The sequence below is a fragment of the Pithys albifrons genome, chromosome 5 (genome assembly GCF_047495875.1).
Source record: "Pithys albifrons albifrons isolate INPA30051 chromosome 5, PitAlb_v1, whole genome shotgun sequence".
Classification (NCBI taxonomy): Eukaryota; Metazoa; Chordata; class Aves; order Passeriformes; family Thamnophilidae; genus Pithys; species Pithys albifrons.
This window is the reverse complement of record NC_092462.1, coordinates 23,390,095-23,670,020: the sequence shown is the minus strand read 5'-3', so window position 1 is coordinate 23,670,020 and position 279,926 is coordinate 23,390,095. Positions and strand designations below refer to the sequence as shown.

General features: G+C 40.0%; 4 protein-coding genes and 2 long non-coding RNA genes across 11 annotated transcripts; 3 read left to right on the top strand and 3 right to left on the bottom strand.

Moving 5' to 3' along the window:
- Nucleotides 1-2,402: 2,402 nt before the first annotated feature.
- On the bottom strand, nucleotides 2,403-29,259 carry METAP1 (methionyl aminopeptidase 1). Its single transcript, XM_071555897.1, has 11 exons — nucleotides 29,092-29,259; nucleotides 19,293-19,344; nucleotides 17,119-17,231; nucleotides 15,778-15,838; nucleotides 14,558-14,649; nucleotides 13,739-13,822; nucleotides 12,099-12,237; nucleotides 9,039-9,170; nucleotides 6,530-6,673; nucleotides 4,657-4,722; nucleotides 2,403-4,484 (listed from the first exon to the last, which is right to left on the bottom strand). The coding sequence occupies exons 1-11, from the start codon at nucleotides 29,209-29,211 to the stop codon at nucleotides 4,324-4,326; spliced, it is 1,164 nt and encodes a 387-aa protein (XP_071411998.1). The 5' UTR covers nucleotides 29,212-29,259; the 3' UTR covers nucleotides 2,403-4,323.
- An 8,291-nt stretch (nucleotides 29,260-37,550) lies between these two features.
- On the top strand, nucleotides 37,551-60,992 carry EIF4E (eukaryotic translation initiation factor 4E). Its single transcript, XM_071555895.1, has 7 exons — nucleotides 37,551-37,626; nucleotides 46,454-46,560; nucleotides 48,216-48,311; nucleotides 50,215-50,278; nucleotides 52,139-52,252; nucleotides 54,737-54,876; nucleotides 55,898-60,992. Exons 1-7 carry the CDS (start codon nucleotides 37,609-37,611, stop codon nucleotides 56,010-56,012), a joined length of 654 nt encoding a protein of 217 aa, XP_071411996.1. The 5' UTR covers nucleotides 37,551-37,608; the 3' UTR covers nucleotides 56,013-60,992.
- A 13,625-nt stretch (nucleotides 60,993-74,617) lies between these two features.
- On the bottom strand, nucleotides 74,618-87,327 carry LOC139672208 (uncharacterized). Its single transcript, XR_011697883.1, has 2 exons — nucleotides 86,867-87,327; nucleotides 74,618-75,987 (listed from the first exon to the last, which is right to left on the bottom strand). It is a non-coding gene; the product is annotated as an uncharacterized lncRNA (long non-coding RNA).
- TSPAN5 (tetraspanin 5) lies at nucleotides 86,400-173,025 on the top strand. 2 transcript variants are annotated; one of them, XM_071555893.1, is made up of 8 exons: nucleotides 86,400-86,984; nucleotides 147,376-147,426; nucleotides 159,160-159,306; nucleotides 161,127-161,297; nucleotides 163,166-163,291; nucleotides 166,895-166,942; nucleotides 167,067-167,183; nucleotides 167,728-173,025. In XM_071555893.1, the coding sequence occupies exons 1-8, from the start codon at nucleotides 86,904-86,906 to the stop codon at nucleotides 167,791-167,793; spliced, it is 807 nt and encodes a 268-aa protein (XP_071411994.1). In that variant the 5' UTR covers nucleotides 86,400-86,903; the 3' UTR covers nucleotides 167,794-173,025. The 2 variants fall into 2 exon arrangements, with proteins under 2 accessions (XP_071411994.1, XP_071411995.1); XM_071555894.1 differs by lacking the exon at nucleotides 147,376-147,426.
- A 3,019-nt stretch (nucleotides 173,026-176,044) lies between these two features.
- Nucleotides 176,045-270,678, bottom strand: RAP1GDS1 (Rap1 GTPase-GDP dissociation stimulator 1). 4 transcript variants are annotated; one of them, XM_071555888.1, is made up of 15 exons: nucleotides 270,444-270,678; nucleotides 234,766-234,876; nucleotides 220,288-220,410; nucleotides 215,529-215,654; nucleotides 201,223-201,369; nucleotides 193,333-193,461; nucleotides 190,866-190,991; nucleotides 188,033-188,176; nucleotides 187,634-187,765; nucleotides 187,099-187,233; nucleotides 185,406-185,531; nucleotides 184,287-184,426; nucleotides 181,273-181,399; nucleotides 179,711-179,839; nucleotides 176,045-176,730 (listed from the first exon to the last, which is right to left on the bottom strand). In XM_071555888.1, exons 1-15 carry the CDS (start codon nucleotides 270,445-270,447, stop codon nucleotides 176,603-176,605), a joined length of 1,827 nt encoding a protein of 608 aa, XP_071411989.1. In that variant the 5' UTR covers nucleotides 270,448-270,678; the 3' UTR covers nucleotides 176,045-176,602. The 4 variants fall into 4 exon arrangements, with proteins under 4 accessions (XP_071411989.1, XP_071411990.1, XP_071411992.1 ...); XM_071555889.1 differs by having other exon boundaries at nucleotides 234,766-234,873; XM_071555891.1 differs by lacking the exon at nucleotides 201,223-201,369 and having other exon boundaries at nucleotides 270,444-270,677.
- On the top strand, nucleotides 240,741-269,295 carry LOC139672207 (uncharacterized). Of its 2 annotated transcripts, XR_011697882.1 has the most exons (5): nucleotides 240,741-240,785; nucleotides 247,384-247,554; nucleotides 250,731-250,829; nucleotides 266,094-266,818; nucleotides 269,009-269,295. It is a non-coding gene; the product is annotated as an uncharacterized lncRNA (long non-coding RNA). The 2 variants fall into 2 exon arrangements; XR_011697881.1 differs by having other exon boundaries at nucleotides 266,094-269,295.
- Nucleotides 270,679-279,926: the final 9,248 nt, after the last annotated feature.

Here is a 279,926-nt window from a genome sequence, read left to right as displayed (position 1 = left end):
GGATGTAGCATCCAGCTAAACCTTGAAGCCAACTGTAGAGCAGAGAGTGGTTGGATATATGACTTCAGTGTCTAGGTACCAGTGTTCACTTGGGAGGTTTATATGTTGCCTTATTTCCCATTTGTCTCATTGGCAGGTCTCTTGTAAAATCATAACATACACTACTCTAGTCACTTGCTCTAGTTTGTCCTCTAAAACTTCAGTAGCACAGTTCTGCCATTTCTGTCAAGTTACTGACAAATAAAGCAAACATTGTAGCCAACACTGCAAAAACAAACACTGTGGAATTGCTACTTCCAGTCAGAAACAGGACCCATGCCATTGAAGGAGGAAATGTGGCTATTGAAGCAAGAGTCTACTCTTGAGGGGTGCAGGGGAACAACAGTATAGAGCATTGTGTGATGAAGGCTTCAGGGTTTTGTGGGATTTGGGATTTTTTCCTGTCAGAGGGGAGGGGTTAAGTCTCAGTTTTGGAGTTGCAGATCACTATTTGAAGTGATCTGACTGGATAAATTTCTTTGTATTGAAACCTGGAAGCAGTGCTTCACAGCCAGAAAAACAATAAGGAACAGATTGAAAAACAGAGGAACAAAGACTAGCCAGTTAAAGAGAAGTTAGATACATGAAAACTCAGTGTTTCTCAGTGAACCAAGGACACTGATTAAGAGAGAAGTTTCATGTTTTAAAGAAGCCTGGTCAAAACAACTGTTAGAGAGAATGCTGAATGCAAACTGTGATCTTAGAAGAAAGTCCCTCTGACCACTAACAAATACCTTGCCCCAAGACACTGCTATGCAATGGGGACCGTTACATCCTTTCATCTGTCATTAAAAAGACATCCCTAGAGCATTCTGAAAATAGTTGAGGTAGCTGCCTTTTTACCTTTTTTTCAGATACTAAAGAACGAATATGAATGTCATTCAATTTTGACCATCAGGAAGAAATAAAAAGTGAATTTGTATCAGGAAAGTGAGCCCTCCAAAACAGCAGTGAACTGATTCTCAGTACCTTGTAGCTCTAGAAAAGCTGGTTGAACATCAGAAAATTCAGTAGAAAACTTGCTGTTAGGCTGTTCCTGCCAGGAGTATTCTATTTATAAAATACAAGATAGTATCAATACAATATTAGCCCAACATCTTGGCAAAATAGCCCCCAGATGGATCTAACAGATTTTAAAATACTGGAACAGTTGTTCTCCTCTATGCTGCATGGGCTGGATCAAGACCATGCAACCACATCTGCATTACATTACTACTTCAGAGAATCTGGAGTGCTTGTGGGAAGCTGGTCTTGTAATACCAAGGTAGTGAATGGCAGACATTTAGTGATACCAGAGCACGTGGCTCAAAGACATGCAGCTCCTCCCCAGTCTGAAGAGTTGATGTCCTGGGCACCATGGAGCAGAGCTGCCAAACTACTTTGTCCTGCAAAGCACTTGATTGAAGGGAGTGTGTTTGAAATAGTTTTTCTGAAGTTGTTGAGCAAACAACAGCACTCAAACACAAGAGCTTGTACCCTGGTTTTGGTAGTTGAGGTACTGTATTGAACTGCACCATCTAGACAATGGTAAGAACTTCAGTGGACAAAAATTCTTCACCAAATGACTGTACATCAAATGTGCATGTACTCTGCTGGCTGTCATGTAAAATATGCAGTTCGTCTCCTCATATTGTTACTTTTATTCAACACTATCAAATCTTCTCTCCTTAAATATTCATGTCAAGTTGCAGAAACAGCATGAATTTCCACACTCTTACATGACAGTAAAGGGCAAATACTTCAAGAGATTGTTTCTGAACTAATTGCAGAATTGTGTTTTTGGCAAAAGTGTATATAATTTTTAAAAATGGCATTAGAAAGTAGATTTAAGTTGTTTTTTTTATTCGTGTAAGTGGACAGCAACTTCTGTAACAATCAAAAATAGTTAATTTCCCCAATCCAGTCAGCGTAAGTCTAATATGTCATGTTCAAGCAAAGACACAGATAAGTGAAAATAACTTTTCACAATTTTTTTATTTAATAAATTTTGTTCTTGAGGCTGATGTACCATCTCATGTTAAAAACTGGTGTAGATGCTAACTAAGCTTTCCACAAATTTAAAAATACTGTAGTAGTATGGACTCAGTATAAGCAGTTATCATGCTGTGATTTCAGTTTATTGGCACAAATGCATAGCATCATAGATTGCCTGTATTAAAATGCACAGCACTAAATTTGGTTGTGTTGGTGCAACAACAAGGAGGTATTCAAGTGGCACATGTGTGGGTTTAAGGGTGAGTTCTAACTGGTTGCATGCACCTACCACTGAGGCTTGCACTTCTGCAAGCAAACCTGGCTATAACTGAAAATTCTATATCCAGTTTTGGATTACAAAAAAAAAAGAAGGGGAAAAAAAAAAGCTCTTTCTGTTAAAAGCAGCTGCAACTTTTATTTTATAGACCAAAAATGAAGCCCCCCCACCATCATACACACACATATAGAAAAGGCAAGACCATTGTAGCCATTCAAGTGAATGATATGGTGGGCAAACCTCCAGGACAGTCATCTCCCCAGTACATCTCATTCAACACAGGTAATTCCACTCAAGTACTACAGTCTGTTCTGTTAAAAATCTATACACACACACACACACACACACACACTCTGTATGCATCATTTCAGGTCACTTTACTGCATAATTAAAAACAAAGGTAATGAAAACATTGCAATTGGACTCTTACAGCAACAGAGGTCTGAGGCACTGAGGGCAGAGAAGACATTTTCCAGCAAATTTGGGAGTACACAAGTCCAATTCTATGAAGCACTAACCCCCTTCCCCCACCTAAATTCTCAGTGCCAAGGGGAGCCAAGGGTATGCAGTACTTCGTGTTCTTGGGTCTGTGCCAACAAATCCACCATACACCTTGTAAAAGGTGAGTTTTATGCCCATGATTGTATTATTTTTAATGTCTGCCTTGGCTTAACTATTTCTTGCATTACAGTGGTGTAAGACTAAGTCTGCAGTGGGGTGTGAAAAATTTTTCATTGCAATTCAAAGAAAAAATAAATCCCCTCAGCAGAAACACCAAAGATGATGGAAGGGAAGTGAGCATGGGGAAAAAAAAAGGATAGAGAGAAGAGAGGCCTAATCAATTCACTCTCCTTAACGTAATGGTTTCCAGCTCATCATTACCCATAAAAGGTATATATTTATACTAATATTGCCCACTCCTTACACAGTTTGAGGAAAAAATGTTCAGTTTTCTTAGCTGCCCCCCTAAGACTTTACAAAAGCATGAAACTCACTCAACTGAGGGGGGGAAAACGACCCGTTTAAAAACTGCCAAAATTAAAAAAAATACAGCATTGAACATGTCTCATTTTCACACACTCAGACTTGTTTTGAGATATATACTCATTTCACTGTAAGTCTTGCAAATCCAATCCCCCACAGCTACTGTGGATGTACCTTTAAAAAACACTCCACAGTTAACACACGTAGGGATCCCATGAATCATGGGACCTTTTTGGTTCTTGTTTCATTCCTTTACCTAGGCAAGTCTGATACATCAGCTTCACCAGATTTTGGAGCAGGAGGCTGCCTGGAAGTACTGCTTCCCCAAGAAGCAGCTTATTCCAGGGAGCTGCATAAAAAATGGAATTTATTGATTTTCTCTGTAGGAAGACCATACTGTCAATTTCCAGCAAGAGAAACAAGTCCTGCCGTCAACACAGTGTCACCTACAGTTGCAATCACCCCAGCAACCATCAGCAGAGAGATGGGGACAGAAGTAAAGGTAGCCTGCTCTCGGATGTGTGTGTCTTTCTCCCTTCTGCCCCTTCCCAACTGATGAACAAGGCCCAGCCCAGGAGGACAGTATCTGCAGAAGCAGGAGCAAGTCTTTGGAACTAGAAATGCTTAAAATCTCAGGTGCCACTCATATACCAAGAGCAACAGGGCACACTGAAGTGGTGAAAAAACCTGGATCCCAAAATATCAAGTCCCGATGGGAAAGGTTACCCACGCTTTTCTATCTAGTATCATGGCAGCAACAGAAGCAATTGTGGATCTAATTGGAAGAAAGGTGCTAAAGAGATAATTGAAGAAAAAAGAAAAATATAGCGTGAGTGTTGTAGGTAGGAGGAAAGCAGGAAACTCCTTAAATTTTTCTCTGCTTTACCAGACATAGGGTCAGGTTCTTCAAGGTATTCCTCTTACCTACAATCACTGAAAACAAAGTAAATGATGAAACCTTTCTATTCTGTACTCTTAAAAAAATGCATAGTACAGAGACAAAAAATATAGGTCTGCACCATTGCGATCTCCCTGCTCAGCCTGGACTCTCACTGGGACATGAAATGGGGCCGAATGCTGTCCAGCCGCCGGGTCAGGATCTCACAGCCTGTGTCGGTGACCAGCAGCGTGTGCTCAAACTGCGCCGATCGCTTCCCGTCCCTCGTCACTGCAGTCCAACCGTCAGGCCACGTCTCGTCTTGCCAACCACCTAAAGACAGAAATGGTCACTTTTGGCCAGTTTTTAAGTAAAAGGTATCAGTTTCACGAAGAGAAATTTAAAAAAATCTATCAACTATACAGAGCATGACCAGCACCCGATGCCATTACTATTTAAGAGTAAACAAGAGTAACCATTTTACTCTTATTGCTAAATTGCTCACCTTCACAGATCATTGGTTCAATTGTAAATACATGACCTGGCTTCATGACTCCAACTGCCTTATTTTCTGCAATAAAATAAACACTCAAGTTAGAAAAAGGGATACCATCTTAGTAAATTAATGAAACCTTATATTAGAAGAATACAGCAGGAATACTGTGATTCAGAAAGCCTTTCCAAGATGACCTGTTCACTTGTCTGTTTTTACTTCTACATTGAGATTTCCTTTAATTCTTTCCTTCTCCCCATCCTCCAACACTGCAATATTTACTCAAGGAGCTTAAAATTAATTGGTGTCTTTCTCTCCAACAACTAGAATTTCAATTCTAGCTCTATAAAAACACTGAACAAATGTAATACACGAACTTCTGCACACTTCTATAATGAAAAACATCAATAAAAAACTCCAAATAAAAATAAGAAGCACTTAAAATACTCACAGAAGGCTTGAAACATCCTTATTTGTTTCCATTAAGCCATTAGCTCCCATAAATGGTAGAGATATGATAGCAGTTAAGTAATCCCATGACTCCATTTATGAAAGACACATTGCCCCTCTTGTAACTCTGGGTAATGGGGTCAGAACAGTGTCAGAGTGATAATGCTCTGTTCTTTAGCTAAGATAAAACAGCAAAGAATTTCAAGGCATCCAGGACAATAACACAGGAGCTTTTTGATGTTATATGCACCAAAAATTTTTATGTGGAGGCACATGAACTGGAGCCCTTTTCCACTGCCCTGTTTCACCTAGGATGGCAGTGCATCTTAGATGTGACAGCCTGAGAGCTGGGACAGACTCCAGCATTGCACAGGTATCTTTAACTCCAAGCTACTTTGCTGCTGTAGATGATTTGTATCAATTCTTACACAGAGATTCCCCATCCCCCTGTCTAACTCTTAATTTTGTAAATCTATTAAACTGCTTAAATCACCTAGAGGCTTTAAAAATCTAGGAGATCAAGCTGCCAAAAAGTAAACACCAGGAATTTTGATGTGCCTTTACCCCATAAATAACACTTTCTCTGTTCTCTGAAAAAATAAGGTGGTGAAACAAAAACATGGAAAGTCAGGAATCAATAAGCTACAACCATAAACGTGGCTCATTAGGAGATGGGAAGATGGAAGCACCTGTCATGTCTGAGGAAATAAGTGTCCTATCAGGGAAGCTTTACAGCTGAAGTGGGTGTAAACTGTTCATCACAGCTTCATTGGTATTTACTCTATTCCTAGTTGTCCACTGGCACTTAAGCTTCCCTCCTTTGCCTCTGTGGATACTGTTTCTTAGTCCTGCTGGATGAATTGTTACTGGGCCATGAGCATTTCCAAAAGCCAATACTGTTGGGGGAATAGTCATTCCTCCTGTGCCACACACTGTAAAGTTTCCAGCAGCACCAGATCACAACACTCAAATGAAGAAAAGTAAAAAACCAGGATCCAGATTCAGACACAACAGCCATCTATACTATTCAAAAAGCTTTTTATTTACATCTGGAAATGGCAGTAAGTTTTTGCTTAGACCTTCTAAGGAGACAAACATTTGCCTGTTCATGTCAGACAAGAATGTCCAAGGGAATTCAGTTAAGAATTCAGGCAAAAACTTCGAGTACTTAACCAGTATGGATGAGAGCCAACACTAACCTTTGGTGTAGGCACAGACTCTATTGTTATATAATATATTCACCTTATTTAGGTTCATAAAGGATGCTACAGTCCAGAGTTTAAAATAGAAATTATTTCCCAAGTGCCCAAATGCTAAATTGATGGCTGTCAGGCAACAGGCTACTTTAATAGAATATAACCAAGAAGTAAATTCAGTGCATTCATTGCAAACCACTTCTTGTCTGGGGAACAGCACAAAGGGAATGAATACTCACTGGCATAATGTGGCACATTAGGGGCTGTATGGAAAAGTTTATGGATCCCATGCCCACAGTAGCTCCGAACCACTGAAAATCCATTTGCCTGAGCGTGTTTCTGAATGATGTTTCCCAGTTCTCTGTACCGAACACCAGGTTTTACTGCAAAATTAAAGAGGTACAGATGGACATTTAGAGAGCTTTCTTTCAACATAACTAACCATCAAACACCACCTCTGCAGCACTCATGGCTTGTGTGTCCATCTGTTTTATGATTGCTTAATCCACTAAGTATACAAGTGCAATAACATGAGAGAGGAAGGAAACGGTCTCATATAAAAGAAAAAACAAGAGACAATGAAGAAAACTCCTTTTTCACAAGAACACTACTTTCTTCCTTTCATGGAGGCAAACACATTAAAAGGATGTCAAAGTTTGAAATTAAAAACAACAAAGGACATTCAAAGTACTGGGTAAGCTCTCACACCCTGAGCTGCAATGCTTCTTGCAATGAATGTACGAACTATATTTTAATATACACTTATACCTCTACTACTATGTGGAAAATGTACACAAAGGACCAAGAATGGGGAAAAAAAAAAAGGAAAATAGGTATATTCACTCTTTGACAAGATTCTCGGTGGCAACACTACAGCAAATAAGTATGTTCATATTCAGGGCTAACTTTTTTGACAAGGCCTTAGGAAGCCTTAAAGAGCTTGAAACACATGAAAACGGTGTGAGAAATTCACTTGGAGCACTTGAACAAGGGAGTAATAATATCATAAAAGCAACAATGTTTCATCCATCAGCTAATGAAGATTCATACCAAGCACAACCTTGAGCCACTTAAAATAAAAACATAATGTAAATGCTTTACCAAGACATTCACAACTCCCTGAGTATATGCTGTTCCTTCAGGAGCCAGAGGTCCAGTAGTTGTGTGGAGCCATCCTAAGCAGAATTCACATAAAGCTACAACTTTACATTAAGAAACCATTAGTTCAATTCTCTGCTAATGAAAGCCACTACAACTGAAATCCCTAAGTTGAATTTACAGAAAATAAAAAGCAATTTAGATTACTAGAATGTACATGCTTTTCCCATTTTTTTTTTTAAAGAAGTCATGCTGGGCAAGAGATTAATCTGTCAGTTTTGTACCATCCCCCTGGGGCCTGACAGTACAAGCAACACATTTCAATGCAGCCAGGAGCCCTCTGCTTCTCTCACACAGCTCTCCTAGTCAGAGCTCTGCTGGTCTAACACCAAGAAATTAAGGTGATTGAAAGAGGGGACAAGTGACCCTTTTTAACAGGTGAAACACTTGCTGCCAGAATCCCTACTCGCAGGCAAAAAAGATGGGAAAGAAAAGCTATATTGCAAATTTAAATCTCACTATAATGAACACAAAGGGGAATTTGTGTCATAGTTTATATATCAAAGCCAGGATACAAAAAATAAAAGAGAACACGTGTAACATTTGCTATAAAAATAAAAGTACAGGAGCAAAGATAAACACTCTTCTGGTTTAGCTCTGAAAAACAAAGCAGTCATTTCAGAACAGTAATCCCACATAAACAGATAATCTATTTTCCTCACAGCTCAACTCTGCAGTATGTTTTTTGGATCATAAAAAGGATACACAAGGCATTGTTCCTATGGATTTCTGTCTTTTCATCTTGGTTAGCTACCTTCAAATTATTAACCAAAGTTCTGTTTATTATAATTTTTTTCATTTATTTTTGATTAAATGCAAATTTAAAGCCTTCCTATACCACACCTTATACTCCAGTCCTTAGATGCCTTGACGTGAGTAAATTTTACTGGGGATTTTAAGAAGCTGCAGGGTATAAAAGATACAGATGACACAAGTATTTGGGACTTGGGAGATTTTTATTTGGTTTTCTGAAGCTGAACATGACATTCTCTAGTTATCTTTCTATCTTATTGTATGTCATGATGCAGCTGTCCTGAGTTACAACTAAGCCCCATAGTTAAAGTTCTGGGGGTACTGAAAGACGGGGATCTGTCTTCTCTGGCACACTGCCACAGCTGAAAATCAAGAGTTCCTAACTACTTTATGAAATAACCATTGAGTTTGGCAGGGGTAAAGAGATGTGTTTTACCTTACTGAGTCACTGTGCAACACCAAATTATAAAAGTAAAGTTTTACAAAACACACTTTGCTTGTCACATTCTCTAAACTACTCAGATCATGATGTCTTACTCAGATATCTAACAGTCAAAAAAAATCTGTTTCCATGTAAATATCATCATCTGTGGATCAGCTCAGCATCAAGTACATTTTTCTCATCAACCCACATTGCAAACACAAGTTGCAACCACTGCCCACAGAACCCTGCCATTTGAAGGATCACTGTGTTACACATCATCCGTCATCTGCTGGTGACAACACACCAAGGCTTCTGTGTGCTGCAACAGAAGTCACTCTGGGCAGTGGCAAATGTGAACACTCATATTTGAAAATCAAAACCTTAATGCTTCAGGCTGTGGTCAAAGTGTTTACCTGCATCGATGGCTTGCATTAGGCACTCGTAAGTCGTTTGGACGAGCCTCCTCGCACCCTCATCAACTTCTCCAACATAAAACGTCTCGTTCAGATCTCCGTGATAGCCATTGCGGTAGACAGTAATATCCACTGCAAAGAACACCAGACATGTGGTGAGACCAGCACTGTATTCATCACTTCTTGCCTCTTGATTTGTGAAAGAACAAACACATAAGAATGGGGTGTTCTCTCTTCCAGAAGAATCAACTCTCTCATGCTTACCCTGTAGTTTCTATGGAATTAATTAATAAGGTAGTGTTTCCCTGGTCAACCGGTTGATTTAATTTAAAAAAAGGGGGGGGGGGGGGCGGGGGGGGGCGGGGAATTCCACACCAATGCAACACTGACACAGCAAGGTTACAACTGGTATTCCAGGAAAGAGAAGCTCTTTGCTCCATGGTGATTTACCTAGTTAAAATACTTTCTTAGAATTAATTCCAGCACTAATCAGGGATATTACATTTTAAAAGGTATGTAATCATGTTTTTCCATAACAAGTTGACTTCCTGTGGTAGAATGGGTACTTTGGTGTTTTTAAGTCTTAGGTCTAATATCTGCTAGAGCAGCAAACCCAACAGAATAGTTATTGCAGTGCTATTCATGAAGAATTCAACAGACAGACCCTGTCACAAGTAAACCATCTTGAAGAAAACTGTAATTAGCAATAATACTTTAAGAATATCATGTGAGCCACTGAGAGAGACCAGTGCCACTCCAATAGGCAAATGTGGGAAAACACACACTGGTGTCAACAGTAAATCTGTACTGCTGGCAAACATTTAAGAATTAAATTAATACCCCATGAAAACAAAAATGCCTGTTGCAGATTGACGCACGTGCAGGATTACACTATCCTCCCTGCATGACTGTGTGGAACTCCAGGAATATTTACCCAGTACAGATATGGTAATGCAACAACAGAATTCCACAGAAACCAACATTCTGGTAACACATGCAGATAACAGCGTTTATCAGGGCTCCTAGGCATAGAGTACAGACTACTTGTTGCAAAGAGTCTATTTCTATAAGCCACGTGATTACAAGACTTTCTTTGACACTGCCAGATTTGGCCAGAACATCTCCCTTTGCAGACAGATTGATTTTGTTTAAAGATTTGCTCCCAGGGAACAGCAGGATAATAAAATGTTAGGATGCCCAGATCAGAGCAGGGGGCTGGACTAGACATCACCTGCCAGTACCTTCTGGATGACAATTTCCTGTTACTCCGGAAACATGTTTTGAACTTTGGCATGGCTTTCAGCAAGCTAAAAAGTTCTAAATAAAGAGAAAGATGGGCACTTTCCTGTTCTGTTTGTTGTGTACATTCTCCCCAAGGTACTTTTTCTATCTCCTCCTTGTAACCTGTTTAGTTCAGTCATCTAAAGAGGCTTCTGAGCCACTACCTTACCAAAAGGAAGCCTAGTTCTTTCTCATGAAAACAAAGGCTCCAAGCTTGAGCAAGTGCAGTCAGGGCAGGGATGTGGACAAAGGTATGACTAAACCCTCCTACAGAAGGTGTTCTCTAGGGCTGAGGTGCAGCCTTGGCACACAACGGAGAGGCAAGGCACAATGTAGATGAAGCCAACCAAGCTGATTAGAAGGATGGAGCGTGTCTCCTATGAGGGAAGGCTGAAAGAAATCAGATTGTTCAGCCTAGAAAAGAGAAGACTTCAGGGTGACCTAATTGCAGCCTTCCAGTACCTGAGGGGGGCCAATAAGAAAGATGGAGAAAGAGAGAGAGGCCACTTACAAAAGCATGTAGTGACAGTACAAGGGGGAACAGCTTCACATTGAAAGAGAGTAGTATTAGGAAGAAATTCTTTACTGTGAGAGTAGTGAGGCACTGAACAGGTTACCTAGAGAAGTTGTGGCTGCCCCATCCCCTGGAGTGTTTAAGGCCAGGTTGGATGGAGCTCTGAGCCCCCTGGTGTAGTGGAAGGTGTCCCTGCCCACAACATGAGGGTTGGAACTGGAAGATCTTTAAGGCTCCTTTCAACACAAACGATTTTATGGTTCTGTGATTCTATGAACTCAGCTTCTTTGGACTCCAGCAATGCCAGAAAAGATGACAAGAATGGAGAGCTGTGCAAAGGCATCATTTTTGTAATTAAAAAAAGATAAAAGAGCTTTGGCAGGCATTCTTACATGTACAATACAAGCTCAGAGATATCAGCCAGACTAAACCACCCCTAGAAAGCCGCAGCAATTATGAGACTTGCTCTGAAAAGGTACCCACAGCACTGAGATGTAGACTTAGCAGATTTTATTACATGCTAAAATATATAAAATCTGATGATCTAAAATTATTCCAACCTGCTTCTAGAGGCAGGTCAAAGCTTAGGATATGCTGGGTGTTTATTTAGGGATAAGAGAAAAGCAAAACAATGCAAGTGTTTGTACAAAACAAGTATTAATTTTTACTGTCAAACCAAGAAGAAATGAAAGAGAAAACAAAAAACAGTCAAGTAATTTATGAAAGTATCCCTAAACATCCAAGAAGGTGTAAGTACCTTAAGTACCATGAACAAAAAACACCTGGTACTTTTAGGAAGCTCACAAAAAGGATGTTTTTCAATATGCACCTATACAATGCCTCAACATGACCTTTACAGTCATCTTAATAGTCATGTCCATAGCAAAATTGTAAGGATCTAGAACCATCTAAGAATTCACACAGAACTAATTCAGCTGAGTAATTCAATACACATTTTATTCACTATATATACAGTCTGGAATAACTAGAATCTAGCCGACAAGTGGAATAGTCAGGCACTGTACTAATGCACAGATTAGGGCAGATGCATTATAAAGCTCTTAAAGTGGACCTTTGAAACTATTTTAATAAATAAACTCATGATTTAAGTATGCAAAGAGCAGAGGTTAATTGGTACATGGGAACAAAATCCTCTCTTAAGAACCTATTCCAATTACATTGCCTGCTTGTAAAACCTCACCTTTCTGCAGAGTTTAACTGGACAGAAGGTAGAAATGTTGAAGGTCAATTTTCACAGCACTTACCATTAACAATATCTCCCTCCTGCAATGGCCTCCTGTCAGGAATTCCATGACAGATCACTTCATTCACTGACGTACAACATGACTTAGGGAAATTATAATAGTTCAGAGGGGAAGGATAGCAATTCCTTGCAATACAAGCCTAAACAGAGAAAATACAATTTACACTTTAATAAGTTCTGTACAAAGAAAAAATACAGAGAAGACATACACAAGCTTTACAGCAAGAATGATAGGCTGAAAAGCAGTGAGTTGAAAATAAGACTCTTCAAGCATTTCTTGGCATTACAGTATTCTGTTATGTTTTGCATTTCTTACCTGGAAGAAAGTAAAACTGCTTTAATTTTGTTCCTGCTCATTTTCATGTTCAACTATGAATGCTGAAACATCCAAGTTTAAAACAATGCATGGCAATATTTATTCAGTTAAAAAACCAGTAATTTTCAATTACTGTCTTTAAGCACCTGGTCTAAGACTCTTTAGTATTTTTGCAAGACACACAAGCTGGACAAAGCAACATTTAGCACCACTCTTTCACCCCAGCTTTGAAACCTTAAGCTGCTTCCCTTGCACTCTAATAACATTTTTGGTATGTTTGCAAAACTGACTCATTTTATATATACTTACATACACACACTTTGTGACATACTGAGCAAAATACTGAAAAAAATAGTATGAACTTTTTGTTTGTTTAAAAAAATAATACTGTTTTAAAACTGTGAAGTGCCAACTAAGGATATCAGTCAGTATCAACAATCTGCCAAGCAAAAGTTTCCAAAAACTGCTCAGGAGGGGTAACACTTTTATCTACTAGTTGTTCGTATCAGACATTATGCCTAAGCAAGTTATTTGGTGTTTAATGCAGTTCAACAGAAATCTCTGGCCTAATGAAACCAGAGTAAGTGCCTTACAATCTTAGCTCAACAGCTGCAAATGTGGATAAAAAGAACCACAAAGCTCTCTAACAAATTTAGCTATAACAAAGTGGCTGCCTTCTCTGGACAGAAGTATCCTCAATTATCAGATTACATGATTCATAGAGAAGACAGCAAAGAAACAAAATTACGCAAATCAAATATCTATGAACCGCTAAGCCAGAAAAAGTCTTGACCATGTGTTTCAAATACTTCACTGGACTGTGGCTATACTTTGTCTGACCGCACCAAAAATCTTATTTCAGTTCTCTCTGAGGCATCTCAGTTCTGATTCCCAACCATAAATAACTGAAAGTTCTCCTCTGTACGTCTTAACCAACAACAGAGAGCACAAGAAGTCCATGGCCTACATATGATGTTCTTTATATAACAGTATCTGTGGAGCAAAAAGGGTTTAGAAGAAAGAAAATTAAAATCATATGATGTTAACTGAGAAAGCAGGTGAAGAAACTTAGAAGAAATCTGAAGCCAGAAATCATGGACGCAGCTGGTAGAGATAGGCCCAGCAGTTCCCAACTGATTCTGAACCCACCATTGCACTGGAGCACATTTCTACCACCTGCACTACCCACTAATTTCAAACCAGAAAATAGTTCAAAGTAAAGAAAAGGAATTCATGCAACAAAGAAAACCACACAACAGCCATTAAAAAAAAAAGACAGAAGAAACACACGTAGAAACACCAGAAGATTAATAAAATAATCTTACTAAATGGACTGCATGATCAATTTCTTCAGTAGTTACTCCTGCTTTCACCATCATGGCAGCAACATCCAATACTTCTCTAGCAAGCTGCAAATGAAACAATTTAAAATTTAAAATAGATTTAAAATTGATATATCAACCTATTTTAAATTGATTTAAAATAGGCCAGGAGTACTCTCCAGAAGATTAACAACCCATTTGAACAGCTACACTGAGACAACCAGGAATCCTGCGTGGAGTTGGGCTCTAGAAAGACTTTGAGATGTCTCCAGGTTATATGAGTAACCCACCTCTGTGAGATTTGAGAACACTCCATTTAAGATTCTGGCCACAATTTCCCTGCATACCAAACCCTTAAATCAGACTATCTAAATGCATTTCAAAGTTTGACTTCATGCTCAAGGAAATTATTACAGTTGAACAGTTCTTTTTCAAAAATTGTTAGGGATAGAGCTTTGGTTGGGTTTTCTTTTCTAGTTTTTACTTAGTACTAGCTCTAGGAGAGCAAAAAGGTCTGTTCTCATTTATGCACCATAAAACATACTCTTAACAGTAATGATGTCTCAGCCACAGATTGTCCCACTAGTAACAACAAAGCCAGGAAAAGATAAAAGATCTTTCTGCTGGCAAAATAGTGTACTGAGAATTGGGAGTCATGAGAAGAGAAAAAGCAAGAAAATATCAAGTTTCCCAAACTATTTTTCAGTGCTCTAAAGTGGTTTGAAGCTTTGTACTCTCAAATGTGCTGTCACAAACTGGTAAAATCACTACAGATTTTTAAAGAACAAAGGCACTTCATAACCAAAATCAGAGCCTCCTTACCCTACATACTACTCGCATCCCTTCTATATCCTCGGATGACAGTATTTTTATTTGAGAAGTTCCTTTTAAAGCCTGTTCTGATTCAGACATTCCTGAGAAGAAAAGGGGGGAAGGGGAAAAAAAGAAGGAAAAGGAAAAACCCATGTTATATAGAGGAGTGAGTAATTACTACACATGTCCAATCAAGCAGTTTACTTAGCTTACCAATGGTAATGAAGAACAGACTTTTTCACCACAGACTGAAGTTACAAATGCACCAAACCATTGCATTATCATCATTATCCAGACTAATCTGAATTCATAAGCCTTCCACAATACTGTAATGCCCACATGTGCTCAGGAGGCCCACTCACTTACTGTATAAACACAGCCTTAAGAATCAGATTGACAAGAAAATTATTTTATTCATAGAAAAGTATTTTTTAGTTGCTTTTAGAAAAAATTTAGTAAAAAATAATATTCTAAAAGAGCCATAAAGGATTATATGAGCTTGCAAATGTATCTGGTTACACTATTGCAATCATCATCTGATAAAAACATGTAAATTCTTCCTACCAAATTCTGTGTAAGTTCAGCTTTATAGATTAATGACCTAAAATACAGTACTTTGTGTTGTTAACAATACTTACATTCTGTAAAGAACAACTAAAGAACAGCTTAAGATCAAAAAATAATGCTAACAGACTTTATAGCTGTTTTTTGGGGAAATGCAAAGCACCAAAACGGATATAAAAAGGGCAAAATACCAAAACAAAACTCTAAGTAAGTAATTTTGAATGCATTCAGTGCCCAAAAATACCTGGAACTCATAGATCAGTTTTTGTTTGGGGGTTGCTTACTGCAGGGAGTTTTCGTTTTATTTTATGATACATTGTCTACAGATACATTGATGCTACTGAAAATGGCTTAGAATTCACCTGTGACAGTCAACTAATTGCTGTTTGTTCTGAACTTAGCAACAGGACTAGTACGTTTGGGGGGTTTTTAATTCCCTGAACACCTCTCAAAGATAACACGCTACAAATTTCAGACTTCCAAAAAAATACTTGTAAAGCTTTATTTTTGAAAAATCGGTACGTTAACAAGGGGTAGAAGTGAAAAGAACAGATAAAAGAGGTTCCCTTCTCCAGTATCTCCATCATGATTTAAAGTTTTTTTCAATTAAAAGTAAAATAGAAAGCAAACATAACACTCTATAATTGTGATTTGTTTCAAGTTACCTAATGGATGATCAGCATAATCCGGTCTCTGAATATAACTTGGCACAGGTCTTGTTGGCGTCTAAATAAACAAGTCAAAACTGGTTAGGCTGCAAGAATACTTAGAGTCACAAAACCAGCAAAATGAAATACAGTGGAATATGGCTAGGTCCACTTAGAAAAGGTTGTAAAGTTTGCAAACACTCCAGAACAGCTCAAATTTTCATTTCTCAAACATTCTCCTGTTTATTGCTTTCATATTATACAACTTTGAATACCCAACTCCAGAACTTTGTAAAAATCAAACTTTAATATGGCAAGAAAATCCAACTGGTTTTACAACATATTATCCCTGTTACATTGTAGTGTTCTTTCTGCTACTGTCCAGGCTGCAAGTGCACTGATTCCAAATACATCCTTCCTCTCTCTAGCAAGATTGTTATTTCTAACCATCACCATATTCATTGGCACTAGTTTTGTTTGCATCAATCCTCCAGTAGTCAGAAGACAAAAAAGCCAATGTTCAGCAACAACACCACTAAATTACTTGGATGGTGAAATATCCAAAACATCCTTTTCTCCAAAAACACTAAAAAACACGCACGGGCTCAGGCTCTGTTAATCTGTTCTCTGATGAGCATCTAACAGATGGAGAAGATGAAAGAGAAGATGCCACTGAGGCACCATTTCTAGCACAGGCCAATTAGAAAAGACAAATGTAAACAAAACAATATTACTCCTGTAAAAAAGCTTTAGCTTATTCCATGTACAAACTCGTACCGATTTAAAAACACTGAAGTCATCATGTTCTAAACTCACCTTTCACAGCCAAAGATCTCACTGACCTCTGTTATTCACCATTCCAGTGCTGGAGATTACTATAACCTCTGTGCCTTCAGCAGAGCTGTTCACCAGTTCACTTGCCAGGTAGTTTCAAACCATTTATATATAATAATATAAAGCCATTTATTTAAATTCTAAATTCATCTGCATTTTTCTGAACCAGACTGCTCCATAGCTGGCAAGGTCAATAAACTGGCAGGAGACATCATCTGAACTAACAGTAGCTTTCTTGCAGAGTAAATGTCAAAATATACAGCTAGAAGGTATGAGCTTAAGCCTGTTACTGATGCACGTTAACTCACAGGCACTTCTTTAGTTTTAAATATACCAAGAGATAGAACAAGTCAAATCAAAATGAACCACAGTAAGGACAGTCATACATGCCCTTGCCATCAAGTTCAGATTGTTTAAGAGGTTTTCCTCTCTCAGCTAAAATGTGGGAGGTAATCAGGTCAGGAGCGGTTCATTAGTTGCCACAGAAGGTAGCAGTGCTGGAATCGAGTGGTACCTATTGCTTACCAGTGGATAGTGTGGCCTGAGTTTACCAGTATATCGATAACCAGCCCAGGGATTTGTGTTAACGTCGCCTTCCAGAGTCCAGGAGGAAACTTCACGCTTAGCTTTTTCATCTTCTGAAAACACAACAAAAAGGAGGAAAAAAATTTGCAGCAGTAAAATCAGTCCTACTAAGAATAAGAAGTGTGGGGTCTAGAAAGTGACTCAGAAGTACCTAAGTCTAGATCTGACTCTTTCTGACATTTTAGATACTGATACAACAAAGTGTGAGTAGCAATTACCATTTTGTATTGCCTTTAAATTCTTCACATTCACAAGTCGTATTATTCTATCTCTATTCAATAGTAAACTGAGGAATGTCAGGAATGAAGCACAAATTAAGTGTAGTAATTAAGTTTTCTTAATTTGTAGTTTTATAACGTAGTGCTTGTTTTCATTCCTGGGAAAAAGCATATTCTACAGACACTCACTATCCCTTCAATTAACACTCTTGCACTGTAGATGAACGTTCCTTTCCTGTGACCTCTCTGAGCACCCAGTGACAGAAATGACCTGAAGTGGGAAGGAGGCCATCCAGCTGCCCGGTTTTAATACATGGAGCCTGCTATCCCTCCAGATCTGATAGAGTGCAGGTGCTGCCACTTCTGCATTTCAGGACAGGCAGTCTGCACCCCTTACAACATGGTCCCAAACTGCTGGGCCTTTCCAGCTCTCTCAGCCTTGTGAAATTCATGTCTGATGTGGTCCAGTCACTGACTTCATTCACAAATAACATGGTCCTAAGAGGGCAGATTGAAGGTGTTTACATAAAGGCAAGCTGATTGCCAGCATTAGCAAAAGGAGAAATATTTACTCAGAAAGAGGAGGTAAGGGTTAAGAAAGAGCATGGTAACATCAATATTTAACTTTTAACATGATAACTTGTCTGTTTTCTCTTTTTATATCTCACCAGGATGAAGAGATGGCAAAAGGTCTCCCATAGCAAGCCCTAATATGAACTACTCGAAGTCTCTGTGGCTGACACCTGAGCCATCTGCTCACATGACATTCAGCACAGATGAACCACTGACAAATAATAATTTAAAAATCCAAACTTTTTCATATCCATGCAAAGTAATAGGATGCAGAATGCCAGTGTGAACTGTGACATCCCTACACTGGGAAGGCAGAAAGAAGGAATACATTTGTAATTGTCTGTACATCTCCAATCTACTTATCATTCAACATTTATCATGGAAAAAGGAGCTTTATTGGGTTTTAGGGAAGAAGGTAAATTATTTGAAGATTTGAATTTCTGCCATGCCACTTTTTAATCCTACCTCCCTTTAAATGAAGATAAGCTTAATGAAGATAGGCAGGGTGATGAGGGGGTAGGAGGCAAGAGGGGCAGAATTGAGGTCTGCTCTTTGGTTTTAAACTCAGGGATTATTTTCAGTACTCAGGTAGGGCAGAATCTCCTGGTCTACTTGTATTTGTGTGCCAGACCTACCAGCTGTAACTAAGGCATACAGATACTCTGATTACCTTTAACTAAACTCAGCAAAATCCTAGCTATAATACATCCTTCTATCAATGGCTGCAACACACACACACACACACACACACACACACAAGATTTTCCCTCTTTTTCCAAAGAGGTACACCCCAAACGTACACAACAGCTGTACTCTGACTTGCTTCCATTCCAGCAAGTGTCTAATCACAAAGACATTGCATAGACCTTTCCCACTTTATTGTCTTTTACTGCATTAGACACCAAAATGTGATGCAGGAACAAGCCTGGCAATGCCTGACAATAATGATTTATTATTCTCCTTGCCCTTTATTTCAGCATGCCTCTTTCTCTGTTCATATACCTGGCAACACAGCTCAAGGAATAATTCATACAAACAGAAAAGTGAACAGAAGCAGAGACTCCTGTGTACTTCAGTCTCTGAAATTTTACATGGCACTTTAGATTACTGCAAACTGGACAAAATTTCAGATATGCAGAATCCAGTGCCAGATATCTTGAAAAAAATGCAATACGATTCTTAGATAGAGAAGCACAGAACAGTTGAGGTTGGAGAGGACCCCTGAAGGTCATCTGGTTGAATCCCCTGCACCTAGAGCTCACTGCACAGGACAAAACCAACTCAAAACAATATTAAAATGGATTAAAAAAAGCATGAACTTACTTGCTTTCTTGTGTAACAACTTGTGAGTGGCCCAGCTTCCCTTAAAGCATTCCTAGAATTGCAAACAAAATATACTAATAAGTGTTTTAAGTAGCACTAACACGGACAGTCATGTCATCCTGACAAAACAGAAAAGCAACTGTATTTAAAAGAAAACTGCAACATTGATTTTATTAACTCTTCTAGCAATATGTATGTAACTGCTGGTCTTAACAATACTACATTCAAAGTTTATGAACCAGAATAGGCAGAAAGTACAGCCAAAAAGACACACCTGTGGTAGTGGAATACACTAATCTAATCTTATACACTAAATATTATCCCCTTATCATTTTAATGAGTAACTAAACACCATGGTTGCTCCGAGTTGGCTGAAACTCAGAGTCTATCTCTGGACCTGATCTTACAGCACTGCAGTGGGCAGGATGGTACTCCCTCGGCTCCTACAAGAAGACATCTCCTCCTGCTAATTGCATCCCTTCTGCCTCCTTGTCCAGCTCAGGAAAGCAACAGAGGCCAATCAGCACAATCATGAGGGAATTAATGAAGGAGATTAAAGGGTGGGAAATGAGGGTTATTGAACGAAAAGAGGAAATGGAAAAGACAAAACCAGAAAGTTGAAATGGAAATCAAGAAAAGAGCGACTATGGAGGGGTCTGTCTTTCTTTTCTTCCCAAGCACAAATAGTGCAGTTCATGCAATGGACAATGAATCAGCAAAGGGGCAGATGGAAAGGGCTGGCAGCTGGAGAAGAATAAAGAAAGACTAAGCTGAAGCAAATACATGAAAAACAAGAGAAATTTAAGTAGGAAAGCTGCAGAAGGCAGCATTAGAGGCGATCCTTTAAGGTGCTAATTATTAAATTACTTGGTTTTGAAGCAGAAATTCTAATTCAATGACTGTGTGCACTCAAAACGACCAGTAGGAAACAGCTAATTCCAATCATTTACAATAAAGAGGCAGGAATCAAACTGTTTTCCTTTATAAGGAAAGACAATACTAATGCTGAATCAACATTGTAAAACTACCATCCAGAGCATACAACTGATTCAACCTAATACATACAACACTCAAGCAGTCCAAGACAACAGATCTGTAAACTAAGCCTAGAATGTAACATTCTACCCCTGCTTCAAGGTTGCTATTGAGCAGTCTTAGCTGTTTGTTCCTGTAGAGCCACCTTCTCCCCAGTTCCTCCTTAGTCTTGCAACCAGTAGTTACCAAACCACATCCAAAAAACACAGTAAAGTGATGCACCAGCACCCCTGTGTTCAAAGAGACCCTGCTGGGTGCTGTTTCCCTCATTCCCAAAACGAGCTGCTTGCTGTCTTCTGCTTCCTACAACAGATGCCAGGCGTGACTGCATTCTCTGGAGCAGCACAAGGTGCACTGTGGTGCCACAGAATGGTCTATCTGTGCAACAAGAGGCTCCAAACCCAACATTTTAGATGACTGAAGAGACAGTCACTTTGAACGAGCAGCAGAAGGTTTTACTGTACAAGCCACTGCATACAGACCTTTGCTGTTTACTGTTTCATGTTGGAGAGCTGGAAAAAAAGGAACAGGTTTTAACTGACACCTATTTTAAGAAAAAAATTAAAATGCTAAAACTGCTGTTTTCAAGGACACTGGAAGCACCAGTAGGGTTTCAATCCCCTTTCAAATACGAGGTGTCTCTGTTCTGAAGCAGAAGGATTAAACAGCTAAGGACTTAGAGCAGCTACCACGCCTGCAAACCTAGAATCCACTTATTTTATTATAAAGGAGCATTTGGTGAATGAAGACATGCATCAGCTGTTGCAATTACTGGTTGTAGTTCATTCTCTCCTTCCCCACGAGTATATTCTCCAATGTCATTCCTTTGTCCTGTACCAACAGTCTTTCCTCTTTGGTGGCCCATAACCAGAGAATACCAGGCAAACACAGCACCACTGACACTACCATAACCTGACAGACTCCATTTTGGCTTTTTATTTCCTGCAGCTGTTAACAGCCTAAGAGGATCCTTCATAAGGCTGCCATATGCCTGAGTTTTCCCAAACATGTTTTCCAGATTTTACCTGCCCCCTATTTCCAGAGGAGCAGCAGCTCTGTCGGAAGTCCTGGAGCACAGCTCCACGTGGGCTGCTGTACACTGGGACATCCCAGACAGGCACACGATGTGCACATCCATCAACAGCAACACACACAGTCAGCCTGAAGCCTTTTTGTGAGCATGGGCTACTACACATGCAGGGTACAATTAACCAGTGTCTCTGCCTCGGTCTGGCACCTTTGCAAGGCACTCAAAGGATACACTGCGCATCCATCTACAGCTCATCTATTTTGTGTAGGATCAGTCATGTGCTTCCTGTAACCACCACACTCACTGGGTCCACACAAATGACTTATATTCAACAACTTACTGCACAAGAACCACATTGCACACGACTACAGAGCTCTGCCTCGGCAATTCCAGAGTAAAATATGGCAGCTCTCATCTCACAGGTTGGAGAATCACAGCTCTGGCAACAAAGCACTACCAATGTACCAGTGCACACTGCAGGCACCCTCACCTTCTATACCTCACAGACTTCCTGACAAGCTATGGAAGAAAGCTGCTCTTTCTCTCCATCTGGGCCACTTTCTGGAGAATTTTCTGGAGAAAATGATACTTATTACTGAGCCTTCTCCTGAGACATTCGCTTCAATTTTTTTATTACCATTCTTGTCTCCTAACAATTCTTCCATGTTCCTGTGCTCCTATACAGGTGAGGATAGAAAATGACTAAATAAACAGAATCCAGGAAAAAATATCCAGGGTGATTTTTAATACTAACATTAAGAAAATAAAGGTTTTTTTTCCCCAATATGATGAAAAAAGAAACATGAAACACTGCATGGCTGTATTTTAAAATACTAAATAGCTTCAGGTGGAAGTACACAGGAATAACATGAATTTGGATTCAAGTTTCTTGTATGACTTCCTGGCTTTCATTTCAAACACTACATTCAAGCCATTCTTAAGACAATCCCACCAGTTTCAAGCTCAACTCAGTGTTCACCAGGAACCTACACATATATCAAAAGGCAACCAAAGGCACAACCAGCATTAACATCAAGAAAGATTCCTGTTGGACCACCTTGTAGAAGCTCTGTTATTTCTGTAAATGATTTTTACCTTAAGGATGCAGCCCAAAATCTGTTTAATGTTTGAAATATTGACAGAATCATTCATCACAGCAGAATTTGTTTTACAATACACTACATTTTCACTATGAATGGAATGATCACTACCAAATACCTTAAGCTTTTCTCTTTTTTTTATTAGCCATTGAAAGAATAAAACAAAATCCTTTAAAACAGTTACTGAACTAATTAGAAAAAAATTCCATGCTGTTATTTATCCTTACAGTAATAATAGGGAGCTTCTTATTCTTTCATTTTATGTATCCATGCAACCTGATTAAGAAGTGGCAAAGTACAGGCAACTGCAAATTCTAGGAGAAAAGGATGCTAAATCAACCAAGATTAGGATGTTATTACACCACAAACCTCTGCATAGCACAGACATAACCAAACTTGATTTACATAAGCTATCCAGAGACCTTGTGGATGCCCCATCCCTGGAAGAGTTCAAGGCCAGGTTGGATGGAGCTCTGAGAAACCTGAGGGGACTTGGAACTTTAAGGCTCCTTCCAACCCAGGCCATTCTGTGATTCTATGATACCCAAGCACAGAAAGCTATAAGGCACCACAGCACAGATTCAAGGCATACTCATAGATTGTGTTTCTGAACTGCCTTTGCATGGGAGTAGCTCATTTAGAGTTAGCTCTAGTAACTCTTCATCAGCACTTTCCAGCCTTAAGGATGACATCCTTCTTCAGGTCTCCTTTCATCTGTGGGTCCTGCTGCTTTACACAACCCAGCATTTGGCACTGACAATACACCTACTAGCAGGTATGCAAAAACCACCCTGCTGTACAGTTACAGAGAACTCATGCCCAACTTCCACAAAATTATTCCCTCCATCCTCTCTGCTCTTCATTTAGAGCCACTGTGATAAATTTCAAAAAAGACCTATTTTATAGCCAAAAAAAAAAAGACAGTTGGAATCAAGACTGTAGGGACAAACTGTCTGTCTCTTTGTATGTCATTATACCCTAGATTGAATAGACAAACACCTAGGAAATAGTGCCAAGCAGTACACTGCATTTAAAAATATTCCAAGCAATCATTTTAATTGAATTTACACATGTCCTTTAGAATGTAAAATTGTCTTGGGCTTAATACGAGATCATGTAGTTTTGCTTCATGAGAACTCATTTTTAACCAAATACCTTGAAGGTATGCAAAACAGAAGACAAAAAATCCCCTTAAGTACAGCATTTAGCTAAAGAAAAGTATCAGGCTATCAGTGATTATCTATCTATCTATCTATCTATCTATCTATCTATCTATCTATCTATTTCATACAATACAGATTAACTGTACATTTTATCCATAAATACAAGTGCGTTGAGGAGTGCAACTGTTAATACATTTGATGTTAAAATAAAGCAGTTGTTTCTTTTTGGCATGCTGACATCCTTCTAGGGTGATCCAAGCCCCCAGAGACAGCCTCTGGCCTGAAAAACTCTGTACAAAATTCCCAAACTAGCCTAAGCAGCATACATGAATAGTCAGTTTTTCAGAAGAGTCAAATATGTGTGTTCAGATTCAAATCCAATGGAAGCAGCTACATGCAGCATGTTGGTATCAATTTTCTCCTTCCTCTAAAGCCTGATCTTAGCCTGAGACTCCTGGATCCCACATGACTGAGCCCTTCCTTTGAGGAAGGGACTCCATTTTGCAGCTTTTCAGATTTACAGAGGTATACAACTGATTTTTCAGAGTAGTGAAGGAACAACAGACCAGAGAAATTCAAACTGAACTATCCTTTCAGTATACTGAACAGCAGCTCAGAAAGCCAACCTACAGGAGTCTGAAGTTTTACTCTCAGAAAGTTATGAGGGCTTGGCTTTTGTGCCTCAACAATAATCAGGCATTTCACTCACACACAGGTATTCATGGTGATTTATAGGCAATTAAGAATGCCAACTTCCTGATGAAGGAAATCTGTAGTATCTGCTGAGTGCCTTTTATACCTGAAGTAATCCCTGTGAGTTGCAGTTGGATCCAAGCAGCAGGTTTTAGCCTATTTTCTGTACAGCAAAGAACAATGAAGCAAGTATGAAATATGGCACTTTGTCCTACAGTCCGATGTGAGAGAGGGCAAAAATAGTTTCATTGAGGTCCACTTTTCCTCATGCCCAACACGCTGATAGTGAAAGGAAACAGCAAAGTGGGAGACAGAACACCATCCAGTCTTCTCTCCAGGACCAGAGTTTTTCACAAATTACTGTGACCTTGAGCATCCAAAACTACCAAGGGCCCAGGTCTCATTGTCAGTGAAAATGTGCCTTCCAGAAAGGAGTGAATTGTACACAAACCCACTGAGAAATCAAAACAGCATTTCTTTCCTGTCACTGAAATTCAACAAGTCACACCCCACCTCAGATGGAAAGAGCTCCATCAAGGAGTACCCACTGCTGTGAGAGAGATGCTGTTGCCTCCTACAGAGATCAGAGAAACTGTTTCCATACAAACACCTAAAACACATGGTCAACCACGGCATTCCTGTGGCAGCTTCATCATCACCCCAGTCCTCACTTCTGACTCTATAACCAGAACACCTCATATACATGGGCATCTTTGGGATTGACAATACATGGGCACACAAAGTTCTCCTTAAAATATGACTGCTATTCTGATAAAAATTCATGGCCTTCAGCTCTCGAAGAAACAAAAATGGCACTGGCCACTGACTAGAGTAAGGGAATTTTTCCAGTGAGTGTCTAGAAATAGTTATTTTTTAATTTGGCTGGAGAAATACCCCTGCACCAGCATCCAGTCCATACTACTGAAAACCTACTGTTTTGTTCAAAACACTTACACAGATATGAGAGAGGAAGTTTTCATTAAAGCAACACAAAACTATTAATAAAAGATCCATTTACCATTGGAAGGTTCATATAAAAATGGTAACTGGAGATCTCAAGAACAGTCACTACTTTCCCTTTCTTCATCATTCAGCCTCTTTTGGAGGAGACATAGAAGAAATGTAAATTGTCTATTTAAATACAAACTGTTTATGTCAACTACACACCATTTACATACAAGTGACTGTATCTATAAGGCAGATTTCACAACAGCAAATTCATCTTAGCAAGAGAAACCATACACTTGAGACATGATGCTGGCCATCTGTATTATTTCCACATCCAGAAGACAGGCTGAATTACTGTATATAACTATAAGATGCTAAACACACACAAAACTGCAGCAACTCTAAAAAACAGAAGGCAAAACAGTGAAAGAAGGTAGTCAGTAGAGATAGTACTTGATTTATTAGCCTAAAATATCATTAAGGGTTAACAGCAGACAGAATCCCTCAGAATAGTCCATGTTACACCTTGAAGTAAAAAAAAAAAAATTATGCCAGGGTTCAACACACCACCTCAGAGCTCCTCCACCGCTAAAAGCCATCTTTACTGTGTCTCCACTACCAGCTCAGAACCCTCTGCTAGGCCAGAACGCAGCTTCCTTAGTCCCCTTTCCAGCCATGACCACAGGAACAACTATTACTCAACAGCTGTACCCAGTTTCCAAAGTGCCCAACAGTCAGAGAGGAAAAAGTGTTGGCTCAAAGAAGACTCAGAGAATGTCAAAGTACTTCAGCATAAGCATTTTCAGGGCATGTTGTCGAGGTATACATTTTGCTGCAGAGAGGGGGGTAAAATAAATTACCAGAATAATGGCCTTTCTCAAGAAAAGGAGAAACACAAATTATAAATGCACTGGGGAAATCATTGTCTTGATGCAATCTACTTGAAAAGTTCAAGTCTCTATGAGCAGTAATGAAAAAAATGCTTCATCAATCCCCATACTACACTGAGATTCTCAGTCCTATACCTCCTGCATTATTTTTTCTTAGGAAACTATATGTTACTAATTCATAATCCACATTGCTTCATGCTGGTTACCTTTCTACAGCAGTTCACACTTTTCTATCGTTTATTCTTAGTGCTGGAGAAAGTAAACTCCTACAAATTTGGTTTTAGCTCTGACTGGAGTTTTGGGTGTATGAAAAAGTCCTTGTAGGCTTCCAGGAAGAAAATTAACGCAATGCCCCTGTCCATACAGATGCTCTTACGCCTTCAAGAGACACCAGCAGGTTGTCACTCAACCCCACCCTCAGTCCAGAGTAAGTGCCTGCACACCCAGCTAACACCACTGCATTCCATAAGGACAGGCTGACTTTGCGGCTGGGCTGAACTGGGCCACAACACTCTTCAGCACAATGTTCCTCAATTGCTTTATGACCCTGCAGTGCACAGCTCTGGGGAGCTAAACCAGCAAAAAGAATTAATGTAGCTGCTTTTCCTCCATTAAAAGAAAACCCTGAAAAACCCAGTAAGTGGTTCACCAAGGAATCAGGGCTAGCTTAAGGGACAGGGTAGAAGTGTGCATCCTTGGAGAACAGGACCAAGCCAGCTACAACACAGGCTGCACTGTGAGATGGAATAACATCCCAGGTCTGTCCACTCACTAGCTTATCTTACAGTTACTTATGCGTGTAAGACCACAATGGAAATGAAACCACCAAAGAGAGAACTTTGGAAAAGTTCCACAGATGCTAGCTAACCAGCCCACTGCTGTCAGCTGAAACTTGCAGGAAGTTCAGAGATTTCCTGGCTTTTAATATTCCTTCACCTGTCATGTGCTTATTTGAGCAGGCAGCCAGGCTGCCAACAGCACCTCACCTACCCCTGCTGTCTGTGCTCGCCAGACACCAGTGGAGCACTGACTGAGTCTCCTCCATGGCACACACCAGACGATGGAAGAGGAGAGCTGGAAACTTGGCACAGCCCCATGCTGGGACCCACAGAAGATACTAAGGCAGGGCTGAGGGTCCTTGCTACAGGCTGGACGTGGGGACTTTTCTCTCAATGCATGACATTTCTTGCATGTCTTTAAAACAGGCTGCTGTTACTATTCTCTGTTCTGTAACATGTCGCCCCAAAACCTTCAAAGCACCTTCCCTGTGCTTACCTACTTTACTGATCAGGACAGTGAGGCAGAGTGAGGAGGAATAACATGCCCAAGGTCACTCAGAAGTGCGATTCCCAGTTTGATATTTAATTTTCTAGGCAGGACAGCTTTACAAGTTGGTTATCCAGCAGCCTATTTTAACAAGCTAATAAATATTTCAGGTAATTCCCCTTTTACACTGTAACAGTAGCAGATATTTCAAAATAATTAAACCTAATACATAGATAACAAAAATATCTGCATCCTATATGAAATTATCTGTTTTGGAGATGGGAGAGAGGAAAGTAAAGATGTAACTACAAGTCGTCACATTGGCCTGTTCAGTCTGTTTTGTCCTCACCAACTAATACCTGTATATACTGAAGATGCATTACAACAAGTTTTACATCAGATATGTCAAAACGGGTAGTAAAGTACAGAGAAAATCCTCTAAGCCAACTATAAGGACCATATGGGAACTAGAGATACGGAATCGTCAGAAAATTTTGAGTTGCAGTCGATCTAATCTGGCATTGACTCTCAGCATATGGCACAGAGACTTCAGGGGAAAGTACCAGAAACCAAGCAGTGGGTGTGTCACATGCACGTGGGAAGCTTTCCTCTAGTCTATGCAAACCATAACTATCAGCTTACACCCTGACTCATAAAACCCCTGCCAAATTAATACACTAATCTAGCTCATGGGACTCAATGATTTTCTTATGTTTATCTACATGACTTCAATGATTTTCACCCTGGATTATAATTGTGACAAGGAAGGTCAGTGTTAAACTCTGAATTAAACACATTTTCTCACTGATTTTGACAGAAATTACACATACATAAAGTTCAAAGGATTAGGCCATGTATATTACTGCACATTTTAAAGTTAATTAAAAAAAAAACCAACAAACCACCCACAAACAAAAAAGCCCCACTCTGAACAGTCATAAGACAGTTCTTTCTATTTAAGAATCACACTCCATCACCACTGCGGTAATAGGTGAGGATGGCCGAAGACCACGGAATACATTTAATTCTCTAATTTATATGTAGGAGCTGACGGCTGTATGGTGGCCTAACCTGCACCTCTCTGCTTAGTACCCTTAGAGTAAAACACCAAAAACACACAAAGAAAAAAAAATAGGAAAGAAAAAGGAATTTAAAACAAGGAAGAGTATAAAAGCATATCCCCCAAACCTACTAATTTAAAGAAAATCTGTTTTCTGAGCAACAAGTCTCCCAGTGCCCATCAAAGCCGAGCAGCTCCAGAGCTGATGCAGACACAGACACGCACCCGCTGGAATTTGATGAGCACGTCTCATTTTGTCTCACTAAGCCCTTATTTTTAAGAGGAGCACAGGGACCCCCAGTCCTTGGGGCAGACACACACACGTGCTCCGTGCCCGCCGCTCCTCCAGCGCTCGGGTCCCGCATCGCCCGCGGCCACGAGGAGCGCCGGGGCTACTCCGCCCGCCCGGCACCCCCGGCTCCAAGCACCGGGGGTAAACTTCGTGGGGGTCCCTGCCCGGACCGTCCTCGGCGTGGCTGGCCAGGCCCGAGCGGGCAGGGAGGGAGCGCCGGGCCGGGCCCGAGAGCCGGCGCGGGCAGGCGGATCCTGCTCCTGCCGCACGCCCGGAGCCCCGCGGGGCCGGGGCCGGGCCGGGCCGGGCCGGGCCACCTCACCTGCGAGCAGAAGTAGGAGCCCTGGATGCCCAGCTTGAGGCAGGTGGGACACTGCAGCTTGGCCTCGCTACTGCAGCCCGCGGTCTCGCAGACTCTGCGGGTCTCCACCGCCGCCGCCATGCTGCCGGGCGGCCACGGGGGAGGAGCCGCCGCCCGGAGCTGCCGCCGGCTGGGGCGGGAGGGACCGGGGGAGGGACGGACGGACGGACGGACGCCAGGGAGGAGGTGCCCAGGGCTCAAAGCCGCGGCCAGCCTGGCCTTGGACAGCCCCAACGATCCACGGCTTCGCTGAGCAAGCAGCGCTGGCACCTCACCCCTGACAGCGAAGAGGGTGTTCAGAGGAGTCTGGAGAAGACAGAGGGAATCTCATTAATGCATGTAAGTATCTCAAAGGCAGGTGCCAAGAGGATGGTGCCACACTCTTTTTGGTGTTGCCCAGAGGAGCAATAGCCATAAACTAAAAGACAAGAAGTTCCACCTCGGCATGAGGAATAACTTCTTTACGCTGAGAGTGGCAGAGGACTTGAAACAGCTGCCCGAGGAGGTCGTGGAGTCTCCCTGTCTGGAGACATTCCAATCCCACCTGGATGTGTTCCTGAGATTAGCTTAGTTGGTTAAAACTTGGTTGTAATAATGCCAAGGTCATGGGTTCAATCCCCTATGTGGGCCATTGAATTAAGAGTTGGACTGTATGATCCTTGTGGATCCCTTCCAACTCAGAATAGTGTCTGTGATTCTGTGTCACCTGCCCAGGTGACCCTGCCCTGTCAGGGTGTTGGTCTAGAGGATCTCCAGAGGTCCCTTCCAACCCAATTCTGTGACTCTGTGAAAAACTTGTCGTGTTTTTGATCAGTCAGGCTATACCAGCCATTTTTCAAGCACACCTGCTTTATTATGGAGCATTGGTATGTAGGGCTGTCTGTGTGGTTTATAGCAATTCTTCCGCTCTATTTTTAGCCCAGGTAAAACCACCACGAATTCTATATTCTGTAAAGCAGTAACTAAAATTAGAAAAATAGGCTGCAGAGTGACAGTGGCATTGTCACAGGAAGGATGCTGATTTTCTTCCTGGAAAGAGAAAGATTAGATACCAATGATCTGTCAGAAAAATAAGTCTGATTAATAATAAATTACATTTCTGCTACTTACATGGGTTGACTGTGAAAATAAATACTACCTGTGCCTATAAAGCTGAGTGTGCTTATGTTCTCTGAGTATTGTAGTCAAATCCAGTGTCAGTATAGAATCATAGAAGTGATAAGGTTGGAAAAGGCCTTTAAAATCATCAAGTCCAACCATCAATATAGCACCACCTCCATGTTCACCACTAAAGCATGTCCGTAAGTGCCATATCCATGTGGTTTTCAACCACTTCCAGGGATGGTGACTCTACCACTTCTCTGAGCATCCTGTTTCAATGCTTTACAACCCTTTCAACAGAGAATTTTTTCCTGCTTCAATGTCACTGACTTCAATGAAACTACACCAATCCTTATTCTGCTCTCAATACACAAAATATTATCCTGATTTCCTGGCATGCAGATAACTCCCCAGAAAGTGTGATTCAAAATCCAAGCTATAATCTCAGTATTTTCTGCAATTGCTTTATTCCCTGTGGTCTTCTGGCCCCATCTTTAATAAATGATAATAAAAAAGTTCCTTATCTCCTAGTCTTAGATGTTAAGTGAAAACTTTCCACTATTCCAAAACAGAAAAGCACACATCTTAGTCTTTTGTCCGAATAAGTGTATTCATATAAATATACTTGATACCTTATGACAGTGTTAATGGGCAAAAAGTGGCTAAGTAGCCCTGCTGACTAAGGACCAATGCAGCAGATAAAGTATCTGATCCTGGTTTGCTGTGTGATAAGCACTTTCACTTACATAGTCAAGTAACTGAAGGAATTTGTTGCCTTGCTATTACTGCAGTGTAGTTGCAGGTGGACACCTGTCTTTCTGACAGTTCTCACCTTCATTTCTCTAGTATTGATAATATTCGTATCAGTCTACCATTTGTAGAAAGAGTGAATTCACTGTAAGAGTGAATTAGGAAATGTTTCTAGGATGCTTGCAAAATGCAGATTGCAACTATTGTTTTCTTCAGTTAATGAAAACAGCTATGTACTGATTCATGCAGCTCATACCATGTCAGCATTTATGTCCAAATTCTGAAGACAGCCACTCTGCTGTCAACCAACACTATCAAATATCTTTAAACGGCACACTCTTAAGTTCTTAGTTTAATCTTCTTAAAGCAAAACGTTATTGAACTGGCAGAGTTACTTTTAAACTACCAATGTTGCTGGCAGGTATTGTACTGTGAAAAATCAGTGCTCCTTTCCCAAGTAACCAACTAACAAAGCTATCAAGCAATAGAGGACAGGTACCTTTGTACACTTTGATGCCGTTCTTTGTACCATTTAAAGAACCCTAAGAAGTTGTAGCCATTGTTTACCTGGTTGAGCAGGGTTTGCAAGTACTTGGTGACACTGACATGGTATAAAAACCTGAAGCATACTGGTTGATCTAGTTCAGTGTCTTCTGCTCAAATGTCATCATCTGCATCTTGATGACATTTCAGTATAATAGTTATTAACAATTAAGGAGACTTTACGAAATTTTATGAGTATCTAATTCACCTTTAAACTCATATCTGAGTATAACTTCACCATTTATTACTGTTTTTGTCTTTCAATATCCTAACTGGTACAATGTGCTCAGTTTGTAGTTGTTGACAGTCATGAGGGTTAGAAAAAAAGAGGACTTCTACTCTAACTAGTAGACAGGGTTCCTTCTGTTACTAAGTTTCATTTATTTGCTCTATTTCTGAAGTGCAAATCAAAAGTGTGCTCTTTCCCTGCTTCCTTAGAAAAGCCAAGAATGCATATATGAATTAAACAATTTAAAAATATATGTAATTTAAAGAACTGTGAGCACCCTCAGTGAGGAATTAGCAAACTCGCATACTTGTCCTCCTCAGACTTTGGGAATAACAGAGACTGCAATTGATGCAATTTATTAGTCAGCTTACACTAATAAACTCTGGAAGATTTGACCTAAGATTTGTTGTTGAGATGGTTTTTAAACAGTCCTATATCATCATCCCCATAGTAAAAATTATGTGGTTTCTGTGGTATTTCAGTGCTTTTGTTTTCCAATTTGGCCTTGATTTTCTGATTTACCAAGTGAACCGACTTATCCTCGCTGGAGGTACATCCCCTGCCACTTCCCATGATCTGGTGGCACACTCATTCTCACTGGTGAAGTTCACTGATCTTTGCTGTGACCTTCCCTGAGCAGAGCTCTTTTTTCTGTCAGGCTTTTCATGTCACTTTCTAGCTGCCTGTCCTCCTCTGTCACAGACAAACAAAAACAGAGACACATGAGTCAGGAATTTTATGGCCCATTCATGATCCTTGATTTATGTCCGTGCTGTATTCCTGCCGTCCTCCCAACTTCTCCAAAGTGATGCAAGGCTGGGAGCGTGTAAGGCTGGCAAACAAGGGCAGGAGGAGAGGTCAGGGATGTCTCATGGGTCAGAGAGCTGCTGCCAAAAAAGCCAGAACAGCTGGCAGAGGAGACAGCTGCTGGTTAGGAAGAAAATGGCCACTGAATTTGACTTTACTTAATTAAGAGAGTGCCTTAGCTCGGGTTGCCCCTCCTCACTTCGCTTCTCTACATTGCAGTAGTGGGGGCTGGGCAATCCTACTTTCCCACTGAAGCTCCTGGGTGTAGGAGCTGTCTTCTGTTCAGGCTCATTGAAGACACAATTAAATGCCTCTTTGTTTAGCGATAGCTGAAACAATGAAAAAATACCACCCAGTAGCCAGACCACATGCAAATGTGCACTGTTGTGGCTTGGCCAGATGGTACTCACTGAGATTCTCACACCAAATGCAGCAGTTTTGTATGTTGTGTGTGTCTGTACAGGCATGTAAAAAAGGAGAAACTGCAAAACCACCACAAACAGAAAGACAAATGTCTCAAGGACAGCCACAAAAATACTTGCAGCATGATCTTAACAAATAAGAGCAAAAGACAGCCCTGTAGGAAACATTACCCAGAGGAAAAAACAAACCTGTGCTCAAAGCAAAACAGTCTTATTATGTCCAGAGGGAAAAAAAAAGTCTTTGTAAACATCCTTTGTAAATGAACAGAGTTGCGTTAAAGAAATACCTGTCTCCCTTTTTCCTCTTTAAGGATTTCAAGTTAAGTCCAATTCTGTAAATCAAAAGATTTTGCAATGTATTTTTTTTCCTTCCATTGGTGCTGATGCAAACTAAACTTCTGAAAGGCCCAGTCCAGCCACGGTCCAGGCTGGAGCAGGCTTCCTTAAAGCTAATTCCAAGCACGCTTTAGCTGTGGTGAGAACAAAGATCCTGCACATTCTTTTGTTTTGATTGTTCAAGTTGCTCTGCCTCTTGCAGCATCTGTAACAATATAGTGCACCAAAATTACCACTATGATTTAAGCATGGTTCTCTCTGCAGTCAAGAACACTCCTCTGATACCCAAGAATCTTAGCATTTTCCAATATACACACATGAAACTGGTTGTTTATCATGGGACAAGATCCAAGGAAAACAAGCTGCATCTTTGTAAACAAAATGGTGGTTTATGGAAGGCGCTCCTATTTAACTGGTAAGTTACAAGCTTTAAAGAGAGAAACTCCACTGCTTGTGATATTTGAAAAAATCCATGGATGTGTCTTGAGATGGTGAAGAATTTTATTACTTTCTGTGGAAACATAATAAAAGTCATGGAGTGAAGTTCTGGCCCAATGAATTCAATAGGAATGTTACTGATATCAACAGGGATTTCACTCGGGCTGTGTCATCAGAATCAAGACCATAAAAATAGACTTAAAAATAGTAAAATATGATCTGTATTTTATTTCTACTTTAGATATCATGGAGAATACTGTGAGACATTAAAAATTCTTTTTATTTTCAGGTTTCAAAATCAAACTAAGATGGTCAGATTTTTAATCATATAAAACACAGTGATTTTAACTCCCTAATGTAAGTGGTCTGCTTCATTTCCACTCAAATCAGCGAGATACAGGCGTGCAGATCAATTAGAGCTTATACTTGCACACCTCTGACTTGGATGCCATACGTTGCAGAATGAAGCATATGTTCCTAACAACTATTTCAATTCACAGTAGAAACTGAAGTGTGTGAGGATTATTGAGGATGAGATACCCAGCATTTCTTCAATTGAGTCCCTTCTTTTTTCCCACTATAACTTCAAGGGCTGGGATTTTCTGGCTGTATCAATGATACCTCTTCTCTTTCTATCTTAAGTTTCCATTTAGTTTGAAGATGATATCACTTGCAAGGCAGCCACATCACTTCTGAGCATTTTGTTTATTATGTGTTAGTTACTTGAAGAAAAGATGACAGTAGCTCATAATCCTCTCATTGCTACTGTAATAGCAATGTTGTTGGATAACTTCTGATGTCATCCTTAGAGGCTTTCTGCTTCCATAACTCAAGAAATCAAAGAAAAACATGTACCAAACCACAACACATGCTTACTTCCTATTTGTGTGGCAGTAAGGTAGGCCATGTTCTGAATTCAGCTGTAATATATTCCTCTACCTAATTAAACATTGTTAATAAGCATAGCTGTCTTATAGGGAACTTCATGCTGTTATCCCTCTGTTGCATAAGAAAAATGAAATAGCCAAATGCTGTATGACATTCATTCATTTGGTGGTTAACATTCATTTATAGTTCTTCTCAGTAAAATGACATTCAAAGCTATAAAATGTATGTCTGTGCACTTGGTTCATTGAGAAAGTAAAGAGAAAATTAAACACAGAAGAAGCTGAAGAAAAAATGATCAAGGAGGAAGACAATTCTGAATGAATTTTTTATGTTAAGAGACTTAAAAGCAGGATTAAAACAGGCAGTCAAAGAATGTGCATGGCTGCCAAACAAGTAAAATGGAATATCAGATGGCAGCATATTAGGCAAATAAATAGGAAGACTTATTAAAAATTACTGTATTCACAGTAAATAGCCTATAAAGAATACTCAGGAGCTAACTTTTAGAAAATGGGTGAAGTGGACAGTATGTCACTGGATAAAAAAAAGCTTCTGCATGTTTTGATGTATTTTTAAATGTACAAATGTAATAGATTATGTTCTTATTTTGCCATCTTAACCTGATTTAACATTATGCATTTTAGGGAGAAATATTTTCTTCAATTTCTGTTTTATTGCTGGGATAAAGATATGTCCCCATTCTTTTACTTTGAAAACTGTTACAGTATTTATTTTATTAAAACAGTATTATAAAAGGTTAAGAACTTAAATATATTTTTGTTGTGTTTTTCTTTAGAGCTATGAGGTGGAAGAATAAAAAAATATTACTTTATTGAACCCTCTGCCTTTGTTAAATAAAAATCAAATAACACTAAAATTAATTTCATGGCTGGGATTGCCTGGTTTAATAGGCTGCCCAGGGGACTGGTGGAATCACAATTCCTGGAAGTGTTCAGAAAACAGGATGTGGTGCTTATGGATAGGGTTTAGCAGTGGCCTTGGTGGTGCTGGGTTAATGGTTGGACTCTGCATTAGAGGTCCTTTCCAACATAAAACCTTTATGTGATTTTACTGCTGCTCACATACAACTTCCCACAGAACTGGGGAAGAGGTGGGAAGGCTGCATCAGTGGGCTGAGACCAAGGGCATGAGGTTCAATTCGGTGAAGTGCTGAGTTCAACGCTTTGGCCACAACCACCCCATGCAGAGCAACAGGCTGGAGGCAGAGTGGCTGGAAAGCAGCCAAGGGGAAAAAAAGGAGCTGGGAGTGGTGGTGGTCAGTGCAGAACATGAGCCAGCAGTGTGCCCAGGTGGCTAAGAAGGCCAATGGCATCCTGACTTGTGTCTGGAATAGTGTGGCCAGCAGGACCAGGGCATGGATCATCTCCTTGTCCTCAGCACTGGTGAGGCCACACCTGGAGTGCTGTGTCAAGTTCTGGACCTCTCACTTCAAGAAAGACAGTGAGGTGCTGAAGCGAGTCCATGGAAGGGTGGAGCTGGTGAAGGGTCTGGAGGGTAAGTCCTATGAGGAATGTCTGAGGGATCTGGGGTTGTTTAGGCTGGAGAAAAGAAGGCTCAGGGGAGCTCTTATTGCTCTCTACTTGAAAGTAGGTTGTGACAAGGTGGAGATCAACCTTTTCTCTCAGGCAAGGAGGACAGGACAAGAGAATAGAGCCTCAAGCTGTGCCAGAGGAGGTTTAAGTGGGACATCAAGAGGAATTTCTTTGCAGCAATATTGATTGGATATTGGAATGGGCTGCCCAGGGAGGTGGTGGAGTCACCTTCCCTAGAGGTGTTTAAAGACAGGCTGGACATGGCATTTTGTGCCATGATCTAGTTCTCAGGGTGGTGTTCAGTCATAGGTTGAACTTGGTGATCTCAGAGGTCTTTTCCAACCTAGTTGATTCCGTGATTCTGGAAGTGCCTTTCACTTTTCCTTAATCCTACAAACTCCCGTTTTCCCACAAATGGGAGGCATCCCACTTTCGGGCTTGGCTCGCTGCTGACCTGTGACCTCCCTGCTGGGAGTGTGGCCATACCCCAAGAGCAGCAGCCTCGCTCCTGGGATTTGCAGGTGTTGGACACCTCCCAGGATGTGCCAGTGTTGTACACCTCCTGGATGTGCAGGTGTTGGACACCTCCTGAATGTGCCAGTGTTGGACACCTCCTGGATGTGCAGGTTTTGGACACCTCCCGGGATTGTGCAGGTGTTGGACACCTCCTGGATGTGCTGTTGTTGGACACCTCCTGGATGTGCCAGTGTCAGACACCTCCTGTATGAGCGGTGTTCCTGCACCGAGCCGTGGGTACCTCCTGGCCACCAGGTTTGGGAGGAAGCAATTTCCCTGTTTGCCACCTTTTCCTGCCTGGCGAGCATAGCTCGCTGGCCGTGTCTGCGGTAAGTCAATTAAATGCAGAATGGGCAAACGATCGAATTAAATGGATCCAACAAAGTGTGGGACCTGCAGCACCGGCTCACGTCAGTCCTGCCGCGCTGTTAGCTCTTCCCTGGGGAACAGCGGGCAGCGAGAACCACTTCTGCCCGGCCAAAGTGAGGTGCAGGTGCTGCTGGCGGTGCCAGTGGCAATGCCAGTGCCTAATGGCAGTGCCGGTGCCAGTGCCAGTGCCAGTGCCGGTGTCTAATGGCAGTGCCGGTGCCGGTGCCAATGCCGGTGCCGGTGCCGGTGCCGGTGCCGATGCCTGTTCCAAGGTCTGCCATTCCCGCCCCGCGCCGCTCCCGCCGCCAGGGGGCGCCCTGCAGTCCCGCCCGCCTCTTCCTGCCGGGCGGGAGCGGGAGGCATTCCCAGCGTTCCCCGCGCGCCACGACTACATCTCCCGGCAGGCACCGCGCACCCAACGGCCGCCGGGGTCACGTGGCCGCCGGGCGGCCAATCGTGTGCGGCTCGTGGCCTTTACCCGCCCCCGCCCCGCCTCGCGGCGCGTCCGCGGTCCGAGCGCTCTAAGATGGCGGCGGTGGAGCCGGTGAGTGCCGCGGTCCCTTCTCCCGCCCGCCTTCCCATCGTATTCCTCCCGCCGCATCCGCGCCCTCCTCCTCCTCTTTCTTCTTCTACTCCTCATCCTTCTCGAGGCACTGCGCCGCCGACCGCGGCGGGCCCTGGCCGGGCGGGCGGGAGGCGGGTGGCCGGCAGGCCGGCGGGGAGCGCACGCTCGCAGGGGCCGGGGCGGGGAGGGCGGTCGGGCCGGGGCCGGGACAGGGCAGGCACCGCCGGCAGGGCGCGGGGCCGCGGGCGCGCCCGAGGAGGGCCAGGCGGGAGCGGGGCGGGCGGCCCGGCGAGGCCCATTGTGTGGCGCCCCGGCGGCCGCTCGGCCCGCCCGGCGCATGTGGCGCGGTGGGGGTGGCCATGTTGGTTCCCGCCGCGGCGAACCCGAGCCGGGGCGGCTCCGAAGGGCCGGGAAGCGCCGGGGCCGGCCAAGGGGCCCCGCGGGGAAGGGGCTCCCGGCCGGTGAGTCCCACATGCGCTGCTGGGGCGGCTGCTGAGCCTCGACAAATGAAATTGCCTTTTTTAGGCTATGTCATCTTTGTATTTTTATTCAAGGGGTTTTTCAATATATATCTTTCATGATAATTAAGTATTTCCTTCTTTTTCCAGGTATTAGGTTATGTTCATGATACTATGCTCAGTTTTGTAAACGTTGTCCCAGCCTGCGCTTCCATAAGCTGGAGCATCTGGAAGTGATCCAAGTAGAGTTGTTATTCTAATCCCACATGATTGTGTATCATGAGGAGTGGACAGCAGAAAACTGGGTGTTAGGGTTTTAAGGAAACACAGTTAAGGAAGGCCAGTCTCTTGCTGCTGCTGCGCTTACCAGCTGTGAATAAATAGCCAGTGTGCTCTTTGGAGAGGCTTTGTAACATTTTTGTTACATTGGTAACATTTACACGAATAATGCTTCAATTGGAAAATCAGTGGGTTTAAATAAAGGTTAATTTTTACCTTTCTCTGTAAGGGACATTGTTCCTTCTCTTAATGTTTTTTTTTTCTGTGAATAAAAAAAAAATTATCCCCAAGGAGGAGGTTGAAGTTGGCCAGCATTTATAAATCACTTGGCAGCATTTCTGAGCAGAAGGAATGCCAGTTATTAATACAGCAAGACAGATCACCAGCACACACAGTGTGTTCTTCAGCCACAGTGATGGTCACTTGTTTTCCATCCAAAAGCCAGTCTTTTTGAGCCGTAGGCCACATATCTGATGATGAGAGCTTCCTGTCAGTGCAGTGCTTTGCTATGGCTGTGGAGCTGAACAGGAATTGTGATAAATAATTTTTAATACTCATAGCCACTAGAAATTGAAATTACTCTAAAGCCTGGGGGTGTGTGGCTTTCTGCTCTGTGCTGCTGGCAGAAACTTGTCTTCTCTGTTGTTCATGCATCGGTGTTAAGCTGCACATTGAGGCAGATCTGGGCCCCACTTTAGCCAAAGGTAAACAGTTGCTCTTGCCACACCATTTCCCAGCAGGGTTGGTTCCCAGTTCACCATAAGCAGTTGTGCTGAGGGGTAAGAGTGGAAGATGGGGCAACACTCAGCTGTTCAAATAATGCAGTTATTCGGTGTTCTGCTGTAGCTGAAGTGTGTTTGACTTCAGGAGTCAGATACCAGCTGTGCTTGCTGATTTTCAAATTGAACTAAATGATGAAGTTTTTGTTTGTTGTTGGTTTAGGTGACTCACTTCTGCCTAAGCTTAAAGTTAGACTTGCTTGGTGACTGAGGTCAGAGATGTGCAATGTCACAGAAATACTGTGTGCTTTCCCGTCAAACAATTTAATTGCATGTGTGGGTAGGATTACCTCTTGATCATAGGGAAGCCTTTCTGTTGTTGACCTTCAAAATCTGGACATGGGTTTGTAGAGATGTCAGCACTGATGCTTCCCTGGTGTGAAAATGTGTCTGAGGAAGTGCAAAGTATGACTGAGGATGGGTTTGCTGGTTGTTTTTTGGGGTTTTTTGGGTTTTTGTTTGTTTGTTTTTTGAATGTAGGCTCCTGCTAAAATCAGTGATGCTTTTAGTACTTCCATGCTTTCAAATTATCAAGAGGCTTGAAAAATGCTTCAAATTCTTCACAAATATGGAAACCCGAGTTTAAATTTCTGTAGAGTCCTATGGAAGCTGCTAAGAAAAGGATGATTGCTCTGAGTAAATACAGACCTGTTGCACAGGGCAGGGCCTTAATTCTCCACTGTAGGGAAGACTTCACCCTTTGCAACACTGACAGGTTAAAATTCAGTTTTTCTTTTGCTATTCATATTTTTCTCTAAAGAATATTCTAGATTGACTTGTGAGAATTTGCCACAGTGTCCTGTTCGAGTGAGGATTATGTGATCAGATAACACTGCAAAAGTCGACAAAGTCAACAACAAAATCAGTAGTAATACTTTAGTAAATAGTGGCTTGCCAGAGGTGACTGTAAAATGTAGCCACACAAAGCCTGTGACTTTTAGGTGCATATAACTCCAATGCATCATCCCAATTGGAAATGGGCATCATGGTTCTTTTTTTTTTTTGCTTAATGGCATTTATTTCTATAAATGGCAATTCTTGTGAATTTAACTCTTTGCTTTCTGATGCAGCAGTGAAGTTTCACTGGCCAATAATCTGAAAAAGGCTTGTTTAAGCAACTAATCCCTAGTAGATGACACTCAAAACTTATTTTATCTCAGGGAGTTACGTAGTGGTGCAGGGCCTTGAAATTCTGGAAAGCTCAAAGTACCTCCTAAAATTCTATGTAGGCTGAAAGGTATTTCTTTTGTGTTACTGCAGACAGATAACATGTAAGGTGAGTGTTCAGATAGACTTGCTCTCGTTGCTGGGTGTTTCTGCTGTAAGTCAGTGACCTGCTGAGGTTGAAGTCAGTGCAGCGTCAAACTGCTTTGTCGTGAACGTCAAACTGCATTGTTGTGAACGCAGCTGCTCGGTCATTGCATCTGAAGTGATGCAGGATAGATGTACCTTTCATGCTGTTTGATAATTGAGAGTATCTGTCAGAAGCTTAGTAAGTTACGTTTCTGTTTGGATACAAAGCTTCCTCTAAGATGTGTAGTGTGTTGGGCAACTTCTAAATCTTTTGAGATAAACATTTTTCTGATTTGGAAAAAGGGCATTTCACATAACATATAAAATACCAAGGTAATGCATAAAATAGCACATGAGACTGAGCTGTGTTTTGTTTTCCATGTACCTCACCACCTGCCAGTAGCATTGGCAAACTTCAGTGAGAAAATGTGTCCGTTTTGGCAGCTTTGTAAAGTGAAGACAGTTTGAATTCGAGGGTATAGAGAGGAGAATCGAATAAGGGATCTTGGTAGAGAGCCTGCATTGAGGAAGAAAAATGCAGACTTGAAAAGTGAATTATTGCGTCTTTTTCCTTTAATAAATTTGTCTTTCTCTTTTGAAATATTCTAAAGTCAAGCTTAAACTTGAGTTTAGATACTGTTTTTAGCTTACAACAATCCTCATTTCTTGAAGTTGTAGGACCTCTTGCTCTATAAAGTATTCATGCTGTGAAGCCACCAAGTGTGTGATCTGCAGATCTATGTGTGCTCTGTTACACAAATGTCTTGTTTGCTGCCTGCAAGTGGCATTGTCCTTGATTCTGTATAGTGGATGTAAAATGGAAAACTTAAAACTGTTTTAAAGTCTTTTTTTACCTCAGTGTGCACAGCACTTGTTTAAACGAATGATGTTTTAAGTAGTGCTGTCTCATGCTCAGTGCTGTTTATCCAAGTGGATTGTGTGTATTGCATCCTTTGCAATCATGAGATCTCAGCAGTAGCATGTCCAGCACTATTTGAAGACTGACCTTTTGACCCTTCATATATTATACATTGTTTTAAATTCTTTTCTGAAGCTTGAATGTGTTCTATTTTTTCTAACCGATAGAAAATTCTATGCTTGGCTGTACCAGTGACTCAGAATACCCACAGAAATGTGGAGTGCTTTTGTGTAGAGGTGTGCAGGGAGATTAGAGGCTTTGTGTCCCTTCAGTCATCTGAACTGTGCTCCTTGTTTTGGGAAGCTTTTGTTTCCTTGTCAGAGTGCCTTAGAACTAACAGTGTGTTAGATGTGGAAAGTCATCCCATGGGTAGATTTTGTGTTCCAGTAGTAAAGGCAACAGCAGTTCTGACTCGGGTGAGAGGTGTCAGCACAAGGGCAGCTTGCTTGGGCAGCTGCAAAATCAAGAGATACTGAAGCATTTTGATACTCCTCGTGACTTGTTTGATAACAATAGTCAGAAGGTTGTGAGTTAAATGGATTCTTACAAATGTATGGAACCCATTTTTCCACAGTTCAAAAGGGCTATAGATATTCTTTATCTTTTAAAGCTGAGGTGATGTTTCCTATAAAACCTCTGTGACTCTTTCACTTAAGGCTTTTGTTCCTGTCCTCCTGTACATGTGTTGCACTCCTGTTACAATTTGAGGGGATGTCACTCAGCTAAAATCGTTTGTGCTCCTCCTAAAAATCTGTGGTGTTCTGAATAACAGTGTAGGCAGTTAGGATAGTTGCTCTGTATTAGGCCTTGTTATGTTGCATCTCGAGATCTTTCCTCTGTCCTGGTGTCTGGAAGTCACTTCACACTGTTCAGTTGGTAACAGGTGCCAATTGCTGCCTCTTACACACACCGTGTAGGGTTTTTACTGCTGTGTATTCATTGCTCAGAGTTGCATATTGGCTCATCACTTGGTTTTTCTTACAGGACATAATACTCACTTGTTGGGTGGGCTTTAATATTTTTTTTGTCCAGAATATTTCTAAGTAAATAGCTCTTGATTTTTCTTCTTGTCTTACGAATTGTTACCCTGACTGTCGTGGGGCAGTCACGTGCAAGAAGCAGAAGGACCAGCAGGCCGTGGACATGGTTTTTCCCTAGATATCAGATACTGGGATGTGCAGTTTTCTCATTCTGTTGGAAACCGTAAACTAAAACTCTGGAGTGTATCTTCCACTAATTAATTCTCTTGCCCTTCATCAAGAGTGCATAATAGCACTGGGTTATGTCCTTTTAGGCAATAAATGTTGTGCTCCCTCAACTGGCCTTGCTGAACAACTTCCCTGAACAATTAATGGCATGAGCGTGGTCTGGGCAGCATCTGAAAGCACTTGGTAAAACCCAGTCAAGCTTGTTGTTCTCTTCCATAGACAAACCTGATGAAGCAGTTTTCACTGTAAATGCTGTTTGTTTCCTGTCCTGGTGACTGTGCACACCTTCCTTTGATATGTTGGTCATTATGTGCTGTGAAGAAAGAGTAAATAACACCAATTAACTCTGCAAGTGTCAGGATCCAGTAATGTGCAGATACAGCGTCATTAAATGCTGAGTAGGCAGATGTTTCATGGATTTCTGCAAGCTGATTCCTACATCAGAAACCATGTGGGTAGTGAATAAATGTCACTTTTAATTATGTGCTGTCCTGTGTATGAGAAGTGGGATTGGCCATATGAAGCTTTCCAGTTCATCTGGTAATACCACCCTATTTTATTACATATATTTTAAAAGCATCAAACCCAATGGTTACTTGGTTTAATACCAGATGCAAAGGCAATTTTAGGTTAAAGAATGCATTGGTTGTGAGCAATAGTAAAGTATTATGAAGGTTTTTAAATTTAGTATTCCAGAAAGCACTGGCTGAGTCAGTCTGACTTGAGGTTAATAGTGTTGCAATTGTAAGGTTTGAAGGTGTGAATTCGTAAAATGTGGACAGTGTAACATTAATTCATGTAATATTTATAGAATAGAATTCTACTTAATCTCTTGTAGAATTTCTTGGATACCTGGAACAGATTTTGAATGCCAACTAATGAACTTACTTCCTATCTGACTAATCATGAAAAGTGCTCCCATATACAAACACTTGAGTTAGGGATTCAGAAGAGGGAGATAAAGGTAAGATGAAAGGAAATAGGTATTGATTAACCAGTCAAAACAGAAAATGTTTCTTTTTGTTTTCCTTGATGGCTGTGGACAGTACAAGAAAAGCCACCTGCTTTAGGCTTCTGTCTGAGCCCGGCCAGAAAACTGTTTTGTGATAAGCTCTGGGACCAGCTTTGTGTCTGGTGTGTAGAACTGTACCTTGGTGGGGCAGCCCGGTGCTTCAGGAGAAGTCTGTCCTGGCTGGTGTAGTTTTTGAGGGGAGTGGCCCAGTCCTGAGTTCAAGGTCATGGTTGGCTGTCATGCTCTGTTTTGGACAGGAGCTTGAAATAAGGGTTAGTCTGAGTTTCATTAATGCTGCATAGATTTCAAAATGTCTAAAGGGGCTTGTTATTGTCACGGCTTGGCTAAAAGGTTTGTACTGCATCAGATGTCTTCTGTTCATCCAAAAATGCAGTTTCATGTATTGTGTGAAGGGTAACCATTGGTGTGCTAGACAGATATTGAGACTCAGTGCTTTTTTTATTTTTTTGATCTGGGGATGCTACTTTAATCCTTTCTGATGTGTTGTATTAGAAGTTATGAAGCTGCATAGCCTTGCATGTGCTCAGTGGCTTTCTGTTGATTCTTCCAGTTTATACAGTTACGATACTTCTGGAAGAGTTACCAGGGAAACCTTAGAATTAGTGTTTTGTATAGTGAAAGCTGAGCAAATGTGAGATTCTCAGCTTCTGAAACATGATAGTCTGCATTCAGTAAGAGTAAATCTATTTGTAAAACTTTATAGTGTCATGGCACTTGTAAATGAGTTGTAAATATTAGATATCACAATTGTGTAGTGTTGTGCATGAAGACAAGCTTTAGCACAAAAACTAGAGCTATGCCTAAAGATTAACCAAGTTTTTCTTGTATGGTCACTGTATTTGCATGTGAAACGTGTCTAAATGTTCTAGTTAGAAGTCCCTGAAAAGGCAGCACTTAAATTTTAGTTGTCTGTACTTGGCTCTTTGTAATACAAACAAATGAGAACTTGGAGGAGGAAAAGTCGTCCTTGGGGTGTCCAACAGCTTTTATGCATTGACTGTCTTGATTTGTTGAGTGGGGTGGTTGTGTGTGATTAAAGATGTGTTTGATACCATCAACTTAAAAATAAATGGGGGTAACACTAGAAATTTTATTCTAGATTGAATTTGAAGAACTTGCAAGTTTTTTGAAGATCTGTTTAGCTTTTTGTAGTATTACATTGGAGGAGATGCAAGAGATTGTTCAACACTGTTCTTCCTTGGGTTTGTTAGTGATGATGCCTTTGGAGAATCTTCAGAAAGCATTTCATTTTATAAAGAGGCAGGAAATTGTACTGTTTGCCCTTTGGACTGTGTAAATCAAAGCACTGGCCGAGTGCTTGTATTGGGCCTTCACGTTCCAGTCTCTTTGCTGTGAACAGGAATGCAAATGAGTGTTTGAAATGTGATGTAAACCAGCTTTTGAACTGAGGGGTTTTTCAGGTGAGCTGTAAAACTAAAGCGTATTTGATTATTTTTAACCATAAAGGAGTCAATTCTCTGATGTAAAACACATCATGCTAAATATATTGGTAATGAAAAGGAAATCCCTGTTAAGACAGTTCTTTAGATGTTATCAGAGGAGTTTGCCAGCACGGTCTGTGAACACTGAACTGTGTTATCACTTCAGATCCATTCTGCTTTTCGGTAGGTTTGGTGTGAGGATAAACTTAGTTGTGTGGAAATAAACTGTTCCTTTAATTAAATGACTTACCATTACTTAATCTCTCCCTATGTTAATTTGTTCTCTTAAGACTAGAACGTTTAAATTACTTTTTAAATACTACTTTTGCACTGCTGCATTTAGAAATGACTGGAGTCTTTGGGTCTGCTGTAGTTGCTTTTGGTTTTACTACTGACATGCTTTTTCTGTCATGGAGTCAGCTGTGCAGGCATTTTTGTGTTGGCTGCAGGGAATGAGCCCCAGTCCTCATTCCATGTTTCTGTAATTTTCTAGCATGGCTTGCCAGACTGGGGAGAGACAGTGGTGACTGGCAGGGATGCTTGGCCTCACAATAAAGCTTTGTACTCTCTGGTTTGAAGGGATGACATTAGAATTTCAAACCTGACACAGTGTCTTCTGGAACCGCTGACAAAGCTGAGGGGGTTTGCATGCAAAGAGAATATATTTTGCTACTTTGTGTTTAAGTATGTTTAACATTTCTCGCCCTGTTTGTAGGGAGTTGAAAAAATAACAGCTGGAATCAGTCTAGTCTGTGCTAAACCAGTAATTACATTTATTTCAGTTTGAAATTTGAGAATTGATGCATGTTTTAATTCTGCTGTTTGGTTCATGATGTAGCAGATACAAAAATAACTACGTACTGACTGGCTTCTGTCTGCTTGCAAGAATGGATTTCAGACATCAGGAAAGTGGGTATATATATCCTACTTGTGTTAGATTTTTCAAAATAGCAGGGCCTGTACACCTGTTTCCAATGATGCTTTGTCAGAAACTAATTAAAAATAATTTTCTTTCGGAAATCATTACTCCCTAAATTTATTTTAGATGTGCATCTTCTAGATAACATAGTGCAATATATATTTCTGAAATAACTCTGGAAACTGTTTCAAAATTAGACAAGTATTTAAAGTAAACCATTCTGGAAACCAATGACATGAGAAGCAAATCACTGAACAGCAGAATGTGAATGCAGTTCCTGCTCATTGTAGAATGTTCAGGCGTTGAAGAATAGAAGGATACAAGTTGTGCTTCCATGATGTGATTCAAGCTCCTTAATCAAAATGAACTGTAGGAACTCTGAGCCTCAGTCTTCTTAAAGTTATTTTAAAGAACTAAATCTCCTCAGTAAAAATTGAGAGGAAATGTGTTAATGAATAACTCCTTTCTTCAAACAGGAAACTACTCCTAACCCCCAGCCTGCAGAAGAGGAGAAAACAGAGCCAGCACCTAGTCAGGAGGTTGCCAGCCCTGAACAGTATATTAAACATCCACTACAAAACAGGTAAACAGTACAGAACTGTGGTTTTAGTTTTGCCAAAGACAGAAAAATGCCTCTGACTTTGTAGCTCTTGTTTACCTTACATTTTCTAGCAGTATTTTGAGAGTTCTTGGTTTTTGTGAAGATTTTTTTGCTATGAGGTTGCAGAGGAAATAAAATCTGATCCAGTTGTTAATAATCAGAGTCTTTTCAGATAGTGCAGTTACAGAAGCTGGAAGGTCTTTGTAAATTTTCAAAATACAGCCAGGTAATTGGAAAGAAAATGGCTTTGCTTTTAGCTGGAGATGAGCAGAGCTTTTTTGCTTTTATCTGGTGTGTTTTAATAGGCCAACACTGAGATGAAGTTGCTGCCCAGCAAAACTGGAAAACTTTGCATTCTGCCTCGTACTTGGGTAAATTAAGGTGCTAGTGCTAAAAACTTTAGTTAAAATTATAGTCAGTATTAGTGAAAAATCCAGGGCCCTTTACAGCTTCAAAAAGATGCTCTAGGAAGTGATTTTCTCCAAGTTGTGTGAAGAGTTAATGGGAAATGCTTAGTACTTAATGCTGGTAGGTAGGTAAGTGCTGCCCCAAAGTGAACCTTTTGCCAAGTGACACCTTGCTCTCTTTCTAAGTTTTGAGCAAGTGTGGAAAACCATGTGACCCTGTGGTTCTGTGCTGCATGAATCCCTTTTTGCTTTCAAAGTTCATCCTTCCTCTGTTTCCTCAATACACCTTGACTGAATTTGTGCTGACACTCCTTCACAAATAGTAATGAGGTTATTACTGGAAAGGAGTAAGCTTTAAAACAAGGTTTGGAATGGCAGGAAGGGTCTCAGAACTCTAGATTGATATCTGGTGACTCAAAGTTCTCTGCTGTGAGAAGATAAATCTACTCTAGTGCTAACCTGAGTGATTTCAGTACTGCTGGAACAATCAGAATGAAAAATAAACCTGTTTGGTTAAATGCCTCATCAGGTATTCTGTTCCAGCTTTTTACATGATGCTTTTTGGATCCAGAAAGGGCACTTTTGTGTGTGGGAGGTTCAGTTTATAATGTGTTGCGATTTGTACTCAGCAGAGATGAAATTTTTAATTTAGTTTTATATATGCTGATTTTAAAACTTAAAGCAGTCAACTTGGGGAGTTTTGAAATTGTTGCCATTAGTAAGGTTCCCTTTTAAAATTTATGCTTTCCTTGTATGTACTTGGAAAGCTTTCATGTCATTTATGCAGGGAAGTGATATAATTAGCTTGTGTAACCTATATGAGGAAATTACTGGATGGGGAGCTGTGCTCCTCATTTGAATAGTTGGTGGTGTTTTATTCCATGATCAGTTATTTGATGTAGTGCATTAGAGTTTAGCAGTGGCTGCAAGGAGAAACATACAACATTTAGAGTCTTAATTCCAAAAATATTTAAAATATTTGCCTAAACAGATTAATCAAGTTTGCCACGATTTTTGTAATGGGAACACAAATATTATCCGTAAAGATTTGTATTAGAGAAAAGAATTTATCATGTAACTTATTGATGAAAACTGCCCTCTGTGCTGATTAATATCTTAAGGTTTGCCATTAGTTTGGGCATAACAATACTAATAATTATATCTGTGTATATATATGTGTATTTTTAATACACTTTAATTTCTAGATGGTCTTATTTTGTTTTCCTCTAGATGGGCACTCTGGTTTTTTAAAAATGACAAGAGCAAAACTTGGCAAGCGAATCTTCGTCTTATCTCAAAGTTTGATACTGTTGAAGACTTTTGGGCGTAAGTAAAGATTTTTCTGTCTGCTTGCTTGTTCTGGGATTTGTTGGCAAAGCTTATGCCAAAGTCAAAACCCCCATAAAGTGTTTAATTAACCACAAATTATTGGGTGTCATTTGAAATATCTGCAGAGTGGAAGGTGGAGTCCATCTCATGTGAATAGAGTTCACACTTTCAGTGCACGTTGTCTTGCTGTGATACTGCAACACTGCTGACATTATATGGACACGGCACACGTGTAGAAAGTCTCATTTGTGCAGTTTCCATCTCACCGGAGCAGGAACTTGTACATTCTGGTGGCCAACTGATTCACCTCCTTGGCTCTACATTTTGCCCCATCATTAATTTCTCAGACTGCTGGCTCACCTCCCATGTTCCAGGATGCCTGAATCTGGAGCGTAGTGCTTGAGATTCATGTAGATTAGTGGCATCCTTGGAAGAACTTCGTTGGAGGTTGCAGAAGAAATGCCTTTTATTTGAATTTGAAAGTACTTGGGCTCCAACTGCAATGACAAAGCCTTTGAAGGTGGGCTGTGCTTTCCAAACATCTGCTTCAGTAAGATTTGGGTGACTGTGTTGAATGATTTTGCCTGTCATGATGAAAGGCAGAGAAAATGCAAGTGGCATTAAATTGAGGGTGAAAAACAGCATTGTCCCTTTCTTAGTGTTTTATGCTACAGCGAGGTTTTTAAGGTTTTTGTTCCATACTTTTTTTTATGTGATCAGCAAGAGAGAGAGATGGTGCTTAAGTGTGATAAGGTGTGATTAGCACCAATACAGAAGAAAAATGTTTTAACATTTTCAGTAACTTTACCAGTGCAATTGTCACAGGGAAGGGTGTGGGATTCTGGGCTTGAAACCAGCTTTCCCATTCCTACTCTGGGCGTCACCAGTGGCTGAGTGAACCACAGTTTGCAGACTTGGCGTATGTGATGTGGGCTTTAAACAAATTTAGCTGCCCTGTTAAAGTTGGTTAAGGGTAAGTTTTGAGCTTCTGTAACTAAGATTGTTTGGGGAATGAAATGAAGTACTTAATCTGGGTGTCTGCAGTAAGGGTATAGAATCAGTCACAAGGAACTGAGAGGTTACACCTCTTCTTTGGCTGGAGTGTGAAATAGGTGTGTTGTTCTGGAAATAAAATGTTATGGTTAAAGTAAACGTGCAAGAGGCAAGCTGGTAAATCTGTAACTGTGCCTGATTTCTCATTGTTAAAACATCACAGGAGTGAGTTTGCTTTTTGGTACTGAACTGTGCCTGGATGTTGGTTGGTCTTGGGCTCCAGGTTGCTGTAATGTGTGCAGGGCTCTTTCTGAAGTCTCACCCTGACAGGGTGGGGGTCTGGTGGAAAAAGTCCTCTGTCTTCTTGGTAGAGCGGGAAGACAATGTGTGCTACTTTGAATGTTTTTCTCTGAATTTCATAATTGTAAGTTTAATTCTGAATATGTTTTGTTGTCTGTCATCTGTTCTTACCTTTTGAGCCCTTAATTCAGATTGTCAGGCCCACAGCATTCATACCTAGAATACTATATTAAATAGCCAAGTTGAACTTTCTCTTAAAAAGACTGTCTGCAGTGAGAGTAACCTTAGATAAACAAATATTCTGTGTGTGTATATATATATGTACAGAATACACATGTATGCAAAACTTGTGTCTGTGAAAACTCAGTGAGTTGTGTTCGTAATAACCTTCTTAGGACTAGATTTAAAAGAAGCGTTACTGTAGGAACCCCACAAGTGTTCATGAACTGGTTTCCATTCTGCTGCTTTAAGCCCAGAACATCTTAAAGTTGATGATTTAATTGTTCCTTAATTTAGGGATTTTCTTTGGTTGTGTCTTAAATTCTGTAAGAATTTTGTATATGCAAATGATGCTTAATTTTTAATCCTGCTTTTTTCCCTCCAACAGTTTATACAACCATATCCAGCTCTCTAGTAATTTAATGCCTGGTTGTGACTACTCACTCTTTAAGGTATGCTTGCTAACCTTTTTTCTTTTATCTATCTATCTATCTATCTATCTTCCTGACTAAGAAAGAGACAGTCCAAAAATTTCACTTAAGACATTCAGGAACATGGGTGGGAATATCCTAAAGGTGTTAATTTTTTTTTTTGAAAGTCCCTAATATGTGCTGTCTGAAAAATCAGGCTGTCACTACTACTGAAAATGCAAGGACTTGCTTTAACACACCTCACAGACAGTACGTTTTGATCTGTTACTGTTTGTCTCCATTCGATGTTTGAGATATTTGTGCAAATAATTAAGTGTAAATTTTTTTCATATGAAAAGTTTTCCAGCTCTGTCACTTCATGTGACATGAGTTAAAATGTCTACAGGAGGCAGCAATGTTCTCCGGTGCTCTTTGTGGATATTCTGAGCCAGATGCACAGTGCTCTAATTAATTTTTACACCACCAGTTAAATGCTGAATTACTTGTGTGTGAAAGAGAAGATTGTGTCCAACATGGAACATAAAGCGTGCTAAGGAAGTGTCCAAAGGAGTGAACAGGAAATGCTCATGGGAAAGAGTACATGAAATCATGCCTCAGCTGGGGTGAAGATCTGAACTGGAGCTCTAAATGAAATCCTTACCTCTTGGAAGTGCTTCTAACATACGGCTTCCTTTCTGGATTCAAATACCTGAACAGTCCCTGAATTGCTGCTGCCTGGTTCCTGCTTTGCTGTAAAGCACAGCTGTGGGCTGGGGCTCCTCAGCAGGCTGTGCCTCCTTTGTAAACCCCAGCAGCTTCATGTGGTAAAGAGGTGCTGATGCTTGGCTTTGGGAAGGTAGTGATATTCTTGATGACTGAGAAACCTTACTGGAATTCTGAGAAGGCCCGTCAGAAGTTAGGGTATCTGTGGATCATGCTTGTGTCTTTTGCATGAATCCTAAATTTGTGTCCTAAGTACATGTATCTATTTTGTTTGCTTATCATTAAGCAGTAATAATTATATAATTGCATGTAACAGGTGTAAATTGGCACTTGGAGGCTCATGAGCAATCTCTTACTGTTGTCCTTCAGTTGTGACCTCGTAACAGTGACTCTTCAAGGTGATGGGGCAGTTTAAGCTCTGCAGCTGCCAGTGAGGGTGTTATATTTAAAGTGAGCTGATACCACTCCATCTTGCATGTTGAACACAGTTTTCAGCTAAAGTTCTGTAGTCCAGTTCTCTTAATGGACAGCTCTTTACTGAATTCCCTTGTCCAGAAAGTCATTCAAAAAGCAAGTGCCTAAAGTGCAACCTCGCTGGTGGATCAGCACATCCAGAGTAATTTAATTCAGTGCAGGGCCATTGGGAAAATGTGAATCTGTACTTGCTTTGAGAAGATATGTTGATTTTCTTTTTTTTTAATTTTAATTTTGGCCCTGACAATGAAAACCCTCTTATTCTTACCTTGAGTGTGAAGGAAGTCAGTGAGATAGGCTGCCAAAGGTGTCTGTTTCAGTGAGATAATCTGTGCACATAAGTGAAGCCCTTTGCCAATGTTGCACTCAGTCCAAGACATAAAATGACTCCAGATAAAATTAGCAGCTACATCCTGGTTTCATGCAGTGCAAAGTGGGTCATTGACTTTGCCTGTAGCCTCAGGTTTTTTTAATATAATGTGTAGCTAAGACTTTGCCTGGGCTGTGATTTTTCTGTAGAAATACAAATTCATTAAAGGAGATGCACTTGTTAAGCTGTTTTACAGCTTTGGTATTGGTGTGAGCGTGCACTTAATATTGGACTATACATTTTTTTCTTAACTTGCTATTTATCATTCGCCTTTTGGTTATTCTATAGGCAAAATACAGATTGAGTCTGATTTAACTTCTGGCCATTCTCTGCAGGATGGCATTGAACCCATGTGGGAAGATGAAAAGAACAAGCGAGGAGGACGATGGCTAATTACACTAAACAAACAGCAGAGACGAAGTGACCTTGATCGCTTCTGGCTAGAGACAGTAAGCACTATGGCCTGACTGACTGGTTGCAGCTGAAGAGTCTTGTGTTTTAAAATATTTTTAACTGGTTTAGTTTTTGTGTGCCGCACTAGTCAGCAGAGTGTCCTGTAAGTTTTTATTGACAGGCTGTATTTGAAACATGATTTTTCAATAGTGATCCTTGATGTAGTTGTATTTTGTTCAATACTTTGTTGTAACAGGCAGAAAGAATTCTGCAGGACAGATGAAGCTTTTCCTGTGGAATGCAAAGAACAGCTGTTGAACTACTGTGAAAGTAATACATTGTCTTGAGTGTAACAGATTCAACTGCTTAAATATAAAAATTCTTAACAAATGCCTTTAGAAAAATGAATAGTTTTCAGGTTTTGGCCTTGCTGAAACAAGGAACTTTCAGATCTATTTTTGTTCTTTCTGTAACACTAGGATAGGCAAGTAATAGCACATTCATCCTGTATGTACACTATAAATATACTTTTTTCTAGTGCTATTATCTCTGAGTAATAGATTTTACTGAATGGTAAATATGTTTTGAGAGATTGTGTGGGTTGCAGTACATGTGTTGTAGAAAAGGATCTGACTGTATTGTCTCGGAACTGCCTTGGAACAGCCTAGAACATCCAGGTTTATGAACATGGATTGCAGACAGGACAATGCACAGCAGTCTTAGCAAATCTCTGATCCTCTTTCCTTGTTTCTGTGAGAGGCAAGAAGTACTGCATCCCTTTGAAAGGGAGAAATGGCCTTCAGAATCAAAGCCAAGACGTCAAAAATAGCTGAACTTTTTCAGGATCTTTCTAGTCACTGTAGTTGTGATTTGAAGGAAGGATTTGGAGAATTACACTGCTAGGCAGTATGACTGCATGTGAGTAAATTAATGTCTTGCTGTGTGTGTTTAGCCTACATATGGATATGAATCCTTATTCCTAAGAGCCACTACATGTGGCTTGAAAACATGTGGATAACCTGTGTAGACTGAAGGCTAGAGGGCTCTGCCTCTGGGAACCTGAATACCCAGGTGATTGATATGTGCTCTAAAGCAACCCTGTCACTTCCAATTCCAGTAATTATATGTAACCAGTTTTCTCAAAAAAAAATCAAACCCTTTATTAAAACTCCCTTTTGGAACACATTTTTATTGTAATACAATGATCTTAACTGTAACCTAAACTTGATTTGAATAGACCTTTTTTTTCCCTGTTTTGCAATATTCTTGAAGAACGTACCTGACTAGTGTTTGAGCATGGTAGCCATCTTTGCTTGTATGGGTACTAAGGCTGTTGATTAATATTTTGCATGTTTGTGTGTGGTTTAGTCTTGGCCATTCATGGCTTGCGTTGTCCAGTGAGTGTGTGGAGCCTTCGGTTGGGTGTAACATTTAAAGCATGTGTCATTATACCTGATTCATTCATTAGCACACTTTGCCCTTTTTGTATTTCCTCGATGAAGCCAACCCTCATAGGTCTCATGGGTACTGTAAAAACTGATTTGTTTGAAAAGTTGCAAATGTGTTGACTTTCCAAATGTTCTAAGTGATGATTCTGAAAAACTGATATAATAGCAGTGTATTTAATGTACTGTGCAAGTGAATTAAACAAGCATCTTTGGAGATTAATACTTCAGTGTGCAGAAGGATCTTTAATTCACATGGACTAGATGAATCTGTCTCAACCACAAGAAACTGTAAGTTTTGAATATGTGTATTGCTTGTTTTACAAGCTGCAAGTTGAAGATTTCAAATACTACTTTCCCAGTTAGCATCCTGTATGGGGATGTGACCCCACTCAGTCTGATGCTCCTGAAGTGTAATACCTCTGCCAATTCCAAGCTTCACCAGTAGAAACGTATCTGGAAGAATCTTGTGTTACCTGCACACTTGTATTGGTGCACTTGCATTACACACTGTTCAGGATCCCTGATGCCCACTGAGAGTTTATGGAAATGCTGAAGCTTCCTAACTGCTGATGGAAAGTAACACTCGCCTGAATAGCACTAATCTGGCTGCAATCTGATTTACTTGTGATTTAATAGACTTCAGCATTGAAGTTAATGTTTGTTACATAAACAGTTCTTCGTAGGTTCTTCCTAGATAATGTATGGAAACTCTTAAAATTTTAGATTAGTCTACCTGTGTTAAATGTACTTTAGAAAAAATACATTCCTTTTCATTGTTTCCTTGTTTTGGACTGGGAGGATGTGGTGAGAGGCAGGACTGTTTAAATGGTCAACTGTGTCAGAACTTTTAGCTGGTGGGAGAGGAGGAGGAATGGAAAATTCAGAATAGGAGGAACATGCCCTACTACAACTGAGTTTATCTTCACTTGTAACATTTGGAACTCCAAGAAGACATTGCAATAATCAGAAAATGATGCTGTATGGCAAGTGGCTGTAGGCAGCAAAATGTAGTATTCTGCAGTCCTTGTGTACACTGAGTGCTTTCCTGTGGAGAAGGATTCTGACTCTGAACTGCTGCTTTCTGTTTTCCAGCTGCTGTGCCTTATTGGGGAGTCATTTGATGACTACAGTGATGATGTGTGTGGTGCTGTTGTTAATGTTAGAACTAAGGGTGATAAAATAGCAATATGGACAACTGAATGTGAAAACAGGGATGCAGTTACGCATATAGGGTAAGTAACGTAATTGACATCTTGAATATATGAAGTGTGACCATGCATTTAAAGCCAGCTACCCTGAGAGGGATTACACTTCAGGAAAATACAGTCTGTGCAGAGCTATATCCCAAGTTTAAGCAATTCTGTCCTGAAATCTCTATGGTGTAGTTTTTTGTGTGGGTGTGTGCTAGTGACTACTTTCTTCTACTGCTGCACTCCCTTCACTGTAGAATAGAAATAATGAAGAATTGGACACAAATCTTGACAGAAGTTTTCATTTGATTTACTTGATACCTGTAGATAATGTGGGTTCAGTGTGCCAGTTTGTAAAGGTGGTAAGTCAGTAACAGTAGAGCAAGGTAGTGTGTTGACCATCAGCTGTCATATTGCCATAACTCCAGACAGGAGTGGCCATAAGTGGCTTGCATCTCACTTGCACTATGCTAAGGAGCACAATGTTCATGTCTCAGGCAGGTACTGCCAGTTCTTTCTCTTAAGACAAGGTCCAAGCTGATTTTATTTAAAGCTTCTGTTGGATAGCTGACCGTGTCCAGTACCAAGGGGGTCTGCTTTCTATCAGTTAAAGAAAAAACGGCAACCCTCTGCAACCGAGATGTGCATGGTGATAAAACTGACTGTTCCAGGGAATTGCTGTTTTATTTATTTTGGGTGAATTGTGGACCGTGGCTTCCTAGCTGTTTTGTTTGTATATTGGGAATACAGCTTGCTGGTATGAATGGTACACATACGAACGCAATAGAATCCCTGCCTTCTGCATTAGTGTAGTCATGGTAATTTTTTGCAAGAGCTTGTTGTATTATATATGGTAAGTAATTTTACAAAACTGTAAGTGGATTTTAGATGCAATAGGTTAGAAAAATCACATCTTGAGTCCTTTATTGGTATCTGAGAAACTGTTTATAAATAGGCAACTCTTTTGATGGTGTCAGCAGATATTAAAAGCAGGTGTCCTGATACTAATTCCTTCCTAAGAACTTTGCTTAAACTGTTGTTCTATTTTTTTTTTCCTATCCAGGAGGGTATACAAGGAAAGATTAGGACTTCCTCCAAAGATAGTGATTGGTTATCAGTCCCATGCAGACACAGCTACTAAGAGCGGCTCCACCACTAAAAATAGGTTTGTTGTTTAGGACAACACCTTCTGAGTATTCTTTCATAGGAGACTGCGTCAAGCAATCGAGATTGGGAGCTGAACCAAAGCCTCTTCAAAAGCAGAGTGGACTACATTTAAATTTGATTTCCATCTAAATGTTGCTAAGATTTGTGAGAAGTCTCATTCGCCTTTGTCTTGTACTTCTGTGTTCAATTTTCTATTTTGGTCAAAGTAACCATTACATCGGAATTTTAGTACACTTCACCCCCCCAAATCCATGAATGTGTTTCTGGCCCACTCTGTAATAGCTTGGTAGAAACATTACTATTAAAAAAAACCTGTTTATCCACAGTATTCAGAAAAGAAGTTGCATTTCTGTACCTGCAGGAAATTACTCTGTTCTACCTTTGCATTGTATGCAGTAACATTTTGCTGGTTTGGAAAAAAGTAAGGTGCATACAGTTTTCTAGCAATTTTTTTATACAGCATCATCTTTGCTGTAACCTATGCTGATGGCTGCTAGATTAATTTATTTGTTTTCCCTATTTGATAACATTAGTGATATTTTGATTTCTTCAGTTGTTTTTGCTCATGTAACATTTGGTGAAGAATCTGGGAATATGACAAAGGTGGAATAAACATTAATTTTGTGCATTCTTTGGTAATTTTTTTTTGTTTTTTGTAACATCAAAGCTTTGCTACAAACTTATGCATTTCAGTCAAATCAGTGATCTGTTTGTGTGATTTCCTAAACATGAATGTGGGGTTTTTTTAATGTAACACCATAATTTACATTCCTTACTAGAAATAGTATGTCTGTTTTTGTATCTTATGCTGTATTTTAACACTTTGTATTACTTAGGTTATTTTGCTTTGGTTAAAATGGCTCAAGTAGAAAAGCGGTCCCATTCATATTAAGACAGTGTACAAAACTGTAAATAAAATGTGTACAGTGAATTGTCTTTTAGACAACTAGATTTGTCCTTTTATTTCTCCATCTATACAGCAAGTATTTGTACCTCTTGTGACAAGGCAGTCTCTGCTGTGGCTTCTATTGTAGTAGTGTCTTCCAAGAAAGATGAAGTCTGGAGCTGTAGTCTGTTGAAACTTTTAATAAATCTATTAGATAGCACCCTAAATCAAAGTGGAATTATATCAATGTGACTACTGTTTTCTTGGTGGTTGGTCTAATTGATAATGGTTTGTGTTGTTTCTCTCTTGACTTTATGCCAACCAAGAATTTCAAGGGTACACAGAAAGCTGTTTAGTTCCAGGTAGGAGTTATGCTAAAAGTGCTTTAGTGAGTGATTCTGCTCTAAAGATATAATTCATATGTAAAGTACAAGTAAAGCACACTAGAGATATGGCTATAAAACAAAAGTATATGAGGATCTAGATAGTCTCTTAGGTATCCTACTAACTGAAGTTTCACTTTGTTGTTTGAAAGTTGCTGTGGGAGAGCTGTAAGTTTGCTTGACTTGCAGGATGGGGGGGAATTTTGAGGGTCATTGAGTTAACTTTTTTTGAGGAAAAGATGAGAGCTTTTTCTTTCCGCTCATTTAAAGCAGAGTATGCTGCATCAGTGCTTTATTGCTAGTTTCTAATTTTCTTAGTGTGATGTACTTAAAGATCTTGTCAGGGCTATGTAGCCTTTCTTCAGTTAAATGTTAAGGCAGGTGCTTACTGGGGTTTTGATCTTTAGTAACTCCTTAAAGCATGTTTAGTCACTGTGGCAATGAAGCTTCTCTTGAATCTGCCTGATTAAGGCACTGAAGTGTCTCATGTGTGCTAAAATAGACTTGAACACTTTTTTGCACATTTTATGAGAAATGTGTGTCATAAAGAGCATATCAGACTATACCAAAAAGGTCTGGATCATTAATTACAGTAATGTCTGGATCATTATTATGGCTGTTTAATATAAACACTGAGAGTAGGCATCTGCATCTAATAATACTATGTCTTCAGTATTGGTCATTAACCAGGATAGCTGTTGGATGTGGAAAGAGTTATTAAGACGGTTTTTTGTGGATTCTGGTGAAACTGGTTGCCTGTCCTGATTCTGGAAGTGTGCAAAGCAAGTCAGATTTGTTTAATAGGACCATTGGTGGTAGAATATAGCAGTCCTTGCCTGTTTTACAGCTTCAGCTAATCATCAGTAATGCTTGCATGCATGGGAATGTAAAGATGAATCAACTTCCTGAGTGATGACATTAGGTTGTCTTTGTGTGTGTGTTTTGGGAACGCTGGCCAGGCTCACTCAAAGGAGTGTCATCCAGAAACGTTGGTAGTGCTGCCCTCTTGTAAAGAGTGCTGAGATTAACCCGAGTGCTATTGTGAGAAGCACATAGTATTGGTTTTGTTTCATTTCAATGCAAGGATGAGTGAAATATTATTTAGGGTAGCAGCATTTTGTTCATCTAGAAAAGTGAATTTTGTGTGTGTGTGGTCTCAGGTTCAGGCTCACAAACCTGTGTAAGCAGCCAGGTGACCTGCACTGAAGTATCAAAACCGCAGGCAGGTTGGTTCGGGCTCTTGGCTGCTCACATAGCAATTGTGATGTTTCTAGAAGACTTGAGGGAAAATTAGCTGGCATAGTTGCTTTATCAAATATATAACCTATGCCTCTAATTTACTGCTAAAAGAAGCAAATGACCATGAACCTAGTCTTCTCCAGCTTGCAAATCACTTTGTGCTGCATACTAATGTTCTTCTGATTATAATGGTGTGGTTTATACGTGTGCTACAGGAGAAAGCTGAGAGCTCTCCATTCTGTGTATCAAGAAAACAGCCACAGGCTCATGAGAGGAGAAAAGCAGTAAATTTTTAAGTATCTACTATTGGTGCAAACATTCAGTGTTGGTAGACTCTTAAAGGGGTAGCCATTGTCAATGTGTGGTTTTAGTAAGCTTGGGAGTCCAGAGCATCTCTTCAGAAGTGGTTTTTTTGTGATACAAAACCAGCAGAGCAAGGAAAGAAAGGAGAAACTTGCTGTGTTTGAGGAGGTGTAAGAATGTGCCAGTGTGAAGATGGGGTAACAGATGAGGAGTGTGTGTGCATTGTCAGCTTCGGGGTGTACTGTAAGTCTTGGGCTGTGTGATGTTTTTCATTGTCACTGTGTGTCTTGCTTTGCTGTCACTGTCTTGTTTCAGACTGTCTCTAGGTCAGGAAACTTAATCTTACACAAGTTCTGGAAACAGTGGCTTTTAGACAAGCTTGGACTGAGCTCAAAATTTCCATCCTACCTAATAGAAAATCTTCCTACTGAAATGCTTTGAAAAAATATTCTCAACTCCATGGCACCCTTACTAAAAAATAAAAGAATGTTGTGCTTCAGTCCATAACAGTGATCTGGATCTTCCCTTTGGTATGACCTTCCATGATTGAAAGCTTTATTTTTGAGTCCAGGCCTGATGGATTTAAAACTAAGTTTTAAGTGTGCCCTGTCCTATGTTGAAGTACTCAATCACATAATTGAGTTTATTAGTTAAACCCATAAAGCTTTCAGACTGCCTGGCACTTAACCTTTAGATGACTTTGTCCTGCTAAAAACAGTCAGTGGTTTCTGCAGAAATTTTTTGTGAGTAAGTTTTGGTTATGTCTTAGAGGTTTTTTAATGAAGAATTTGTGCCTTTTCACACTTGGGCAAGAAACACTCAAATGAAAATTACATGACCAGTAAGGAAATAGTTCTATCTGTTTCACTTTGAGACATTTCATACCTGTCTACCCAAAGTTTAGACTCAGAACAGAAGTGCGGAATGTAATAACAAGCACTGTGAAACCAGTCCTATGGAATGCACTTGCTGGACTTCTCCATCAGTTCTAAGCTCCAGAAGGTGTTGAGTCTTGAAGGCTTGCCAGTTTGATCTCTGTGGGACACCCATTCACTTCAGCTGCTTGAACAGATGTTCTGCCTTTTAGCTCTTAGTTTTGCGTTTCATCAGAGTTTGTGTTCAGGCATCTGGCTCTGGCACTGCAGCAAAGCCTTTAATAAGCACTTAAATTCCTTTCCCTGTGATAAAAACCATGGTCACTCCTGCTCTTGCCTGGTGGCTGCCTGGCACTTTCCCAAAAGACTATGGGATTCCCTCCTAGCCTTTCTATTTCGAAGTAAAGCAGGTTCTGTTGTCCGTAGATAAATGTGAATTGTGGCTGTGCACATGATTGTTATGCTTCCCAGCATTAACTTGTTTTGTGTGATGCCTTAAATGTAAAAACATCCTAGCTGAAGTCTGTCTGTTGGTATCAGTTTGCCTGCTAATCAAACATAACTCAGACTTCTTATTATTTTTTCCTGCTAAGTACTGAGTGTGTGACAAGTTAGGTGTGAACTTGTGGGGTTTCTGGCTGTGTGGGGTTTGTGACTGCCTCTGCTTTTCTCATCTCCATTTTTCTAAATCCTGATACTTTTCAAGCCTTAGTAAAACATGTTTAATAAAGGGAAAAATTACACTGAGTCTAGTCACTGCTTTTTTTAGTCACTGTGATACCATGGAGAATTCCAGGTGTTGCTAAACCCAGATAAAGACTGTGTGTGACTTCTTTGGCATAATAATCTGCTTATGGGATTTCATTTTTTTTAGCTCTAGCCATGTAAGTATGATAATAGTGAAAATGATACTTGAAAGTGTGTGTGAATATATCGTATATAAAGCAAAAATGACTCATCTATTTTTTCAAAGTAGAAAACTGTTTTGTTATTTCTAAAAGGTTTCTTTGACTTTCTGTAATGAATTATTGGATTTTGCTTACAATAGCTAGTTTAGATAATCCTTTTTCCTATGTTGTGCCTATTAATGTTATCAAAGAGTTGGAGCCAACCTCATAGGTGAGGTTTGGCATTCTTCGAAGTAAAGCTAGTTTTTGAGCCTTATCTTCCTCCGTATGTACAGGGTAGTTTATCCTAGTGCATCTCACCCTGAGCCGTACAAATACACAGAAAATATGATGGGAAATTGGAAGGTACTACTTTATTTCTGTAGCTTGAATGAAAATAAAGTTTCTGAGGAACTAATGTCTCAGCTTCTTGACTCTGTCTGGGATGTAGAGAAATACAGATCAAAGATAAATGAGTATGGGATTACGTGGAAATGTGTGTTCACTGTTCAGTTTGGAGTTTGTTTGTAGCTGGGGCTCCCGCAGCTCACCCACCACTAAGTCATTTTAATGACAGCAGATGACAGTATTCTCTTTCTGTGGCAATGCACGGTGCTTATAACCTAACCAGCAGGTGTGATTCTCCAGAGAATCTGATGCATAAACATTTAATTAAACAATTAAACACTATCATAACACAAAGGCACAGTAGGGACAGAGAGGAAGAGCACAGACTCTGGGTTACTCTTGAGTGTCCAATCTCATGTCCTGCAAGACAGGACAGAACTTGAACAGAAGTGGTGTGATAGAATTGCAAAAAATCTGCGCTCCCCTTGTTTGCCAGAGTTCCTCCAGTAGGAAGGAGTAGTCTGAATGTGCTGATGTAGTGGCACCAGCTAGCAGGGAACTGCAAGTAAACTCCTAACAGGAGCTCCAGTTGTACCACCGCAGTGATGCTGAACAGCTGGACATGGTGTCTTGAACTTGCAGGAGGGGTTTTGGTCTGTGCTGTCTATTTTGGAAAAAAAAAAGCTGTCTCTGTAGGTGTATCATTGCACAGCTGTGCCCTTAATGCTTGAGACTTTTTTGGTTTTTTGGTACAAAAGTAGATGATTGACTGCAGTAAACTGACTTCACTACCTGGCCTCAGTTCATCTCGTGTGTTTGAAGTGGGAGTGCTCCTGTGTAACTGAAAGAATGGTGACTATCCATGTCCAAAGGTGGAGATGCTGCTTCAGTGTTTCCCTGGAAAATCCATCCTTGAGTTCGTTTCCTAAAAGCAAGGAAGAAATATCTGCACACTGCTGTCTGGGGACAGATGTGTTCCAGAGTGGTTGGCTAAAAAATTAAAAAGCTTTAAAAGGCCTCCTAAGCATTTATTGCTTCATCAGTAGAGGTGTGTCTTCCCTATACACACCTGGAGGTTATGGGTGATTTGGGAATCAAGGGCAGAAGGGGGAGGTTTGATTTTTTTATTTTAACCCCCCCCCCCCCAAGCTGTGAGGGTTTTTCAAAGCTAATTTGGGGAGAAATAAAAATTGGCATCTGTATTCAAGCACCAGCAATTTCATGAAATTTTAAGGTACATTCCCTTTGCAAGGTTCTGATAATCCTTTAATTATTGCTAAAGTAGCCCTAAATCCTCAATATTCTCTTAAAGTTTGGGTGTGACTTAGCTTTAAGAATGTCTGAAATTTGTCTCATTTTGCCTCCATTAAACTAGTGCTTTACAATGTTTTAGGAGGGTTGTAAAAGTGATGCAGACAAATCCTAAACTGTAACAGCAGTAACTGTTAGGGCAATGTACTGCAAAAAAAATTTGTTTGGATATGGATAACTTCTTAAGCAATAGATGGTTATTTCACATTTGTGTGAAATGTGAAAATGATGCAAAGAGAAGAACTGGATTTTTTATAACAGATTGGAGGCTTTTCCTTGGGCATTATTTGTTGGTAAATGCAGTGCTGTCCAGCCATCCCTTCTCACTGGGCAGCAGGAGCTCTGGGCACTGCTGAGGGGACACCCAGACTCAGCTCTCAGCAGTGGGAGCTGCTTCTCTCTGCAAGCTTTTTTTGAGGGTGCTGCTGGTTACCTTCAGTGAGCCCCAGGGCCAAGACAGGAAGATTTCATTTCTACCCCCTGACATTGTCTCCTCCAACTGCACTTGTATTACAGTGTAAGAACATACTCCTGGTTCTGTGCATTTGATGTTGTTGCACTAACCCTGTTGCTTGTATGGTTTTCAAGATTCTGATACAATCCAGCATTGTGGAATTCCAGGTGCTTTGCCAGAACAGGATTAATTCTGGTTTGAATGCAGCCCAACGATCTCTCCTTTTATGCTCTTGAGTCTACATCTTAATTGCACTAGTTTAGGGTCATTTCTAGTTAAATCGGTATGAGATGACTTGATCCTACTCCTTATGTTTAAAATTAAAATTTTTCTAGGTTTGAACAAGGGAGAATCAGTTTTGGGGAAATGCTGGAGTATATATACCTTTGTTATAATACAGGTAAGCTACAACTGTGGCATAGGTCTTCCTTCCTGCCTGCTAAAGGAAACAGGAATTTACAACATAATTGATGTGTCAGGGAGGGAATAAAACACCCTGGCAGCATTGAGATCATTTGCTGGCTGTCCTGTTGCCATAAAATCATGGTTTCTTCCCTATGTTGTGTCAGTGTTGAGAGGCTTTATTTTTGTCTATATTATAACAGTTTCTGAGGATTCCCCCAGCATTGTTGATCTGGGCTCAGTGTGCTATAAGTTTTGAACAGCTTTGGAACAGTGTGTTGGTTAATGCACCTGCATGCTGACTGCAGCTGGGCTTGCCTGGCTTGGAAAAGGAGAGAAAAGATTCCTAGCTGCCTGGTGCATCTGGTTTTTTGTTGGTTTTGTTTGTTTGTTGTGTTGTTTTTTTGTGTTGTTTTTTTTCCCTGAAGCTGAGCTGTGACATTAAAGTGGAGAGTGCACATAGTTTTGGTAGCCTTTCAGTTGAGCCCTTGAATATCTTCTTGGAGAGGGCATGGCCAGCAGAAGGTAGAGGAGTAGCCTCACGGGAGTGTGCCAAAGGACAGTGAAGCTGTTACTGAAAAGTGATTGAGCTACTGGGTCAGTGAAACAGCTTCTCCTGGATCTGAAGAGGTCAACACAAAATACTAATAAAATCTCTAGGTTTTGTCCTAAATGTTCTAGTTCCTTCTTTCCATAGGTCTGAGCCTAAATACTTCAGAATGTTAAGCTTCCAAGAAAACATTTCACACTTTGCATGTTTTAGTGGCCAGTATAAACTGTGCTTACACAATCGGCACCCCTTTGCTGAAGTAGCAAAAGCTGTTGGTGTGAGGGGTCAGAAGCTCAGTGCTGTTCTGCACAAGAGGAGCTGCATGTACAGCTGTTTACATCAGCCAGAGTGCCCCAAGCAGTGAGCTTTTCCCAGTTGCCTTTGTGCTCTCTCTCTTCAGGTAGTTTTTTGCTTAGTTAAAATGCAGCTGCTGGGCTGTAAGTAATCAATAGTGTGAAGTTTCAGAAGAGCTCAGAGGCAGAGCACATTAGCTGTTCCATACCTGGTAATGGCATTAGGGGATGGATGGCTTATGCTGTAGTTTTTGTGCCAATTTATTCAGCAAGTGTTACCTCAACATAAATGCCAGTGAGAAAACGAGTATTACTGATGGTGATGAAGACAAATTGAAGGCATCTGAGCCAAAGCATTTCCCTGCACCTTGGGCAGATGCTGAATCTGAAATCAGATATAATAGAGATTGAACAAGTTTTCCAACTCATCCTCAATCAGCATCAAATGCTTGTGATATAGTGTCTGCTCTGAGAGGTGAGTACTGTGCATGTGACAGTTTTATCAGTTGCAATGTTTTGGGATGTCCAGTTTACCCTGTGCTACTTCCTTATTACAGCAAACAGAAACTGGAGGTTCTGAAATGGTTTTGTTGGACAGGGCAGTTCATATGTTTCACTTTGTAGTCTGAACTGTCCTGTGAGCCTTGAGACAATGAACTTGAGGCCTTTTACCTGCAGAAGTCTAAATGGGGGTAGAATATAAGCTTGCAGTTCTGTGCAGCAAAGTCCCTGTATAAACATCGGTACTCAATGAGACAAGAAAAGGCTTTGCTCTGTGTACGGAGTTTGGTGCAGCATTAGTCCAGTGATCACCTCAAGTGTTAGCAGATGGCTCTGGGGAAACATGAAAATAGGAAAGGCAGAGAAAAACAAGTTTTTACCACTTCCTGATAGTCTGCCAAAGTCCATCCTGGTCTTCATGTTCGTGTGGGGAGTGCTGGGGTAGAAAATGTAATCCATGGACTTCTTTGCCTGTTTTCCATCTCTTTCTGATGTTTTACAGAGCAAGAATTCAATTGAGTTTGAGATCTTGTGGAAAGTGAAACAATTCAGATAAGTTGTTACTTAAATCTTCTGTTTTATTCATTTAATGAGACCTAGTGATTAGGTTTGGGGTTTTTTTGAAGGGATGATTTTTAATTCCTTGCAAGTATCCAAGTTCTTGTTTTCCAGTAACTTCAGGCGTGTGGTGTTTAGTCTGTTCTGTTCTTGCCGCATTGTTACCCATGGAGAAAACAGTAGTTGACAGCTCAAAAAACAGCTTCTTGGATTTTGGTTATTTCTTTCAGTGAAGTTTCTTTTGTGCTTTGTCATTAAGCAGCATGGGGGCAATTTGTTGTGGTCTAGATTTTGCTGCAGAGGCTGTAAAAAGGGGCAGGGATAGGAATGTGTGGGTTAAGAATTTCACCCTGGAGAAAGTAGCTCCTCAGTGGCACAGAACTGGAAGATATTAGGAAGATCTGGCAGGATGATGTGCTCCCTTAGGGAGATGGTGTGCTGGAGGCACAGATTAGAATAGTTCCAGTCCAGCTGGGCTGTAAACTCCCTCTCCGGCTCCAGTGCCACCCCCAGCATCCTCCCTTCTCTGCTTTGTGCATGGCTGCCTGCTGAGGGAACGTGGCCATATATTTTCCTGCAGCAGGCTGTGGATTGCACACAAAGGAGTGTTTGAGAGCTTCACCAGGTGTATGTATTGTTTCCAGATATGCTCTGGCAAGGTTTAACAGCTGGGCCTGTTCCCACCTCCTTCCTGGCTGAAATGATTGGATGCTAACTCAAATACTTGCAAGGGCACATTTTCCAGGTGTTGCCTCCAGCTATCGTCTGCCATTATGCTGTAATAAGATGGTAGCATAAAAAACTTAGAGTGGCAAACACGTGTGGAGTGAGACATTTTGCACTAGAGCAGTGGGCAGCATGCCCCAACCAGATCTCCAATAAAAAGTGAGACAGAACCCAGCAGTGCCTTCCCTTTTCCCAGCAGTTGGTATTGTTTGTTTTGTTTAGGATCACCTAAAAAACCCTGTGCAGCTGTTCATATCTGCCCCAACAAGAAGGACTTAACACATTTGGAAAAATCAATAGACTTCAGTCTGCAGGGGGATGGGGAATGGGCTGCCTTTTGCACTGAGCTCTTGAGAGAGCTTATTTCTTTTATGTAGAGGCATGAGATGTGCAAGAAGAAAATAACTGTTACATGATTCTTGTTCCTTGCCACAGTCCAAAGTAGGAAATGCCATACTTACAGCAGTTCTCTGTAGCTGCCTGGATTAGAAAAGCCACTCTTAAGCCATGGCAGATGTTTTTGAAAGTGGTTTTCAGCTTCCAGTCTAAAGGAACTGTTCCTCTCCCTTCAGTGCAAGAGGACAAAAATGTGACATTTTTGTTCAATTAACCATAGTTAATTGGTATCTATTACTATGAGTTGTGGTACAAGCAGGAAAAATAAATTATGTATAACCATAACACTGAACTGGGATGACTGGAACTTTTGTTCTGCAGGCTAAAATGTCACTAAAAAGGGGATATGCTTTGCTTTTCTCCATGAGGTGAAATTGAGGATCTGTTTATTCTCTGGAAGCAGTTTAAAAAGCAAAAAAATCCCCCAAATGCAGGGGTTTCATTACTCCTAGTAGAGCTTTAAAGATACTTTATTAATTGGAGCATTCCATGCAGAAAATTAGTTTTCTGGCTCACTTGGGAGCCAGGAGCTCTGCTGTTTGCCTTCCATTGGCACATACAGTCTTCTTGACCATACTTACTTTAAAACGGGCTGACAGCAAAGGTGTCCTCCTATCTACTGACTTGGTTAAAATATTGACTGAACTTTGTGTCCTGTTTCCAACAGTAGCCCATGACAGATGATTAGGAAACAGATCAAGGAATGAAAGATCTGTAATGTTAGGACACCTTGTCAACTTTTGGCAAAAAACCCTGAACCCAGACCTTTATGTTTAGTAGCTCCTGTTCGGTCTGTCTCCATTAATTTAGTGAGTCCCTTTATGACTGAATTTATATTATTGTTCTTCAAAGTTGTCACAGCAGTTGAATTTCCAGCACAGAAAAGCACTGGGAGGAGGCAGTTCCACCTGTGTCATCCTCTGTAGCAGCTTCTTACAAACCAACCTGTCTCAGACTGAGCTTCCCCTTTCAATTCAGTCTTGTGTCAGCCTTGTCAGAACTGCCACTTAACAAAGGGAGGTGGAGATACTTCTCATTGCTTTAGACCTTTTTTAAAAGCTATGCTCTCTACCAATCTTGTTTACAGTTTTATTTGCATATTTTGTTGGCTTTTCAGTTCTTAAATACTGGAAACCTGGCTAACAACTTAATTTCTTCCACCTTGGGCAGTGCAAACAGTACAATTACAGTATGTAAATAAAAGTATTGCAATTTAGCAGATTGTGCCTTAAAAAGGGTGTAATTATAGAAGGAGAAAAGCTGTTTTCAGTTGGAAAAAAAAAAAAGAGGCAACTCCTGATAATTAGCACAACTTTTCCAAAGTGGTACTACTATCTGCCACCCTCTTAGTCTGCCTCACCTTATAAAGAGGACCAGGATTGTTTCAAATGCAAGCTTTATTTTTTGACCCTGGTAATAGATCATGAAGTCCAGATGTCACTTGGCAGGGCTACCTGTAGGTACTGTGTGCTTTTCACTTTGCTGCTGCTCCAAGTGCTCTTGCATTTAAAAGTGAGCAAATGCCAGCGGTGTATTTTGCAAAGGAACTTTCTCTCCCGTGCTCCAGCCTCTTGTGTTTGCTATTTTCAAACAGCCCCGTGGGTTCCTGATTACTTCAGGAACCTTGTGACCTAATAAATGAAACAGCCATAAGGAAAACCAGCCTAATCTCTTCACATCGGGCGTTTTGCCATGGAGAGTCAGTGTTAGCTGGCACAACTCTGTCAAATTGAAGAGATACTGAGAGAGAGATGACTCATCATTTAAACTCATCTTTCTCTGTCATGTTAAGGGAGCTTTATACATTCCCCTCTGTCAGGGCTCTGCAGACTGGGACCCACACCAACCCAACAAGCAGGGTCCTGTGTGCAGAGCCGTTCCCTCTACAGCATGGGTGTATTTCCATGGGAGCATTTCCCTGGATGAGTACATGCCTGTGTCTTCGTGCTGCCTTCTTCCAAAGTTCAGGCTCCCTCCTCCACCAAAAAAAATGCCTCACAGGTTTTTGAGGTAGCTACAGTAGCTTTTTCTTTTAAAGCTGACCTTCACAGGAGTAAATGCTGTCAGCAGTGTCCTCCTTTGACTTTATGAACAAAGGCTGAAGAGAGGGAGATATTTGAGGAGGTTCTGATGACTTTTTTCTTTCTCTTCTGCTTGTTTTTTGTCACTGACTAAGATCTTTTCTATTCTGGATGACAGAATGGCAAATCTGGAAATGTAGCAGAAGTGTGATTTCACAAGAGCAAAACTTGGATCTGCCTAAGGGTAAGGGTGGTATTGTTTTCTTTGTGGGGTTTTTGGATGTTTTGTTTGTTGAGCGGTTTTTTGGGGTTTTTTTCTCCCTCTTTTGATTATTCTATAATAATTAATTCATGGTGAAGCTTGCAAAAAGGAAGGAACTGCTGTTACTGGGACATACTAATGTATTTAAGACCCTCACTCTCATAGGTATAAATTTTATTTTTAGGGTATCGGACCTGTCACTGGAGCTTGAATTTCAGGTGCGTAGAGTTTCCCTATTGAGAGTCTGTGTCTGCAAAGAAGTAAAGGCCTGACCCTGATGTAATTGCAACAGCTCTTCTATACAGAACTGTTAATTTTTCTCTGCCAAAGAAACGTCTTATCAGATTTGATGTATCGTGTTGCCTCCTGAAAAATTTAACTCCTTTTTAGACAAATTTAGTTGAAGATAAAAATGCTTCCAAAACAATTGTGCTTTATTTGTGCACAAGTTTTACCAGTAAGGGAAGTTTAATGAATATCCCTCATCTTGCCTCCATAAAATTAACTTTCACACATCTCTGCTGTAATTTCTTAATAAAAAAATTCTAATTTTTTTAAGCTTTCAAAAATACCAGCCATTCCACATAATAACTTCTTCAAGATAAATGGTTTTATGTTCCAAGCGTAAGGGGATACAAGTCTTTCAAGAACTGGTAGAAGACAAGCTCAAATAACAGAAAATTTCAGCTATAATCCACTTTCTTAAAAAAAAAAGGTAGGGGAGAAAAATGTAAGATTTTGTAAGTATGCCAAGTTTGCATTTTAATTCAATCCTCAGATTTAATTGAAATAACATAGGCTGTGTTTGGTGTCTTTATCTCTAAAGAGACCTATAAATGCAACAGTAAACTCCATGCACAGGACTCAGAAGCTAAATGTGAAAAACATATATTTGTGGTTGCTGCTGAGTCATGCTGACAGCTCAGCCTGGTTAGCTTTAATGAAGGTTCAAAGTGGAACAGGGCGTCTTCTTGAGCAATGAGGTAAGACTGAGAAGTCCTGCAGGCATTACCAGTGCTCAGTCCGATTCCTGCTGAACCTACTGTGCCTCTGAGCTGACACTAAGGGAAAGAATTTGGCTTTTGATTCTCAGGTTTCTGGTACTGTAATTAATACTTTGGCTTTTTGACTCTGTGTAGAGGGTCTTCTTAAAGCAATCTGAACATATGTCTGCTGTCAGATATCACTGGGGGTACAAACAAATTGTCATTGACTTCAGTGATGGTGCCCAAAGTTTTACTTTATAATTCCCCTTGAATGCAATTAGGCACTCTCTCAGTGAGGGCTGCCATCGCTGACAAGGGACGCCGGGGACACGTATAAAATACTGTTCACATGTGAGTTAACCGTGAAGGGATGGACTTTCTTTTGATAACCAGTCAGGTTAAAACTCAGTTGTGCCCATGGAAAGCCCATGGAAAAGGCACATGAAACCACAAGACAAAAGTGTTTTCTCTCCTGATCAATCATCCTGTGGCATCTGTAATAGGATGTCCCTTTGCAATTGTATATCTGCCATGGAAAATGCCTCTATGAAAAAGTTGCATAGCCCCAGATGTTTGTCTTCAGGTGGGTTTATTCAAGGTGGGAAGGATGTGCTTCCTGTTTTCTGATTTGGTGGACACACATTTGGTTGGGGAAAAAAAGATGTTATGAGTGTGTGATAGTTCACATCCTATCAAGGATAGAGCAGTTTGCCCTTTTGGCATGACTCGCACTGGACTAAGCACTGCATGATGCCAATCAGTTGTTTCATTCTGTTAATTCTTGTTAAAAATAAAGCTTCTTGCTTTCTCACCTGCCTTGCATTAGTAATCTTGCCTTGGATGATATAAACTAAGATCACTCCTTTTCTAACAACCAAAGACAAAGCCCGCTTTTAAAGTGCACGTGACTCCTGACAGCCCTGGTCTGCAGCCTCTGTCAGTTACTATTTTGTGAAAGTTCAGGTTTCAAACTCATCTGTCTGCTGGACGCTACAAGATTTCCCTTTGGATATATTCACTGGATCTGACTTTAGCTTAATTTACCACTAGGCTTGTTTTACCATTCCAAGTAAGGGCTAGACCCTTTCTAGATCAGGAAGTGTGGTATTTGTCAGAAGGGGACAGCTTTAAGGCTGCCAGATAACATGACCAGCCTGCTTCTCTGTAAACAATTTTATGGGTCCTGCTGATAAGGATAAAGCAACTGCAGTGAAGATGATTAGAAGATGCTGATAGCTGTAGGGGAGCAGACTAGTACTGCTCTAGTGTATGGCTACCCTTGAAGAAAAGCACTTACAAACTTACGAACATTCATAACATCTTGTTACTGGTGATGGCACCCATCTGCAGTTTTTCTGCTGTCACTGTATGTCACCAAGCCCCAGATGTTCATTATTTTGTTCGCATCAGAATCCCTGCATTCGTTTGCAGGCCCACAAGAAAATCCCTTTGCAACAAAGGCGAATGATAAACAAACTCCTTCCAGGCCAGTCCCCGGTGATGCTTATCAAAGGGTTACTCATATAGGTCTTGCCTGTACTAGAAAAGGTGTCTAACCCTAGAATGAGGCTGCTGGTTCCACTGACTCTGTTCAGTCTTTATCTGAAATTGATTTTAAGCCTTGCAGGATTAATATAAGCTTTTTCGGTTAGGGATTACATAGACCTATGAGGTCATGCCGGTGACATTTATACTGTAGATTTGATTCTAAGGGGCTCAAGTATTTTAAGACTGTCCCTCAACCTTGTACAGGTGGGCCAAATTTATCTAATGTGCATCTACGATGAAAACCCTGAGAAAAAGAGCAGAGATCTGTTTTCTTGTTACAATGACATTAATAGAGAAGTGATGGCTGTAGGTTAAACCTGTCAGGTTTCACCTCTGCAGTAAGGATAAGGAGAGCAACACCTTCATCCTTCCAGCAAAACAGCAAATAGAAAAGCAAAGACTGAAAACCAGAAGAGGCTGAAAAGAGAATCTGGGTCAAAGGAGGAGATGGCTCAAACAGAAGCACTGTGTGTCCTGCAAACATTTGCTGTGATGAAACATGGGAAGGCATAAAAGCAGTCTGAAAATCTGAGTATTTGCCATCTGCAGAAAAAGAGAGGGGGAGCCAGAGTGCAGGTATTGCCTTTTTTCCTCTGGTTCTATTGCCAGAGGACCAAGACCAGGTAATGGTTGCAGAAGCTGCTACCTTACCCTGTCTCCCAGGCATGTGTGAAAACCTATCAGGCTTCTTGCACTGCTTTGATTTCAGTGCAGCTCTGCTCCTTATACAAAATTCTTTTAGATCTGTTGACTGTTACTGCCTGCCCTTGCCTTTCCCTGTGTAATTTTTGCAGGAGAAATGGATCAATTTTGCTTGATGTCTGCTGCCTTTAAATCAGCTCCAACTGATGTGAGACTCAAGTGGTGGCAGCTGGGAGACTGTTTAGCTTCAAGCATGGCTGGAGTTGTTCTGTGACCCGAAGAAGAAGGTGACTGCATTTTACTCTCTGGGTGGCGGAATGCCATGCATTGAGGGTGATGGAAAATAGGTATGTGGGAGGAAGCCCTTATCAAACAGTTAATACACCTAAACGTGAAGAAAGAGGATTTGGTGTCGGAGTACATCTGTTGCCTGTGGTTTGATGCAGTCAGCGTGACATGAACTGCTAAACCTTTGTTCCAGCTGTCATAGGTACCTAAATTTCCATGGTATTTCACTGGCTGCTGCTTTTGAAGTTTACTGCTTCTGACACGCAGGAATATTTCTTTTTCCAAAATGTGAGTGAGCCTGCAGGATGGGAGCACTGATAGTACATAGCTGGCCATGCTGTGCTGAGAGCTTCAGTGTGGCAGAATATCAAATCCTGGCTGCAATGGTAGTTAGAAAGGAAAAGGATCAAACTGGACAGCTCTCATCAAGTCCTCACATTCACAGTTCCTGATGAGATTGTTGTCCTCGTCTACTCTTCTTTGCTCTATAAAGAAAAACATATACTTTTCTCTTTGTATTTAGAGAGTGGGCATGGATTAGGCTTACCATAAATAATCAGCTTTCACTGGTTTAAAATTAACTAGAACAGCACTAGTCTTTTTTTCTTTTAGCTGGTGGCAGTAGGGGACAGAAGGTGTTTGGAGGATTTGGCTAAAGCTTTTGTGGCATTGTGGCCTGCAGCAAACTCTTTCCATTGCCAGAGGTGTGGTGCTATGCCCACCCTGGATGAGTTTTCCTGGCCTGTCTTCCCAGCTGCCAGAATGGCTGTACAAGAGGGTGAAGTCTGCACTGTGTGGGGAGGGAGAGTTGTTGTTCCAGTGGGGATGAGGATGAATGTCCTGAGGCTGGTGGAGTGCCAGCAACATTTGCTGTCCACTGTCTCAACCTCTTCCCCTAAAGAGAATATCCTCTTGGGACTCTCCTCCCCTCTCCTTTACTGTGCTAATGGTGAGCTATTTGTTTTGAGTTGTAATTGAAATAGGTATGTTAAGCCCCTGCCCCCACTGCAGGGGGTAAGAACACTGAGAGGCCTTTGCCATCTTCTCTTCCTTTGCTCCCTTGCTAACATGCTAAGAGCTTCGATGTTTCTGACAGGATGCTGTACTTCAACTAGGCTGAGTGTTTCTTGGTTCATGGACAGGGACATCACCTCCCAGATCAGGGTGCTCAGGGCCCCATCCAGCCTGGCTTTGGATGGAGCCTTCCAGGGATTGGGCATCCATAGCTCTTCTGGGCAGCCTGTTCTGCTGCCTCACCACTCTCACAGTAAAGGACTTCTTTCTAACATCTAATTTGAGCCTCTTCTCCTTTAGTTTAAAACTGTTCTACCATCTCCTGTCACTGTGTGCCCATGTTCTTGTTATATGACCTGACCCATTGTCAGGGTGTCCTTTAGCTCTGTGTAGCTGTGTTTGTATCACTGCCTTTGGGCTCCACATGCCAGCAAAAGGGGCCTGGAGCCTCTGTTTTCCCCAACATAGCTGCTTTGTGGGGCTGAGGATGTTTGCTTTTACTTTATCTTCTCTAATTAAGTTGTTTTATTTTGGTTCTGTGTTTGGGTGTGGTTTTTTCTAACAAGCCTTACTATCTGGAACCCTGTAGTGTATGTAGTTTCAGTGTGTATCTCCAGGCTCACATCAAGCTGGGTTTTTTCTCGCGTTACGTTTTTTTTTGGCAGAGTAGCATCTGAAGTTTTCCCTTTGTCACTACTGAGCCCTTGGGCCAATGACCTCCTCCTGAAATCACAACTGCAATCCATTTTCTGTGTTCAAGCAGCAATGATGTAACAGTTCACAACAGAGCTGTGCTCTCACTTTCGGTTTCTTCTTTGGCCAAGTCATGCTGGGATATGTAACTTAGAGCTAATAAACCTTCACAGGGTGTGGAAGGCCTGTCTGTGTGTCAAGCATCTTTGCATCTTCTCTTAGACAGCACAGAATAGTAGAAGGCTATTTTTCTTTTCTAGCATTAGGGGGAGCACAGATGTTAAAAAACTACATGGTTAGAAAAAGATACAAATTGAAAAAAGTTCTGAACCTTATGAATTGAATTTAAACCCTGTCCCTACACAGTGGTTTGTTTATAATCCCTGTGCCACCAATAACAAAGCTTCTGCAGGCACTCAGGATGGTAGAACCTCTCTCCCAGAGACAGCAGGCAAAGAAGAGGAGTAGAAATGGACAGCCTGATAATTTTTCAGTCCCATAGAAAGAAGCAAATAAAACTGAGTGACATTAACTATTGTTGTAATCTTTCTTGGCACTCCAGAGGCTGTGTTGACAACATTACAACAGCTATTCAGGAATGCTGTTATACCACCAGGACTTTCTTTGAGAATTTATAGACTATAATTTCTTGTTTTAGCCTCCAGTGGTGTCATTGCTGACTGTACATCGGGCCTTGGCTACAGGGGAAAATATTCTCTTGTTCCAAGCCCTTGGCTCTGCATATTGATTTTGTTTCACACTTTGGTAGGAACATTGCCCAATAAGCTGTGTAGTATAACCTCTCTACCCCCAGCCAAAATCCCCAAACTTTTAATGACTTTCCCAGAGCAGGGATTTCACATGTGGGCTCAAAGTTCATAGGCCTGTGTAATACCTCTGTTTCTATCTTTACTCATTTGTGCTTGCTTCCTCTGCTCATGAAAAATACTTTAAACCCATAAGGATGCTTCCTGGCTACTCAGTGAGCAAGGCTAGCAGAATCAGTCCCTGTTTGCACAAAAGACACCAGATAATGACATTTAAGCCAAATAAGGGATATTTTGCTTCATATATTTTTCCACAACTCAGCACATGCTTTAGTCATTAGAATGGACAGGCTGATTGATTGCTTGGCTGATTCCTCTACATTCAACACCTAAAAATAAATGTTTAAAAGTTACATAATCTTGGAGTTAAGGCCGTTCTCTGTTCTTTGGAAGCCAGAAGTCCAAGTTAGGGCTTATTGCTTTGGGAGAGCAGAGAGGATCCTCTGAAAGCTGATGACAATGTACCAGACTTGATTTCTAAAGGAAGATCAAGAGAGCATCGTAGTTTGGTTCAGTTCTTTCCACTGATGTGATCAGCTGGATCTTGTTGGTGGTACTGGTTCGGTTCTGTCAGGTTCATAGGAACATGTCAGGATCCATGCATTTCAAGCTACTCCATTCTGTATACATTCAGTTTGCTTCTTTAGGAGTATATCAAAGGTAGTATCACAATGAGAAGTGAAGGACAAAGTATTGAAGAATGATTCCTTTCAAGGGAATTTTGGGATGCCCAACGCGGGCAGGCCTGGATGTCAAACAATGGTACTGCTACCTGCAGGAATACTGTGGAAGGAGGAAAAATTGTGACTGGTACATGTGGATCTTTCCTTGGTAGTATTACTCAAGAGGAAGTTCCTGTGAGACCTGTGGGATTTGCAGTGCTTCCAGAAGTCAGAGGAGAAGTGGGAGGGAGTTGAAAATGGACTAAAGAGAGAAGAATCTGTAGAAAGGTAAGGAAGAAGGCCCGAAAGAAAAAACACCTGTAGGTCACTCTGTGAAGGGCACAAAGGCAACACACACCCCAGAGGAACAGTGCCATGAAAGTTAAAACAGAAATCACCAGTGGGAAAGGATACTCTTCTTTCCACCTCTTTTTTTTTTTTTTAATTCAGTTCAAAAGGATGGCAGGAGCATGATGCAAAGTGCTATTTGTATACTGGGGAAGAGACACATAGGAGGACATCTGTTTTAAGGAGCTGCTTCAAAAATAACCCCAGGAGAGGAGTATGTTTGTAGAGCGTGGCAGGCAACCTGCAGAGCAGTGGAAAGTAAGACAGCAGTGGTGCTCTGAGTGCAGACAGCCCCAACTGTCCACAGGATTGTGTACATTTGTATTCACTGTCAAACCACCCCACCCTGACCCCTGCGGGTGTTTTACAAATGGCAGGAGGTGCTGTTTCCATGTTTTCTGCCTGACAAAATTGATCCCTTTTCTGTTGCCTTCCTTCTTGACCTCATTTTCTTAAGTCAGCAGCTCTTAAATTCCAGTTTCAAGTCTTTGAAAAATAACCCCATTTCAAGGAATATCCAAAACGTATGGCAGAGGAATGCAGATTCAGATACTACTCCATCCAAAGAGGTGGCCTTGTTCACCTGGAAAAAAAGAAAAGCAGGCTGAAATATTTTTGAAGCAAGATGCTCATGCCCAGCATTCTGCCCTAGCCTCTTACTGACTGCTGAGTATAGGAACAGGCAGCAAACCTGGCCTCTGATTTACTGAGGTGCTGTGATGAAGTCCAATACAGCTTACCTGTTGCTTCAGCTTCCCAGTGGGTAAAACAGAGGAGTGAAAAGCATAACTTTTGTACTCATCTTCTTTCTAAAGTCTGTGGTTTCAGACAACTCTAAAAGAGTTGTGGTATAGGATTCAATGCAAATATCAGGTGTGATCCATTGGTGAAATGAGAAGGGGTAAAGCCAGATGGCAGGAGCCATCCCGCTGGAGAACACAATGCTTCAGGCAGTTAATTTCTCATGTTAGCCAGATAAGAGAGCATGTTTGGTAAAGACCAGATGAAAAACTGGAGATTCAACCCCTCCATGGCCAAACGCTCCTTAAAACTTTGACGAAACATTCATGATTAATTTGCATCCCTATCTATTTCCTAGTTTTTCATAGAATCAATGGCAAATACCACTTCAAAGAAACAACCAGATGTTTCCCTCCTGCTTTTTTTAGCTATTCATTTTGGGTAACAGTAACATTTCACAAATAGAAGTGAGAGTTTGATATATAGTAGCTGATATCAATCTAGTAGGAAGCAGCTGTATTTCTTTTCTGCACTAGTGGCTGTCAGCAAGTTACAGTGAGCTGACTTCACATATCCCCTACCTCAAGGGAAGAATTATCCTCTGTACTCCCTCCATCACTGTGTTTTCTGATAAAGAACAAATGCTAAAATCATGTATGCTAAAATCAGTTCATGCTGTAGTAACTACTTGGAGCAAAACTTTGGTTTTGGTTACAAAAATTCTCACAGCACAAAGTAAACTATTTGGAGTTTCATGGAATTATTCCATATTTACCTGGCTATGCCTGGTATAACCATGACTGTACTTTGGCCACTGTTTGGTAGCTCAGTACCACCTGCAATGTAGTTTCACATGTATGTAAACTAAGAAAGGGATGTGATTTAGACAAAATTTGATGTGTCAAAAGAGTTGAGTAGCAGTCAAATTGGTTTGGAGTAAAACGTAGCAACAGGGAAATTAACATCATGCTGTTACTCTGTAACAGAGATGGAAATCTATCACTTGTCACTATGTAAGAGAGGCTGTGTCTGTAATATTGGCTATTGTAAGGAAAGCACTTAAATCTACAGTTAGGGAAACAAATTATTTGCTTTATGTTTTTATTGGGGTTCAATTCACATTGAAAATAATGGTCATTTAATGTCCAGACTGCTTATGCCATCCCACTGGACACCTCTTCTTAGTGCCTGAGTAAGTTGCAGACCAGGCCCTGTGGGACGTGCATCTGACTGCTTTCAAGGAGCCATGGGCTTCTAAGCACTGGCATCACTTTTGGAATGGGAGCTCTGGTATACCAGGCTGAATACTGAAACGTATTCAGGTATATAAATTGTTTGTTTCTTAAACTTTCCTTGAAGTATTTAAGGGTTTACTGTTTGAATGTCTCTTCAGGCTTTGAGGCTTTGCCAAGATTAAGCTTTTTCTATTACTTTGTAACCATATAGAAGCTATAAAATTGTTCACTCTCAATAAATTTATGGGTGTTTTATCCCAGCTAGTACTGAGCATGTGGCTTTCCTTGCTTAGCTGTTTGTTTCCATCATTCTTGTTTCAGTGGTGACAATTGGGCTTCCACCTTTCTTTTCTTTCTGTGAAGTGCAACTCAAGTGCATGGCACCATTCTGTTGTGCATATCCACTGGACATGCTGTTCTGTACTATGGGACTATGGAAAAATGTCCAAATTTTTCTCTGAATGCTGCTATACAGATGCAGGCAGGGTAGCAAGTGTAAGCTCATGAGGACCAAATGTACTCTGAAAGAAAGACTGAATAAGCAGTGTAAGCAGGCACCTGTAAACAGGTGTACTTCTATGGTGTAGTATTGGGGTTCGCTTATCCCGAGCAAGGGGGCAGCGTGAATGACGGTCAGAAGAGCTCAGGCACAGCAGGCATCAAAAGGCTTGATCAGAAGTTTATTCAAGATAATTTCACAGAGAGTTTTTTCATAGCTCGTAGATCATAGTAGTAGTAGTAGTAGAAGTTCTATTCTCAGTAACATCCACACCTTTTATATCCTCTCATATCCAACATGTCATGACATTATTGGCTGGCCCATTCACTTCACATTCACCAAAGCATCTCATTGGTTACAAGACGCCACACACACTCCAGGTAGCTCTTTTCTCTTTAAGGGAGAACTCTAAACTGCTTTCCTTAAGGGATGCACTCACAGTCACCCCTACAGTGTAGAACACTGACAGCAGGCTCTTCCTTGTACACCTAGCCAAAGCTGACCTTGTGTTTGTTCCTGCTCCTGCCTATCTTCCAGTTTGGCTGCAGGGTCCTGTGCACCTCCCCAGCTGTTTCACTGCTGCTGTGTCCTGCACCTATTAAAATCTGGGCAATGTTACTCCTTTCTCCCTTTCCGGAGCACATGGAGGCTCTGTCAGCATCCCCAGGGAAGGCAGACACCAGCAGGTTGCACAGTGGGGTAATTTACCACTAGATGGCTGGACCTCCTTTTTGTCCAGCTCTCGGTTTTGTTCCAGCCTCAGAGTGACCGTGCTTGGTACAGAACAATGGTCTCGTTGTAAGCTTTCTGCCCACCCACTTCATGGCTTAACATTTTAAAACAGCTGATGCTTTTAGCAGATTTGCATTCATGATGAGTAGTTCAAACTTTTGAATCATACTGAAAAAGCTGTGGTAATATCTAAGAAAATTACAGCTATTTTTGCAAGACAAAAAGGAAAAGCTCCCTAGGTCCTGTTTTACTTTTTTCCATTCCACTACATGTGTAATACAACTTTCATCGAGTCTTTAATTTTGTAAGTGTATGCACAAGTGGGACACATTTAACAGTTTGTCACTTCAGACTGGGATATAACAGCATAATGTCCTGAGTAGTCACAGCCTCATCCTTTGATCTGCTGAATTTTGGTGATGTGAAATCTGTAGAACTTTGAGACACTGACATATATGTCACTGTGATTTGGGGCAGAAATGTCTTTCCTTTAAGAAAAATTATTTTGCTCACAGTCAGTCTCTTCAAAAAGATTAATACCTCTGGGTGAAAAATGTCAACTTTCCTGATGATTGCAGAGTGATACATTATACAGAGCAAGAAGGCCCACTTCATAAGGAAGATTTCTCTTGCCTGAAAGAAGACAAGAGGAATAGACAAAGTAAACATCTGTTTCTTGAAGATAGCACTTTTCCCCCCTTATCAGTCTCTTCAAATATTCAGCTCTGTTACTTGTGTTTACTCGGTTCACGTTGTATGTCTATAGATGTATTTGTATCCTTGAGTTTAAAACAACAGAGGTATATTTTTTAAATCAAAATTACTTTAGTTGATTTGCTGTGACAACACTAGCATTTTATGCTTGCCACTTGCAGGAAAAAGGAGGAGTAATAGTCCCTGCCTCCAAGGTAGTATAATCTAAAATTTCAGATCTGGAAATCTTAGGGCACTTTGACAGCTTTGTGAGAGCCTGCAGGTCTAACTAAAGAAGGTGATACATGAAATGGTAGGATGGAGAAGAATCTAGAAATAGGTCTGGGGTGGATTTCTTTTATTGTTCACGTTTCAGTATGAGTCTCTCAGAGTTCAATTTTCTTAAAATATTATGACAAAAAAAAACCTGATGGTATAATTAGTGTGGTAGAAGAAGAACAGGAAATTGAACGAACTCCACCCATCCAGACTCAGGGAACCACAGGTAGTGAACCACAGAGCAAGTGACAAGCCTCTGAAAAAACAGACTTCAAAAGTAATTGTTCAACCCAACAACAATATTGGTAGCTACCCTTTTCTCACTTGTGGGAAGGTTTTGGTTTTGTTAATGCAACAGATGAGAGTAAGAAAGGCTTGGAAATTTCCACTTACTGGACTTGCAAACAAGTAAATTGTATGTTTTTCTGAAGTGTTTCTTTTAAAGGTGCCTGAAGGGTAATGTGCAGGTTATTTATGAAATGCAACCTCACGCTTGGAAGTATTCTGGACCCAGTTTACTTGCTCTTTGAACTCTTCAAAATACTGAAGTTCCACAGTAAGTAGAGGAATGGTATGGCTAGATTGAGTCTTAGTTCTGGTACTTGATCCTGTCATAAACAGCTTGTTATCGCTGCACACAGAAGAGTGCCTGCCTAAGATGTAACATTATCACAGGCATCATGTAGTCCTCCTATGACATTATAGGAAGTAAAATGCCCTGAAAACACAGCATGACTTTGTAATCACTCTAGTACTGCTACTGGGAATGTTTAAAAAAATCTTATTTTAATTGCCTTGTTCCTAAGCAGGTCCAGTGATAAAAACTATACAGAATTCTGCTGTAAAATACCTGTTCATTTGTGCTGTTACAGATGCTATATGTGCTGTGGCAGCTCTGTATAACATCTGAGAAATTAAAAGTGTCAATACCAAGGTAAAGGAAACTGGTGTTTTTGATCCAACTTATGTGGTAACTGTCATTAGATGTGAATAAAGAAGGTATGCATGAAGAACCAGACAAAATGGTGAGGAAATAAGCTTGAACATATCAACAACCTTCCTTTAGGATTATCAGGTCACTTGCAATTCTTGTACAGTCCTAATAAAGTGTTAGAAGCCCAGGATACACCCTGTTATGTAGTCTAGCAGACAGGAGACACCAATGTCACAGCAGGCAGAGATGGCAGCCCTTTTGTCTCTGCTCTTGCCATAGCTCAGATAAGCAAGTGTGTTCCCCACAGAGTTTTTAGGAGGTGGCTCCAAGCTGGGCTGCTCTCCATATCCGGGGCCTCCTCCAGCAGACACTGATTCCCTGGAGCACCTCTTCACTCTCCCTACAGGGTTTGGGATCAGTTCTCTGCTGTGAAAGCAATGACAGTCCCTTCAGATCACAGCATCTCTACAGCCATTTGAATCAAAAAGCAATGGAAAAAGCATTGCTTGGATTTGAAATGAGAGCTTCGTTGCACGGTTGGCTTTTCGCACTTTGTTCTCAGGAAGATGATTTAAGGATCTGCCTCCACAGAGGTCTGGGGGCTGAACTCCTGACCAAGATGGCCAAACATGTATTCCAATGCCTTTTTGCTCAATTATAGGCCAGGCCATGATGGAAAACTGTTCTAAAAGCTGAGCTCTGAGATTAATTGCTCTGCCAGCCTCCCCTCTACCACCTGGCTGCAGCTTGCAGTTAAAGCCTACAACAACCAGATGTGCAGGTGTGTGCACTCTCTCACCCTGCCTTCTGCTTCCACTCCCTGACCTTCTGACAGCTTTATGGATCTTCCTGGAGAGAATGCCAGAAAGATTCCTGAGGGACTGTTCATGTGGAAAACTCTGATCCAGGCTCCCAGGAAAACCAAAAATCTGCACAGGCAGGATGGAGGAAGCTCAGGTGGTTTAGGTCTGAGTAAAGGAAACCCTTGAAAGGAACCATACTCAAAGATTACTTAAAATGGTGGATTTGCAGAAAATCTTATCACCATTAAAAACACACTCAGGGGAAATACTTGTTCTTCTGAGTGGTATTACAGGGGAAACAGCTGTTAAACCTCTGAGTTGAGGGTGTCCTATGTTACTTGATGAAGAATCACTGAAAGCAACTGAGAGGGCCTTGAAAAACCTCATGGATCTTAAGAAAATCATGTGGTGTTCCGTTATAGGCTAAACATTGGTTGCCCTTTTGGACAGAGCATTGTCAAGAATTACACCTGAACCTTCAGGTATACACACAAGAAATAGTTTGTGTGGGGGAAGTGAACAGTTTCCAAATTTGCAGTTTGTCCAGTGCTTTTAGCAATACAAAGTCAGAAGAATAAATTTGACACTTGCTGGACTAAGTTTATATCTGTATTAACAAGCACGGTCTGGTAGCTCCAGTAATGAAAGGGGAGGTGACTGCCCATACTCTGATTAGTCACCCCTAATTCAGGCCTGCAAATCTGTGTCTCCTGTAGTATAATGCATATGTTTTACCTCAATATGCCCTGTCACTGCCCTGTGCATAGAAAGGTTGCAAAAGTACCTCATAATTAATGCACTTTGGAGCCAGTTTGGTTGTAATGGCACTTGGAACCACACCTGCATTCACCGTGTGATAGTGACCTGTTCCACAGTTGTACAGACTCACCACGGGATACTTTCTGATAAGAGTGAGCTCTGTAAAACACCCCAGAGCAGGGGGTTGCTGAGGCACAGCACTGCAGAAACAGAGCTGTGTGCCAATGTTTGCCCCAAGCAGCCCCAGCTGCTCCTTTGCCTCTGACCACACAGCGTGGGGAGGAAGTGTGCCACCACTCCCACCCTTTCCTTTCACAAGCAGCAGAGGTAGCAGCTCGAGGTGCCTGGCTCAAAAAGGACAGCATTTTGAGAAAGATAATAAAGGCTCAGATACACATTCTTATGAGAGAGTAAAATCAGACAAAATGTGATTGGTTATTGGTTGTTATTTGGTATGCCTTAGCTTCAGATTCTGCCGTGTAACCCTGCAGATGTATAGACATGCTAGATGCTTCCTGAATCATCATAGCAACAATGTTGTTGTTATCACGTTATAACAATGTTGGCCCGGTCCTGCAAGATAATATTGTTATCCAGTACTGAGAGTTAAGTTTCATATGTAAAAACAGGTTATTACTCGCCAGTGTTACCCATAACAGTAATTAATCAGTACTTGCACTTGGAAATTAATGAAATATATTTGTGTTATTCTTGAGGAAAGCCGAAGTCATGTTCACACCTAGGACTCAGCATGTAATTCCACCAAGACCAATACAACTTGTATCACTAGTAGAGTTTAGACCTATGAAATTCTTAGCTCAGAATTCCTTTTAAACCCAAAATAGCCCCCTCATCAATGGTCGCTCATTTGCTAAGCAGAAAAAAAAGTGTTGTCACGTTTGTAAAACTATTAAATGAACAGAAATAGCAATACAAGCTAGTACAGTATTTAGATTGAAAAATATCCGAAGGCAGGTAATACCTCTGACTCTATAAATCTAGTTGTATATGTCAGAAAGCTCTATGGCTTTCTCCAGGAAAAAGATTGCTATCCTTTGACTTCCCACTGAAATAAAGTGTCTAGGAAATACCCCGACTTACGGACACAGACACTGAACTTTCCTTAGACTGCAACTCTTTATCTCACTACATGTGGTATGAGATGAGATTGGCGATGAGATAACTCAGGGAACTACAGTGTTCAATGTACTGCTCTGCCATTTCTCTTCTCAAGTCACTCATACTTGCATTTCTTCCCTGGAAAATGTCAAAGAATTCACAGATCAAGAAATGGGCGCTGATGCAAAGACAGAGGTGCTGGATTTAAGAAATTATTGATATGAGGAACTGGGATAAGAGCTCTTTACTTGGTGGATAGTAAGGATGTCAGAGGCTGCAACTATACTTCTTTTAAGACATGAACTTCTCAAACTTGCCACACTTATTAGCATTAGAGTTGACAGTCTTTTGTCAGAAGAAATCCATTGATATCTACATCTTAGAGGTGGGAAGTATATTGTGTCATTGGGGTGGGACTTTTTCTCCAATGACAGTAGGAAATCAAAGCATTGCCTAGTGTTGTGAAGTACTAAGCTACTAGAAACGTTGCTTTGTCATTGAAATACCATCCATTAGTACTCCTGTGACTCGTCAGATGAATAATGAACTAACTGAATGTGAATAACTGTCTTGCCCTACTGCAAGGAAAGGTAATATTGCTCCTGCTTGGTATTGTCTCAGGCTTTTGTGCCAAAACATCACCCTAGAATTCAATGCTGACTGGTAACTAACAGTGAATTTAAAGTGTTGTCACACTCATCATGCTCAGCTTCCCTAGGTGGCCAGAGCAGGTAAGGAGCAATCCACAAGAGATGGCATGAAGCTGAAGGTGGGGATTTTTTTATCCCTGTTTGTTTAGAGGAGACAAAATGTTTGTAAAACAGAGAGGCTGCTGCAGGTGCAGAGAACTCTGTTACAGCTGGCATTCTGAAAGATCTATTGCTTACATCAAAGCTGTTCTGCTGCCTTTGCTGTCTGGTTGCGTATTGTTGAGGCTGCACAGGAGCCATACACACAAAGTGAATTAAAAAGAGCAGGGTTCTGTGTTCAGTACCCTCTTTGAGTGAACAGTCTGACCCTTAACACCAGACATCCCAAGTTCTCCTTAAGCTGATGAGATGATGGGACAAAGTGAAACATTTTTGGCTTTAAAAAGATACTTGGCAACGATAATACGACACTCAATTGAAAAAGCAAGTGAAGTCATGTAATATACTATGAATTATGTAGGTTGCATTTCATTGGGAGTTGTTGATTGGGAATGAATGGATTAACATGTAAAACATCAGAGAGTGTTACTGAAATTATTGTAATAAATATTACTTTGCAATATTTTCCTCCTGCCTGCGAAGAATTAAAATGCTAATGGGTGCCAATACTTGATGTTAGTAGCGTGTCATGACAGTACTATTATAAATGTTTGTACAGTTTGTCACAAATATTTGAAGCCACTTGTTACCATACCCCACTGTAAGTAGTGATGTGCCTTCATCCACTGGTATGGAACATATGCATTACTAGTTATTCACCCTTTTCTATCCTCTTCCCATTGGATGGTCTTGCAAAGACAATGTTAACAACAGACACAGGGCTCATATATATATATGTATGTATATGTGTGTATATATATATATATATATATATATGTAAAACTATACAGGCATAGTTAAAGTGTATAGACATGTTGCAATAATTTCTCGTTTACTAATAACATTGTTTCTTTTCATGGATCCACTTCAACAGATGCTTTTTCTTCTCAGTGTCTGGCAGATGTGACAAATATTTCTCTTAGACAGATGAGAAGGTCCCATAACTGATATGACACAATCTTGAACCAAAAGTATCTTCTGTAGTTCAAATAGTGTCACACTTTTGAAGTGCGTTGTCTTGCAGTCCCATAGAGATGGGAAATATAATTTATTACAAAGAAGTCTTCCATCTTTTAAAATTAGAAGAGTTGCAGATTGTAGAATCACAGAATCATATAGGTTGGAAAAGACCTCCGAATTCATCTAGTCCAACCCATGATGTAACACCACCTTGTCAACTAGACCATGGCACCAAGTCCAGTCTTCCCTTAAACGCCTGCAGGGACAGGGACTCCACCACCTCCTGGGCAGCTTGTTGCAATGTCTAATCACTCTTTCTGTGAAAAATTCCTCTTACTGTCTAACCTGAACCTTCCCTGGTGCAGCCTGAGACCTCTGGTCCTGTCACAGGTGCCTGGGAGCAGCTCCTGACCCCACCTGGCTACATGCTCCTTTCAGGTGTTGTAGAGAGCAGTAAGGCTCTCCTGAGCCTCCTCTTCTCCAGGCTCTCTCTTAGAGCTGGACCAGGAAACTCGGAAGGTTTGATTCTTTGAAATAATAGCAAAGAAATGCTATTAATTATGCTGTTAATGCCAGCAGTCCTGTGGTGTAATGGAGAGCACTCTGGACTCTGAATCCCAAGGTCGTGAGTTCGAGTCTCAGTGGGGACCATCCCCTGGCAGTTCAATGCCTCCCTGCCATCCCATCCCTTCACATCTCGGATGCTCAGCAGGGTCAGCCCCGGTTAGTACCGGGTGCTGTGACCGTCCCGAGGACTTCCCTGTCACTGTCCAAGCTCGCTCGGCTGTGGCAGATGGACCTCAGGACTTAAACGGTGGGGCCAGTTCTGCGCACGCTGTGCCTCACCTAAAAATCCACTGCGCAGGCTGGAAGGGCACACCCACGTGGGGAGAGCCCTGCCCAAATCTGCGTTCACGAAGTCTGGCCATACATACATACAATGCCAGACCATGCGGACTCTGAATCCCAAACAGCGTATGAACACAACTAAGCCATGTAACTGTGTATCAGTCAGGTTCAGTATAAACTCAGTGTTTATATTACGTTAAAATATAAACTCTGGCAATTATTGCAAAATGGTTCTTCTTGCGTTCCTGCGCTCACGAGCTCTCTCGTGGGAGGCGATCTGAGGGCGCCCATCCAGGACAACCCACACGGTGTAATTGCGGCCTGGCCCCTTCTCGTTACCGCAGCCGGCCCTCTGTGCCGCGCGGGGCTGTTCCTCGCTGCCTCGGCATTCCCGGGCCTGTGTCCCGCCGGGGGAGCGGGACGGATGGAGGGATGTGCGGAGGGATGGAAGGATGGAGGGATGTGCGGAGTGATGGAGGGATGTGCGGAGGGAAGGGGGGCGGGCGGAGGGAGCTGCCCCGGCCCCGGCCCCGCCCCCGGGGGCGGCAGCAGCGGCGCGCTCGGATTGGCGGGGCGGGGCGCGCGCGGCGGCCGTTGGCGCTGCGGGGGCGCGCTCGGGCCAGCGCGCGGCTCCGGCCTGAGCGCGGCCGATCCTGCCCGGCCGAGCCGCTCCCGCGGCCGCCCCGCGCCCGCCGCCTCTCCCTCTTTCCCTCCCTGCCTCCCTCCCTCCCGCCGCGAGCAGTCGGGGCTTCCTCCATGCGGGAGAAGAGGAGGAGGAGGAGGAGGTGGGAGCTGCTCGCCGGCCATCCCCGGCGCCCGGCAAGTCGCAGCCGACCCGCCGCCGCGCCGCTCCTGCCGCATCTCCCCGCGGCGCGGAGCCGGCGCTGAGCCCTGCCCGCCGCGCCGACCCGGGCCCGGGCCCGGGCCCGGACCCCTCCTCATAGGCTTACCTCCACCTTCCTTCCAGTCTTCCCAGCTCCCTGCTCCTTCCCCCTCTTTTTTTTTTTTTTTGCATACCCTCCCCCACCTTTGCCCCCATTTGGCTCTTACCCTGGCTGCGAGCAAAGCGTCTTCATGAGCGCAGAGGATGTCCGGGAAGCACTACAAGGGGCCTGAAGTCAGTTGTTGCATCAAATATTTCATCTTCGGCTTCAATGTCATTTTCTGGGTAAGTGGAGCCGGTTGCGCGGCGTTTCGCGTATTCCTGTGCCCCCTCCGCTCCATCCTCCTCCCCGTCCTCCTCTCCGGCCGCTGCCGCTCCCGGGCTGGGCACGGCGGGGACGACAGGGACGGTGACAGCGGGGCGCGAGGCCGCGGCGGGATTTGGGATGGGATGGGATGGGCTGCGGGACCGGGGGTGCCGCCGCCTCCGACCCCCGCCCCGGGCAGCCCTTCCTTCCCCGGGCACGCTGTGCTGCTGCATTCCTCCACCTCCTGAGGGTGCCGGCTCCTCTTGCCTTCCAGCCACCCTAATTGCTTTTGTTGTAGGTGCGAAGAGAGGATTTCGTGTCTTTCCCCCCCCTCTCTTCGTTTTTCCTGTTCCCTCCTTCCTTTTCCCTCCTCTGCTTTGTGATGGTGGAGAGAGGGAGCAGCCAGACACCCAGGCCTGAAGAACGAATTGATCTGCATGTTTTCACGCTGACATCCCTGTTAGCTGCAAATAATAATAATAAAAAAATCACAGCTCAGGTTCTCTGAACAGTGCTGTTTAATGATTACACGATGATGAAGTTGTGTATGGCACGAGTTTGTTATGATTAGCTTTAACACATAGTAGTAGTAGCAATAATACGATGGAGGAGGGGGGAAACTATTTCCACCCATCACTAAAGTTCAAGCCCACGGGAGGTTTGTTTGGGCGTTTGTTGAGATTCTGGCTGTGCCGCTTGATCTGCCTGCACAGTATCTTGTTGCACCATTCTAGCACTGGCTGTAGGCTCGGCAGAACAGTGTAGTGAAATGTAACCTGCATATAATAGTACTTCCAGCATCTTCTCAATGTGTTGGATTTGAAAGAGAAGCAGCTGGGTTTGGACGAACATGCCAAATTTTAGAACCACAGAGAGGGAGGGGATAAACCTTCTCACACACGTGTAAGTGATGAGGGCTTCTCACTGCATAGAATGTAAAAGTCGGGGGAAGGCTCTTACGTGTACAATCCTCCTCTTTTTGTGAGATGTTTCACATGGCGATGAGAAACACGCGCAAACCCAGGTAGGGTGAGGGTGTTTTTGAGGTCTTTGAAAGCAAGTTGAATATATAGCCTGTATCTTGGCTAGTTTGGACTAGAAAGGGGAACTGGATAAAAAACCCCCACACCACCTTGAAGTTTTCTGAGCTGATTGTCGTCTTGATGAGAACAGAGGAGGGTGGTTACCTGGGTAGCAGGTATCCATATCTAACCTCAGGTCTGTGTCTCTGGAAAATAGAGATATCTGAAGAGCATGTTTGAAAGGGTGGGAATTTTGATTAATTACGCTTTTATACTGAAATACCTTTCCCTAATCAAGAAGGTACACTGCGAGAGTGAACCTGACTGGGGTTTTATGTCAGTGTTTACTTGGCCCCAGATCTGACCCCTGGAGATAAGTGGTAGCAAGCTTTGGAGTATTCTGAGTGGACAGAGCTGTTTTGGTTGTTCTTTGCTCGGTTTCTGCTGGTTGAGTTTGCCGTGGTTCTTTCCACTTGTCTGTTTTTTCATTTGAATCCTCCTAGGCATATGTTGCTGTGAACATGGATATTTTTCAGCAGGTAGCAAGTACTGTGAGGAACACTTGAGTGCAGTGTCCTTGGACTGAGAGGGAGATTATGGTGAAATCTCCATAACTGTGTTGACTTGCTATTTCAGGCACTGTCAGTATCTCAGAAGCTTTGCACTCTGTAATTGCCTTCATTTTATTCTCTGAAGGTTAATGTGTGGATAGTGCAAGTGGGGAAGTGGTGTGTTTTAGGTTTTCTGTAGCTATTTGTTTTCGCATTCCTGTGTTCTTGAGGCTGGTGCTGCAGAGCTCGTGCAGCTGTGCCTGTCTTGTAGCTGAATGGGCCAAAGGATATTACCCTAGGCCAGGGACTTTATACTACGGGAATGATAATTTGATAACCTGAAAAATAAAACTGTGTATCACCCATTCAGTCACTTGCTTGATGTGTGGCCCTTGCTTGCAGATTTCCTCTTTTGCAAAATGCTGGTTGTCTCATTTGTGTTCCTAGCTAAACTTGAAATTCAGAGACCAAGCACTTTATAAGGGTTTAGTAATTTCTTTAGAATATTGGAATCTCTTTACGAGAAAGCCAGCATTTTTTACCATGTCTTTCATTATATGGAGTGAAAATACAGGCAGTTATTCTTGTAGAATACCTTTTAATGTTGTTTTTACTGAATTAATAGCAAACCTCTCAATAGTCTATAACAAAACTGGGTCAGAAAAGCTGTAAATGGAAATTGCAACTTCAGTTGGCTGTTTACAGAAAGTGATAATCAAAAATAGCCACTAATGTAGTAATTTTAAATAGATTGAAATGAAGAGGTTGTCATATTAACCCCATGACATTCTCCAGGATCTTACAAATGTGAAGATATGTAGGACACTTTGTTAGACCTTCTACCTGAGCAATATTGTATAGTAGTCTTAACACAAACTTTTAAAATTTTGACGTAAACAAGTGGGAAAATACTCTTTATTCTGCATTATAAACCAATGGACTAAAAGAGAATGAGCTGGAAGAGCAATGACTTTGACAAGAAAATTGTCAGTGCCTTCAATAGAGGAGTATTATAGATCTGCTGAAATTATGTGGAGAATGACAGCACATGCTGCTTAATCTGAAAATATTACAAGAAGTCCAAGGCGACCTTTTTGTCTTTTTGGTTTTGTGCTGGTCAGATATTTTTCTTTAAAAACCACAGCTGAATTATCAGAATAATGACGATGGGAAAGGTGCTCTCTAACGCTGTCTATGTAGTTGTGACTAAAGGTGACAGGATGCTTTTTAGGGGATAGTTCTCAGACTCGCACCACCCCAGGTAACATGTTCTTACCTAAATATGTGTTTTGTACTGTTGTAGAAGACAATATTATCTGCTAAGTCTATGCATAATTAATGTTTTAGGTACATTTGCAAGCTTAATTTCTTTTGGAAATTCAGTGTTGAAGTTGGTAAATATGCTGGAAGCATTTGTTCAGAAAAACTTTGAGACTGGAATGGAGAACTACTATGCACAGATACATCTAAATCACAAGTTAGAACTCAGTGTTTTGCTTCCCTTTGGATTGCTCAGCTGCTGGTTGTTGGTGTGGGACACACACCTGGGCTGTAACTGAATTAGCATGAGGGCTGTGCAAATGAAGCACCACGTGGTTTGCTACCTTTGTGGGCTGGCAGCTGGTGGAATAGACAGTGCTTTTTTATGAACCTTTCTTTTTTGTCTAGGTAAACCATAAGCTGTAATACAAGGTAACAGAAGGCATTTTTCTCTGGTTAAAGAAAGCAAACAAATGAGGCCTCCTCCCCCTCAAGCTTCCGTGTGGAATGATGTCAAAAGTGCAGTGCAAAAGGTCAAAATAGGCTGCCCTGATTCCCAAAAGGCAAGAACCATTTTCCCCTCTTTCCCTCTCTACTTTTGCAAAACAGTTTTAGGTTGATTTCAAGTTCTAAGAGCTGTTCTGAATTGTTCTCTGTGCTTTATTATACTTGATGGAAACTGCATGCATGTACTGTTGTTTAACCCTGTATTTCAGTCCACACTTGATTCCACTGACCCCAGTCTAATTGGAAAGATATAAAAAGCACTGACAACTCTGAAACTTTTACTTTATCTGGTGATTCACTGTGAGCTGTGAGATATGCTGCAGTTATGATACATCAGCATATTACAAGTCATGACTTGTGTTTTAATTTGCTTGGCATCTGCTGGTTTTGATGGCAACCATATGGGAGTTGAAATAGTCTTCTGAATTACAGAGATAGTGGAAAGAAAATAAGGTTATATAAGTGTGTTATGGGAAAAGTGTTGGACAAGTGCACTGACCTTTAAAGGACAACCAAAAGATTGCTTATTACATTTTGTACATTGTTGATAGTTTGTTTTCAAAGGCGTAGAAGAAAACTTTTGATGTCAGCTGGTTTTCAGATGTCAACAAGAAGTTCTGATTATGTAATTTTCGCTTGCCAAAACAAATCAATGTTTGTTCCGTGCAATTTTCTAATGCATTATCTAGCATTTGATCTTTAAGAATTTGCATTGGGAAGAAGTCCTTGAAGTGAAAGAATTCTGTTCATTTCCCTCCCCTCCTCCTTCTGTGATCAAATGATTTTTATTTGTTATGTTGCATTTCGCAATAGCACAGATAGCTCAGCATTCCACAAGTGATCTTGCCAGAAACAGAACAATGCTTGTATTGGGCAGGCACCCCGCTGGTTTGTAACAGTGAAAGGCGGTGGTGTTTGTATTGATGAAATAGATGCATTGTTGTCAGCTTGGGTTTCTTGAATTTCTCAGTGGCTCTTTCAGGAGGTGAGGCCCCCCCAGTCTTTCACATGCATGTAAAAATTTAATAGCTGCTGGTTCCAGGGGACTTGCTTCAGATTTGTAGAGGTCATTCATGGAATGAAATTTTTCCTTGTCCTGTGTTCCCTCATACCTATGGGGTAGACTGTGTCATTGGTCATACAAAAGGACATAGATAAGGAACACGGAGGAAACAGTTTCATTTCTCATAAATACTTGTTTTCCAAAACGAGGTGTTTGTAAATATGTTACTGTTTTAAGCTCTTTGATGTTTCTAGTTTCTAAAAGATTGAAGAAGTGTAGGGGTACAAGAACTAGAGAAAACTGATTGTGATGGTGTGACTTCTCCTGTTTGATGTCAACGAACTTCAAGAGAATATTATTGGAATGGTCATATGCAACTTACATACTTTTCCTCTCAGTTAAAGATTAATCTGGTAAATATATTTACCAGTCTCCCACTTTGATTGAATTGTCCCATGTTTTTCCTGGTTGCACATATGTCTCCAAGTATGAAGAGTCAATTCTGAGTCTTTACTGTCCCAGTCAGAGAAAAATGTGAATGGCACCCAGAGTACAGGCAGCCCCAACAAAAAACTTGTGCAAGTGAAATGCCTTACAGATATTTGTATGTGGGAAGAAGTTATCACTGGTCCTAATCCCATGCCTCTTGTTGCATGTTAATAATATTTCCTTACTAAAGCAACCAATCCATGTTCTGTGGCATTGAATTTGAAGGTGGACAAACTACCTTAATTCTGTAAGGCAGTCTTATAATGGTAACCTTTTTGATGCCTGTGTTGTGTATATGAATATGCTCATGTTCAGCTGCAGTGTGTGACACAACAGGTGTAGAGGGAAGGGGAGCATCAGCTGTACTGGGGGGGAAAGGTTTTTTTCCCCAGATGGTAACTCAGAAAATATATTCTTGTAAACAAACAGAAGAATTACATACCAGGTGCAATAGAGGTAAAATAATTTTCAAATGGAAAAAGTGGGGGAGAAAGTTTTTGTTGTGGGGTGGGGACAGGATTTTTTTGGTGTGTGTTGTTGTTTGTTGTTGTTATTGTGTGGAGAGTAGAAAGAAGAAAAATGTAAGGAACATCTCTATCCTCTCCAGTGGACAGGAGTTTGAAAGTATGAACATAATCTGCTATTTAAGAATGCCCTCTAAGACCTAGTTCTATAGATTACAATAAGCCTAATGTGCTTCTTAGTGAACTTTAATTTATTCTTTATTCTTTAAACTCTCTAAGATACAAGTTGGTGATTAGTAGAGGATGAGAAACTGGGCTTACAGTTAGTGAAACATCACTTCCTTTTCATTTCTGTTCCTACAAACAGACTTTTTGAAGTGTCTGTGGAAATCTCCTTATAAACTGATTTTGGCACAAGTTATAAATTTGGAGCAAGAAGCTGATGTGTTGTTAAGAGCAGATACTTCAACAGGTTATACCCCATTAACCAAAAGCAGTAACCTGTGAAGATTTGCTACGAACATTTAGAGTACAATGTTTTGCTTTCAATTAAAACTGGAGGTGTGAGAGAATACTTTTGACCCAAAGAAATCGCTTGACCTAATTCTGCCAGTGAGGGAATTCTGTCTTAAATTGCAGTGCTGTTTGAGAGAATCAGCCTTCATACTTGGCTTTGCCCAAAATATGCAGCACATTTCTCAAATACATGGCTAGTAGTCTGTCAACAGGACTGTAATTGTTTTGTTGGTGTCGACAGAGGAACAAGGAGCTGAACAGCTCCTGAAGTAACCCAGCTCTGTTAGAGTGACAGAAGTCACTGTCAGCATTAGCCATAAAAGTGCAGTTTGGTATGGTAATATTTTGAATTCTTAATATCTGACTTCTTCATTAGGTAGCATTTCATAGGGACTTTGTGCTCCCTTACCAGTTTTTCTGTCTTTGTTTCTCATTAATAATTAGCAAGTATTGTTGCAATGCAGTAAAGAATTAAAACAATAAAGCTTATCCATTTTTTAACAAATGTACTGAATTGCATTTAACAGTAGATTTACAGTGCAAAATCCAGGAAAACATAAGGCTTCAAATCAGTAAAGAATAATGTATTTGTTTCTTTTTCATTGTACTATTGTGTTGAGTTTGGAGAACATTTTTGTGATTGTGCTCCTGCCACAAAGTATCTTGTGTATCACTGGATTTAGTTTTTCACTGGTTTCAGCAGTATTTTGTACAGGTAAAGGAGTTGTTGTGAGTGGATGTCACTGTTGGCACAGTGCTCTGTGTAGCTACTTCTGTAACACACACAGAGATCTAGAGCAGTTCAGCCTTCTCCTTATGCTGGCATTTAGAAATGTCACCAACACACTGAGAATTGCAGTCAGGGGTGCTTGATTTGGTATCAAACTCTGACTCAGTGTGATCTCATATAACCTCCAGATGGCCTGACTTGCAGAGATGCTAAAAACAGTCAGATCCTACTCCTTTAGCTTTATGAAATAAATGAGGCAAATGGCAGTACTGGGTTTTATTTTAACACACATCAGTCTCCACATCAGATTCTTCAGCTAATGTTTCAAGTTTCCAGTCACTTTCCTCAGGACACATTTAGAATAAGTGTTTCAGCACACACAGAGGATCTTATGAATGAACTGTCAATTTCTCACAGAACTGTGAAAAATCAATATGTCTCTTCCAGGCCTTGAAAATCCTTCTGCTCCTGGTGAAGACTCCGTTATATCAAATAATATTGAAAATATTTTCAAGCAAAGTTCCTAATGTGTGGTGATGGAAGTGCTTTTTCTTAGTGGTATTGAGTTCAAGTAAAGCATTAAAAGGAGACTAGATGTGTTTAGATATATGCAATATTTTGGGCTCCTAGAGGCTTCTGGTTTGTTTTCTTGAACATAATGCTAATGAGTTAAAACCTGAGTGTGTCTCTGGTCCCGGCTCCAGTGAGCCACTGTTAGAGGGTAGTGATGGAAATGATACTGCGGGGATGCTCGAAATACCTCGGCCTACTGCATGTTTCCTGGTGTCAGTAGCTTACATTTGGTGCCAGTCCAGCATCATATACTTTGATTTAGGGGTAAAACTTCCATGATGTGGAACATTATTTTATGTAAGCATTTTCTCTGTGTCAAGAGGGCAGACTCTCAGCTGAGCTCTGGTGCCCCCAGCATAGATGAGGCAGCACTTTGTGTGGGGTGTCACCCCAAGCAGATCCACCTGATATCTGTCATTCTGTCAGAGCTGCCTCACAGGTTCTGCCTGTTGGATGCCTCTGCTTTACCTATCCATCTGTGGGGCATAGATCTACCCTTGTGAGGCCAAGTTCTCTGTGTTGCCCTCTCACTGAACTGCATCCCTTCTGCTGCATTCTGTGTTCCAGTCATCTGTGATTTAGAAAGAGCTTGAAGGGAGTTCCCTCTGTGTGCTGTAAATGGTTTATATATAAAAGCACAGACACTGATGAAAAAAGTTCACAGATAATATTCAGCAAATGTTTTGGTGTTTCTTGCATACCTCAGTTAACTGTGTCACCTTGTGCAAGATCACACTCATGTTTGTCTTTGCAATGCCACGAGCTTAGAGTGTTTCAGGGTGGAGAACAGAATTTGGAAATGGTGACAGTTCAAACATTGGGTTCTACCAGGTAATAAGGAGGAGGGTGGGCAAGTATGCTGGGCTGTTCTCAGCTGGCAGTGTATGGGAGTGTTTCACCATGCACAGAGCAAGGGGTTCAGATGTTTTGGTTCTAATTTTTGCTGCCTTAATATAAAAACAGAAAGGTTCCCTGTTCATGTAGGTAAAAGGTAGCATTTCGTACAAGTTGACTTCCTGACTGCCAGTTTATGTGGGTATATGTCAAAAGGAATATGTGTGAATACAGTCAGTCCAAAAATAATGAAATATAAAATTAAAGTAATTTAAAAAGAAGACATCAATCTTGTAAAATAGAATTGCTCTTTTCCAAGGAGTTATCCAATTCATTTCTAGGTGAAAATTCAGCCATTTGGCTTGTGAAGACTATAAAATGTATATATATAAATATGAAATATATATGATTATGGTTAAAAAATAACCAAGGTTCAGCTTCTAATCAATATAGCTTGATACCATGAACATTCTCTTGTTTGTTTCTCTTTCTGTGGCCATTAAGGGGGGAAATATGAAATGTTTCTTTCCCCTCTCTGAATACCTAGGAGGACCTGTCTCTGTAGGTAGGTGGCTGCTTTCCCACCTTGTTTGGCCGTGGTTTCATGGCTGGTTTCGGTGTGCTGCCTTTCACATTTTGGGGCTGCAAGTGGCTGAGGCTGGCACAGGCTGCAGAACCAAATTGTTCATGCACCTTCGGTGGACTGTTAGCAGTCAGTTACCAGATCTGACTGAAGACTCTGTCTGGGACAGTTTCTATTGACTTGCTGTTTGGCTGCAAGAATGAAGTATGGGAAGATGGCAGGACCATCCTCTCCTTTCCCTGTGTAGATCAACGGAAGTGATTGTACAAGCATGGCCTGTTTCAACTCTAGGTGAAACGGTTTTGGACTTTGGAGTACATAGAGGTTTAAGACATGGTGCTGTGTTAATAGGTAGCTCCTTCCAGTGAAATTGTTTTGTAGGCAGGTACTACCTGGGAATACCCCTGTGGTGAACTTTGATCTTTTCTGTTTTGGTAAAAGTTATGGTGGTTTATCTGTTTTCTCCTAATTGCTCAGTGACGTTGGAGAACAAGGAGCAGAGATTGTCTACTGAGTTTATTGTAATGTCAACTTAATTTGAACTTAAGTGGGCAGCTCCATCATTTACCTCCCTGGTTTCTTTTCCTTCCCATAACTTATTCCAAACACTGTGCCACTTCCTGTAATAATGCCAGTCCTTCACTGGAGTGGCCTGATAGATGGGATGGTAAAGGATCTCTCTGAAGAGAGTTTGTCATAAATATCCATTCCCAAGTAGTGTCCTTTCCAGTGGCTTTGTTACAAACAAAGGGCTAATAATGCGTTAGATGTGGAGATACATTTATAGATAGATAAAGCTATGCATGCATATATATATATGTGTGTGTGTGTATATATATATATAAAATTACATATACATAAAATATTGCAGTACTTAGAAAATATCCTGACTTGCTAGAGCAAAAGTTTATTAACTTCTATACCTGAAAACAGCACATGAAGGGACTGGAAACACATGTAACTTCTGTTCCAGGCAAAGAAGGACCTTTTGCTTCCTCTGACTGTATTGGAGTGTTCTGCCCCTTCTGGGACCTCTGGCATGGTCACCACTGGTGTTCCTCCTTCGGCTGTGCAGGCTGGGTGTGATTTGAAAACTTTGCTCTCTTTTTGTTTTCTTTGTTTTGAAGATAGGCAAAACCAATTCCTGGGTAAGTCTAAAGGTTTGTGGTGATATTTGAATCAATTTTGTATTCTGCAGAAACTTTTCAATGCAAGTGAATTTGTGTTTGACTCAAGAACATTAGTCAGTTGCATTTTTACATGGGTTACATCCTTGTTGGCCTCTGCTTTCCTTTGTTTTTCTGAAACCACTCTCATGCCTGTGGGAGAGGAAGTAGCTCCTGAACAGATGCAGTTAATAACTTTTCATATTAAAGAAAACCACTACCAGTCCTGATGAGGGTGACACTGAAGGGTTTGTGCCACTGTAGCAGGAGAATGAGTTGTGGTTCCCATTTGTCCATTTTTGTTGTTCTGAGTACTCTTCTTTGACCCGTCAATTCATGACCCTGTCAGCTGTTCTGCAGAGGGGCTGACCTATGACAGAGGCTGAAGGAGGTGTAGGCAACAGTAGCTTATGTGTTCAGCTTTCCCCATCCCAGAAATTCGTGTGTGATTTCCAGTGAACTCTCTATCATCCAGTATTTTGTGTATTATTTTAAATGTCATGTCTAATAAACGACAGTGATGATGTACTCCACTGTTACTTGTGGTTTTCTTGTCAATAGCAGCTCTCTACTGCCTGGATAAATACCATGCCTTTTGTAAATAACTAGTTATTGCTGGTTTTGCCCTCCTTTCAGTTTGTGCTCTACTCCAGCTTGCAGAGGCTGTTCTCTCTGTTCATTCTCCAAGGAAGCCCTCTTTGTGTCTTACCATGTATTCATGACTGTTTTTGCCCCTGTCCCCTGGAGCTGAAAGCTCAGCTGGGTCTGTGCTCTCAGCCCTCAGGAGCCTCTGCATGGTCATTGCTGTGCTCAGAGAGGGCCATCGTATAAGGTGCTTGTTTCTATTTGACAAACAACCTTGTCCATAAACATGTGCCTCCTTTCTGTGTGTTGTGCAAGACCTCCCAAATAACATCTGTGGGAGATAATCCTTCTTTAGTTGTGTCAAACTATAAGTCTGGTGAATATCAAAACTGTACCCATGGCTCTGGCTCTGATGTGAAGAATTTCATGTTTTATAGCAATTCCTAAACAGTTGCTGCAGGACTGAGCTGTGTAGAATTAGGTGAGGTGGAATGGATGGAGCTATTGTAGAGAATGGGACCATCAGCAGAGGTTTGAGGGATGTGCTGTGTCTCCTTTTTGTATCACGTGGAAGGCTTGTGGCTTTTGAAGCATAGGATCTTGGCGATGTTACTTGAGGCTGGAGTATGTATGTATGGCCTGACCATGAACGCAGATTTGGGCAGGGCTCTCCCCTCGTGGGTGTGCCCTTCCAGCCTGCGCAGTGGATTTTTTAGGTGAGGCTCAGCATGTGCAGAACTGGCCCCACCGTTTAAGTCCTAAGGTCCATCTGCCACAGCCGAGTGAGCTTGGACAGTGACAGGGAAGTCCTCGGGACGGTCACAGCACCCGGTACTAACCGGGGATGACCCTGCTGAGCATCCAATATCTGACGGGATGGCAGGGAGGCATTGAACTGCCAGGGGACGGTCCCACTGAGACTTGAACCCAGGTCCTTGGGATTCAGGAGTGCTCTCCTTTACATCACGGGACCACCCTAGGCTGGAGTACAGGACTGAAATTTAAAGAAGGTGGTGGTTTTTGCTGCTTTGTGACTGAGAAAAATACTGTAAAGTCCTACGTATTTGACGTGACTCCTTTTTTATAGCTTAGGACATGTATGAGAACTCCAGTGAGTAATGCTGTTTGTTTAAATCTTTAGTTTACTAAAAGGCTACTTTGTTCCAATCTGCTGCTGTAACATGTCCTTAAAATGACTGCAAATTATATTTGTGGAGCAACGTAGAACACTTTTAGGGTAGTTCTGCTGTCAAAATTGTTCAAATGAGTAGCATTAGACTCCTGGCTTGAGGACTATTTAGGACTTTATAAATTGGAAGAATGAATTTTGCATTGTGGGGTGTGATTGGACTTTTATGTAAATAATGGTGAGAAGAGAAACCTGTAACTTTTCACAGAAAAAGCAGGAATTCAATACACCACTTGTTCATAAAGTAGAAGGTGTTTAAGGATGGAATCTTCTAAAAGTGAGAGGATCATCGTATTTTGTCTGAAAAAAGCCTGCCTTGTTTTTTATTCTATTTCCATCTTGCCTTCTGGGAAGATACTTTTCTGCAGTTATTGTTATCAAAGCACCATTCTGGGAGCTTTCTTGTTACTGTTTCACTGTGTTTTGTTATTAGAACTTTAGTTTAAAAATTTTCTACCTTGGAAAAAAACCCCACAAAAGCAAACCAAAACAGATGTCCATAAAGATGTCAGAATTCCGAGAAAACAAACTGTGGATCAATTATTAAATGCCTTCCTTCTCCGTCATCCACTTCCTGATGTGGTATTAATTTTGCATGAACCCCGTGCATAGCCAGCCCTGCATCCACTCAGGGTGTAGAGCACAAAGGCTTTCAGCACGGTAAGGGATTTGGGCACTGGTTACAGCCCTCTGCCTAAGGGCAGATCCCGCTGACTTCAGTGGGAATCACTTGTTGGCAGCTGCATAATTGTTTTTAAAACAATGTAGTTTTTTTTAAAAAAAAAACAAACCAGAAAACAAAACAAAACAAAAAAAAACAACAAAAAAAGGGAGGATGTGTGGGAAAGTCCAGAGAGTCTCTGAAAGAAAACTCTGAAGAGTGTTTCAAAAGAGCAATTACTTCAATTGCCCAAGTAGCTGAGCTGTCAAAAAGGGTGTTACATTTGTCTCACCAAAAACTCTGGCAGAGAACAGCGGAGCCTGTCAGGCAGTGCTCCTGCTCCTGCCGGACTGTCCTTTCCATGGTAACTTCCCCTCAGTAATAGAAACTATATGGGACTTTGATACTTGTAGCATTGGGAGAAGCGGCCGAGGAAGCAGATGAAGCAACAATGGTGACTGTTCTCTCCAGTGGTTGGCTAGTGGTGTGCTTGTATGGAATAGCTTTACATGTGCTGAAATACCACTTGGCAGTGGTTTCTGCAGCTTATGTGCCTTGCTACCAGTCTGGGCAGCAAGCTGGGTGGGCAGCACTGTCATTGTTTGTAACTAGCAATTCATAGCACTTCATTGAGTACTGAGTCTTGCTTTTGCCAGGCATGTACGTAACAGCAGCAGCTTCATGATAAATCTTTGTCCAATGGAGCTGCTAATGCTCAGCTCTAAAGTATCTCTGCTTATGTGGTCTACCATTAGCCATATAAAAATATCTTGACATTTTATTAATGGCATTTGAACTTCAACAGCATCTTAGTCTAAAGATAATGGCTTTTGCATGAAATATGTTCCATTAGTGCTAATGGTGTCTTATCAAGTAAGCTTGCGTGTCAGATAAAAGAATTTCTGTAAACAAAGCATGAAAGAAGCCATGTATATAAATCAAGGCTGAAAATCAATTTATAGCTGAATGGGAACTGAACCTTGGTCTAATTTTGTTTATTCTGTAGCAATCGATAGAGAAAAAGTAAAAACAGTGTAAAAAAAGTGTAGAACTTTATGCGTATTGCTTTTATTTTCTACTGTGGGACTGTTTCAGCACTTTGTGGTCAAGCAATATGAGTAGGTAGTTGTAATCTGTGCTAATACCAATGGTTTCAATACCATTAAAAGTAAATAGCAAGAGCCACCTTTCTTTTTACCTCTAAGGAAGGCTTTAAAGAACTGTGAAACTGATTCTTACTGATGGCTTAGAAAAGAAACAAGAAAGGTCAAAGTTAATAATCCCTACTTTTGGATTCATCATACCACTAAGGGAGATGAAGAACTTTGAGCCATTGCACTGAATCCTTAATCTGCTAACTTGTCATGTACCTTCAAATGAATCATCAGCCTCCAGAGCCGAAAGTTGCCCCATGGTTTTGGAGTAGATGTGCTGAGCCTTCAGTTTTGTGTCTAGATTCAATGCAAGGAGTTCCCTGAGGGAAAGAATCTTGTTCTTTTGTTTTTCTCTGTAGTGTGTGAAGAAACAATATATCAATGTCTTTACACATCTTATTAAACAGATTGAAGTTTTAGTGGTAAAGAATTGAAAAAAATGTTTGAAGATGCTGTAGTCTCGATTTCTGTTACCTTTGTGTGGATTGACAACTTTTTGTTTATTTGTTTGTTTTAAGATATGATTGGCTGTATGTGTGAAAGATGTTGTAAAAAGGCATTTTTGAGTAATCCTTAATTTCCAGCTGGGATCCCATGCAGTTCAGAGGTAGTTTGGAGCTTTGATGATTTTGTCTCAGAGGCCAGGTAATCCAACTTAAAACAGTTGGTTTGCCAGGGTGTGAAATGGCTTCATAAACCAAGTGAGTGGCTGGTGAAGAGTGACATGGGAGGAAAACAACTGCACTCAGGTGAGGATGTGACCAGGGAACTAAACAGACCATTTTGCTACTGAATAACCTGCCAGGTTTAACTGTCTTGAGTTAAAGCCACATAGGTTTTGTTTTTGTAAGTGGTGTCATGTTGAGCACCAGCGCTGCATAATTAGGAATTTCTACTGACAGACCCAATCTGAAAAAAACCCACTGTAGACTGAGCAATGTCCCTTGGAAATATTTCATCATAATTAGCTCTTAAGTCTGTGAACATGTCATTTCCCTCTTGTTTTCAAGGTCTGATACATTTGATTGACCCCAGGCCGAGTTAAGAAAGCCTAAATTGGGAAAGATATGTTGAAATCTACAGAGCTAGAGTTAATGACAGAAGTCATGGAAACTAAACCATTATAGTGGTCTGGTATGAGGCAGTAGGAGTTTGTCTGGAATGGAATTTCTACTGAAGTGTGGTAAAGGTGTGCCTTTTCTGTCTCTCTTTAGCTTTGGGATGAATGTGTCTAGTGAATATTCTTCTTTCTGACTGCACCTGAGATAACACCAGCATGTTGGACTGCATGGTCTGTACGAAGTTTTGAAATGAATTCTCAGTGTTCAGAATGAGAGTAGGGTGAGGTTATGTCTTTGCTGTTTGTGAAATGTTCCTAACAAAGGTTAATCATCAGTAAAGTAACTGGAAGCAAAAGGAGTAAATACTCTTAAGTTTCAAAGGTAGTATTGAAAGTAATTTTGTAAGCTTTATTAAAGGTAGCTCTGAAATTTTCATGAAATTGTTACTTTAATGAGAATATATAGAATTAAAACATTTATTTAAATTCAGATCAACTGTTAAATCAGCGTCTTCCTTTAATATGGGTATTTTGCATTTTAAATTAAAGGGAATGTTCTTGGATTTGGGTAGGGTACAAGAATGAGAACTTGTGCTGGGCTGGACCAAAAGTCATTTTGAAGCTTTTATGGGTGATGTACTGTGAGCTGTTCTAGTCTTTCCTCTCTGACATCTAACATTATGTTTGTATTGAACCATTTCCTGATAGAAAAAGTAACTAAAATAAGGCATCACTGTCAAGGCAAGGTAGTCCTCAACCTTTTTAGAAATGCAGCAGGGACCATACCAGTGATCATAGTGGACCAGGCAATAGGTCTGTTTAAGGTAAAGATCCTTAGAACAGTGGCCAGGTGGTAAGAAGTATAAGAAATAAGATCGTGATAAATCTTAGGGAATATGCTCTGAATTCCCAGCCTTTCAGATCCAGAATTACTGTCTTTGTACTTGGAATCCCTATATGGATTTTTCTTTGTGAATTTATCTGGTTGATCCTTATCTCTGACTTTCTGTAGTGTGTGACATCCAGTTGTTAGCTGTACCTTTTCCCTATTAGTGTTGGCTTACTTTTGGGAGAGGTGAAGTTCCAACAGGCATCCAACAAAGCATTCTGCAGCTTGGAGTCAATGAACTTTCATGTTCATCTGCTTGGCTGCTCTGAATCCACAATGAAAATCCTGCATCTGAAGAATGTAGTTTGAAACACCTTTTATCTGCTCCCTCTGTCCCCTGCTCCTGGCTTTTCCACACAATACCATTAAGAAACAAATTTTGGATATCTTCCTTTTCAGTGGTTCAGATAGTTGAATTACAAATGTAGTAGGTGTGTAAAGTCAAGTAAGTGTAGCAGTCCAAGGCAACTACAGCTGGATGTCACAGATTAAAAGCCTGCTGCTGGGAAGAGGAGGTTTAAGTTTCCAGATGGTGACCTACTTGGATCTTTGCACAGCTCCTCCAGTTACAATGGATTAACCATTTTCATCCCAGGCCTTGTTTAACAGCAAGGTATCCAGTTGGCAGGTTTTATGTAGGATTGCTATTGCTTGCACTTCTGTCCTTTCTCATCCTCTCTTTCCCTTGCCTCCCAAAAGGAAGAAATGAGCAAGCCTGCACTCAGAGTTCTTACTAAATTCTGCCACTGGTTATGGTGAATCCTTATTAAGTAACAAAAGAGTTATATGAGGGCTGAGAATTCTGCAGTGGGCAGGTGTATCTGAAGGGAGTTCTCAGGCAGACACCAGTCCAGTCCTTCCTTTGATTACTATTTTGGTAATTGTAATAATTAGCTTTAACATAAAAGCTCAAATATAGCAGTTACCTGTTATTTTGGAAGGAACGGTGGAAAGTTCCTTTCTTGTCTGGGCCCTGAGAAAGTCCATAAGCAACTCTGTGGCTTTCGGGCAGTGCTCCCTGTCAGGCTCTGAGGCAGAAACCAACGTTGTGCTGTGGGTACAGCTCTGAGGGGTCCGTGGGGTGGCCAGTTGGGTCGCAGGTGCTGCATAAGCAGGACGTCCCCAAGGCTGTGTTGTAGCCCAAGTAAATTTGTTAAGACAAGTTTACAGAAGTCATCTGAAGTTATACCACAGCATTTGACATCTGGTAAATGGTAAATGAAATGTGAGACTTTTCTTGTTTGTTTGCATAATAGTCCTGGGAAGGGAGAAAGAACATAAGTGTCATTGGTGACTACTTATATTCACTTATTTACTGGCAGGCAAAGGGAAGACAAGTGATAGCAACATAACCTGGTGGTGTGATTCTCACCAAAAAGCCACCAGATCCATTAAAGCCATCTGACCATGCAGAGGCTGACTTCAGATTTAAACTTGTTTACTAGGCTTGGGGGAAAAAAAGGCTTATAGAGTTCTAAGACTTTTTGTTTTCCTAAAAAATAATAAATGAATGCCTTTGTAAGTCCTTATTCCCAGAGCGCAGGTCCATGATCAGATCCCATTGGGAACTGGATTTCCAGATAAACAACTCTTTAGTCTAAATTCCTGTTGCTGTAGGAAATTTAAAAAAAAAAAGAAAAGAAAGAAAAAGGCCTGAGAAAATAGTTTGGGGGTAGTTGTTCATCCTGAAGTCTGTTTTATTTGCTGCATGAGGATCTATTTTAGAAATACTTCAATGAAACCTTGGACAATGAAACAAAGCACTTCAAGGCTTAGCATTTAAAGGTGTGTTATTTTGTTTGGTTGATAATTTTGTTTTTTTTTTAAGTTTTTAAGTGTGTGATTTTGTGTGGGTTTTTGAGGGGTGTGTTGGTTTTAGTTTTGTTTTGTGATAAATATGTGAAGTACTTGGGTTAATTAGTTTTTTTGGCAGCAACAAATAATTGTTCCCTGTCTGCCCCCACCCTTGTTGCTCACTGTAGAACTGTGTTCTATGTTGTGCCCTGGTCTTCAATATGACAGATTCTACTACAAACTGCATTTAATGCTGTAGGCTGGGGATTCTTCCAAAGGTGTAATTGCTAGAAAACTGTGGTTCCTACTAGCATTAATAAAATCCAACGTAAGCAGTGTACACTAGAATGTTGACTTATATATATTTATATTTTTTTTCCAACTCTTTCCCCCTGTTTTTTCACTTCTGCTCCATACCAATGCTTCTGAAGCTCATTGAGCAGGGCAGCTTTTGCTCTTACCAGGCAGAATCTGTTTTTGCAGAGAGGGGTCCCTGCTGGGGAAGTCTTTCTTTTTCTGCTATCTCTCTTCTCCCCACAGGGTAGGAGGCACAAGGACTGCCCTCCTGTCTGCCCTGCTGACAGCCCTGCATTCTCTGCTCTTACTGCAGCAGATGCTGCTCCTCAGCCTGACTGAGAGAGCATAAATTAAAACGCAAAGGTCTCCTGTGGCCACTCTTGGCTGACAGTGCAATGGCAGATCAGACCTTCCTACATCATCTTCACTTGACTTTATTCTTTTTCTGAAGAGTTTCCTCTGCATTTGTATCAGTCACAGTCTTTTACCACTGGGTTGAATAGCAGCAGCAATCCAGTAACTGTAAATGTTTTATCTGCTTGAGTGACTGGGTCAGTTTGCAGAGAAAAGAATCAGCAATGTGGGTTTCACCAAAAGCTCAAGTCTTTTTGCTTTTTATACTGGCCAGAGAAGGCAGGCCGGTTTTGTGCTTTTCATGGATGCTGAAGATACAGGAATAATTCCTCTTCTTATCTCCCCACGAAGTCAGTCTTTGGATGGTTGGAAACATCACATCAGAACCCTTGTGTTGCCATTGTGTGTGTGTGACTGAGGGAACATCAGTGAGTGGAGTGTTTTCTCCAGTGGGTTTTGTTTCTGAGCCTGGTGTTTGTATAGGGGGTCTTAACTCCCAGAGGGCAGACAGGGGACTCCTTGGTGGTGGGATAGGAATGCCATGCCACAAAATTGGCTGTGCAGATCTCTTGATCCAATTGTGTTCTTTTTGTGAGGAGGTTGTTTTGGTTTTACCCTGTGTGTGTCTGACATAGCAGGTGTTCTTTGGTTCAGTGTGCTTAAGTGTGAGGACCTTTCTTTGCAGCTGATAAGTGGTGAAGATGATGTTTATTTTTAGTCTTTTTCTTAAAGTAACTGTGCCCACCTCCTCTGTTCTTTCCTTCTCTGGGTCCCACAGACTGCTTTGGCTTATTGGGCATTTCAGTGTAAATGTATTGGTAGGTTGCGTATGAATTTCACATCCTCTTTTGACTTGCAGGAGAACATGTTGAGCTACAAGTGCTTTTCCAGATGGTTCATTTTCTTAAAAACTGAAGTGTTTTCAAGTTAGGTGGACACTGCCTCCTCAATCCTCCCCTCATGTTGCTGTGAACTTTAAGTTCTGACTGGGCAGTTGGGGCTTTCCATCCAAGTATTTCTCTGATTATCCCCATCTGCTGAGTGCAGGAACAGTTCTGGAGGGAACAGTCTCATCAACAGTTTTCCAGAGCTCTTTGATGAAGCTAAGCATAGATGTCAAGTTAATTTTGTGAGTACTTATTTAGGCCTTAGCTGAACAAGAATAAGCTTCAAGCACTTAAAGTGTCTTTCTTGAAATCAGTGGCACTGCCTTTTGTTTACCGTGGAAAATGGTCCTAATTTGAAAAAGCTCTTTTCTCTGAAATAAGAATTTGATCAAACTTTCCAAAGCAGTGTAAGCTGTGGCCATCTTCACAAATGGCTTTAGGCTGATGGAGGCTGACAAGAGTCTCTCATTGGTAACACAGACACTGAAGTCCATGTTAAATGTTAATAAGAGATTTCTAAATCGTGCAAGTGCTCTTTGAAAATTTGCCCTGCTTTGAAATTTTTCCTTAAAAGTATCATAGTAATTATGGAAATGGTATAAGCATGTAGTAATGTTTGGAAATAATCATGGGACCAACCATAGAATTGCTGTTCTGTCTGCCAATTGAACTTAACAAGAACAAAATGTCATTACTACTTTTGTAATTAGATTTACTTTAATGTCTTTGAATGAAATACCTCTGAAATCAACTACTGAGTGCTTTGTTGCTGCTTAATGAAACAGTGGCCATGCCAGACTGCCTGCTAATAGACAGGCAGGATGAAAAGTTCTCCTTCTTTAAACTTGAATGTGGGTGAACATTCTTCCAAGACCAGAGAGGAAAGTGTTCCTTCTGTCCATCCCTACCCCTTCTTGGGTGAAATTCTTTGAACGAATCAGTGACTCTTACAGCAGATTTCACTTAGGATGGTAATTGAAATTTGTATTTGTAACCATCGATCAGAATAGAATTATCCTGCTGTTGGGTTAGGGGGACTGTAAGAGGACTGGTGTCTCCTTGCTCACAGGGAGAGTGGGAGGATTCACTAAAGGGATCTGAATGACGTTCAGGACTGTGTTTCTTTGTCTAATTCCCTAAATCTGGAAGCAACGAACAAATGCCAGTGGTAGTTCAAATACCTCTCCTGAAGGAATACACAGGCTTATCCCATTTTGTCAGACTTAGTAATATTCCACATTGTGAAAACCTAAAAGCAAAAAATGTCTAAGCTTAGAACCTTCTTATCTATATTACATTAAAATATCTTGATTTATATAATTGACTTTATGGATTGGAGGGAGGGAAGTATCAGGACTTGCTCATGCTATTCATTTTATCGTGCTAATTAGGCAACTGAAGGCTACCTTGGTGGTGGGGCAAGAGGACAATATCGTGCAAGAAAACTTATGTGAAAGCAAAAACCACACATGTGGAAAAAGGTATGTGTGTTTTTAGTTCAGTAAGTTTAGTGCTAATAACAGTGACAAAAGAATAATCCTATAAGCTGCCATCCTGTACATCCATGTCACCTGCAGCAGGATGAGTGGAAGAGCAAGTAAGTGTCTGTGCAGCCTCCATGCCGAGGTGCAGTGGCAGGGCACTTTTGTAGTTGTTGTTGGTACTTCCCTGGTAACCCACCCCAGCTGACATAAACAATGGTGGGTCTGTGATGTGAACTTGTCAGCCAGTGCTTGGATTGAGGTCTTCCTTTATTAGTTGCTGTTGTAACAGCATGTTGACTCTTCCTTTCTTTTTTTCCTCCTTCTCTATCTTTTAAACAGTAAGCATTCTCCTTGGAGAGAATGAGAAGTATTCTGTGCACTGATTTGCTCTTTGTGGCGATGTGAAAAAGTATAAATTTCTACTTAATTCTGATCAGACCAAGAATGCTTTGGTAGAAAGAGTCCAAGGTGTGGTGAGATTACCCAAAAAGGTTCCTGAGGACTCATAGAATTTGTAGGAGTTTTAACATTCCTGTCAGCTGATGGTGCTCTCTTCTTTCTTAGTTCCAAACCTGTATCATCCTTGAAAGCATTTTTGTGAATCACTGTCACTTGACTTGCTTGTGGATTCAGAATATTGACTTTTGTGTAATGCTCTTCCCTGTCCTTTTCTGGTTGATAAAATAACACTTTCCTGATCTTTTGGCATACCTTTGTGTTTGTGTTATCCTGTGAAGGGGAGGAACAGGACTGAGAATCATATCTGCATCCTCTTCCTATTTAGTACCATAACTGACAAAACTGACGTGAAGAGTTCATGAGGGCACCTTTGATATTCCTGCTGGTCTCTTCTGCAGGCTGGAAAAATAAGCAAATAGGAGCAGTACCTGAAGTGTTTGGTAGAGTGTAATTGCCTGCTATCACACTGTGATGTGCAAGGACTGTAGAAGCAACACAGGGTAGCATTGGTGGAGGGGTGGGTTTTTTCAGGCAATGTTCCTTCCACCCTCAGTTAGAGTAGTGCACTTCAGTTACAGCTCCCTGTCTGATATGAGCTGAAGAGACTTTCAGCAGCAGCTCAGTGTCAGAGAGGGAGTGTAGAATTCATTATTCTCTGATCTGACACTGGTTATGATTCAGACAACAGTTTTTACACTTGCTGGCGTGGCCCTTTCGCAACATAAGATGCTGTGCCAGGTGATTGCGGTGCTTTCAAACAGGCTGATCATGAGATTTTGAGGGTTTTGGCATTTGTTTTGGGTTGATTGCACTAGGCTGTGTTTCCTGTGGATACTGCAATAATATAAATAACTGCTGCTTGTTCTGGCCAAGCGTATTCTTGAAGTGTCTTTTCAAGTGTAATATTGAAGAGTACTTTAGTAAGAAAGAATGGGGCATGCAGCTGTTGGATTGTTTTCTTTTTTGAGGCTGAGCTGCTCAACCTTCCCAGGACCTTTCATGGGAGCTTGGGAAACAACCGCTCATACGTTACCTTCAGGACATTGAAAAGTATTGTTCAAAAGGGTAGTTTGTTCTGTTCTGTTTCCTCTACTTCCTACTGCAGTAAACCTTGGCCTGGCTTGTGTGTGAAGAAGCCAGTTACTCTGACTGGAGCTCTCTTAAGGCCTATAGACAAAGACCATGAAAACTTGCCTAAAATTTAATAATGTCTTGTAGTAGAATAACAGACTTTAGTTTGGTGTGACTTGCTGTTGTCAATGCTTTGTTCAGAATTTTGTAGGCTGTGCAGGTAACTGGCTGGCTGGAATACACGGATGTTGTTTTAATGCCAGAATACTCTTAATGCATTTTCATACTGTAAGTAAAGCCCTTTATGGCCAATCTGGCATTTGTTCCTAAAGAGCACTGCACTTCAGAGGTGCCTGTGGAAAAACAGAGATAATTTAGTTTTGAGCAGTTACATATCCAGAATATGAGTTGTGGATTCTTCACTCCATTGAGCGAAATATGACTGGTGTGACCTACTTTATTTGCATGTTTAACATACTGGATACTTTGTTGGTTTGTTTGTTTTTGTTGGGGTTTTTTGTTTGTTTTTTTAAGCTTGTTTCCTAGGAAACAAATGCCCTGGTATACAAGAGAACAGCTATTGTGTGGAGACTGCTGCCTGTCTGAGCATTGTTCTTTTGTAGGTGGAAGGCTTTAAAGGGGAAAGAGCTGGAGTTCTCAAAAACATCTTTATTAACCAGATTAGCACAAGGATGTGTTTCACACTGCTCTGCAACCAGTCTGTGTATTTGTATTTGAGCAGGAGTATTTATGTTGTAATGGCTTATCCAGTAAAACTGCTATATATGTTCCTATTGAAAGCAGACCAAAAGAAACTGAATAAATAACTAATAAATGGTGGATTTGCATCCTTGCTGAGCACCATGTAGATGCATATTTCTAAAAGTGTTTTATTTTGGATTATCTAGAAGGAAAACCATATGCAGAATTTGGGGTTAGAGCAGACTTCAGAGAGTTGTATTTACATTTGTGCAGCAGGTCAAGAGAGGGGTGGGAGACCTTTTACATGTAAAAATTGTCTTCAGTTTACTATGCTGCTGTATTTTTAAAATTTTTTTAATTTCTTAGCTCAATGTTTATTGTGATGCTAAAAATAGGTGTGATTGTTGCAATGTTAAATGTGAAGCTGTGGTGGGGGATTGGTTTTGGGATTGGTAATGCCGAATCTTACTGAGTGGTGAAAGAAAACAAACTAACCAACCCACTGACTGAACTGTCTGGTTAAATAATGAGAATGGTAGGGGAGTGTTGAGTTTTGAGAATATTGAGCAAATTGTAGGAGAATGAATAAGGGGGACTCTGTAAGCTTTTGGTAATGTGTGACAAATAGGGATGAGTTCTTATGTTTGAAAGTGCTGCACAGTTTCCCTTTGGTCTTTTTACACAGGCTTCAAAAATTCAATAAGGACCAATGAATGATCAATGGAGCAAGTGGCTTACAGCTGTATCTTGTAATTTGTGACCTATTCTGATGTTTCTGAACTGTTTGAACTGAGTGTGTAGCAGGTACTCTGTCTCAAATACACGTCACTGTAACCTGAGTTGTGTGCTGCAAGGTCTTGATAGTTATTCTGATGCTTTTCTTTAATTCTGTAATTTTTTTGTAGTCCACAACACATTGAGGAGGAGATAGTGGCCAGACGAGAGAAATCCATTGAGCTGTGTAATTTCTTGCCAGAGCTTTATTTTGTGCCCCTTTATTCAGCCCCTTCTGAGGGAAAGACAGGTTGCTAAGAGTAACAATGTGTGATCATGAGCTAAATAAGGGGATGTGCTGGAGAATGGAGCTTGTTGTTTGTAATTGCTTTTGGGTTTGGAATCCAACAGAGCTAATTCTTTGGCTGTGTTTGCCAGTAGTAGGGATATAATGTGTACTTTCTACGTTCTGTAAGGATTAGAGTTTTCAAACAACAGATCATATTTTGGGAAGGGGAAGAAGTTATGATTTTTCTTAAGAAAAAGCTCTTTTTGTGGTTAAGAGGAGGTTCAGATTCTGTGTGCTGAGTTTGGCAAATGAATCAGGTGGTGATCTCCCCAGGTGGTCTAAATGTGATTTATTAAGTGGGTTTACGTAGTAGAGAGAAGGTGGGTAACTGACATTGCTCTGCATGTTTAGTATCAGCATCAGCTGCTGTCCCTGAGTACCTGTTCCTACTTCTCCTTGGTCAAAAGGGTGGCTGACTTAGTAATGAAACATTTTATGAATCCTTAAACTCCTCACATGTCAGCTTTTCTGACTTGAGAGTACCTTGTGGGCTGCACTGCTTAGCAGGAAACACGCTCACATTGAACCCAAATTTGTGATGCAAGCATTATTTAACCATCTCTCCAAGTAACTGATTCAAGTACTTCCAAAAGCAGCGGTACTTGATGTCATCTAGACTTCTTGCAAGGGCTGTGTGCCAGTGGAACTGTTGATCTTGCTGTCTGACTTTGTGCATGCAAAATAAGATTTTCTCAACACAAAGTCAGTCACGAGCAAACAACTTCAGGTTTCAAGTCAAAACATAAAAATCTGCTGGTTCTCACACAGGACATCCAAAGAAGTTTTTCAGCTGTAAGGACTGAAGAGAGGGGGAAAAAGTAGATCGAGGTGCCACACATCTCTTGAATGAGTAAAATATCTAATTAAATGACTCAAGCCAGTTAACTGTTGCTAAACTGTCCCTTTGCATAATAAAATACTCAGCATGTGAATGAATAAACCATTAATGAGAAGCTGCTAAAACTGCAAAAAACCAGAGAGGCCAAGTATTGGGAGGGAAAATCTTTCTTGTAATTCTGACTGGGATAAAGTTAAAGACTGTGAGCTGTGACCATGGCAAATTTTGCAGCATGCCATGTTAATATAACCACAAGAGTTCCTGTTCTGTGAGTCCATTAGTTTACACTGTTACAAACTGTTCTCTTTGAACACTCTGAACGCCCTCTCCAAACCCAGTGCTTGCCTCTTTTGGCTTTCTTCCCGTGACCTTTTCTGAGAAGGTGGGAGGAGGTTGAGATGACCAAAATGACAATTGCAAATAGGGCTGTGACTTCTGTGTTTGCATTAAGCTTTCCCATCTTTTGGATTTTTAATACTTCTTTCCTTTCACTTACTTGGTGTGTTTTTGTTTAATAGTACATGCCACGAACATCCATTGCTGCTCTCAGAGCGTTTGTATGCAAGTGTAAAAACTCTTCAGTGTAGTGTGTTTGAGGTGCTTGTGTTTGATTGTGTACTGGTTGCAAAGTAAAGGCACTCTCTGTGTGGAACAATTAAATGTGTCATTTAGGGCAAGATCTCAACTGTTGTAGAAAATACATGTGGAAATGTTTTAAGAGCTCATAACATAACTAGGGCATCTGATTATTGTTATTCAAATCACTTCTCATAATAAAAGCCAAAAACTTGTAGAGGAGTTGTTCTATCTTAGTGTCATCCTGGCTGTTCCACAGTGCAGTGTAAATCTCAGAGCAACTCTGATGCAGGAGTAGGATGGTTCCGTCTTAAAGGAATGTTACAATTTTATTTAGTTTTATTGTGCTTTTCATCATATATTTAATGACATAGGAAATTCCATCCACTTTTTTTTCCTTTGAGTAAACAAGTTAATCTTTGAAGGTCTGGGGCAGATGTGTGTGTAAAGAGGCAGTCACTCCAGTGTCATTCTCCTTGTTGGTTACATTGCAGGATGATTTCCCTTTGCTTTCCCTTCCCTTTGTTACCATCTGTAGCTTGATAAGGAGAACCAAAATGGACTTCTGCAGGCTGCTCAATGAGCTGGATTCCCAGCCTGCAACCACAGGGACCATGGAGAAGCCAAATGGACACTCAGAAATGTGGGAAATGATATTGTAACATAATCACAAGGAGTTTCTTAAATATGTAAAGATTACTCACCATTGCTAAAATTAGCTTTTGCCTAAGGTTTTGGAAACCAGGTGCTCTGGAAATGAAACTTGTGGGCAGCTAAAAGAGCAGGATCAGGCAGTGGCTACAGCTGGCCCAGATTGATGTGAACTGGCACTGGTGGTGTGGGAACGTGTTCTCACAGTGTTAGCAGGGTCCCTTGGGCTGGAGTGAATTGCATGTGGCAGTGCCTACTGGAAAAGATTGTTTTCTTCCCTGAGGTTCCCTTTTAGGATGTTGAAAGATGTGGTGGTGACATGAGAAGCAGAATACAAGGACTCTTCTCAAGAGTACGGGTGGTGTATTTTCTACAGCACTGATGACTGTGATGTGTTGGTCAAAGCTTTGAAGTGCTGTGTGTGCAAAGAAAGATTCTTAAGTATTGCATCTAGATAATTGTCAATTATGTTCTTGGCCCTGCAGAATAAATCATCAGGAGAACAGTGAGGTACAAAATGACGTGTATGTTGCTTTAGTTCAAAGTGCTTGGTTATTAGGACTCTTAAGTTGCACATCTTTCTGTGGCAATATGGTTTCTTGTGGTGCTTTCCATCATTCAGAAACTCCTTGCAGAGCTAAATAGAAAATCCTTTTCCCTTTAATGATGCTGAGTTTGTTTTGAAGATCATCCTTTCTTTCAGAAAAATGTTTGTGGGTTTCAGCCAGATGTAATATGAGATGACTGTCTTGGTGGCAGATTCACTCTCTGCTGGTAGGCAACACTGTTCATTGTACTTGCATAATTGTTGGTTTGACAGCTTTCTGAACTGAAATGGTGAAATGATACAGGTTGCAAACATACAGAAAACCTCCTTTATTTTAATGCCTTATGAAAATGAGGTAATTCATAGCTTCAGTGTAAAGAACAGCTGAAGAAAGTAGCATTAGTGCCTTGAGGAAGAAGCAATCTCTGTCCCTGGGTGGAGGTGGAATGAGCATTGGAGGGAAGATCTGAGCCTTAACATCTGTTGCTGATGGAGAGACTATTTGCATAACCACAGATTAAGCCCTGCCCAGAGAGCCTGTCAGGGCTCACATATGACCTTTGAAAGGAAATCAGGATCAGCTGTAAGAGAATGTAGTGGAGCTGTTTTGTGTTGTCAGTTTTGTGCTTGCCAGCCAAATGCAATGGTGCAGTGAATCTGAAATGGTTGAAACCTAAAAAGATTTCTTTTGCATGTACATATCAAACACCAACCAGTTGCCACAAGTCTGTTGAAGATTGTGTTTTTTAATGGGAGTACCAAATCCTTTATGCTCTGGTTGCTTTTTAGCTACCTGTACTTCCTGCTTCTCCTCAGTTGTTTTTTTCTCTCCATTTAATCCAAGTTGCTGCTGCAGAACTACACAATCCTTTTTTTCTCTCAAGTAAATTGCTATATATTAGTATAATTATACAATGAGCTTTATTTTGTTCTTTGCTTCATTGCAGTGTATCAGCAGTTTGTACCATGTAAATCTCTGCATTTCAGCGTTGTGTTGTAACCTGTTTTAAACTTTTTTTTCAAATGCGACCTGCATTTTTACTTTATATCTTAGAAATAGAGGTAAGTGATTGACCTGCGGAGTACGAGGTGTGGTTGGGGTTATTTTGACCTGAAATTTATGGGGTATTTTTTTAGGATTGCATTACTGCTTGATTTTTATTTTCTTTTTCTTGCACAGTGACTAGTGCATATATACTGCATGGGATGGGGCAGGAAGGTTCTCCTGCTTTTAGAGGATTATCCTTGGCAACATTGCAGGGAAGAGAGAATTGGTATGTTGAATTTGCTGCAATGTAGATGACTTTATCAACCCGTAGCCATGATCATGAATTAAGTGCATGAACATTGCCAAGAGAAACTCTGTGTAGCTGATGTGCTGCCCTTTCACTTTTATTGGCTCTCTGCGTGGGACGGTGGCACCCAGTCCTGCTGGTGGGGATGTGTGATCTGTGTTCTGCCTTCACTGTGAGCCCAGAGTGATTAATGTGCATCTGAGCTCACTCATGACTCACTCCCTCACGGGGCTTCCTTGATTAGCTTCTCATACTGCATTCCTGCCCTGTTCTCAGGGATATGCTCTTCCTGCAAGGACTTGAAATATGACCCTGTGCTCCTGAAGCAGCAGATAGAAAAGTTTTTGTTGCAAACGTTGTTTTGTCACTCACTGATCCAGTAATTTAAGTTGCTCTTCAGGTAGCGTTGGGTGAGCTCCCATCGCCCTCACGAACCACTCACCTGCTCGTGCTTTCAGCAGACCTCAAGGAAAGGAGCAGCACTGCTGGAAAGAGTGATGCGGTGGAACTTGTCATATGCAAGAGCAGCAGAGCTACTTGCTTATGAAAAGGCTTATATAGTGAATGGGTTGTTCTTATCAGCTGGAGTGAGACTTTATCTTAATATTTTCTTCCAGAAGCTGTGCTTGTGAGTCTGCCAGGAGTTGCTTTATTGTGGGAGACCTACTGGCACTGATGCTATTGAAAGCCTATTTTACATGACAGCATAATAGTAAATTTAGGTGAATGCTTTTAAAGCCTTTCACAAGAGCTGAGATTGAACACTATAATTTTTTTCCTGGGTTCTGTTTCAAAGACACTGTTTCCTACCTTCTTTGAATAATCTGTAGGGAAGCAAAGCCTTTTAAAGATCAGCAAACAGGAGCTCATCAAAATACATTTATAGCAGCTGGTGATAAATAATCTTTTTCTAACAATGGGTTTGTTGCTATCTAAATATTGTTCCCTGTTATTCAATTACTTGAGCTGAGTTTGTTCATATACTAGAAGTATTGCTGTACTCTGGGCCTGTGCTTAGTGGTCAAGTTGGGTGTATCAGCACTGAAGGTGGAGTTTTTAATACAGGAGCAATGCAGTATCCATTTCGTTTGTGTCTTGAGTGGAGCTGCCCCAAGCTGGCAGTCCCCAGACTTTGCTGTGCTGTGACAACACTGTGGCTGGGGAGAGGCAGCAGCAACAGGCAGAGAAATGGGTTTTCCTGAATTCCTTTCCTCGCACAATGGTTTCCGTTCCAGTGACTTTGCTTTAAGGGAACTCAGTGTGATCGTAACTGAGAATGAAGCCCACAAGGAATGTGTTTTGAAAAACGGAAGTTCAGCAAGTTTATGATGTTCATTCATTAGCTTAAAACCACTTCAAATGTTTTATGCTGCACATTATACCCTTGGTAGAGATCACTGTTGCTCTTGGTGGTGTGTCCACTGCTGTGTTTCTTAATTCTGCTAGTAACCAAAGAGGAGGTTAATTTGAAATACCTTAGAAATTATGCATTTTCAGAAAGGGATTAATGTGGGTCAATCCAGCTCCAATAGCAAAGGTGTTTGAAAAAAGTGCCAGTTTGCAGGTGATTTTTATCTCTGGGTTTTTGGGTGTGGAGGTTTGCAGATCATGGCAAGTGGAATTTGTTAACCCTTTAGGTTAAAATTGTATTGAACTGTGTTTAAATGTTTGCTGTGTGCAGCAGTTTGCTGGGTGTACTGGATGGGCAGCCCTTCCCATTGCCTCCACCCCTCCAGCTTCAGTGCTGTCGATAGAGTTATGGACACTTCATATATGATCAGTTTGGATGATGAAACTGTGCCTGGTTACTTTGCAATTATGTATTTAAAGAGCTTTAACCAGAAAATGCTGAAGGTTGAAGAGGATTTAAAAAACTTCTTCCACAACTTCTGCCTTCCTCTTTTCTAACTATTGAAGTGATGAAACACGAAACAATTGCAAGACTGTTTGAATCTGGAAAGAGAGAAAGAATTGCTGGAGTTTTGCCAAAAGCATCTCATATTGAGTAGATTTCCTGACAGCAAACTGATCAGTAGGTCCATTCCCTGCTGCCCAATGACGTGAAGGATCTCCTGGGGCTGAGATCTGAGCCCAGACTGATTCAATTGAGCTCTGGGAATTGCTGTAAGGGAACACATCCCACAACCAGGAGTCGGGGAGAGGTGAAGGAGCCATCCACGCTGTAGGTCTGTTTGCCACCCAGCTCTGTATCTGACACTACAGGACTTGCTGGACTGTGCAAAAAGTGTGAGGTGAGCACTGTGTGGGCTTATGCCCCACGTGGTGGGTGCCAAGGAACAGAAACTGCAGTGTTTTGAGCCTACCAGGCTTGGATGGGAAGCACTGCAGGTGGCCTGAGGGGGCCCTGCTCGCCCACCTGCAGCAGGCTCAGCACCCACACAGCTCTTGCTCCCTCCTGGGGTTATGCCCCTGTAATTTCCTTTCGTTCCTGCAGAACAAAAACGGGCTGAGTGCTGTTGCCACACACACCATGTGTCTCCTCCTCAGCTGAGTGGAATGCTACTTTTAAAAATACTTAGTAGTCACATACGTGGCTGTAAGTGCTGTGTTCTCAGTCCTGAAGCTGATGGCTCATGATGGTAATTTCCCCAGTACTGGTTAACATGTGGATCTGTATAAGACACCTTTTCTAAGTCTTACCTAAAGATTCCAGTGCCTGACTGTTGTTTCACCTCATTATATAATTTTGCATTGCACTGCAATTATTTTGTTTAAAGCCTTGTAGCCAATTTTGTGTGCAAGGCTTAAGTTTGGAATATTTGTTATCCATTCTAAAATGTTAATGGTTCAAAGTGTAGTGCCAAATCAACTGTTTATTCAATTTGTAATTAAGGTTATTTTATATCTGGCAGTTTTTTAATTGCCAGTCATCACATTGACAAAAGTCATTCTGCAATTTTAAAAAAAATGTAATTTAATTACTGTGGTTGTCCAGTTTCTGCGGTTATTCTTCCTTCTGTGAGCACTGGGAAAGAGGGACAGTCCAATTCAGCTAATTGTGTTGTGTTGGTCCTGGTGGCTGTGGCAAATTGTATTAACTCTTCTCTTATGGCAAAAAATGGAATATAAACATGGACTTGATATGAAGGTCTGGCTTTATCAAATAAAATGTATTTTGGTTTGAACTTCCACTTGTTTTCAGCAGCACTGTTAGCTTGATGTTTTGATGCAGTCTGTTTCTGAGGGCTCTGGAGCTGAAGACTACCTGCAGGTGTAGGTAAAGGATTCTGTTTCGTGTTTTATGTTGTATGTGATCCTGCACCTGGGGAGTTCAGCTGGCTCTTCCATGCAGTTTCATCTTATTTGGGGTTTGTTGTTTTTTGATTGCTTTTGTTATTGTTTGTTATGCAGATATGCCAAAATAGCAAGGGATATGTAAACAGTCATCATAATTTGTGACTACTTACCTTTTTTTTGGTGGAGAGGGGGGATATTCTGGATTGTACAAAGTCTTGGTCCTGCACTGTCCCCTATCAGTGGGCCAAGAGCTGGCACTGCTGTGTGACAATTCTTGTACCACCACTCTTCAAACTTTTGCTGACCTGTTGGCAAGAATGCAGAGGAAGTAAGGACCTAAATGTGTCATCTCCTTCCTCTGTAATAATTCTGAAACCCTCTGGCCCACATCTACAATATTTATTGGAAGAAAAATGAACATACCTTTGACCTTATCCAAACACCTTATCTGAAGGGATGGGGTAGAAACCTCCTGCAGAGGATCTTTTGAGCAGTTAAGGCTCTGAGTTGTCCTTTCCAGAGCTTAAAAGAGAGAGAGAGAAGGGAAAAGTAAAAAAGCTAAGAATAACTGAAGCATCCCTTAATATTCAAATGATAACTCTGCTGCCAAAGGAAAGCTGCAGCAAAGCAAGAGTCAACGATGAGTTAGTGCAAGGCCTGCACCCTTGAGTTACTGCTTACATGGGAGAAGCTGGCCTGGCTTTCAAATGACCTTGCTAGTGGAGCACTGCTTCATATTTGGCTCTGGCATGTTCAGAATTATATGAATAGACTTCTTATGTTGCAGTGCATAAGCAGGATGAGAATGTGTGTCTACGACAACAGTTGGTAAAACAACATACGTGTAATTTTGTGAAGATTTAAAGACAGATGGTGTCCCATAGAATAATTATATAACAGCCAAAATTCCCTAAAATCTTTTTATAATAGTTGTGATAATTACTCATAAATAGCCAGTCGCTTCAGTATTTTTCTGTTACATAAGTAGTACAAGGATCTAGTTTAGCCCTGCTTAAACTCTTGAGTGAATTTGTTCTTCAGTCTAAGCTATTTTTCTTTCACTTGCCTCGTCATTTCTAGTCTTCCCTTGTTTTTGACAAAAGGCCCAAGTGATGTGCACTTCTGTCAAATCCAGTGAGATAAAGCTGAAAATGTCACCTCTCTTACATCTGCCTCTTTTAGGGCTATTTTCTTTGCCTTCATGGACTTCCTGTGTTCTACTCTCCCCAGTCTCTGTCCAAAGGCATTAACGTTCCCCTAAGAAACTGGCTACTGTGTATTGCCCTGTAGTCTGCCTTGGAGGGATGGAGTGTGGAATTAAGATCTGTTTTCTGGGAACTGCTGGGTTTTGTCCAAGGTTTTACACACATTTCTTCAGCTGTTATCTTGGCTGTTGCTTGCATGACTCTTGACGGTGCTGGGAGTTTGTGCAGATTGCTGAAAGAGAGTTTTTAGAGCTGGGAATGATCTGGAGAACCACCTCTGAGGCCTCGGTGTGGCAGCCCTGGAAGCACCAGTGGCCCTGATTGATCTGACACCAAGATGAGCTGCCAGCTAGCAAAGGATAGTCTCTTTTGTTGAGTATTTTAAGGAGTGGATTTAACAAACGACGTTCTTTCTTCCCTCTTTAAGTCTAAGCCTTTCAGCATCCAACAGCTTATAACCCATCTGCTTTCTGTGTCCAAAGGGCAGTTTGCCAGCTCCATGCAAGTCACAGGTTGCTCATTGACTGGCGCAAGTTTGGGGGAAGGGACAGAGAAAGTTTTTGTTCTAGCTTGTTGCCTGTACCGTGTTCATGCTGATCTCTGCTTTTTCTAGTGAAGGTAATACACAGGGCAGAGATTCAGATACGGGTTAAGTAGGCTGGCCAAGAATAGGGAGATGTTAAATTTGGGAGGGACAGAATTCCGCTAATACATTTCAAGTAATGCTGACCAAAAGTAGAAGTGTATATTGAGCACTGGCCAGTTTGTCTGTGAAGTGTACTCGTTATGTAAAGGCCTCTATCTGGAGCTGTGTCCCTGCTTTTCCCAAAGGAACACTGATAGTTTCCTTGCTAGCCATGGACCTCTACCAATCAAAACAGATGAGGGCTTGAAGAAGTAATTATAGGAAGTACAGCAGCAAAAGTACTTCAGTAAATGCCACAGTTTCTCATCTGGAGAAGTACTAATGTTGATTTCCTTTGGGACACCACACTTAGTGGTAGATATATGAGTCTGGCCCTTGACAATTCTACTTGAGTATGTTATAAGAAAGTTCCTCATAGCAAGAGCAGCTCAGGACTGCACAGTAGCAGAGGCTGCTTCTGTTAGCCAGGTCATTACTCTGAAAATGAGTGTTTCGTACGTGACCCTGTGCACAACATAACTTCTAAAGGCTCAGCCCTAAACAAATTCTCTTCAGCAGTCAGCTGGAAGCTGATCAAAAGATTCTGCTTGCTGGGGCTGCCTCTGTCTAGTTAAGGATCCTGGAAACTGAGCATTCACCTGGGAAAGCACAGATGGGCAAAGTATTTTGGAGTTTAGGGGTGTGGGGAAAAAAGGGTCTTTGGGGGAACCTTTGTAGGTTATCAAATCAAACCATTTCATAATAATAAATTATGGAAAATTTCCTTCTCCAAGGTTAACCAACTTCTGGAGAATCTATTAATAAAGAAATGTCAATTTATTAAAATTTAACCAAGAAAGTGTCTATTTTTTTACTTTTTATATAGAATTGTTTGGTTGTCTGGTAATGTGGTTAATTTCATCACTCTGTCTGCAGAAGAGATTCAGATCAGATTCAGCCCCTGGCTGAGACAAATTGAGAAATTAAACAGATGTCTGTGGCATCCTAAACAGGTTTCCAAGCAACTAGACTCTCTATTACTCTGTGATAACTTTGATGGTTATCCATCAAAGAAATATGTTGATTTCTTGATCTGGATGTTGTTAGGACCCTTGCTGGACTCTTAAGTGTCTTATTTTCCACGTCTAACATGTTTTTGCCTTAGAACTGTAAAATCTTCTTTCGCATTGTCTATTTGAATTTTTAGCTCATTCCTAAATAGTTTTTCTCTTGCAGTGCATGCCCTGAGTGCTGCCTGTGGAATCACTGAATCAGCAATGTCAGCTGCTTGTGAGAGCAGGTGCTGCCTTTGCTCACTTGGGTAGGGCAACGTTCCTGCTTTTAATGCAGCTGACCGGTGGATCATCCTTGGAGCCCTCCAAATGCTACTTGGCGTGGAGTTGCTTCTCGCTACTGGTCATAACATTGCAGTTTCTTGTGATGGGTCTCAGCCTCCCTGTCAGCCCCCTGACTTTCGCTGCTCATGGTGCTCAGTGTGGTTTGTTGTCTTGCTTGTTTTTATTTGCATCTTCTAAAAGCAAAATAACTGATAGTGGCTTGTCTAACATACATACTCAAGGACTAAAAAATGTATTCTTTGGAAAGGCAGTGAGATTTCCATCTCAGTCTTAAATTATTTTGTGTGCCTTTTTTCAAAATATTTTTTCTTTTTCAGTTTGTCAGGACTGGTTTTCTTTTTTTTTCTTTTTTTACCAAGTATTTTTCTGTGGTATTCCAAGATAATTGAAATCACTGTTTCTAAACCAATGGTGTAGCTGCCTGCATTCCCTTTACCATGGAGAGCTGCTCCTCGTTTTCTGTGATCTACTTTATTTCAGCCTGTTGAAAGAACTTCACTGTTCTCAGTCTTTTCCCTTTATATGGTGATCATGTTGGTGCTTGGACAAAGGAGTACACAAATCCTGCCTATCCAAACCTCATAGTTTGTTTTTATTTTTGGTGTCCATCTTATATAAAACCCATTTAAGAATGAGATGTATTTTGTTTAATCAGTTGGTCATCCTGTAACTTGCTTAATTACTGTTTGTATATAAATCAAGTGGAAAAGAAACAAAATCTGTTCTTGTGAGACTACAGAAATGCTCGTTGACCTGTTTGGTTTGGTGAAAAGTTAGAACACTTTTTTTGTTTTTCCTGCTAAAGAATTACAGAATTATTGTTAGATTATTTGCCTGTTCAGTGTCTTAGTGTCACATGTTGTAATTTGCTGAGGGACCTGTGGCTGGGAGTGTGTTATGATCCGGTTATTAAAATTACTAGAAATGCCACTACCTGAACTAAGGTGCAAGCATGTCCTGTAAAGAGCCTTGTGATGCTGAGACAGACATTGCCTGTGCTGACAGTTGTTTGCCCTTCTTAAGACGGGCTGTACGAGTTCAAGAGAAGGTTGATCCCAGACAAAACAGGATTGCTTTCTTATCTGTTAATAAAAGCATCAGCTCTCCAGCTGAGATCATGTGATAAAACACAGTCACAACTAAGGTGATTTCTGTCATTGCCAGTGCCAGCCTTGAAAAATATCAAGGGCTCCAAGATATGAGACTTGATTTTTAGTAATAATTTAAGCAATATAGTGAGAATTTTGGACAGATAATTTTTATATTTTTATTTGCCTATGAAAACTCATGAGCCAAGCAAAACAGAGGATCTCAAATAATGCAAAACAAGTTAACTGGAGTTACCAGTTATGAGTAGTTAGAGTTTTTTTGAAAAATGTAATTATTATGAGGTCCATAAAACACTTTGAGGAGTTGATGCCTTTCCATTTTGAGTTTTTTTAGTTTTCTAATACTGAGAATTAAAGAAAGTCCCTAAGCCTTCAAATAGTGTTGCTTCTTAATTAATCAGAGTTAATCAAAGGAGGTGCATGATGGTGACCTGAAGGAGTAGAGTGCCAGTGTCTTTCTCAGTAGGTAGGAAAGCACACTGCCATTCCTGCTGAGCAGGGGGATATGTGTTGGTTTCTTGGGTGAGGAATATAAGTCAGGTAAGTGTAAACTTCCTTCTGTTTTGTTAGAAAACAGAAACAGAAGTTTGTTTCATTTTCTGGAATAGTCTGGGAGGATGTCATTCCTCTTCCTCTTAAAAGGTTCTTGAGCATTAAATCCTGTCTGGAAAGGTGCTGTTATTATTCCCTTTATTCAGAGACTTGCAAATTCTCATTGATGAGTATTGAAATAAGATGAGCTATAGTGCATGTGTAGATATGTGTGTTTATATATACATACACACACAGATTTTTTAATTGCTTTGTATCACAAAAATTGCTTAACACTTCTTATTCATGCTTTTTTAAAAAAATCTTGATTTGCTTTTCCTTCAACCAGGCTATCTAATGGTTTTATTTTTCCTTTATAAATTGTTTGTTCTATTCAAGTGAGGGAAAAATCCCAGTCGTTCTGTTATAAATATAACTGTAGCAGACATCTGCCATGTTTGCAAGTTCTTTTATTACTTTGTGGCAATTAAAATGTCATTTTTGGTAATGTAACTTTCTTAATTGTCACGCTTTTAACCCCAGCTGGCAACAAAGCCCCACACAGCTGCTCACTCAATTCCCCCACCTCAGGATGAGGGAGAGAATTGGAAGGGTAAAAGCGAGAAAACTCATGGGTTGAGATAAAGGCAGCTCAGTAGGTAAAGCAAAAGCCGCGGGCACAAGCAAAGCAAACCGAGAGGTTCATTCCCCACTTCCCATGGGCAGGCAGGTGTGCAGCCATCCCCAGGAAAGCGGGGCTCCATCACGTGTGAAAGGTATTTGGGAAGGCAAACATCATTGCTCTGAATGTCCTCCCCTTCCACCTTCCCCCTCTTTATATACTGAGCATGACGCCTGATGGTGTGGGGTGTCACTTGGGGTCAGCTGTCCCAGCTCTGTCCCCTCCCAGCTCCTTATGCACCCCCAGCCTCCTTGCTGGGGGCATGAGATGAGGAGTCAAAAAGCCTTTGATTCTGTTCAAGCTCTGCTCAGCAGTAACCAAAACACCCCTGTGCTACCAACACTGTTTCCAGCACAAATCCAAAACAAAGTCCCTGCTAACTACTCTGAAGACAATTAACCATCCCAGCCAAAGCCAGCACTATACTGGAGGTGGGGACTGCATGCAAAAGAAAGGGGTTAGGATATAGTGACCCTGAGATCAGCTCAGTTGATTAAAACTTGGTTGTAGTAACGCCAAGGACATGGGTTCAATCCCCTATGTGGGCCATTGACTTTGGAGTTGGACTTGATGATCCTTGTGGGTCCCCTCCAACTTCGAATAGTCTGTGATACTGTGATAAAGCAGTGAAATGTTGCAAATAAAATTTATAGGTAACATTTGTGTTACTTATGTGATCCTTAAATTCCGTTTGTTCTTTTGAGGGAAATGGCTAAAGAGAGTTAATGATGTTGGTATTATGGCGGTGAATGTGGCAATTGCCAGTATTTTGCGATAGAATAGTCTCTGATTTCTCGAATTGGTGCAGCTTCTTTGCCTCTTCTTAGCAGGAAGAGTTGGATCATTAAAAAAAATCTCTACTACTACAGGGCAAGCTGCATTAATATTTCATCTATTCTAGACCATTGTATTGAGTGGAAGGTACAAGGCTTGTAAGAATAAGTTTATAAGCAGCAGCTCGTTGGTATCTTATTTGCACACCATGAAAATCTATTTAACTAATTTAGGCCTTTAGTGCCCATTGGTTCTTAAGTGGATCTACTGTCTGTCACAGCTGGAGGACAGAGGCACTTGCAGCCTCAGGAAGATGCTGGTTTGGAGGAGTCAACTAGCTCCCTTTCCAACCTGGGGATGAATTAGAATGGTTAGATTTCTCAAAGTGAGCATTTGTAGCATGGTATTAAGTCTCTTTTAATGAGGAAAAAATATGTGACCTTAAATGGTAACATTGGGAGTGTTGGGGTGTAAAGGATTATTATCCTTAGTGTATACTGCTAAGTCTGGGGGTCTTACATTTGTTTCACTCACAAAGCCTTTCAAATACATTCAACTTGTTCTTGCTCCAAGAAAAAAAGCTCTTGACTCAAAAGCAAAGAATGCATATTCTTTGGAGACGTGGGTGAGACATGGCAAAATAATTACAGTGGTAGCTTGTAAGTTGGTCTGTAATAGCTTCACTTATAATTTATTTTTACAAGATTTTCTTTTTTGCAGTATTTGTCTTTCTGGAATTTTAACCCCACATTGTAACTTGTAATTTGAATTTCAGAAGGGTGAAAAAAAGATTCTGAAGCCAAATCAGCTTCTCTCATTGAGATTTGATAACAGAAAACTGGTGATAGTTTGATTTGATGGAGATTTAAGGAACAAATCATCCCAGAGTGCGGGAGCGCTAAGGATGTCAGAAGGAGGGATGTTTAGCTGAGCAAGGAGTTTTAATGAACTCAATGTAAAAAGAGAGTGTAGAAGAAATACAAGAGCAGGCAAGGCAGAGGGTGCATTCAAGCGTCCTGTGGGCACCAGTGATGCTACCAAGAAGGCCAAAGTTGCAGTTCAGACTAGCTTGGGACATAAAAAATCGTCAAGAAGGGGCTCTACAAGTATGCCAGTAGCAAAACGAATGTTCTTTGAAACCAGAGACCTGTTATGGAGTAGGGAGGCATCTTAATAATGGATCATACAGGGATGGCTGAAGTATTCAGTGTTTTTGGCCCCAGGAAGGCAACAGGACAGGGACCTGCCAGAGGAACTGAAGTGTTCTACTGTTGTCCCATTAGAAAGCTCTGTTTGATATCTCATCCAAATCCTCTTTGATTAAATATCAGCTATTGCTCTTTCTATGGTGAATGCAAAGCACAGATTCTTGCTTTCTCCTTATACAATGGTTAAAGGCTATTACCAGTTTTCTGTCCTTTGTGTTGTAAATAAAAATTGTAAGCCTGCTCTTTTTTTAAGGCCAACAATAATTTCTTTTCTTTCCTAGATGATATAAGCTGCATGTCTTTGTAAAAGTTAAGTGCCGAAAACTAGATGTAACACCCAGCTAAGCTTTACAGGGACAAATAGAACCTAAGGATTACTGTCTGTAGTTTGCAGGATATATTGCTTCATTTTTAAGCTCCTGTATGAAGCTTGTGGGGTTTGTGTAGTAGCTTTTTATTGTTGACTGAACTGACTATTTACCTTAGGCCTTTAAAACACTTATTTTTAATCTCTAATTTTTTTAAATTATACACTCTCAGTAGTGTGTGGCTCTGGATTTGCCAGAGGGGCACATAGTTACTGTGGCTGAAATTGCAGCTGTGTTTGGTGTTGCTGTCCTGGAGTGAGGAAGGTGATGGGAAGTGGGGGATCCTCCTGAGAAATCTACATGCTATACGTGTGTCTGTGTATATATAGCTGAGACCTTGAAGTCTGGACAGAATTTACTTGTGCTCTGAGAGTCTTAACAAGCATCAGCCATTTGAGTAATCCTGCATTAGATCATTTTCTGTGAGGAGCTGCCACGTGCTCTTCTCTGCACTGCATTTCTGCACTTGACTGTGTCAGCTTTTGAGTAGCTCTTTTATGTTGTCCCTGCTGAATGGATGGTTTCATTCTGTTTAGATCTCTGTACTCCGTTAAAAATAAACTTGAGATCTCATTCTGATTGTGGTAGAAAAACCTATTAAATTGTGCTGTTTTCTTTTATCCCATTGTTAAGAAAAATATTGAATGACATAGACTTAGGACAGGCACCTGGAAGTGACTTCTCGCGTCCTTCCATCCTGGTGGGGAGGCCTTGATAATTACTGGCTTACTTGGCTTTTTCTCCTCATTCTCACTGTTGTCCTAGTAGATTTACTAAGACTACTTACCCAAACTTGATAGTAAGAGCCTCTTAATTCAAATTCCTTCAAAATGCTCAAGACTAGTTAGTCTTGCTCGTGGTATTTGGGCCCAGAACAGGAACAAGAGAACTTGTGGGTGGATATTGCTGTAAAAGTAAGGTTTTCACTTTATATGTTGACATTAATCAAAATAATTTCAACTGCACAATGCAGAGCTGTGGTGTCAGTGTCCTCAGGGAAACCTTTCTGATCTAAATTCAGTGGGTGTCATCGAGAGCACTTAAAGTGCACAAGGGAAGTGCAGTCTTGTGGCATGAAATAATAGTCTTTCCAGCATTGAATCTCAGAATGGTTTGGGTTGGAAGGGACAGGAAAGATCATCTAGTTCCAACTCCCCTGCCATGGGCAGGGAGACCATCTGTCAGGTTTTATTTTATAAAGAATACAAAGACAGTTGCCAGATTTTTTTTTGTAAGTTATGTTTGTCCTCCTCTGAATGGAGGAAAAGAAGCTTCTATTCATTATTTGCTTTGCTTCAGAGCCGTTATTGGAATGGGAAATTTGATAAATATCTGAGTTAATGGTTACTCTGTTGCTTTTTCAAGTGGAGCCAGGCTTGTCAGAGGTTTGCCCTGGTAAGTAACAAACACGATAAAGCTGGTCATTGGGAGCCTGTGTTTTTATTCTGTAAGCTGCAAAACAGTAAGAGCTGCTTAAAATCCTTTCCCCACTGATTCCCAAGAATGTTTTAAAGGGTGCTCTCATGAGACCCCACCTGGAATTCTGCTTTGAGCTCTCAGGTCCTCAGCACAGGAAGGATACGGACCTGTTGGAGCGAGTCCAGGGGAGGCCATGAAGATGATGAGAGGAATGGAACACATCCTGTGCAGGCAGGCTGGGAGTTGGGTCTGTTCAGCCTGCAGAAGAGAAGGCTCTGGAGAGACCTTAAAGCACCTTCCAGTACCTAAAGGGGACCTATAAGAAAGATGGGGACAAATGTTTTAGCAGGTCCTAAAGATAGAACAAAGGTTAACAGTTTCAGACTGAAGGAGGATCAGTTGGGATTAGACATAAGGAAGTAGTTTTTTGTAATGAGTTTAGTAAAGCACTGGAGATGGTTCTGTGATTTAAGGAGGTGCTGCCTTCTGAAGCTTTCAAGCTTTAGAAAATTTAGAGTTATTTCATGTCTTTGATATGCCATTGTGGTTTGACCTCAGCTGGCGACCAAGTGCCACGCAGCTGCTCACTTGCTTTAACTACTCTGCCAATTTTGATGTAGAATTTACTTTGTCCTGTCATTGCTGACAGTCTGTGGGAAGTAGTGAAAGTCTTTGAATGAGCAGAGTCAACATTTAGGATAGAAATATGAATCTTTGAGAAATTCTTCTATTTGTAAGTGTAACTTGCTTTTTTCTTATTAAATAAAACAAAAAAAATACAAAGAAAAAATCCAAAACCAGTCCAGCCAGCAATGTAAAGAGTCGAAGAATATTCTAATTTGAAATTATCCTTTAAGTACCACTGGGACTGCACAGTAAGTATTCAGTTGAAATTACATGAATTAGTCGTAGACGCTTGAAGTTGATAATTCATATGAAAAGCTCTAGATGTTCTGTTTTGCAGCCTTCGTTCCCAATAACATTGTCAGAGAACCTTAAAGAATGAACATTTGGTCACTGAACAGTAAAATTATGTCATGTTGGATTGCATGGGACAGTCATTAAGTGCTTTTTATTTTTTGTTTCTTTGGAGGAACTGATTAAAGCTGGTTGCTGCCTAAAAGCAGCACATTGGAACAAGTTTCTCTTCTTGTTTCTTGGGTTTTCTGTTTGTTTGCAAAATAATCTAATGCGACTAATGCAGTCGGTATGGGATATAAATTAAAGGGAAGAAATCTGCTTCAAGCAAAACAAAGATTTTGTTCCAAGCCTCGTTTCATAAGGGAATTTCTCCTCTTCTGAGAACTGGGTGGACATGCAAAACAGATGTGGAGTCTGGAACAGGCAAGATGGGGGGCAGCTGGTACTGCCACAGAGAAAAATGTTAACACAGTTCTGTGTTTTCCTCTTTTCCCCTTGGTTGTTCGTATCTCTTCACTGACCTGTCTGGGTTCCAGCTGTGGTCCTGGTCCCTACCAGCCTGGAGTTTCCTGGATTATATTTGTCATTTCTAAGAGTGGCAGAAATATCCCAAGGGGCAGTTTTCAATCTAGTCACCACTTCAGATTCCTCTGGCAAGGGCAGGGGCATGGGGCTTGTAGCAAACAAGCTTAGTGCCCTTGCTCTCTTAGGATCCTCTGTGGCAGTATTAGACTTGTGTTGATCCTAAATGCACTTTAATTAGGACAGACAAGGAGAAAATTAACTATACAGCCGAAATCACATGAATCCCCTCTATCCTGCTTTTTATATTCTTTGCTTTATTTTTTCTTCCTCATTTGACTCTCAGGCTTTTATTGGAGAAAAAAAGTGTCTGGCTTTGTTAGACAAGCTAATTGCATCTTTTAAAGTATAGCTGTCTGCTGTGACTACAAGGTGCCAAACCAGCCTTTAATGTCCTGATTCTGATGAAAGTTTGTCAGGTGGGAATGGTTGATAAGGCTGCTGTGAGGTTTATTTTCTAGTGACATTTAAGACAGGCCACTAGAAAAGATGGGTCTGCATTTCTCTTGTATCTCCTCTGGGTTTGTTCTACATACTTTTATCATATGACAGTAGTGCTGCTCCTTTACATCCACATTTATCTCCCTATTCCCTCCTTCCCTTCCTTTTAGACTTCTTAAAATCTATCAAACAGTGGATTTGTAACCCACTGTAACAGTGTATGGCCGAAACAAATGAGTATTAGCAGCACTGCTAATAGGAAATCTCTGCTAAATGGTTTTTCACATGCTCTGTTCTTTCTTGTATGCTCAGTATAAGTGGCAGTGAACCAGCAGAAATCTGTCATAACCCTCCAATCCAGTCTCATTTAACTGAACAATAAGAAACCACTGTTTCTTCAACACTTCACCCTTCCTGAGCCTGAGAAACTACTGGATTTTTCCCTATGCAATAGGGATAGTATTGTACTCAACAATCAGCTTTGAGAGGAGCCTTGTCCTGAAGAATTCAGTCTATTTAGACAAGACAAAAGATGATAGAGAAAACTGAGGCACAGAAGGGACGTGACCTGTACGGGGTCTTGTTGCAGGTCAGTGGCAAAACCATGGTGAGAACTCGTGTGCTGTGGCTGCTGCCTCATGGCCAGGTCAGGCAGCGCTCACTGTGAGCTGCCACTTCCCAGGCACTCCTGATAATCAACTTGCAACAACTGTACTGAAGGTCAAGCTTCTCACTGGCTCTATGGGTGGTGCTGTCATGTCTGTTCTTTCAGTTCATCGTGTAATATACATCTTCACATCTCTTGGGGTTGTTTATAAATGTCATTATAAATTTGAAGACTAATTTGGAATGAGAAAATGTGAATTTGTAGAGGTATTTTACACCAGATTATAATAAGTGGGTCATTAAGCTGTCATGGTCTGTCGTGTCTGTGTGACTTGAGAGACCTTTAGTCAGCAGATTATTGACACTATATGGCAAACAGTCTGGCATGGAAATAAAAGTTCATGACCTTAGGAATTGCTAATAAAAGTTCCTGGTCCAGTTTACTGCTGCTAAAGAAAAAGGAAGGTTTGCATATATACTTTTTTAAATTTTTTTTTTTTGGCAGTTGTTTTTATTGTAAGGTCAGTGAAAGGTGAAGAAAGCAGTGCCTTGTAGTTCAGGCCCAGGGCTTTTTGAAGCAACTGTATCTTTGCTGCTAATGTTCAATTTTGCTAAGCATGTAACAGTTTCCATACCTTGTGCTGTAATCCTCTTTTTCATAGTTTTGTCTTCCAAAGTTGTTTCAACTTCCTTTGACATAATAAAGATTGAAACAGTATGTGTGTAGTTTTAGGGATTCATTTGTTTAATGGTAGTAAACTCTTACACATATTTTATGTGCAGTACAGAAGTTGCAGTTTAACTGTGTCTGTCTTTGCATGTGTAAAACTGATTAGCTCTCACTTTGCACCTTCTCTATACGTCATGACAAAATGTATTTTTCTTGTCACCCCTCTCCCGATTAAACGTGTGAGAGCATCTAAATTAGAGAAATTTCAGAGCCCTTCTCTAAAAACAGCCATGTTATTTCCCCTGCCCCAAGCTCAGTGCTCTGGGATCTTGGGAAATGCAAACCAGAACTGAAAGGAGCTCCTGGATTGTGAAGTGTAGTAGCTTTGGTGCAGACTAGAAGTACAGGTGGCCACAGTTACTTCATCTCCCCTGGAATTTCCACTGCAGTCTCTTGTCCTTTTGCAGTTGCCATGTTTTGTGTTTCATACCACACTGGAAATTAATGTTTGGAAACAACAGTGCTCAAAAGAAGCTACAGCTTTAGTCCTGAATGCCTGTCCATAAAAAGTGAATAAACACAAGAGAACTGACCATGCTCCTTTGTGGTAAATAAATTCTCTTAGGATTTACAGAAGAAATTAATATTTGCTGAAAGTTTTTTTCTTACATTGTTTAGACTTGTTGCCAGTGCTCCTGCCTGTGCTCTCTTATTTTGAAGGGAAATGTGTTTGCAGTTAATTGACCTAAACTCTAGTTTGCTGAATTTAGTAGACAGATAAGATTTTAATAATGGAAAGGATAACATATTAATAAAAATAGATAATTCTTTTGAGTCGTAGCTGAAACTTTTTAAGAAGGTGCTGTAGTTTTAGTTAAATGGGAAGGATTTTTCAGTGATGCATATTTCATATCACTATGTAATTCGAAGCATGGGGACCACCCCTGTCGAAGCTGGATGGGGGGACAGGCTGTCCCTGGGGGTCTCGAGACCTGCCAGGAAGGAATTCGGGAGACAAGAGATGAAAGGTGGGCACGGGCCGGAACTGCTCTTTCCGTGCCTGGGTTTTGCCCACTGGAGGACCACGGACTCTGCGTCTTGCCAGGGCGCTCAGCCTTCCTGCGCTGCCCGACCGAGCTCAGGCCCAGGGGAACCACCACAGCGCTGCTTTCGGAGCACTCTTGGAGCTCTTTGGCAGCAGCCTGGGAGCTGCCGCCACGGCCAGCCCGGGAATTCCCTTCCCCGGATCCGCCGCTGCTGCGCGCTCTGCCCGCACAAAGCGCCGGGGCCGCCCCTGCGCTCCCACCCGAACATGGGGCTGCTGTGCCAGAACACGCTCCGACATCGCAGCACACAACACTTGCCTGGAAGAAACAGCCTTCCAGGTTTTGTTTTAACTTAAGGGGGAGGGGGGCAACCAGCTAATATTTTTTTCTGTTGTTTTTTTTGTTTATTTTTTTTAGTAAAATTGTTATTTTACTTTCTTCATTCAGACTCCTTGTATTTTTTTACCTTCTTTTTATTGTGGGGAGGGAAATCATAAAAGGAGCGTTCATGTCATTAGAGGTCTTTCCTCCTGAATATATTGTCGTTAAACCAAGACAGAAGGCTTGAATTACTAATTTCAATGATAGACGAAGTCAATGATGTTTAATGAAATAAATATTAAATATTAGGTGTTAGACTGTTCAGGAGAAATACTACACTAATTAGGTGTTTTTCTGTGACTTCTAAAATATAGTAAAAGAGCTGTTTGCCATAACTTAGAGTTGTTTTTTTTCTTTATCTCCACTGTAACATCATCAGACTATTGCTCCTAATCCCTCTTTGTGGAAGATCTACAGGATGAAAAAAACCACACTATACAATTTCATTGAAGTGTGTCCTATTTTTTGTAATTTGGTGTAAGGATGTACAATATTCACTCAGTAATAATTCAGTGAAAAAGTCTGCTTGCTAATTCAATAAACACCTCTTGATCCTTCTTATTATCCATGTTGCAGCCTTTCTTTTGTGGAATGGAATTGGACAATTGAGAGGAAAGGCCAATGGAAATGAGTTTATCTGTGCTGTGGAACACACAGGTTGTTCAAAGAATAGTCACTAAAAAGTAGATCAGGAATAATTTGTCTGGTGTGAAAACTTTGGTGACTGAGCTCATACACATGCCTCTAGTAAAGCCCTTGTTCTTGTGCGACTGGAGAGGTGACGGGGACGTGAGGTTGTTTCTGTATAAACAGCTTTTTGGCAGCTCTTTTTTTCAGTAGAAGAATACAAAAATATTCTGATCAATATGAAAACATTTATTATAGAAGTGTATCAAAGTTCTGATTCTGCATTTACTGATATCTCTCATTACCTTAAAAGACTGTGTATCGGGGAGGAGAACTTTTGTACAAAGTTCTAAGTGCGTGCTTGTGGCCAGTATATACATACGTGTATTCCTGGTGATTTATCTGCTGTATAATTGCCTTTCTTACACATACCGTGAGGAGTGGAATGGGTGGCTTACTCAGAAAGCCCTCAGTGACAGGATTTGGAAGAGTGAATTAGGTAGAAAGTGTGTGTCAGAGCTTAAGCTGAGCTCTTAATTGTTTCTCTCCTGTCAGTTGAGATTGACCCACACAGCAGCTGTCCCCTGACTTTGATGCAGACCCTCCAGTGTTTTCAGCCCCGGTTTATGGAAAGGCTACACAGAAATGCAGTGAAGTAGTAAAAAAGGACTCTTGTTTGCTCCAGTGCATAGGACACAATATAGAGCTGCTTTAGCTTGTTCCCACAGTTATTGTTGGTTCATATGGCAGAAATAGGAAGAGCACCAGGATCTCTGTTTAAACATGTGTTACGTTGATCAGTGAGGTTGTTGAGAAAGAAATCAATATATTTAATAAGCATGTATGAGTGTCTTAAGGCTCTTAAACTGGATGAAATTATTTCATATTTACTGGGGGCCAAGAACTGAGGGAATCCTCATGAAAGGAGGGGAATCTATATTCATAGTACATCTTTTTTTCTCTAGGGAATTTGTGATCTGTAAGATGCCTTCATTTTGGAAAGGGGATAACCATTTAAAAAAAGTGAACTGTGAGAGAATACAAAAATACAGGTAGCTATTCTCAGATGGAGAGGTAAAACAATTTCATTGGTGAAACTAATTGCTTGCAGTTTTAAGTACCAGATCTGGTAAGGCGAGTGGGCATTGTCATTAAAATGTGTCTTTCTTGAATAAAAAATAGCTTTAAAGAGGAGATGGAGCAGTTGGCTTCAAGTGCAGTGGTACTATTTTTAGCCTTCTCATTCTGTGATGTGAATTAATGGCAACTGAATTAAGAAAAACTTACCAGTTTCCCATTATGTTGTGTTTTTTTTTTTGGTCCACTTCTGGGTTTTATCTACAAGTATGGTAATAAATTGTTTCTCTCTTAAGCCAGGTATTAATTAAGGACATTAGCAATAATTACAGGGAGAATTTTCAAAGGCTTGTAGTAGTTCTTGGGTACTCTTAAAGTCAAAAAGAAAATTAGAGGGAATTGTGCCACAATTAAGTATGTTTGTATATCCTGATTGTTGTGCATTTTTTGCCTGGAGAACTAACAATTCCTAATTTTTCAAACATTAAAAAAAAAAAGAAATTTAATTGTATTTCATGCTTTTGGATAGACAGATAGATGCAGTGTCTTATGGGGACAGACAGTCATCTCAGCCAGCAGCCAAAACTAATCTCTCTTAGTCATTAGAACGTTGTGGAATGTGGGTTTGTCCTTCTGCTGCTTCTTTCACAGCTCCAGCCTCCACACGGCCTCAGAGCTGATCAGAAGCTCTTTGTTTGTGCATAAATGTGATTGTGTTGTTTGAGAGTGCAGGGGCTCCTTTTACAAAATGGGGTTTGTGCGTTCTTGTAGCAGCCTCAGACATCCGTGTAGTGCAGGAATTGTGTAGGAGAGGCAGGAGTAGGAGCACTGAACGAGTTGGTGATAGACCACACTGACAATGTAGAAATCTATGGGATAGATTTGTTGTCCTGCATTGTTATATAAAAATCTTATGTATTGACTGTAATGGCAGGGCAAGGTAACAACTCCATTCCTTAATTTGGGGCATATCATTTCAAGGCAAACATGGTTTTTCCTTCTGCTCCACCCGAGGCAAGATCCAGTAGTGCTAATTACTGTATTAACTGAAGGAGAGACAAAAAGCTATTGGTGATGTCTCAGTCTTCACACACACTGTTCCCCTTTCTCTTTGGTGCCCTGAGGGTGACGGCTGTAGAGTATAATTGTTTGATTTGGTGCATCCAGAGAGAGAGAGAGATGATCTGACACACGCCACCCTGCACTCGGTTGTTCTCTGCCCATTTGGCAGTGACAGAAACCAAGCAGAGGTCATGTGAGTGCAGCCAGAATAGTGTGGCAGTGCTGGGAATGCCGTCAGATTACACTGGGCTCCTTTCATGCCTTCTGTCTGAATAGGGGTCAGCACTGTACCAAATGTCATGGAATGAACTGGTGATTTTTATGCAGACATATCTAAATGGGATGCACTGAGGAACCCACCTCATGCAGGAAACAACATGTTGTGCTTTCAGGGCAGGTGGGAAAGGCTGATCATGATTGTTGAATGAAAGTTCAAATGAAAGGGAGAGTGACTTTGGAGCAAAGCAATTATGGGTCTGATCCTAGGAGCGTGTTGCCTGCTGTTTGTGTGACAGGCCAGATGATCTGCTGGGGAGACCAGAAGTTTAGCAGTCATGCAGGGAGCTGCTGAAGACACGTTCCCTAATAAGAAAACGTGACACTGTAAAGTTAAAGGGTGTAATCTTGTTCTTCTGTTGGTGTGTTTGCCTTTAAGTGCGCGCTCGCTGGGATGCCATGTCTCCATGGCATTGTTGGGGCTGAAGGGCAGTTCATGAGCATGCAGTTTTATGCTGACATGTCCAACTACTTACAAAGTGTTATGGGCCCATGTACAAAAGTCCTGAGAACTCAATTTCCTTGCTGAATGTTGATGGGGTGCAGCAGAGTCTTCACAGAGGAGTTAGAATCCATATGCTGTAATTCCTGCAGTTGGGCACTGCCAGTGGCAACGTGACATTTGAAAGAAGAGCCCACAATCATTTAGCAGGTTACAGCCGTACTAGTGGGGCTGTGCTAGACCTTTGCAAAGATAATGGAATTGAGGGAAACTTAGAGAAAGCAATTAGATTCTTTCTGAGAATGTTTTCTTAAATGTCATGAAATTTATTTTGCCTTTCTGTATTCCATCACCTCACTAGCTCACAGATTGATGCGTGCAATTTCAAAGCTGTCTTCTGTTGTGTTCCCAGTGAATCAATTTTCAGCTTATAGCAGGTATTTTCTTAGTCCTTAAGTATATGATACTGAGTTTGGATTGTTAAATTTCATTCCATCTGTGTATGCCATATGTTCAGCCCTCCTACTGTTCCAGTTTGTTTGGGATCACCTTTCTTCACCATGTTAAGGGAAGGACACGAGGTACCAGGGGAGGATTCTTGCTGGTGGCTCCACGGTCATGGTGGTGCCTGGTACAGCAGTGTCCTGCTGAAGGGCTCTTCTTACTCTACCTCAGTGTAGCCCATGCAGGGTTCATTGCAGTGTTGGTGCAGCAGTGGAGGACCAAAGATAAAGCTCTCTTGCTGACTCCTAATGTTTCAGCTCAAATAAAAAATCTCTAAGTATGAAAATACAATTAAAAGAAAATAATTCATGCTCTGAAAGGTTTCTTATGTCCTTCAGTGGATGAACTACAGAACAGGTTAATGGGAAAATTTTCTAGGCTGGAAATGGAAGATAAGGCAAGAAGAGCATTCTGGATTTTCCTGGGCAAGAAACAAATAGTTTCAGTTGTTTCAAAGAGGTCAGTAGATGAAATTATTGAAAAACAGGAAAAATATGTTTGATACTGGTTTTCCTTGCTCAATGAATTGTTTTTTGTTTTGTTTACATCTTCTTCTCAAGAATTTGGAAGTGACTTCCAAATATATTTATTCTTAAGCAAAAGCAGTGTGAAAGCTAGAGAATATATGTTCATTGTGGTTTCCTTTCCAAACCTTTCCCTGGGAAAGTATGCCATTGCCTTTCAAGTTGTCCCCTGTCCTCTTGCCTGTGTGTCTGTCATGATTAGTGGCTGGAAAATGAAACTCTTAACACTATTGCCTGTGGGAAAAACTTAAACAGTGTATTTCAGATAAGGGAAAAACTTCAAATAAGTTGTTTTCCTGTGTAGTGTTGTGCTTGCACTTTTGTGCTGCAAAGTCTTTATTTTCTCTTCTATCGTGGATTCAAATTGCAGTGCAGGGAGGGAGGTGTCAAAATTGATTTAGCAGTTTGATACTGTGCATGTTTTCCTATATGCTCAGGCTCAAGTTTTGACCCGTGCTCTACTAGGATACCTTCTTGGCATTGGTATTTTTGGCAGGAATTAATTGTCTCTGGTCAGCAGCTGAGCTACACCTTCTTTGCTGTATAAATGCATCATTAGAACTATCTGTTATCTGTAGTGTGGAGTTACTCCATCAGAAAATGAAGCCTTTTAAGCAAAGTTGAAAAAATGTCCTGTTTTGTGCTTTTGCCCTTATTTCTATCACAGATTTGTTAAAACACACATTTCTTGTCTCTTCCTATCCTTGACTTTAATATTTGTGCTGAGAAATCTTCTATCAGAGGAGACTGTGAGCCTTTCTGAGCCTCTCAGTCTGACCCGTCTGCTTGCTTTAACCCATTGCTATTCTGTAATGTGCTCAACACATCACTATTCCAACAAGATCCGGTGGGACTCTTAAAGGCAGAGTTCTAGACAGTCCTGCTGTCTTCCAGTTGATGAAGGCAGCTGTAGTGGATTTTGCCTGGAAGGCTGGAGTTGAGTCTGTGGTTTGCAGATGTCCCTTTTGAGATTCTATGCAGGGTGACTGTTCCATGGGAAAACAGCTAGAGTTGTTTAATGAGTTTTACTGCTGGCATGCACTAGTGAAAAATAAATGCTTTCTTTCTTTCTTCTTTATAACAATGTCCAGCTGGGCATGGAAACTTACCCAGTATTCATATTTTTATGATTAAATGGCTGCTTTGTGCTGCTCATATACCTTGTGCCTTGAAACCCTTCTGGGGCTGAGCAGAAAGAAAGAAAATACTTTTCCTGTGTAATGAGAGTTGCAGTTGCTGGACCAAGTTAGAATCATGGGTGAATGCATAAAGTCAAACCAAATCCTGCTCTCTGTGCATCATTGTTGGGGATTTTTTGGTGGTGTTTGTTCTTGGGGTGTTTTGTGTGTTTTATGTTTTCTTTTTAATGATGGCTGCTGTTTGGAAACTGAGCTGTGATGTGAAGACTTACCATGCTGGTGTTTCCAAGCCTATCTTAAAAATGGTCTTGAGGTACTGTCTGTCCTCCTTGGTAATGAATATCCACATGTACATAAGGTGGAATCTTAAAAACAGCTGCAGGGAGAAAATGAGATTATCTTGTTGGCACATGCACTCTGTCACAAGTTATCTTGGCAGTACCAGAACACTTCCTTTGTCCAGAAAGAGTGGTAGGCAAAGCCTGACTGCGAGAGTACAACTGTGCAGCACAAGGGTCTTAATGATGCAGCATCACTTGTTTTTTGTAGGTTTTCTCTTAGGGAGGCATCTGTATCTATTACTGCTACATTTCCATATCTCTCAAGGCATTTTCTAATCCTTGATTTCCTACTAGGTGTTGACAGAGGGATCAGCTCTTAGTGTTTGTGCAAAGCAGTGAAGTTTTGTGCCAACAGTAGGCAAAGATAGTAGATTCATCAGAAACTATAGTTCATGGAAATAATGTAGTTCAAATTGGCAATAAAATTGGGAATAAAAGTTTGCACTTGCAAATGAGCATTTTATATGATGTAGGTGATACTGCTCATACTGTTGGTTAAGCTAAAATTATATAAGAGTATGCTGTGTGGTAGTGAACTGGAAATCTTCCAGTATAGCTCTGTTTCTTCAGTTCTTAAAGCAAGTTTAATACCCTCCAATTAAATTGCGGTGATGGAGCCATAGAGATCGTCAGCACAAGTCCAGCAAAGGTGTGGGCAGCAAAACCACCCCAGGCTGCCCTGTCATGGTAAGCAGCACCTTTACACCTGTGATCTGCAGCAGCACCTTTACAGAAGGGAAGAGGATTCTGTTTGTCTGTTTATCTGCATGGTCAAGCCTCTGATGCCTCTTTTGAGAATGACAAATAATAGAGATGCTTTCGTTACTTCCTGGAAAGGTTCAGCAGTCTGTTTCATTTAAACAAGCAGCTGTTGTATAGCTGCCTTTTTTTTCCCCACTGCCAAACTCTGGAATTTTTGCCTAGAAATAAAACCTTCAGGTAAACAACATTGTGGCCATTTGTTGCCTCCTGTTTCTTCCATGTCACTTGTGTTTGAAGAGAAATTGAAATCATTTTGTTTACTTTGCCCCCTGCAAATAATATAAAAATAGCTAACAAAGCATAGGCTGGTGTTGACTTAGGTAAAAATTTAAGCTTACTTTTGTGAACAGCCCTGTGTAGTCTACATCAGGAACATTGAGTAGCCTCTTGAGTCAGTAAGAAGCAGCGCCCTGTCAGACAAATGGAGAGCTGAATTACCTTATTGCTGGAACGGGATTTTCAACACTCTGGTTGACAGACCTTCTGGTGCCTCTGGAAATTGTGCTCAAAGGTCTGTAGAACCATTTCTAATACATAATCTGAAGTTTTTAGTTCTGGTCAGTTAGTGTAATACAGAGGAATGTTGACAGTGACTAAAAATACTGCTGTGTTTAGAGACATTTCCCTCTTTTGCAATGGCTACAAGGTTCAAAGTGGTAAGGAATTTTGGTCAGTATTTGCACAACATCTGCCTTGTAATTGGACTTTGTGCATCTGGATTGCTGGTAGTTAATGTGTGTGGGTATTGGAAAATAATTTTGATACTTATCTTAATAGCACTTAGATTTTTTTGTTCTCCCCAAGTTTCTCTGAAAAACCAAGGTATGCATAGGCAGACACACTGCTGGTCTGACTTCTGAGGCCATGCTTTTGTTTGTGTTGACAAAGTAGCACTGGTCTCTGTACACTCTTGGCTGCATCTCTGTAAAGTGAAGAGTTACAAGGCTGTCAAATAACTCTTAACCTACCACAGCCCTTCTAGTGTCTGCTTCTATCCTGCATCCTCCAGCACTGGGTGCTATGGCTGTTAGAAGTTGATTTTCTTAATATATTAACACGTGTCGTATACACGTGTGTTTGCCATTATAGAGTTTATAGTTCTGAGTTAGATTTGATTAAGGGAGAGGTGTGATAGGCTGTGCAATCACATCATATCAAGGTCAGGATTTGGGACACCTGAACTTGGCTTCTGGCATGTTATTAAATTGCAGTGACTCACTTTCTACCTTTTCAAACTGTGGATTCTTCATAGGTATCAGTTTCTTTGTAAATAGTTTTAAACATATTGCTGTGAGGGACCCTAAAAAAGTAACCAGGAATGAGCATTTGGTGAAGATGCAATAATGGAATTTGCTAGAGGTTCTGTCTGCACTTGCAGGTTGGGTGTGTGCTCACCATTTGTTTGATGCTCACTCTTTTATGTGCTGATTGTTTAAGTAGGAGAGCCACATTACATCGTTTGGCCCAGGTTTGTCTGCAAACCTGGTGGGGTTCACTTGCCTCTCTGTCTTCTCTGTCTCATATTTCCCTCATCCTCCTTATGAGAAGTGTGACTCTCTGAGTCTATTGAAACAGCTGGGAAGTGGCAGCTTTTGTCGCAGGGATAGGAGACTTTGGGACTCCCTCTTTGTCCCTGTCTCTGCTCTGTGCGTTCCCAGAGGGAAATGCTGAGCACTCAGTGTATCATGCTGTGTTGTCAAACGTACCTGTTTGTGTTTCCTGGCTCTGCACTGTCGATGTTCTCAGCCACTGCAGTCAGTTGTGCAGGCAGTGCAAAAAGACTAGCTCAGATTGTTTCAGTTTTCTGTATCAAATGCGGGAATTGGATGTTACATCTTTACTGCTCATACCTGAAATCAATGAGTGTTTGTGTATCAATTTCTGAAGGAGAATTGATGGTATGTTGTTTAGTTGTGGTGGGTGGTTTTGGTTTTTGTTTGTTTAGCTTTTGCTTTTAGTGGAACAGCAGCTTCAGGAAAAGAACAGGAAGAAGAACCGTGGTGGGACTGTACCCAACTCGTCTGAGGCTCAGTTAGGGTGGTTTGGGATGACTGAGACTGGCACAGTGGCAGGAAGAGCACAGCCAGAGGAGGTCTGGCTGTACCCTGGAGGCAGAACCTGCCCTGGGCAGCAAAACAGACCTGGAAAATGACTCTTTTGCAATACTGCCTCCAGGCCTTTTTCTTCACCCCAGCTTGAGGCAAAAATGTTTTCTTTGCCTTTGTACTTTTTATAAACTTACAGACCAGAACAAGACTTTGGTTTTTGCATTGTCAAGTCACCAAAGAGATATTATGAGTGCACTGAGAGAGGATGTGGAATTCAGGTTTAGTTTTTCCCCCCAATTATTTTTATTTTATACTTTTCTGCTGCCTGTGTTTGTGTTTTAAGCCCCTACTGTTTCAATGCACTGCTACAGCACCACTTACATAATTTCAGAGGGTTTTAAAATTAGAAACTGACTTCAGGCATAGAAGCTGGAGTGGAGAGGACTGAGCCAGAGATGAAACAGTATTGATGAGAATAAGACTTGGTAGGAAAAATAGGTGTACACAGAGCATTTAATATAGTTCAGAACTGAAGGTGGGGAAGAGTCCTTGGAGAGGCACATGCAGCAGAATTTCTGTCTTTCCACAAAGTCTTTTGGGCTCAGGAAGAGCAGAGGAAGAGAGTACTGTGAAACAAAGACCAGTAGAGAGTGTAAAGAAGAGTAGAAGAAAAGGCATAGGACTTATCCCAGATGAATGTACCGAGTGATAGTTAATGGATGTGTCTTGTTACTTCAACTCTGTCAGCTTTTTAAATGTTTCTGTGTGGCAGTGGGAGGCTACCAAGGATCTTAATGGTCTTTGCTTTTTGTGTGGGGAAAAAAGGTCCTGGTTTTAGGAAATAAGCTAGATCCTGTTTAAACAAAAATGTTGAACTCCCAAAAGCTTTCACAGAAGAATTTAACAAATGACTGCAATGAATAAATTTTATGTTCTTTAAAATAAATCTGCTCCAGATGAAGTATTTTCTTTACACATCAGGACCTGAATTTGAAGAGTCTCATTGTGCATTTTTGTAAAGAGTTAAATTTATTCTATCTAGGCTTGAGGGGAGTTGTACAAAAGTTGGAGCAGGGGAAATAGGGTTCAATCCATTCTCCTTTTTCTGCTTTCCAGTATATCAATTTCTATGGACAAGAGGAGAGGGACTTCAGTCTTTAGGGACTCTTCCTCCAAGCTGATTGGCAGTGCTTACAATTACACCACCACAAAGCAATAAAATAAATACTCAGAGCAACAGTAACAGAAAGCAGATGTCTTGCCTTTGCAATTAAAGAACTGGAGCAGGCTGTAAGAAAGGCATGGCAATTGACTCTGCATTGGGATGGAGTGTATCTGTCCTGCTTACTTGTCAAAACGGAAACCCCACACTGGTGGAAACGGAACATACATTGGCAGCCATAGTATCTTGCTTTGAAAATTTGGGTCATATGTGCTTCATTTTTCATTGGAAAACATTGTGCTAAGAGTCCTGCAAGATGGAGCAGACAGCTTTTCTCATTGTGTTCTCATGTCTGTTTTTCTACTTCGGATAATTTTATAAGATCAGTCAAGTCTCTCGTTTAGCTGAGCAAGTTGTGTGGAAACTGGGATATTTTTTTCCTTCCACACATATGTGTTTTGTATCAGGAGGAAAAAGGTATTACTGAGACAGTTATCTGTGAAATATAGTTTAATGTTTTCAGAGGCTGCACATAAAGTGGAAATATATTTGACATCTTGTAGTCTATATCTGAATGTCACTGTGAACTAAAATGGTAATTAGTCACCTACACAGCATCTTCATTCACTGACTGTTGTACATGGAGTTTTTCTGCTGGTAATGTCTCAAGACAAACAAGAAATGGGCTTTAGACAAATGCATTCTTTGTAAGCATCAGCATAGATGTAAATGTATGTGGATGCTTTGAGCAGTTTGCCTCTCCTTTTGTCGGCATGTTTGTTTAGCTACATGAAAATGAAATGCTGTAACAGTTTGTGCTGAGAATGGAAAAGTGATTGAAACTGGGGTGTGTGGTAAAAGAAACAAGGGCAGACATCTGGTACCTTCCTTCCATGTGATCCTGGCTCAGATGAAAGCTGTAGGGTTGAGAGGATGTCCTACTTGTTCCTTTTGAAAGAATGCTAGCTGACATATTTTGAGCAGAGTACACATCAGTGGCATGAAGGGGAGAAAAAAACTGTGTGAAACTTCGTTTTAACTTCTGACTTGGTGCTCTTGCTGTCAGAGCTACTTAAAAACAAACAAGTGACAAAACCACCAACAAAAGGCTCTGTGCTATGACACAGGGAGAGCACCTTTTTGCCCTGGCTTAAAAAGCAGAAGGACTGATTTGGCATAGAGTCCTTTAAAGAAAGCAGTGAGTATTCTGACTGAAATATCTGAGTCTGAGCACAGAATGCTGCAGAGGAAATGCTTAGGGAAAAATTGCTCATCTGGGGTTTTGGAGTCAGTTAGGAACTTGTCAACACTGTTTTATATATGCACAAAGCTCAGAAGTGCTGTGTTTTCCTGATTGTATTTCAGGATGTGAAATACTACACTTCGTGTCCTGGTCACCGCTGTGCTTGTCAGTAAAACCCTGTACCTTGTATTCCTGTGCTGTGCTGGCTTGAACCACACAGAATGAAATCTTGCTCTGTGAATAACCTACAGCACTTTGTCATGGAAGAAACATCAAAGTGCCCACAGGAATCCTGATAGATCTCCTTGCTAACAGTCCTTGCTAACATTGTGCACAAAGTTCTTGTGGCACACCCAGGGAAGGGCAGGCGGGAGGTTTTCACACTGCCAAAAAAAAATTGCCCTTGCAGGTAAGCTCTGGTTCTGAACTGACAATTCTGGCAGGCTTCTGCTGGTGTCTTGGTGTTGTTATAGGGAAGGGGAAAGTAGGTGGTCGCACTAGAATTCCACCTCTCACAAATCAAGTGTAACCACACTTGTATACATGCTCTGGTTTATTCACGTGGCACATTAACCAACTTCTTCCTGTTTGGCCTGCTGCTGTCATCCTTTGGGTTGAAAACTGGTGCCAGGTTGTTGAAGAATGAGAGCTGAGATGAAAAATTCTCTATATGAAGTGATGTCTGATCACTCTACAATTAAGCTCCTCTCAAAGGTTTTCTGGCATCTGTGTTAGTGTTTGCCCCAGCAGCCTTTAAATGGGTGCTGTGATGGATGGGTCCCTTCCAACTCAGAAGAGTCTGTGTGTGATTCTGTGTGTGATGCTGCAGCCCCAGCAGCAGAGAATCCGTTTCCTCCAGGCAGGCAAGACAGGGAATAAGATGTGCAGCTGGAAACACTTACTGATCCATTCACTTCTGAAAGCTGCACGTGAATTTTACAAGCAGGGTAACAGTCCAAGTACTGCTGCATGTTCTACTTTTAAATGCACATAGACTTTCTGGAAGAGAAATTTGAACACATTTGCTTTACGTTTGTGAATAGAAAACCTATAGCTGAGAATGTACTTACTACTATGCAAGTTTTTTTGTAAGACTAATATTCCAGAGGAATGTTTTAATATTCTCCTGCAACTTATTATATAAAAAAGAAAAGTATCAAGATTTTACAAGCTCTGTACCAGGTTCAGTGACCATTTACAGTTAGGCCAAATGGTCTTAGTTGATGTCTGTGGAGAATTGAGACTTTTTCTCTGTTAAGTGTTTTGTAGATGATGAGGCAAACTTCTACCTTGTCATTGCTCAGTGGAGTCATTTAGTGGATATAAATTAATTACAATTTCCAGACATAACTGAGATTATGTGTGTGCCATCTCACCATCTTCCCACATCCTTCAGATGTGAAGAGATTTTCTGTGTGGTTACAAGCAAGCAGAACACGACTGTCTTGGAGAGATCTACAGAAAGGCCGCAAGATAATCAGGATATGCATCCAGTTTTACTTCTGGTTCTAAGAGCAAAAATACAGAGGGATTTTTGCTAAGCACTTCCAGATATTTTTAGCTATACAGGAGTTTCTTTCATAATTGTCAAGAAAATCCAAAGTTAATCCTGGTGAGAGGTGTAAGTCTTCTCATGAACAGCTGTCTCCTGCCAGTGGGGATTACTGAGAGCGTTCCTGAGCGTTCTATCGCCATCTCAGGCTGTGTTTCTGCAAACGTGGGTCTTTCTAGGGCACGATTGTGGGGGCTCAGGTCAGTGGGCTGCTCTGCACTTTGTCTCAAGTAATGCGAGCAGAGTTTCTCCAAGGCAAGAGACACTTAATAAAACATGCATACAGTGATTTTTTTCTGATTATAGTCTCTCACTGAGTGACAGTGGTACGAACATTGAGGCAGAAGCTGCATCAGAATGACATTTCAATAGCTATGGATCCTCTGTTAATTTATCTCATCTTTTTTTTCTGAATGCCATTAAGCTTTTCATTTCTGCAGCATCCTGTGATAGAGTTCATAATTTCTTTTTGAACCTTTTTCTCCTAAGGGATCTTATTCATTGTTCCTGTTTCTTCATCTGCTCAAAAGAGCATTTCTGTTTTAGGATATCAAGGGTACTGAGCAGCATCTAATTCTGTGAACCTCTTGAAAACTCTGAGAACTCGGTTTTCTGTTTTGTTTTGTTTTTTGTTTTTTTTTTTTTTTTTTGTTTTTGTTTTTGTTTTGTTTTTTTTGTTTTTTTTTTCTTGACAGAAGCTTGGCAATCTCAGTTTTTTAGGTGCTTCAGTTTAGTGTAGTACAGTCTGATTACCCAGTCTGTAAAGGGAGATGAGCTTGGCCTGGCTTGAGACCCTGGAGTCTAAATCACCTTTTCCAACCCATGAGGTCATCTTATCCTTAAGTCTCAACTTCTGACGAAGGATCAGAACACTTGACTAGATTAAGTTTATAAAGCTGGTGGATCTGAGCCAGACTTGCAGCTGATGTGTGGCTGTAAAGTTACATTTGTATGCACTGATCAAATGATTTCATTCTTGGTTTCCACACTTGTTGGGTTCAAAGCCATATTAAGCTATTTGCAAAACAAAATGTTTTGTACCTCTCTACAAAGTAACAATTTGTCACTTCCAAATGCAACTTATGGATTTTTAAAATACTGTAGATTTTTTTCCCCCCTCAACTCCTGTTCTTTCAACTGTGGTGCCTTTGGCTGTCTAAGAAAGAAGGAAAGGAGAATATTACTGCAAAAAAGAACTGCATTAGTTTGAGAGATTTGGAAACTTGAACAGCTTTATCTTAAATTTCAAATAATCACTGCAGTCAGGAGGACTGCACACACTTTTCTGGCAAGCTCTATAACCACAATAATAAAGCAGCCTTGCTACAGGTAAGATGACCTCTTTTGGCTCAGGTGGTGCATCACAGGAGGCTGTGCTGGCTTTCTCAAATCCATGTCTTGGACTTATAAAAATTAAGGCTGTTGAAATAAGACCTTCTTGACCAGCAGTTCTGGTTTTCCATTTAGGAAAAATTTCCATTTTTCTTGTGTTAAAATGCAGCCAAGTCTGCAAAATTTGAAGAATGCTGACTTGTAGTATTGTTTAAATTTACAATCATGACTCTTCATGTCCAAAAAAAAGGTTCATTCCCAGTATGCATGGTCCTTTGTGTAACTAGCAAAGCACACTTGGAGGAGAAAGTCACAGAAATGCCATGAGTGTTAAGGATCTTCAGGGCATTGCAGGAAGCACATTCCACTTGATACTGGGTTGTGCTTTATAGTACAAGCTAAAATTGCCTCTTCAGAAAAAAAATGCATGTAGGGAAGGGGGAATCTTTCTTCAAAACTGTTGAAATCATTTCTGGGAAAGCTTTGAAACTTTATGTTCCTGCCTCCTCCCAGTTTTCAACAGAAAAACACTTTTTTTGTTCTGTTTTGCAAAAGAAAAATCATTAGGATACTGAACTGTTTACACAGATCTTAAGAGAAAACATGCTTATGTTCCACAATAAGTCTGTACAGTGCAGTGTGAAGAAACCACAGAGAAAATCTGGAATTTTATGTTTGAGCAAAAACCCATGACATGCTCTGAAACTGGAGTGAATATAGCTTTGTTTTCAATTGGTTATTAGGCTTTAAAAACCAGATATTCAAGTTGGACAGATGGACATTTAGAGATGTGCTCAGACATTTTCTATACGTTTTTTAAACATTTCACATGGTAGATACTGTATCTTGCCAGATATGCAGTAATGATGTTGGGAAATGGAATGCTTGTTCTGCCTGTTTTGCTTGTTTCACTGATCTTTAGTGTAGCTTTGGTATGGAAACCCTGTAGATTTGGAGGGAAGTGGTGCACTCTGAATTGTTCAGTGGAATGGAGAATACAGGGGTGTAACAAAATTCAGAGTGCTGTTCCATTTTCCATAATGGAGGAAAGACTGTCTTTTGGGTTTGGTGCTTATGAGTCCCTTGGAGGAAAAAGGAAATGTTAACTTCCTTTATGGTATACAGAAACACTCAGTATCAGGAAAGTTATGAAAAGTTGGCTTCGGGGGTTTAAAAATCCTGTCTTTCAGACTGGTATTGTTTTTATTATTTCCCCCCTCTCCCCCTCCCCCCCCCATCCTGAAAGTCATAGGTGATTTTCTGAGAACAACATTGCTGAAACTGATAGCACATGTGTGTGTTTAGGACTTTCTTTCACTGGGAGAGCACTGGGAGAGCAGTTGCTTTGTGTAGGTGGTGGTAACACAGTAGTAAAATAATGTGCTGCTTGATCGTCGAGTCTGCCTTGAATCTGACAAATTCAAGAAGGACCTCACTTGCTCAATACTGATAAAGTGACACTTACTGCACTTACTATGTATGTATCTATGTATGCTTGTATGTATGTATCTACCTATCTGTGTCTGTCTATTGATCTATGTCTGTCTATCTGTCTGTCTCTCTGTCTGTCTACCTACCTATCAATCATCTATCTGTCTATCTATCTGGAACATCCCTGAGTTGTGCAAGTTTTAAATTCTTCAAGTTACAGTGGTTGAGTTGTAAAATAAACAACTGGATACATACTGTAAAACTCTCCCTAAGCACCTCTCAGTCCTGATAAAATGGATTCTCCAGCAAAGATGAGTCAATATGTATGTTAAAAAAACAAAAACAAACCAGACAAAACCCACTATAAATTTCTAGTTCTTGCTCTGATTTTTTTTTCCTTTTCCTTTAGTTCCTTGGCATAGCATTTCTTGGGATTGGATTGTGGGCATGGAATGAAAAGGTAAGTTGAATATAGCACCAAACTTTGTTTTTCCTCTTTCTCTTTTTGTGATGAAATAATGAAATAGTAATATGTATATTTTATGTATCCACATCAAGACTCTCTGTCAAGTAAAACCTTGGCTTGGGTCAGTTAGAGGAACATAATTGGCATTTTTCTCAAAAATACCTTGCAAAGAAGTTGTGGCCGAAACTTGCACATAAAATACCCATTTCAATCTTTGCACACTCAAACTGCAGCTCAGACACCAGGACACACCACCGAGGCAGTGCTGGCAGAGTCCCCACTGTGTGTGTCCCCAGGAAAAGGAGAGGGAGCCCACAAGTCTTAGAGGGCAACTTCCTGCAAAGAGGCCTCCTCGACTTTGCCCTAACAGAGCAGGTTACTTGCTGTTCCTCTTAAAAAAACAAAACCACAAAAACCAGAATGAACTCTGTAAACTGAGGCAAACCTGAGGCAGAAAAACTGTTGCTTTTACTTGTGCAAATAAAACTGGCCACTTGGATACTCTCTGTTGCAAGACTAAGATCAGCTTCAAAATGGGAAGAGTGTGTGTGAGGAGTGGGCAGGGAAAAAGAAAACACTTGTGAACCAGAGCCTAACTTTTAGTTTGCTTGCTGCTGAAGTTGGGAAGAAGGTAAAATACCAAGACATAATATACAAAACAAGTCAGGATGTCTGGGGTTACTGGATGAAGAGTTGGCTCACTAAAAGACAACAGCTAAAATTAAAGCCAGAGTTTCCTTTTCTTCTTTGTTTAAAAGACTGAAAATAATAAAACCTGGCCAGTAACAATGGTGTTATGATGTTCAATTATATAATAGTTTTTTCTTCTTTTAATGGAAAACACTGAGTAAGTTACAAATTGATGTTCACTTAAGGCATAATAATTGGTGCTTGCAACAGAACAAGCAACAGATTGGAAGCTCTCAAGTTTTGTTACTTGTAAATTCACAAGAAGTTTTGCTGGTTCAGAAGTGAGTGGTTGACTTAGATTCTAATTGCTCTCTATGTAAGCCTTGGATGTAGAGCATTGCAAATAGTAATGGGATATTAATTAACTCACACTGTATATATATATATATGTGTGTATGTTTATATACGATGTGATACTGATGCTGGATGGCTTGAATAGGGCTGGAAAGAGGTGCTGTGTCTTTTTTTGTTCACCAAAGGTGCAAAACCATGTATTTTTTTAATACTCTGAGCATACTCTCAGAGCTCTGTACCTGTGTCTTACCCTGAGAGAACAGCATTATTTTGGAGGGGCTTTCTAGAAGAGATTTAGACATTTTTGTTTCATTGCAGTAGGTAACAAAATGATTCCTCTTTAGGATGAATGAACAGGCAAAGGGCAAACAGCTAGTGTTGGAAGTCTAAAGTATGCCAGTCCTACAGCTACAAGGTGTTCTGACAGACTTTTTAGGTCTGTTTTTTTAGGGTTTACATATTTTCTGTATGGGAAAGCATGCACCCTTTGTTGGAAAAACATATTCAGTTCATAATTGCCCATAGCCAGAAGCCAGAGCTCATGTTTTTACTTCAGATTTGGACATCTGTTACCAAGTCATGTTAAAACATTTTTACTCAGATTCTGAAAGTAGAAGAAAATGCCATGTTGTTTTAAGACAAGCAAATAAAACCACCTACAGCAGTTTAATGTGCATTAGCTCAGGCTCCATATGTAGTAAGGTTTCCTTTAGAAATTAATAAATAAAATACTGATTATTGGTTTAAAGCACAAGTTTTTTTCTTGAAAATGAGCATCTTTTCCCTGCTCCTTTAACTGTTGTGTCCTGCAGTGCTTGGTGTGAACTGTTTCAGTTCATGGCTGTAACAACCAAAATGCCATATTGGTGTAGCTGAACCACAGAGCTCTTGAGCACAGGCAGATTTGAGTTTTGTAGCAAGAACTACAGAAAAGTGGACTTGTATCAAGCCAAACTGAGCCCTTTATTTCATTCAGCTTCCTAGAGGGCCAGCAATGGCCAAAAGCTGCAGGGTCACATACTCATAGGCCCTGTGTGACTTAGTGGGGGGCAGGTCAGACAGATCCCAGACTGAGTTGTTCTTACTGCAGATGAGGATTTGACGACAAAAGCCGAGTAAGATGATGCCTAAGGTTTGAGAGATCTGTATCACAACTGAAAAGCACTTCTTTAGCTTGACTGCTTTTTGCCTAAGGGTGGACTGGATATCCCTTAGGCATTGTGGGCTGCTGTAGTGGTGCACTGTAAGACAACAAAGCAGCTTGTCAGAGCAGGGCATGGGACACGAGCCAGCACTCTGTCCTTGCGACAAAGAAGGCTAATAGTGTCCTGGGCTGTACAAGGAGTGTTGCCAGCAAGGGAAGGGAGGGAATTCTTCCCCTCCACTCAGCACTGGTGAGACCACACCTGGGCCAGTTCTGGACTTCCCAGAACAAGAGAGATGCTGACATACTGGAGAGTCTAGCAGAGGGCTGCCTGGATGATTAAGGCACCGGAGCCTCTCTTCTACAAGGAAAGACTTAGAGAGCTAGGACTGTTCAGCCCAGAGGAGAATTGGCTCAGGGGATTCTGAATATACAGAAGTACCTGGAGAAAGAGTGCAAGGAAGGTGGAGCCCAGGCTGTTCTCAGTGTTGCCCAGTGACAGAGGCAATGGACACAAACAGGAGGTGTTCCCTCTGAACATCAGGGAACCCTTTTTTTTACTGTTAGGGTGACCGAGCACTGGCACAGTTTGCCCAGAGATCATTTGGAGTCTCCCTCTGGAGATTTCCAAAATCAGGACATGATCCTAGGCAGCCTGATTTAGGTGACCAGATGACCTCAGCCATCCTGTGAAGATTTGCTGCTGCCCAATGAATGAAGTCTTTAGCAAAGTTGAACTTGATGCTGTCATTCTATAATGTGTAAACATAAATTTGTAAGGTTTTTTTACAGGAGTGGGTCTTCAGAAGGACTCCTACTGAATTTGGTGGTGAGGAGGATTTTGATTTACTTCTGTTTTGAATCGTGTGACTTTATATGCAGCTGTGTGGTTTTATAGCCTGGCCATCAAGTTATATATACTTTTGCTACTTCACAGAATTGTTTTAAGGTAAACAGGTAGTGTCCCAGGTCACATTAAAACTATAAGATAAATAATCTACACTTCATAGGAGTCCCATTTACTGCTGGCTAAAACCAGTTTGGGGTAGATTTGTGAACTTGGTCGTTAGTTTCCTTTTTTTTTTTTGCAAAGTTGGCTTGAATTCTCCCCTTTAAAGTTTCTTGTAAAGAAGAAAAGCACAATATACAGTCTCGTGACCTTCCTTACTGCCTTTGCAGGGAGGCAAAAGAGCTCATTTGTCAAATAGGCAATAGAATTGGCTTGACATCCAGTCAGCCAGCCCTAAACAAAAACTGGGCAATTAGCATTCTGAGTCATGAACCTGAAAGAGAGCTGAGGGTGGGTGGGGGCCATAAACTCGGAGGATGAATAAAGCTGTCTATACATGGTTGCATTGTATAGCTCACAGTCTCGCAGTGTTTTCGGGCACGCTGGACTTGGGCTTGTACCATAAAATAGTTCATCCGTGGCAGCTGATTTCCACCCTCCTCCCTGCAACAGGGGCATGAACATTTTTAACGCATAAAGAGGCTGTACTAAGCCCCAGCAACTTATACTACCTTTGCTCAACAGCAGGGGAAAACATTTATATTTCACTGGGATTTTTTTAACCACTTCAAGTCATGTCTTCTGTTGATACTTTCAAAATAAATTAGACTTCTACCAAATGTCTGTTTCTCTCCTTCATTGTATGTATTAGATATTGTGATCTCTAAGGTTGTTCGTGGTATGATGCCAGTAGGTACTCTGGGAAATAAGCTTCCTGGCTACCTGCAGGAGATTTATATTCAAGAGTAGGGAGCCTAAGTGATGAATTGCTGTTTCATCTTTGGAGACCTTATAAGACTGTCCATGGAGGCAGACTTTTTAGCAGAAAAGCACTGTGGTTTTGGGATAAGCTCTTAAGTAGGAGGTGGCAGAAGCAGAGATACTAAAGTAGGGAAGAAATCTGCAGATCCTTGCAAATTTTGTTGATTAAACTCCAGCTCAGAATAAGTTGTGTGCTGTTTGGAATTCCAGTATGGTACTTCTGTGTGCAAGCACAGTATTCTTGGTGAGCAGGGGCTCTAGATCTGGATCTCAAGTTTGAAGATAGACTTGTTATTCTAAGATGATTTAGGTCTGCTTTGATGTTCGAGGACAGGCGAAACTCCCTGCATAGAAACAGTCACAATTTGTCAGACCAAGTGTTGTAGTTTGGAATTAGTATGTAAATCCTCTCCCTGCCACTAACTGCCCATGCCAGCAGTTAACAAAAAGAAGTAGTTAACTGCTGATCGCTTAGGTGGGGGCAGGTTGTCTCTTTTGTTTTAGGGGACATTTTTCCATTCTTAGCTGGCGGAACTCAGGAACAGTGGGTGTGCTGCCGAGGAGGGAAGCTGTTCTTTTTTTTCTCCTGCTCCTGCTGCTGGCTACTGCTGGGGCTTCTTGCTGAGCCGCTACTTTCTCTCCCCGCCACGGCTATTTCTCCTCGTTCCTGCATCTGGGGTCCCGACCTCTGCACCAGTCTCACCGCCACCTGCACCGTCACGGCCTGCCTGCCCCGGCTGGGGCAGCGACCCTGGAGAGAGAAGTTTGCAGCTGCTTTCCAGGACACGTGGCGGTTTCCCACTTTCAGCTTTCTTTTTTTCATTTGGGACAAGAGACACAGAGTTCATCTGGGAACTCACCCTGCTGCCAGCCTGACTGTGACACTGATGCTGCCATAAGTATAACTCTTCTCCAGAAGGAAACTTGTTGTTGTGGGGGTTGGTGTTTTGTTTTTTTTTCCTCTGTGGTGTTGGGGAAGCGGCTTTGCTCTGGTCTGTTTATAATTATACCTACATATATATATATATATATCTATATATATATCTATATATATATCTATATATATCAGTTAGGGACAGTTATCCTTCTTGTATTAAAGTTCCTTAAATTTGATAAAGACTGGCGTGATTATTGTGGAGAAGGCCCCCTCCCCCGCTTGTGGGTAAACATTTTGGTTTTTCCCCTCAAACCAAGACACCAAATCTGTCTCTTCTTGCCCTGAAGTGAAAACCAGGAAAAAATTCTCACCTCTCTTACTGTCCCAGGGAGTGGTAGAGGTCCAGAAGGACTGTTGCGCTAGTCACTCTGTTGTGCGTATCTATCTATCACACATTTCTTCCGAAAAGTATTGGCAACAAGGAAACTGTGCACGTGTCCTGTTCCTTATGGGCTCTGAAGGAGCCCAAAGCGTCTTGCCTGAAGTCAGGGGCTGTGTGTCGATTTAACAGGACGGGGGAAGAGAGTGAGGGATGTGATGTGACATTTAGTTTAAATTTCAGTATATAAAGATGCATAATCTAAACAGGGTCTTAGATAATTTACTAGTGTTCCAACACTTTAATAGCTCCTAATCTGAAAAATCTAAAAATTTATATCTTGCAATGTATTTATGCCAGTTATTTACCTATTGAACTCTGCTTTGTCAGGACAAGAAAACTAGACTAGTCCTTCATTAGACACTGCTACTGTTACTGTTTGCTGTGGGAAGTGCAAAAACAACAAAAATCAAGGAAATAAGATTTGTAAACATCCCCCACCTAGTTTCTTGCTTGCAGAGACAAAATTCTGAAGTAGAATTAATTTGGCATATTTCAATGACTATTGTTTTGTTCACCATTCTCATTCAGATGCACAGCATGGAGAAACTGCATGGATTTTATGACTAACAAAGCAGAGAGACATTTTCCCATTTTAAAATCATGCATTTGGAAATACTTTTATTTACCATCATACCCTCATATTCTTGTTTGCCAGTGATTCTAAGTCCTGCAGACAAGCTTGTGAAAAGGCTAAACCTCTGTTTGCAAGGAAGAAATATTTAGAAAGATTTTGTGCTGATGAATCTTTTTTTAGATCTTCTGTGGGGTTTTTTGTCCTGTAATGGGATTCTGCAGCAGCGTTTTTTTTCCCATCTTGGAGGAAATGTAAATAAAAAATAGCTGATTTCTCCCATTCTGCTGTTGTGTTGTCTTGTTGTTTTACATGCATTCATGTGCACCAAATTCCATGTATTCCCCAGTTGTTCCCTAGGATGATGATTCTCCTAAGTGTCTCTGACTCAGTATGCCTTGAATTTTCATTACTGTGTCAGCTTTTTAAAATTGCTGCTGCCTGATGTTTTCAGGTGTTGCTGTTCTCTTGCCCTCCAGTGTTGCTGCTGTGTCTGTTAAATCAGCAGCTCTTCACACCAACAGACGATGATCTGGAAATCAAACTGGTTTGTTAATGCGCTTGTCACTCCCTTCTCTGGCCTCCTTAGGAACCCAGGATCAGATCAGATTGTATCAGTGTGACAGCACTGAGGCACTGCTCCAGCCAAGGTGTCTGTCTTTGCTTTGGGTTCAGCATGCAGAGGTTGTGTCTGCTAAATGCAGACACTGGGGACCAATAGGAGAGCAAAGGGGGCTGAAGATCCAACTTGTACACTCTACATGTTTTGAAAGGTTTTGAGTTCTCTTCAGCTTAGTTCTAGTGGGATCTCAGGGACTGAATACCTGGTGGTGGTTGGAGCATGACAAATGTTCCAGGGGCACATCTTCATTTGTGAGTGATCTAGTCTGTGTGCTCTGGGACCGTTCCCTGGTGTGACCTGAAGCACAGTTTGTGTGTGGTCACTTCAAATGGACTGCTGGATTTGACCTGAAATATTAATGGAGATGTGCACCAAAGGTGGAAGCTGGAGCTGGGGACTTGTCTCTGAAAAGTAGTACAAGTTGTTCTCATGATCTTAAAGAGTACAAAATGGAGAAGGGGTGATGTGTGCACCCCTATTGCTTTTGTATGTGACTGTTGCTTTATTACTCTTTATTGATGGGATAAAGGTAGAGAGTTCTGCAGCTATAATATCAGGAGGGGTCTTCTTGAGTTCCTGTATTCAAGACCAGCAGTTTTCCTTTGCCTTGTTCTCCCGTGAGCTCTACATAAGATCCTGCTTTTAGTAGTAGTGGAGGGCTCTGGCTGTGGTGAAAACATGGCATGACAACAGAGGACCTGTCGGGCATTTCTCAGACTGCTTTTCTGCTTGTGCTTATGTACCATAAGGAGAAGACTCAGTTCTGCAGGAGCATCTGTCGGGGGCCTGACTTGCTGTCTCATGTTTCTTCGTGGGTTGGAAGGCACCCTTTTGCTGGAGATAAGAGCAGGTCCTACTGTTTGATTTGATTTCCCCTCCGGAATTTGAGGTGGGATGGAAATACGAGGTCTGTCTGTCCTGTTCCATCCCTACATCATTGCATCCTAGGGGTTGAAGCGAAATATATTTCACAAATAAAGGAACTTTTTTCACAACTTCACTGTTATTTATTTTAATTCAGTTATGGATGATGCTTTTGTTTTTTCACTACCCCAAACAGATTTTGACTTCCATTGGATTAAAAGATTAATTAGTAACTCATGCATTGTTATGTACAGCAGACTATGGAGGGCTGAGGAACAGAGCAAACAGATGAGCTGGAGATCAGCCAGGGAACATGTCCTACTGGCTGTCCTTGTGGGACTACAGCGGAACCCTGAGTTGACACCATGGGGAGAAGTAAAATATTCGAATATGTAGCTTTGTACAAACAAAGCATTTCCTGCCAAATACAGATTACACACATGCCTAAACTACCAAGAAAGTGATGTGCATGTAAACCCCAACCATACTTCCAAAATGAGAATGTGTACTTGGAGGAAAAAAATAGTTCCTCCTTTTAGATGTTAAAAGTATCAGAGTACCTGCAACTATTTAACACTAAAAGTTGAGGTGGGCAACTTGCAGTAGGGTTGCTGAAGAAAAATACCTTGCATTTGTGGAAAGCCTGGTGCTGAAGTATTTACAGGGGGTTTGTTTAGGTCTTGCATTGATGCAAGAGAGAAGCTGACAGTCAGCATATATTCCACAACTGACTGCTCAGCCTAAGGATTCAGAGCATGGCACTGGAGGATGCAGTGTTAGAGGATGAGACTCTTGATCCTCTGCTCAAGCACCTCTAGGAAATATTCCCTTCTGCTTTTGCCTAAAGATGGGATGAAGACAGAACTGGTCACTACCAATTGTTTTTACATTTCTGTCAAACTTTTCTTAGCAGAAGCCATTAAGTACTGAATGCTGTGGCAGTAGGTACAGCAGCAGGCATGGAAACCTGTGGTGGATAGGAAGGGTATGTGCCTAGAGAGCCATACATTTAGTTCTTCTTAATAATATAAAGTGAGGTAATATTCCCTGGTCATTGCTCTGCTGCTTGAAGCAAAATTTGCTTTTCTTCGGGGTATTGCACTGCTGCATCTTCAGAGACCTTATCTGTAAGTGTCCCAAAAATAAGAGTGGAAAACTGTATTTCAGGTACTAAGCAGGAATCTTCTCTCAGACCACCTTTGTGCATCTCTAGTTGTAACCACAGAGCATTGTCTGTGTTTCTCATTCCCACTGCTGGTTATTGTTTTCTTGCCAAAGCCTCTCTGACGATTGTATATCCGGAGATGTCCCTCCAGAATACTGATAACTTGGGGTTCATGAGCTGGGAGCATATGGAGTACAAACAAGAATTACACCGTGTGTGCTTTGCATTGTCAGGATATGTGATTTGGGATTTATCCAAGCTATGCTTATGACAGCCATGTGTGCACCAGCAACAGATGCACATAAAGGTGCTTTCCAAGGACAGCAAACAATGGCAGGTAAAGCTTGTGTTGTTCTGTTTCAGTGCATGTCACATCACAGCTACCCTGAGGAGCTGGAGCCTGGAAGAGATGAGAGATGGGATAAGTGACTTGTGCCAGGTGATTGGCCAACATGTGGCATGCAAGGGTGCAAAGAGCCTGGCTGTGCTAGAGAATCAAGTAAAGTGGGAAGGGGCGTGATTGGAAAAACAGTATAAAACTGGTTCAATAAATTTTCTTCCATTGACCATCATGGGAGTGTGGCAAAAATGCAAAGTGATGTATTTCTAACTAACACTTCCTTATATTATGACCAGCTTCTCTAAGAGTAGTGTCCACAAATGTGAGCTGAATTTCACTTGGATTTCTTTTCATTTGAATTTTGCTACTTTCATATGGAAAGGGGTTGATTTAGCATAATGATTTGCTTTTTGTTTATTTATTTGGTGTTGTTTTGTGTGTTTTTAAAGAAAGGTAAAGCATCTTATGAAGAGGGACGCAAATGACTAGTCATATATCTTGGCTTTTTTTTTTGAAGTAAATAAAAATAATATAAAGCCAATATCCTTTCTGCAGTGACTGTTTTTTCACTCTACTACATTATGGTCCATTAATTTCAAAGTCAGCTAATATTAAAAGACAAGAGTAGTAATGCTTGCTTTAAGGCAGAATTTATTCCCATAATTGTATAGGCACAGAATAAGGGACTTGAAAACTTTGCAGAGGTAATTTCAGTAGTTTTTCCCCCCCTTGAAGCAGAGCTCATGCTTCATGAATTGTGTATGGCCAAGGCCGTGTTTTTTTTGAAGGTTTGTGTGTTATTCGATTATACTACTTGTATTGCTTGTTATTCTTAGCCAGAAAGTTGTCTTGGATTTTTTTTCCTATGACAAATGTAATGAAGCAAAAGTAGTGGAAAACTTTTGCACAAGTTGATGTAAGTGTTAGTGACAGGTCAGTGTTCATTTCATCCTGATGTGTGCCATCCCTTCACTGAAATGGTCCCAGAAAAGGGATGGACCAACTGATCTGCTTTGGCAGGAGTGCTGCTGGCTTTGAGTTGTGTTGTATCACTACTTACATCTATTTTTGCCTTTTTAATGAATGACAGTAAGGCTAGTACTATATGTAATGTAGGAGGAAAGTGATGAATGTGATTTACTTTTTTATTTATTTTTTTTCATCCCTCTCTGTCAGGCAATAGCCTTCAGTAGTAGGAGGGAGAAGAATCCGCTTTGAGAATGTCGTTCAGGCTGTTGGATTATTGTTCATACTTTAGGATTGGGTTGTAGTCAGGTTTTAATTTTGCTTTAAGCATACTGACCTTTTCTAAGGTGTGTGCATTGGAGAAATTCATGTGCATATTTTATCTATTCTGTCTTTGTCTGTAGAATTAAAAAGCTTGGAGTACTGTCTTTGTTTACTGCTTGCTGAATGTCAGTTTTTCTTGTCAAACTGTGAAAGTGGTTGCAGAATACATGAAGTAATGGGTTAGAGATATTGGCAATATAACAATTGATGTGTTTGGAGTGGCCGAAAAGAAGTGTGTGTATATGTATATATATATATATATTTATACATCTTTATATATAAAATAATCAAAAGTCTAAAGCCAGGATTGTGAGCAGCCATCCATGAGCAATGTTACTATCAGCTTCTGGAAATGAGGTTATAATGAAATCCTTCTAAATTATGGCTGTTTTGGGATGATTTCAAAAGAAACTATAAGGGGATATAAACAGGAAAAAGGAAAAGGATGAAGCACCTAATAATTCTGCAAATAAGGAACTGTAGATGTAAAGATCTATATTGCTGCTTTTCCAGCCACAGCATTGTTCAGGAGGTAGTAGAGGAAGCAGCAGTCCAAAGTGCTCAGCCTGGGTTCAGGCTTCTTGGAGGACACACAGCAGAGTGCTTTGCATTGACCTACAGCAGCAGCGAGTTCAATGAAGAAATAGTAACACTTTCAGCATTTTTTTTCTGCCAAAAGGACTTAGGAAACTGTAACTGTTCCTGTGCAAACGCACTGGAATAAGGGAGGCTTTGTACTTGCTTCTTGATATGACCCATCTGTTCAGCATCAGCCAAACTCTGGTTAAAATGTGTTCAAAAAAATAAAATAGCTCCTCAGGATTGCTGGCATCGCAACCCAAGCTCTGCCTCGAAGGCGAAAATGGCATTACAAGCAGACTGTGCTGACTGTCATATCTCAAACAGCATATGTGGTTTTAACATATGATAGGTCTAACCTAAGTTAGTGTAAACCATATCCCAAGACAAAGTCCTTTAACTGTTTTGTGTCCCACTAAGAGACTTTACCTTATTTACAAATTTTTCCTGCTAACTTATTAGTCAGCAGCCACTTTATTTCTAGAATGAGGCTTTGGCACTGTAGATGCCTGAAGTGGAATCAGCCAGGTATGCAGTTGGTCAAAATTGACTGTAAAATTTTTTGTTGCAATATGCTGCAACCTAAGACCTCACTTGTAATTTCTGACACTTGTTGTAAATACTGAACATAAATGCTAAATTCAAGATGTTTTATTGTTATTGACTGCTTTTTCTGTCATAGTATGTGTAACTCTGTGCGTACAGAATTGATGTATATGATATGTAAAATGCAGCTCAACATGAGTAGTAAGACTGAGTTTTGTTCAGATACCTATTTTGACTTTCCGGCAGACTACTTCATAGAGCAACAGAAGCAGAAAATCCCCTGTGGGTTTCTTACAGAAGACTCTAAAAGCACATTTTGTTGTTCATTCACATATTGATTCAGAAACATTGTACATAATTGCACTTTTTATCTCTTTTGGAATGCAAAGATTTTCTTGTGTTTTGTTGCTGTACTGCAGAACATTTATTTTGCTGTAGTCTTTTACTTTTTCAAAAAGAAAAAATCAGGCAAGAATTTGTGTTACTGAAAGCTGAATGTACTTACTATCCCTTGACATTGTCTCTTTCCCAGGGAGTGCTATCCAATATCTCCTCCATCACCGACCTGGGAGGCTTTGATCCTGTTTGGCTCTTCCTAGTGGTGGGAGGAGTTATGTTCATTTTGGGATTTGCAGGATGCATTGGAGCTTTACGAGAGAATACTTTTCTCCTCAAATTTGTAAGTAGAGCCTTTGCAACTCTGGCATTCATCAGTTACATCGTGTGTCATATTATCTGTTCTGTTTAACTGTGTGCAGCTTTTAAAATGTATTTTGGGGACAAAGGTGTTACCCTATGTGGGAATATCACAACAACACATAACTTATAACTTACAACTTATAACTTACAGCTCTTCAGTCTCCAGTGCTTACTGGTGTTTTCTTAAGGTTCAAAACTATTGGTTGTAAGAATCATAACATGGAATTACTGCTTTTCATATGGATATAACCTAACATTTTGCCTTCCTGTCACAAAATGAAATTTCTGCAGAGAATCTGTGCGTTGAACTTGGAGTCCGTAATAAGCTGCCTATGAAATACAAGGGGTGTAGATACACCCCTGAATGTGACCTGTGTGGCTTTTCCTGTGCAAGTGCTCCCCTATGGTGCAGTGGAGACAGGGGTGTTATGAGGGGTTGCTTGCTGATATACTCAGTTTGTGCCTTTGAAAAGACTTCATTGCATACTTTCAGTGCTGGGGCCTGAGAAGGAAAAAGGAAGGAAAATGTGCCCAGGATGTGTAAAGAAAATGCAACTTGTCTTCTTGAACTCTGGGCTGGACTGTTGATTATGACAGGAGTTGCTGATATGGAAATGCACTCTCAGTGTGTGGATACTCCTCTAGCTAAGCAGCCTGGTTCTGTTTTTTGAAAGCCTGTGAGGTTTGAAGATGAGGAGCAGTGTCATGTTCCATTTTAGATCAAATGAAGATTTATAATGTAAGATTCTTTCCTCCATCACTTCCACTTCCAGAGGTGGGCACAGCCTGGGAAATAGTTGTGTCTCCACAACCATTAACAGTTAATATATACATGAAAAGGCTTCTAGTGAAGTAACTGCCTCCAAGTGACACATTTGGCTCCCACAGACATGTTGTATAAGGGGAGGAGGCAATTCAGAGTTACAGTTCTTGAGGCATTTATAAAGCAGCTTGTAACACTTTTTTTTCTCTTCTTACTTGCTTCTCTTAGCTTGCCTAAAATGAACCCATCTGCTGTACCAGAAATAGCTTCTCATACAGCAGCTGCAGCAGAAATTAAAAATGCATCTGAACACACACACAGAGCATATTAAAATGAAATTCAAAGGCATAGTTGCAAAAGGGATGGGCTTCCAGTATACCAGGACCCCCTGTGTGTTTTAAAACAGTGTAGACTCAGTGGAAATGCTTAGAGAAAGTGGCAGATCATTAGTAATGCCTTTGGCATCCACTGCATTTGCATTAATCATAGCAGCCTCATTTGGTTTTAATGTGGATGTGAGTCATTTCGTAGACATTCCGCTCCGACTTAGTCATTAATTAAGTTCTGCTGTTACCAATTTTTGCTTTGTCTGCTTAGGCGAAGCTTTGCCAGTGAGAGTAGCTGAAGAAAACGTCATGTAGAGAACGTTTTACTGGCACTCTTGGTTGTTTATGCCTTTGAAAATATAAGTGCCTATGCAGAAATTTAAAATGGGTTTTCAAGGGCCCTGCACGTGGTGACTTGCTGTTTCTTGACACTTAGAGTGAAATCTCTTGGATCTCTTTGAGAATCCTAGTGAAATGTGCAGGGTTTGAATTTGTTGGCATTTTTATTATTTGTTAGAATAGAATTATGATTTCAGTACTGCATCCCTAATAAAAAATGGTTTGTTTTTAATTTAAAGTTTCCTCTACGCTGGAATGGCTTGAACTTGCACTGAAACAAATAAAGCCTTATCGCTGGTTATAATTGTGAACCTTGAAAAAGATTTTGGTCACTAAGAAAAGTAATTTTAACCTTTTTTATTTTCTTCATAGTTTTCTGTATTTCTTGGGATTATTTTCTTCTTGGAGCTCACTGCTGGTGTTCTAGCATTTGTTTTCAAAGACTGGATAAAGGACCAGCTGTATTTCTTTATAAACAACAACATCAGAGCATACAGAGATGACATTGATTTGCAAAACCTCATAGACTTCACACAAGAATATGTAAGTTGGACTCTCTTTATTCTTTTTTGTAAAACTTACTTTAAAGAAATACCTAGTCTTTTTTACTTCCTATCTGTTTTGTTTCTTCAAGAAGCAATAGAAATATTCTAGTATATAATAATTTTGAATATATATATATACACATATATGTGTCTTTGCAGAGCTTCTACAAACACACAGCACCTGTGAAAAATGGCTTACTTGTTGATGTGTGACTGAGTAAAACAAGGTGGAGAATTGGGGTGACTTGTGCTCGAAGACTTGGAGATAGTGTGTCAAATGCACCAAGTTAAAATATTTTATTGTTGAAGCCATCACATCTGTTTAAAAAAAATTATTAATTTTCTAAGTTTAAATTGGTCCTAAGATGAATCTTGGTGTAATTTTAGCAACATTGGAGGAGTGTGGCAGAGATATTTTGTGGCTCCAAGTGAAAATACACTATTATTTCTGATGAAGCAGACAATGAAATTGGGCCACTCATAAAGTTCTTGTGACTCTTTAAGTTTTCTAAGTGGCACTACATCTGCACTTGGCAGAAAAGGGTGAAGCCAGAGAAGCTCGCCCTTGTGCCGTTAAGCTCCGAGATGTATCAGTGTGTGTAAAGAGTCTCACTGATTTCTGCACACAGGTTATTCTGCCTGTACCTTGTCACTCCAGCACCCGGTTCTGGCCTGGGTTGATGAACTGCTCCTTGAATTTGGTCCTGTGTAGATAAGATGGCCAAGTGTTGGTTGAATTCAGGTGTACTAATTTTTGTACATTCTGCAATTAAAATAGCCTCAACATTTGATTTGCTTCTATCTGCCTGGGGGAAAAACAGTGAGTAACAGGATGTGGATCCTTGCACTGGTTTGAATCTTGTTCAGCTGGGAGAAGGTCAGAGGTCACTGCAGTCAAAAAGCAGTGCTCCATTTGTATGCAACCAAAAGGCCCAACTCTGCAGTCACTACATGAGGCTTTCGCTTCTAACTGGATTAACACTCTTAGCAGATAAGCCAGTCTGGAGGGCAAGCTACTTTTTCAGCCAGTAGAGATAGTGCTTGAAGACAACATGTTCAGGTGCTGCGAAGAGAACTGTGATATATCCGGAAAGAAAGAATTGCTATTCCAATACTTTTAAAAATGTGATTTGTTTGTGGAGTTTTACATTTAAAAATTTATTTTAAGTTGACACAGATGGGTTCACTGGGCTAGCTTCTTAAATGCTGTAAACCATCAGTGCTCCACTTTTCTCCGGTCCATTCTTTGTAGTTCAGCAGAACACACCAGTTCTTTGCGTGTTCCACATGTTTTGCCAGAGACTAACCCTGCCTTGTGGCAAATGTGCTTTTTCAAGGATTCAGTAAAGATGTTATTTGTGCACTGTGTGACATTCAGGAAACAATGTGTCCATACAGTCGGATGTACAGGCAGGCAAAGTTCCCCCAAGCTGGCAAAAGGAGTAGCTGTATCACTGTAGCCCTCAGAGCTGTTTAACTGTTGAGAATCCAAGGCACATTGGATGGGACGGAGTGTCATGTTCTTGGCTTTACTGCCCCTCGGACTTGAGCCTGTAGGCCTGTGCAGCTCTGTGGTGTTGTGTAGGCTTATCAGCTCACTCCGTGGGTTTCTCTCCAGGTAAGAGCGTAGCAGGGTGTGAACATAACTTTAATCACATGGTAACTTTAGAGCAACATACAGGTTTGGAATGATATTTAAAAAAAACAAACCCAAAACAAAACAAAAAACAGAACTAAACAAAAAAAGCCAGAGGGAGTCTGAAATTCTGTTTCAAAAGCTAGAGGGAAACTGGCAACAGTGATGCATGTTACTAATGCTGAGATTTTTATTATGAAAATTAAGAAGCTTTCCTTTCTTTCTTCTAGTGGCAGTGTTGTGGGGCTTTTGGAGCTGATGACTGGAACCTTAATATTTACTTCAATTGCACAGATTCCAACGCAAGTCGGGAGCGATGTGGTGTGCCATTCTCTTGCTGTACTAAAGACCCTGCTGTAAGTGACAGTCAGGAGGGTAGGATGGGTCTGGAAATCATGTGTAATCATTACCTTCTCACCAACTTGTATTCTTTTTGTTCTTGCAGCTCAGCTTAACCACTAACTTTTCTGCAGACAGCAAAAATCCTAAGAGCTATTTAAGTCTGCATTGTTTGATTACTGTTGCTTTTCATTAGAATAAGAGAACCATGTGCTTGGCTGAACATAAATATTAATTTTAGCAAGTATAAAAGTCAGAAGTTCTTAATGAATTGAAGGATATGAGCTTCCACTGAAAATCATCTGAACAGCAACTCTTAAGATCAAACACTCTGAAAGAGGTATAATTCATTATTTAATACAGTGTCTTGAGGCTGCAGCCAGTTTGACCCAGTTTGTTCCAGGTACAGCAATGAGTGTTGGTCTGTGCCCTGAAGAACTGACATGTTTACATTAGTCTGGATCTGGGTATGGACCTCTTTACATGCTCTTTTTTCCCCTTTAAAATCACTGCCTGTCCTGCAGTCATCTGAAATCAGACTTGAAAAGTCAGAAATTGTTTGAGGGAGCAGCTTTTTCATAAATTATGTCTTTTAAAATAGCTATAGTTGTGGATCATCAAGCAGAAAATGTTGAAGCCATGCAGTGCTAGTATGGGCATGATCAAGAAAGAAGAGTACAGTGTAGGGAAGCAGTTCACTACCAGAGAATGGCTTGGAACAGGGAAGAGTGTGTGAGAGACTCTTAGGTGCCTACACAGTATACATTTCACTTTCGTATACCTTGAAAGAAGCTGGCTTTGAGTGTTTGTATTATCTAGCAATTCAGCTGCGGCTTTTTCTCCAGCTGGAATGGCTTAGAGTTCCTTGAATGTATGAGCCTAGCACTGGCTGAAGTTGGGCAAGCTGCCAAGGGGCACCTCAGGTTCTTCCTGCTTTGCCAATGCAATGCAGTTGCTGGTCTCAGCATCCAGTCACTGCTGCTGCTCTCCTCCTATCCTGCTAAGGCATTGCCACTTGCACAAGCTGGTTCTGGTTCCTCTGCAGTGAATGTGTCTTCACAGTAGTTTGAACCTTTCTCACAAACATAGGTGAAAATCTTTCAATGGGATATTAAAATAAAATGTAGGTTAGGCTCAAGCATTATATTATGCTTTGGATTCCCTCTGCTATTTGTCTGTCTGCCCACCCACCCACTCAGTGAGGTCATCACAGCCCAGTTTTAAAAACATAATTGTTATAAAACCAAACCAATGACACTGGTACAAGGTAATACTATAAATGCATAATCCACCCTAAAGTTCTCTCTCTCTTTGTTGTGTGTATGGCTGTACAGTTTCTTAGGGCATGATGCAGCAACCAGAAATGTAAAGGTAAATTTCATTCATTGGAAGAAAGCAACACACTTAATTGCCTTTAAAATAAAGACTAAAAATATTAGAAGTCATGCATGTAACAGATAAAATTGTAACCAATTGACTTGTTCCATTGCAGTGGTAAATACAGGTTTATTCTGTGGGAAAGTGAATTTGCCTCTTTTGGAATTAGAATTCAATGTTGGACTGATGCAAACAGTTATGTGGATGCTTTACTGAACAGAACTTGCTTTTAGTTTAGCTTGAATCAGGAAATGATAAGTTTAAGGTAGACTAAAATGAGTCTCAAAACAAATTTTGACTCCTCTAGTTCACTTTGCTATAGTTTAGCAGGTTAAAATGTTACAAATTCATGTAGAGGCAGGTGTGATAAAGTTTGTTTATTTCCATTGCATTCTTCATACCTTCTTTGGTTAACAAATTCCAAGGCTAAAGGCCGAAGGCATTAATGCTGAAGCAAGTAGGCATTCAGTACAGGGAAGGAAGCTTAAAATCCCTCTGTCAGAATCTTAGGTAATTTCACAGCATTGAAGTGCTTGGCACTTAGATCCTGCAAGCGAAGCATTCATCTCACTAAAAGACAAAAGTTGCTCAAATCTTAAAGGTCCATGAAGGGAATCCAATTTTGGCTCCTTACAGAATGCAACCTGCTGTACTTCATGCAAAGTGAGGAAACAGGAACTTTCTGTGCTGATAGGAGATATTTTTTTTCCATATGGCTGCTTTTTAAAATCCATTTCTTTACTGCCTGCCTTTCTCACTTTCCATAATGTGATTATATTGTGGTGTTTAGTACATCTAACTAAGATTGGCTGATTTGCTCACTTGCTTGGGTAGTTCCTTCTTCTGCTCATTGCTATTAGAATCATAGAATCAGCTGGGTTGAAAGAGTCCTCTGAGACAAGAAGTCCAACCCCTGAACCAACCCCACTTTGATTACTAGATCATGGCACTCAGTGCCACATCCAGTCTCAGTTTAAAAACCTCCAAGAGTGTTGAGTCTACCCTCCTCTTTGGGCAGGCCATTCCAATGCCTGACTACTCTCTCTGTAAAAAATTTCTTTCTGATATCCAACTTAAACCTTCCCTGGCAGAGCTTAAGCCCGTGCCCCTTTGTTCCACTGTTGGTTGCCTGAGAGAAGAGACCAAACCCCACTTAGCTACAACATCCTTTCAGGTAGTTGTAGAGAGTGATAAGGTCTCCCCTGAGCCTCCTCCTCTCCAGATTAGACAACCCCACCTCCCTCAGCCTCTCCCCATAGGGCTTGTGCTCCAATCCCTTCACCAGCCTTGTTGCTCTTCTCTGGACCCGCTCCAGCACCTCAATATCTTTCCTGAACTGAGGGGCCCAGAACTGAACACAATACTCAAGGTGTGGCCTCACCAGCACTGAGTATAGGGGAAGGATCACTTCCCTCGTCCTGCTGGCCACACTATTCCTGATACAGGCCAAATTTATATATAAGCCAGTAACTTAATATTTTGCTGCCATTGAGGCTGACACCAGAAGTACTTGCTTCATTTTATTGCCATGAAATAACTGTATAAGAAGTAAAAATGCATCTTCAGCTGTCAATAACACTTGTTCACTAGGGAAAGTCTGCCAGAGCCTATTTTATTACCTATGTTTTGGGAGTACTAAAGGAAAGGCAGTAGGAAAAAACCCCACCTTCTTTCCCATTGGTATCAAATGTTTGTAAGAATGAACAGGCAGTAAGAACATGTTACTCCATCTGTTCTTTTTTCTTTCTGGTTTTTGTAGATATTTCTAGAGACGTTCCCAGAAAGAATTTGCAACTTCTGCAAGAGAACTGCCCCTTATCACCTCTTCATTCTGCACAGGCTGAATCCTGAAAATGTTAACAGCAGTCTTGGCATATATATTTTAGTATAGACAAAACCTTTGCAGCAGAAGGTTCATCCATTTAAAATAGGTGTTCCCTAGTCCCTTTCCTTTGACTTCTGAATGCTTGTATCTGGAACATGAAGTTCACCAAGGTAGAGGGCTGGTTTTCCCAGCTTGCTGACTGCATTATGAAAACAATTTTCGACCATGTGCTTTTGTTTGTTGCAAATAGTTAATAGCATTGAGTGGAAGAGGAGGGTTTTGTTTTAAAGCAATATGCTAATCAAAGTTAGGGTGATTGTCTTATTTACATCAAGGACCAACTCCAGGGAGCTGGGAGAGGGTGTTTGGGAGACATTTCACTGATTGCTTCTCCTCTCTCTCTCTCCCTCCCCTCTAGGAAGATGTTATTAATACTCAGTGTGGCTACGATGCAAGGCAAAAACCAGTAAGCTTTTTTTCTGTTTTTCTTTTTAATGTGGTCTGTTAAGGATCTGAATCCCTGTTGCAAGAGCAAGTTATTCTACTGATGGGATTGTTGAATGTAATTATCTCTGTTTTCTCCTTGGCAGGAAGTTGATCAGCAGATTGTTATCTACACTAAAGGCTGTGTCCCTCAGTTTGAGAAATGGTTGCAGGACAACCTTACCATAGTTGCCGGTATATTCATTGGGATAGCATTGCTGCAGGTAAACATCATGCTCCCTGTAATGAGTCACACAGAGCAATAGCTGATAAAGTGAATATGTATATGAGGACTGGAAATGCAGTGTCAGTTGCCCTTAGAAATATAATGTTCTGGGTTTAATGAGGGGAACTAAATGTCTGAAGCTTTCTCTGTGTTAAGGAGTATTTAATTATTATCTGTAGGGATGCATTTTTTTTATTTTCACCTCTGTAGATCAAAATTAACACTTTTAGATAAAGCTTAGGTAGAGATTTTTAAGTCTGTACAGACCTACTGTTTCTGATGGCGCTTAAATGAACAGCAGAAAGCCTTTAGAGTTGATTTTGTTGAAGCAAGATTAGAACCGTTCAGTTTTCTGGAGCCCAGTGGCACTATAAAAGGACTAGGGTTACAGGAGATTTGTGATATTCTTCAGTCTTCCAATTTACTGTTGATTTCTAACTCTGTTGCTTGTTTTCATATCTTAAGTTCTGTATAACCTAAGGAGTTGAACTTTATGAAGAGTTGTCCAATGCTCCAAATGAATAAACTCTTGTCTCTTCCAGATATTTGGGATATGCTTAGCCCAGAATTTGGTTAGTGACATTGAGGCTGTCAGAGCCAGCTGGTAAAACTGCTGAAGTAACCACAAGAAGACACTGGACAACTGAAACCCTCTGAAACCTCCAGTGTGTCACTCCGACACCAAGCTGTATGGACATGGGTGACAGGGAAGTCTTCTCTCCACAGTAGTCTCAAGTCTAAGTTCCTGATATTGCAGTGAACTTGTGTTTTCTTTGGGGTGGGGGAGAGAAGAGTGGGCTATTGGAAATCTGCTGCTCACTGACAATTTTTTTTTCTTTTAAACCACCACTTTGAAAGCTGTTGAGCCGTGAATCTCTACTGTATTCTTGATTTTGAGTAACAAGTGGACACTTTTTTAAATTGGTGTATTCAGTGAGACAGAGTTGCATCATTGTAGTCTGTGGATATGCTGTGTTTATTCTTCATGTCATGAGCTCTTTGATAGCTGCCAAATATTCCTGAGATAGTCTATCTCCTCACCACTCTGTAAAAGAACAATCTTCTTGTTTTCACAGCTAAACATGGCTACAAGCATAAACCCATGAAGAAGGAAGCAACTTTCTATGCATCTATTGTACAGTAAAAGAAATTGTTTTTAAAACAAGGGAAATTTTTTTTATGCAAGCTTCCAACCATCTCCTTGTAGTACTTTGAGGCTGGAATCAGCAAGGTCACAGGGAGAACTGCCTAATTTTATCAAGATCTTTCTTCCTTCTCCACCCTTGTATGAAGGGAAAGGAGTTTTATATTTGACAAAGAAGAATTGCAGAGCCATTGGTTGCTGCCATACCTTCGGACATCAGTTTTTTAAGGCAGGGATGGGATATAACTGTATAAATGTATGAAAGCAGTGTGGATGTTGGGTCCAAGTGAAGAATAATATTCAAAGAATGATTTATATATTAACTTAAAAAAAATCAAAACGTATGTATCTGATATGGCAAAATCTTCTGTTTCTTTGAAATTAAGTGTAACCTGATGTATTTAGGGATCCCGCTAATATTAATACTTTGACATACTCCTGCAAAACTTCTTTTTCTGATCTGTTCCTAGCTGAGGCTTTGGTCCTTCTTTTTTTCTTTTTCTTTTCACTTGCATGACTGTGGAGTAAAAATCTGTGACACTCCAATTCTTTAAATACGTGCATATGTTTTAATACACTCTAATCCAAACTTATTTATTGGTAAATGCATGTGATTATGGAAAGATCATATCCCATTCTCTTGGAAGTTGGAGAGAAGAGTTTTTGCCAGAGTAAATGCTTACCTCCAATGAACAAATCCTTGCTATGGAGATGTCTCCCTTTCTTGCTGTAAAGGCAACAAAAAGCTTTCTTGAAGCAATGGAATAAAAATTTTAAAATAGAAGTGTTTATTAGAATCAGCCAAGACAGATTCTTTTGAATTGGACTAAAGAGAGCAGAATTTGGAATACTAAAGCACAAGTAGTGGAAGAAGACTTACATCAGGCTCCATCCAGCTTAGCGTTTTTGATTTGTTCTTCTTCGCTAATGATAGTGAACTTACAGACCTGACCATGGCTTGAGTAATTTTATTGCACTTTGTATAAATTTAGCTTGTTGTATGACCCTTCTCAATATCTGCAGAACCAGTCCTGAAAGCTGTGAGTTCTCAACTCCTGCTTTGGTCAGACAGTAATGAAGGGTGTGGAGCACCTCGCTGGAAGAACTGAGCATCTTTCTGAGTTGAGTTTCCTTCCTAAAATATGAGGTATGTAGAGTAGAAGAGAGGAATGCAGTGCTTTCAAAGCTTCTCTGTTCTGGGGGATGGATAGAAGGCTGATCTGATGACCTGTTAAGGCCCTTTCTGGTCCTGTGACTCTTAAACAAATGAGTATATGTATCCTTGCATATTTTGCCTTTCTGTGCTTTAGTTGGCCATGGGTTTTTTCCCCCTCTGAAGACTGGTGATAGACACAATGGCACTTCACAGATGCCTCAGACAGACCTGTTGTCCTCCTGTCTTTGAGCATTACCTCATCCTCTTCTGGTTAACTCCCACTGACTGGCTCTGAATCAGGCAGCCTCCATATCCCTTGCTATCTGCTGTTAAAGGCCAGCCATGACTCAGAGTATTTTTTTAAAGCCTTTGAAAGCAATTATAATTCACTGTCCTTAATAAAGTTGGTTCCACCTCACCACAGTGTTATGTTTTTCTTAGCCACTCCTCAGCTTGAGGAGTTACTGGTGTTTGTTTTCCCCCAAAGGGGCACACCATTTTGCCTGATAGCAGCAGGACAGACAGACAGACCGGCACTGGTATTCCTGCACTGAGACAAAAAGGTGCAGGGAGGAATCAGGGAAGTGGGTCTGAGGAAGTAATGCTTCCACCGAAGAGCCTTGATTGTGACCCAGGAAGGTTTGAAGGGAAAAAAAAAGCCTAATTACAGAAACATTCCTTGTTGCCACTGATCTTGAATACTGCTGTTGCTGCTCTGGGCTTCTGAAGACAACTTTGTTCTTCTACTTGAATTTCTGCAGTTGTACTGTATTGGCCTTCTGTCTTGTCATGCTGTTCTCTCAGTTCCAGTCTGCTGGATGTGCTGTTGACAGTGTCAGACTGATAGGAGGGTAAATGCTCTGAGGTGAGCAAATCTTGTTCTCACTACTTGCATGTGTACACAGAGATGTGCAACACTTCTGCTGAATCCTGGAATGACTGACTGTTCTTACAAAAACCACTAAATAACTTATTTTTCTAGAGCTTGTCTTTATTGCTGCAGATGTTGATCCTCCTTTCTTCCCCACTCCTAACAGACACTTATTTTCCTCATTTTTGCAGTTGTTTGATGGATGTGTACTGAATGTTCAGGATTAGCTGTCTATATTGCATATTTAAATTCCACATTTTTTTGTCTACAGATCAGGTAAGATGTCCTAGTAATGCCCTATCAGCAGCTGGGCTACTCAGCAGCTTAGGCCTCCAGCTTGGATAGCCTGTGGGAGGCCTTGGAAATCAATGTATTATTGTCATAGCCTGCCAAATACAAGCAAGGTTTCTCTCAGAAAACTGAAAAGTTCAGGTGAGCTGCAACTAAAGCACAACTGCTGGCTGCGTGGGCTTGGTGTCTAAAGCAGTAAGATATGGTAGGTGTTAGGACTCCTCGGCAATTTCTAGCCTGCCTGGTGGGGTGAAGGGGTAGATGTGAGGTCACAGGTCAGTCTGATTGTCCATAATGTGCAGTAGTTGTTCAGAAATCTGTTGTCAAGCTTATGGCCCTTTTAGCATGTGAAACAGCTCTGTTTGCTGGGCAATTCCTGTGGGATGGCATTGCTAAGGAGGTGTCTGGTAGCTTCAGCAGCAGCACTGGCTCTAAAGCTATTTTCATGTACCCCACTGAGCCCTGCCAAAGGGCATCACAGTCCTTGCTCCTCTGCTTGCTATATACTCTCTGTTCACAGGCCTTTCTGCAGTTTGATTTTTTTTTTAGTTAATAGCCTAATGGACAAATGTTTGATTCATCTCTGTGTGACTCTTTCAGTAGCAGTAGGATCTCTTTGCTTTAAAATCTGTAAATTTGATTGTGCCCCTCAGAGTTTGGAGCTGTGGGGATGCTTGCTCAAGTGTGCTCTGTCCTGAAAGCCTTCTTCTCTCCCCTTTGAGAGAGATGCTCATTGTAGTTCTGGTGTGTAAATAGTGTTTGAAATGTAAATAGTAGCATGCAGATTAAGTGATTCTTGCACATGACTGCTTTTCACACTGAAAGTGTTTCTTGTGGATAGGAGAGGTGTCCACCATGAGTTTGCTGGTGAGTCCCCCGTGGTCCTCCAGGCTGTTCCTCACAGTGGTGGTGTGGCTGGAGCGCCTCAGCCGCCTGCACTCACGTGTCTGCCCAGTGTGCGTGGCAGCACCTTGGGAAGGTGAAGCCCTGGCCATCCCTTTGGGCTCTGGGCAGTGGCAGGACCTCCCTTGCCTTCTCCCTTTGCTGCTTGGCATTAGAATAGCATTAGACTGTAAAGTGGAAGGTCGGTGTCAGCACCCCCTACCAGTTACAGGAGGTTGCCATCACTTTGTGGCAGAACTAAACATGGTGCTATAAGAACTGTCCTGGACGTCAATCTGTGTTTTTACTAATTTAGAGATTCCCTTGGTAAAATTGGTTCTAATCAATATGATTGGTAACAAGAGAAACTATCGTGTGAATTTTTGATTCTGTTTCCCTTCTTGCTGTGTGTGCCTTTTGGGTGCATTGAAGTGGCAGTTCTACAAAGACCTGGGAAAGAAATTAGACCTCAAAGGGTGTCAAGCACTCCTGAAGGTTCCAATTCCTCCCTCCCATTTTTGTTTTCTCTCTGAATCTTTTTCAGATACCTATAATAGGTGATGAAACAGTCTAAAACAAACAAAACAATACTACCCTCATCCATTACCTCCCAAATTTTGCCCCTCGAGGAAAAGAAATAAAAAAACAGTCTCCCTTAAGATGCAGATGATATAAAGAAGTGTTGTGACTACTAGCGTGCACCAGGGCAGCACTGCTGGCTGTCTTTAGTGTTTTGGCAATATACATGTGTTAATAAAAGGCTCTATCCATACATGTGTTCATGTTCATGCTGTGTACGTAGTAGAGATGGACCTGAATACTACCTTGAGCTCTGGGCAGATGGGGATTTGGGTTTTATGACTCAGACCCATTTCTGATATATATATCTTCCAGACTAGTTCCAGCTGCATCTCTCTCACTGGTTCATCCTAAGGTGTACGGCGAGGTGTCGATATCTACCCTTTGTGTATCATTCCTTTTTATACGAATGTATTCTCTTGTGTTCCTTTTTTTATCAGTTGTAAAATTGATTGTAAAAGCCAACTACACTTTCCGATTGAAAGTATTGCTATAACAGAACTGCATGCCCAGTAGAGTTTGACCTGAGCTTTAGTTTTCTGATTTTGGATTGGTTCCCTTCAGTCTAGGAGAAAAGCATAGATCAGGTGCATAATGTATTACTTGTCATCTTTAGCATTAGACTGTGGTATTGTATCACACGCGGATCTCAATGGATGTAACTGGAGTCTACTTAGGAAGTTAATGCAACTTCCTGGTAATTCATTTTAAGCTATTGAAAGTGGTCTTGGTCATGCTTGTGTTCTTGGGTTTTTGGTTTTTAATAGAGGCATTTTTTAGGAATGTTTTAATACACTTATGATGGACAATACAATAGTTTTAATAGTCGTGCAGTATTCTGTATTTACTTGAAGTAAATCATTTTATATGCAATTTGTTAGATAATTACAATTTTATAAATAAAACTGTGTGAAATATGGTGTTGTGAATGTGTACTCTTGATGTAGCACTTAACAATACAAAAATGCATTTGTGCAAAATTCCTCCAGGAAAAGACCCTTATCGCCCTTCCTTCAAACTAACAGGGGAAATAAATCCCCAAGTCTTTGATCTATGGTGTAGAATATTGTGTTCTAATTAAGTCAAAAACATTATCACACCACCAGTGGCTGTCCTTAAATTAATAATAAGCTAATATGTGAAGAACATGTCCCCACATGAAGAGATCCCATATCTGCTGTCAGCTGTTGTTGAAGTCCCGGGCTAATGAACATGCTCTGCTTCTTTCCAGCAGGTTGTTGGTGTTTCTCAGGCTGTGGTGGCTGCTCTCTTCCCAGAATCATTTTGGTGACCCTGAAGTATTGATAAGTTGCTGCTTTGCAGGAAGCAGTACAGAGGGGATTTGTCATGACTTAAACTTGGAAAAGGATATGGGAATTTTATTTGTCTAAGTGCACCAGGTCCTTAAACAGAAGTAGTGAGAGCTGGCTTCTTTATTTTGTGCAGGTAAAAATGAGTAATGATGTCTTATGCTTCTTTGGACAGAGGAGGAAGCAGCCCCTTTTTTTTTTCTGTAAGTATTTAAAAAACTAGATTTTGTACACAGAACACCGCTGTGACCAGTCTAAAAGCATGTCTCTATATCCAGATTGAAGTCCAATGCCTTTTATGTATTTCAGGCATATACATTTATCTGTATGTAAGGAAATGCCTTGGCAAAGAAAGAATGTAAATATGGATGACTTGGGGTGGTGGGGACAGACAACACAGAGGAATAACCAAGTCAACCAAAAAAACAGGAGAGTCAAGGGCATTGCCTAATAGGTGTGACACACTTGGATTAAGCCATGATGGACAGGGAGACTAGGAGGGGCTACCTGCCATCTGTCAGACTCTTCACAGACTTCCACACTGTGTTTCTTGAAGTTGAGGCTAGTTACTACTTTTAGGACTTTTGAAACAAATGACCTTTTCTGGGTCTCATGGTCTCATTTGACCAGAGAATGCTCTGCATCCAAGGATCCATATTGTTGGGGTTTGTGCCTTACCTAAAGTGAAACTTCTCATTGTAATAGGGACACTGTGAAATGTAATAACATACAAATGTTTTTTATCTTCCCAACTTGGGTGATGCTGGGTCTTGCAGAATCCATACAGATGCAGACAGGTATAACACATGAGGCAGGTACTGCCTGCCCTGTGTCGTGTGGCCACAGGGAACATTTTGGAAAAGGGCCAATGACCAGCATCACCATCCTATAAAAAGTCTGAGCAGCAGATGTCGAGCTTTGGTGAGATGTAATCTATCTAGTAAACAGCTAATTGGAATTGTCAGCAGTTTCACTTCAGTTGCCTCCAGTCAAGTAGTGAAATACATGTGATAGTAACATCCTTAGATCCCATTTCAGTTTTTAAAGGTGCTCAGAGGATAAATGATTTACCAGCTACATAGACAGGACCTGCAGGCTGCAGCATGCCTCAGGACAGCACAGCATTTGTGTGGCTTGATGCAGTCTCTTTAATCACCTCCCTCTACTGTGACATACACCCATCTTTGCCCTTATACATATGCAGGCTTTCCTTTTTAGGCTTAGCACAGATTTTATCTAGGAATATAAGTCATTTGATAATCCATCCAGGGAAACCAGCTGAAAGTAGGGTATCACCGTTGGCCTGTGTTTGTGCTTGCTCTGACAGTGGTATCCCTGATAAACTTTTGGTGATGAGAATATGGCTAATGCTTAACTGCAGCTCCAGTCAGAAAGCCAGGCTGACGTGAATTTCATCAGTGTCACAACTTTGTCCACTACAACCACCTCGAGTTAGCACTTTCAGCTCATGCCAATGTCAAAAGGAAATAGTCTCTTTCTAGACCAGGTAGGTCATTGATAACTGGCCTTTCAAATATATTTTGGGATCTGTTTAAGTCAGTTTCTGTGCCTGAGAAAACTTGGGCTTGTGAGGGCCTGAGCTGTGATTTTACCCGTGCTGGTTAAGTTCAGCAGCAGTGCAGAGGGTCTGTGTTATTTGGAGCCTGATGTCACAGGGTCGTGGTCTCTGTTCACAGCTCTGCACTGTCAGTGGCTTTGTTGCACTATTGCTAGCAAATGCCTTTTTGAATATGTGGGTTTGAGGGTTTTTGTTGTTGTACAGCTTGGTATCAGGTGGTTTTTCTGGATGTTTCTGGCACTGGATTAAATGATAATGGATGTGGAATCTCTGCAGCATGAAAACTTCTGTAGCATCTGCTGCATTTTTCCAGTTACCTGGCATGGGATCTCCTGGGTTCTTGAACTTTGAGTTTGCTGCCTCTGCTGATAAAAAGGGAGCCTGAAACATCTGAGGGTGGCACTTCAAGTGCGCTCAAAATGCTGAATTCACTTTAAAATGTTACCCCTTTTATAACCTTCGTGAATGGTGGGCTTGATGAAGGTAGGCAATGGTTATCACACAGTCCAGAGTAACATTTGCTGGCTTGCTGGAAACTACTATCCCACCTGCTCCTTCTTTTGCCAGTGTCTGCTGATTTGCTCACGGGCACATTACAAACCTACAACAGAGCAGCTGTGACCTATGATGCTCAAACTGGCCATTTTCCATCTCCCTTACCTAGGAAAGGCGAAAAAGGCAGTCTCTTGTATCCTCCATTTCTCACTCGATGCGCTTCTGTTGAAAAGCTGCTGCAAGATAGGCCCTTAAAATTCCATCTACAAAAACCCACTAGCAAACAAAGAAGCAATCCCAAGCAAGCCCAAGAAGACTCATATGCACATGGCTTTATAGGATAAGGATTGTATCATGCACTGCTGCTAAAACACATGATTGTTACTCCTCACAGTGCCTCTCTGTGAGCACACACAGTGAAAGTGGCTGGAATAGTTTCCTTTTTATCTGCTCAGCTGAAAGGCAGTGATTGTGTTGGGCAAGAGCCAGGAAAAAAACAACTCCTCACCAGTGCACAGCAGTGCAGTTGCAGCTTCTGCTTGTGATTACAAAAGAGGACAAACCACAGGGTAAAGTGAGAGCACTGAAATTTTTATTTGTTACCTCTAGGTACCACAAGTTTGACATTAATAGGCAAGACCAGTGAATGAGCAGCAGTACATTGCATTCAAACCTTAATCTCCAAAGCACCAAAATTTGAGCTAGATTTACTTCTTAATCCTATAGTTAGCACACTAGTCTGGACTTGCTGCATCTCGTATTGTCCCTAATTTAGTAGTACACTGTTATGCAGTTAGGGGGCATGAGGAAAGAGTCAGTTGTGTAGTACCACTTCTACATCATCATAGGACTACAACATGCACATTCTACTATGTGGCCCAAGCAACAAGAATACAAGTAGAACAGTTACGAGTGGAGACAGGTTCATGTTAACACCACCTATGAATTTGTAGAAACCTTTTTGGACGGGTACCTACAGCAGTTCATCAATTTGTGTGGGAACGTTACACGCATGCACGAGTGATACAGTGGAAAACATAGCAGGAGCGGCAGCAGGACGGAGGACAAAGGTGAAATCTGTGTTGGGATGCACTGGAAACAAGACCTTCCTCAGCTTTCTACAGCAAGTCTCTGCTCTGTTAGAGAGGCCTGCTGGGCAACAGTTTTGTTCTCATGGCTGCGGAGTTTTGATATGACTTCTAGAAACGCCATGCTCTGCACTTCTTTTTGAAGAGGCTCTGGAAAAGGAAATATTAAACAGTGCTTTGTATGAGACAGGCAGAAGAACAGAAAACTGTGAGAAACTTTTCTACTGAACCCTGTACGCATATAAACACACAACTCTGTGTGTACACATAATCTGGTTATTTACTTTTTTTTAATTGCTTTTGAGGAGGGAGAGAAAACTCTTCAGGGTGTGGGACACACACGAACTCCATGGATTTCAGACATGAATGAATGATGAAACTGCTGCAGAGCAATTAAGAACTCCCACCTGGATTGCCTTCTAAAGCAGAGGCTTTGGAAATATTTTTAGTGCTAACATTTTTTTGCTTTATCCTTTAAACCAGCCTGAGCAAGTGAGGTGGCCTTGGCAGACTCAGTGCATCATTTGTGGGTACTAGCTCTTACTGGTTGGGTGGGGAGGAATGTCTTTAATGGATGTGTCACCACCTGGTCACTGCTGTCCATTCACAGCTCAGCTCTGAAGTTATGCAAACACAACGCACAGAGCATTGCCCAGTGCTCTGCATATGGAGACAGCGCTTACGTTTTACTCAAAACTAATGACTCTGATCCTGGATTGCATGGTACTTTATATATTAATAAGGAGAGGTTGGGAGACACTCATAAAATTAAGCAATTTTTTAAGAAATTGAATGAGTTTTCTCAAAGCCCTTTAATAAAAAAATCTCACACTTTTGATCCAAAGAAGTTGGTTTTGTTTCATGCCCAGTTCAGGCAACTCTAGTGAAATCCCACGCAAACAAATACCTACAACATATACCTACAACATGTATCTTCAACAAATACTTACATATATTTTTGTTTCCATGTGCTGTCTTGGGCCTGATCCCTGAATTTCCAGGAGAAAACTCAACCACCAGTTGCAGATAGCTATGTTGTATGCTATGCTATTTAGTTTTGTTTTTTTTTTAACAGGCAACTTTGACATTTGTTTCCATCCCTACCTACTTTCTTGTTCACAAATTTTCAGTTTTTCATGCAGTTTAACCCCTACCATGTAAGAACTGGGAACTCTCACACTGCTGTGCACCTGGGAACCTATATGTACAGAGTGATGTCAGGGAAGCTGTTGGGGTGGTTATGCTTTGTAAGCATTTTCTTTTTCTTCTGAGATATCAACATTTTTAAGCAGGCATTTTACTGGGCTTTACAGTGGCTGATAATATCCAGGTTCCCAGAGACAGAAGACACTGTGCTAGCTGTGAATGCTTTGCTTTTTTGATCATTCTTCCATTTTCCATTGTCCTCATTTTCTCTGTCCATTCACTCAGTTGCAAGAGAAACTTCCAGATGGCAAGAATCACATGTAAATAGATATCTATTTACAGCTTAACAGAGTCTAAAGTTCAGCAGAGGCAAATGCAGGGTCCTGCATCAGCACAGACTGGAGGCTGCCCTGCTGGAAAGCAGCTCTGTGGAAAAGAACCTGTGAGTCCTGATGGGCAACAGGCTGTGTACGTTAGTATTTTCCCATGTAGATAACATTTGTCTCCTTGGTTAAAACAGTAAAAAACATCAAACAAACAAACAAACACCCCCCCCCCCCCCAAACAAACAAAAAAGCTAAGTTAAAAGTTAATACCAGGGTTGCTCAGTTGTTATTCTTGTGTCCTCACTGATTTTACACAGGTCTGTTCATTAGGAAGCAGGGCAGAACACTGGGTCAGTCAAGTGCAGGGCCTAAACTTCACAGCTGCATAGTGCAGTAATGTGCTGTCTGTTCTCTGGGAGCTGGGTAAGGAGCAGCCTCATGTCCAGGCAGAGCTTGTAGTGTGGGGGCACACTCTGATGGTCAGATAACTCTAGAGAACCTTCCCTAATGTAAGATTTGCCTGTATTCTGGTGGACTAGAGAGACAGGTATTTGACTTTAAATATCCCTGTCAGTCTTGCAGGTGAAAAGACTCAAGGAAGGGAAAATGCAACTGTCAGGCAGAATTTCTGAAGATGAGTATTTCAGCTGGAAGCAGATAGGAATACACACAAGAATGTCACAGTGATGCTGAATGGGTACCTTTAGCAAAAGAATTCTGCTCTAAAATGGATGGATAATTCCAACCCTGAAATGGCTCTAGAAAATTGTGAGTAACAACTAAATTTACATGTCTTAACATTAAAGTGAATGCTTACTGGGAGCTGAGTCTTGTTAGCAAATTTTGAGCACAATCTTTGCACACTCAGGTGTGTATATTCTCTAAAACTAAGTATTTGTTTCTGTAAGATGGCTGTAATAGAGCACTCACGTGCATGGATTATCAGAATTACACTAGCAGTAAGCATGGTGAACTCTGTTCAAGAAAAAAAGCATCTCTATTTACAGAGACAGCACATGCTTAGCTATGGTAACTTCTAATGAACTAAACTGCATTGCTGTAAACTCATCTCTGGAGAACCTTCAGTTATTTCACACTTGGCAAGTCAGGTGCAGACAGGCTCTGAGTTTCCACCTTTCTGTACTTAATTCAGTTCTTTGTCATCTTAGTTGTCTGTCATTGCCTGAAACCTTATTGGAATGAAATTTGTTCTCCTTCTACACAAGGGCTGCCAAGGGAAAGACACTTCCTAGTGAGGATCCTTCCCAAAGCACCATCACACATTAATTGCAGGGAACTTGTAGCTAAAGATGAAAATAAAGTTCTTGTTATCTGCATAATTGCAAAGACAACCTGATATTGTACAGTTTTAAATGCCTTTCATTTTTTTCCTATCAAAGTTTGAGCTAGCTGCATCCTGCAGAAGCCAGAGTCCATTTTCTGCAGTTAATATCCAAAACCGATTTAACAGCCTCTTTCTTGACACTATAAATAAACAGTATCAAGGAAGTGTCATAGTAAATGGAACCTTTCTGTGTACATTCCTTGTGAACAGAAGACCAGTCTCAGTGTTTGTGCTTGCTCTATGTTCAGGCCGTAGGAGCAAACTTAAGTTTGCATACATAAATCTCGGGAAGCAGCCTCTCCTGAATACTCACCAGATCCTATAAGAGCACAGATCAGCACCATGGAGTTGTATTTTATTTCTGGAGCACTCCTGTCGTCTGAGAGCAGTCTGTGTAGAATCTGAACAAGCTGAGCATTTTCAAGATCCTTCTCAGCAGTGACTGAAATAAAGTGAAAATTTTTAAGTCTGTAAGTGCCGCTTGCTTTGATGCTTCCCTGTGTTAGCTATTTATCGAAACACTGATCTCTCACTGGAGTGGAAGTGGTGCTGTGGTACATAACTCATTGGTATTAAACTGATGTACATATTTGATGGTATGATGACAGGAATCACAGCTCTTGCTATAAAAATATAAAGTTGCCTAACTGCTTGAAAGGACAGTCAGAGTTTAATGACAAAATCCAGTCTTAAATGTGTATTGAGCTAATGGATAATGGAAAAGCCACCAGGCTTTCTACTTATTTAGGCTGATACCTGATAGTTCTGTTTTCAAGACTTATATTGTCAGAATTTGCTTTTGGAAATCCTGTCTGAGTAAATATATGATTGTGTAGTTTTTGATTCCATGGTATAGAGAGCTCAGGGTCCATTATAAAGGCTGTGAAAAACTTTTCAAGATTACAGTGTGTGTTATTACCTCTGCAGCTTTCTAAAACATTAGGTATTGAATTCAGGCTTAGCCTTTAAATGCCTGAAGACAAGACAAAGAGACTTAGATGATTCACGTGAATAGGAACATCTTTCCTTTTATTTAAAACAATTCCCTGATATATTGGCAGTGATTTGGAAGCCGAACAGAGCATTCCTGCAGTACACAAATGGCGGCAAGAGATGAAATCAAGGGCAAAAGTAAGTAATATTGTTTGTTTAGTTCCTTATCTTAGTTAATAAGCAAGGATAAACAAAACCTCTGTTAGGCATTTACCCTTCTGTTTGGAAAGCTGAGGTACTACTAGTGCAGGTCAAGCCATGTAATCATCTCTGCCTTCATATGGCAACTCTTGCACCTATTTCTGTGGAACTTAATGAAGACATTTTGGGGACATTTTCCACCTCTGTATGTTCTCTGGCCCTTACTAATTAGGTAAGTGGAAGCTTTATTTTCATCAGCTCAGCTAGTTAGAGCATGGTAGTGATAATGCACAGGTTGTGTTCAATCCCTGCATGGGCCATTCACTTAAGAGTTGGACTTGATCCTTGTGGGTTCCTTCCAGCTCAGAGTCTTCTGTGATTTTGTGACCATTCCAGTGTAGGAATGTAGTCAGCTCATATATTCTCCATTGTAAAGTCTGCTCACCTTCTTCTGGGTTTTACCGAAAATCTGAAAGTTAAGTTGAAGGGCCTTTGTAGCTCATGTCATCGCCTCCCAGAATGATGGAGCAGATACTGTGTAACTACCAGTCTCCAGTTTTCTGCACAACAGGATGGCCTGCCTGTGTCTGTGGGATCTGCCATGTATTATGTGCTACCCAAAGGCAGGTGGAAGGAGGAGGCCGTTCCACATTGCCAAAGAAATGTCCACAACTTTCCTGTGGCTTCTCTCGGGCACAGACTGGACAGGACACAGGTGGAGTGAACTGCTGGGATACTCACCTAACTCTAACGCTGCTATTAATGCCAGTGCAACAAGAGCTTCGTTCTGCATTATTACGTGTTCGCTGGTCGCCATGGTTACTAAATGCTTGATGCCACCACTCTGTACAATGGTCCTAATTACATCCTAAAATAAACAATACAAAGATAAAAAAACATTCTGCATTGCATACAAACTGTATCACATAAAGAAATTGACACGGAGGCTGTTATCTTTGGGTAGGGATACTCATTGGCTTTATGCACATAGAATCACTTTATAAATAAATATGCACGAATGTAGGCCTACAAATTATCTGTTCCTACTCTGCAGTTGTAAGACACAATGTGTTAAACCAAGCCAGGTAACCCCATGACTAAGTTAAGACACACATAACTAACTTTTCCAGGTTACACAGTGTAACTCAACTTCTCACGATGTGCCATCAAACACCAAGCACTGAGGTGTTCAAAGGCCCCAGTGAACCACATATTTGGGATAAAGAAACACAGGAATGTAGTTTTAATAATGATATTAAATCCTTCATCTCTCCATGAATTTTCAGAATGTATTTAAAATGTTCAGAGAGGTGAGATCACAACTATTACACCTTACTATGTAACAGAAATGGTGTACTTCAAAAGATGTATTTAAAAATGAGCAGGATAATGAGCAGCAGACTCTTAAATATGGGGGAATTTTCCTTCAAATGCAAAGCAGGTAAGGAAGGGGTAGGTATGGGATACCAATGTGCTGGTTTCTGTTCTAAAGCAGCCATTAAAATGAATTGTTGCCTAGTACTGCTGCCTGGTAGGAAATTAAAATGTTAACTGGGTTAAATGTCCCTAAGGCAGTTCAAAAATACACAGCTGGGATTCTGTTTTCAAGTCTGAAATTTGATCCAGCTTACCTTATGTGACAAAGGATGAATAAAGATTTCTGGTCTCTGCAGATACTTGTTAGTTATAATTTAAAAAGTGATTTTGCACTTAATGTTTTCAGCATTTTATGTCCCAAAAATACTTGCAAAATGTTTGCATGAAAAATCAGGTAACTTGGCATGCTAAAAGGGAACTATTCAAGGGAATATGGTTTGGGTTTTATTATTTTTTATTTGTTCTGTGGGTGCACAAAGTTTTGAAATAGCATTCAACAGGAATCTGATTTAAATATTAATCCATGTGTTGAATTTCCATTTAAAGCATACATCCATTTCTAACTCCAGCCACAAGCTGAATAACATGGCACTTGTGTTGAGACTGAATTATGTTCCAGTGCTTGCACAGGCTTTGCAGTGGCATTGTTTATGCAAGGAAACAGATACAATCTAGTCACAATCCTTGAAAACTGAAATATTTTTAGATAATCACACTGAAGATGCTAGTGGCACAAGTTACAGCCTAGTAACTCAGGTATATCACATTTAACCCCATTTTTTTTTCTTCCTGAATGACATAATGTATGCAAGCATTTAAGTATTTTTATATTTTTCTGTACTTGCAATGATGTGTTTTATTATTTGTTATTTTCTGGTGGAAACCTAAAGTAGGTTAGAGACGTTTAGACAATCTAGGAACTGCTAAGTTCTGTTTGAATTGCTGTAGAATTTTGGCTATATAAGCCTTAAGATGCAATCAGCACCTTTGATACAAATTTTTTTTATTTTGTAGGGGAACATTGCCATTTAAAAGGCAAAATAGATGACAGCCAACAGGTTTGGTGGTAGTGTGGCTGTAAGTACCTACAAGTACCACAAGTACCTACTCCAGTTTTTAGAATGGCCAAAACTAAAACGCTAAATTTCTGTTGCCTTTCTAAATATTACCACAAATCCTTTAAAGATAAAAGCCAGATTCAAATCTGACACGCTGTAAAGAACCATACACAGCTGTACTCACATTCAAACCTAGAGGGCAGCAAAAGCTTAAAAAAACCACTCCCTCAGCTCTGTTTTCCTCTTCCCATCAAGTTTTGTCTATGAGTACATAAATGACACACAAATTAATTCACCTGTGGGAATTCTGTTACCTTCTATATTAAAACTGATGCCCTTAGTAGTGTCTCTGTATTTAGAAATGAATTGTGTTTTCCTGTAGAGAGTATTAATAAAATCTTGCATCTGTGGCGGCATTTGCCATCCATACATATTGGGGATTGCTGGTGGGGGTGTGCAGAAAAGAATGAGGACTCAGAGAAATGAAACCTGATCAGTTTTAGAGGCTGAACATAAAATGGAGAACGTGAATTAGACAGAGACAGTAATATTAGAGACCAGAAAAGATTTAAATCCCTGTAAAGCCTGTTGATTTGTTCTTGGAGAGGCTTGGTATAGATCAGGCCCACACTCTGTTTTTCGCTCTGTAAATGCCATGCATGAATGAAGAGGTCACTGCTGCAGTCGGAGTTCTCCAAATCACACTTGCTATTTATTTAAGCTCAGTAATGCAGCCTGTGTTTGTGTCAGTGAACAGGCTAAAGGAAGTCTGAGCCTCTGAGCCTGAAATAGCTGTCTCCAGAGCAGATGCATTTGTCCCTTCTATGGCTGCGTTTTGCCTAATAACTCCTCTGAACAATGACTTGGACTGCTTAGGTAAAGATATCTGATTGAAAGGTATTGAAAGTGATAGGATGGACATACAAGTTTCTCTTAGTATCATACCTTTTGCCATGTACAAGCAAACTGTTGTTAGAATTTGGGATAAATTATCATTTCTAATGATCCATCAGAATCTTATGACAGAAATATGCTACATGAAGAGCAGGGGGACAGACTATTTCTGGATCTCATTTTTAGATAAATATATAGCAAATTCATAGCAAGTGAGCTCAATTATTCTTCATATATAACATCACTAAAACATGGAAAATATGCCATGCTGAACTTCTGCAAGATCCATTCAAGATAAAAATAAGTCAAGACTTGGGCAAAAATGTAACATGCAAACACCCAGCATGGCTGAAGGATCAGCTACTGACAGCAAGTGCAGAGGTAACTTACTTATTACAAGCTGAACTTTTCCACCACTAAACTTACTTTTGATTTGCTGTGTCGTATAAGTGCAGAAAGTAGTCTGTTGGACTCTCCCATCACACCTGCGTGATCCTTGGCTTCACACCACTCCACCAACCGTTCCACCAGTTTTACATTTTTGCCCAGCTGTTCAGCTGCTTCTGCTACACGATGCCGGAGCCAACAACAAACAAAAAAGTTGTCACATTTTTTAAGTAAGTGCTAGAAAAACAAGCTGAAAGTTACTAACTGGAAGGCGTTAGTAGAACTTCACTAGCTTGCACTAAAAACAGTGGGAAAAGTCTAGAATTGTGCTGAAGCAAGTAAAGCCAGTAAAAACGGAAACAAAATACACAGGACATTCATAATCCAGTTTTTGAAAACACCTTATCAGCCCAGTTAATGAGGCTTGTGCATTGACTAAGAGCAGGGAAAATACAGGTGATGTTACCCCACCAGGTGAGCTGTGAGGTAGCTCAAAAATTTACAACCATGAGGGACCTCTACCAGATGGGAGCTCTGTGGTCAGTTAGACTCGGTTTGATAGGCTAAGTCATGTAAGTTCCTGCAAGGAATTTCTGTTTCACATCTAATTGCTTTGCTAGAACTAGAGTGCATCTTAGGAAAAATTTGCAGGACTGGGTCAAAAATAAACACGCAGCTAATTTACATTGTTAACTAATTGTGGTTTTTAGCAGACTGCTGATTTTATAAATCCTCATCTTGGAACAAGGTGTCAACTAAAAGGTTCTTGTTCTTTTTGAAATTACAGTCAATTAATAGAGTATTAGCCTGTTCCAAGGAGTGAGGTACAGGCAGGAAATGTGGTAAGTGAACAGCAGAACGGGAGTGGTTGCTTAAAACACACCTCACTACATATTTGTAACGTGACAGTGTAAAGAAGTTCAAAAGTAAATAAAAATGTGACACCTATTTGGAGGGTCCCTAGTAGTCAGTTTAGGAGTTCTGAAAAAAAAAAAATCAACCCACATTCCTCTCCCTTTGCATATGCATCAGATTTATTCCAAGACTTCAGGAATAAAATTTAAAAAACTCTCTGCTTCTCTCTTTTAAGAATCTTGGCAGCATATCACAGACTGAACCAAAGAGAATCACTTAACATAGAGAACAGTTTATTTTTACCTTGTGCATCTATTAACATTCTTAATGTTCCCAGCAGCTTGAACTGAACAGGGGGCATCTCCGATCTGAGAAATTTCAATACAGCTTCTGCAACGCCAGCTGATAGCATCTTAGCCTTATTTACAACTGCATGAATAAAGAACAGGGATTGATCTCAAGAACATTTCTGGAGATGCAGTTTATTTCCAAGATGGTCTTGAAGGAAAGTTTCAGACATGGTTTGAAAAATAGGTTGTGAGCACAGACTTCACTAACAAGAGCGTGTGCTGGTGATAATGTGTTAAGGAAAAATGTCACGGTTCCTAAGGCACAGCTGTGAAATTAAGTGCTTTTTTTCCTACCATGCATGTCTGATTTTTAGTGTTTAGCCTGAACACAGACTCAGGCCTAGACTTCTCCACCTGGTCTAGAAAAGGCATCTTCCACAAAATGCATCAGGTAGAAGCCCATGGTAATACTTGCACCCCAAATTATAAGGAAGCTTCCGTGAGTCCCAACAACACTTCTATTTCTCATAGGCAAAGGAACTAAAGCATCTAATTAGCAGAATAACCTCTTAGCCAGTTTCAATACTTCATAAAAACAACACTGGCCCAACAGATCTGGAGTCTGTAGTCCTTTTATTGCCCTCTACCCTCCCTCGGCCTCTCTTTTATCCCCTCCACTAGTCTACGTTCTGCACTTTCACAGAGCAATCTGAAACGTATTTAAGGCGCAAACCTTGCCCAGTAGTGTACTTAGAAAAAAGTACTTATTTGATATTCAAAGCAGTGTTTCAACAAGCAGCTCATCACTGAGGTCAGTTATTACTTGCTCCTTTTCCTGTAACATTGTACAGGGAAGCTTATGTTGGTGTCTGGCAGACACCCTAGAGCACAGGCCACAGGGAAGCTGCCGGCTGATGGAGGTGAGAACAGTGACTCACCTGAGAAAGGTAAGCAACCTGCATACCACTAAAGCTGAGTGAGTTTAGTTATGTATGCATGATCATTTCTAAAAAGTTATGGTTTCTCAAGACAGAAAATAGTAAAATAAGCTTAAATGGATGAAAGACTTATTTTTGGGTTGGCACAAGAAAGCTTTGGGTTTTATGCATGTGTGCTCTACCTTTTATGCTTGGCTAATCAAAAGTCATACCAATTAAGCTATTAAAAATGACAAAATTAGCATTCAGTTCAGTGCCTAGAAACAGTAACTAATTGCAATAGGCTGGCTATTCTAACAGTTTACTTCCAACTCTAATTTGGCCATTTTCAAAGCTTTGGGAAGTTACAGTAAGATGTATTGTTTCAACAAAGTGGGCACTGTTCCCTGGTGGGGACCCTCAGCTGTGAGACAGTTCCCCAAATGAAGCAACCAAAAAACCCCATAATGCACTGCTCTGGACAAAAAGGATTGAGAAATCATATCCAAGGCCTCCTCACCTCCCTGCCTTCTATAAAGCTGCTCTTTCCTTGGTGGGGGATACTCTGGGATCAAAGTGGCAAAGGACAGTCACTAGGCCTGTGATGTATTTTGAACTGCTTGTCTCAACTGCTGTGCAACAAACACAAAAGCAAGGATAGGCCAGAATGAAAAGCAGCAGTGTGACCTGCCTCTGGGACTCAGTCAGTTCTCACACCCTCATTCCAGGGGTGCCATGAGAGACCAGAATTTCCCCTTTGGGTAGTTAGCAATGTGCAGAGAGGCTCACCAGGAATAGCCAGGTTTCTGAGTGCGCTCAGAGCAGCATGCTGCACCGTTACATTTCCATCCTCCACATGTCTGTCTAGCAGATCCATCAGCTTTTGAACTATGCCATTATCCACCATATGGATGCAGTTTCCGTCTGCACAAGATGAGACAAGTCACTTGTGAATGGAAGATTATTACTGAGATTTTTATGATAGTCTCTTACAAATGGAAGGGTTATTTCCTTGCTCCTTTCTAGATTTCAACCTTTAGAACTTGGCCACCATCATCAGTGGCAGTTGCAGTCCTCATGAAAAACTTAGAAGAGTGACAGAAGAAATACTAAAGAAGGCAGAAATCCCCTATGTGTCTACAAATGCAAAACAGCATTTTTGAAGTAGGCTTAATGCTTTTCAGGATTGTAAAGTATAAAACTACTGATGTTGCTGTATAAACACCAGCTTTACTGTGACACAGTTTTTGTTTGTAGCTGGGCAGACAGAGCATGATAGAAGGGCACACATAAATTTACATAAGCTATTATGGCATGTTCTTACCATTTCTGGCAAAATTTGCAATAGCCAGTGCTCCTGCAAGCTGTAGCTGATGACTGTTGGAAGGAATCCATGAAAGCACTCTTTGGAACACACTGCCTTTTCCTCCTTCAAATAACTTCTGCATGGATTCATCTGGGGTAAAAAGCACAGACAGTCAGCAAACCAAAAAAGTGTTAGGGAGACTTCTCCTTATATTTGTATAGCTCTTGTGGTTCCACTACAATTAGTCCAGTCCTGCAGTGGGATGAGGGACAAAATATGACCTCTTAAGTGCTTGCCTGGTGGGTAGCAGGCCCTTTAGGTTATTTAGGAAGTTAATAAATAGTGAAATTCAGAAGCCAAACAGCATCACAAGTATGTGCTATTGCTTTGCAGAAGACAGTGACATTCCATACTTACCTCCAAGCAATAACAAAACCATAAGATCAGAAGCTGTTTTAAGCTCTGCAATATCATCCTCTTTGTCACTGTCCACAGTCTTCTGGACGATCTCTAGTAGGCACTCCACCAAGCCTGCTTCAACCAGCTGCAGTTTAATGACATCTGAACAACAGGAGTCAGAATCAGGATTTTAATTACATCTATTGCACACATACGCAGGACAGACCATGAGAAGAAGTCACAATGTCAATGGTTTCACTGTCAGTTTGTGTACCTAAAACTGCAACTTTTTATTTGAAATTCTTAGGGCCAATTTCTGTTAACTCACCCAACAGGTGCTCTCTGGACTGCCCTTAGAGCACAGCCATACACTGAAGCTGTCTGGAACTCTTCACTTCTCAAAAACGAGGGTATTTCCCTACAGCAAACTTCTGGCACCTCAGTCATGACACAGCAGATTCATAAAGACTGCACTGTGTTCGTGCTTTCCAAAGACTTTGGACTGTGCTGCAGAACAAACTTAGGGTTTCTTACTCTATTTCATGTACAGAAGTGCTACTGACTTCACTGAGACAAACAAGTATAAAATACTGAACTTTTTGATGAAATCTTAGAGCAAGCAATTTCTTTCAGCTGAGACGTTTCGGCCATTCATTGAAAGGGCTGCAGGAGGAGTACAGTAAGGCCAGATCCAAAAGACTGGGAGGGAAGTTTGTTGTGATTGAAAAAAAAATGGAAATTGATGAGGCAAACTCATTTCTTAGTTGTTATTGGAAACAAGGCTCAAGAAGGTAATAAATATGTTTTCAGGTGGTAACACAGAACCTGGGAAAAATATTTTTTATCTTGTTTCTACAACAACAAAATCTTCAAAAGATACTTCCCTGTGAACTTGGAGCTGAGAATATCCTTTACATGCCTAAACTCTCTCTGTTAAGAGGGAATGGCAGGTTGTCTGATGCTGTTGTTAGGTCTTTTCATACATGAAAGTGATTCTGGTAGTTTTTACACGTTGGTTATGGAAAACACAGTCACAAAGCTCTGCAGAAGTGTGCAAAGAAATGGATTTCTCTCAACTTTCTACATGAAATGGTATTTTAACAATAAGCTGTTTAACCCAAGTTAAAATATTTGTAAATGCCAAAGCTTTGGAAATATTTTTTCATATAGTTTACAAGCCACAGATGGGAGAGGAAGTGTGTTCTGCCTCTGGTGAAGGAAGTGCCTGACTCTCAGTTTCCTGGTGTCACTTGGTGTCTTGCCTGAGTAAAATTCATTGTTCCTCTAAGAGCAGCTGACCTTCTCATGAACTTTGTTAAGGAATGCAAAATAACAAGTTGGGATTTTTTTTAGATAGGCACTTTTGCACTGAGGTACTTTAAAAAATAGAGAATTTCCTTAGTTCCAGAATACTGGGTTGTAGATTATTTGAAATTGCAACTGCCACACCACTGTGCTTTATCAACAGCTAAATAAAAAAAGCGTTTAAATCACTTAGAGAACCAAAATCTAGACTCAGAAAATACTTTAGTTGTTTTTTTCCTTCAGCCCTATTGCTAATTATCTACAACCAAAAGCACCTAAATAATACCAGCACAGTGAACTCATTTAAGTATACCTTGAATTCACAGTAGAAATGTTCAGCTGAGTACCTCTTAACATGAAGCATCTGAGTTATGGGCAGCAGCAGTGAACTTCTCAAATCTTACTGCAACTAAAAACATAGTCTAAGAAAAATTAAGCATTTGGACTGAAATATGTCAAACACAAAAAAAGTTGAACCCTATTCCATGTCAGTCTCTGTGGAATATCTCAGAGCAACTCACTAGTTATTATATAATAAATGAATATATTGTGGAAAAAATGTGCAGTTTTAGAACTGAAAAAAGGAAATTATTTCCCATACCACATAAAATAAAAGTCAAAATAACTTTTTAAATTAAAAGTTTATCTTAATTTATACAATGTAAAACAGATACACATTGCGTGTATATGTACAACAAAATAGAATAAAACCTAAATCTTTAGAGTTTGCCATTCTACCTAATAATTTATTCAATTCAAACAAGCTTTAATGCTGAGGTGGTTAAAACGAGGTTATAGAACCATCATATACTGTGATATCTTTCTTACTCAGAACTGTTTCCCACTTCAGTCCAGCTCCACTTGTTCACTCATTTCTTTAATTCCACTGAGGGCAGATGACACATTGTACAAACCACCCTTGTGTGATCCTTTGCTCCTTTGGGAGGAGCATCCCAGAGGGGTGACCAGACTTACATCACTTCCTGCTCTGGTTTGAGCAGTGAATCAGACTCCTGGGGCTACCATAATATATGCCACCAAACACCCAAATTAAATTCCTATGGTCTCTGAATGAACAGTAAAGGGAGAGTTTCCAGCTCTTAGCTCTGCAATTAACACCCCTAGGAAAAATAATGTCCATAGGAAATGGAACTGCCAGTGGCTCTGTGATTCCAAGAAATGATGTCCTGGTGCTGCAATTGTCTGTGAACACTTGAGCCAGCATTTGCTGACAAATGTTGTAAAGCCCTCTAAAAAACAGCTTTGGATATTCCCACTGTGGGCACAGAGAAATAAAGTACATCATAATCATATACAGAGTGAATCAGAGACAGAATTAGCATTGGCAATTTGTTATCTCCTGTCATATGTTTGACAATTAAGACCTATTCACTTTGCACAAAACTACCATCACAAGGATCAGCCATGGTGGCTTCTGAACAAAGCAGCCAGTTACTCTGCATTTAGTCCTGGAAAAAGACACTGATACACCAAAATACACAAAAGGGAATGAGTACAAATAGTGTAAGTAAAAAAATATTCTCACCGTTTTCTGCCAGGGGAGCCAGAACTTCAAAAATCATCTCTTTTTTATCATGTTCTATTTGCTTCTTGAACAGTTTCACAAGCTCTTCAGCAATGTTTGTGTAGGCAAACTGCTCCTTACTTGACTCTGTGAAGCAAAAAGAAAAATTCAGTATGAAGTAAACAAATCACATCAAAAGGTAGGACTATTTCTTTTCTTTTTGTTACCAGGTTTATTCAGTAAGATGACTAAAGGTGTTGTTCACAAGCAAGAACAATAGTCTCGTGCTTGCCACAAAATGAAAAATGTCTAACACTTTAAGATAAATGTGCTGACCTGAATTTATTATGATTAAGGCTGTTAAAACTATATAAATACATGATCAAGGCTGCTGGGACCAGTTTTGCCCAACAAAATGTAAAGGTAGCTATAGAAATAATAACACTACAAAAATATAAATTAAGTCTTGGATTTCCCTCATCTTAACAGGAAGCAGAGCAGGTTATATTCTGCATTTTCTATGGGAGAGATGAACATTCACACTGAATGTTTTCACATTTACAGGGTGTCATGATGGTGGCATTTCCTTTGAAACCTCTGTGTGGCTGTTGCTGGGCCATCTCACACAGCACAGAGAGGATAAAGCAGCTTTACAGATGGGCAAACTTCCTACCAGGAGATTAGCCAGCAGATCTTCCAATGTGCAACAAAAGCACCTCTTACTCCATTGCCTGTATCATAATTCTCCTCACTGGCAGCATTACAAGGGATACAGGTGGTAGGGCTGGTGTTCTGCAGTCTCCAGTTGCCACCTCCTGAGGGCCATCTGTAGTTAGAAAACCTTCCAGCACCTTTGCTCTGGCAGATGGTTAGGGGTTATTTTAATGTAGAATTGACCCCAAGGACTTGAGAAAAGCATGAACTGCAGACCTAGGCCCTTTTGTGCACATCCCACTATTGTTTTCTCTCACTATATACAGTTGCATAGCATATTCTAAATGGATTTTTGATATTTCCAGTATTTTTAAAAGCAGATTCATCACTTGCTTTATTGGTTTGTGCCCTGCTTTGACACAGAATAAGAGACAGATAATGCTTTTCAAGGCAACTGGACAATGTAGATGTCTCCTAAGTGATGAAAAATCACAACTCCACCAAAAAATTCCCTGAAGTTACAAGGCAAAATAAAATAACACAGTTACAGTGAGATTGACCAAGCTATTGCTTAAGGGAGATTATAATATTAGAAACTACATTAATTTTGTGCCAATCTTAAAGAACGAGCACCTTTTCAGCATATCCAAACAGGAATAGAAGCAGCTGCTTCTTTCGTATGGCTCCTGTTACTCAACAGGACAGAGTTGGGTCTTTCCAAAGAGGGAAAGGAAATGTAGTTCTCAGTGAAACTACCATTTGTTATATTAACTATCCTTGTGGGTTTAGTTGCATTTAAGCACTAGAATTTTCAGTGTATGGCTCTTATACCTTCTGCTGTGCACAGTACATAGTGTCCATCTTGAAGACCTCTGATCTGTTATTTAGTGCTATTTTGATGCCTCTTTCTGGTTTTGAGTTGTTAAGATTTGCCTGCTGTAACTGAATGTATTATGTGTATGATCAGACTGCATGGGATAACATGATATTCTGTCTGGCCTTGAAATCTATGATATCAGGCCACTAAATACTACAAACCTGGAAATATATTTTTCATGTTTCAAACTGCTGAATATTCTTAGAAATACAGGATGATATCGTAACTGCTAAATTACTGCATTCCAGTGCAAAAAAACCCCAACCCATAACACTAAAATTTCACCAAATAGGTTAGCAAAAGAACAGCCATTTAAACCACAAGTGATAGTAAAACACAGGCCATAACAACTTGTTGATTTACACTTGGTTAAATTCCAGTGAAAACTAATCCACTTGCAAAGGGATTGGATCAAAGCAGGGCTACAAACTTCAATTTAAATGAAGTTGTAACTGAAATTCCTACAAATAATCTCTATTCATGACTTATACATGGAAATATTTAGACTAAAACATGTTAAAACTCTACACCTAAAAGAATATTATATAGGCAGATGTGCCTATCTCAGTTTCAGAAATTTTCATGAGCCAAATTTAATGCTGAAAAATCTTAATGGATCTACTAGGATACAATATTTGTATTATTAATAAATAATTCACAGTAAGTAGCAGTGCTATGGAAATACTGTTTAGATGACTTAAAACGTGCTTAGTTGCACTGAAGAACATTAACATAAAACATAAGATTGTAATAAATACCCAAATAAATTTCAGTTACTGAAGGGGAAAAAAAGACAACTATAGATTCTACAGAAAATAGGCACAAATTACTTGTCTGTTATTGCAGAATGTACCAAAAGGAATGGAACAAGTATCAGTGCAAGGCTTTTGTTAGCCTTTAACTAATTAAGATTTAACTTTGCTGGATGTAAATTTGAGATTAATATCATGGACTTACCGAGTTCTGCTAAATTGCCAAATGCAACAAGGCACATTTCTGTCAGAGCTGCATTTTGGCAATGAATACCCAACAATTTCACTAATGTAGGAATAACACCCATATTGATAAGCTGTGACTGCAACGTATCTACATAAAAAGAAAGTACAACAGTGAGTTAGTATTTCTGTTCATAGTACCATTCTTTTAACCAAAAAGCATTTTTCACACAAAGCAACTTCTAGGCTAAGCAGCATTAAAATGCCTGTCTCCTCTACCCTGCTACACTACCATCAGGTCCAGACTTGAGTTATGGACTCATAGTTCTCCTTGTCCCTGGCAATGGGATGTATTACCAGAAATATTCCTTCCTGATCTGGTCATAGAATATAGCAAGTTATGCAGCTACTGACAGTTTTGTGGTTATCAGGTTCCTAATACATGTCAGGTTTGATTCTGGGCTCACTGAGACTAGCCAACTGAAATCAGCCTAAACTAGGTCAGTGAAATAAGTATTTATCTGAGAGCTTTTTCTACATACTCTTTTATTATTAAAGATCAAAACTGGAAAATTGAAATTAGAATGAATATAAAACTGGCACTGAAATAAACACGAAAAGTTTTATAAACACAGGAAGTCACAATGTAGATTATGAGGAGCTTGAGAAAAAAGAAAGTTTAATAAAGACAAAAAAATGGAAGGTTTAAGAAAAGTCCTTAGAAGCCATTCTGATAATTTCTTGCATAGGATGAAAGTTTATAAGTATTTACAAGGAAGAAAGTTATTGTTCCTAGATGTCTGCAAATAGAAAGATGCTTTGATGGTTAGGCAGAAACATGATTGTTTTAAAAGATTATTTATAATGATATTTTCTCTTACACATTTTACCTATAACATAGCAAAGAAGAAAAACATTGTTTCACAGTTGAATAGAATGAAGCAGACATAAATAAACACCCAGATGTTGTTTAGTAATTTTCCTAAGCATCTTTTTTCCTTTGTTTCTAAGCACTTGGACTATGTTTAAATGTTACAGACTGAAAAAGACAAGGATCCAAAGCCCAGTGAAGTCAAGAGAATTGTATTACTTCATTTAGCTTTGGATCAAGATCTACAGGGGAATTCTGTTGGTTTTTTGTTGTTGTTGTTGTTGTTTTTTTAAGAATTCATTCTAGGCAACTCATATCAGTTGGAGTTTTTATATCTGTGAGATCAGTCATATAAAATTCAAGATTTTCTGAGGGAGATAAAAACATATTACATCTTTAGTTTAGCAAATTTAGTACACCTCAAGTTCTCAAAAAACTCTTTGCCCTCAAAATTCTGCCAAGTGTGTTTGAAATTTTCATGTAATAAAAATTATTAAAAGATTCCAGAATGTTTAGCTCATTTTTATTCAGTGTAAAATGCTTTCATAAAAATTATCAATTTGGAACACTAAATAAGTAAATGCCATGGTTATTACAGGTTATTGGGGATGAGCAGGAATTCTTATGGCTTGGTATCTTTAATAATACTGTATTACTTACCAGTAACTGAATTTCCTTTTTTTGGGGGGGAGGGATTACCTCTTCCACAGATTCATGGTCTTTAGTGAAATTTATGAGAACGCCATGTCAGACACCAAAGAGCTGTTGAAGTTGTCAAATTTCAGGTAAGTACAAATTGTACTAGCGCATGCATTGAATGCCATTTTACCTCTGGCAGATGTGTGAGTCACTATTACACCCTCCTACTTCATTCCAAAGTGGCTGTAAAATTCTGTCTCTGAATAGGAAAACTGGGGCGGGAGGAGATGGAATGGTTCTGTGGAGAAAATTATTGTGTAGGAGAACTCAAGTTACTGGTAAATAATCTGTTTTTGTCCTTGTTTTGCAATTGTCCCCTGCAGACACTTAAAAACTGGTAGTCATGGAGAGTGGGAGAACAAAGACACAAACCACAAATGTCATAGAAAATTATGTGGAAAGAAATTGCTTTGTTACTAGACTGTACCTTTAGTCACTCTAAAAATCACTTTATCCAACTGTAATGGACAAAGAGACAATCTCTATGGACTTCATTCTGACATCAGAAGCATAAACTCTCCATTCTTGAGCAGGGTTTTTTTTAGTGCTGTCTCTTTCTTAGTACAAAATATATAAAAAGGCCTGGAGGAGAAAATGAGTGGAAAAGGGGAAACCATATCCATCTTTGAAAGGAAACAGGAGTCTTTAGAGCCAAATAGAAAGCTATATTGGTTGTTCAAGAGAGAACGGAGTCCACTGACTAAAGAGTGTCTAGAATTTCCAGCTAAGAAAAACGAAAAAACTCCATATACTAAGAAAGAAGAATTGTACTGGGTCCAAAGTCAGATATTATACCAGATTCCAGATCAGTCTCATTTCCCTGCAGTAGAAGGATGGAACCTGAGTACAGGAATTGTTTCCAGTGGTAAGAATGGCATTACAAGTATTGTCAATAAGGTAACCATTGCCTTAGCAGCAGTAAGTAAAAGGATAAATTTTCTCTTTTGACATAGACAGGACAACCCTGTGAGTCACAAAGCTGCATAGGAGGCGAGATCTTTGAAAATAAAAGGCTGCCAGCAGCTATTTGCTATGTTTGTACTTAAGCCTGGGCTTGCCATGCAAATTCTGGACTTGACATCTACATCTGTCTTTAGCACTAACAGGAGGCTCTCCCTAGCAAAGTCTATTATGCAGTTTAAGAGAAAAGTATTAGGCATCTCTCTGGTATGGAGACCTACAGCACTTTTTAGTTGAGAGAAATTAAAAAATTCTCAGTGCTTCAGTCTTAGCTGAAGGGACTGCCAGCAGTACTCTGTCCTAGGAAAGATCTCAGACTGGGTAACTTGGACTGTGTACCTTGGCCTTTCACTGCAGGAGGTGTTAATGCCCTACTGGAGCAGGAGACAAATTCAGGGGCCACATGCATCCATCCTACAAGCAGTTGCCTGACACAGGACTAAAGCGAGCCATGAAGCCAGGCAACATCGTGTGTCAGAATGAAACAGCACTTCCATCAGCTTCCTAAGCAGCACTTTATGCACAGTGAGCAGGAAGCATGAAAAACTGAATGCCTCTTCTGAACTTATGACTTAAAGCCACATTTTGCACTGCTATCACATGTTGCACTAGTAAAATGCCTGTGTTCTCTTGGGGTGAAAAGCACTGACAGTGATGCTGTACAGATGCATATACAGGTAGATAAAAGGCAATCAATACATGCGCCAGCACAAAGAATTACCTACCTAAAACTTGAATTTCAATGGCTCCATGTCCTTCGGTGACACACATGGAAACTCCAAAGAGTAAGATCTGGGGAGAATATCCCAAATTGAGAACTTTATTGGGGGGCATTTTAGTTAAAAACACTGAATTAGGCTAGTTCATGAATTTGAAAAGAATTTCAGAAAACAACTCATCATTTGTGTCCCATAAATAATTGTGATTATAATGCTAAAGGAAAATTAGTTTTGTACAAATTGGTGTCATCATTTTGTACCGTAGAGAAACCTGCTTGCAATCCCCACAGCTATATTAAATCATTACATAACATAAAAGTGACTGTATTGATTATCTCACTATTGTAAGGAACATACTTTTTATCTGCTTTTACATACTTTACTTTACTTTGCAATAAAGTATATTTAGGCCTTGAAAGCATGCTAGACATCTTTAGCTGTGATGTAAATGACATAAAAACCATGGCAAGCATGAAAATTAGCAAAGGTGAGTCTTAGGAGGAAGCATTACTGAAATACTGCAGTTAGATCACAATAATGATGCCATGAATCTCCCTTGCATTTCTTGTGTATTTACGTAGCTTATGCAGATGGTCAACAGTGCACATCAGTCCCCAATGTTCATTCCAGTTGCTAAGAGTATTGTGAGAATAAGAAAGGCTTGGCAGTTGTATGAATTAACATCAGGGTATCACATTTTACAAAGGAACTGAAGGAAAGATAAGCTTGACAGCCTGAAGTTTAATATGAAGTGAAATTATGAAGGAATCTATAAACATAAGTATTTTTTATCTACATATATATGCCCATATATAAGTGTATGTATATTTTCACACATGCAAACTGTATCCAGCTAACTTCTGATCTCCAATTTGACTACCTAGTTAGCCAGTTAGCCTAGTTCTTGCATAACTTGTGCATTTCTTTAAAAAGGCTTTCATGGTTTGTTTTAGAGATCTCAAGAGACAATTAGTTACCTTACAGACTGATTCCATTAAGTTGCAAATAGCCTTGGCTCACAGGATTATGTGATCGGCAGAATAACTATTCATGTTTCTAATTCTCTTACTTGAGTGTGTGCACGTGATTATTAGTTTTATTAGCTTAGTTATTAGCTTTTCCCTCTTTATCCGAGCCTGCTTTGCTTCTTGCTCTTAAGCAGATTCTTAGCTACATAGAGACTAATAACGGAAAACAGGAATGAGCTATTTGTGTCTGATTGAATTTGGGTAGTAAAATACATTTATGACAAGAGGGTTAAGATAACCTGGGCTGAAGGCAAAAGGATATTTTCCATCAGAAAAAAACCCTCTGATTTCTAGCAATGCATTTAATTATCAACACTTTTTTTTAAGCTTGAAAGAACTGCAAGAGATGCCAAAGCTGAGTTTGTTCTCTTAACATCATAGTTACCAATGAAATGATAAGATACCAAGCAAGCAAAGAAAGAATTGAGAGAAAGTAGGCAAAAGTAATTCCTGAACACAACCAGATGACATAAGAACCTTGTAAAAGGAATCTTAGTTTTAAAGTCTGGACCACAGTGTTATGAATGGAGTTACAACTGCAAGCTGAGTGTCCAGAATTGGGATGAGATACAAGAATGCTCCATTAATTTCCTGTTTAGGAACAAAAATCTTACTTGTAGATGCTCTTTTCAGTTGTCTGTTTTGTAAAATTCATGTGAGATATATCCCTTAAAGTACTCAAGAATGAGTCCCTCGTTAAAAAAAAGTAGCAGCTACTGGAAAAAGAGGGCAATTAGTTGACTGGGAATGACAAACTGTATAGAATCAAATAAAACAATTTATATACTCTTTGGTCCTAAAATGCTAATAATTAGAAAACATTAGGGTGTTCACAGATAATTACATGCAACTAAGAACCAACTTTACTATAATGGTCCTTATCTGGATAGCCAGTGCAATTTAAAAGAGTGTAAGTCGTTAAGAGCAGTGAAGAAATCTTCAAAGTTCCCACTTTTAGTTTGGTAACATAGCATGGCAAACTGGAAAAGATTACAGAAACATGAAAAGAGAAGGTAGAAGAGCTATTGCAAAGACTGAAACATTTTCTCCTAATATTTTTTCTTTTATTTTTGTCCAATTGGTTTCCATAACTACAAAGAATGTCTGTGCCTCTAGGCTGCAATCCCATACTGCTCATCCTTCAACAAAACCAATGCAGTGTTTATCTTCTTTGTAAGTAACTGGGATAAAACCTTTGCAAGTAAATTCCCCAAACGATATTTGCTAATCTGTGAGCACAGTTAACTGTAAGGCAATCTCAATTTTGTTGTTTAACAGGTCAGCAAAGAACTGTATTTGGTCAGTATATTATCCACTTGATGCTGCAATGCATGGAAGTGAGTGGTTGTCTCAGGCCCCTGCCTGACATTGACTGTTGTCCTGAAAATTTATGATGGTCCACAGGTGATGTTTTTAGATCAGTTCACAACTATGGTCCAGTTGTACTTGTGGCTCTCAAAACAAAACTGGCAAGACAGTTCAACTATGCATTTCTCCATAGGTATGGTCACTGAGTGTTCTTCTAAAAACTGAGTCCTCTAAATACTTCTTTTCTTTTTCTTTTAAATATTGATTTGGTGTATTATTTAGAGTTTAATTCAATGGTTGCCCCAGTCAGTGAGCTAAGTCACAATGGAACTGGAGGACATAAATTTTACACAGCATACCCATGGGTGCTGGGCCAAACACGAGCTGGGTTCCTACCAAAAGGGACCCTTCCTCACAGATGTCGAGTAAGGTGAAAGTCTGGTAAGCCCCCAGCACTCCTTCCTGATGTGGTGGTAGAACAGGGTGGTGGTGTGCACCCCGATCCAGGAGCTGGGAATATTCCTGCATTTCTCCCTTCTGACATTGCTTCAGCAACTCCTGTGAATATCGTGTCAGTGTGTGAGATGAAAGATGTCCTTTAGCAGAGAGGAGAGCAGCTACTGAATCCACATAGGTGTCACTGAACTACACAACTGCTTTACTGATTGCATCAGAATAAGCTATCTTACTAGATGGAATGAGTCATTTATTCAACGTTCATAACAGTTAAGCTGTTCAGAAGCTGCTTGTCTGTGAGACTTATTTCCTAGCCAGTTTTCCTAGGGAAGATCTGCTGGGAGCTTGGTCACTGAAGCAGAACTGGTATCTCTACGCATCACTTTTGCACTTGTTTGTCTTGAGCTACAAGTATACTGTATGCTCATCAGTCTTAACACAGAGCATTCTGGTAGCTTAGAAGTGAGAATATCTATTTGCTCCAAAAACAGAGAAAATACACAGTTAACACTATGAAATGTTATAAATGTGACAGTCACACAGACATCATGCAAAAATAGTTCCTGCAGACTATATGAAATAAAGGAACTAGAAAGCTGCTACTTAGAGAAGATGGAAGTAGTACTGGAAACAAGAATTCTTGGATAATACAAAGAAGAGAGGGGTTAAAAAAAGGAATGTTAAGAACTAGATAAAGAGATGAAACACATACAACAGTTGTATTTGGAGCTGGGTAACACCAAGAGATGAGACCTCCACAGAGATGGCACAGAAAATACACACGGAAACTATGCTAGAAGAGATGATAAAGCAGATTAAGAATGCATGCAGTAAAGCCTATGGATCACTCTGAACAGCAGAAGAGTTTTGGGGACACGGGATTGAAAAGTGATTTACAGCAAGTTACAGCAAGTGATATCCTTCAGGAAGTGGTGAGTAGATAATAAAGAAGATATTTCCTCCTAAGGTAAAAGACTGCAATTCAGGAAATGGGCATGATTGAACAAAATGATTACTAAACACATCTGCAATTTGTGCCATTGCAAGTCAGGAGAACAGCCTCTATCTAGCCTTCCTCATTTATCCTACATTTCTTCAAATTTTGAAAGCTTGAAACTGTGTGAACACTGTAAATATACTTTGGCATATTAACACACTTGTGTGCAGAAGCAAACTAGGCACTAGTTTGTACAACTAATGTAGAACACTGTTTTCTTACTCTCAAGTGGTCAAGGGTTTCTTTACTTAAGATTCTATCTTGGTTTTTGTCCCAGCCCCATAACATCTCCTATATCCCCTTAGGGATAAAGAACATAAACTTCTAATTTTTAGACACAGAACAGTGCTGAACACACCCATAAATGATTCTGCAATTATCTTAGAAGAACATATTGTTTTATATACATTTCACAAGGAGAAAAATTATTAACTGTTTGGCATACATACCCCAAAATAATTAACAACACTGCATGTCTGCAACAAATTAGTCTTATGATGTTATTTGATACTAAATGAAAAAGAGAGGACTTAATGTAGCCTTCTAATTAACTTCCGTAAATCTGTTTTTTTCCTAAGGTGTATGATACATCTTCATGCATTGCTTTTAGACAAAGAAGTAAATTCCAGATGTTAATCTTAAAACTTTATACAATATGCCATACGCAATTGTGTCAGGAATATATCTAGCATTTTTGGGAACATAATTTTACTGAAACAGAAAATTGTCTATGTGAACTGAGGACCCTAATCTTTTCAGAGTAGCTTAGTGTTAGTATCCACAATGTAAACCTATAGATGACTTTAACTTTTTATCTTTTTTTGGTGGAGTTGTTCTCCTGGTAGACATAAAGCAAATTTTCGGTGTTGTTTACCATTCTCATTGCTATAGTTCATCAGCATGCCACAAAAGACAGTCAAGAGCTTCTCACTGGCTGGATCTGTTTTACTGCACAGTGACCTTAAATGGTCTACTACAATATGTGCACCACCTGCATGGTCAACTGCGTTCCTGCCCTCATCTGTAAAACAAAGAGTTACATTAAAAAAATGAAACCAAACCCCACCTTCGAATCCCAAACATAACAGTAATCATACAAAATGAAGTTTTTAAACAGAGTGAAGTCATTCCTCCAGTGTTGTCAGATTCACCTAGAGAGATGCTTGAGGGCCAGCTTTTAGTGCAACAGAGCTAGGAAAGTGAAAACTCCTACAGCAAAAGGGATTAACCACCTGGCACTAATACCTTTGTAAAGAAGTTCAGTGTTTGAGGCAGAGATGCTGGAGCTGACAAATAAAATTCTGAAGATACATTAAGTTTTGCCAGAGGGAGGTTCTGAGCACTTTACAAAGCCTGGTTCATATACAGGTAAATTACTCTTCCCATTATGCAACGTAAGAAATTGAAATACAGGAAATAAATTGCTTGGGTCACTTAAAAACAAAATGAGGGAAAAAAGGGACAAAGCAGACAGAAGTGCTAGTTTCCAGTGACAAACTCTTTTCATGCACTCACTCTGCCAAACAGCATGTACTTTGTGCTTCTGTAGCTGAAATTTAATACCCCTATAGCATTCTTCTTGTATGGCTAAAAGGAAAACTTGCTCTGCATCTCTAAAAGGCTACAGTGTTCTGAAGTGTTGTAAATAACACATCACTGTGTCCGTATGGAACTCTTCCTATATAAAAAAACCCAGAATTTGATGCAACAGTGTAGGAATAAAGGAAAAAATTGCCTTCTATTACATTAATCATCAGTACTGCTTTCTTTCCCAGCAGGCAATCAGCAATAGACAACACTCAATAACCCAAATTCCAGGGTTTCCAAAAGGAGAGATCTCAACGTAAGCTACAGTTGGAATCAACTGGAAAACCTCAATGAAAACAAAAACTTTTGGGAGAAAAACACTAAAGCAAAAGTTTTGCAAAGTAAGGAAAAAACCCACCCTTTCCTCAATTTCTTAATGGCCCCAAAGCAAATCTCCTTTTTTCCTTGTTTTTCCACCACTCTACCATCACTCCTCCCTCTCCCCATCATATGTGGAAGTCAAGCAACCAACTGTTCATCATTCTGCAATGTATTTAGCATGAAAACTAAGGTTGCACATGTTCATAATATAATCTTCCACTATAAAGTGTTCCAGAACTCTGCAAAAAGAAGTTTCTAAATCTTCCAATTCTTGTTAATACTATTTATGAGGAATGTATACCCCTTACATGAGACATAAACCCCAGGATTATTAAGTATTCCATATAGGGACTTTAGATAACTTGCTGAGTGGAGTTGAAGGAAGAGTAATTCTCAGTGGATTAAGCTATTTAAATTAATACCAAAGTAGTGTTTTGCAGAATAACTGAGATAAATTCAACAGAGGAAAATCATCACTGCCATGGGTGTTTCCACCTTGGACAGGATCAGGGAATCAGAAGATTGTGTTTTGCTGCAGGCACATATATTCCATTTTGAAAAAGGAGAAATTGTAATCTATATATAGTCAAACAAATTTAAGGTAAGATTCTGTGTCAAGAAAGGACCACAAAAAAGAAGGATAAATACAAGAGAAATCACTCACATATTTGATGTCATAACAAATGTAGCCATAATGCTGAAATGAAGACCTACATCAAAATATAGTGAAACAGTACAGTCAGGTGTTCGGATTCAGTGCTTACATTTACCAAAAGAGCAGACAATAAAATCAAGTTTGGTTGGAATATTCCAGCATTATGCTTTATGTATCATCTTCTGGTATTTTTTATTACAAAAGTTATGCAAATACATGATTTTGTATTTGACTCATCTGTTTTGTGAGTCAAAACAAGAGTGCAAATGAAACTGAATCACTGATTCTGGATCAGATGGACTGAATGTGGTCTTCAAATTACTATAATGCAATTAAAATCAACAAACTAAAACAATAATGAAGTTAAGCTTTAGATAAGAATCACATGTCAAGCTTGTTCCTGTGTTATGATATGGAACTACATGTAAAATGTGCAAGCAGAGAACAATGTAAAGGTAGAGTCAGGTGAGAGTTTAGAAGCAAGGGTTAAAAAGCCAAAAAAAGGTTACAAGCCAAGTTCCTTACCTGGATGGAATCTGGCAGAACTCCACCGAAAATAATTGTGTAGTAATATTTTAGAATGACTAAAAGTCTAAGTCATATATCCTTTAACTTCCATTTTCTCTGGTTTGTGAAAGAAGTTATTATTAAAACTGCTGTTTAGTCTCTCAATTTAAATACATGACAAATTCTTACGAGCACAGTATTTTTCTCAGGTAAACAGATAATCAACTTCCACTGTATAGTCAGCAAAAGTAAAGCAGAAAGATACAGAAACAAATCTCACTCTAAGAAATGTTTCTGTTCCTACAGTATACTCAAAAAGTTAGGTACAAATGAACTTCCTAAAGTGTCAGGCTGTAAGTGCCAGCCTTTGACAGGACTAGATAGGCTGGTAGACTTGTAAAAGAGATTTCTTAACTAGTTTGTTGCTCTACCTCTTTGCCGTGCTGGAGCTCACCCTGTGTGGCTGCCTCTCTGCCCCAGGCAGCTGAGAGAACAGACCTGGGCTAGTGCTATTATTAGGGTCTCCTGGTGCTTGCCTCCTGTACCCAAGAGGATTAACTCAGCTCATTAGAGCAGGGCCACAAAGAATCCTGTACCAGATGTGGGAGGAAAATTCTGAAGGTCCTCAGTACCTACTGCAAGCACTGCTATGACACCCCACTGCATCCAGAGGCAAAAAGCTGCTTCTGACTCAGAATGTTCATGCACGCATTACCAACTCACTTCTCACTACTCCGTCGCTAAGGAACAGCTCTTGCACACAAGAATACTCATCAAAGTCCAAATCATTTACAGTCAAAACAAGCCCACAGCATGTTGCTGTGTCTTGTTCTCAAGCCAACTATTACCTTGCAGTTCAGCAGCTCTATGAACTCCCACACTTAACGTGCTTCCAGCCTCCCAGAAGCTGTGTTGAATTTTTTTCCTGTGACCTTTTTAAATAAACATTTGCTATTCCTAAGAGAACAGTGATTGAACAGTTTAATGATAGCATTCACATTTCTGCTTAAAAATGGTTCACTACAGCTCACAAGGGGCAATAGCTTTTTTATAAAGTATATGTAATACTGCCTTAAAGATGCCAGAATGACAACAACTCAAGAGACCAAAGGGATTTTTTTCCCTGTGAAATGTACAGTAAGATTTATTACAGAATGAGTTATTACTTCCACAATGTTCTTTGGACCAATTCAATACAATGTGTCTAAGAATTAGTAGTCTTTTTCTATTTTGAGTTGCTCAAAAGAGTTTTATGCAAAAAGGGGTTTTAATGTGAATTATCAAATTACTGTGACTGCTGACATTCCCTCTATGAACAGTCTTGTCAAATTTTCCCGTAGCTCAGCCATGCCTGATCCAATGGATGCCCAAGTCAAAAACCAAACTAGTGTGCAAACTAGTTAGATCTTTAAAATGCAGCACTTAAAAGTAGTTGTGATTTGTTTTTCCTGAGATGTGTTTGCATAATTTTCGAGTTTTTACTCCTAGTTCACTAAGCCCTAAAACAAACCACTAAATCATACAACCTTAACAAGAAAAAAAGAATTAAAGTGACAGCTTAAAGAATGAAAAAATAATGTAATGCATAAGCTATGTACAGCCAGTGAATTATTTCTAAACCACATGCACCAATACTTTGATTTCTGCCACCACTGAAAGACTATTATTTGTGGAAATACAGCTAAATCAGGGGAAAGGGCTGTGCCAAAGTATGAGCATAGATCAGAAAATATTTAGGCTTAATAAAACATATCCATTTCTCAGATAATTAGCTAGGAAACTATTTGACAGCATTTCTTAAAAATGATCTTTTGGTCTTTAAGATTTGTATTTTGAAATGTTCTGGTTTAGTCTGGGAACTGGAAACCTGAATTCTCCTTTCCCTGAGTCATGTTCTGCAAAAATTTATTGGTGTAGATAACTGTGTTGGTATAAATGGTGCCAGTCAGTGAGGGAAAGGATGATTTCCTATGATCAAGGTCCCTGATGTGTATAGACCAAGCTGCCAAGACAGAAAGGTTCGGTAACATGGAAAAAATATAGTATTTATTTTACAATTCTTTTTACTCTGCAATTGGGTCATCATTTAAGTGACATACTGCCATTTTACTTTAATTACTTCATCTTTATTGCATTTGGCTACAATCCTGCATTTTTTTGACCAAAATACTGCTTAGTCCTGTAGTAAGTTCATCTTAAAGCACTGGCAGCTATCCATAACCCTAAGGGTAAGTTTCATAAGTTATTCCTTTAGAATAATTGCTAAAATAGTATAAATATGTTAACAGTAAAATAGAAATGCTAGCAGAATGTTGCCTTTTTATACAGTTTCTTCTGTATAAAAAGACTGAAAATAGGTGGCACTGATCTTCCTGGATAAAACTGTTGCCAGCAATTTTGTTGGCTAATGACAACTGATGCAGCAGCATACTGGCCCTCTTATGCAACTAGTTTATTCTAATAAACAAATACAATTTTTAAATGTTGTATCCAAACAGAGATCTAAGGGTGTTTTTGGTAGACTCCTCATACTGTGTTTAATGAGTGGACCACAAGACATCAATGCCAACAAGCCTTAACCTCTTTCATGATTTCTTTTGTCTCCAGAGTCGGAAGTTTGGCAGAACATTCCGAGGGGAAGGTAAATGTGCCAGTATCGCAATCACCCTATTGTTATGCTGAGGCAGCAGCCAAATGCAAGCCAGATTCAACCCCACAATTTAATTTCAGTAAAATTTGCTTGTTTGTCATATTCATCCTATGTCAGATAAATACAAAAAAAAATCAAGTGTTTCTGATTTCAGACAAAAGAACAGTGAAGAGTTTACTGTTAAAGACTTCAATACTTCACTTCCAGTCAAATTCTCCTAGTGGACCTGAGATTTCAATACAGCAGCAGAAATGTTTTGATCAACAATGAGGTATACAATACTACTAGTCTCAGTATTGGCAACTCATTTGTTCTGGATTCCAAGGATACTTCAGTGTGTAATTAAAATGTAGTAATTACTGCTATTGAATTCTATTTGAAATTAAAGAAGCCAACTAGTATGGGAATGTTCTACTTAGATAAAAACAGAGGTAAACTCAGGTAAAGGCCCTCAGTGCTGAATGCAGCATTCCCCTTTGCCTTCCTTTTCATGCGCAATATGCTTACAGCAGACTCTTCAGTTGATTTTATAGCTCTATGAAAGTCCCATTGCAGTCAAACAAATCACTCCAGGTTTATGAGAGCATAAGTCAGAGCTGAAGTCAGCCTAAGTCAGAGTCAGCCTATGCTTAGTATTTCATACATCATGAAATAAATCATGGAATCCAATTACACACTAAAACAGCAGGCAGTTTTTCTATACTGGTAAATAGGCATTTCTAGCATCTCATGTTATTAATAGAATAAACCCTCACATTGCAATTAATGTAGAATTCTTACTCCCAGGCCCGCAGTGCAGTGTTGTGTTTCAGCTTCAAACTCTCCAAGAACAAGGGTGTGAGGTGAGTGTGGCATAGTCATGGTCTGCTGCAGAACAGGGGTAGGCTGCTGACTGCTGTGAAAGGAGCTGGGCAGGAGGCTTAGTTTGGTCCTGTGTGACTGTGGTGCTGCTCTCTGAAGGAGCTAAAATGAACTATGGGTCTCCACCAAAGCAGCCAAAGGAGCAGTTGCAGAAAGTGTGTAATCCATGGGGATTTGGAGTAGGTCAGGAAAAGCCCAAGAAGGAAAAAGCAAAACAAAACCAAAAGAATCAACCATAAAGCGTACCTGTGGATCCTACTAGGCCCTGGGAAGAAAGAAATTATTCAAAGTGAAAATGTAATAAATGGACTTGGGATTTAGGAAAAGGTGGGGCAAGTCTTGCATTTGGAGTCAGTGCTATTTGCCCCAAATCATGAAGACTTGGGGCAGTGAGAAGACCTGGCCTTGCAAAGCAACTCCAAGCAGCAGCATGTGGACTGGTGCTTCTTAGTGTGCAGCCTGCACAAAGAAGCTCACCTTCTTTTGGATTCTTTTATCCAAAAGGCTGTAGGATACAGCCTGAGAAACACCAGCAAAATGTATTGTTTTAGGAAGCCTTTTACTTCCTGAGCAGAAGGCAACCCACTGATTTGACTGGAGGGCAACTGGTGATGCTCTGTGACTGCAGAACAGCCTGAGCTCAGGAGGCCAAAGGTATTAAATAGGGTTGATAAAGTGGACACTGTCTTAGGTAAGTGTCTCTTAAGGGGAACAGGAATGCTGTTGTAGACAGGGTATTCAAGGCATCTACCCTGACTCCTCAGGCCATCCTGCTGGCTGGACAACTAACTAAACTTACAGCAGTCTCAGGGTCAAGAAGGCTTAAAGATCAACTTTGCTCATACACATTGACACCTCATGTGTTCCTCATGCCAACCATCCTGTCAGTACGTGTAGTGGTAACCAACTCTTTCCTCACCATTTTTTGCCAAATGCAACTTCTCTGTTGGGCACTGTCTCTTGATTATACTACTGTTCAAACAGTATTACTAGAATCCTCTAACTAAACAGAGTCCTGGTCCCCTGGCTAAGGCATTTAAGAGCTCCACTGCATTAAGGGATAGATTTTACTAATACAGTTCTACCACAATAATGTCCAGTTTCTTCTTTTGAGAGTTACACAGTATTCCTTAGATAGGAACACAACAAATGTAACTGCATTTAAGTTGTCTGCAAGTAGTATGTTATCTCTATACTGTTATTACGCCATATGAAATGCAGTGTAAAACCAGATGTCTGTGTAGCTATCATCTGAACAACGAAAAGTGCACAGTGCCACAAAAATCTGCAGAAGTGGATCTGAGAGTACAACAAAATTATATTCTCCAGCATTATTTACAAAGCTATCATTACATAATTAGCCTGTATTAAAACACAAAGTTAAAAGGAGAAGAATGATGGCTGCAAGCTTTCAAAAAAAACCCCCAACAACCCCCCCCCACTTACTTTGCCATATATAAGAAATGCTTAGCAAGATACAGATTCTTTCTTCTGTTTTCCACAGTAATTCAGTTATTGTTTTCTACCACTGCTGATTCAGTAACAATTGACATTTCTAGTCACATAGTGCCTACTTTTCTAAATAAGGCAGAGCAAGCTACACATTTTGCCCTTTGCCCATGTTGAGACACTCGGCTAACAAGATTTGTTTTCTGAGGGGTTTGAAATCAACAAGCTGACTGTCCAGTTACCTAAAAATATGAAAAATGTCAAGTATCTTAAATGACAAAGTGAAAATTAACATGAATAGCAATATTAAATGGAAAGGAGAAAAGGGAGTTATCCATCTTGTTGTTAACTTATAGTTACTGAAACTCGAAATGCTTTTCTTCCCACTAAGAGATTTTTTTGTCATCATAAATACTAGGGGATCTCCAAGTTTTTGCTTTCCTACTTTGTTTAGCTTTGAAATATGAAGAAATAGCTCCATCTTTAACCAAAGTTTGAATCTTAAATTTGTTTTTAAGGTGGCAGCAAGATCTAGCAAATAAAACAGGGTTTCTTTTCAAGTCTGCTCATGACCTTCTTTAACACCTTCCATGTTTTTTTTTCTTGTTGCCTGTGGCTTCTGTGTTGACTGTTAATTAAGCAGGTGCCTCTGGTCTTGCTGTAATATGAGCAATACATAAACTTTACAGATTATGGATTAAATGCTGTAGGGAAAGAAAGTAAGGAATCAGAAAATATCTGCTTTGTTTTCAAGACATTATTTTCTTTGTAGCTGTACTGCCAGAACTGCTATCTACTTATCCTACTTATTCAAATAATCTTCCTGGAAAAAAATAGGAAGAGAAAAAGTATTTGCCCTGCAAAAAATACACAGCATCTATAATACTTATGCACTTTAAAACAGACAGAAAATAAGACCTCATACCTTCCTCTTAAAAAAAAGGAAAAGTTGCAAATCCAATGTAATTTGGGTTGGGTTCTGAAACACACACACACACACACACACTCCAGGCTTCTGTTAAGTTTTGGCCTAAGTCATGAGAATTTTGCCAATTGTTTCAGTATAGTTAATATTTAGAGTATAAATTTTAAAAATAATAATAGTTTGAGAATGAGAATTCATGAGTTTTTTATCACCTCTCAAATGGCTTTTTTCTGATGTCCTAAGAAGATTTCCTCATTCTGATTCCACTTAGGTCGGCTATAAAATAAGCAAATGAGAATAATATTGTTTAATAGCTTATCAAGAACATTCATGATTAATTGCTGCTAAGTACTAAATATTAATGAGAAAGTATGTGTTGGCATACATATGGTATGCATAGTTTCTAGCTGGTGCAATACTTATGTGCAGTTTTGGAAAAAATACTGCACTATTAAGGACTTCTAACCTAAATATGCTGATATTTTCTAAGACTGACGTCCCTCAGAGAAGACAGATTTAAAGGTAAAACACTATTACTGTAAAATCAAAACCTAGAAATTTAATTCTCTACAAGCAAAACACTCCGTTTTCAAGCAACAATTTAAGGACTTTGGTCTCAATTTCATGGTGTTTCTTGGGAAACAGCTTAGTAGGTGGCATTGCATTTAGTAGGATCTAATACAACAGTAAGTGAAAAATCGTGGTAAGATGCTGCCTAGTTGCATGAATCAGAGTGACCTTCATAAAAATGATTAGCCAGTAATGTGTCTTTATCAACACCAGTTGTGTTCTAGGATTATGTTGGTTTTCCATATGGTAATGAAAAAGGTTATGCCATTTTCTAAAGAAAACGGAATTTGACTTCTTTCCAGTACGCTTAATTTCTTAAGTGATTGCTTTAGATCCTGAAATTAATCTTATTTCCTGAGAGGAGATGGACATAACTGTGCAATTGAATGGTTTCTTATTTTTGTACTTAGCCTTCCTCAGCAGATCTCTGCAAGAGGTCCGTACATCCTTATAAGATGGGCAGCTGAGTTTACAGAATTTATAGCATGTATAAGATGATTTTAACAAGAAGTGATATAATGTTTATGTTCTGGTGTCAAGATGAAGAGAAATCTGATTTTATGTGAAAGGCCACATGACCCTGAGATTAGCTCAGTTGGTTAAAAAAACTTGGTTGTAATAATACCAAGGTCATGAGTTCAATCCCCTGTGTGGGCCTGACTTAAGAGTTGGACTCGATGATCCTTGTGGGTCCCTTCCAACTCAGAATAGTCTGTGATAGCTGAAATTCAGCTAGGAGTCTTGCCATCAACAGAATTAAGACTGCGTACACAACTGAGAAATACACAGCTTGGGAAATGAGATCCAGTAAATTCCCTGCCGAGAAAGGTAGACACGCAATGTCAGAGGAGATCCTTCATAGAATGAGTTGGCATTTCTAGCTGCTTCCCAATTCTATAGGTGTTTATACCATGAAGTATGGTTGCTGAGAACATGTACCCAAGGGTGGTTTCATGAAGAAACATGGTGATGGAGCAAAACCAAATAGCTTTGAGATTCCCCAAGGAGGTCTCTATGCCCTACCATGAATATGAGTACTATGGAAGGGAAGAATGGGAAATTTCTCACTTCCATTACAAGATAAAGAGAGATCTTACTTCCCTTTGCCAGCTTTCAGAATATGTACTCTAAACAGCAAGAACAACTTATTTTGTAATGGGTAAGAGTTTAATCTAATCTCAACTGAAGCCAATCAGAATGACTCCCTCTAGTCTGTATGGCTACTGGATCAGGCTCTAAATATCCCAGCCTTTCACTGCCTCTTAGAATTATCACTTTTACAGTATAATTATGGCAGCCTCTATCATGTGCACAAGACACTGGAAAGCAGTTTGTCAATCAGTTCAGAACTGAGCCACGTGTATCAAACGACCTGTGGAAAGATCACTGAGATTAAGATAGCACATGCACCACAAACTTAATGATAAAAAAATACTGTGATGCTACTACTAGCTAAGAAAATAATATTAATTGAATATAGCATCATCTTCCATTAAAATCCTTGATAAAATGCATTTGGTTGGCCTGATCTTTTATCTATACAAACTGCACTGGTGTGGGGGGTGTCAGAGTAGGACTAAGACCTGGCTACAGACAGGTTTTTTCTTTTTCCTACATTGTCATGTAAGTCTTGCAAGAAAGCAGGCCTAACTTGAACTCTGTGTCTCAGTTTCCCTGTCCCCAGGCACCCAATCAACCACATGAATCAAGTCAGCAGAGAAAGACGCCAACAGAGAGACCAGAGGTATGTACTCGCCACTGGGTTGTTCATTAAGCAATCACAAGCTGCAATTTGGATAATGTTTTTCTTTAATTTAATAGCCCAGCTGCCAGAACTGGTGGTAGCAAATAATTTTAGGCTTTATCTACAGCAGAATTAGTCATTCTGCTCTGACTTAAGACATTGCTTTTTGTAGCAAGAACCATGTTATGTTAAACATAACCTTCTCCAAACAACAGAGATGAGATCTTTATGTTGCATGTGGAGCTGAGCTGCAGGGAGAACTCAGAAGAGTTTGGGAGGTACCCCTTATTTGTAACATTTGTACATCTCTAACAGCCCTTAATGAATAAACTTAGTAAAGAAACAGCACTGTGGAGAACAATAGGAAGAGTTGGAAAGACATACAGTAGGAAGGCAGCTATAGTTTGATCACAGATAAAGAGTGGTGAAGCAGTTAGAAGGACAGCTCTCATGCTCTGACTGGACAATGCCTAAGAATTTTGCTTTGATTATAAGCAAATAAACATAACTGGTGGTTAAAGGGAAAGAGTAGGCTAGGAGCTTTGTATCTAGTAATATAGTTCAGATCCAATTCTGCCCTGAGTGAGGCTGAGGAATCGGTTGTCCGGGGATACAGAAGTAGAGGAGCTGTACTTGGTACAGGCTGTAGATACAGTGCGGGAGAAAGAAGAAGGGAGAGAAGGAGAGATCATGTCTCCACTTCTTTACTTTGTACTTTCTGTTTAGATGGAAATTTGGGGGCTGAGGTGTATGTGGCATTTACTAGATAAAGCATGTAAAACAATTACAGGCTGTGCAAGAACATGTAGTTTAATGTATCTGTTCTTAAATTGTAGGACTGCACTGAACAGTCTGCGTACTGTTGCTTCTGACAGTCTGCAATTCATTCCTGCTGACTTAAAACCTTTTTATCTGCCTCAATTGTTTCTTTCATCTCTGCATACAAGAGGAAGGCTGGGTGACTCGAAATTCATCAGTACTAAAAACCTTACTTCTGCTCTGCTTTGCAATTGTATTTGCCTGTATTCTTGATGTTCAGACATTCATGTAATGCAGATTTCTTCACAACATAAATACTTTAAAAAGGATGTTCTCAAGGCCATTTGGTATAAATTTGACCTATTTTTAATTCTTTAATTGTTTATGAAATGCACTTAATTCTCTGTATTTTCTTCCATGCTCAAATAGGTGATTCAGTAGTATTTTAGAAGACTAACACTGATGAGGACCCAGACAATAACAGTGTGCATGTGTACCTCAAACTTAATAGAGCAGAAAATCTGTCAGTAAGTCAACAGGATTTCATTTCACGTTTTCTGTGAGGAGATGAATCTGTTCACTGAGGTCTTTGGCCAGCAAGTGAGTAATTCTCCTTTTACCTTGTCTTTCAGCATTGGGACTTAGTAATGAAGTACCTTTCCACAGCAGCTGTGTTCAAGGAGCAGCCTCTCCTGAGCTTATGTGGAAATGGTCTTGCCTGCATGCCAGCAACTCTGGGACCTGTGAACACTGAGAAACCACTGCTATTTTCCTTTCACCAAGAGAAAAATTTCAGGCGATCCTTCTCTTCAAGGCCACTTTTAAGGGGCCTTCCCTGCAGAAAAAGCCATTTATCCCACAACTTTCATCCTGCACCACACAAACTTTCCTCCAGAACAGAGACCAAACTAACAAATTTTTGTACAAACTGTCACTAAGCAAAGTGATGTATGCTTGCTGGGATGAAATACAGGACAACTGGGGTTTTCAGTAAATAGAAATGTTGCTATGAGACATCCAGTATGGGCTTATTTCATAGTTTCAGTCTAACATGGATTTAGGACTTAGAGACATTCGTCATTACTGCATGTAATAATTACTGGAGCAGTGTAAGTGAAAAGATGCTCAGATATATGGTAAAATATAGTTACTGAGGTATTTGAGGCTCTTATATGAGTCCCAATTACCAGAAGGGTAATGCTGCTTTTGTCTCAATTGCAAATAAAAAATACCATCAACACATAACATTTTTAATTAGAACTGCTAGCCTCCACAACTTGTCTTTGTTATACTTTATAGCTCCTTTTCAGGGAAAAAATAGTAATAAATTGATATTAATTAAATTTTCTAGTAATAAGCATAGTGAAACTATTTGTCCTAAATAAGAATTTAGGATAAGGTACTACTAGGGTATTACTATGCAATATTAAGCCTAATGTAAACATTAAGCTAACATACAAAATATGTCAGATAGGGTGGATATGATAACTAAGCACTGTAAATAGCCTCTTTCACTCAAATCCAGTATGCTAATCTTGATTTTTGTGGCATTTTATTACATTTTATTCATTAATCTTATTCAAATACACAGGGAAGGCAGTGACTGTCCTCCCTCAGGAGCACACCAACACATGTCACACAGAACACACTACTGCCTACTGCAGATATTATCAGTGCCAGCTCTGCTCCACACAAGGGCAACACAAGGCAACAACACAGCTTTTCAGCACAGGATAAATCTTCCACTGTAAAAGTCAGCAGCACCTGATACTACACAACCATTTTTGTGTGTCCTTATTGTACTTCCAGAAAAGATGCATGTTGAACAACGACATGAATAGTTACATAGATTTTACTTATATGAAATAAACCAGTGCACCTGAGAGTGACCTTTATGTCACATGTGATCCTGAAATAAAATATAGTAAATAAATTATGTTATAGAAAGCTCAACAGCTTCTGCTTGAAGTTTCCATGGGGAAGCAGCTGCTCAGTGATTGGTCACCTTAAAGAAAATCCTAAATGAAAGAATTATACATTAACATCCTCAAGAGCAGTTTTCTGTAAATGGAAATGTCAGCATGGAAAATATGATTAACTTCCCTGAGGTCAAAGGCAAGGCAATTTGAAACAATATAAAATGTAAATTTTCAAAATTGGATGAAGAAAAGGACCTAGGAGAAAAGCTACAAATAATTAATTTTTTGTTCAAAAGACGGTATTCAGCACAGCAAATTTTTTAGTAACTACAACACAGTACCCAGAAAAATCCTTGCCATGTGAAATAAGGCACTAAATCTCAAGATACCAAAATGCTTTTACAATGTCATCTCACTTCACATCTGCAGGCTTCTAAATCCTTCATGAGCATGAAAAGATCTTCTTGGTGTCTCAGCTTCTGCACCATAATTACTGTGCACTGGCTTTTATCAAAATATTTAAAGTAAGGGATAATGAGGCCACATTTTCAAAACACTGCAACCACTCATTTGGTTTTCCAGATGACATATCCATGCACGTAATCAGCATGTGGAGTCACAACTGAATTTCAAACTCAATTGCTTCTCAGTGTAAAAATGTATTGTGCCCATTAAAAGCTAAAAACCCTCACCAACCTCCCCTTTCCATCGGCCAAAAATTACCAAAAATACCAATATGTAATCTTGGAGCAACTGGTTGGCCACACAAGAATACTGAGAACCAGCAACACAGCTCAAGCATCCTTTCAGCCATATATGTACGCTGCACAGCTTTGAGACTGGCAGAATATGAATATTCCCTTCTGAATCTGGTCCCTTTCAAGACCTTCTGTTCAAAGAAAAATTAACTGTTCAGGCCTCTGCACATGTAGCACCCGCTCCTGGAAAACCTAGTTCATGTTTAAAAAACTCAAACCCAGGATCATAAATCCTTTCTATTCTTATATCCAGTTGTATCACAATATCGAAACGGGTTTTTTGATCTCTCTGTCACAAAAGCATAATGCAAGTGTGACATTCAATTTTCCCATACAATTCAAAGAATCATGTGGTAAATAAAAAATCGAGAAAAGAGGAAAACAACCCCCCAGAACACCACGTACAGAACACACCAAAACACTCCCCTCTCTTCTGCAAGAGCATCTACAAAATATGGCGTATTGCAACACTCACGGCTATCGTAGCATATATTGCCCAGGGCACGTCCTGTCTGAAGCAATACTTCCTGGTCCTTGCAGTTTAACAGCTGCACCAAAGGAGGGATCAACCCAGCGTCCACACATGGGTTCCGCATAAATTCTGCAAGGAACACAAAGCCTGTTAAAGCAGCCCTGGGGTTTTTGCAGTTCCATCAGTTCTAGACACACTGGCATGGCAACTGGGCCTTTTGTGTGACTATGAACACATGCATAGACAAACAATGCAAGTACCCATGCAAGGTGCTAGACAATAAGCCCAAGTCAGTACTTGGGCTTAGTTCTTTCCATTATTTGCTAATTTAGAAGGAATTAAAGAGTATTTAATTGACTTCCATGGAAACTAATTTAACACAGTTCAGACTGAAAATATTTGTAGCATCACAAAGAAGTGCTGAAAAGAACAGTGAATTCACAACAAATTCTACATCAATTAGAGTTATTAAATAACACATGACTTAAAACTAGTATTCTAAAGCAACATTTTTTACTCTCTATTCCCTTAATCAGAATTCCTGAAAAGCTTTAGCTTTAAAAGGATTTTTTTAAAAATTATGCTCAGTAACAGGCTCTTTATTTGGAAGGAAAGGAAAAGAAAACAAAAGAGTGAGCAATACAAGTGAGTCCAAAGGGCTGCATCTTTCCACAATCCAACTGATGCCCACCATGGGAGGAAAGGTAGAGGACCCATCCCTTGGGAAGTGATCTCTCCCCTTCTGTCCTTTCTTCCTGATGTGTCACAGAGAACCAAAGTATTATTTCACATCCATACTAGTCACAGAGAACGATCCTGCTGTCAGAGAGATAAAGGGCTGGTCTCCAGGAGGAGCTATAATTAGGCAGGCACTGTGCTGCACATTTTAAAAAGGAAGTTTATAGGAGGAACTACCTCACACCAGTAAGTGTAATTTCATAGATTACCACAGAGAACCCTTTAGAGATATAGTATTGTAACAGGCAAATGGTCAATATGTTTTTAAATTGTGAATTGCAAATTATTATAGAATCCCAGAAGGGGTAACGCTACAAGGGACCACAGTGCATCATCTGGTCCAACATCCCTGCTCAGACAGGGTCATCCTAGAGCATCTGGCACAGGAATGAATCTGGAGAGTTCTTGACTGTCTCCAGTGAGGGAGACTCCACAACCTCTCTGAGCAGCCTGTTCCAGTGCTCAGTCAAGTTCTTCCTCATAGATTGGTGAGGTCCCCTCTTAGTCATCTCTTCTCAAGGCTGCACATGCCCAGTTCCTTCAGCCTTTCTTCGTAAGTAAGGGGGACACTCCAGTCCTTTCAGCATATTCATAGTCCTCTGCTGGACCTGCTCCAGGAGCTCCACGTCTCTCTTGTACTGAGGAGTTCAGAACTGGAACAGTAATCAAGATGCAACCTCACCAGGGTTGAGTGCTGGGGCAAATTATGTCTCTTCTTGATCCTAGACAATGTTGGATCTTGCAAAATCAGCTTGCCTTTTTGTTACTTAGTAATTTATAAGACAGAACTAAATGTGGTGCACAATCCCCTTAAAAACAGATGAGAAAGTTTTTCCAATTCTGGATCAACAGCATTCCTCATGCCAATAATTCAGAGATTTCATACAGTGCTTGGAGTACAACCACATCTTCTTAAATATTCACTTATTGCACCCATTACAATGTTCTTTGAATGTAGCTATAAAACCTCGTCTCTTTTGTAGTTGATCTTGCAGTGTTATTTCAGCTAAAGAACTATCATAGAGACAAACAATCCTCATGTGATGATAAACTTTGATATATCAACAAGTAGATGAAAAAGAATTGGCAATATCTATACACTTGCACAGGTACAACAGAAGATAGTTGTGAGCACAGTTAACATGCCTTCCTAAGGTACTGTAACATTTTAAAACTGTGGCCAGATGGTATAGGGTGATAAATGGTGATGGTGTCCATTGTAATGAATGTAACAAATATCAGACATATCTGTTCTTTAAAATTGGCCTTGACATGTCTTTGCAATGTTCAATCTTTTTCTTTATCACCCACTTTCATCTTCATTGCAATGTTTATTTACTAAATGTATTAAGTTTCTTCCTGTCTCCCGTCCCCTCAGGCTATTCCTCTCAATTGCCTGTGAAAACTTTTCTCTGTTCCTCAGCTATCCCTGAAGCACTTTCTTTTACACTCACTAATTTATCATAGTCTCTACACCATCAAAATCAGATTTTTTTTTTCTTCTAGTCTGTAACAGGAAATCAAACTTGTTCTCTCCTAAAAGACTGAGAGGTTTCAGTCTGTTCTGCTCTTTGTTTATATTCTTCCTCACATGGTGAAAAGGAGTAAGAAACCCTTCTACTCTCCCTTCATTTGGAGGGAGCAGAAGCTTTCAGTCTCCCATTCAGCAAAAAAATAACTGGGCAACACGCAGAACAAACTTGTATTTATCATGGTCATGTAAGGGCATGTAAAAGGTCCACAGTGAGGAGAGAAGCTCCATGTAACAAGTACATCTGATCCTTCAATATGCTCACCATTCAAAGGGAAATACCCAGACATGGAGAGACAAGAGTGACTAAAGGGAGTTTTGTGTGTTTGCATATTCAGAATAGGAGAGACTAACAGGAGCTCATTTTGGGAGAAGGAAGAGTCATGTGAGCTGAAGAGATGAAACAGAGCAAGAGCACAAAGAGATGAAAAGGGAGAGATGAAACATGACAAAATCATTAAGGTAAGTAGAAGAATTTGATGTGACCAGATGTGTCTGTGTGTGTGTTTATGATCAGATGAGGGGAATGCAAAAGCAAAACAAGAAGTGAGCAAGGAAAAGATGCTCTTTTATCAGTAACACCCAACATCAGAGGCTCTACTTGCAGTTCTGGCAGTGTTACATGGTGTGACCACAGGGAAACAAGCTCAAGAGCCTGGGTTTAATGCCTATTATCTGTAGGATGTTGAGAATACAAATTTCTCAAAGTGCCTTGAAGCTTGTTGAAAACAGGTGCAATATAAGTATTGAACTCTTGTGTTTTTATGTAACAAAACAAAGAAAACAACTGAATTCAAATGAGGTATTCCTTGCTTTCCTCCTTAAGCAATGATTTCAACAGAGCTAGAATCCAATGAGAAATACTCAGATGATCCCCGTTTTAAAAGCTCCAGCTACCTTAAATAGTTTCTGAATACCTTCACTTTAACCTTGGCTGACAGAGGGCTCCATTACACCTGCCAATGACTCTAAGGGAAGACAATTAATATTTTGCACGATGAACCAAATAAAATGCCAGCTTTTCTGAAAAGCATACATATAACATCAGCTTAAAAGCTGTCAGGAAAAAGAATACATTAGAAACTATTCAGACACTTCTTGTATTATTTTAGATTTGAAAGATAGTGGCTAAAATGCTCTGTAAGAGAATCTTTAATGAAACAATACATAGAAGTAATGAACATTGATTTTATTTTTAACTTTCCTCAGGTAGGAGCTACAAGGACTAACTGTGAAGATACATGGCTGACTGTGATACTCTAAATACACTTATTATGAATTCATTAATTACAGAAAAAAACATATGATATGGTTTCATAAATCTCTGTCATTCTGAAACATTTCTAAGTTTAAATTTCTATGTTTACATTTTTACTGGCTATTTATCTAAATAATTTTAACAATTGAAAACTAAACATATATCTCTTATTTTCTTGTTGTTTCTGAATGTCCATATATAGCATTGTCTTAAAATCAGTGAATTGGGTGAAGAAGGTCGCCCAGGGGCTGTTAGTAAGAAGCTGTAGTATTGTGATTCCAAAGAAAAAGTGGAAATGAAATGTGAAAATAGTCAGCAATAATACAGCCCTTTCTCTGAAGAGGCACCAGCATGAGAGTTTACAAATGGAGAGAGATAAGGTTCCCAGGATAGCAGATAAGAAGCATCTTATCTACTTTCTCTGCCTGGCCTCAAGGGAAGGAAAGTCCAAAATGCCTCTGTGCCTCTTTGGCTGGGACAGTAGAAATCTCAGGAGTGTGAAAAGTCAGCCACAAACTTCCTCTACCCTCATCACAGGGTCTGCCCATTGTGCCTGCCTGCAGATATGAGGCTATTCTTCTGAGCTCAAGGTATGCAGGGTATTGAGTGAGCTTTGTGATAATTTTTTCTAAAGAAAAGTTTAAATAGTTTTTTTATCTCCAACATTTTATCATATGCTGTATACATAAAATACATACCAAAATGGACCCCTGATTCTGATTTGGGACCCTGGACTAACACATTGAATGCTCTTTAGGTAGGACTAACTGGTTTTGTTGTGGTATCAAAGGCCTCATAATGGTAACAATCTTATCACAAATCTCAGACCAAAGAAATGATCTACCCCTTAACTACCTGTATACGTGCTACTGCTGTAACTACATGCACTATGCATAACTGGCTGCACAAATGGTGCAGGTCTTTTTTTCTACATGCATTTCATATGGAATTGCATTTCTTCAGTGGTGTACTATTTCTGCTCAATAAATTGCCCTATTGTATTAAAAACTAAATACCATGAAAGTATGAGCTAAAAAAAATCCTAGCAGCCAAATGCTGTTTTGATCATACTAAAAAATAGAGAAAAAAATTTGACAGAACAAAAAGAGTGAAAGGGAAAGACATGAAAGGTGTCTAATCTATAAAATGAAAACATAAATGAAGTAAAACATACTGACAAGTGAGGTGAAAAACTGAAGATGTTCCAGCAGAAAAGTTCTTGTAGAAAACCTCACCATTTCTGGCTACTTCTGCTATGATGTTAGCTACTTTTGCTGTGCAGGAAGACTGTGGCGTCAACAGAGTCGCGAACACCTGGAGAACTCCACTTTTCTGGATTTTTTCACTTGTCTCCATATCTGAAAAACACATTACACAAAAATGACTTGTGCATCAACTTGCTTTGTGGAAGAAAAGAAAGAAAAGCAGAAGGGAAGTTAAGTCTTCTCAAAAGTAATTATTAAAGCCATTGTTTTCCCATCTAAGAAGCCAACTGTTATTTCAGTAACCATATTTATTTTATCTGATGTGCTCATAGGACTTAATACTTTGCCATTCCCAATCAATCGATCTTTATAAGGTGACTGCTATATAAGTAAATACAGATACATACTTATGCATACATGGAGAAAATACTGGAGAGACTGTTAGAAAGACTGAAGGTCATAAAGTGATATGAAGCACACTAAGGTTCTATGTAAAAGTCAAGGAATGATAGTCTGAAGTGATGAAGTATTGGAAATGTTTAAGGAATGATAGGGAAGCCCTTGCAGCTGAGGGTACAGCTTAATGCAGTGTAGGAATCAGAAACTGGAGGAGACTGAGAGTTTAGATGATCCTGGTCTCGGCTCCTCTGACATTCAGCCTTCTCTCTCTCATCCTCTGCCCTTTCCCCACTTGCAGGGCTGCAATTGATTTTAACTGGTGGTAGTCCCAGGACCATCCTGCTGCATCCTAGCATGGGATAGATCCACTCAAGCTGAGCCCAAACAGAAGCCAGTACAAGCCTGGCAGAGGTGACTCACATGGGTTTTGTGGTTCACATACAGAATGTACATGCTTCAGTGGCTGGGAGCTGGTTTTGTCTAGATAACAGAAAACAGACTAAAAAGAGAGAACTTCAAGCCTGGATTGCAGTCCTACCTCCTATTTTTGCATTCAGTTCGAACTTGGGATGTTGGTATTTGGCTAGAACCACTCATCTACAATATGTCATTGATGTCATCTGATTACAAACAGAAGAGGTACTAATAAAGATTAATTTCAACATCTTGTGCATAATATAAGTGCTAATTATTATTGACCTGTTTGCAATTCACTTAACTGCAATTTTTGAAATACACTGAGAAAGCCTATCAAGAGATAGAATGTAAAGGAGCTTATGGCTTATTTGGAAGCTTTTATAAATTCTGACATACAGCTCTGTTCTCCTGTGGATATACACAGATAAAAAAAATTGAATTAAGAAAAAATCATATCAGGACTAAAGACTGGTTCAGACATCTTAGCTGTCCATTAAGGAAGAATTCCTCCTTCTCCCTTAAGTTCAAAACTCAAAGTACAGAATTCAAAATTCAAAATGTAGCTATCTGTGAACCCATATTAGTAGGCAGGAGACAATACTGCATTTTCTCCTGTCATGCTGCTGAAATATACAGTATCTATCTTATTTTTATAATCTGCAGTTTGATAGACTCATTACCGTGCAAAGGATAAATTGCATAAGTGGAACTAAATATATCCTGCAAGAAGTGGGAAAATAAAATTAAATGCTTCTCCAGGCAAGTTGTGTTTAGCACATGCACCTAGAGATTTATTTTCTTAAGATAAGCAAGTGAGTACCAATAAAAGCACAGACTTAACAAGCCTGTCAGAAACTGGGAGATCAACTAGCTGGGATCACATACATGGAAACAGAGCAGTGAATTTTGTCTTAAAGCAGTAGAGGAGGCACACCTGCATATACTCTTCCCTTCAAACCACATCCTAGTATGTCTTGTTACCTAAGTTGAGTACAAATGTCAAACTTTCACTAGTCATAAAAGAGGGAAGACTGATTAATTTGACCAGGAGTGAGTGTACCTGGCACTGGGCAGGGACACTGCTACCTCTGCCCTACGCTGGGTGTGTGCTCAAGCACAATTATTTTGGGAACAAGCACATTACTCTGGCATCAGGCAGAAGAATTGCTACTAACCATGCAGCCCACAGTGCTCTCTGAGGCGTTTTTGCCAGTAACTGCCTTAGGTGTTAAAAATGCCACAGGGCGCTTCAGCTTGTGCCTACCTAAGCTCTGTTCTTCCTCTACAGAACGCATACAAGTTACACTTGGTGTAATATACAGATTAATCCAGTTTCAAAATAGAGATACAAGAGTATGACATTAAATCTTTGCAAGTAGTTTGTAGTAGAACCTCCATAAAAGGCATCCTAAGGGAATGTGCCAAGAAAATTACTGTTAAATCCTCATGCACATTACTCTGGTTTGTATCTGCAGAAGATCCTTTTTTTTCCCCAGGGATTCTGTGTTCATCACATGAAAGTTCTATTACAGAAAGTGGGAAAAAACCCAACTGTGCTGAAATATACAAATTAATTTCTTAAGTCACACATAAGTAGCAGATACTTTAGTTACAATAAACCAATCTTTCTGGAGTTTTGAAATGCTTACATAAGGAAGGGTATTTTAACTACAACAAGATGTCTTGTATATAACCTAGTTAAATTTTTGTTTAAATTGTTAATTGCCTGGTTAAATATAGCATTTTTGCTTCATATTTTTTATATTCTTTTAAAGAAGGAAGACAGCAGGCTAATGATGCATAAGACAGCCTTGTGAAGTCCAGACAAAGATCTTCAAACACTCTTCAGCTGAGGAGTCAACTGTACATACAGTTGAGGTACTAATCGTTAAAATGCTTGTCTGTAGAAGAAAATACAAAGCTGGGGGTCTTGAGGATGACTTCAGCACAGCTTTAGGTATATAAGCATTTCTTAGAAGTGCCCAAACAGGACAGGTACTTCATGGCTACTTGCAAAACATGAGCGAACAGCCCTGTATGTGACTCTGTGCATATGTAGGTACGCAGTTCACAGCTCTGTTCTGTGGGACACACTGAAGGCATAGCTAGAAGGGGACCTGCAGACAGCACAGCAAAGCAAATAACTTTCCTAAATCAAATAAAGCCCTTCTACTCCATTGGGTTTTTTTCCACTTGCAGCCAGAGAGTGGCATAGTTGTTAACGCAGGGACTGGCCACCCATTGAGGCCCGTGCACATCTGCCTCCTTTTTGCTCAGCTTCATATAACATGAGTCCTGTATAAATACATAAAACATAAAGGGACATAAACAGGGGCACAAATGAAGCAAAGTGTGTGTGGTGTTATTCTTTGCAGTGAGATAACGAAGGATTGTGTTTATATAGCAGAATTTTCACTGTGACTGTAAAAATCATGAGTTAGTGTTTCTTCTGCAGAACCCGAGACTGAAAGACCACACACCAACGCTGCCAAAGCCCATACACAGCCTGGCCCTAGCAGAAATACTGTAGGGTTTGCTGAAAATTAGAAATTGCTAGTGGCTTTAGCATAGGCAACCCTCAATTCTTGCCTTTAATAGCTCTCTTCAGAGGCTGCAGAAGGTCTGCCTGGCTTCCTGTGTGTGTGTGTGCATGAAAGAGGGATTATTTATTAAGGATATGAATCTTCCTCACACTAGCTTCATTCTGGGATCCTAGTAAATTATTAGAGGCTAAATTATTTTGAAAACTTATTTCAGTTGTTGTCTTTTGAATTGCTATTTCAATATGCTGTACACTGTAGTTGGAGCAAGTAAAACAAAAAAATTTCTCTATGAGCAAGAATCATCTAGGCAAAATTCTCCTGCTGTGCTTTCTATGCTGGGAAATTATAGCCAACATTCCTTTGGCAGAATTGCATCCCTTTTCAAATCTGTTAAATTTGTGTCTGAAAGAAACGTAGCAATCTGGGTAGCCTGACGTTAGGGCGCTACACCTCAAAATCCTTTTGCTATGTGTGATGTCCAGATTTCAAATGTGCTCTTTTGAAGCCTGATTTTCTGTCTGCTTGCACCAGCCCACCTGCAGAGCACTCACTGTCCCCTATCTTACAGCAAAGGAATGGTAGGATTGTAATAATGTTGCTTTAGAAACAGCCCATTTGCACACAATATAACAGTGATGTGCTACAGCAGCGTAATTGGGGGAAAAACCCTCTAAGGTTAAACCTGCAGTCTTTATATCACTTGATATCAAGACAAAGGGTATATTAGATCACATAGTGTCAAAATCTTATTAATGTCATAGCTAGATGATTAAAATGTCAATATCCTTGCTTCTCGTGGTTGTTTTTGCAGTGCCTGGAGTCAGAATAATAAAGCGTGCGGGCAGGAAATTGTTTAATGCCATAGATCAGAGTAGGAGAGCTGAGCACCCTGGCTATCAAACTGCTTAATTAAGTAGCAGAAATCACTCTAGAAAAATAATCCATTGAGTGTCCCAAATTAAATTCTACTCTTTCTTCCCTTTCAGCTCTATGTTCTCTGAAATTTCACTTCCCTCTATTTACTCTTTTCTCCTCTTGGTATTATTTTGGTATTTCAAGTGAAAGAAGAGGCAGAAATGGGGAATGGAAAGGCCAGGCATATCTATCAAAAGTACTACTACTCTGCCCTTGCTAGCAGAAGAAAGCTATAGGTTTACCGTTCCTACTCACTATAAACAATAAGTTTAGGTTACACTATTGTTGGTAACCCAACAGTACTGACAGCTAGCACTGCAATAATTTCCATGTTGTGAAGTTTCACATCACAAATGAGGCATGCCACAGAATTGCAGATAAACAGCTTCCTGAGTGTCTTCTTCCTTATGCAAACCATGCTGGCCATGTACTCTTTCGAAAAATGTGTCTTTCTAGTTGCAAAGATGTTTTATAAACCTACTGAAACGACTGCACAAAATTACCTTGACTTTATAATGTTCCTCCTACATGGACTCTCATCAGAAAGAGAAACATGAACACATGAATAAATGATGAGCCACATATATCATGAAAGGAACCTTCCATCTGCACTTTCAGGAGGCAGAAGGGAACGAAGGGAATAAGGGCTATCTTCTAATTGGCACATCCTCCTAACCACCAGTGGCCATATTTGGCCTCCCTCAAGAAACATTGTCTCTCTCTCCACAGCCTCCTACTGTGTTTTTCAAACCACAAAATGAAGATTTTGCTCTGACTACAAGAGCACAAAAAGTGAGATGTAAAGAACCTCAGCAAAAGAAATTATGTGCTCTCATGCAACAAAGAATGCATCACTGATAAGGAGGGTTTTGCTTAGCATACCTTAGGCAAAAAGACCACTGCGGTTATCAAGAGTTAGTTTGACAGGAAAAAACAAGTCCTTTAGTAACAATTTATATATACAAACAACTGTATAAATTTAATTTCTTTTTGGCACACACCTCCTCACGTGCAGAAATCCCCAAAATCACAATTGCTTGCTCACTTATCCTTCATATTAGACACCTATGAGGCAGTGAGGAAGGATTCTCCCTTAGCTGGGCAAATGTTTCCATCATGGTGTTTGCTCTGTTCTGTCTCTGTCAGCAGCTACAGGCCAACTTCAATTCCTATTTTTAATGAAGCAACTGAGACAGTACACAGATGTTTGTAATTAATATCTCAGTTCTAACACAGAAGGAAGGGCAGATGGAGAGACAGATTCATCAATCAACTAACTGCAGGATTCCCACTGATTAAAGTCTCCAAAAGCTACATCCAAAGTATAAAAGTGAATTTCAGGACGAAATTTCACTCCTTGAATAGCCTGTTGCAGGTACCAAAGAATTAATTTAATAAATATACACATGATCTTTGCCTTCAGTAAGGATATATACACATCAATACTTCCATGAATGCCTTACAGTGCAAGGCAGAATATTAAAGTCAGGCATCTTGGAACCCCAGAGTTCCTGAACTGGGTCCAGTTTAGAGCCCTGACACATAGTTTGGTGGATTTATCCAAGCTGTTCTCCTGCTCGCCCTTTCTGACTCACCCTCTCCAGGATGTAACCATTTCAGTAGCAAAGTTGCTGGAACAGTTTGACATTACTGTCTCGGCATCTTCATGTTTCATATTCAGCCTGTGTGGACATTTTCACCTGCCTCCTCTCTTACTTGTACTAACTGGACTTGTTACAGGATCCAGGGTAAAGGGCATCATCATGCTTTCGTTTTTCAAACTCTGTAACAGAAATACTAGGCCTATAGTGTGAAATCCTTTTTCCAAGTTTGATTTAGTTTAAATATCAAATCAAACTTGAAAGCTGAGCATTATATATGTAGGAAATGTTTCATGGTCCTTTCAAGCAATCTCTTAATTAAGAGTGCTCTTGAGTGAGCTGAAATGCTTGCTGTAAAATTCCATCCTTTGCTTATTAAAAAAGTACATCTACATACAAAGCAATTTTTTAGCTACTGATATTTTTAGTAGGTTCTGCTGTCAAAGTAGCTGAAGGAAAGCCTAATCTAAAAAACATAACATTTATAAGTGACTGGGGAAAAACTAAGAATGGAATTTCAGACCTGAAATTGTGAATTACATGATGTCTAAATATAACTTTTTTTTTGGTAAAAAGTAGGAGGTTTCCTTTGCCTCTGTATTGCATTTTCAAAAGGTAGGCCTTTTCCTTTGCTTCTGTGTTGCATTTCAAAAATGCAATCTAAAAAAAAAGATGTGTCAATTCTATTATCTGGAACTGCTATTCATGGTGCCTTTTGTAAAGTAAACATACATAATAGTTAATCTTTATTTGGCACATTGTGTATTTAATGAATAGCACTTGGAATTTATCACTTGGATAAACATTTAACTATCTGGCACTAACTAAATACATCACTATTAAAGGGAATTTATGTAAAATATAATCCCACTAAGAGGCAATGATTACCATTCAGTATCATTAATGTAAGCCAGTTTACTGGGAGATAGTCCAATAAAAAGCAGTCACCTTGATTTAGTATAGTTATACTGTAATAATATACTATATACAGAACTTAGGATGAAACAATTCTGGGTTGTGTGTATACAGTACCATGACAAGGCAACAGCTCCAGGAGCTAAGATGCAAGAAACATCCGTCTTCAGCAAAAAGAAGGAACACAGTACTCGAGCCAAAACTCCCTCTTACAAAATTTCCATCAGGATCCCCAACTTTTAGCAGGGCATTTGGCTAAGAATATTCTCAGGTAAGCTTATTGGCATGCAATGAGCTTGACTGACTGAGCTGGCCCAATTCAATGTGATCCTCTGGCTCTGCAACAAGAGATTATCTGCATCAGAGGCAGACTAGAAATTCTTGCTTGTATGAGTACACTGGTCTAAGATGTGGGGTTTGGCTTGACGGCTTCCTACCAGCAAACCCTTACTGATGACACAGCTATACTGCCAAACTCCGCAAAAATAATAGAAGTCTGTTTTGTTGATAATGTTCTTTCTGAGGGACGTGGCGTAAGGTACTACAGCAAAGCAGTATTTTAGCCTGTAGAAACTGCCAGTGTACTGAGACAGTTCCTATTCTTGCTAGTGCAAAAATAGGGCTAAGCCTCCCCTAGTAGAAGAATATAAAGCCTCCATCAGGGTTATATGTACTATCTTCATTTTCTCACAAAAAATCTCAGTGTAAGCAGCTGTTGTAAAATGCAGTGGGAATTATGGAGAGATACCGCCATTTAGCTTATTATTTTCTTTCAAAAATGTTATCTTTAAACCTTTTTCTCCCTTTCCCCATTTCTCTTGTTCCTCTAAGAAAAAAAAAATCTTACACACTACTCTGTTCCTTGTTACTCAGCCCCTTAGTTTCATGTCTTTCTATTTCATTTCTATTCCCTCTCCTCCTTTGGTTTGAACAGACATTAAATGCGTTAGCCCCGCGCCACTGAAGTCCAGAGAAGCTGCATCAAGACTAGTAGTAGCTAAACAGTAATCATTTCATGTCTCCAGTACACAAAGAAAACAAATTGTACAAGGTACTATGGGTAGCTCAGTGCTGCTCTTAATATTTTAGTAGTTTACAAGACAAACCAGGAATAATAAAGTAGTAAAATCTTTGACATGGGCTAAGACCACCATCTTCCTGAAGAGTATTTTAATCTCAGCAGATAACTATAAATTTCAGCAGACAGTTAACAGTAGTCCTGCTTTATTTTTATCTTTTTGGAGGAGGATCTTCTAGCTTTCATCTGCATATTTCTTTTTTGTGGATATACACCGTAAGTGTCGGCTGTCTCTTTGAATGCTCGAGCTGGGATGCTCAGGTGTCAGGACTAACATGCAGGCACAAGTCTGCTGTGTCTGAGGATACATCCATGGGTGGCCTCCTTCTCCTTCTAAGATCACAGGTGGGTTACATGTACCAGGGATCACTGGAGAGCTGACCTAAGGAGGATCAGAAAGTCCATCTAGAAGAGGGACTACTCTTGAGAACAAAGGGAGATGCTGAAGCTCAAAGAGGAATAAGAAAACAGGGAAATGTTACTTGTCAATGAATTTAATTCTACTAGCTATCAGTTGTTTTAATAGGCAACTAATCCAATTAGTACCCCTGTCTACCCACTTGCTTGTGCTAAGCCATCTCCATGTGCCTCTGCACTGGCTTGTGTTGTCACAGCTTACATGTTAGTAAAGAATTAAAGCTGTGAGGGTACTTAAAGTTTGTTTCTTATTTATGTGAAACAACTGTAGCCAAGTTACTCCTACAGGTGAGGGTCAGAACAGAACCTGAGACAGTTCTTGTTTTACGCTATAATGCAATGCAACCATTCACAATCATGAAAGTACTTTTCCTTGGCCACAGTCTCAGTGAAATGATGATCACCTCAATTTACTCTTATTCTGCTCAAACAGTCTCTTCAAAAAAGAGAAAGATTCATTTGGTGATGTCTAAGGATACGTTTGCTTGAGCAAGCTGTGAAATATGGTGTTATTCTCCATGCTCCACTCCATGACAGGGAATGGAGAAAGCTTAAAACACCTAGCCAATAGGAAAAAATGAGAGTGATTTCAGGAATGTTTGTGCCTTAGAATAACTCTGCTAAGACAAAAGTTTCTACAACTTAATTTTTTCTATTTTTGGGGTAGGAGAAAGCATGTCTTTTACTTTCATGCCAATGTGTGAGAGAATTGTGGAAATAAGAGCTGAAGTGACTTGTGCTTAACCCTGTGTGTACTAAAGATGTACACGGTTTCATTGAAATCAGATGGCACTTTTGTGCTACAAGTTAAGCAGATAGCTTCAATGAAAAAATAAGAACTACCACAAATGTTCAAAAAGGAAATAGATAAAAATAGGTAAAGCTTGCTTATTTCTTTTACAAATCAAAGACATTAAAAGTGACAATAATTTTTTTTGTTAGTTGAGCCCCAAATTAAAGAATTACAAAACATTATCCCTAAATTCTTAATGATTTTTCTGCTCCAGTAGAGGAGTTGTTCCATCTTGCAGTCATCTTCACTGGCCATAGAAGATCACAGAATTTTGTAATTCTGTGATCTTCTATGGCCGGTGAAGATCAGAAAAAAGAATATCAAGTATAGAAAGCACACGAGCACTAACTAAATTCAACAACATATGGAAGCCACAGCCATAAAAAACAGAATAAAATGAAGAATTTCCAGCTCAAATACAACCTTAGTTTTAACATGTGGTTGTGAGAACTGGAAATCCAGCAAAACATTAAAGAAAGGAAACTAGATGTCTTTCAAAGCAGGTGCCTACAGAGGACTCAGGGCATTGGATGTAAAATTTCATCACTGATGAAGGAATGTGAGAAATGTGCAGTGTCTGCAGAAATCCAACATTTCCTTAAGGACTCCAGATGCTAACACATCCTCCTCTGTGATAGCATCAAATAGGAACAAATGCATCGCTGAAAACCCACTGGTAACTTTCAAGAGAAAACCTGAACAAGAAGGTTAAGGTGTGAGGGCTGAGCCCGTGGTCACAACACCATAAAGCTGGAATAGCAGGAAGTGATGGCAAAGGCTTATTAGCAGTTACTCAGAGAGTTTGTCCTCTGATACAACACATTGAGTATACTCCAACGTGGCTGGAGCATATAGCCAGAATACATTTTGGGGCAAGACAAAATACCACTAAGAAACTGTTCATTATGGGGACAAAAATGTCATACTAAAGTAGCCTTTGAATAATGCTGAGATTTCCAGTTTCAAACATAGATTTATAATTTTCATGTGTCATGTGATGGTTCCTTGAGCCATCACAGGTACCAGCATAGCTCAAGAAGTAGAAAATGGGGCATCTTAGCCAACCACATCTTTAAGGTAAAGTGTATTATTTCAAAGTTTTCCAACATTTCTAAATTCCCCTCAAAACTGGGGCCCTGCCCTCTCACTTAAGCTTATCTTTATTGGTGTGATTTTGCTTCACCATGTTTACACACAACATGCAAACTCACACTCTTAGTCTCACAAAAGGTGTAAGTAAAAAAATGTTTCAAATGCATGTGCTCGCCTTTGCACTTCAATTGATGTCAGACATTTTCAGAGTCAGGTGCTGAAGGCTGAGATTAGTGGGCATTTTCAGCCTCTTACACTGAGTACATCAGAGTCAAAAATAACATTTCCTTTTCATTTCCCTGTTCTCAGGCAGTCCTTTCTTGTAGGCCTCTACTTGGGGATCTTAGGATAACTGCATTTTTTGGATAAGCACAGTATTTATGAAATGACTCTTAATAGGTATAAATTTGTATATATATTTGTTGATATAAAATGATGGCCAATATTGTTTTCTGTTGTATTTTCTTATACAAGACAATTAACCAATTGTTACCAATATCCAATAGTACATACCCATATTTTAATTTGGGTGTGAGATACAAAATAAAGCATTTACATCACTCTACATTCCATATCACTGTAAACAGTCTGCTCCAGATCAGCACAATTCTTTCACTACAATAACACAGCAAATTATGTCTGTAGAGAAAAAAAATCCAGATTCTGTGGAGCAGACAAGGGAGTAACTTATTTCAATATACAGGTGTTAAAGGAAAGCACATGTAATAAATTAATTTCACCTCTTGATTCAGTAGAAGCCAGTATTTCATTCAGTGCATGCTTGACTGGTTTTTTCTGCTTATATTGCTTATGGGTCATGTACCAACCTTCTCTTGAAAATCTGAATTATGCAAAGTATAGCAATCTAGAGACAGTGAGCACTAGCAGATGGAGAGAGATCAGGCATTCCTGTTTTCCTTTCAGAAGCAAGGCAGACAGCATTTTCATTTAATGTGAATGACATGGATCCACAGAGGTGAAAGGAGCTGTGCCAACTTACTCTACCTGGGAATCTGGACTAAAGTTCCTGCAGCCTTACGGCTGCAAAGTCAGTGGAAAGGCCAGCTAACTTAACTGTGAATGCTGAAGGAACTCTGCACAAAATGAGGTCTGTCATTATTCTAAAGCATTTCTAATGCATGTTTATCTCTTATTCTGTCATTGTTGCCACTTTCATCTTGAACTCCTCAGTGCTCCAAGCTAGGCCACATATGACCAGCCTCAGCCAGAAGAGCTGGTGACAGGTAAGAATTAAAATATCTGCATAAAGGGGAATATACATATTTCCAAAACAACGTCTCCTAAGGAAAACCTCTGTGTATGTTTTTCAGACCCAGGCCTCAGATGTGAAGGGCTATAAAACTATCTCCCTAGATGAATAGTAGCTAAAAAAATTTGAATTTGGCTTGTCCCATATTTCCAAGAGCTATCACATTCAGCTTGTGTACACCATAATTTGATTAGTGTGACAAATAGCATAATAGCTCGTAAAGTCGGACAGGAGGGACCCTGTTCCAGGGCACTACACCTGTCTAGGATTATCAGAATACCACTTTCAGAAGGAGCATGAAAAACAAAAGGAAAAGCAGCAGATTACATAGAAAGAAATCAAAAGTTACAATGTTTATCATAACTTTGCCATCTCTTTCTCTGCAGTAGACAATATGAGACGAAAGTAATGTTTTAACATAATAAAAATTTAAAAGACTGTAAATGGAACTATAATTGTATTGTTAGAGACTAGGGAACTGAACTTTGGTTTCTGCAGCAACCACAACCCTATGCTGCAGGCATAGACACAGCAGTTAAAAGCAGGGTAATGGTCACTGAAATGTTCGTATGCACACGTTATATGCCAGAACTGAAGTTGTGGAAATGATTCTTTCCTTTGCTGAAAATCTCAGTTTTCTGTTAACACTGGGTTTAACTGCTGATCCTGGCTGGCAGTAGAGGGGAATGAGTTGTATTAGTGTATCAGTAATGTTCTAAATTCTATGTAACATAAGACTTTCATCTCCAAGTCTTAATGAAGTGAATAAAACTAACTTCGGTGACTTACAATACCACCATGAATGCCCAATGAAATCACAGTCCTTCCAAATTTTCGTGAAATAAACTCTATTCCTTGCATGGCTTATTTCTCTAGGGATACTCTAATATGATGATTTACTGAACTATAATTAGAATTTATACTTCATTAATATAATCATACACATGGAAATATACTAAAAGTGAGCAAAATAACTATTTGATAAATCTTATTTAAATTATTTCTGCATTACAATTAACATACTTTTCTATAAAAAATTATTTCTAATTATTATTGTATAATAATTTATATACCGATGCAAAGGTGATATATATAATAATAAGGACTGTAACTAAAAATCAATCAATCAAATCCATATTTAAGATGTTAACTGGATGGATAAGAACTATGAGAAAGCATTTAGAAAGCTGATTCTGTATCTATTTGTTGAACCAACCTATTACATACATGCAATTTACCTCATAGCCTATGAAGTCTTTTGAATGTCCTGCTGTTCTCACAAAATTATCCCAAACTAGAAGTTTGTCTTCCATGAGGATTTTTCTTCCCCCCCCAAGTCATCAGACTATCCTGAGAATTAAAGCCTGTTGTCCAAAGAGACTCCACAAAGCTTATGTATTGAAGTGTACTGTTCCCTTGAACGGGCATGGATATACTGGTTCCTAAATTACCAACAAGTTGTTGGAAAAACTGTCCTATGTAACACATCTACTTTTCAGAGTGAGTTATTTTAGTTGCCCTCAGTCTGGGACAACTGAAAACATGTGGAGATGTGTATTGTCTGGCAGCTCAGCAGGGTTATGTTCATGTTACTCACTTACATGCAAAGAGCCTGGTACATGATGGAGGGATTAAATTTTATAAAACTACTCAAAAAAGAGACATAAAAATCCTAATAATCTATTTATCTGATCTGGAAGCTACAAGACTAGAAGAGAAAAGATTCTGGAAGGAAGAACAAAGCCCTAGACTGACAGGGAAGAGAGTCATCTGGTTGCTAGGAAGCATCAGTAAGTTTTCCATACATTAGTCAAAATTATTTTGCATCTGCCAAACGTCTTCTGTGACACATCTATGTGACCTTCATGGGCAAAATGGTAAATTCTGCTGTTTACATAAGTATATTGTAACTTTTCACACCATCTTCTTTTTAGTACTTGTTTAAGTATTAGACTTAAAATTACTGGAAATGCCATATTCAGCTGGAGGCTGGATTCAAGGATTGGATATACCTTATAAATAAATGCATAGGGAAAATGATTCAGCATCTTCAAAAAATGGGTTGATCTAAACCCCAAATATTTTATTACTTCGTGGCTGACATCTCCTTCCAAAATAATCAGAATGAAAACCTGACTATTAAACGCAGAGGTAGTTATAATCCATTTTTTACTTGATATGGATGGTGCTTATATTCAGTTGGGAAAAACCTCAAGAAGTGTTTTACAGCAACTACTAAAAGGCTGTGATTTGTGGAATACCATCATGGGGAAAACCCCAAGACTTATTAATAGTATGTACTTTTGAGTGTATTGGTATTTCGCAAGGACTAACTTTTTTTAAATAAAAAATTTTTAATCATGGCTTGTATCTATCCTGGGAAGTTTTTCAACCTGAAATTGTACACACATACTTTTCTTCTGCCACAATCTGAAGCATTAAAAAAGTTGAACTCGGAAAAGTCTTATAAACTGTCATCTTCATCTACCTTACCTTTCTGTCTACTGGGAGTGGGGACATGCATTCCATAGTTTTAGGTGAAAAAGACATCTTGCTCCATTCTGATGTTATTTTTGTTATTGTACTACAGTATATCAAATTTGGACCATCTTTGGATATCCAGCCTAGTTCTGCTAACTGAAACTCCTGGAAATAAGAAATCTGTGATGAGAAGTATGAAGAAGAATACATTCCAAATAGGAAGGTATGCTCTTCCAACCAGAACTAGCAAGCAGCTCCCTTATCCCTCCCTCATCTTACCAGGCTTATTTCTCCATCTCTGTTCTTATTTTTTTTAGCAATCAATTAGAAAATTAATTGTGCTACTTCATCATATTGGAAAAAGGACTGGACTACAGCTGTTCCAAATATTCAGGTATTTACCTGTCACCACCTTCGTTGCTACCGGAATGTTACAGATATATGGGTTAAAAAAATCCCCCTCAGAACAGCCAACCCAGCAGTCCACTGCCCATTGCTTGAGACAGTCTTTCTGCCACATTTTAATACCTCCATTTTAACTCAGTGGTCTCATGAGATTCAAAATTTGAAAGGTCCATACAACTTACTGTTTTGTGCCAGAGCTTGAAGCAGACAGTCCAAGCATCCCTCCAAGCTATCTGCTGTGCTGTCAGTGGTTGTTATCTTCAGCTTTTTCAGGGCATCACTTAAATTATCTGCTTGGTAAACACAAAGAAAGGAGAAATCAGTGTCCTCATCAATTTGGTAATAGCAATATAGCCTTGAATGTAAATAGTGTAAAATAAACCATTCCGGTTCTTAGGATACAAAAAGGCAGAAGTGAAAGGTTATAGATGAAATTGAACTTGCCAAATTTATGTATATATATTTATCATCCTGCATCTGAGAAAAGGATGTCAGCAGGCACTTTATGAAATGCCACCAAACAGCAATTTAGGCATTAGGATTTTCTCAGCCTAGTTGGTGCAGAAAACCAGCAGCCACTCCTTTGCTTCTATCGTTGTGTGTAGGAATAAAATAGAACGAAAATAAGCATATATTGGTTTTTTTCATCAATAAAGGGAAAGTAATTGAAAATGCCCATTTCTGCATGCTGTGTAGGCTTCCATCTTGGCTATGCATTCACAGACGCCTAATATTAAGCTTACAGCTTTTTAAGTATTATACCATTTTCCACCACAATGTTACGAGCATCATTGTTTATATTTGTATGTGTTTTATTGTGTTAACTCTTTAAATTAATTGAACCATAGAAACAGATGGAATGTTTTTGAAATATGAAAGTCCTGTTGTGGACTTCAGATAACTAACTCTTGCCTTTTTAAAAAAAACACCACTGAAATGCAAATGATATCGTATCATTCTCAAAAGATGCACATTTTTCCCCATAAAGGTTGGGGTAGGAGGACTATTACCATTTTGAATATTCTGTCTATTCATGAGCAAGGTTTAAGTGCTGGCAGCTGCAGCTTGAGTCTCTCTGGTAAGCCTGCTGATGACTAACCTCACTCTGAATGGACTATTCTTTTAAAAATGGGTGCTGATTCAGTTTCCATGCCAACTCTGACAGTAAGCAGAAAGTGTTACTCAAAACAAATAATGCTAAATAGCATCTAGCTGTCTCTTGTATCCCAATGGCTAATCCAAGAGCCTTAACCCAAACCCAACAGAACCACAGGTGCAGTTTCAATGCATCACTGTTATCTTCTGAGCCTGAATGGCAGCCAGTGCTGCCTTCGAGCTTCACACCAATGTAGGAAGCCCCTTCACAGGTTGGCACCTGCTGTGCTTTGCCTCTTCTTCACTTGCCTACGTATGGGATGGCGCAAAGGAAAGGAATGGAAACACAGCAGGCATCCTGTGAAGAGGTGGAATCTCAGTCCTGGTGCTGCTCTGTTTTTCAGCCAAAGCTGTGGCTTTTGTTCCACCTCCATTTTTAATTAGCACATGCTTTTGTAGTTCAATATCCTATACAGATAAATGTAAGGTACTTAAATTTTGAAGTGCTCAGTATTTATATATGAAATTGTTTATATGTTTCTATGATTGGGCAGCTGGATTGTCTATTCAGTAATGAACACGTTCTTAGCAATGCTATAGCCAGGACTCCCATTACACCTAAATGCAGAGAGCCAGCAGCATGCTGGCAACTCTATAAAAGCCTTTGGGGCAACCACACTTCATTGTGCTCCTTGAGATCTGAAACCTGCCTCCCTACCCCTCTCCTTGCTATGCTTAACTCCCACCTCCTGGAACAAGCTAGCAGGGAAAACCCCCTAAATTTCATTTTCCTTCCTATTGACTTATGTTACTCTCTAACTGGCTTCCTGTAGCACCTTTCTGGAACAGCATTTAACCAACTGCGAAGTTGAACATGCACTGAAAAGTCTCAGTGGTTAAATACGTTATTCAGGAAATAACACTGGAATTTCTCAAGAGACACAGGTGTAGAGTACTCAATGACCAGCCCCAGTACTACAATGTAACATTGTACACTCCACCTCCTCTTATACTTTCTTCATCTGCCTCCAACTCATTTCTTCTTTTCAGTTTTCTGCTAATACAGCACTAATTCTCTTCCCTTCTTACAAGCACCTCATCCCCCTGTATATTCACACACTTAACTTTGTAACTGTAGCAACATTTACAGAGGACTAAATTTACTAGATATAAAAACCAGGGGCTCCTACAACTGGAGGAAGACGAAAATGCATAGGTAAGAAATCCACCTTCACACCAGATTTTGCAGTCTGTGAAGAGAGGCTATTGTAATCAGACAGCACACCCAGAATTTATTTTTCTCTCACAGCCTCTTCTATCTCACAGGCTCAATAAATCACAAGATCCCACTTATTATTTCATTTTTCTGTGCAGAGATGAGTGTTTTATCTCAAATAATTTTTTCCACTCCATGCCACATAGAACCTGCAATAGAGTTAGGAAAGTCTCCCCAGTCTTTTTTCCTATCTCCCCTTTCTAAGCTCAGTGCCATGTTAAGTTTCTCTGGGTGAAGTCCACCATTGTAATTCTATACAATTCTAAGATATGTGGAATGATGCATTTGGGGAAAAATTGTCAGATGTGACTTTCCAAATATTTAATTCCCTAGGACAAACAACCCAACTTTTCACAGTACCAAGAAAGTGCACATCCCACTGACATACACAAACATTTAACTGTAAATTAAGATACACTTCACATACAATGGACACTTGTGGCAATGATATATATGCCACATTACTTTTAAAATATCTTATGAAACCACGTTGCACTATGTGCCAAATTGCCTTTTCACCAAGTATACTTGGATGATACATAAGTTCTTTAAAATAATAATAAAAATTTATAAACCATTCGCATAAAGCATGTTTCTAAAATAAAATAATCCTTGATTTTTTAACAAGCATATGACTCTAAACTTCTTGCAGCTTGAGACTTACTCTGTGCTAAAGAAGAAAATGTTAAGTGGGAATATTGGAGAAACAACAAATCTTTTGATACAATGTCAGAAGGCTAAGAGCACTGAGGGAAAAAAAACATCCTTCAAGAAAGAATTTAATTGGCTCACTTTGATTCTTTCTGTCATACCCAGTCTCCTTTCTAAAGAGTCAATACCTTGAAAGACACAGTTACTTTCAAAACCTGAGAATCTTGGACATAAGCAAATACAACTTAAAAAGATTCAGAGGTTTTGTTATTTTTGTTTCTGTTGTTGTTCTGAAAAGAACAAACCCCTACAGTCTGAGATGACACTGACAGAGAAAGGGCTGTCATGTTCCAGAGGGCTCTCACCATATAATCACACAAATCTGCCTAAGTTCTGCAGTTTCACAATTGCCCTAAACCTGTCATTTGGGGAAGAAGCTGCAGATGCTTGTCTTCCAGGTACAAACCCCCTATTGTTTGCTTGTGATCATCTCCTGCTTACTTTAGTGTCTCTTCCTCTCCTTCTATAGAAGCTGTTCCCAGTAGGCTTGTTACTGCATGGGTTGATCAGATCCTCATCAATAAAACCCCGGCGGAGAAAAACAATATTAAGAATCTTTTTGGCTGAGTATCAGAAAAATGTGAATAAGTAGATTTTGTCAATATGTAAGATCATGTGAAAGCTTACATTAGTTAGGAAAATCTAAGGGGGCAAGATTAGGATGGTAAAGGTAAAAATAGGCTAGTAATGTTCTCTGTGGCACAGTTGCTCAATAATCTGGTATCAGATTGTGAATTTGTGAGGCAGGAAGTCTGAAGATTAACAGAACTATCAACTATTTTGTTGATGATCCCAAGCACAGGAGTCTCTCAGACTTACATCTGGCTTACCGTATTGCTCTCAGAAGAAATAGTTACCTTATCTGGACAAAAAGCTCAGAATCCCACAAACCTTAATCCAATATATCCTAATGATACAAACTGATAAGTGAGGAAGTGGAGTCTGTCCAGAGCTGTCAGACCTTTCTGGCCCATTCCACCTACTGTTGCATTTCCCCCCTGATAACTGCTTGTGCAAACATCCATAAAAAATGAGATGGCTTAAATACTATGCTTGCCCACATTGCTTATGGTGCCTTAGTATTACTACTGTTACTACTGTCTCTTCCAAACTATTGCTATCTCTTGTGCAGGTGTTTTTACAGAAAAAATTAGTCAGAACCTAACATAAGAGAATGTTTTAATATTCCATTTCATTCCACAATCCTCTTTTATTCTGAGAGCTTTTCTGTGACTCATTGCTATTTTCAACCATTAACTTGTTTTATACAGAAGAACTATTCTTTCGTTTGTAAAAACTTTGAAATTGGTCAACTTTGTCTAGGGTCAGGACCACAGGAGTGCTGGTTAGACCACAAAAAGTTTGACAAGATACCCAATAGTCTATCTAGGGATGCAGCTTCTGTGGGCAAGAACCAACTCGCTAATTTTGCTGTGAGTTCACAGCATTTTCACTCAAATCACAGAAAAAGCCCTCTTCCAAGACTGATGTTAAAAAATTTATTTAGAATGTCTTAGTTGAGTATTTAGATGGTCAACTTTTGTCTGCACTGTTTGTTTTTCATAAATTCATATTATTTTTCCAGTATAGATATTTTCTCTAAAAAAATGAGGAATTTGAACATAATTTTAACAGTGCCTGTATCTTTTGATTGACACTTAGTATACTGTTATTATTAAAGAGACTATTACATTATACAAACAAGCAACTTAACAGATAAGGAGTTCAAAACTAATAGATATTGAAGTGGGACTTCCTGAAAAGGGCTGATCAGATAAGAAAAGAAGTTCAAGCAGTTCTGTAATATAGGGATGGTGGCTGTATTAATGTCAGAGTCTTTTGAGTCTGTTTCATTGCCTCTCAGGAAACAATGACATCAAACTGAGCAGAAGGAATGTGCCATTTGATGGGTCTCCTTGTGTTACAATAGCATAAATCTCTTCAAACTTTAAGTGCACGTGGACTTCAGGAACTACTTTCTTTTCTTGTACAGACTTTAACTTACTAGAATTTCAGTATGAACTAACCTATATAGGCAATTCAATATGGACTTGCCATAGTTCTTTTTGACAAAAAGTGCAGTCTGAGATTACATTATTTGAGAGTCTAGGAATTGACACAAAGATCAGACAGGTAATCCATTTGGGCAAGCATCCAGCTTCCAAGCCATCATTACCCCAAGTCCTTCCCTTTGGATGCCATCAATGTTTCTACTCTAATGCAGACCCTACACCTCTGGCAGACCACTCCACACTAAACCATATTCACTGCCCCCAACCCTGATAACCTCCCATAGGGTGGTGGTGGTGGTTTGTTGATTCTGAAGAATAGGCATATTTGGACCAAATTACTTTTTGCAGCAGAAAGTCCATCAACAAGTAAAACCTGTAGCATGCCTTTGGTCCTAAATGACCGCAGGCACTGCTTCCCCTTCTTCTCCAAAGAAAACAGAAGACTGGTCCAAAATTATGAGAGCCCCTTAGTTCCCAGGACATTGAATAACTGACAGAAATGTATGGGATGAGTCCTTTTTGAATCTCTATAAGGAAAAACTAAGACACTTTGCCTTGGATAATTTATCAGAACCTACCTAGTCCCACATAATCATTCATCCACCTAGACATGCAAAATACACCCATTGTAGAGTTTATTGAGAATAAAAGAATTTTGCTCTCATGTTTAGTCCACTGCCAAAAAATACTCCATCCTCTCCTGCCTTTGGAGCAGCTGCCCTCAAGTGCTCTCCTAAGTGTACAGTCTTTTCTGTCAAACCACAAAAATCCATAATTAGAGACAACTTTTTCTTCTTAGCCCATCCAGTAAATTTCTAAACTTGGCATCTACTCAGAAGCTACCTATATGCTGTCAGAAGGCAGAAACAGGGGTAAACAATTAGTTTTTGATAAGTAATGCCAGGGGACCTGTTAAGGACAGACAAGACCAAATGGTTTTTACAATGCAAAGGTCAACGGCCTTTTTGGGAAACCAACAGGAAACAGAAAACTGTTTTGCCACTGTTAAATGATTAACTATGTACCCACAACCCACACTTTTAATATTGCATACACCTCCTGGCACATCATGCTGCAAATGACATGCTGCAGAAAAGGCTGAGCAAAGGTAAGGAACAACTCCTTCTCAAGAAGTTAAATAGACAAGGGCTTTTCATTCTGGAAAAAAAGATGAGTAAAAAATGATGTAGATGTGTGGAATCAGAAATAGGACTAAGATAATGAAAAGAATTCTAATAATTACTGTTTCTTCTAACACAACAACTAAAATACCAGAATGAAATTATCAAGCAACAAACTCAGAGAGGATGAAGTATATTTTCACACCACACATAATGGAAGTGTAGAACTGTTAAGAGGCTGAAATTATAAACAGATTCATTTAATTTATTCAATTAGAAAAAAGTTTTGAGAAAACTAAAGTCCATATATGCATAATAATTCTAGATTAGGAAATTCCTAAATGCCAGATTACAGGAAATTGGGATCATACCTCTCTCTACTTGTGCTACTCCTGTCCCTGCCCTGGCTACAGGTCATTCACTGTCAAAAGCAGAACAATTGGGTGTCCTGCCTTTTTGCCACAGGTGGCCCATGTGGTAGTTTTAGCTACGCCTCAAATTAGCAGGCTCAGAGAATCTACACAGATTAGGGGAGACAGGTATCACCTGACTCAGTAACCAAAGAAATATTTCATACCAGATGACACAAACCTGCGATATGAATACAGGAGTGGGAGGTGTTCACTCAGTTCCATCATGTCTGCAGTAGAGGCAAGACACGCAGCTGCTGTCTTGCTGGAGTGGGCCCTGCTGCTACTTTGCATTTTGTTTTGAGTTCAGGGAATTAAAAACATTTTGTTGTTATTCTTTCTGTTCCTTGCTGGGTGTCTTTTAGGGTGCTTATGGATCTAGAGTGATGGAATCTGTTTTCGGTGGGAAGTAGAAAATTGTTGTTATATCTAACTTGTGTAAGTGTGTGTTATATTGTCGTTCCTCTTAAGTTTCTCTTTTCTGTATAAATATTTTTAGTTAGTTTAAGCATAAACCTAGTTTGAGGGTTTTTTTTTACCTTTCCTCCTTTTTCTTGGCGGCGTGTGTAGGGGAGGAAAGCTCTGACTCTCTGTTGGGCAGTTGGCACTTTGCCAGCTCAACCCAAGACAGTTGCCCATGTGGCATCTGCACTGTCAGACTGTGCCTCAGTGCTCTGGTTCACAGAGAGAAAAGGCTGGCCGGACACATCTACCCAGGTACATTTGGACTTTACTGGGCCACCCGCTTGGATCCAGCAAGCTGGAAGAGATCTTGGGTTCTGTAGTTTCTCCACAGCCAGTAGGGTAATTCCCATGTTATCAGCTGCACCTTTGTGCTGAACAGGCTCCAAGGCTGATCCTGCTGAAGCTGATCCTGGCCCTAAACCAGCTTAACATTTAAATCCATGAATCCAAACATCTTAATCAGGGAAGAACATTTTTAAAAAAAAACAACAGAAACCCTGCTTGTTTCTTTTTTTGTTTCTTTGTTTCTGTCCTACCCTGTTCATTGCAGCTGATTAATGTTTTTTCCCCAACAAATTTCCTAGTTCTAGGTATATACTGACAGATCATTAACTGCAGGGCTCCGGCTGTGGCCTGTCTCTAACTCAGGTACATTTGCTCTACTTTTCTAGCATAGTAACTAATTTTAATGAGAGTGCCTATTTTTGTCAACAGTTCAGCTGCTTCATTCTTAAACACTTTCGGAATCTTAGATATGTACCATCTGGTCTTAGAGACTTGTTACTCTTTCATTTATCCACTTTCTTCTGCTTCTGTTTTTCTGACATGGGGCTTCACTTTTATTACCTGAAAATACTGACAGGCAATGACTCATTGCCACCTGAGCACTAAGATAATTATTATTTGTAATTATCAGCTCAACCTATAACAGTAACAACTACTTAGTCAGTTTGTATTCAAAATCAGGATAGAAACCTAAAAAAAGTGGCATCAGCCAGCATTCTTTTCAGTTGGAATATCTTAGCAAGGCAAAATTTTCATTTTGCTGTAGAATTCTGGTTATTTTGAAACAAAATGAGTGGCATAGTGCTCGGATCTTCTTACTACTGCTGAATTCCCTCAATAACATGTTCATGAGTAAAATCAAAAGGATCAATCCCAATGATAACCAGTAACAGATTAGCTAAAATGCCTTTTTTTTTCCTTGTTTTCTGGGATTTTTTTGCCTTGAAGAAAATTTTAGATCTTTGAAAATAATTTCATGCATTATTTTTACTGTAGTCAGAGATGACCAATAGATATTAATACAAACATATTTACCCTATGGCAAGGTATATTGACCTGTAGCTGCTGTTAGTGGTTTCTTCACACTAGTGATCCTTTCCCTACTACTTAAATCATGAGTTGCAAAGGCTACACTATAAGAATGACATCTCAGAAGATTTTGCAGAATCTTGGAAGACTTTTGCCTCTTCCACAGAAAAATGTGGTACAGATTTAGGTAACTTTATATTTCATAATTAAACACTGAAGTCTGGAAATATCTTAAGGTCTCAAGAAAATTATTAAAATTCAATGAAATCAACAAAACAACTTTTACAAAAAGCCCTAAAAGATCTTGCTTAAAACCAGTCTTAAAAAAGAATGTAATAGATGTTTTTCATTTAACAAAATATTGTTTGATAAAGGGAATCTGTACTGGAAAATTTCATTTAAAAAACAGCTAGTGATATAAAAATAATTATTTCAAATAAGGCATTTGGTTCTTGGTTTATGGAAAGATCTTTTCTGGAACTCTATTACCAAGAGTAGTAGTAAAAATCATACACAAGATGGCTACCAATTTGTAAAGAATTACATTTAATAGACAGGTAACTGCACATTGTATTTTCATACAGTCTGTTTCCTCCAAATGCCTGATCTTCACTGAGTCACATTTTGAAAACACAGGAGACATGGAGAGTATAACAGCAAATACTAATTGGGACTTTTAATAAGACACAAGCCTTTAAATTCTCACTGGGGCCTTAGCGGCCAAGAAACACACAACATCATCTACAATCAAAACTGAATCCACTTCAGTGGCTTTATCCAATGCTCCATTATAAAACTGATAACAAGGAGGGCAGATGCCTATTTTATCCTAACTGATGCTTTGTATCATGATTAGTCAAATCTCAAGTGGTTTGAGTGGTGAAGGGAAGAACAATGTCGTAATTACCGTAAGTAAAACATGATTTTCCTGTGGCCTCTGGTTTAATTCTCACACATTCGTATGCCTCTTTTTATAAATATACTAATTTCATCAATTAATGCATATCACTGTTATCTTCTTCAGTCACCCTACTAAATAGATCTTACCCTTTTCCCTTTCTTTATAGAAAGTTTTTTAAAGACAATCTTCATGTGAACATATCATCATCAGAAATAAGAGCTCAGGCACAGATTTATGTCAAAACCAAAAGAAAATTATAAAATGCATATCACAACCTAAGCCTTCAAATAGCAAGTTCTGTTAAGGCTCATTTTTTGACTATCTGGAGAATATAGGTAATGAAGGCAACAAATATTTGTGCATCGTGGTGCATACAGATTTTCCTGAATCTGTGTAACTGGCTAACAAAAACACAGTGTTATTTAACAGATAAAACATTCTCACACTGATGGAGAATGGAGCCACGCTGCAGAGAAGCACTGAGGTCAGGGGCTCTGCTGCCTCTAGAAAAACACACTGAACAGGTTTTTTGGAGAAAAGAAAGGAAGCATCCAATTAAGGATTTGAAAGCACACCATCTAAGTGCACCCCTGTGCACCTCTGCTTGCTGGGAGTGGTGGGTGCTGCACTTACACGTCCCTCGGCCGCTGATCTGCAGCCAGTGCAGTGTGTGACAGCTCTCAGGACAATGGCCTGCAAGGTGGAGTGCAGGCTGCAGGTCAGCGTGTTTTCAGAACTGCTTGTCCTCTTATCAGTCCTTGCTGAAGGACAAGAGAATGACCACTAGAAATTTAGTAGGTTTCTTCCAGGATGCAACAAACTGGCTTTATGAATGAGCCCACCAGCTGGCCACCATATGTAGCCACAGTACTCAGTTCTCTTCCTACTGTCAACCAGATTCTGACTTTTTAGCCCAAACTATGGGAATGAATTATTTGGTTTGGTGGACTCCTATACCAGCTCTCAAGAACAGTGAAAATTATGCAATTCCCAAGTCATCAACTGTCACTACATTATCATGCATTAGGTGGTATTTTCCTCCAAAGGCATGACTATCTGTGAGTGTCGAATATCTGAGAATATCAGGTTTCATTTCTAAAAATACATTTTTTTAGCCTTCACATTTGTGAAAATATAAACTAGTCATTACAAGAGTAAACAGAAACAACACAAAGGCTTATCCTTTACAAAATAATACCTTTTTAAGCCTTTTTACTTTTTCCATATTTTCCTCATCATTTTTCAAGTTTCATTGTTGGGTTTTTTTGAGTGATACACATACCTGTCACTGTTTTTTCCAGTTATACACATACCTGTCACTGTTTTTTTTAACTTTGATAGATTTACACAAACAGTATTATTAAGTCCCCAAATAAGTAAAACATGTGTCTGTACAAACAACGCATGTATTCCATGTTATAAGAGCTCCAGATTTCCTATACCTTAGAGAGAGGTGTGTATACACAAATATATACATACACTACTGCAATGAAAAAAATTGCTGCAGTAATATTAGGTTGCACAGTCAGGTTTTAAAAGCACAGAAAAGTCCCAGAATTAAATTAACCCACACATAGTTCACAATGTAAAATATTTACCATACAATACAGTCCATGTCAAGATGTACACATGAAGAATACTGTTTTGTCCAAGGGACACCTATCTCTTCCAGGACAAATGTTCTGTCAAAGAAGAGCTACTTCGTATCTTCTCATATCCTCCTTCTTGATAAGTGGTTCTAGTTTTATTTACCAGATATTACTAAAAAATCCTGTTCTGAAGGATCACTTCCTTTTTCACTGGCAGTTATAAAGTTAATATCATTACATTATGTCTCCAGGTTTCAAAGGTATTAATGTTTGCTTTCACAGGGTATTTATAAGGTAAGAGGGAATCAATAGCCTGTGTCAGTGAATGGGAGAACTGAAACTTGAAAAATACAAAGTCAAAAGTATATTTGCGGAAATTTGGTGTTACCAACAGGAGATAGCTCCTGATTTTTAGGTTCCAGAATTACTGCACATTTGGGATTCTTTAGCAGTCTTTTTATCAGATACAGATTACCCTCAGCACTTCTTTAAAGCAGACCATGACACATCATGGGTAGATATCACAAAAGCATGAAATATGATAGTGGATTACCAGGGATATATTTTTTAATTGCCTATCATATTTTCCTACAGGAATTCCTACAGGAATTATGTACCATGGGGCAGAAGGGGATCAGTTCTTTGTAGGAACATTCAACTACAAACTGTCAGACCAATGTTTCTCTATACATGCCTACCCCTCCTTAATTCATGACATGGCTTCAAAGTACTGCAATGTAAAAAGCAACAGAAGGTCTCCATCACCAGATTATTCTGGATTACTGCCTACCCTATGCAGAAAATGAAAAAAAAATAGTGTGGGGAAATACAATAAGACCAAAATAGTCTGTTAAATGAGTACTGATACTTCAGACAATAGTACAAACCTGTTTCTTGCTTATGCTAGAAACAAAAACCCACCAAGCAGATTAAAATGGACAGCCTAAAGCAGACACTAGGCATAGCATATAGCTGGTCCTGAGGAGTCAGTAAATGACTGAAACGAGATCTTGTAATAAAAGGGTAACCTTAATAATAATCAAATCTATCATTCCCTACAATGCTATAGTACATATAATAGGCAACCATATGGAGCAGTATGGAAAAGACAAGGTACAGTGTGCATGAGTCTATGCACACACACATATGGGACTAGCAAGGCTTGCATCTCTCTACGAGATCTTTTTTCACTCATCTTAAGTGTTTTATTATGTTCTTTCATCTTTGTCTTCTGCTTCTCTGAATGATTTCTGCCTGAAGCACTTTTAATCTAGCAAGCAAGGGTCACTTCGTCAAGTCAAGATAGCAAGAGCAGGGAACAAGTGATAAAAAACAGAAGAAAATTAAACTACAAAAACAGTACAGTCTAAAAGCACACATTTGAAACTGATAGGTCTTTAAGCTTTACCTTTTCTTTGGGATGATCTTTGCCTGACCTGTGACCTACTCTAGCAGTTTTATCACTGTACCTAGTCTAAAAGTCTTAATCGTAATATGACTCAAATCAGCTGACTACAAATGGCAATATAGACATTACACAAATGAGGAAAACACTTTCCTACAGTTTTTAATTTTTTTATTTAATTATTTTCCTTACTATATTAGAACAAATGCTGTTTTTATACATACATGTCATATTAGAACAAACATTGATTATTTTTTTCTTTAATCTGATGGGGCTACCAATTCTCTATACTGTTTCCAAGTTCTGTACAAAATATGGCTTCTTAAGTAACAAAATAACACATATGTAATGCCAGAAATTAGTCTAACTGGACATTTGTAGGATGTTACAATGTGGGACAACAATTTAGACTTGAAGTATACATTCCTAATTAATCTAGAAAGATTATTCTACTGGTAGCTTTTTCAATAAACAAGTTAAAATTACTTTTTCCTCTTACAGAGCCTAAAAATGAATGGATAAATATATAAATTAATAAATAAAAATAATGAATGAAAATCAGGCAATTCAAAGCGGAGGATACAAAGTTCCAGGACTGCCAGTACTGAAGAAGAAGCTGAGACTTCAGACTTCAACAAGCCCTGGGTCTGGCCTCTGGCCTACACTATGCAAGTAAGTGCATATAAATTGTACAATATATGTGAACAGTACAATATCTGTCATTACTCTACTTATGCTACCAGCTTGAGTTACTGAACAAATATGGGATCTGATGCCATATAAAGCCCTCAGGCACATCTTTCACCAGCAACAGTGAGAATTTCGCCTGAATAAGACACCCAGGCTCAAAATTGGTACTGTTAGCTCTAATTGTATGTCACATCAGCGTTTTTCTGCCAGATGTTATGAAATACTGATCTGTAACACAGCACTTTTCTAGCTATCATGAGTTCCCTGAAAATCCTAAATACAGAGAGGCAGCACTGGAAAGGAATAGGGCTAACCATGAGTCCACAGTGTGTTGCAGATTTTGTTCCTTTGCTTCTTAAACTGTCTGGTTTGAAGGTACAGAATCATGAGATCATTAAGGCTGGAAGAGACCTCCAATATCATCGAGTCCAACTTTTGACCAAACACCACCATGCCCACTAAACAGTATTGCAAAGTGCCACGTCCACTCATTTTTTGAACACTTCCAGAGTGACTTTACTACTTCCCTGGGGAGCCTGTTCTTGCTCTTAGGGAAGAAATTTTTCCTAATATCCAATCTGAAGCTCCTTGAGCATAACTTGAGGCCATTTCCCCTTGTCTCATCACTGGTTACCTGGGAGCAGAGGCCAAACCCCACCTCACTATAACCTCCTTTTAGGCAGTTGTAGAGAGCGAGGAGGTCTCCTCTGAGCATTCTTTCTCCAGACTTAACAACATCAGCTCCTTCAGATGCTCCCAACAGGACTAATCATCATCCTGTGATTTACAAGAGACAATGGAGACTTCCATTTTTCAGATATTTCTTACAGACAATAAATAAACCCACGATAATGCTAGAAAAGGAGAAATCACAAAATCTTCATGGTCTTATATGTTTACCAGAATCCTTAAGTGAAAATCTGACATCACTACTATCAGTGGTTACTGAAGTCAGAAATCATATTTATTTTATACTTAGGTACATTTTGTTCTTTGTTATAAAATATTTAAGTTTGTTTATTTAAAAGTCTTTCTAAATTCTGCTTTTGATAGTACAACAAATAGCTTATATAAAATGACCTTGTAAAAATGCACTAAAAGGCTGTGATACTTAAATTACCATACATGTCATAACTTTTCTTACCCACCTTACAGAAATGACAACCTCTGAAGGAGTCATCATCTTTGCATTAAGGGAAGGTATATGTGTAATTTTGTGTAGTAGGAAAATACATCAAGCTTTCTGACACATTCTCTACAAGTGTTTCAAATATAGTAAGTTAAGAAACAAAATCTGAGCCCTTGTCCTGTTGGGTGTTAATAAAATTCCATCTGGTCACTTAGGAGCTGTGCCAACATTACCACACAAAGAGTCTTTAAGCTGTTTGAATGTTCAAGAGTCATGTAACAGCTTTCTTATTTACCTTTTTTTTTGTCAAATATGCACCTAATAGTGTACAGATGGTTAGGTTCTAACAAGTTTACTTGTATGTAAACATGAAACTAACCTTGAAAGTAAACTGCTGAGGTTTTGCTTTGGGTTGTTGCTTGGGTTCTACGTTTTTTCCTAACATTTAGGATTGTTCAGTCTACTGCTGCTCCAAGTCCCTTATTAGGCAAATACAAAGCGAAAGCGAAAACTCGGTGCACAGTTTTTCTAAAACTGCAGAGTAAGAATGTGCCCAGCCCATTCTGAACCAACAGAATGGGAGCAGTTACAGAGAGCTGAAGTCTCAGTAGACAGCAAGTTAAAGGAATGTTCACTAACACAAATCTTCCCAGGGAAACCAATCCCAAGAACCGCTCTGGGCAAGGAAAGAGATTTCAGCAGCAGATGGATACTATGCTCAGTGTATATTAAGAACATATCTTTCAGTGCCAAAATCAGTTCTAGATTTATTCTTTATTCACTGTGATAAAAGGTGTCTATTTAACACAGAAAAATAAATTTCACAGTGTAATTTATATTAAAATTTGTATTGGAAAACCAACATTGGTTTGCCAAAAAAACCACCCCGCATTTAAAAAATAAACAAAAACCTTCTGAGTGACCTGATCAAACTTCAGTTACCCAAATGCACAGGAGGCTGTATTAGGTGATGTCCCAAATGACTTCAATTTTTGAAACTATTAACCCGTGTGATAAGGCTGTATACATCATAAACACAGAGCACTGAATGTGCCTGGCCTGGTCTGTTGCCTTCAATAATCATTGTAATAGCCAAATTACCAGGCAGGTTAAAAATGCTGCAAGACTGGCAGAGGTAGTCGAGGTCATCCACTTTTGCACTACATTGAGCCAAAAGAGATAGATAAAAAACCCACTGAATAGTCCACCAGACTCTCAGCTAGAGGATCAATTGTCTGGGATGCGAGAAATACACAGTGAGACAAAAAATGCTGTTTTAGTTACAAGAAGTGGTTTAGTAACACTCGCTCTTCATTCCTATCCCTCAACACCATTTAATGGAATCAAGTGTAAAATCTGTAAATTAATGGAGTTAACTTATATCTTAAATCTCTGTAAGATAAGCCCTCAGTACACAGATAAGGGTCCAATTCTGTCAGTATTTATTTAGGAGTAACTCATTCTTACTGGAGTATTTTATACAGTATTCTTACATGCCTGCATATACTCTTGGAGGTTCTGATATAGAATGGAATACCAAAGAGAATAAAACTGCAAAAATATAGATTATTTTTATTGTTGTTTTAATTAATTTGTTAGCAATTCAATCAAATTAAGTTTTGGAAAGGATTTGAATAAAAAGATCTCGGCTTTGACATTCTTTTCCAACTCTTGGCTGTGGACTTAATTAAAACTAGAGACTCCAATCTCCAAAGCCATAACATATATGATTAGGACCCAAAGAGTAATCTACTACAGAAAATAAAACAGGTCTGAGCAATGGAAAATAGAGGCTAATCTAGGAAAAGCCATGAAGATTTAAGGAAAGACTATAAAAGATCTAATAAGAGAACCTAAGAATATTTCTTCACACCTTCTATAATTACTTACTGTTATATTTTTAAAGGTATCTTGGCACCTTAAATGAAGATATCATTGAAATAAATCATTTATGTAATCTGCTTTTGTATTCCTGTTCTGAATTCTTACATTTTTATCAATTAATAGCATTTCTTTCTCTTGCTACTAGGTTTTTTTGCATGTGATTATGAGATTAAAATTGTTTTACCTGTCTGCAAAGGCATACCGTCCTAGAAGGAATTTTGGACCTTGAGCATCTTTTTGAATGGTAAGCCCTTTTAAAAGCTCTTAAAATATGGAGACTTGAATTTCCCAGTGCTTTTCCAAGCAAAGAAATTGTTTCATTTGTTGGATCTTCAAGCAGCTCACTTTAAATTCAAGGTTCATCAGAGTACTCTAGCAACCCATTTTCTCCTGGTCCAGCTATCAACTTGAGTTTCTCTGTGGCAATTGCTACCACAGTGTCCTGTGCTGACAGAGTTCCCTAAGCATGTTAGTTCTGTGAGAAACCTCCCTGACACCTGACACAGAACAAATATCAGATACTGAAAGGCTGAGGGCTTGCACAACACACTTCAATGATGTCTCAGCAAGAAAAAGTAAATATTTACCCTGATATAATTATAAAGGTCATTTTGTGTTCTATTACTTTACATTTAATATAGAGATACAAATACAAAATAAAACAAATAAAAAAGGTAATAATTAAATTAGCTTAGCCGTTGCTAATTAAAAAGACATAAAGCATTCTGTTATGCAACAACACTCATGCAAGTTCCATTTTCTTTCTTGACAAGATACATATCCTGAACCAGCTGATCTACTACACTCATCCCTGCAGTTATCTTTTTATGGAAACACACAGTTTTCCCCCAGTTCTCTATCCCAGCAGAAGGCTGAGAGTTGCAGCCCCTGCATCTTGTCAGACTGGGGGACTTCACAACTATGTTCCCAAGCGCACTATTCCTTAGATATGAAGTATTAATGGTGGTTTACTCTGTTCTCCACAGGATTTAAAATTTGATTTTAATTTGTTTTTACTTATTTTTCCCCAAAATTATCAAAATAGGTCCCTACTTTTAATTGCAAGCTACAGGATAATTACAAATCATGCGTCAAAGCTTTCAGCCCTGAAAATACATTGTCTGAATTGATGAGTATGTGCCAGCAAGTTCATAATGGAAACGACCTGCCATTTGTTATTGTTGGTTTTCAGTAAAAGTTTCTTAAAAATAGGTGGATTGCAATTCTAGTAAGTGACTCTAAACCCCCTGATTTACAAATGTATTACAATTAAAAATTCCTATGGTTCTAAGTACTTTTTTTCCTGTATTCTCCTACTAACATTACTCCCATCAAAGCATTTTTGTCCCACAGAGAGAAGAGAAGGAAAGACTATCACATAAAAAAGCACCTTTCCAACTGAAGACACAACTGTTAAAATCTGTAATTAAAAATTTCCTTTAACCACAGAAGGGCTAATAGAAGTGTGACAGTCTCCTCATGCCATGGAGAAAAAGGCTTTTAATATGCTCTAATGCCAAGGAAGGATACAAAGGAAATGAAGTCAGTTCTGGAAAGCACTGCCTCTAGGCTGGTGAGATTTTCTGATGCCACTAGTCCTTCAATTTAGCAGTTTAGGAAAAATTACTAAAATGGCCCCAAATCAACAATATGCAGTTGGTAGGCAGATTGTGGTGCCCACATTTCACAAATGGAAAATTAGGTAGTCATCATTGTTCATCTATAAGCTTTTAGGGCCAAAATGTACTCTAGAGTTAGCTTGTTTTTACAGGTATCACATATGGCTTTAAACCTGGTGTTACTAAGATTAGTCGACATCTGTGATTAATCCTTCTAGTGCTAAATATTTACCTATTAATGCAGTTATTTGTTCTCACTTAGGGATGCATAGGACATAGAACACAACAAAAACACTGCAGTGATAGGATCAGCTCAGGTCCTCTCCCAAAGAAAAGGATTCAACTGAGTTTTCATGCAAGACTGACATAAAACTGCAGAATTGGATGGCAAAATTAAAATGGTGCACAAACAGCCCAATATAACCCTATTTTAAAGAAAGATTTCCACAAAACCCATTAGTATTCTGCATGACTGCTGCAATTACAAGTGATCATTAACCTGTGCACAGCAGTTAAATGCTTTATTTAGTAAAAATGATACAACAGTGACAATGCAGTAAACATGATGCTGATGTTCTGAGGCAGCACATTACATACATATGCACAGCTGGGTAAATTGTAATCTGAACATCACAGTCCTCAAGTATTACTCCAAATCACTATGATGAACATTGGAATAAGTGAGACGGGGCAGTATACATCCACTGAAGATATGTCTTTGGAGACAGAAAACCTGACAGGACAAATCAGGGTAAAAAAAAATCTCCAGAAGAAAAGGCCACTTTATATGTCCTAAATCTCAGTACTCTTAATTAAACTATTAATCTCCCATTCAATCAGCTGTGTTTGGACAACATCCTAAAAACAAGTGAAACGGTCCCAAGAGACACATATTTACAGGAAACTCAATAAAAAGGGCAACCAGGACTTTTTTCTTTTCAAAAAGAAATCTATCTTTCAACAACAAGAGATTTCTGTGAAATGCCACTTGCTACATTGAATTGCAAGTCATTTGCTTCCCCCACAAGCAGGATCTGAGTGTGTTGCAAAGTGAAGGAGTGATTTGCTTTCACTGCTTAATAACCACCTCTCAGACTAAGTAAAGAGTCATATTGACAGAAACTGAAAGGGGTCAGGCTCTGCATACAATCTGCAGGTCTCAAGGATGAAGGGCAGAGGTAAAAGCAGATGGGGAGGACAGACAAGTCCTCACATTTCCCAAGGGATGCAAGGATGGATGACAGCTGGATACAGTTGCGCATGTTATGTTCCCAAATTAAGAATGCCCACTGTACTCTTGAAGACATTTATCCGTCAAGCAGATCTTGAGTGACCCTTAAATCAGAGGGGAGGAAAAATCATCAGGATTATATGCAGACATGACCGCAGGAAGCCTACCTCCCATGGTCCCATTCACTGGACACCAAATTCTAGAGAAACTTAACTTCTTTTCCTTCGAAGTTCCATGTGCATTCAGTTTAAGCCCAAATCCAGAACCCTCCTAGTCCTCTCAGGCAGCTTAATAATCAAATTCATACATTAGTCTTACTGGGATCTCTGAGGGTGCAGCTCTTCTTGGCCCTTCTTTGAATGTGCCCCATGAAACCAGGCAACAGGAATTCTTGGAGAAAGGCTCTAGCATCCAACAGAAAGCACATGGCAAAAATGTCAAAGTGCCTTTTGCACATTAGTCTGAACATGAAAATAAACAAAATGCTATCCTTTATCTGAAAGGATTTAAATGCAATTTCTCAAAAACATTCTTTGACCAGATTTTTGTATTTTTCATGTGAGGACTGAAACACCTCATGTCTTCTGTTGAGATATATTTTGTATTGGATAAGGCTTTCAGCAACCTGTTCTGGTGAAAGGTGTTCCTGGCCATGGCAGGGGGGTTGGAACTAGATGATCTTTAGTGTCTTTTCCAATCCAATCCATTCTATGATTCTGTATTAAGCAACCATTGCATTTAAAATGAGTAATCACAGGAAAAATTGCTGGAACGGAAAACCTCCATCTTTTAAAAAATATGCTGTGAACATACACCACTATTAAGCCTGATATCTTGGTCTGTTTGAGGGTATAGCTGAGAAAAACCTTGGACTTTTGGAGCTCTTTGGAGCTCTTTCCTGCATGAACATGTGCCTACCCAAGGAAGATGAAAGTGGTAACTCAGTTGTGCCTCTTCCTCCATTCACATTTGAAAAGAAGGCTTCAAGCTTTTTTAGAAACATCCACCTCTAAGAAATAATTTCAGGTGCTGGGCTTGAGGCAGAAATCATGCTGATCAGAAAATGATATGCATATTAATTATGGGTAGTTTCCTGCTGAGCTCGGTAGCTGATCCTACTCTCAACTCTCCAGGCACTTTTTATTTAGACAGCCAAAACTCCTGGCTCAGGTTTCTGAATGCCATACTGGAAACCAGCACCTCAAAAAGAGAGTGCATATGTAATACAGTCTGTCCCCAGCCATGCCTCTACAAAGAAACTGCCACTGCAGTAAGCCAGGATATTCATGTTATTTATTTTATACAGACTCTTAGAAGGATGAGCTACTGATCAACTGCCAGTCCTTTTGCCATTAGGGATGAAAGAGCAGTGATACTTCAAAAGGCTGAGACACAGAGAACAGAAGTCAAAACTCAGCATGATTTTGTGAGGCGATTCCTGACCAGCTCCTGTATGTAACAAGGATGCTGCAGCCTTTAGCACAACTGAGCATGCTGAGGAGTTATTTATGGACTGCCTAGCAGTCAAGAGACACTAAGAATCTTCACAATGGTCTGTCAACAGTCTGAAAAACTTCAACAATGTGCCTAGCCCATCTTCCACTAGGCATCTTGCACCAACATTAAGAACAGTCCAGCCCTCTCTGTTTATATATATATGTTTATAGTGTTTGTGTCCAGGAAATTCTTCTCGGTCAGCATATGCAACTCCTACAGATGTCAACCACAAAGGGACCAGAGTTGAGAAAAGAATTTCTCTCCTGTTAAGTTTTCTGATTATGCTGGGCTTTTTTGCTGCAACTTTATTTTCTCACTTGTAACTAGTCCCTTGAAAGTGGAAGAAAGAGGAAGTGGTAAAAGAATAGCTCAAAAGTTGTCACATGTTACAGGGGTAAAGCTTAGCAACATTCTATGGAGTAAATGCGTGGCAGCCAAAAGCTACTGTCAGTTTTAACTACTGTTGATATGCTGAGGTTTTAATGAAATGAATAAAAGACCAGGATTCTTCTGGATCAGCAGGCATCAAACAGTACAGCTTTGTTGCTGACCACATTCCATTTACTCCCAGAAGCTGCATATAGGAATAAAAATTTAAAAAATTTTACATATTCTCCCTCTCCATTTTATTAACACACAAAAGCCTCATATGAAATGTTATTGAGGTAATATTAATTAATACAATCAGCAATTGATCCATAAAGCATTATTTATCAGGAAAACTGTTAATGTTTCAACTATAAGGCTTCTTTTTATCTTGTGCTTTCTCCTTCGTGTCCCATTGAAACAGGAAGCCAGGTGCAATGAATAGTAGTTTAGTCACTGCTAGCGATTTCAAATCTGCTATAAATCCAGCAGAAGACAGGACACACACGGCTCCTTCCAAATCTCATCTAGGTATCAGACCTTCTCAGACTAAGCACTCCCCTACTCTATGTCAGCACTTTCATGTGTAATCAGAGCTGGACTCCTCTACATAAAAGATTACAGGAAGGCCCAGAGGGAGAGAATGTAAACATCTACTCTACATGGAATAATCTCAAATATCCTGGGATATACATGCCTGTTTAACACCATTCCTTTATACTAAAGTTTGTCTTCCCTTTGAGTAGCATCCACTGTGATAATCTGTCAAAAACCAGTGCAGTTACATCCCACTAGAGAAGTATTAAATGCCTCTGTCAAAAGGAATTATTCTCTGATCTAGTTGAGCAGAAGTTTTGATTGCCCTACAGGGTTACACACATGCATGGGTGTTGCGGAAGGATAAAAACTGTGGAAGATGCTACCAAATAACTCTGTTAGGATAGAATCATCTATCTTGGAAAAGCTTCCTTTTGCTCCGAGGTTGATAAAAAACTATTATCAAAGGTGAAAGAAAAATCAGTAACAACACACAAGTAAAATACAATGTGTTGGGATAAATGAACCTATTAGGTAGAGTCTTACCTCTGTAGTTAATACAGATGCGGGCCATGACAGACAGACTGTGGATATGACTAACTGCATGACTCAAGAGAGCTTCTAAGTACCTGTTCTGGCTAATCAGAAAGCTGAAGGTATGCATCCTCCCCTGCTTAGCTGGAAAGGGAAATGGACATGTCATAAAATCATAGAAACAGTATTGAAATGCAAAAAGATTACATCAACAACATGCAGAGAAAGGGGGAGCTATGGCATGACCAGCAGGGCTTTCACATGAATCAGCGGGAGATCTGCACCCATTGGTTTGCCATTAGTTGCTGCTGCATCTCAATGCATTTCTCACCAGCTAAATAAGCAATGTAGCCCAGAAAGAGCTGAAATCCTATTTAGTCTACACCTGATAATCCATCTTTTATCCCCAGTGAGATTCTGCAGAATTAATTCTGGTGGGTGTGTACAAATTAAGGTTTGCCATCCTCTATTCACGTGCAGTAACTCATGTTTACTTGTAACTGCAGTTACTACAAGTCACGGTTACTTGTAGTCTAACAAAATCTCCAAGGCAATTTTTCAGATTTTAATTTTCCTTTATAAATAGATAAAAATAAACAGTTTTTACATTATATAAAATAAATAAATAAACTTTAATTTTCCTAGAGTCACAGTTATGAAGGGTTTATCATTGCTTTGCTTATTATCAACAAGTCAAATGTAAGGCTGCCAGCCCTATTCAGACTGGTTAAACCATACATTTTGAGTATGCAGTTAGTGCTTGAAACCAGTATAGCCTGAAGATAGATATGCATTTAGAATCTCTGCAGACAACACTAAATTTGGGGAAACAGCTGGCACACCAAATAGGAAGAGAGAGACACTGCTCAGAAACCTGGGGCCTGGATCAGGGAAGTCTCCCAAAGTTCAACAAGGCTAAGTGTTGAGTTCTGCAGCTGAAGCAGAATAACCTCAAGCATCAGTGCAGGCTGGGAACAAACTGTTGTAGAGACCTGTGGTTGTAGTGGATGCCAAGTAAAACACGAGGCAGCAGCATGCGGCCTAAGTAAATAAAGCAAACTTATATTGGTTACATTAGGAGCGTGACCAGCAGATGGAGGCTCTGCCCGATGCCTGCAAGGATTGGTGTCTCCCACAATTCTTTGTCTGATTCTGTATGTCCCAGATCAAGAAGGATACTGAAGGATAGGGAGAGTCCAGAGCAGAGCAATCAAGATAGGCACGCTCCCACAACTCACGATGTTGTAAGAGGAGGTTGGGGGCTTCTTCAGTCTGGCAAAGAGGAGGGTACAGGGGGACCCTGAACCTACCTGAAAGGATGTTACAGAGGCTTTAAGTAGTAGGTACACAAAGTCATAGCTGACCTGGTTCAAGGGCTGCCAACAGCCCTGCTTCAAAATCCTTCCAAATGATGATTCCGTATTTCTTCTATGAATCTGTTAATCTCAAAACACCTTCACTCTTTCTACCACAGGACTTACTACAGTGCCTCCAGTTAGGACATACTTATTATGGGTATGCCTAAGTCTTGCTGTGTCTTGCTGCCTAGTCTTACTAAAAACTAGCAGAGCACAGATTGGAAAATTCCTCATCTGATTATTCCTGCTATCTACCCCTCAAATAACAAATCTTTTCCTTTTCTTTCCAAGCAGGTTAAGTACCCTTTTGTTCTACAAAACAGGTAGTGGTTTTGGGCTCAAGAAGAAAAAGTCTTAAACACAAGCAAAAAATACTCCTTTTACCTCTAAAATTACTCCATTTCACTTGCTAACAGACTTAATTTTTATTATGAAATTCCTCTAATGCGTTTACTCAACAGCGTATTTTTGGTAGTGGTTGAATTCCCACATATATGAAGACAGACTGTGATTGGAAAATACTATGGAAGCTAAGTCTTACTATTGAGAAAAAGCAACTTGCTGAGTATTGTCTTGACTTGGTATTTTGTATTACTTAAGAAGGATCTCAGCACAACTTTGAGGAACAGAGAAGAGGGGCTCCCTTTCACAGTTGTCTTCAGTTGTAAAGGCAAAATAAAAAGAGCTTGAATAAGTCTTGCTGTCTGTAACAATATCGTAATACTGAGAAAAGATTTTGAATTATTTCTATCTTGAAGGAAAAAAAAAAGCATTAAAAATGTGAATTCTGTTAAAAAAAAAACACACCTTAAAATCTGTGAGATGACAGTATATACGACACAAATGGAACACATGCACCACAGAGGCGATTTTGTGAACTGTTTACTAGTAGAGCTGAAAAGAGTATTAACTCTTCACATTCCTAATAAAGCAAGCAGTTAGGAACTTCCCAGCCTATTAATTGATACATATATAATGAAATAATTATCAAAATACCCAGAAACTTTACATTTTCAAGTGAATAAGGAGTTTTGGTCTGAACACAGGCCTTTGAAAGTGCTGGTGTCATTACAATGCATTTTTCACCTTGGTATCTCTTTTAATGATGCAATATCACACTAGAAAACTGCATTTTAGAAGCAAATGTGTTCACATATATCAAGCCAATATTTTTTTTGCACAGCATGCCTTTCATTAGTTATGCTACTTGTTTACTTTCACATTTCAGAGTTCAAGGTAAAAACCTCATTTTCACTTAATTTCTATTTCCCCAGCCTTGTGCAATACATTAACTTTACATCCTGCATAAGGATGAGAGTAGAGAGGAAGGCAACTTTTTACAGACCACAATTTTGGTCTTGTTTTCACTTTTTTAAAGAAACAGACAGGAGGGGGCTAAATTGGAGCTTGGTTTTATTTACCTGCTTCACTTTTTGTGTAGTTATTATCTTCACTCTTGCTCTTAAAAGGCTATTTAGATGAATTAATATTTATAGATATCTCTGAAGAGGATTTTTTTTAATGACAGAGCTCAGTGCTCTCACGTCTTCAGTAACTGTCTGTCTGTCACCCATTGCTGGCACATCTACCTTTACTCACTAATGCAAGAGAAGTCAGATTTTCTCATCTTTATCTGACATCATGATACACTGAACTGAATAGCCTTTTGAGAGTACAACTCCTAATTCCTTTGTGCCACACATTTTTCAGTACACTTAAATACATGTAACTTTTTCTGGCTTCCACAGATGTGACTCACAGAAAAAAACCCCAAAACTGCATGCAGATCTTAAACCATTAATTCTACTAAATCATGATGAGTATTTAAACGTGAGCCTTCATCAAGTCATCTCAAATATGAAGGTATCCTGGGCATCATTTTATAACACATCACTTTATTATCCATTATCCTATGGTCATTTATGCCCAGGCAGAATATAAAAGCCACAATTTGGGCCCAATTACCATCCTAAATCAAATCTGCAGTCTCTTTATGCATAATACAGGGCAAAGGGTAACTGAGGCTACAATCTGACTACACAGAGGCTTCAGCAGCAAAGCTGGTTTCAACAGATTACCTTTTCTAAATGCTCTGCAAGCAGGTCATTTAAAGCACTAAAATAAAGTAACATGTAAGCCTACAACACACACTTAAACTTGTCATTTTTTGGAGTTTGCTGTACTCTATTTAAAGAAGTCATGCCTCAGCACTGAATAAGAAGTTTTACTTTCATTAAATTAATGCCTCAATGACTCTTTACAAACTGTGTTGAGCATGCAGATCTCTCATGTCAAAGCAACCAGACTTTCTTGTCTGATGGTTTGACATTAACCTTAGATTGCATTAGATGAAGCAGTAGAAACACCTACAATGAAAAGGTTCAGATGATATACTGAATTCTGGGGACCAGCTAGTTCCTCAAACACAGAGCAGAATACTATGCTCATCTAAACAAGCAGAACTGGTCTTCTGAACTTGAACTGACTCTTAGAAAGCAAGAATTTAACACCAAAGTCCAACATATACTACAAGATCAAAGCCTAAGTAGCACAGAATCGGCTACATAACCATAACCACAGTGGACATCAAAACCCTATTCTGACTATTCTTTGAGATACCAGCAAGTAAATGTTGAAACAAAAACTGTTAAAACATGAATATTTTCATTCCAAATTGTGATCAAACTCAGAAGAGGCATTTTGTTATAAAGCTGCTTTTTCAAGAAGTCAGGGAGCAAAAATAAAAAAAAAAATCAGAAGCTTGCAAGAATTCCCATTTTTAAGTTTGACATCTACTCCTTGATCTCAGATTTACATCTCTGCCCAAAGAGAGTTCAATCTTAAACTGCAAGCAGGACCCCTAGCATATTTCTAATTGCAAAAAGTAAATTACTGGTAATGAAAAAAATAGGCTTATCTATTTATTTTTTTAAAAAATAAAAAGTCTTACAGAAAAGCCTATATTTAAAAAAACCTGCCAAAGATTAAGTAATTTTTTAAAATGTGCCTATTGACACAGCTTTCAAAAACTCCAGCAAGTTCTTTGTGTACAGCCAAAGATGCTGTTTTGTTGACGATCACTTCTGATTTTAGAAATAAATAGTTTAAACAGTTGCTAAGTATGCACACTTCCAAGAGATACCTTGTTGTTGTGATCACTAAAGCACAGAAAACTGTTTAGAACGGGATCAGCTAAAAGTAGGCTAAAACCAATCCAGTAGTCCACAGCTGTTGCTTTTTATCAGAAAGCCTCTTTAATATCAATTTAAAGAAAAAAAGAAAACGTAAAATACGCCACCCCTTGCTAACATGAAGTGCTGTATTATCTAGGGCATTTCTCTCTCCAGCCATCTGTTTCGAGCTGGGTACACACACTGAACTCAAATTTTATTCTCACAAGAGAACTCTACCAGTCTTTTCCAGAGACTGTACGAGAAGTCTTAAATTCAGTCTTGTTCTCAACAGAACAAGAAAAGAATGGTGATACCTTGTCAAGGGAGAAGTTACAGCCTTCATAAAGATAAGCAAACACTTCAGATCATTTCTGGGATGAGGCTGCCTTACGAAGAAGCGTATTGAATTTCCTTTTTGTTTCTTTCCACCCTTCTTGCCTTTGGAATACTGTGTCCACACCAGCACGTGTGATGAGAAGCATAATGTGTAAAAGTCTTGCAAAAAGGAATTCCTATCATTTTTCAGGAACATCAAAGCATCAAAAGCCATCATCAAATGGCCACAAAATGAGCTTCTGAAGTGGAATTTTGAAAATGTAATTTTTACTTTTTCCCTATGCTGCTACAAGATAGAACAAAGGTCACTGTATGTATATTAACAGCTCATGGCACTGTGCTTACTATTCCTTTTACAGAACAATGTTCTAACATGATCTCCACATAAAATTGTTTCTTCTTTGATACAACAAATTACACAAACTACATAATTCCATCAATTTGAAAGCAAAGTCAAGTTTACTAAATCATTTTCTTTATCATAGATTATGGCTCTTTCTTAATTTAGCAAGTTCCTTCAGAGGCTATGAATTTGTATAGCACTATACCTAGGAATAAAAGACAACCTGGTAACAGTGCTTCTGATGTAAAAATCAGTCCAATGTCCACCATTCTTTCCTCAACTGTATAAACTAGAGAGCCAGTATTACACCTTGAGAGAATGGAGTGACACATGCCATTTTACATGGTTTCACCGAAACAGGACAGTTTAAGCTGAACTACAGCCCAGTCACAAAAGCAGGAATGCAGTGACTTCAGCAGTACCCAGTGTGGGCTTTGTGTGGGTACAAGAATGTTGTATGAATAGCCTTTAGACAAATAGGGCCTGATTCTGCTCAATTTCTTTCCTCCAAGACACATTCTTTCATAGATTCTCTCTTACTATACATTAGCCAAAACTGAAGCAAGATTTTAAACTGGCCGTAAATAACTTGTGACTGAAATGAAGAGAAGAACCAAAAGGAAACTACTTCAGATCTTGCTGAGCACCAGTTTTTCAATTCTTTCCCTAACAAAGATGGTGAAAAGATATAAAAGAAGCTGTCATATATTTAACTAATAAAGATAGAACCTGAGGAGAAGAGAGTGTGAGATGGGAGGAAAGATGGAAAAAAACAGGTAACCGAAGGAAGCTGTTGCAGAAAACTGGGCAAAGAAATAAAGGACCCTGAAAAAGTAGGACAGCTGTGAAAGAGTGTGCAAAGAGTAAAGATACACTAAGCAAAATAGAAAAGACTTGAAGAAAATAAGTAGATTATAACATCAGATAGAGAAGTGCAGGTTTTGTTTGGAAAATGCATACTGTATTTTGGGCACTACAGTATTGATTAGTAACTTTAATTGGACTGAAGCACCACTGAGCTGTAAATGGGTGATGGTATTTCTATTGCAAAACCTTAAACAAAAAAAAAAAAAGGGGCAAAAAATCCCCCTTGAATCTGCTTGGTTCCTGTGAGCAAATCCTTATGTACATGTTCCTTCTCTTTCCCTCAATCACCAATGTTTCCCTGCTTTTCCACTAATTCCATATGGCAGGATGTCTGTATATTCTCGCTGAGCTTTGCAGAGAATAAAATATGAAAGCCCAAAAGGTTTTGCAGGATGAGAGCAAATCTATTTGTATAAGGTGTTTTAATGGACTTCTAAATTAATTTGATTATATCAGACCTTTTTACAATGAATGTGTTCACAGACCAGTTTTTTGCTGTGGTTGTCCTTCCTCCTCCACCCCACCCAGAACAACTTCCTGATCCTAAAATCAGTTTGATGTATAAACAAGGGAGAAGAAGAAAGAAAAATAATGGCTACTAGTTACTCAGGAGAGAAGGAAAAGAAGAGAGAGAACAATAAGTATGAGAATGCCTCTTAAGTGTTTGCTGCAGCTGCCACAGCTCCTGATGGTCTCATCTACTCACTGCACTTCCCCTCAAACAGCTCACTGAAGCTCAGGTCAGAGTGTCTTTGGTATGTGTACAGCAGGGTTCTAACATGACCAACAATCCAGTGATGTCCAGTGTGCACACCACAAGATTGCTGAAGGAAGTGGTCAGATAGATAAGATGCTATTACCACGTACAGCAGACTTGGAAACTTGACTTCAGTCAGTTCCTCCAGAGGCCCAGGAAGGGCAAGTTAAACATTCTGCGGACAGGGAAGATTTAGATAAGAAAGATGTGTACAATTCTGCTTTGGTTTTAAAACCCTTTTCTCTTCCCATGCTTTGTTCCTGCTGTCAAGATAAAACAGCGTTTTGATTTAAGGAAATTGTTCCAAAGCCATCATGTAGCACAAGTAGCTAGTTGGCAGTACTGAACTCAAGTTTTGCCTGCAGGGTACTGGGTGCTGTCGACAGTGAGCATGATGGGATTTCTCCATAGAGAAGGGAATGAAGTTAGCAAGGCTAGAGAAGGGAAGAGATATGTTACCGGTCCTGTAAATAGTAGCATGTACTTGTAAGGCTGCATTTAAGGTTAGAGAAGTTAAAATAGTCCAATTAATTTAAGTCACTGGACTGTCAAATCCAACATCAAAGACAGGAAGCATTTCTAAATATGCCCCAAGAGGATTTCCTAGCTGTGAGAGAGCAGGCCACCCTCATCAACAGAGAGACTTCCTCAGCCAAACACTCCATGGACCCCAGAGATTATAACAGTTTGCAGATATCTATCTACATTGTAGGTTTTGATATGTATGAAATAAGAGCTAGACTAGCAGTATTTTCAGCTTTAATTCACAAAACATTGTCATAGAATTCATCCGTATGGTATAAAGTAATTTTAGTTTTCAGTCTGGGTAATTAGGGGCAAAAGGGGTAGAATAGAGTTTGCAAAGTGCTGGATATGAGAGCTGTCTTCCAGTTGGAGACCTCTACTGTACAGAAGACAGAATGAGAGAAAGACGAGTATTCTGTTCTATCTGCTGTTCTTTTTGGACTGGTGTATTCTAGAGCTAAATACAATTACTAAAGGTGCTCCATGTTAGCACATCAGGAAGGCAGCTGACAGTGCATATGAGAACTCAACACTTCCAAGAGATGCTAAGCTGTCACCTTCTCAGGTCTTCCAAACACAAGCCTGCTCCCCAGAGGCTTATTGGCAACCTCGACAAATTTCTCAAACATTTTGTTCTTTCTCTTCATAACATCCATCCTATACTGCTTAGCTGCTCTCCTCCATGAATCCCAGTCATCTCACTCAGTCTCCACCTCTCAGTCCACTATCGCTCCCAAATACACTTGCAGAGCAGAGGCAGTAAGCCTGAAAGAAAGGCTGCTATTCAGAACTATGTGAGTTTAAGGACCTGTTTAACTGGATTTAATCAGATACTGAAATGGCTTGTCAAACCTGAGCCAACCGATAGGAAGGGTCAACCAAAAAATTAAATTATACACGAGCTTTGCACGTCTTCAAAATCATTGTGTTCGTCAGGCTGGTAAGTATCAGTGGATGGAATCAATTGAGGACTTCAAACTGATAAACTTTCATGAGCCTTCCTGAGTTATCACTAACACACTCAGTCTTTTAGTAAAAGCTCAGAATTGACTTATGCCTCAGATGTTACTATAATACATGACTAGGAAGCATTAAGCTTGTAAGAGCTGCTAAATATGAGGGAAATGGGACCTAATATTGAAATAGATCATTAAAACTGTTTCCTTTCCAAGAGTGTGATTCCACCCCCACCCTGCTTTTCAAGTCTGTAAACGTGATTTTTGTAAGAGGTTTCTGTCTGACCTAGAAATGGAAACCATGGAAGCATTTCCATTATTTTAAACTGCAAAGTTTAACACAACTTCATATGTGCATCTACATTGTCTCAGTGCATATTGTTAATTGTATATTGCAGACACACAAGTTTATTCCTTTACACTTCTTATCATAATTTGTGAAGATACATCTGAAAGGGCTTCAAGTCCGAGATATTTCTAAGACACATGCCTTGCCTGCACACACTTATACTTGTAGACTTAAGGCATGCTGTATTTATTTGCAACTCCCAAAGCATCACACACTAAATTCTGTCCTTTATCTGGAGTCAAATGAATGCAGTTATCTGGTTAACAGATCTGACAAATTCTTCTGGATATCTGCCAACTTTATAATCTACTTGAACTATAGCTTAAGAACAGTATGAGATCACCAGGGTTTCTGCACAACTTCAAAGCTCCCTAAGCTAAAGCTTTGCAGTTCTCAGGCTGAACAAACATCGCCAGGCTCTGTGGACAGCTTTGAGGCTCCTTGAACCACAGCCATTTGTTTCACGGGGTTTACAAATTCTATTAGGCATATCTGGAGCGCACATAAATTCTAATATACATCAGCTATTTTTCTGCACTAAAAGGAACTTCAACATTCAGAAATACAGGGCTTTTAATGATCATTTTACTCAACCAAAACAAATTTCATTTGGTTGCCATTATAATAAAATTTGTAAATAGAAACAATTTTCTATACCATATTTAAAAAAAGAGGCCCTGGGAGATTGTCCTTTCAGTGAAAGCTGCTACTTACAAAATCCCTTAATAGAAAAGCTCCTTGTCTAATTAAAATTCAAACTGCCCTTAAAAAAAATTATCCATTAGCTGGAGAACACATATTAACATTTTAAGACACCTAATTTCCAGAAGCTTAGATGGAATTCCTAATCTATTTTAATCTGGAAACAAGTTAGAACCTGAAATGTAATGCCTTAGACAGTATCAAGACAGCAGGAATGCTCATTTTCTCAGGCACAGCATGTGAGCAGACCCAGGTGGACTAGTCAATGGTGGAAAGTGGGTTTTCTCTTACATAAGTAACTGGGTCACTGTCTAATGTCCCTTTGTTATCCTCAAACATGAACTTCATCCTGTGATAGAGTTAAGAAGGGATAATGACCAACCTCCTTGACAGATGCCACAAATGACTCTCCACAGCCTTCTCTCCTGTCGAATGGTAATGACTTTATTTTCCCCTTTATTGAACAAATGCTAGTTTATGCTAATCTTTTTGCTTTACACATTTATAAATAATTAAATTCTGAGAACTTCCAGAAACAATTCAGCTTTACTTGAGGAAGATGGAAAATTACAATGAGTCTTCTCAAGGACTGTGAGTAGCAAGCAACTGTTACTGAAAAAAAAAGGTAAAAATTATCTGATTTTATTTATATTACTTCAGGTATTTTACTAATATTAAGGGGAGGGACATAGAGTAGAATTCCTTTCCTCCTATTTCAGTCCTCTACTGTTCTACTCACCCATCTTTCCTCTACTGGTAGTATTTCTCTCTTCACTTGTTTCCCTCAAGGGATTTTTGTTACCTTCTATTCTTGCCTTGTTAGCTTTCTCATTTCCATTATTACCACTTTGTTTTCTTCAGGTTTCAGCTGTTCTTTTGCCCTTTCCACTTTTAGTTTGATGCTACAGACGTTCCTCACAGACTTCTGAAACTACGCCTGAATATTCTGTTCTCAGGAAACACACTTCTGAATGAATCCTTTAACCTAAAGCTAAAGACAAAATTGGTTGGTTTCAGCCTCACATAATAATAGAGGATCACAAACATTGGCCTGAACACAGGAACAGCTATTCATTGTGGAAGGTCAGTCAGAAATAACCGAACCTCTCTGCTGGTTCAGAAGTACACTTCAAGGATCATTACTGAAGCAAAAGAGATGCACTCTAAAAGCAGTTTCCTCCATGGTGATGTTTCAAAGAAAAGGCTTTCGCCAAAATCAGCCTCGTTTTCCCAGAAATGGCTTAAATGGTGTATTCTGGATGGTTTCAACTAATACATAGGTGGTGTTAGAAGCTACATTGTTTTAGAAGAAACTTTAAAAGAATTACAAAGTATCTTTTGGTGCACTTGCCATAGCTCTTCTCCAACCAGTGTAATAGTTGGACTTCCATGTCTTGTAAGAAAAGTAGCCAAAGAGCTCTCAAGATGGAAGACTTTTTCATTAGCTTTCATTTCTCTCATCTGAGGCTACTGATAGCAACATTTTAATGAAAAGCACATTGGTTTATCTGTATCTTCCCAAAAGCATTATTGCACACAGCCACGCCTGAAGCTTCATACTCCTCTATTTCATGAGCCAATGTCCTGAAGACAGGCTCATTGCTTGTTACACCCTGCTCGGTGGTTCAGTTTGCATTTAGTGTTTAACAACCACCAGGCTGTTGCATGCGGTAATTCTTAAGAGAAACTAGGAGAGAAAATTGAGTATATTTATTTAGAGGAGAGGGGCAACATAAACCTTTGTTATGACAACAGTGTAGCGAAATGGACAGTACTTAAATAGATCCATCCACACTACAGACTGGGAACCTTACCTATCTTATCACTGTGCTCTTAATGCTAGGTAATGTAAAGAGAGTCTAGCAGGCTGTTTTCACAGTTGATTGCCCAACTGGACACCTAAGATAGAGCAGAGGCTGCATTCCATTTCCTGCTAACAAAACAAGGACTCTCCAAATGGAAGAATATTTTTGAGTTTTCGCTATTACAGACTGTAACTGACACTTCAAACAAAGTGATGTGCCACGAAAAAAATCGTGTTCTACATTTGTATTCTGCATACAAACTCTCATGGTGTTTCTCCATATTTTGGGCTCAGTGGATTACTGTTGAGTGGTCAAATTGTAACCAAGTTCCTTATTTTTATTTTATTAATTTATGTCTGTGGAATAATTGCAGCCTGTTTACAATAACCTCCACAGGCCACTGCTCTACAGTAGGAAGATTTTCTTGGATACAGTGTGTTTGTGTGACTATACCAGCTGTGTTTTTCAAGGTTAAGAGCAAGAATTGACTGAGGAAAGGGACCATTTATTGTGAAACTGAAGCATTACATTAATAAATGAAAAATAAAATCCTGTAATTGTTTTTATAAAAGCAGAGCTAAAGTAGTGGTGGGGTACATGTCATCTGAAGTATTCAAAGTTCTCTACTGAGAGGAGTACTCAAGGCAGCTTGCCTCTCAAAGCCAGAAGGTGAATACTCAGACCCAGCTTTGAAAACTATGAATGCAAGCAACAAAAGTTACAATTTTGGAGAGAACTAGTATTAGAGAGGAAACAGCTATCCTCTAAGAGGAAACAACTTCCATGGTAATGTCTTCAGAGGAACACACACTTGGAAACAGTAGCAGAAGAGATATTTCTATACTGTAAAGATAATGCAGATTCACAAGTATTTTTAGCTACAGGAATCTTTTGACTGGGGTTAAAATATTCCTGCTTGGGCTTCTGTGTTGTACCTTCAGTATAGAAATCAGTTAATATTACACCAACCTCCAAAAATACAGACTAGACCATACATTTTACCATGAGACATTACTGCACTCTCAGCCACACTTTTGTTTGTTGAGAATGATTTCAGGAGAGATATAAAAGCTATTGGAAAAACAAATTCACCCTTGATTTAATTCTAAGGGGTTTCAGCTTTATACTATCTGCTACCAAAAAGAAACCTATAAGCTGAATGGGGGAATCTAAAGCATTGATTGTATAAGCTTAGACACAGACCTTAAACATGAAAAGTCATTACAGTTGCTAGCCAAGGTGCAACCGATTCCAGTCTCTGCCACTCAAGAGCTGCTGCAGAGGCTACTTAAGAGTTTGCTTTGATTTTAAAGACAGTGGAATATGTGAAGAATAGTGTGGGGGGAAGGGTTCCTCTGTATTTTCACAAGCAATATCTCTGGGCAGTTATGGATGGGTGCTGACAGATTTGAGAGGAAAATTATTTCAGTCTTCCTGAAAATAATTATAACTACTCTTACTTTTGCAGCAAGCTGTAGCAGATGCTCAAGCTGGTTACAAACTTGCCTGCAAATGAAGTGTAGTCTCATCTAAAAAAGAGTGCTGCACTCATTCTGCACCAGTTCAGCTGATGCCCTGAAGTTATTATTTTTGGAAGCCAAAATAGCTACAACTAGACTTTGACTAGAATGAAGAGACTAACAGTCTTACTTTGTGTATGGAGACAGTAAACATATGTCAACTAAACCTTGGTGTCTTGTCTTTTCAACCCTCATGAAAAAGAGATCTTCACTACATTGTGTTTTACCTAATTCTGATGAAATCTGACAGTTATTCCTCATGCCGGACCATGGTAGCTTCTACTTTGAATCATTCTCCAAAGGTTCTCCATTGCTTTAACAGAGTTAAGTAAGTATTTAACCTCATTTCACAAACAGCAAAACTGAGGCACTGCAACTGCTTCTTTCTGTGGAAAATTCTAGTTAAAAGTGAAAGATGCATGTGATCTGCAAAGAAACTACTGATACACCTAAGGCCACAGGAAGTGCTGATGTGAAAGCCCCGAGCCGAATTCAGGAACTGCCACCTCCTTGGGCTGTTTGCAAACCACTGTTCCTTGCCCTCTGGACCTGCAACCTTGATCGCACCATCACATCTGGCAGACTGGCTCGGTCTTTGGCAGCTCAACGTGGGCACCCCCTAACCAATCCCTGGGATCTACACTACTGCCAGATTTCTGAAAAATCTGTTTTACTGTGGCTGTTTCATCCTGGCAGAGGTGCAGCTTTGTGCAAGAGAATGAGGTGGAGAAGGCGAGAGAAATTCGCCAACAGCTCTGTAAAGAAAAGCCAAATACTGTACTTCCTGGACTCGTGTGGCATTTGTTGGACACTCCATACAAGTGTCAGTGTGAAACTACTTAATTTACAACCTTAACCTAAAAAAAGAGGTAACATGGCTGTATTTCTAGGCAGGATTAATGCTTTAAAAGCCGGAGAAATCCGAGCATCCTCATCTCCCACAAACAAGTAACACAGAGATTATAAAACAATCCAAACGTGCTACCCCAACTTGTCTCCATTATGCAAACAGTAACAGGGAACGGGTCCTGGGGGTGCCTTATATAACTCCTTGCTCCCAGTGCCCCCCGGCACCTCGCTTTGCTCCGAGCCGTCCGGGGCCGGAGGTGCGAGCGGTGCGGGAGCGCCGCGGGCAGGGCAGGGCCGGCGGGAGGCACCGGCGCAGCACCCGCGAACTTCGCGCCGCAGGGGCCGGGAGCGGCCGCAGCAGCGCCGGAGGGACTCGGCGGGGCTCGGCGGAGCCCGGAGCCTCCTCCCCGGCGGTGGGAAGGGAAAGTTGCACCAGTCACCTCTCCCCGCCCGCCGGAGCCGAGTGTGCGGCGGCCTCCCGGGGGCAGAGGGGCGGCGGCAGCGGCTGCACAGCGCGGCGCTGGGGCGACTTACCCATGGTGGCGGTGCCGCGGCCTCCTGCTGCTGCTGCTGCTGCTGCCACCGCCGCTGCTGCTTCTGCAGCCGCCGCCTCTCCGCCGGCGCGGAGGGAGGCGCGGAAGGCGTGTGCGCGGAGCGGAGCGGGGCGCGGCAGCGGCGCGGAGCGGAGCCTGCGTGCGGCGCGCTATGAGTCAGGGCAGCACATCCGGGCACGGCCGGAGACACCCCGCCCGCCCGGCAGCGCCGAGACACAGCCACAGCCGCCGGGGAAGGGCGGGCAGCGCGCAGGGAGGAGGCGGTGCGGGGCCCGCGGCAGCGCCCCCGGCCGCCAAGGAGGCGGCGGAGGGGCGGGTCCCCGCAGGGAGCGGCGGCTGCCGCCCCTCTCCGCGGCCTCGGGCCTCCTTTGTTAGCGGGGCTGGGATGGGGTCCGGGGGTTCCTGGCAGGCAGGGACATGTGCCGCTCTGGCAAGGTGTTCCTCACGCATTCCCGCACCCACGGCTGCGACGTGGTGCATCCTCGCACATCCCACCGCATCCCCGCACATCCCCCTGCGTCCCACCGCATCCCCACTCCCGTGCCGCGCCGCTCCTCGGTCCGGGAGGAGGTGTGGTGGTGTAAACGCGGCGAGCGCGGTGTTTAAATTAAAGTCTTAATGATACGGACTCAAGGAGGAGCGTTTTGCAAGAAGGAGGGAATTATGCAGGGGGGATAAGTGGTTTTTTTTTTAGGTGGGCTTCATGGGGAAAAGGATCAGTGGAGGAAACTGCTGGTCAAGTCCAAGTGCTGCGTGTTTTGCTGAACCAACATTACAGGTTTTACACTCGAAACTGAAAGACACGAGGTAGTTCTGTGTGGAAGGCATTTTTAACAAGAAAATTAATCTCTGTGTTCAGTGGTCCCTCTTCCTTTCTGCCCTGCCGTGCTCAATCTATAAAGCAGGGAACAATAAGGTGCTCTTTGGTATTACAGCCCTCTCCTTATAGCGCTTTCACGTGCAACCATTTGGGGTGGAGGGGCTGATGAAATTAATAACTGAGTAGCTTCTTTGGTGGCATTTTCACATTTTTCTATTCTTACCATGGTTAGGTATTCACAGGTTTACCTGAGTCAATCTTAAAAGTAAAGTTGAATAGAGTAGGATCAGTGTGAGAGAGTGGGTTTGTTTGCCCTGTAGAAATGGATCGGCCATTGACAATTCAGATGAGTGATGCAAAAAGAAGGTTCAGTTGAATCATCCCCCACAGTGGCTTCAGAAGTGACACCAGTAGTCCCTTTCACCAGCAGTCAGCAGCTGCCAGGGGTTTCCTTTCTGGAACAGATCCCAGGAGCTTTCATGCCTATAAAAGGGCAGTGTGATGTGACAAGCAAAGAATAATTCATCAGTCCTTCTGCAGAGTACAGACTGAACATGTTGAGGTTTATCCATTTACTTTTGTATAGCCCTGATTCACCAGCTCTTTCCTTAGGACACAGCACAGTTTTGCAGTTGAATTCAGTGGAGTTAACCACTGTCCCAGTATGCACAACTTGACACTGAAGATATGTAATTTTATGATCAACAGATAATGAAAATCATCGTGTTTTTACACTGGCTAAATGACTAAAACATTTTTGTTACTGTTTTCGTTGCATTGAGACTGCAGAAAATTCAAACCAGAACCTGTTGGGGGTTTAATTGCAGGGTTTATCTCATACAGTTCTTTATAAAATACAGGATTTTTTAAAAAGTCTGAGTGGTGAAAAGTTGTATTTTTTCTGCTTTCATCTATTTGCAAATCTTGTGTGAAATTCATCTATTTCGTATGTCTTTGTGTCCTTATATCTTTCACTCAGCAATAAATTTTGTGCTGGCTTTATAGCTGTGTTCCAAATGTTTCCTTTACAAGTCTAGGAAAAAGGGGCAATGAAATTCTCTTCATGCTGATCTGTTGTTCAGAGATCATGGAAGAGATATTCCACATAGTATTCCATGTGGAATAAGTTCCACCTGGGATAAATCAGAGCAACCTGTAAAATGCGCAGGTTCTGAAGTTTACTTGCATGTCCTAACTGAAATGAACACATATATCTTTGCAAGACCCAGAAAATTAAGTCTGTTACTTGCTCCAAGGAAGGATTTTGAGGACAGTGAGTTCTAAACAGTTTTGCTTTTTAAAACGCTGCCAGAAAGAGATCTGGCACTACAGAATGTCTTTGATTATAATTGGTTTCAGTGGATCCAAAAGCACCATGTGAAACTAGGGAGACCTTTTGTTCTTTTGGCTGAATACTTATTAATTCTAGGAGAGAAAGCTCCAAACAAGCTGAGGACTTGATTTTTGTCAATCTCTCAATTAGGTACAAGTTTACAACAGAACAAAGGGATGTTGTAAAAAAAAGAAATCCAAATGGAGTCCTGCCACTCTTGCTGTGGAATTCAAGATCTTGTATGTATGGCTACTCATGGAATAGTGCAAAAAGGAGAGGAGTCTTCATGAGACCAATGTCCATGTCCAAGAGACTATACAGAAGCACTCTGGGCCATTAGACATAGATACCATATGTGTAGAAGATAATACACAAAGTCAGTGTGCTGAATTTTTTAAAATGATCAGCACCTGCAAAGCATGGTCCAGTCACACCTGTGAGAATATCTCACTAAGACCAATGAAATTAGGATGTTCCTTAACTATTCATCAAGGAAAAAATTAATTTAAAAACAAGTTTTTGAGAAAAAATGGTAACTAGAAGTAAAGTATTGAGAAATTGGGAAGGAACCTGTACAAGTGAATTCTGTGGATTTCAGGAGATGTTTAATTTCAGCAGGGGGGAAAAGACTGAAAGATTTGTTCATAAAAATACCCTTTAAAAAGGCTTATCACTGCTTTTTTATTGCACTTCTAATGCAGTGGTGAAAATTGAGTTGTAGATTGTACAAGTTAGGAAATTATTAACAAGCGCTGTCTCTGTGCTCCCAAACATTGACTATGTCTGACATCCTGCAAGAAAATGAAAAATTTTCTTTGACCTTCCAATGCTTACTACTTTATGATTTTTTTGGTCAGATCTTGCACCAGTTTCAAATCCTCAGCACATCTCCTCACCCCTGACATAGCAACTCCTCGAAAATCTTCCTGCATATTATATAATTTAATTTGGCCCAAAAGTGCATGTAAAGGAATATAGTTTTAGTTGCCTCTGTACTCATGTTAGAAATCTACCTGAGCAACTGGAGTGTGCTGGGATGCTTGAATACATAAGGAAATGGGATATGGTGCCATAATTTAATGGAATTCAGATAAAAAGTAATAAAGGGCAAAGAAAGTGAAAGTGTGGGTAGTGCTTTGCTCCCGTTAGAGACATAGGCAACTGTTTGAGTCCGGGCACCTTGAGAAATCTCAGTTCTTGTAGAACTAGAAGCGGAAATAGTGCAGAACTATCTGTGAACTTGCACATGCAAAATAGGGCAAGCTACTTCTTGAGACCTTCCTCTGATATGTGAATGGGGAGAAAATAAAAGTGTGCAAAGGGGAAAGTGTTGCCAAGGATGACTTAATGTCCTTCTCCCTGAAACTGAGCTGCCTCACATTTTCCATGGGATAAGAGCAGTTATTGACAGAGAAGTGAACACTTGACCTAGTTCTATGACAACTCATTCATGTTCCTATATTTGTTCTGTAAGTATTCATGGTAAAGCTTTCCTGGTAAGTGTTGGAAGTTGAAATTGGAAGACGTTGACCTAAGGTACAACTTTCTGTCTGTGAGTGCAATGTAAATACAAGAATCACTGACCTGAGAAAGGAAAATCTGAGAAACTCATGGGGTTTTCTTATCTTTTAATCCCAATCTTTTAAAACACAAAGCTTTAATCTGGTTGAAGAAAAAAAATATCTGTGTGCGAGTTTGTATGTGTGTGTCATACTATGAGACTCATAGAGTAACCTTTCCTGGCTTGAAAATTCAGGGTTTTTTTAATGACCAGTATCTTCTGCTTTGTCCATGGGTATTGAGGAGAATAAAAATTACAAACAACGTATGAGGACAATATCTGTAGGCTTGACTTACACTTTAGAGCTGAAGGAGGTTTCCCACATAGTCAGGAAGGAATTTCTTCCTCCTCACCCTCAAATTTAACTGGGTAGTTCTGTTGTTTTGGTTTGGTTTTTTGCTAGGTTTTTGTATTTATTATGGCATGTCTACAAACCTCAAGAAGAGATAGGAGAGCAACTGAAGGGGAAAATTACTCTCAGGTTATTTTGTCTGTACAAAATCTGTCTGGATCACCTGGACATAAGATTTGGGCTTGGGAAAGACTTTGCTTCCAGGTGAGATTGTTAGGGACCCTGCCCATGTTTGCCTTTCCCTTCACTATGTAAGATGGTTTGCCAGCTGGACTCTGTAAATCTCACCTAACCAGCAACCAGTCATGCTGGTCAGGAGAACTTGGTGGTTGCTATTCCTCAGTGCTGTTACACAGCTGAATTTGACTAAATCCTATTAGGGTTCAGGGGAGCAAAGTCAGACTGATTATGGAATATCTAGGTTAAATTTATTGGCCTGTGATACACAGGTGACCTAATGGCCTCTGCTGGCATTATAAAAGTAATTGGAGGCAGCTGAGAAGGCTGGGAGCAAAAAGGTTGAAAAGGGTGAACTAGTTCTCTTTCCTCTCAAGGTCAGTGAGAACTCAACTTCCTTTAGCAAATGTAAAATGAAAGAAGTTAAAACGTTCACTCAAAGGGGGAGTTTATCTGTAGACATTTCCAATTACTCTGTGAGTATATTCTTCCTAATATTGACTGACTATCATTTCCTAATTTTAGTAATTTTCTTACTTCAGTTAAAGGAGTATGAAATAAATTGGGAAAAAACTCTTTTATTGATTCCCACTGCTATTTGTGAGTAAGTGCTAACACGCAATCATGTTCTTGTGTAAAGGATTATTTTGGGGTTGCTAAATGTACAAAGCAATTATACAATGCTCTTTATTTTTAATTGTATACTTTTAGTACATCTTTATTTGTCTAAATCATGTGGTTTTGGACTTAACACAGTGAAGGGCATGCATCTGAAGGAGAGTGTGCTATGGTGTGTTTTATTTTAGCATTATGAAGTGTTTTATATTTAAATGTTATTTATTACTCCATAAATAATGTTACTCCTCTAGTGGGATAATTGTGTCCTATTTATTTCTCAGCTTCCATCAATTTCTCTAGTGCAAATAAAAGTAAGCTCAGAAGTAACTCCTAATTTGTAAAAACAGCTTCTGACTTGATAATTCTAATGGAGATAATTGGAGTTCTACCTGAGCAATGATAGTTGCAAGAACAAAGCCATAGTTAAGTAACACCACTGTATTTAACTGCTGACGATATCAAAACCAAGAGAAAGCACAAGAAAATGCACATTTTAGAGTAAGTTACAAAAAAAAGACCTGTTTTGGAATCTCACCTTTTATATTTCCCAGGTGGTATCGGCAAGTTACTTTAGTCTGTGGTTATATGGATATGAGAATGGCCATTTAACAACTGATGGGTGGCAATTGGTCTATTGTTCACTGTATGTATTCTGCTAGAATCAAATAGCCAAAAAAGTCCCAAGAAACCCTCCCCCCCCCATGCTTTAGCACGCAGTGTATCCCTCAGTGCCAGATGAAATACTGCAGTGCTTTAATAACATCAGTAAGCTTTCAGAATTTAAATAAGATGTTACAGAGATGTATACACTAGCCTTTCTTATTTAAATCTTTCTGCCCTTTTACAGCCTTACAGTTCTGTGAGCTTGGGCTTCCTCAGTGCTCTTTAGCTCTTTCTTTATTTTGATTGCATTTCCTTTGTTCCTGTCAGGAAATAATTTTACCACACATGATACCTGAACTAATTTTGACCAAAGTTAGCAAATGAACATGGTGTTAGCCAGATGACTCTACAGAGGAATTTGCAACTCTGAGGCACTGTCTTGCTTCATTATTGCTCACAAAATGATTGTGTTAATCTGAAGAAAGGAATATCCTGCTGCCTGGACTTTTAAAGCCTGTCTTTAGTTGAAGCAGACGAAATATGAACTTTGTGGTTTATTTATTTTTTTGCTTTTTAGTTTTGCAATTCAGGATGTGTCTTAAGATAGTAAAGATTGTTTAGTATGTTTATAAATGCAGAACCCTGTATATTTTGTGGTTTCTTACCTGCAAAACTGGCTATAGCTTTCACTGAATTTCAGAAACATGACTTTCACTAAGTATATTTAACTAAATGTATACATGTCTCTATCTTCACATATATATATCTATATATATGTGCACACAAATATATATATACATGCATAGCTATTTCTGGGTTATCTTTTAAATATAAGTTGTGTATGAACTGATAAGAGGTCTTTTTGCATTTGTGCAAGTCTGAAATAAGAACTCTGAATACCACAGGCAAAATCCTTAGGCTTTAATTTTTCAACACTATAGAACCAGTCATTTTCCCAAGTAAGTTACAGTCTTCATGTTCCTGTTGAATACAGAATTTTGCTGCAGTTGCATACCTTCTCCCAGCCTTGCTTTTTTTTTTGTGTTGTTGTTTTTTTCTTTATTTTCTTTCTATCCTTGAGCTACTGCAACTTACACTTCTCTGACTGCATTCCACAATGTAAATAATTAGTTGCACCTCGTTTTCCTGGGTCTTAGGTATAGAACCCCCTTTGCAACCATGCAGTTCCAGGTGCAAGCTGTTGACTTAAAGTAACTTTTTGAGTTGACATTCTTCCCAGCCAAGCTCTCAAAATTCATGGTGTATTTGAAATACTGCAAGAAACCTGGCCTGCAATAGCACCTGTGGTTTCTGTAGCTGAAATCATGCAGCTCAGCAAATCTGAGAAGACTGAATTTTCAGATAAATATTGAGTTCTGTTCTGCTTACTCTCAAACTGCTTTTCCATTTATTTCCTTCTACCATACAGCTCAGGAAGTTTGGGTGGAAGAACAGCTTATGCTTTGATTAAGGTGTAAGAGCAAAGGCAGGTGATGGGTCTGTGTGTGTCTGAAAGGTGTGTAAGTGCTACTCTAGGCAACAAAGATGGTGGTGGTCATGAAGGGGTTAGCAAGTGTTTGCATTGGTTTTAATTTTTTTTTTTTTAAATTTGAAATCTAGGTACCAGTAAAAATCACAAGCATTGTAGCATCAAGAATAAATTATAGCAATTCTGTAGAAAGATGGTGTCTTCCAAAATTAGAATTAGGGCAAATCTGCACCTAGGCATCAGCAGTGAGTCTAATATCTCCTCAGAACACTTTGAGTGAGTGCTTAGCAAGCTTGGCTGTTCACTGAGGCTGAGAATTTCAGAAAGGCAATTCTGAGGTGTTCAAATGGTGTTTAAATGGCCATATGAGCTACTCTCGAGGTGTTGAAGCATTTCACTCTGTCTCTAACTACTTGATAAGTTAAATCTACATGTTTGATTCTCCAGATTTCTTGGGATTTGCATCCACAGAGGGCATGATATCTCAAAAGGTTGCTGTCAGTTTCTCCTTCCTTAAAGCCCTTACCTTTTCCTCTAAAAGGACATTAATCTAAATACAGTAGCAGGACATTTTACAAGTTGTCAAATGTAATTTTTTTCTGTCTCTCACAAAATATTACTAAACAAATTTCACTGAACCACGTTTCTCACTTCTTTTTGTTTGCCTTTGTATGGTTTTGTTCCTGCTGAAAAGTAAACATAATGATATTACAGGCTTAAAAATATTTTTATACTTTGCCTAGTGGGACTGGAAATACAAAAATATTATTGTCAAAAATCATGCCTTTGGGAGGAGGTTCAGTTGCCTCCAAGTTCCTCAGGTTGTACTTAAGACTTGTGTTGTCCTTGAGAAAGATGGAAATTTCAATACAACAAGCAGACAACACAGGGCATCTGGATTTTTGATGAATGGGAAAGAGAAGAAGTGTTGTTTAGTCTAGAATCTATAAGATGATACTTGAAAGGGCAGGCTGTGAGGATGATTGGACTTGATGGATGAAGATTCCAGGTATATGACAGTAGCTTGATAGCTGATATAGTGGTTGGACTATGAAAGAACTAAGGAGTAAGACAGACCATGAAGGTTTTATAACTGTAGTGTAAAATTACGTTTGAGAGCAGGAAAAAAAGAGTATTTTTTATTATACTCCAGTTAGTATGATCAGAAAGCTGACTTTTGATGCATCAGGAGAAAAGAATGCAATAGAGAGACTAAAAAAAATCTGACACTGGCATTGCTTGATGGAAAAGGGTTTGTGGTCAGCAGTAGTGATGTGATGTGCAGGGAAAGCTGCTAAGCTCAAAGGCATCTGGGCTATAGCAGCAAGAGAGGATCAGATCATAGACAGAATTGAATGCCAGTGCAATTAGAAATGCCAAGATCCTTAATATTTCCATGTCTTCCTGTCTCGGTTTGAGGGGAAAAAACCAAAATGTTTACCCAGAAGCAGGGGAGGGGCCTCCTCCACGATAATCACACCACTCTTTATCAAATGTAAGAAAAAAGAATTTTAATACAAGAAGGACAACTGCTATATATATATATGTAAACAGACTAGTGCAACCCACTTCCCCAACACCACAAGAGAAAGAAAAAAAAAAACCAAAACAACAACAAAACCCAGCAGGTTTTCCTCCGGGAGGAAAGGTTATACTTAAGTGTCAATGTCACAGCCCATCTGGCTGCAGAGTGAGTTTCAGTCCCTTTCCAGCGAGACAGACGAGCAGTGAGCTTTCAGATGGACTCAGTCTCTTCCCCCTGTGTTCCCCGTCCAAGAAGCAGAAAAGTACGAGCAACCAGAAGCAAATCCAAGGCAGGCGGCAGCAGCAGCAGCAGCGCGGCTCGAGAAAGCAGTCAGGGGTAGGCAGCAGCAGCAGCAGCGCGGCTCGAGAAAGCAGTCAGGGGTAGGCAGCAGCAGCAGTAGCGCGGCTCGAGAAAGCAGTCAGGGGTAGGCAGCAGCAGCAGCAGCGCGGCTCGAGAAAGCAGTCAGGGGTAGGCAGCAGCAGCAGTAGCGCGGCTCGAGAAAGCAGTCAGGGGTAGGCAGCAGCAGCAGTAGCGCGGCTCGAGAAAGCAGTCAGGGGTAGGCAGCAGCAGCAGTAGCGCGGCTCGAAAAGCAGTCAGGGGTAGGCAGCAGCAGCAGTAGCGCGGCTCGAAAAGCAGTCAGGGGTAGGCAGCAGCAGCAGTAGCGCGGCTCAAGAAAGCAGTCAGGGGTAGGCAGCAGCAGCCGCCGCTGCGTGGCCAGAAAAAAGCAGTCCGGGTACAGCCAGCAGCGAGACAGCCAGGAAAGCCCCAGCAGTAACCAGCAGGGCAGCCTGCCTCCTCGGAGCCCCCACTCCCGCCTTCCGCCGAGCCAAGACTGGGAAGAATATCCAAAAAAAAAAAACCAAAAGAGACAAACCTGCCCCCACCCAAGCGATCAACAGTTAACTGCTTCTTTTGTTAACCACTGGCCTGGGCAGTTAAGTGGCAGAGGAGAGAATTTACATAATAATCCCAAACTACAACACTT

What these genes read in the sequence shown, in the direction of transcription:
- TSPAN5 (XM_071555893.1), top strand. Translation starts at nt 86,904, where the DNA reads ATGTCCGGGAAGCACTACAAGGGGCCTGAAGTCAGTTGTTGCATCAAA. An exon ending in ATACTTTTCTCCTCAAATTT is followed by an intron (nt 159,307 to 161,126) that starts GTAAGTAGAGCC and finishes TTTTCTTCATAG; the next exon opens with TTTTCTGTATTTCTTGGGAT. An exon ending in TTGGGATAGCATTGCTGCAG is followed by an intron (nt 167,184 to 167,727) that starts GTAAACATCATG and finishes TGTCTCTTCCAG; the next exon opens with ATATTTGGGATATGCTTAGC.
- METAP1 (XM_071555897.1), bottom strand. Translation starts at nt 29,211, where the DNA reads ATGGCGGCGGCGGTGGAGACCCGCAGAGTCTGCGAGACCGCGGGCTGC. An exon ending in AATGCAAGCCATCGATGCAG is followed by an intron (nt 6,674 to 9,038) that starts GTAAACACTTTG and finishes TTAATTTTGCAG; the next exon opens with TAAAACCTGGTGTTCGGTAC. An exon ending in TGAACCAATGATCTGTGAAG is followed by an intron (nt 4,485 to 4,656) that starts GTGAGCAATTTA and finishes TTCTGTCTTTAG; the next exon opens with GTGGTTGGCAAGACGAGACG.
- EIF4E (XM_071555895.1), top strand. An exon ending in AAACATCCACTACAAAACAG is followed by an intron (nt 46,561 to 48,215) that starts GTAAACAGTACA and finishes GTTTTCCTCTAG; the next exon opens with ATGGGCACTCTGGTTTTTTA. An exon ending in GTGACTACTCACTCTTTAAG is followed by an intron (nt 50,279 to 52,138) that starts GTATGCTTGCTA and finishes CATTCTCTGCAG; the next exon opens with GATGGCATTGAACCCATGTG.
- RAP1GDS1 (XM_071555888.1), bottom strand. An exon ending in TGGCAATTTAGCAGAACTCG is followed by an intron (nt 190,992 to 193,332) that starts GTAAGTCCATGA and finishes TTTGCTTCACAG; the next exon opens with AGTCAAGTAAGGAGCAGTTT. An exon ending in CTGTGCTCTTATAGGATCTG is followed by an intron (nt 176,731 to 179,710) that starts GTGAGTATTCAG and finishes TTCCTTTTCCAG; the next exon opens with AGCCTCTTCAAAAAGAAGTG.